The sequence below is a fragment of the Halichoerus grypus genome, chromosome 13, assembly GCF_964656455.1.
Source record: "Halichoerus grypus chromosome 13, mHalGry1.hap1.1, whole genome shotgun sequence".
NCBI classification, from domain to species: Eukaryota; Metazoa; Chordata; class Mammalia; order Carnivora; family Phocidae; genus Halichoerus; species Halichoerus grypus.
The window spans coordinates 26,049,396-26,337,753 of record NC_135724.1 but is presented as its reverse complement, the minus strand read 5'-3'; the positions used below and the strand labels follow the sequence as shown (position 1 = coordinate 26,337,753).

At 47.3% G+C, this 288,358-nt stretch overlaps 1 long non-coding RNA gene across 1 annotated transcript; it reads left to right on the top strand.

The window, feature by feature from the left end:
- Positions 1-50,244: 50,244 nt before the first annotated feature.
- On the top strand, positions 50,245-235,656 carry LOC144379844 (uncharacterized). Its single transcript, XR_013443317.1, has 4 exons — positions 50,245-51,962; positions 104,754-104,888; positions 234,807-234,896; positions 235,124-235,656. It is a non-coding gene; the product is annotated as an uncharacterized LOC144379844 (long non-coding RNA).
- The last annotated feature ends 52,702 nt before the right edge of the window (positions 235,657-288,358 follow it).

Below are 288,358 nucleotides of genomic sequence, written 5' to 3'. Positions count from 1 at the left end.
CAGCCATCCAGATACTTATTTTATTTTATTATTATTATTTTTTAAAGATTTTGACAGAGAGAGAGACAGCGAGAGAGGAAATACAAGCAGGGGGAGTGGGGGAGGAAGAAGCAGGGAGCCCGGTGTGGGGCTCGATCCCAGGACCCTGGGATCATGACCTGAGCCAAAGGCAGATGCTTAATGACTGAGCCACCCGGGCGCCCCTTATTTTATTTATTTTTTTTAAAGATTTTATTTATTTGGCACAGAGAGAGAGAGAGAGAGCACACAAGCAGGCAGAGTGGCAGGCAGAGGGAGAGGGGGAAGCAGACTCCCCACAGAGCAGGGAGCCCAACGTGGGACTTGATCCCAGGACCCTGAGATTGTGACCTGAGCTGAAGGCAGATGCTTAACCGACTGAGCCACCCAGGTGCCCCCATCCAGATACTTTAAACAGAGGAGTGACATGACTGCAATTACAATATAGAAAGACTGGCTTGATAGTCTGTGCAAAACAGATTGTAAGGGTCAAGGCAGGATGCAGGGAGGCTGGTTCGGCCAGAATGACGGTGGCCTGCATGGGGGTGGGGGGCATAGGGGATGAGGAGGCAACAGCAAAACTAACCAGGAGGAAGCTGGAGGGGGACTGGGGAGGTCAGGTGAGGGGTCAAACCCATGGCCAGCTTCAGCTATTGGTAAGTGGTGTTGCCGCTCCATGTGCCAGTCCTGTGTCTGTTGTGGAGCTCAGATCTGCTGGGATCCTGCAGAAGGAAAGATCCAGAAGTCCACTGTCTTTTTCAGTCTTGTTTGGAGAGAGGAGTAACACATGGAACACAGCAGGGAAAAATTAAGCACAAAAATGCAAAACACCAAAGCAATAGGAGAGCAGAGAAGAGAGGAACATATGCTTTATGATGTGAAATTTCAAACACATGCCAAAGTAAAGAGTACAGTGTAATGGATCCCCATATACCGATTGCCCAGCTTCAAGATTTACCCACTCAAGGCCAGTCTTATTTCATCTATACCCCTAATCCCCCACTCCCACCAGCTTTTTGAAGTAAATATAGACATTGTAGTGTTTTGTCTGTAGTTATTTCAGGAAATAGCTCTGAAACAAAAGAACTCTTTAGAAAAAACATAATCACAATACCTTTATCACACCTAAAAGGCTGAATAAAACTTCTCCAGTATCATCAAATATCTAGTCAGTGTTTAAATTTTTTGGTATATATATATATATATATATATATATATATTCACCAAAATATATTGCTCAGGTACCACTTTCTCCATTTATATATATATATATAATATACAAATATATATATATGTATTTTGGTCTGAATAAATGTCCAAATAAAGTCCAAAGGTTGCACTGGATTTATTTAACTTAAAAAAATAGACTTTATTTTTTAGAGGAGTTTTAAGTTCACAGCAAAATTGAGAGGAAGATGTAGAGATCTCACATATGACCCATTCTTGTCCCCACCCCCACCCCCTTGCCCAGCCTCCCCCATTATCAACAACCCCCACTAGCCTGGGACATTTGTTATAATCTGTGAGCCTACACGGACAAATCATAATCACCCAAAGACCACAGCTTACATTAGGGTTCACTCTTGGTGTTGCACATTTTGTGGGTTTGGACAAATGTGTAATGACATGTAACCACCATCATAGTATCGTACAAACTAGTTTCACTCTTCTAAATATCCTCTGTGCTTTGCTTATGCATGATTCTCTTTGCCCAATCCCTGGTAACCAATCCTCTTGTTACTGTTTCTATGGTTTGCACTTTCTAGAATGTCATATAGTTGGATTCATAGTATGTTGCATTTTTAGATTCACTTCTTCCACTTAGTGATCTGCATTTAAGTTCCCTCCATGTCTTTTCATGGATTGGTAGCTCATTTCTTTTTAGCACTGAATAATATTCCATTGTCTGGATGAACCACAGTTTATTCATCCGTTCACCTACTGAGGGACACCTTGGTGGCTTCCAAGTTTGGGCAGTTGTGAATAAAGCTACTACAAACATCCACGTGCAGGTTTTTGTGTGGACATAAATTCTCAACTCCTTTGGGTAAATCCCAAGGAGCATGATTGCTGGGTATCCTTTAACTCTTGATCTATAGATTCCCCTTCTATCTCTTTTTATCCTTGTAATTTATTTGTTGAAGAAACCAGGTTGTTTGTTCTATAGAATTTTTCACAGTTTGGATTTTTCTAGCTGTATCCCTGTGGTCTTGCCCGAGGTGTTTTCTCCATCTGATATATTTCCTATAAATTGGCTGTAAAATCTAGTAGTGTGATCAGATTCAAATTTGATTTTTTTTTTTTTTTGTAAGAATACTTCACAGGGGGTGTTGTGTTTTTCCAGGAGCCTTTTCATTAAGCTGCCCTGAAGATGGAGTGTTGTAAGGTTGGTGAGGCTGATTACTTCGAGTGATGTGGGCAGAGATGTTTCTTTTCTTTTCTACTTTTATTTTATTATGTTATGTTAATCACCATACATTACATCATTAGTATTTGATGTAGTGTTCCATGATTCATTGTTTGCGTATAACACCCAGTGCTCCATGCAGAACGTGCCCTCTTTAATACCCATCACCAGGCTAACCCATCCCCCCCACCCCCCTCCCCTCTAGAACCCTCAGTTTGTTTCTCAGAGTCCATAGTCGGCAGAGATGTTTCTAAGGTCTTCAACTGATGCTGGATAGGTGTCTATTGATTGTACCTCTGCATAAAACCAGCTATCATTTGGGTGCATGTGTATATGCGTGTGTGTGTGTGTGTATGTGTCTTTATGGATTTGCTCTCCAGGATGTGAAAAATATAGGAGTTTAGACTGTAGCTTAACCAGGGAATGCTACGTTTTTTGGCTTCTCAAGGAAAGAGAGCTTACTAAAGAGAAGACATCCCGACGTCAACAGTGAAGACTGCATGATAATAATATCACTCTAATAAGGCGCTATCACAAAGAGCAAGGAACACAGCATTTCCGTTTCTGAGCTGTCTTTACTGTGGCAGGCATGTTCACTTTCTACCCGGGTCCCTCTTTAGGTTTTCCATCTGTATTTGGCAATTAAATTAGTTGTTACATTTAATACATGGGATATTTGTTCTTAAGACCTCTATGATTACTGCTAATTCCCAGAACAGTCTTCTATTAGTGTTTGAAGTTCTAATTACTGCAGTACTGGGAAGTTCTAATATCGTTCCAAATGCATTGCTTCTTCATGGATTGCCAGGTTTTGTGACTGAAGGTATGAATCTCAGTGAGTTAGTATTCATTAAAAGAGGATACACCAGTTTAAAGCCCTTCTCTTTTGTTAGGTGAACAGAGGGGTAGAGAAATGATTCCTTGGAACTCTGGTTAATGCTTCTTGCGCATTCCATGCCAATGGATGGTTTTCAAGGAGTTGTGGAAATTTCTGTGACTGGTAGAGAAAAGCCTTTGTAATACCCACCCCCACTTCCCCCCACTGCCCTGGGATCCTGATGGGCCGCTCCTCTTCCTGTCCAGCCCACAGCTCACGCTCATTGCCCTGTCTTGGCTCCAAGTGGCCTCTGAGTAGGAAGGTCTTCTTTTCTCCCTGGCCATGCTTGCCCACCTTCTTAGGTCTTGCTCAGGTACCACTTTCTCCATGAAGCCTTCCCTGATCTCAACTGCCCAAGGCTCTCTAGTCTAAACCTCAGTTGTTTTTTTTTTTTTTTTAAGATTTTATTTATTTATTTGTCAGAGAAAGAGAGAGAGATCCAACACAAGTAGGGGGAGTGAAAGGCAGAGGGAGAAACAGGCTTCCTGCTGAGCAAGGAGCCTGATGCAAGACTCGATTCCAGGACCCTGGGGATCATGACCTGAGCTGAAGGCAGATGCTTAATTGACTGAGCCACCCAGGTGTCCTGTAAACCTCAGTTTAGCATGTACATTATATCTTGTGTCATTCATTAATTACCTCTTGTGTATTACCATCATGACTTTAACTGGAATGTAAACTCTGGGAGGGTAAAGACAGACCACCTCGTAGATATCCTTAGTACACCCCACAGTCCTATTGCGCTGGAGACACTCAATACTCTGTTGATCGGTTTTTCCCTATTTGTGGAAGATGAGGGGAAGAGAGTGAAATTTCAAAATGAAACTTATGACCCATGTCAATAGCTTTAAATGTAGAATTATAAAATCATCAGCAAGTGGTTCAGACATGCATTAAGGCCTGTCTCAAAGTCTTGTCTTCCCTCTGCTCCCACAAATGCTCACTGGGCACCTTCTAGGTATTAGGTCTAGGTTGGTGTTAGAGATGTAAAGATGATGAAGACACAGAGCTGACAGTCTTGTGAGTAGCTATATTGTGACATGGCTCATGCTATGCTAGATGCAAGTCCCAGGTGATGGGATATCAGGGAAAAGGGTGAGAAAGTCCTTTTGGAAGGTCTTCCTTCATCTCTCTGCCTCTTTATTGAGTTTGGTAGGTAACTTTTCCAAGGATGGGATTTTGTAACATCATTGAGTAATGGATTCTGGCATCATTATTCCTTAACATTGGGGAGAAGCAGTTTCACATATGACTTTAGAGCACAGGCCCTGTAGTTCGATCTGGATTCTAGTCACAGTGCTGCCACTGTCTAGGGTGGCCTTCAGAAAGCCTTCCTAACTTCTCCCAGCCCCAGTTTCCTTCTATGAAGAAGGGGGATAATCATTACTCAACACAGGAGTAAGATGAGGATTCAAGAGGGTGACTCAGGGGTTGTCAGTCATCAATGCTCAGCAAATGTTGGCTGTTATATGGCTAGAAAACATTCCTTCTAACTCGATTCCCTTTCTCCTCCCCCTCCCAACAACTTAAGTTCTTTGCCTCTGCCATCATACATGCTGCTCAGCCTCAGAGAACTATCTCATTGGATTCTAGGGCTTTTATTTCAATAGCAGGAACACCGTTTAGATAGAAGACGGTGAGGGGACAGGAACTTGGAGATTCCTGGTTCGGAGCTTGCTTTCCATCACAACTGCTGCCTTTGCTGGGCTTACTCTTTACCAAGTGCAGAGCCAAGGGGTGAGGATTTCTGTCTGTCCCGCTGGGACATAGGGGGTGAATGAGTTAACATTTACAAAGTGCTTTGAGCTCCTTGGAGAAAAGGCGCCATCTAAGTATTCTCATTACTGCATGAATAATAGATGAGCATAAAGCACTTTGCAAATATGAAGTTCTTTAGCAATGCTAAATAATACTTCCACCAACCTACCTGTGAGTGAGGGGTCAGTTCTTGAAACTCTGATGGTTCTGGTCTTGGCTGTCACTAACGTGAAGCATGAGCATAGGCAAAATCACTTTCCCCAACTGGGCTACAGCAGGAATCAGGGCAATGTCATTTATAGGAGGGAGATGATGACTTCTTCAAAGCAGGGCTAGTTTCTGGGCAGAGATTCTGAGCAGTGGTTGTGCTACTTCCTCCTCCTCCTTGGTGCCTTTGCTCTGGGTGTGGAGGTGGTGGGGGTCCTTGCACCCAGGACTGTGGAGAAAAGGTCTCCTGGATCTGAGGGCTATAGAAATACCTAACAATCCTCTCTCTCTCTTTTTTAAAAAAATTGTGGTCAAGTACACATAACATAAAATTTCCATCTTCACCCTATTAAATACTCAGTTCAATAATGTTAAGTACACTCGCATTGTTGTGCAACCAACCTGCAGAACTCTTTTCATCTTGCAAAACTGGAAGTCTGCCCCCATGAAACAACAGTGACAACCACCATTCTACTTTACAGCTCTGCAAATTTGACTCTTCTTGCTACCTCACATAAGTGGGATCATACTGCATTTGTCTTTTTATGACTGGCTCGTTTCATTAGTATGACCCTCTCAAGGTTTGTCCATGTTATAGCGTGTGTCAGAATTTTCTTCCTTTTTAAGACTGAGTAATATTCCATTATAGGTATGGATCACATTTTGTTTATTCATCCATCAGGGGACATTTGGGTGGCTTCCACCTTTTGGATATTATAAATAATACTGCTAGGAACATGGGTATATGACCATCTCTTTGAGACCCTGCCTTCATTCTTTTGGGATACCCAGAAATAGGATTGCAGGATCATATAATAGTTCTGTTTTCAGCTTTTTAAGGAAATGATCGTATCTTCTTATTCTCCAAAGATGTAGAGCTGGAAAATAAACTTTGATAGCCTTAGATTCTCCACTCTGCATGGTTACCTCCATCAAGGGCCTCTGCCTTCACTTGTATTCACTAAATTTTGACCTTGAAGATAATTCACATTTTTTCAAGAGGATTATGTAATTTTAGACTCTTGGGCTTGGATAGGACCTTAAAGACTTGCTATATAATAAAGAATGTTTTGTTGTGGTCACATCCAGGGTCCAGAAGCCTTATAGCAAGATGTATCCTGGAGTTGGGCAACTCTAGTTAGAAATATCAAGCTAAAACTCATCTCCCTTAACTTTCCCCCAGGCGTCCACAGTGGGACAACACAGACTAGCCTAGGTCCTCTTCCACACCCAGACCCTAAAAAACTTTAAAGTAATTCTCATGTGGCTTTACGTTTTTTCCTCTCCAGCCCACACATTTGTCCATGACCATTTCTTACCAGGCATTTCTCATCACCTTTGGCTTTAGAGTGAAAATTAGGTAGGTGGCACCTTTTCAGAATTCCTGACATTTCAAAGAGAGGCCGAGATTTTTTCACCTATGCTAGCTCTCCTTGAATGACTCACACATAAGGAGGCTCCACCCACTTTAAACCACAGCTCTTGGCTCCTGTAGAGGTTGCCAAATACAACATGTGGGATAATGTCGGGAAGCTGGGAAGAGGATGATGTTTTTTTGAGAACATGCATAGGAAATGGAGATCTTTTCTTCAGGATGGGCCAGGTGAAATATACCAGTCAGGAAATGTTTGGCGGCAAGTAACATCTGGCTAACAGTGGCTAATGTAAAAAAGACATTTAATGACCTCAAATAGCCAGAAGCCTGGAGTCTGGGCAGTTTTAGATTTGGTGCAGTAGCTCAACCATCTGGTGTCACCTAGGAACCAGGTTCTTTCTGTATGTCACTCAACTCCAGATTGTTAGCTTCTAGTTCTTAGGCTTCTTGCCACAAGATCACAAATAGCTGCCTCAGCTGCAGAGAGCAAATCCTCAAGAACTCATGCTTTAAGGGAACAGGAGATGGAAGCCCTCAACCTTATCTGTCTGTCTGTCTCTCTCCTTCTCTAACAGAGAAAAAAATTCTTCCAGGAGATCCCTCTAAGCAAACCTCCCCTTTCATATCTTTTACCAGAACTGAGTCCATGCCCCTACCTGAGGCACTCACTTGCCATTGGAAATGGCACTACTGAGCTCATCTCGGACTAATCACAGTTGATCCTTTGGGAATAAAGGCTATGGGAACAATAGTGTGAGTACCGTAGCCCTAAGGAAGCAGGCAATTGGTGGCGTCTACACAAATATGCTACCCAGAAGAAGAGTCAACAGTGACCATAATTTTTATCTAAAAATGTGTAATTTACAGAGGTGCATTTAATTAAGGGAATTTTAACCTTAATAGTCAAACTTAAGACAGAAAGATCAGACCCTTTGCATATATTTTAATTTTTTTCTTTAGTTCCCTTGGACTGTTTCTCAGCTGCCCTGTAAAGATAATGATACTAATTACATATTTGAGTAAGATTTCATGGTTCATAAATAATTTTCACATACATTATCCATTTGACCCTCACAAAAACTGTGTGGGGGTAGGTAAAGGATTATTAACAATTTTCATTATTTTTTATTGGGTTTAGGTTCAGAGGGCTGAGTTATCATACTTCTCAGCACATGGCACGTGGCATGCTAGTATCTATTGTTTATACCCTGCCCTTCTCTTGTCTTAATAATTAATTAATCAATCCATTCCCTTTTATTACTCTCTCCCACTCACACTTCCCTTCGTCCACACAGGCGATCATTCTAGATGTGTCTGATGTTTACCTTGTTATTTATATGTGTTTGTGTAAAATGTGTATTTTGTTTCGTGTGCATGCAATTTTCGCTTACATAAGTGGTAATATTCTGTAGATCTCACTCTGCTTTGTATTGTTTTCACTCCACACTATGTTTTCAAGAGTGATCCATGTTGCTCTCTGTATATACTCCCTTGCCTCTAAATGCTGTGTAATACTCCATGGTGTGGGTCCACCATGTTTTATTCACCTACATCCCCTAGTGGAAGCTCGATGGCCTCCAGCTCTGGTCACACAAACATCTTCACCACCGCTGATGGGCCTGGGTGAGAATTTCTCTGGGATACAAACTCAAGAGAACTGTTGCTGAGCCATATGATAAACACTTGCTTTGAATAAGTACCATCCAAATGTCTCTCCAGAAAAGTTGCACTAATCTGTACAACCAGGAGTTGTTCACATTTAACTGGAAACTGGGTATGGAGGAGGCGTCACTAGTTCGGGCTTCCATAAGTAGTAAAAGCAAATGGGGGTGTATCATGAACTCAAACCCAGATCTTCTGACTCCAGAGCCTTTTCATTCTCCAGGGCATCAGTCTGACAGTCTCTGGATCATAATATTGAACACTTACAAGATTTCTTGAGGCTCATATTACTTAGAGACTGCATGAACTTTCAGAAATGACATTGTTGGTGCTAATGGCAAGTTGCAGTTGATTTAACCTGGTCTGGATCCTTTTGGCTACTTTATCACAGTTGCTGTCACGTTCTTTTGGGCAGCATTTGAAAAAGGAGAGGAATTGCTGCGTATCTAAACTCCCTGCCTCCCATTGGCCAAGGGCTAACATGGGCTACCTCCAAGCTAATTTGACCTAAAAGTAAATGAGGCACAGGGTGATGTATGGAAGTATTAAGTTACTATATTGTACACCTGAAACTAATATAACACTGTGTGTTAACTAACCAGAATTAAAATGAAAACTTAAAAAAAATAAAAAGTAAATGCGGCAACATAGATCAGATAGCGCTATAACCAGAAGGGGCTCTAGAGATTGTCTAGTTCAATCCTCCCCTTTTCCAGATGGGGAAAGGGATGCTCAGAGGGAGGAAGCCACTTGCCTGAGATCGTATGGTCAGAAGCAGAGACAGGATAGACATACATGTCACCTGAAAACCGATCCATCACTCTTCTACTTTCCTGAATGGCACCGTTCCCCCCACCTGCCCTTGAACTCTCAACAGCCTATAAACAGTGATGTACTGGCAAATGCTTAATGACCACCTCTTGAGGGGGAGAAAACCAAACACACTCTTTTTGTAGCATTTGCCAGTTTCTGTGGTGTAGATACTCTCACCATGGCCATTTCGAGCTGCCGAGGCGATGTCACTGAATGTGGGATGGGGTGAGATGGGCAGTGGGACTGCGGTGGGATGGGCAGTGGGACTCCACGATGAGGCGTTGTCACCATATAGACACAAAACACACCAACAGCTGGGACATAGACAGAGTAAAGTCTAGGCAACTGATCACTAAGTGATGAGTTTTGCTTATTTATTACCTCTGTTTTCAGTATAAGGTATTTGATTGCAAGTTTATATAACTTAATGTCTAATAATGGCTGTGTTAAACAGTAGCTCACGAAATGCCTGAAAACGTAACACTCGGCTCCTGGGAGCCCCCATGCCCCAGCCCCAGCACACCATTGCCTATAAAGCAGTGAAACCAACTTCTCAGTGTGGCAACCTGTCTTCCTAGTTTATAAATTTGTCTCAAGTCTTTCTTTTTTTAAAGGTTTATTTATTTATTTGAGAGAGAGAGAGAGAGAGAGAGAGTGCGAGCATGAGCAGGAGGAGAGGCAGAGGGAGAGGGAGAGAGAATCTCAAGCAGACCCCCTGCTGAGCACGGAGCCTGACTCGGGGCTCCATCCCACGACCCCCACCCCTCCCCCACCAGAGATCATGACCTGAGCCGAAATCAAGAGCTGGATGCTTAACCGACTGAGCCACCCAGGCACCCCTCAAGTCTTTTTTGAATACTCTTTAATGGAAACATGCAATATGAATAGATCGAAAGAAAAAAAGGCAGAGGATAAATGAATCATTCTGGAGATGCCTTTTCTGGGTAGCTGAAGGCTTAGCTCTTTAAGCTCCCAAACTAAAGAAATTTTAACTCTGATTGATGGACTTTTCAAAGAATAGTGTCACACCCTTTCTTCCTTCATTATGCACGTGGCATTATAGCTCATTACTTTCTTATTGACGACGAGGCCCTGTGGAGCTATGGAAAGCTCTTTGCCTTGGAATAAGTGACCTCAGCTGCTATGCTGTTGGGGCTCTTGACTCGCTTTCTGAGGATGTTTATTCTCACTCAGTGTCCAGAGCTGTGATTTCTTCCCACCGTCAGGGGTCTGTCTCTAGCTCTCCCTCTTCTTTCTAATTGACTGGAGAAGAAACAAAGAGTTAGATTTATTAGAATTATATTAAAAATTTCATTCATCTGCTGGGCTGCAGGCCTGATGAGTAAATGGTAAAATTTTAGTGCCCAGATCTTACAGTATTTATTTTGACTACTTTTGGCTTAAATTTTGCTTCTTGTAGAATCTCTGAAGAGGGGATATTTCCAGATGACTATGTTCCAGATCAGTGAGTCTTGCTACAACCTTATTATTTTCTATAAGAATATACTAAAGCTTATATGTATGACAATATTTTTAATATTATATATAATCAGCAAAATGGACATTTAAAAAAATTGGATACAATTCGGTAGTCACCAAATTAGCAAAAATTAGAGTCTGGCAAGAACAAGTGTTTGTAGAATGTAAAAACAAGGATTTCTCATCTACTGCTGAAAAATTTTCCTTGCATGCGTGGTGTTCCATTATAGAAGAAAGGAAAATTCTTCTCTGGGCCAGGCACTCTGTCAGAGAGAAAGCAGAGCAGCCCGGTCTGTATGCGGAGAGACTCCATGATGCTGTTGGGACATGAGGCATTCCATATGGTGAGCTTTGCAAAGAAGAGTTAGAATTGAGATGGTGAAGTGTGGGGCATGTCTCCTTGCTCCCAGGGGCATTCTTGGACTCTTTCAGCTCAGACCCAGGCAATGGGTGGGGAAGCAGATGTAGTGTTTGAGAGCTCCCCCCATCTGTGGCAAGGGAGGTCCCTCCACGCACCTGCCATCCCGGCGGGCAGTGCTGCTTGCTGGGGCTGGGAACCAAAGGGCGCCTGGCACTCCCCTCGTTTCACCAGTTATCCATTCCTTCGCTGAGAAGGAGACACCATCAGGTCATTATCAGAGGAGGTGGTTTTCCGTACTTCTGTCTTCCCTAACTTCAGGAGAGGCATCCTCAGGGGCTGATAGGGGAGCCAGGCTCTGCTGTGCAGAAAAAGGACACTCCGCGCCATTCCCAATATCCTCCTCACAAATCTGCGTCTCATCCCTTTGGAGCCTCATTCTACTTCTTCTCCTTAAGACTTGATTAACTCATTTGAGGACATTCATGTGAAGGACCATGGAACAGAAGAAGGGTCGGGACAGCCAGAACCAGGAGGTGAGCAGGCCCAAAGACCAACCTCCTTTCCTGTCACTTGGGCAACTTCTATAAAGTCTCTGGAGCTGGGGTCACCCCACGTCGGGCAGCAGGGAGCCCAGGAGCAGGGCTTGCTCCCCCACCACCCCCTCATCAGCCTAATTAACAAGTTGGGTTTTTTCCAACTCCTTGCTGTGGCTCTCATGGGGCTGGGCTCCGCTGGGGGTGGGCAGACAGTCTTACTTTAAGCAGCGTATTGATCCTCACATGGCCATGTGCCCCTCTTGGGGGAGTACTCTCATGTTTTAAGTGCATGCAGTTACTCTCTTGACTGGCTTGTAAACAGGTTTTAATGGGGCTATTAGTGTAAAAGGACAGGAAACTTTCAAAAACAGCCTCTTAAATATTCATGAGGATGTTAAATCTGGCGCTTAATCACCAGGGTTTGCACACAGCTAACGGGGAGGGAGGACAGCTGACAGGCTGCCTTCACTCTGAACAATTGACAGGGCATTAATAAACACTCTTACAGGCATGATTAATGGCCAACAGACCAGGCCTTTTTTTTTTTTAAACAAACAGAGCCCCTCTCCTTTGGGGACTCCTGTTCGGGGGGAGGGGGAGAGTGTCCCTCCAAGGGTGGGGGAGTGGGATTCAGGGTAGATGGAAGCTGGAGGGGTGCCCCGTCAGGACAAATTCTATCCCATCAGAAATAGTTCAGTGGACCTCCCCCCACTGCCCCCCCTCCCCCCCACCAATGGCTGTCCATTTCCTAGAGTATGGTTTCTCAGGGGAAACTTTCCAAAAACTTAAGCAGGGATTCATCTCCAAAGAATTCCTACCTGGAGAATTCTTAACTCAACCTTGGCAAGGCCATGAGGGAAGCACCTGGGACCTCATTGTGGGAGCTCCCTGGAGGGTCCTTACCAGCTGCCTCTTTAATACCTGAGCTCAGAGTGGAGTTAAATGCAGACAAAGATGGTCAACGGTGGCTCAGGGGCTCTTGTGAGCTGCCCCACCCTCCTCAAGGCACCTGTCTGCTTGTGCATTTTAATTCCTGGAGTGACATCTTTCTCTTACTTCTCTCTGTAACATTGGATGTAGAATTCCCATTGAAAATGTACAGGAAGAGTGTTTTTTAACTAGTAAATGATCCATAGTGTTTTACTCCTTTACTTCTGGAATGGACCTTGGAGAGTATCTAGGTCCATCCTCACTCCTGCTAGATAAGGAGACTGGGGAGCAGAGAGATGGAAGAGCTTGTCCAAAGCCACATATAGAGGAAATGACAGAGGGTACTGGACCCCAGGTATCCTGACTCCTGGTTTGCCCCCACATTGGCATGATGTGACTTCTCCAGGCAGAGCCAGAGAACACCCAGCTGGTTCCTCCAGAGGTGCTGCAGGTTCAAAGGCCAGATCAGTCTCAAGTAGGGCAAGACCGGTGCTATGAGAACCAAAACCAAGTTAAGCACAGAAAGTTCTAGAAAACATCCCACATCTTCTGTGTGGTGGGAAGCTCCAGCTTCATTATCTGAGACCAACTCAGAAATTCAAAACTGTTTCCTCGCCGTAAGTGCCAGCTAGGATTTTTGGTTGGCAAGTTCTATCTAGAAATAAAATCAAGGTTACCGCCCATGCATAAGGTCAAAAATCCATAAAAATCTAAGGGCTAGAAAAAGCCCACTATGCTTTATAACAATAGAATCAGGGCAAAAACATCAGCATTTCCCATAAAAACCCTTCCCAGTGCCTAGCCCTTGCTGTTCACATTCCACATGCTTCCTTCCTGTGCACAAGCTACTGAAATAGGGGCTGGGATAGGGAGGGTTGTCACAAAGGTGGATAACAAGTGGTCCCATCCCCAAGGTACTCTTCCTCTTGTTAGCAGTTTAACGCTAGGGCCATGTCGAAAGACTGAGTGCAGTACCATGCTGAGCTTTTTGCAAACATCACTTTCATCATCTCATACCCCTGATGAAGAATCCGAAGTGGCACCCTCTGAATTTGATCCAACCAATTTTAGCTTCCCCTCTGAGCCAAACATACCCCTTCCTTTCTGGTCGGTGGACGAAGGAACATGCTACAGGCAATGTGGATATGATTATTAATCTTAGATTTGTTTAGAGACTCAGTGCAACATTTTTTTTTTTTATGGAATGCCAACCAGGAATGAAAAATCAGCCTCTCTTGCTAAACAGTTTGCATTAATGACTTCCATAAGAGCCAATCTATTGATTTTTTTTAAACAAAACTCCACTTGTCTCTTTCATCTGGATATATAGCTGGTAGGTGCTATTGGTAAAGCAACCAGTTTGAGAAATAGTTTCCTTTTCATAATTACAACGAATGTATTTTGACAGTTTTTACCAATAATGGTTACAGTGTTTGGTATAAATGCAAAGCACAGATGAAGCTTTAAACCCCAGTGGGGTTGGGCACTCTTTTCTCAATGGAAGACTCATTGTGGGCAGTATGAAGGACTAGGACAGATTCTATATGCCTTGTTAGGTTGTCAGGCCGACACCACATATCAGACAGCACAACACTGATTTCACAGAACATGACTTTGGATTGACATCATGACTCTTCTACCAAAGTCTCCTATCCTATAATGTTATTTTTGGTTTGTTCGTTTAATCATTCGGATGTTGAAGGACTCGGCATGGCTCACTGAAAATACTTGGATTAGGATGTAGAGAATTTAGGTTCTACTCCCATTAATCCCCCTAAGTTGTTGCGTAGATTAGGCAAACTCACTTTCCTTACCTGCAAAATGAGTAGAGTAAAACCTGTCATATCGATGTGTTGTTTCAGGTGAAGTAATGCATACATTGCTTATTTGCTGTTTCCATTTGATATCTCACGGTCATCTTAAAATGAAACTTTCCTACATTGAACTTAGATTCTCTTCCCCTCAAAACCTACTCCTTTTCCAGCGTTCTCAGATCAGTCAGTGGTATCACAAATGACTCAGGTGCTTATGCCAGAAAATGGAGTCATCTTCTCCCCCCACTGGAGCTGATCAATATCACATTTTGTTCTGTCTTTTAAGTAAGTATCAAATCTACTCACCCCACTGACCATCTGGTCCAAGCCACATTCGTCTCCTGCCTGGGTGGCTGGTGTCCCCTCCTTACTCTCCTGCTGTGCCCACTATTGCCTGTTTGTACTCCCTAGCAGCCAGATCCATCCTCTTAAAATGTAAGCCGCTTGCATCATCTTCCTACCTATAACCCTCCAATGGCTGCCCAAGATCATCAACATGGCCTATCATCCATGACAGTCTTGTCCCCCTCCCTGTCCCTTCAGTCTTATTTTGACCTCATCCCACTTCAAACACACTGTCCTCTTCCACTCCTTTTGTGTTTCTTTCAAGCCTTGGAGGCTTCACAGTATAGTTCCCTCTGCTAGAAAGCTCACAAGCCAATTATTTCCCAGATGGGTCCTACTCACCTGTTAGATTTCAGCATAAATATCAAAAGCCACTCCTGTAGAGGAGACTTCACTGCTCCCACTCCTATTCCCCTGTGGGTTGCATTCCCATTGTTATTATCTTTTGTAGCATTTAACAAAATTGCAACTTTAACATTTATTTGTGTGATTGTTTGGACTATAAGCTCCATGAGGACCACTTTGTTTGTCCCTGTGCCCCCAGTGCCTTGATAAAGTGCTCATCACATGGCACATATGGAAAGTTAAGGATGAATGCACACGTGAATGAATGGTTGAACACCAAACATCAATGTAAAAGCAAGTTATTTTCATTCTTGTGTCTTTGGGATATTGAATTAAGTAGCAAGGTGAGACAGATCTCATGAGTCAGAAATTTTTTGGTGGTAAGTTAACCAAGTCAAGAAACTCATCTTGAACTAGTTTGAATATCAAAGGGGACGTTTATTGGCCTCTATCACATAACTAAACAAAGGGAAATACTGGAGATGGCCTCAGGTACTCAAAAGATGGCAGTTAATTTCTCTGTCTTTTTCCTTCCATCTTTGTCTCTGTCATTCCTGTTTGACTTCACTCTTCAGTGCAGACAGATTTCTCCATAGGATAGGGAACACGGCACAGGGAGTCCTAGATTCACAACTTTTTAGTATTTCCTGCCAGGAAAATTCCAGAAGGGGATTCTGATTGACTCTTCCTTGGATCACAAGCCCATCCCTGGTCACTGGCTGTTGTCCCCACCATGGCCAAGAGGATGGGGCCATCATTAATCCATCCCAGAGCTCCTGGGGTTGGGGTCTGTTACCAGAAGGGCGGGGCTGGCATCTGACATGGGGGGTGGGGAAGGTACTGGGCTTGGCAGTTAAAGACAATAGCCACATACAGTGAGACTCCTGTAGGAATGGAGACCAGTTGATCTGGATTCTAATGTTCATGATTTAAGCCTTGATTTTTCTGGCTCCTGGCACAGCTCGGGTTCATCAGAAAACTCAGAGCAGATGTGGCTCTATCTGTGCATTGAGTGGGCAGCCAGCATCGTGAAATTCCATGAAAGGAGTTATTTTTTGGGTTAGGACAAGAGTCTTCAGTGGCTAATTACAATTTAGGAGCCTATATAGTCAGCCTTAGAATTCATGGTGTCAATAGCCACAAACACTAACCTAGCTATTGTTCTCCCTCCTTTCTAGGGAGTTAGTGGTGGAGACTCTGGCATAAAAACGCAATGTTGATCCTGCCTGGTGGTAGTTGAATTAATAAGTAAGATGTAGAAGATGATATATTCCCACCAATCTTCCATAGCTTAATTAAATGTCACCCCTCTCTGAAGCTTTTGCTATCCTCCCATGAAGACTTATAGTTAAAGTTCTATTTACAGGATTGTTATGAGAATTTAATGAGTTAATACATATGAAGCACTGGGCGCATTGTAAGCACTCAGTAAGTTTTAGCTATGATTACTGCAATAGGACAAAAGGGAAAACACAGGCACGGTGGCTACCAAAAACAGATGTCATAGCCTTTCTGTGTCTTAAGTCTGTATGTATTTTTCCATTTGATACATGTAACTTTTGCTTTAAGAACTTGCCTGGGAACCACACTATGGAAATTTCTGGCCCACGATACCTGTGCTGGGGCTGTGTTATCTCATGCACAGCCATTTTTAAGCTGTGTTCCTACAATAGCTTTACAAAATTTAGATAGTGGTTCTAACATTTTGTGCTTAAGGCTCACTGGTAGAGTTCGTTTAAAATGTGTATTTCTTGGGGTGCTTGGGTGGCTCAGTTGTTAAGCGTCTGCCTTCGGCTCAGGTCATGATCCCGGGGTCCTGGGATTGAGCCCCACATTGGGCTCCCTGCTCCGCGGGAAGCCTGCTTCTCCCTCTCCCACTCCCCCTGCTTGTGTTCCCTCTCTCACTGTCTCTCTCTGTCAAAAAATAAATAAAATCTTAAAATAAATAAATAAATAAATAAATAAATAAATAAATAAAATATTGTTTTCTTGAGTCTCCTCCTGAGAGATTCTGATTTCATAGGTCTGGGGGAGGGGCCCAGGAATGTCACTTTTTAACCACAGCTTCAGTGATTCTCCTGCAGGTGGTTTCATGGACTGTGGTTTGAGAAACAGACCCAGAGGAAGGTGCAGTAGGGATAAGGAAAGATGGGGACAGTAAGCAACACTTACTCTATAGTTGGGGTTTCCCAAAGTCCCAAAGTGCTCCTCACCAGGAAGAGAATTCCATTGTTTCCCTCATGTGCCAGCTGGGGTGAGTGTCACATATGTGTGAGTCATCTACTGTGTCTACTATTCCACTCAGCCTATAGCCATCTAGGCTGGTGACAGGGTCACAGCTCTGTCAAGGCCCAAACTCAGCACTCATTCATTGTTGAGCTGACCCTTTGAAAGAGGGGATGGTAACAGGTGGAGGCCTGGAGTGTCAGAAGGTCCACAGAATGAATGTCTTTATGGGCATCATGGAGGAAGCTCCGCTTAGATCCTTGTCCTCCTGCATGAAGAGATTTCCAGGAAGGTTCAGGAATAGATTTTTGAATGGTCAGATGCAATCCCAAAGACCCTGCCCGTTGGGCAGGAGTTGGTGTGTATTAAGGCAGCCTATCAGAGGAACATGCATTACCAACTCTTATGCTTTTGTATTAAGCATTCTGTCTCATCTTTACAGTCAGATTAATGGAGATTAGTGGTTCCACTTAAGAGTTTAAACATTGTGCTGACCCAAATTGTTGGAGCCATCATAACATGGCACTATATGTTCAAGGGCTGGACCAGCTGGTAGTTGAGTGGGGGAGGGGAAGGTCTACATTTTCGCAAAGTGATTTCATTAATTGTTTTGCATAAGAAAGCTGAGGTGACTCTTTATACATAATGCATATATGGCACTTTCCCTAGTTTCCACACACTTAAATGCCCATCAGCCCAGTCTGGTGATGCTCCTTTGCTAAGAGGACATTTAATAATCAACGGTCACTCACGCTTGCTTCCCCTTGGCTTCTGTGGGTGGAGCCCAGTCCCTGAAGTCTCAAATGGTTTCATTAATGTCTTTTATCCACTCGAAGGATAAAAATAAATCTCTCAAAAGCTCTTAGAAACCCTATACCCTTTATGTAGAAGGAAAAAGGAGGGCGGCTGTTAATTAATAAACTTAAACCATCTCCACAGGAACACACAGCTGTGATCCAGAGAATACATGAACCAAACTCAGCCTTCCTGTCAAGTCAGAGTTATTCTTTATTCATTGGACAGATTAAGTAATTGAAAACTCTATGTCTTAGTTCAGGCTGCTATAATGAAATACCATAGACTTGGTGACTTGAACAACAAATGTTTAGTTTGTGTAGTTCTGGAGGTTGTTAAGTCCAAGACCAAGGTGGTGCCAGGTTCTGTGTCTGGTGAGGACCCAGTTCCTGGTTTTCAGATTTACCATCTTCTGTTTATGTCCTCACATGGCCTTTCCTTGGTGAGGGCAGATGGGGAGATGGGGAGAGACAGATCTCATGTCCCTTTCTCTTTTTATAAAGCCATTAATCTCATCATGAGGGCCCCACACTTATGACCTCACCTAAGCCTTATCACCTCCCAAAGACCCCACCTCCAAAACCGTCACGTTGAGGATCCCTGCTTCCACGTATGAATTGGGGGTGATGGACCATAGCACTCTGTGTTATAAAGTCGAAGAGGAAGTCATGCATGAATTTTACTTTAAAGCAAAGTGTGTCTTTCTTAGCACGTGTACTCAGGGCTGGTGGGATATTCTTTTGCATATCCTCAAAGGGGAAGAACTTGGTTGGAAATAGTCAACACCTACTTGGAGCCAAATCTGGTGAATAAGATGAGTGAAGAGGCTGGAGAAGGGCATGCCTGGCTAAGAGGAGGTAATATGACTAGTTTTGTTGAGGGGCCAGCTGGAGCTGGAGGTTAGCAAGAAAAGAAGCCCCCAAATGCTTGGTTGGCATAATAGCAGCATCTACAAAAGCAAAGATTAGTATGGGGCAGAAGGGATCAGGATTTGGTGGAGGGAGGGGGTGTGTTTGACTCGTAAAGGCTCTGACCATCCACTGTCCCCCAAATCTAGTTGTGAATCACTGGTCTCAACTGTCAAAGGGATGCCCTGGAACCTGAGCACTCATTTAATACTCAGAAATTTTTGTTCTAAGAAATTTTCTCTTAACTTGTAACCATACATATATATACATGACATAGAAGGATTTCTTTTAAGTGGCTTCTACTTCATGTTTTTCTAAGAGTATTTATAAATATCTTCATAGTTTTGTCTTTCAAAAAACTCCTCCAAACTCTACATTTAATGCAAACTATTATTTTAACCACAAGAGTATCAACTAATTCCCCTACAAATGCTGATGATGTCAATAGCACTGGGGAGACAGGTGAGTATTATTATTTTATCATGTTATAGAGCAAGAATCTAAGATACTTAGATTAATGTCAGAGTCAGGATTTTAACTTTTGGCTCTATGATTTATAATTTATGCCGATGACAATAAGATTTCTGTCTTCTGCACCATTTCCTGCCAATCCAGAAAGAGGGAAGGTGGGAATTCCTCCAAGTCAATCAAATCTGTTTGGGCTGAGCCCTCCTGTTGGCCTGGTTCCTTTAGGAGGCCCAGATGGAGTTCAGAGGTCATCCCTTGGAGGTTTGAAAATTTGCATTGGCACGGCTTTGTAAATATTAGGTTAGAGATGCAACTTCATTAAAGCCTGTAGGCCTGGAATTCTATTTTTTTTAAAGATTTATTTATTTATTTGAAAGAGAGAGAGAGAGAACAAACAGGAGGGGCAGAGGGAGAGGGAGAGGGAGAGAGAATTTCTAGCAGACTCTGCACCGAGCTCCCAACGCAGGGCCAACCCCACGAAGCTGAGACTGAAGAGTTGAATGCTCAACTGACTGAGCCAGCCAGGTGTCCCCGGAAGGCCTGGAATTCTTGCACAGAGCCAGGGAACTGGGGAAGTGGAGCAATGTCATTTCCTTACTTCTGTTGGCCATGATTGTTTGAAACATTTTGTTGTGAAATATTAAAGTAGTGCTTGGATTCCCTGTTGTGCTTACTCTTCCTAACTCTGTGTGCTTCTGGTAGGCTGGTCTCATCCTTGTCTCCCTGACCTGATGCCCCACCCAAATGCTAAATCTATTCTCTGAAGTTACTGATTAGTAATTGACCTTAGAGAACATTCCATTGTCTTCTTTACTCTTTAAGTAAGTCAATTAGCTTACCTTCCAGGACTTAAGAGTTTCTGTCATTGGTGATCTTCTAAGGCTTTGCTGTATAAGGTGGTCAGTGGACCAACTAGAACCATCAGTATTAGCACCTCCTGGGGGCTTGGAAGGCAGAATCTTGGGCTCTGCCCCAGATCTACTGAATCAGAAGCTGCATTTTTCTTTTCTTCTCTCTCCCTCTTTTTTAAAGATTTTATTTATTTATTTGACAGGGAGAGACACAGCGAGAGAGGGAACACAAGTAGGGGAGTGGGGGAGGGAGAAGCAGGCTTCCCACTGAGCATGGAGCCCGATGTGGGGCTTGATCCCAGGACCCTGGGACCATGACCTGAGCCGAAGGCAGACGCTTAACAACTGAGCCACCCAGGCGCCCCTTCTTTTCTCTTCTTTTTTCTTTTCTTTTTTTTTGGAGAGAGAGAGAGTGCGGGCAGGGTAGGGGGGTGGTTGGCCAAGGGAGAGGGAGAAAGAGAATCTTAGCCTAGTGCTGACCAGATGCAGGGCTTGATCTCACGACCCTGAGATCATGACCTGAGCCGAAATCAAGAGTCAGACGCTTAACTGACTGAGCCACCCAAGTGCCTGTCAGAGGCTGCATTTTAACAAGACCCCCGGGGGTGACTTTTTAAATTTGAGAAGCAATGCTCTAATGAACCCACAAAACACTTCTGTGCAGGTAGAGGTCAGGTGACCTCTGGTACAGGTGACGCTCTCTGTGGGTCTGTGGTTGGCCTGGAATGAAAGGAAGCCTGGAAGACAGGGAGGGCTTGCATGGGAAGACCTGAAGTTTCCTGCTCCCTTCCTTTCTTCCTGTCTTTCCTCTTAGAGCCAACACCACCTGGATGAACTCTTTGGATATTGTTTAATATTCCCTGGGCCAAGGGGAAGAGAAAGTGACTGTTTTCTTGTAATCTCACATCCTTAGGAGGGGAAGAGATTTGGCCATCCTCTGTCTACTCTCTTGAGCAGAAGTCACTTCTACAGCATCTCAGACATACAATGACCTGCCCTTGCTCAAATACTTCCGATGTTGGGGATTTCACTGCTTCCTGGGCAGCTGACTCCATTTTTATTTTCCAACAAACATTTGTCAAGTTCCTCCTTGGGGTCAGGCTGTGTTAGGGCACAAAGACACACATGTCAGTCTGTTCCTGTCCTCAGGTGGTTAACAGTTTGTAACTTCAACTGCATAAAATGTATCATATTCTCTTGAAGTCTTCCCCAGGCCAATTAAATCTATGATGGTGACAATATGTATATATGTATGTATATAGTATATATATGGTATCCATATGGCATGTGTGTGTATGTAGATATACATGTTTTGGAATTAGTGTGGGGAATAAACCCTAGCTGTGTAATCATGGATCACTGTGAGCCTCAGTTGCTTCATCTGTACTAGGATCATTTTGCTGGTAGCAATAACATAACTCTGGTTAGCTTTAGCAAAAAGATTTATTGACCCATGGAATCCAAGGAGTGATTGAATAGGCACACTGCAGTGAAGCCGCTGGGCTTCAGGAACTCTTGCAAACAAAGAGTAAAAATCTGTGAGGTTCTCTTTGTCTCTTTCTGCTTGCTCTGTTGACTTTAGTCTCTCTCTGCATCTAATTTTATCAGAGTGGGAAATATGACTGCATTTTACAACTCTAAGGGCCTCTAAGGAAGTAATTAAGGTTAAATTAAGTCATAAGGGTGCCCTGATCTGATAGGATGCATGTCCTTGTAAGAAGAGACACCAGAGAGCTCAATTTCTCTATCTCCGGGCATGCACAGGGGAAAGGCCATGTGAGGACACAGCCAGAGGCCAGCCATCTAAAAGCCAGGAAGAGAGACTCCCCAGAAACCCACCACATTGGCATTCTGATTTTGGACCTCCAGCCTCTAGTACCACGAAAATAAATTTCTGTTGCTTAGGTCCCCCAGCCTGTGGCATTTTATGATAGCACTCTGAGCAGACTAACATAGTTTGCATTTCCAGACCAACTAATGATGTGGGACATCTTTTCTTGTGCTTACTAGCCATTGGTATACTTTCCTTGGAGAAATTCCAATTCAGGTCCTTTGCTCATTTTGAAATTGGGTTGAAGTTGAGTTGTAGCTATGGCTTATTGTTCATTTCATAATTTCTTGTCCTTTTATTATAGATGTTCTTTCTTTCTCACCCCCAAATCATTCGATCATTGGCTGTGGCTCCCACATATGGCTTGAATCCGTCCTCACTGCTGTCATCCCTCCCTCCTTTTCTGCTCTCACTGGTTGTCTCTCCACCCCTGAGTCCAGGCTCCATATGACAAATAGAATCTCAAATCTATCATGTCCACGTCCTGCCACCACCATGGTCAAAGCCATTCAGTCCATCTTTAATTCCTTGCAATGAATTTAAATTCCTTTACATGGTTTTAAAGCCCTTCATAATCTGCCTCCTATCTACGCTTACCCCTCCAGCCTCATTTCTTGCTAGTCTCCTTCTAAAAATCTAGAACATCTCCTTTTTCTCTCACTCAGGATGCATCATGGTGCATTTCAAAGTCAGTGTAGAGGTCAGTAGACTTTACACTTAACCATTTCAGCATGCAAATAGTAACATCTCTTGTTTGTTCTGGAAGCATTTAGCGTCTACCATGTGCCAGGCATGGGGCTAGGTGGTGGGGTCATGGAGATGAATGCAACTCAGGCAAGTCTTGAGGGGCTCCATTCAGTTGGGGGGGTTATGAAAAAGCTATTACTAACCAACAAGCCAAGTGCTATGACAGAAATATAAATAAGTGGCTATGAGATTAGAGAGGGTGGAAAATGGTTTCCTGATGGAGGTAAAGCCTGCCCTGAATTTCAGTGGGTAAGGAGGAGTTAGCACTTCCAGGGTGGTTGGGGCATGAACTTCCTGGTGGAGGAAGCAGGAGGAACAAAGGTGAGATGAGTTTCCTCAACTGAAGCATGGAGCTTACAGTTCATAGCGTTGTCTTGAGGACTTCATGAGATAACAAATGGGACATAAAGTTGCGTTGAATGGGACACACACTAAAAAAAACCACTTTATTCATTGTTTATCTGAAACTCAAATTTAACTGGACATCTTGCATTATCTGAATGTGATAACACTTACCACACCACACAATAAATATATGTTAAATTTAACTTAAACTGTTTAACTGGAAAGGGGGAAGAGGAATAAAACCTAAAGGTAGGAGGACCAATAATGTGTAAATAAAGAATTTGGTTCTTGACATTATTGAAGACTTCCCTTTTATTTCCTGCCAAGTGCAAATGCAAACTTTGTGTTTATTTTATTTTTATTTTTCTTTAATTTTTTAATTTTTAAATTTTTAAAAAAGTTTTATTGATTTATTTGACAGAGAGAGCAAGAGAACTCAAGCAGGGAGAGCAGCAGAGGGAGCGGGAGAAGCAGGATCCCTGCTGAGCAGGGAGCCCGACTCGGGGCTCTGTCCCAGGACCCTGGGATCACGACCTGAGCTGAAGGCAGATGTTTAACTGACTGAGCCACCCAGGTGCCCCCAAATTTTGTGTTTAAATAGGTTCTCCTTCTTGGTTACAAATGCTCCTGGAGCAATGCTGATGGGCTTCTGCATAGTGGGCGTCCTTCGAGGTGACCAGTGAGCATGGTTCTGGGGTCAGTGGAACAGAAGGGAAATAGGAGGCACAGTTTTGCTCCAGGGCATTTAATTCAACCATTTGTCCTTTCTCTGTCTTCTTTGTAGTCTGAGGATTTCTGAAGATCTGGTGACCTCTTCCAGAAAAAAATTCGGCACTGAAGTGCCTCAAGAGCACTGTGGCTTGGTTCCCCACCCTGGCTCCCATCTGGGCCTTCTTGGAAGCATGAATCATTTCCTCCCAGTCTTCTGGACACCCCAAGGGCCCAGCTCCCAGGACCGTGCTTCCTGACCCGCTGTAGGAGGGAAGTCAGGGAGCTTGCAGCCCTAGGTGATATGGCTGTGTCTAGATGTGCTTAACAAATTGCTTGTTCACTCAATTACATTTTATTTAATCATCTGTAATCATATAAATTATGCCTGATGGTAGTAAATGTTCGTGTCAGTTCCTAATTACAGATTGATTAATTGGCTGGGGTGATCTGTATTACTACTTATATAAGAATATATGAAGATGATGTTAAATTAGGGCTGGTGATACTGAGCCCAGGAACATGGAACATTTCCAATTGCATCCCACTTTTGGGGGTGGGGGGGTGGGAAAGCCATTCTCCCTACCCTGACTCGTTTCCATTAGACACCTCCAAGAGGGTTTGTTTCCTGTTGATTGGTTGATTTTGGCGATATCTGAGTCAAGAAATATTTATTATTATTTAGTTAGTGTACGTGTGTGAAAATTTTTGCCATGCCATGCTTTCTTTTTTGGCTGTTGGCAGAAACGGATAATGACAAGCTCATTAAGTTCAGTCGGGCTCATTATAGCCTGCTGGGCCCCGAAAGTTCCCAAGGTTGAATTTGGCCTGGAGAGCAGGAATCCAGAGAATAAGGAGGTGGGGGACTCTAGCAGCATCTATAGAACAATTCCCTATTAGGTAATTTTGTCTTTCTGTTTCCTTGCAGGTTAGAATGTCAGATGGCCCAGATATACCTTACAGTTTTTCTCTAGCAACAACAGCCCTTTGTGGTGTCTTCAAGGCAGCTTTCCTGGGATGTGTAATTACTAATTCTCAGCTTTTGATAATGTAATCTAATTAGAATGCAGCCTGCTTCCATCATCCTTGTGCCTCCTTCCACTCATACCTGAAGTTAAAGGTAAAGATGCGGCAACATGGGCTAAGATATGTAAAGAGGAAAGAGAGGGAATCTGATAATCCAGGAGTGGACCCTAGTTTTAAGGAAGGGGCTTGAAACTTCATTCCAGGTTCCTTGCCTCCTGAGAAGTAATGGGCAGAGAAAGAATGGCAGAAAAGCCCATGAGTGTCCTATACTCTGAAGACACAGCATCCCAGGGGGTTGTTAACTGGAGAAGACCATCAGTGGACCTCTCTCCTTGATAAATGAGCTACAGTAGGAGCTCTTCCCATTTACTTTATTAGCTGAAGTTCCCTAGCTGATTTTTTCTTGAGTCCTGTTGGCCAAGATTTGCTCCCAAGTCCACCCTAAACCAATCATTGTCAAAGGGACTGAGATAGAACTGTGATTGGCCTAGACCAATCATGATTGACTTCCTACTGGTATTGAGAGGAGGACCCCTTTCCTGAATATATGGCCTGGTAGAGGGTGGTCTTACCTGAGAGTGACACTTGAACAAAATTGATACTGAGGGTCTATCAGTCACTAAGAAGTAAGAGTATGGTGGGAGTGTGTGTGTATGTGTGTGTGTGTGTGTAAAATTAGGGGCAATTGTTATTTGTTGAGTCAGCACCCAATAGTGTCTGCTCTGGGAAAGACACCGGAAGACACAGAAATGCAGGAACTATGAATATCTCATATCATATCCGTAGGAATGAAGATTTCAGTGACTCAGAAGAACAACACAAAAAATAAGGCATATCCTTCCATATGACTTGGATTTTATTTAGTTTTTCTCATTTTGCTTTTCATAACAATACCTTGCAGTTATAGATGGCTTTCACAGTTTTATTCTGTGCATCACTTGGAGGTGTCAAATAGCTAATCTATTAAAGAAACCAGGAGAATGTGGGGAGGACACTGCTAGTAGCCTACTTAGCATCCATTCTCTCTACCTCTTCTTTCAAACTGAACCCTGATGGGTGTCATCCCCAGCTTCAGAGGAGGATCTTCATGACTCTGAGCCAGATGGGGTCCAGCAGCCTCCTGGCAGGGGTTATGGGGAAGGAACAAGGAAGCCCACAACCTCAATTGCCCCTGGCAGCCATCTTGGGACCATGAGGGGAGCAAGTGTTAAACTGAATAGGACAGAGCTAGGAGAGGGAAAGACACTATGGCCTCAGTGACATCACTAGCCAAACCTGGAGCTACGCCTCTGACATTACTGGGTAGGGTGACAATTTTCCTTATGACTTAAGCCAGTGTGAATCGAAGGTTTTGGTTACTTGCAGCTGAAAGCACCCTCCTGACTGAAACAGGCGTCCATTTTTACTTTGTTTTACAAATGACAAAACTGAACAAGTGAAAGTAAGTGAGCTGCCTTAGGTCCTAACAGTCAAGAGAGTGATGGAAGGATAGAAGCCAGGTCTTCTGACCCTGAGGTGGCTTTTTTCTTTCCACCTAATTCCCTCCTGTAATGAGGGACTACTTCCCAGTGATCAGAAGTATCTTGAACTGATCTGGGGAGGCCAAGGGGAAGAGTGAAATGTTTCCTAGGAGCCCCAGTAGGGTTAGGCTGAGAAATCTAATTCCCCCTGGGTCGGCTGCTGGCTGCTGGCTGCCATCTGGATGAGATAATTATTACCCTGCCCTTTCTTTGTTTAACAGGCTCTGTCGTGGGAACAATGGATTCCAATGAACTGTGCTGGTAAACAATATCTTCTTTGCTTCCTGGGGGAAATTTACAAGACAAAGGATGAGCATACCCCCACCAAGAAAGAGGGGCAGGATGGAGAAGGGGAATAGAATCATGAGCCATGGCAACAGAGCCTCTGAGGAGACCGCCACTAGCTCCTGTCCTGAGAGGCCACAGCACTCCACCCCGGACAGTTCCAACATAGGAACCTGCTGTAGATTCCCTGGTGCAGAGAAGTCGCTTTGTGATGCAAGCCTAGCTATAGCCTGGATAATTCCACAGGGAGCTCTGGAGCTGAGATGGCTCCTTGGCGCTGTCCTACATTGGGCATTTCACAGCCTGGCCTGTAGATTCGTGCCTTCGTTAGTCACTGGATGTGGGAATGCCCCTGCAAGGGCATGAGTTTGAGCAAGGCAGCTCTGCTGGTGAGGCAGTCCTGAAGGGGCTAACAGCTGAGGGCTGACTGCTGACCCCACACCTGGGCAGCTGGGCCACCAGTCCTTGAAGAAAGACCTGGCTGGTGCATTTATTTCTATCACACCTGCCCCCACTAGCCATCCACTGAGACTCTCCCATCCTTGAATTCTTCTCTGGAGACTGTGACTCTTCCATCTATGAGGATGCCACCGGAGAGGGAGCTGTTTGAACAGGGAGACTGTGTTGTAGCATCTCAGAATACGTTCATGCCCGCTGTGAGCCCAGTCAGGAATGGGGACCCTCAGTAACTAACAACCAAACCTGAAAGTTTGGGGGGCCACCTCATAGCATCAGAAGGAGACCCTGTCAATGGGGAAGCAGCTCTGGCCTTTTTAGGATGGATGGTCAGAGTGAGTGCTGACTAGCCCCAGCCTGTGATATCAGTTGCAAAGCCTGACTTTGCCTCTTTTTCCTCATCTGTACAACTCAGGTAATCTCTCCTTTTCTGCTCCTTGTACAAGACTATCGTGGAAGTAAATCTGGTAACACATACAAAAACAAATTAAAAGTCTACAGAATTGTGGATAGTGCCACGATCACGTTTATTATTAGTGGAAGTGGCTGATGGATGGTGTGAAAGCCACGCCCCACACGCCGTGGCCCGATCCTGGAAAAGACATGTGAAATGCAATGCATTTGATTCACGGGGAATGACCCTCTTTGTGCACCAATCCCCTGGAAGAACACTATGCCTTCTTCTGTAGAAGGCAGCTCAACTCTCACGTCTCTGTGGCTCAGGGTGAGTGCTTCTCTGATCTGTTTGCCCTGTGTTTCCTCTTTGCACACTTACTAATGTGGTCTTCCAGAAGCCTCGGATTGTGTGTAACCCTGGTGAGAGCATCTGCTCTTGGATGGCAGGGATGGTCCCCCTTCTCTGTCCTGTCTAGAACCTGCCTAACCCAGGCTGGACACACAGGGCTTTGGATAGCTAAGTTCTTCGACTGCAACCCACAGTTGAGAGGAGGTGGGAGGAGTGCCCGGTGGGTACCCAGGGTGGGCTGACAGATGGGCAGGGGTCAAAGCTGCTCCTCAGCAGGTCAGGGACTTATAGATTAATAGGCTCTCAGCACTGGGAGAGATGATGTGGTCATTTGTCATACTTCCTGACACTTTCCTCCCGTCTCCCACCAATCCAATATTTAGCACATATCTTTGGAGTACCTGAAACATGCCAGGCCTTGTTTTGGGGGTGGCAGGAGATGTACCATTGAACTCAACAGAGTAAAATCCCTGGCCCTGGGGAATTTATACGCTGGATGGGGGTCGGGAGCCCATAATAAACAAACCGGGCATAAAATATATATTGTATCAGACGGTGATGACTATGCAAAAATATCAAGCAGGGAAGGGGAATAGGCCGATGGAGTGGAGGAATGGGTGCTATTTTAAACAAGGTGGTCAGGGAAGGCTCCTCTGGGAAAGTGACATTTGAACAGAAATATGAAACAGATGAAGGAGCGACAAGGGACTCATGGAGGCTGTGTGCTACATCCAAAGTGATGGGTAAAAGGATATTTAGAGAAAAGTCCAGATAGGCACTAGAAGTCCAGAGTAACACCAACTGTGTGGTCTTGGGCAACACTTACTCTTAGTTGTCAGTTTCTTCCTTGTTAAAAAAAAGTGGGTCATTAAATCAGGTAAGCTCTAAAATCCCTTATAAGCTCCAAAACTTATTATTTTTGCATACTCCTTGGTTCAATTACATGACAAATATTAAGCCCCATATAGCACATCAAATAACATCCTGGCGCCTTACTGTTCTGTATCAAACCTTTCCCCCTTGAAGGGTACTCAGTGATTAATTTAAGCATCTTTTTAGAGGCAAACAATTCATTCCTGGGCTGGGGAGTGTGAACAGCATGTGCAAAGGCCCTGAAGTGGGCCCTTGCCTGGCAGTTTTGAGGTATGGCAGGGAGACAAGGGGCTGGAGCAGGGTGGTGGTGGGGAAACAATGGTAGGTAGGAGATGGTCAGAGAGGTGGTGGGGTAGGGGTGGGATGACCCACACCAGAAAGGACCTTGCTGCTCCTCAACAGGTCAGGGACTTACAGATTAATAGGCTCTCAGCACTGGGAGAGACGATGTGGTCATTTGTCATACTTCCTGACAAGCACCCTGGCTTTTGCTCTGAGTGAGGTGAGGAGCCACTGCAGGTTTCTGAGCTGAGGAGTGACACGATCTGGTTTAAGTTTAGAAGGGTCCCTCTGGCTGGTGAGTGAATAGATGGGTAGGAGACAAAGGATGCAAGCAGCAAGATCAGTAAGGAGTCTGTTGCAGTAATCCTGGTAAGAGGGGAGGGTAGCCTGGACCAAGCTGGTAGCAGCGGAGGTGGTGAGAAGTGGCTGGGTTCTGGAAACATCTTGAAGGTGATGGCAAGTTGATGACAGATAAGGAAAGAGGTCCAGAGAGTAATTCAGACTGTGAAGGAGACATCTGCCTGAAGTTGTACAGAACCAGAATCGCCTGAGTGACACTGACCTCTGCGTCTGAACCGTGCTTCCGGCGTGTTTGATGTGCCTGTCGGCTCGTGTGCATGCGCCCGTGTGTCCATCGGGGAGCAGGTGGAGCTGGATGGGGCAGGTAAAGGCAGTATGGGGGAGGAGTGCGTCTCAGCGCACCGCCCCTTCCCACGGCGAGCCTGCTCTGGTCTGCTGGCACCTTCCATGGGCTCCCTGTGCGCCTGGCCCCGCTGATCCCTGGCCCCCGCTGATCTGGCTTTCGTGACGCAGCCCCTCCTGCGGCTGTTCTCACCGTGGAGAGCAAAGATTGAACCCTTAGGGCATCATGCTGACAACTTTTTTTTTTTTTTAAACATGTAATTCTCTCTGTGTCCGATTCCCAGCTGACCAGTTCAGTTCCTGGGCATCTCTTTGTGGCTTGGAGCAGGGATGGGGCTAGAGTGGGTGGCAGATGGGGTGGGCAGGAGGGGACAGCTCACACAAGCAGATGGCAGGACGAATGGCCTCTGAAAGGTCTTTGTGTGTCTGGAGGTAGAAGTGAGCTGGTGACGCTAACACAGAGATCAGGGCATCGGGAGCCTTGGTTTCCTCTGTGGCCTCGCCCCTTGGTTTGCAGACGGGCTCAACCATCCCTTGGGAGAAATACGACTGACACCAGAAAGGAAAAGGAATTCCCACGAGAATATTAAAAAGACCACGCCGGGCAGTCCCCGAGGCCCAGGATTCCTTCTTGTGGTTTTGTGGGTGCCCACCTGGTTCTGTTTTTTGTGGTTTCCCCCGGTTCTGGCAGCTGTGACAGGAGCTTCGGGAAGTGCTTCACTTGGTTTGCTGTTTGGGGCATCTGTATACAAGCAAGTCCTTCCTCGTCGACCGTGAACTTCATCTTGGGGCATTGATTGCACAAAGATGCAGCTGTCCGTTCCCCGTTACCATCCGCCCACCGGAATGGACACGACAGAGGGCCTTTCACTTGTTTGTCCCAAAGCAGTGCTTTCTAACAAGGCTCATTACGGGGGCTTTAAAAAAAATTAATTTTATTGAATATAAAAAACCATCAAAAGCTACACAGTGACAAATCATTCGTCTCCCCGTCAGTACCCTTCTCCCCACTGTGTCACCACTGTTAGTGGTTTGTGCTACCCTCTCAGAAATTCTCACACGAACACATACTAATATAGGTTTTTCTACAGTTTTTGTACAAAATACAGCTTACTGTACACATTGTTCCACATTGCACTTTTTCCACTTAATATACTTTGGATATGTTTTTGTGTTGGTACAGAGATTTCACATTCCTTTTCCAGCTGCATGGTGTAGATGGATGAGGGGCATTCAAGAAATGCAGATTCTCGGATTTCACCCTAGGCTGGTTGAATTTCTTTTCTTTCTTTTAAAGATTTTATTTATTTATTTGACAGAGAGAGAGCAAGAGAGGGAACACAAGCAGGGGTAGTGGGAGAGGGAGAAGCAGGCTTCCCGCGGAGCAGGGAGCCCAATGTGGGGCTCAATCCCAGGACCCCGGGATCATGACCTGAGCCCAAGGCAGCGGCTTAACGACTGAGCCACCCAGGCGCCCCTGGTTGAATTTCTTAGAGACCGGCATTTTCAGAAAACTCTCCAGGTGATTAGAATGTAGGTGTAACGCTTAAGTCATTGTCTCAACTACATAGACAATTTTGGTCAGCTGGGATGGAGTCTTCCCTCTGCCTGTCCCATACAATTATGGAAGGCTGAAAAATAGCCCTCCCCCACCTGGATATAGTCACTTCCTAATCCCTGGGACTTGTGACTATTACCATATATGGCAAAAGATGTGATTGAGTTAAGGATCTTGAGATGGGCAGAGTATCCTGGCTTATCTAGGCGGGTCCTAAATGCGATCCCAGGGATGGTTGTAAGAGGGAGGCAGGGGGAGATCCGGCACAGACAGAAGGGGAGGAGGCATGAGAAGGTGCAGGCAGATACGGGTCAATGTGGCCACCAGCCGCGGAACAGCACCCCCCAGCAGCTGAAGAGACAAGAAAGACTCCTTTAGAGCTTCTGGAGGAAGTGTGGCCCTCCCGACACCTTGATTTTGGTGCTGTGGTACTGATTTCATACTTCTGGCCTCCAGAGCGGTAGGAGAATAAGTATCTGTTTTGGGAACCACTAGGTTTGGGGTAATTTGTTCCAGCAGCCTCAGGAAATGAATGCAACCATCCACACAGCGAGCCTTTTCACCCAGAGTCCCTTGCTCCTTCTCTCTGCCTGTTGGTGTTCTTCCTTTAAAGCTAACCAAACTCCTGCTTCCTCCGTGGAGGATTCAGACAGCCCATCTCTGACCTCCTCTGGGGTCTGTTGTTGGTGCCTACAGATTGCCCCATACTTTCAGTTAACCTCTTGAGTGTGTCTGGGCTCCCCGTGGGGACCGTATGCTGCTTGGGACAGGGACCATTTCTTGTTGTTCTAAAGCCTGGATGGTGGGGTACTACTCACAGAGGGCTTGGGGCCCATTGGTAACCTGATTCTATTTATTCCTCTTCCTCCCCTCCTTCTCCCTCCTCACCCTGTGAGGCAAAGTTGGCTTCTTTTGTTTTTAGAGTTAGAAAGCACTCAAGTTGGAAAGTGTTATGGGTTGGATCATGTCCCCCCAAATTCATACACTGGAGTTCTAAACGCCAGTACCTCCGGATGGGACTGTATTTGGAGATAGGGCCTTTAAAGAGGGGATTAAGGTAAAATGAGGTCCTATATGGGTGGGTCCTAATCCAATCTGACTGGTGTCCTTATAAGAAGAGGAGATGAGGATGGAGACATGCACACACACAGAAGGATGAAGTGGCCGGCCGTCTGCAAGCCGAGGGGTGAGGCCGCAGGGGAAACCAAGGCTCCCGATGCCCTGATCTCTTGTGTTAGCGTCACTAGGCTGCAGCAATACATTCACACTACCTTGCTGTCTTGAACAACAGAAATCCATTCTCTCACGGTTCTGGGGTCTGAACTCAGTTTCTCCTGGCTGAAATCAGGGTGTTGACAGGGCAATGCTCCTCTCAGAGGCTTTAGGGGAGAATCGTATCCTTGCCTCTTCAGCTGCTGGGGGGTGCTGTTCCGCGGCTGGTGGCCACATCAACCCGATGCCTGCCTTCACCTTCTCATGCCTCCTCCCCTTCTGTCTGTGCCGGATCTCCCCCTGCCTCCCTCTTACAACCATCCCTGGGATCGCATTTAGGGCCGGCCTGGATAATCCAGGATACGCTCCCCATCTCAAGATCCTTAACTCAATCGCATCTACAAGAATCTTTTTCCTTATAAAGTGACATTTATGGGGTCTGGGGATTCGGTCCTGATATCTTTGGGAGGCCATTATTCAGCCTGCAGCAGAGGAGTGGACTGGCCGGGTGAAGGAGAGGGAAGTATTCCAGGGAAGGGGTCACCATGTAAAAGCGTAGAGAAAGCAGTGGGAAAGCTGCAAACTCCTCTTTCAAGGTCCAGCCTTTGATGATGTGAAGACAGAGGAAATGTTCCTTCTGAATATTCACTGGGCCTCTCCTTAATGTCTTTGCTGATTCTTCTCTCTCTCTCCTTTTTTTTATTTCATTTTTTTTTTTTAAAGTAATCACTACACTCAACATGGGGCTCGAACTTACAATGCTGAGATCAAGAGTCGCATGCTCCACCAGCTGAGCCAGCCAGGCACCCCTGTCTTTACCCCTGTCTTACGAGGCTATTCCCAATCAGGATGTGGACCCTCCCAGCTAATGGAAGGCCTCCAATCCCTGGCTTTTCAGTCTGTGCTCATGCCAGCATGCTGACCCTGGGGTGCTGGGTTACGGGATGCCCAGAGGCTGGTAAAGCATTGTTTCTGCATGTGTCTGTGAGGGTGTCTTCGGGAGAGATCAGCATTTAATTGGCAGAGTGAGGAAAGGAGATACTCTCACCAGGATGGGTGGGCACCATCCAATCCACTGAGGGCTGGAATGAAACCAAAAGGTGGAAGGAGGGCAGATTTACTCTCTCTGCTTGAGCTGAGCCCTCCATCTTCTTCTGCCCTCAGACATTGGTGCTCCCGGTTCTCAGGCCTTCAGACGTGGACTGACCTACACCACGGGCTTTCCTGGGTCTCCAGCTTGCAGGCAGCAGATCCTGGGACTTCTCGGTCTCCACGATTGTTTGACTATAACAAATCTCCTCTTCTCCCTCTCCATCCGACTGGTTCAGTTTCTCTGGGGAACTCTGACTGACACAGGGGCCTGAAGACACATGTAGGGCAGCTCTGGGCACACTGTAAATCAAGACGTGGCCTGAATAAGCTCATTCAAGGAATAGAGACGGAGAGGAGATGGATTCCTGACACACCTCTTAGGTGGCCAGTATTTGGGGATGGAGTAGAAGAGCAGGTTCCAAGGAAGGGAAGAGCAGGAGAGGCCGGGGAGGTAGGAGGAAGACCAAGAGGGGAGAACACATCTCAAGTGGGGAGTTGTCAACATTCACCTGTCCTCTCTCCCTGGAAGAAGTGTTGTGGATGAATTAATTCCTTCCGAGTTGTAAAGTCTCCTGGGTGGGAGGTTTTGAGAGGGATCAAACCCAGAGCAAGAGTTCTAGAATTTTTTTTAAAGATTTTATTTATTTATTTGACAGAGAGAGACACAGCGAGAGAGGGAACACAAGCAGGGGGAGTGGGAGAGGGAGAAGTAGGCTTCCTGTGGAGCAGGGAACCCGATGCGGGGCTCGATCCCAGGACCCTGGGACCATGACCTGAGCCGAAGGCAGACGCTTAACGACTGAGCCACCCAGGCGCCCTGAGAGTTCCAGTATTAATGCAGCATTGTGGGGCGGGTTTCCTGGCCCTGTCTTTGGGTCCTTGTGATGGCAATTTATACTTTCTGAGGCCCAGCCTGTTGGAGATACAGCCAGGAGACTGAATAAGATTGGCAGGGAGGAACTCAAGATGCCATGTTTATAATCATTTAAAACTTACACTCAGCCTCTGACGTGGCTGCTTAGAGAGTCACACTGTGTTTCGGGAAGTTTGCCTCCCATCATTCCGTGGCACCCGAGCTGCTTCTGCGTGGATACCCGCCATTGTCTCAAGCACCGTCAGGCTGGTCGCAATCCAGACATCTGTTCCTCCTACTAACCCTCCAACACACCCAGTGGGACTTTCTGAAAATCCTGTCAAATGTAGTTACAAATATTTCTACAGAAATTAGAATACAGATTTAATCCGTTTAACCCCTGAGTGAATGGCTGCCCTAAACGGGGAGACGCTGGATTAGTGACTGTAAAGCCCTTTCAACTGGAAGAGTCTGAGATCCGATGACAAATTCTTGGTTAAAATGATTGAATGATGACAGGACAAGTGCTCATAAATGCAGCCACGGTGCAGGGGATCTTACTCAGCAGATTCAGGCAGCACTACATCATCCAAGTGGAGTGAGCATGGCTGCCGGCCAAGGCATGGTAAAGGCGTCCTGTTTGTGAGCTGAGCATCTACGCATCCTTTCCTTAAAATGACTCATGAGGGGCGCCTGGGTGGCTCAGATGGTTAAGCGTCTGCCTGCGGCTCAGGTCATGATCTCAATGTCCTGGGATCGAGTCCCGCATCGGGCTCCTTACTCAGTGGGGAGCCTGCTTCTCCCTCTCCCTCTGCCCCTCTCCCCTGCTTATGCGTGCTCTCTCTCTATCCTTCTGACAAATAAATAAATAAAATCTTAAAAAAAAAAAACCCCAAAACGACTCATGAGATGAAGATCAGTCCTCTGGTGGTGTGGCCCTCGAGACCCGCCTCAGTCTGGCCCCGACCTCCCCCGGCTGTAAGATGCTGTGGCTGCCTCCTCCCACACCTGTCCTCATCCTCCCCACCGGACACTCCAGCTGCTGCCTTTCCTCTTGGTTCGTGCCCTCTGCCTGCCAGTCGGCCCACCCCCGCTGACCTGCTGACCAGCTGCCTCCGCATCCAAGAGGACTTCCTCCCCTGCGTCCAGCTCCCGACACTGCCACTTCCCGGCCTCTTCTCGGACCTCTGCTGCATCCACCCTTCCGTGCCCAGCCCGGCTCGAGATGACACATTTTGCAAACACGCTGCCATCATCGGGCCCATTTCCCTGTGTCCTGTACGGGGTGCGCTTCCTCAGCTGGTGTCTTTGCTTCCCACGTGACCGGTCCTCGCTCTCTTCTTCCAACAGGTCTCTCAAGGGCTTCCTTTTCCAGGAAGAGGGTCCTTCTCACATCAGCCCTGGGTCAGCTTGGCTTTCTCTGCTCTTACTCTCTTACTCTCTATAACTTGCTGTCTAGTGACTAGCGTTTGTATTCCACTGAAGGTTCCTATTGCATGACACTTCCTGTGGAAGCCCTAATCCTAATGTGATTGTATCTGGAGGTAGGGCTTTTAGGATGTAATTAAGGTTAAATGAGGCCATAAGGCTGGGGCCTTAATCTGATAAGATTGGGAACCTTGTATGAGGAAGAGAGAAGGAACTCAGTTTGTCCACGTGCACAGAGGAAAGGCCACGTGAGCACATAATAGGAACGTGGCTGTCTACGAGCTGACCATACCCGCACCCCGATCTCGGGCTTCTGCCTCCAGAAGGGTGAGAAAATACATTTCTGTGGTTTAAGCTTCTCAGTCTATGCTATCTTGTTAAGGAGGCTGAAGCCAACTAAGACAACACCTTTTAGCACGTCTGTGTCTTGTCTGCCTAATAAACTCTGCATCCTAGGCCAGAATTACTGTTTATAAACCTTTTAAGTTGAAGTTTCAATATGCCTAATGAATGATACATGTCTGGTAAGTATGGAGCTTGCTGGATGTTTACAAACTGAGCACACGCCTGTGACCAGCGTCCCCCTGGGTCAAGAAACAGCACGTTGCTAGCATCTCTCCAGCCCCCTTCATGGAGCGTTCCCGCCTTTGCCAGCCCCCAGGGTAGCCACCGTCCTGACTTCCAGATTGTTTGCCTGGCTTTGTGCTTCATGTCCATAGAATCCCACCACATGCACTCTTTTGTGTCTGGCTTTTTTTTGCTCAGCATTTTGTTTGTGAAATTCATCCCTATTCTTGTGCGTAGTTGTAGATTATTCATTCTCATTGCTGTCCAATAGTCCACTGTGGGCATATGCCGCAATTTATTTATTTGTCCACTCTACGGCTGATGGGCATTTGGGGAGTTTCTAGTCTTAGCCATTACAAATAGTGCTGCTATGAATATTCTAGTATGTGTGTTTTGGTAAACGTATGTATGTATTTCTGCAGGGTCTCTGCCTCAGAGTGGAATTGCTCAGTCACAGGACATACGGATGTTTTAGTGGATATTGATGAACAGTTTGCCAAAGCAATTGAGCTTCTTTGCACTCTTAGCAGTCAAGTGTGAGAAGAGCTATTTTTTTATTCTCTTTTATGCCCCCAGCATAGGGAGGAGTAGATACAGGGTATTCAAGAAATGCTCACTGGATGAGTAAAGAAGGATTTTTTCAGGCAATGGTGGACCCAGGGGTATATGGATGAATGAAATAAGTAGGGTTAATCAGGATCTTAGCATCTGGTGTCAGAATGTTCAGAAACCTTCCTGAGCCATTGAAAAATTGCTGTTTGTTTGTTTGAGTCCTGGTTGGGGAGGCTGTGACCTCACTAACTCCTGGGTTTCCAGATTACTTCATTAAGTATTTGCAATGGAAATTCATCTAGAGAACTTCCCTGGCACTGCAATAATAGAGAAGCCTGGCTCTTCCCTCTTGTCAGGTGTTTCCCCAGAATAAACCAGCAAGCTGGAAGGAAGTTAGGGGCAAGGAAGAATCAATCGATCATGCAGCTTTGGAGCCATGTTCAGAGGATGACCGATAAAGTCGAGCTGCAGAGGGTATACTCCATTAGAGGGCTGCCCTGGGAAGGAGAGAAGTGGTAGACAGGAGTGAGTCCCATTGCCTCAAGCAACTCTGACCACCTGCATTCTTTACATAAATGATATACCCCTCAGCAAAGTCCCTGCAACTCAGGAGAGAGAATTAATGGGGCCAGTGGAGGCTGCCAGCCATGTGAGAAGCAGTCAGTTCAATCAAAGAATATTCAAGGTCTTGGAAGGAACCCCGGAGGATTTCCAATTCCACCATTGCTGGCAGAAGGAGACTCCCAGCATCTCAACCTCCTCTTCAGGACACAAACCAGATTTCGTGCTCCTTTTAAAACATGGAGGCCAGGAGAAGGGACCAGATATGCAGATACGGTCTGTCTAAAACAGAGCACAGTGGCATCTTCACCGTCCTTGATATGGAATTTAAATCCATGTTAAGATTTTAATTTGCTTTATTTTTTCAGCAACTCTATTACATTCTTAATTCACATGGAATGTGTGATGAGCTGAAAAAAACCAGTCCACTCCCTTATCTTCTCAATATAAACTGCTGTCTTAGTCTGTTCGGGCTATTGAAATGAATGATCATAAGCTGGATGGCTTACACAAGTATCTCACACCTTTGGAGTCTGGGAAGTCCAAGATCAAGACACCAGCAATGAAGTCTGGCAAGACCCATTCTTGGTTCATAGACGGCTGTCATCTTGCTGTCTCCTTACATGATGGGAGGGGTGAGAGCTCTCTGTGGCCCCTTTCATTAGGCACTAATCCATTCAGGAGGGCTCTGCCCTCATGACCTGATCACTTCCCAAAGATACACCTCCAAATACCATCACATTAAAGATTAGGCTTCCAGCATATGCATTTTGGGGGGACACAAACATCCAGTCCCTAACAGCTGCTATCTTTCCCAGTTGGCCTGTGGTGCACCTGTCATTGTTTTTTAGCTTAATGGCAATACTCTACAATCATCTTTCCTTAATTTCATCTTGAAGATTTTGGCCTGGGGCCTTAGTCTGACCTTCAAGGTAGGTTACCTAGGCTAAGGTCATTCCTGCTTATATTTTAGAACTCAGCTCAAATGTCCCTTCCTCCAGAAGATTTTCCCTGCACCTCCAGATTAGGTCAAGGGTCCTAGCTCCATGCTTTTATGGCACTCTGTATGTCTCCTTTTGTTCCTTATCACAACTCCTGTCTGCAATTTATTGAGCCATGTGTTTGATTTCTGATTCTCATTCTAGACTCTCAGCCCCACAAGGAAGGGCTTGTGCCAAGACTATGTCTTTCATGCACTGCTTCATCCCCAGGGCTTAGCAAAGTGCTTGACTCCTAGTGTGTCCTCATTATAATGAAAGGGAGGGAAGGAAGGAAGAAGGGAAGGAGGGAGGGAGGATGAAGAGAAAGCTGTCCTAAAGGAACCTATGTTATTTATCCAGTTATGTCTTCCTCCTACTCTCTAGGAGAAAGCCTAATGGATTCACCTTGCCAGCTGGATTGTAAGCAGCATGAGGGACCCTCACATCAAGAAGTTAGTGCTTTTCTTTAAAGCTCCTTTGATATGCTAACCAGCGTTTTGTTCTCTGTCTTACCAGAAGCAGCACAGGCTCAGCATAAGAGCATTAGGTACTCCTCCCAATTGTCAAACTCTGCTCTTGCCTATTCCACTAGTGCACCTGGGGCTGGGAAGAAGGGCTGGGAGCCACCTTGACTCTAGCTCTGCTGATGCCAGAGAGGTGCTCCTCAGCACCCAGGGCTCTTCCAAGAGTCTGCAATGACATGTCCTGCATCTCCACAGACCTGCCTTCCCAGCCCAGGGATGGGAAATGGAGAAATGATGTGGGTTGTTATAGGTTGAATTGTGTCCCCTTAGAAAATATGTTGAAATACTCATCCCTGGTACTTATGCATGCAACCTTATTTAGAAATAAAGCCTTTGCAGATGTAATCAGGTTAAGATGAGGTCATAAGGGTGGGCCTTAATCCAAAAGGACTGGTGTCCTTATATAAAGAGGAAAACACTGTAGGGGAGGAAAAAATTTTTTCCTTCTACCCATTTTTGGTTCTTCTCCTATTGTCCAGTAAATTAGACTGACAAAAAATTATCAAGAGAAAAGAAAGCATGAGTTAATTAACATGTGCAGGGTACATACGTGGGGGTACCCAGTGATGAATCACTCAAGAGGGTGCTCAGAACTTGGGCTTATCCTGCATCTTAACCAAAGAACCATAACTTTTTAGAGACATGACAAGACCAAGGAAAAGGGCTTTGAGCTTTAAAAGCAGCAAAGTGTGGGCAGGCAAATATATAAAGGAACTAACAGCAGATAGGGCTAGTTAGTAATGTTTGCTATATAGATTCCTCTGGTGTGTGTCTGGGCTGATAAGGGCCTAGAATTGTTGCTGGTGATTAACTTCTGTCTCTCCCGGTAGAGAGGGGAGAAGGGGCACTTATAGATTTATGTCCTGCTTTTAGGCAAATAAGTGGGAGGGCAGAGAGCTTTTCTTATATCTGCTTTTTAATTGTCTTCAGCTCAAGATAATCCTTATGCTCAAGTGGCATATTTTGGGGTAGCATATTTTGCCACCCTTCAACACCATGTGAACAGAGAGGGAGACACACAGGGAGAAGAAGTTCACACCCAGACAGAGGAAGAGATTGGAGTGATGCAGTTGCAAGCCAAGGAGCACCAAAGATCAGTGGCCTCTATCAGAAGCTGAATTCTTGTACACACCCCTCCCCCATCCTCCCCATTCATATGTTGAAGCCTTAACCCCAGTGCATGGCTGTATTAGGACATGGGGCCTCTAAGGAAGAAATTAAGGTTAAATGAGGTCACAAGGGTGGGGCCCCGGTCCTGTAGGATTAGTGTCCTTATAAGAAGAGACGCTAGAGAGTTTTCACTCTGTATATATCTTTCTTTCTGTCTATCTCTCTCTGCACCTGCTCAAAAGAAAGACCACATGAGGACAGAGCAGCCCTCTACGAGCCAAGAAGAGAGCTGTCCCCCAAAGCTGAACCCTGCCAGAGCCTTGATTTTGGACCCCCCAGCCTCCAGAACCATGAGAAAAACAAATGTCTGTTGTGTAAGTCCCACAGTCTTTGCAATTTTGTTAGGACAGCTGAAGTAGCCTAAGACAGCATTCATTTAAAGAAAGGGTTCTATGGCCCAAAGTAAAAGCTTGAGATGCTCTGTCTAAGCCATCCATTCTGGAAATGCAAGGTGGACTTGGGAAAGACCAGACACGTTGTTAGTTGATAGGACTAGGACTGATTCCCATTCTATAAATGTTGTCTCTAAGAACGTTCATCTTATTATGAATGAAAATGATCTTCCTGTTATTAAAACAAGGGAAGAGAACTTTGTAGAGTAGAAACTGAAGCATAGGTGTTGATCAGGACCATGCTCAGGGGCCTACTGGAGAAGCACATGGAAGGAGTGGTGAGAACTGGCACAGGGAAGGTCGAGGAGGGTGAATGGGATTTTTGTTACCCAGGATGTTTGGGCTGTTTGGGAACTTTGAATGAAGGAGTGCTTAGAAACACAAGCTCAGTGTAATTCAATCCAAGATTCCAAGTCCTAATAAAACAACGGAAAAAGAATGGGCTCTGGGGCTGGGCTGGGAGAAAGTAACAGAGAGTGGGTGTCCCCATAGGCTCAGACTCAGGATTAGAGCCTCCTGGTCAATAAATGGGCACCTCAGTTTTGGAAAGCTCTAGCAAAAACTGGATGTCCAGCAGTTGAGCATGTGTCTAAGATGTTTCTGCTCTGGGTAGGGTGCTGGATCAGTTCTCTCTCTCACTGGGAGACTGAAATTCTGCAAAGGGAACCTGATGTCCTAAACATGGGTCTTTTAGGAGGCAGAGGTGTGGAATGGGAAATAAATAGAAAAGAAATGGAATGAGGAATGGATTTTAAAAATGGGTGATTATAAACTAAAGGAGTCGGAGGTGAAGACATGGATTCCAGGGACAAAAAGGCTGGTTAACCCAGGGAAAAGATACTGGTTTTGGGGTTGAGGACAGGGGTGGGAGAATATGGTAGAATGTGGCTCTCCCTAGAGATTGTCAGAAAGCTCAGTTGGTGCTCAGTTTTGGGGGATTAGAAGCAATTCTGCCTGAGGCACATGGTTGGACCAGATGACCTCTCAAGATTCCTTCTCTTCTAATGATTCTGGGAAGACATTTCTCATTGTCTTGACAGTCCTGAAATGTCTTTTCTTAATGGGGAATTTATCTGCTGGATTCAATGGAACTGTTGCATTTGTATTTTGTACATGCACCTGCCCTGGGGCCATGGTTACATTTTAAATAAATCAAATAAATCAATAAATATGATACGCCTCACTTTAATCATTACATAATGCAAAAAATTATGATAATGCCACATTAAGTTGCAAATTAAGACATGCAAAAGTAAGGAAATGTGGAAATGAATGTTCTGCCAGCAACATTAACTCCCCTGCCTTGTGATGTGTTATAATAAAGTCTATATTTATATCTGCCTACCTAGCAGCCTCCCATTCAGCATGGGCCAGTGTGGGGGATTATTGTCATCATGAACTTTGACTTTTGTGTCTGATGGCTTGTTGTAAATGTGCCATCTTAAATGAGCATTAGCCTGGCTCCTGCCAGGAGGAGAGAAGGGTGTGACAGTGGGGGCAGAGGCTTTGAGCAAGCTCGCCTGGCTTGGGAATCCCAGTTCTGCCTCTGAGCAGCTATGTCAACTCTCCCATTTACTCAGCTCTCTGGACTTCTGTTTCCTTGACTGTAATATGCAATTTAAAAGTACGGATTAAAAAACCTGTCTGCAGCGTCTGGATCTTTGCCTTCCCTACCTTCCATGCCGCTACCGACCAGGGCAATCGCATTTGAATGTGTTTTATGGTGGTTCATTTATAATTTCATTTCGAAAGAAGGACTCTGCTGCTCCAAACGATTGGCCATCACGGCTCTCGTCCTGGAAAGGAAGATCAGGGAGGTGAAGTAACTTGCCTAAGATCACACCGCCATTTATTCTCAAAGAGACCTCCTCCCCAGGCCACACCTTGCGCCCAGGCCAGCAGCTTCCCACGGACCTTGCTTTTGCCCACTAATGAAAGCTGCCGTCTGGCCAGCGCCTGGCTCCCTGCTGGCCACGATGCAGAAGCACAGACTGGCTGTCTGGGTGCAAGACACGGGGTAACAGGAACATCAGGGGTGCTGGAGTTAGGTGGTTGCAAATTCCAGCCCTGCGACCTGCTCCTCTGTGACCTTGAACCATTCTGAACCTCAGTTTCTTCTTCTGTGAAATAGTGGAAGAGAATCTGACCTGGCTCTGAGGATCCAGTGAAACAATGTATAGAAGATGCCTGCCCTGGCTCCCAGCTCCTTGTGGGCAGGAAACAAATGTCCTCCGAATTTTCAAAGAAATTGCTCTGACTTAAAGAAGGACTGTGTTTCCTCAGTTTCCCTTGAGCTGCCTCGAGAATTTCACTATTGAAATTCTGTCAATCGTGATACATTTAAATGGGTTAAGGATTTTTCCTCTCCCCACCAAATAACCTTACCTCTTTTCACTTGCAGAGAACCTACCTTTCCTGGCTCTGCAGTCCCACTGCCTAGCTGAGTAAGTAAAAATACATGACTCTTTACAACCTGCCGACATTCCCCACAGGGCGATTCCCTGTGTTGACTAAGTGTTATTAGCGGTGGGATCATTTCCATATTAGAGGAGAGACTGGGGCAGGAGGGATGTGCTGGGTTCATGGGGAAGGTGGCTGGACTGGGGGACAAGGAGAGGTTCATAAAGGCCAAAATGAATGTTGAAGCCCATGCTTTGGGGCACCACAGGTGGGATCTGCAAAAACGGACCTACGAGCCTCACCAAAATCAACCAGGGTGCAGGAGGAGAGGATGTTGGTGGTGCTGTTTACTGCTTACTTACTTCTTCTAGAAGCCCATCAGTGTCATGACAGCCTCTCACCAGGGCCCGGAGCTTTCACATCCCAGGACTGGCATTATTTGGGCTCAAACTAGTGAAAATGTAATATGTTTTTCCTGTTTGTTTTGCTCAAAAGCTACTGAGTGGGGTTCCTAGTCACACTGGGGCTGCACCCCAAGGAGCCTCGTGTTTTACAGAGTCTATTTTCTGTGAAGGAAGGGGTGGGGACAGGATTGGGGAGGTGATTTTCCTTTTCCTATGAGTATGGGGAAGAATATGAGGTTCACAGCCATACCAAGACATGAAGCTTTTGCGGGCGGAGTCAGACACCAAATGTGACACCAAAGAAATGGGAGATGCTCTACCTGGGAACGTGTGCTGAGCTGAGTCCTGTCTCGGCCCACCTGCTCCATGGCAGGGATTTATCGGGTACCCGTTAAATGCCCCCAAACTGTGTTAGGACGAAACGGTTTTGATACAATGATGCTGCTATTCCTTCTCCAGAGCTGCTAGCATGTCCTCTGAGGCTGTCTCTCCCCTGTTTCTCGGCATCCGGGAGGGCTTTACCTGCAGGGAATCCAGCTGCAGACCGACCGTGCACATCTCGGTGTGAGTGCAAGTTGCCGGGTCCCTCTTTTCACTCACCTGCACCTCCAAACAGATCTTCTTTGGGGGCGACCACAATCCAACTACCTGCTCTGGGTCATTCACTATGCAAGACTTTTTTGGGTCCTTAAATGATAGAATATTTCAAAAGTTCAGAAAAGTACAGAGAGAATAAACTCTTTAAACCTGCTCAAAAATAACATGTTAGCCTTTGCTCGTATTGGTTTCAGATTTTTCTTTTCTTTCTCTTTTTAAAAGCTACCAGAAACCTCATATATACACTTAAAGTCCTCTTAGAACTTTCTCTAATGTTTGACCTCACTTAACTCTTACCACAACCCACTGGCTTTAATACTGTGGCATCGTCCTCCCCTTCTTTGAAATCATAAAGGTTTGTGAAGAAAGTTTAGTATCTATTGCTCGGAAGAGAGAATGTGAGCCTTTAGACTTGGAACCAGCTCACCTCTCAGGTTCATGCCTTTCAACCTTCCCACTATTCTAGTTCTTTTCCTGGGAAGGAAGACAGCCTATATTCTCTAGATTTTAGCGGGACCCCAAAGGAAGCAGCTAGCAGACAAAGAATTTTGTTGCGGTGGTGGGGAGGAGGGGAGCACGAGAGCCTTCCATGCCTGGGAAGTTATGCTGCCCATGCTCTCTGTCCTCTATCAAAGCCCCTTTGGGAAACCAGGCGAGATGGGAACCTCAAAGTCAGGCAGAGCCCAAGCACGTGTGCCTGTTACAGCTTGTCTCTTTCTTTTAGGAAAATGTACAGGAGGAAACTAGAATCATTTAGCAGGCAAAAGTGCAAGAGGCAGGTTGGTTTCTGCAGTGTGGCTCTACAGCTTTTGTGCAGGAATGGCCACCCACACCGCTGTGTCCGCCAAGATGATCCAAAGGGCTTTGGGTTCATGTGAGTGGGTGGTAAGATGCCTTCAGCTGCAAGGAACAGGGAGTTTGACTCACAGGGGCTTACGTACCACCCTTCAGTTATCTCTAGGTCCAGAGGTGGAAGGTTCTGAGTTAGAGGTCCAGGGGCAGGTCATCTAGGGCTGCTTCTGAACTCGGCACTGCTATCAAAGCCATCCTTCCAATGACACCATCTTTAGAATTGTGTCTTTTTGTCCTCTTGCTTGTTGCCTTATGGTCCCAAGCTGGCTGCAGCAGCTCCAGGTATCATAACAATATTCAAAGATAGGGGGCAAGTGGTTGGAGGTAAGGGATTAACAAAAGGGCAGCGTTTTCTTCTCTTACACGGGAAAAAATTTCTTTTCCAGAAACCTCTCAGAAGACTTCATTTTATGTTTCATTGTGGGTCACACAATCACTCCTTCCTGCAAGGAAGGCTGGGAAAGTAAGCTTATACTTTTTTCCCCCAGTGTTAAGGGCTGAATGTTTGTGTCCCCCCTATGCCCCAAATTCATATGTTAAAGTGATGGTATGAGAAAGTGGCACTTATGGTAGGTAATTAAATTTAAATGAGGTCATGAGGGTGGGGCCCTTATGATGGGATTAGTGCCCTCACAAAAGGAGGAAGAGAGACCAGAACTCACTGCCCTTTGAGGACACAGCAAACCATAAAGAAGACTCTCACCAGAACCCAACCATGTTGGCACCCTAATCATGGACTTCCAGCTTCCAGAACTGTGAGAAAATAAATCTCTGTTGGTTAAGCTCCCCCAGTCTATGGTATTTTGTTATAGCAGCTGAACTGACTCATACACCCAGTAAATGTCTTTTTGTTATCACTGGAGTGGGGAGCAAGGAAGGGGAAAGGAGCTAGGAGTTATTTTAGGTCTGAAAGATTTTGTGGAAATCATTATCTGAAGACTTATAAAAGAATGGGATAGTTTAGGTCAATGGTCCCTAAACCTGATTTTCTTCTGACCCCCCTGGGGAACTTGTTAAAAATGTAAATGCCTGGCTACTCCTTATGCAATCAGAATCTCAGGGAGCAGGGCCTGGGATCCTGCATTTATTGTCTTTCCTCCTCCCCTTAGGTGATTCAGAGGCAGCAGGCTCCACACCATTTGGGGCTGGGAGTTGCTGGCTTGGGGCAGTAGAGTGTGGTGAAGAAGTCTGTGGCCGTTGTGCACCAGACCAGTTGCCTGGCTCTGTAGTGCCTCATGACCTGCCTGGAGCACAGAGGTGGCATGTCCTTCCAGCCTTTAGGCCAGAGCCAAGGCTTTACATAAATAGGCTTGATGCTGCCTCCCTAGTTTTATCTCTATGCTCTTGAATTCAATGGCCTTGACTCTTTCCACCTCTGTGTCTTCCTGCCTTGGCTCATGTTATTCATCTGCCTCCCTCCTTCCTTCCTTCCTTCCTTCATTCCTTCTTCCTTTCTTCCTTCCTCAAAAAGTCTTACTGATGGCTAACACTTTTCCTCTAGCTTGACCATCCATTCCCAGCCTTTCTGCTTATCTAAATCCTTTCTGGTTTCTTCTTCTTCACCTTTTAAAAAAAATTTATTTGTTTCAATTTTTATTTTAGATTAAGGATATTTAAACTGTTTATAAAAGTTCTAAAGTTACTTAGATTTTTAAAAACCCTCCTTCAGCCTCCCTACCAAATTTTGTTTTAATTGAGATATAATTGACATACCAGATTATATTAGTTTCAGGTGTACAACATAATGATTCATTATTTGTATATATCGCAAAATGATCACCATGATAAATCTAGTTAACATCTGTCACCACATATAGTTATTCACCCCTCCCCCCACCCACCCCCACCTAGTTCCTTCTTAAAGCTGTTATGGTCATCTCCCCACTACTACCTTTTTCTCTAAGATTATTTTCCACCATTAGCTTTAAACTCACAACAGCACCATCTTTATTCCACACTCAGCAACTCCTGATTGAGCATCTCTGCTGCCCAGAGAATGTTCCAGATGGTGAGAACACAGAAATGGAAGAGACACAGAGCACAGACCCTCAGAGTGGCTCACAGTCCAGTCTGGATTTGGTCTCTTTCTACAAGTGTATTTTAGAAATTGTACAAAGTAATACATTACTGTAAAAAACTCTGTCAGGAAAGTCTAACAAGTGAAAAGTGAAAGCACAACTCTGGAGCTTCAGGGCTGGTGAGCAGGTGGAAGGGCTGGGAGGTGGGTGCACCTGGAGGGGCATGGAAGCTCCGCCTTTACACACACCTTGTCCTCCGCCCCTTACACACACTTTGTCCTGTGCATCTCTTCCACCTGGCTGGTCCTGAGACATAGCCTTATTAAAATATAATAAACTGGTGATCTAAGGGCATGATTGTCTATGTAGAGAACCTCAAAGAATCTATGAAAAGTCTTCTGGAACTAATAAGAACTAGAAAAAGAAGAATATGCCAGACCCAGAGTTAGCAGAAGGAAGTAACAAAGACCGGAACAGAAATAAATGGAACAGAGACTAGAAAAATGCTAGAAAAGATCAACAAAACTAAGAGGTGATTTTTTAAAAGATAAACAGAATTGACAGAGCTTTAGTGAGTCTAAGGGAAAAAAAAAACAACTCAAATAAATAAAACCAGAAATGAAAGAGGAGACATTACAACTAATACCACAGAAATACAGAGGATCCTAAGAGACATGCTGAACAATTCTACACCAACAAGTTGGATGACCTGGAAGAAATGGACAAGTTCCCAGAAACCTACAACCTACCAAGACTGAATCATGAAGTAATAGAAAATCAGAGCAGACCAGTGAGGAGTCATCAAAAACTCAACAAAGTAAAGCCCAGGATCATGACAGCTTTTCTGATGAATTCTATGAAATGCTTAAAGAAGGATTAATACCAATCCTTCTCAAACTCTTCTGAAAAAATTGAAGAGCAGGGAACACTGCCAAACTCATTTACCCTGATACCAAAGTCAGACAAGGACACCATAAGACAAGAAAATTACAGGCCAATATCCCTGATGAATATGGATCTAAGAAAGTAGATCTTAATTGTTCTCACCACACACACACACACACACACACACACACACACACACACACGCTGGAAACTAGGGGAGGTGATGGATGTGTTAATTAACCTGATTGTGGTAGTCATTTCAGAAAGGATACATATATCAAATTGTCACACTGTACACTTTAAATATATACAGTTTTATTTGTCAGTTATACCACTATAAAGCTGGGGGGAAAGTACAACTTGGTTCTTCTTTTTTCTTCTCCTGTTCCCATTCTCCAGAGGTAACTGGGCGCACCAGCGTCTTGTGTGTCTCTTCCAGAAACATTCCAGTTTTGCTTTTTTTTTTTCTGATGGTTTTGTGTGTGAGTTCTGATCTCCCAGGTGGGTGACAAACATCCAGACAAAGGCACTTAGTTTTCTCACGTGTCCTTCCATGTTACCCCTCACAGGCCTGGACACACAGGAGGTAAACTGTATGAATAGACTGGCAGGAAATTCAGCGACAGAGAAAATTCTTTGGGGAACTTGTACAGATCTCTCAGTATTTCTCGTGTGTAGCTTCTTTTTTATTTTTTTATTTTTTTTTATTTTAAAAAAAAAATTTTTTTATTGTTATGTTAATCCCCATACATTACATCATTAGTTTTAGATATAGTGTTCCATGATTCATTGTTTGTGCATAACACCCAGTGCTCCATGCAGAACGTGCCCTCCTCAATACCCATCACCAGGCTAACCCATCCCCCCACCCCCCTCCCCTCTAGAACCCTCAGTTTGTTTTTCAGAGTCCATTGTCTCTCATGGTTCTTCTCTCTCGTGTGTAGCTTCTTGCACCACCTAGGGGGCAAGTCTCTGGAGGGCAGGGCCACTCAAACTGTCCTCGGATTCCTCTTCGAGGCCTATGGTTCTTCTGGGTTCCCCCCTCCCCCCACCACCCGCCTTAGGCCAGAGCTCTTGGGTGGGTCCCAGGAGCTGGAGGCATTCCCTGGCTCGAGCAGGGGCAGCCCTAGCATCAACACCTTCCCCCAACCAGCCGCTTACACCACTCCACTGGGATTTTCCAAGGAGTCTCAGAGATCAAACACCTTTGCTGCCTCATGCAGCTGGTAAGAGATGCAGGGGACCTGTTGATGTGGTGTTTGATGGGCACCCAAGACAGGAGGCTGAGCTGTCGGAATGAGAGAGACGGAGAGGGAGCAGGGGAGAGCAGAAGTATCAGAATGAGTGATGTGCAATGTTCGGGGGTCAGCGCATTACAAAATGATTCTCGTTAATTATTTAGAGCCCGCCATCTATCGTATGGCAGGTGTGGACAGGGGGATGGGATGTCTGTTCTTCTCTCTGAGCCACAGAGAAAGGGAAGGGCAGGTGGCCGTGGGTTGGTCTTTGGATGGTGATTCTGGGGACGGACCCATCATGGGGGTCCCTGACAGGAGGAGACCCAGGCCAAGCAGAGCTCTCTATTTTGGGGAATTCTGGCCTTCAGTGCCAAGGTGGTCCTCGGCTCTGTATAGGTAGAAGACGAAGGAAAATCACCCCGAATCATAAGATTTAAGACAAGATCATGAGCAGGCAGCTGATGCCATCTGAGTAGGCAGAAAAAGCAGTAGGAGGTGTGAGTTAGGGAACAGAGAGAGAAACTCTCTGGGAAAGTATTCCCTCAGCCTCAGGGGAATTTTTAAAAAAAAAATTTTAATTAACATATAATGTATTATTTGTTTCAGGGGTACAGGTCTGTGATTCATCAGTCTTACATAATTCACAGTGCTCACCATAGTACATACCCTCCCCAATGTCCATCACCCAGCCACCCCATCCCTCCCATCCCCCTCCACCCCAGCAACCCTCAGTTTGTTTCCTGAGATTAAGAGTCTCTTATGGTTTGTCTCCCTCTCTGGTTTCATCTTGTTTCATTTCCTCCCTCTGCCTTGTTTCTCAAATTCCACATGTCAGTGAGATCATATGATAATTGTCTTTCTCTGATTGACTTATTTCACTTAGCATAATACCCTCTAGTTCCATCCACGTCATTGCTAATGGCAAGATTTCATTTTTTGATGGTTGCATAATATTCCATTGTGTGTGTGTATATACCACATCTTCTTTATCCATTCATCTGTCGATAGACATCTAGGCTCTTTCCATAGTTTGGCTATTGTGGACACTGCTGCTATAAACATTGGGGTGCAGGTGCCCCTTCAGATCACTACATTAGTATCTTTGGGGTAAATACCCAGTAGTGCAATTGCTGGGTCGTAGGGTAGCTCTATTTTCAACTTTTTGAGGAACCTCCTTACTGGTTTCCAGAGTGCCTGCACCAGCTTGCATTCCCACCAACAGCGTAGGAGGGTTCCCTCAGGGGAATGTTTTGCTTCCGCTCCTGCTCCTCCCCTTCTCTGAACTACCTCCCTCTCTCCCAAGCCAAGTCTAACTGCTGTCTGCCCAGCCAACGCTGGCCACCGTCCTCTGGCCTGTCCCTGTTCACGAGAGTCTGTCTCGTCCACCCAGTTTAAGGGAAAGGGTCTCCCTAACGCGAAGCCAGCTGCCCTGGTTGCTGAAGAAGTGTTTTTCTTTCTCGGCGTGAATGAGATCGTTTTCGGAGAAGGACCAGCGAAGGTGTTGAGGAGAACTAGAACAGAAGCAGCTCTACGCAGGAAAAACAATCCGGAGCAGAGGCGGCGGAGCTGAGTGGTGAGCGGCTTGGGGCCTGGAGTCCGACTCGCTGGGGCCGGGCCTGGCCTGCCGATGGAGAGCGGTGTGCCTGGGCAAATGGACCGATCTCATCCAGCCTCGGTTTTCTCGTCTGTGAAGTGGGGTAAAACGAGGAGCTGCCGTGAGGACTCGGAGAGGGGATGCCTATGGAGTGCCCAGCGCAGAGGCAGCCAGCGGACGTGGGGGCTGACCACGTGCGCCCTACTCGGGTGGCCCCAAATTCGTGTGGTGGCCTCTAAAGGGAAGCAGCAGCAAGCTCCGGCCTCACCCAAAGGCTTCATTCGGGGAAAACCCTGTGTTCTGGTGAAGGCACACTGGGCAGAGAGCCGGCAGAAGACATGCCCGTGAGTGAGCCGGGCGGGGAGGGACTGGCTCCTGGCTGGGCGCTGGGCCCCGGTGGCTTGTGTGTCCCGCAGTCCCTTCCTTGGGCCATTCCAATCGCAGTCTCCCCAGGGGCTGACCGTGTGGAACTTGGAAGGAATCTGAACACCAGGGAAAGCAAACCAAGAGGCACCACCCTGCAAAGGCACATGGGTGAGTGGACACGCCACCGGGTCCAGGAATCTGGAGGCCCCCTGTGGCCCTGGCTCTGGAGCCACTCAGCCGCGTGGCCCTGCACCCACGACATTTCCTTCCTGGGCCTTGGTTTCTTCGTCTTTAGCATGACAGAGGCGGACGGCTCAGCACTTTCCAACATCGGCCGGCGACTCCTGGCAGATGCCACAAACTGATGTGACAGAGCCGCAGAGCTCCCAAGGCCGGGCGGCAGCTGGAGAGGGGGGCCCCGCTTCTGGGAGCACCAAGGGGAGCGGTCTGCGTTCACAGTTGCTCTGTGGTTTCATTTTGCCTCCCTCTTGAAAGGGCACCCCCTCCTTGGACCCTTCACAAACTGCGCTGAAGAGTGACACCCCCTTGGCGCTCACCCTCCCATGGATGCATGAGCCTCGGCCGTGTGGAGTGTGGACGTTTAATCCTGCCCGGGAATGTTCGCCGTGTTTCCAGAGCCTCTACGCACCCATTCCAACCACACCTCCGTGCTCCGTGCTGGAGGAGAAGTCCCTTGAGGGTTAGCCTACGGGGTGGCCCGTGGGGTGGAAGCCACAAGTCGCTGAGTCCCCACGGGAGCATGTAATGCACATGCAGCCCCCTTCCCAGGCTGAAGGTCACAGATCTGCGGGAGCGAATCCCTTGCCCAGTGGCCTCTCCCCTTCTGGCTTTGTCAGCAGGTTCCCTCTGCTAGGGTTGAGCCCTTGTGTTGAGAGGACCGGGCTTTTCTGGACATTGCGTCGTCAGCTACGACAGCAGGGTCAGGTGGGTACATAATGGGTACTTCACAAAGGCTCGTGGGAGAAGGAACGAAGGAGTGGTCCTTGCAGCTCAACGAACTCACACACTCAGTGGGGAGATGAGGCAATAAGACCATCGGATATTCACGGAGCACTTACTAAAGGTCAGGAATTTTCCCGAGTGGGTTTGATGTGTTAAATCATTTAACCCTAACAATAATTCTACGAGGCAAATACTGTTACTGTCTCCACTTTACTGATGAAGAATTAGAGGCACAGAGTAGTTCAGATACTTGCCCAAAGCTGCACAGCTAGTAGGTGGTCCATCTGGAGATTGTGCCTGGAGCAGTCTGGCTCAAGCGTTCAGGTGCTTAATCGGCAAGCTATCTGGATATGAGGGTGGGCTTCACATTCCCACATGCATCTGAAAATGGGGACAGGTGAGTGAACACGGAGAGGGACCTGGGGGCTTAAGTGTAATTCTGGGGCCAAGGAGTTGCCAGAACACATCTCTCCACTGAGATGTCACTTGCTCCGGGGCAGAGAGACCAATTTGGCTCATAGTCCTCCATCTGCTTGAGCACTTCGGCGGCTGCTTGGCTGGCATTTTTAGGGACGGCAGTGGAGGTGTTCGTGGTTTCGATTCTGAGTGCCTCCCCCACTAAGAGCTCTGATTTTCCTTACTGGAGGTTTGGCATCTGCGGGGGGCGCTCCGCACATGCTGTCATCAAGCCAGATACCATCCTTCCCCCTCTGTGTGCCTCATCCTGGGGTAGGCTCTGAGGGTATGATAAGGGACGCCTCAGATGTGGGTTTGGCACAAAATAATATTCTGATTTACTTGGAGAGAGATGAATGAGTTGTTCGAGAGCATGAAATCAGGTGCCACCAGGTGATAGGGTTCCTGTAAGTGTGAGAAGGAATTCAGAGAGGAGAGATGAAGGCAAAATAAAGCCAGTGGGAGTTAGGAGATGTGTGGTCCAGTCACAGAGGCTGTACCCCCTTGCTGTGTGACCTTGGGTCACTTCCTTCCCCTCTTGGGGCTCAGTTCACTGAGCAGTAAAATAAGGAGATAGTCTAAGCTCTACTGTTAACTTCAACTTTAAATTTTAATAATTGTGGGGCGCCTGGGTGACTCAGTTGGTTAAGCATCTGACCCTTGATTTTGGCTCAGGTCATGGTCTCAGGGTCATGTGTGGGGCTCCATGCTCTGCAGGGAGTCTGCTTGGGATTCTCTCTCTCCCTCTCCCTCTGTCCCTCCTTCCACTCGTGCTCTCTTTCTCTCTCTCAAATAAATAAATCTTTAAAAAAATAAATTAAAATTTAATAATTGTAAGACTTCCTGGGATGAAGGGGAACTTGAGATTTGCCCACGTATGAGGAGGCTTTGAACGGGGGCTAGAAGACCTGGTAGGGACTTTCTCTAAGTCCTGTTCAGCAACTCCCAGGGCTGCCCTTGGGCCCCGTCTCCTCATCAGGATTGCCCCCTCCTCTCCTTTCCATGCTAGTCCCCGGATTGGCCCAGGGCTTTCCCCTGCCTTCTTTCCCTCTTTCAAGCCTAGATTGTTCCAGTATTTGTAATTGGTTCTCTGCTTCCCTCAGACACCACCGAGTCGAGCTCAGCCAATTTCCCTCCCTCTTGATGCATCTTTCTTTCCTCTGCTGTTGGACCTTCCTCCCCCACCATCCCTGCTCTCCCTTTCCCAGAACCTTGACTCCAGCTCATCCATTTTCCTGGTGTGCGGCTGGTCCTGGCACTCCCCTTCCAGTGCATTCGGGGGACAGGTGCTGTCAGGATGCACACATGGAGAGAACGAGATGCTCCTCCCTCCCTGGGTACAGGGAGGATAATGATCTGAGTGCTTCCCTCCCAGGGCATGATGAGAATCAGTGAGTTAATGCCCATAAAGTATTATAATTACTCCATGGAGTCATCTGATGGAGCGATGAGGAGCTGGGCATCTGGCTCTAATTTACTTTGAGCTGGAGAATTCAGGCAGAAGCAGTGGCCTCAATTGTTTTTCTTTTGGTCCCAACCACTCACCCCAATGCAGAGCAGCATTTCTTAGCAGAGACAGACACTGTGGAGCGAGAGATAAATACACCAAATTCTCGATTCATGAGACCTGTGTCTAGAACATTCATTCCAGATATGCTCGTTGCCCCCCCCCCCCCGCCAACCTCTGATGAATTAGGAAACAGGTTCTGAGCCCTTTGATGACATAACCTGGACCACGCAGCTGGTTGGTAGCGGGTCTGGGAGGAGAAACTTCATTTCCTTGTTCCCAACAGGTTTTCCTATTTCCCACTCATGTCCTTCCTTTTCTTTCCTTCCATGTGTATTTGTGAGGGTACGTTGTATGCAATTTTGTCCTGGACAGCACCCCAGGTCTCCTCTTTGGGTGTCCCACCAGCAGGGGAAGGAGGACCGACTGCCAACCCAGAACTCAGTGGCACAGAGGCAGGTGTTCCATTAACAGAGTCGCTGTCCTTGCTTCGACTGCGCCCACCAGCCGTCTCTCCATCCACCTCCTTCCAGCTTCCACCCCTGTCAGGTACAGCTCTTCTACATCTTTGCCCACGTGGCTCCTCCTTCCACAAATCTCTTCCTCCCACACATCCACTGAGACATAACCTCCTCCTTCAAAAACCTCAAAGCATACCCCACCCTCCCCGCAAGCTCACCAAAGAAGCATTTCATCCTGAATCCCACTGACATGGGACCACATAGTTCTGTTCACTGTCTCTATCCCCCAGGCTCTCTGGGCTCACTGATGTCCAGATTTGCATTGCAGACAGATACATCACTTTACATGGTGGGCTTGATGGGGAAGACCATGCCCTTTGCTTCACTTGCTTAGCACTCTAAGGCAGGCACGAAACCCCTTCACCCCATACTGGTGTTGCCCCACGGGAGCCCCAGACTCTGTTGTGTCTACCAGACCTGCAATCCCTTCTGCCAATGTTACAATGGGCATCCTTTATAACAGAGCCATGTCAGGACCCTGCTCAGTGTCTGCCTCACCCCGAATCCAGCCCCTCATCCCAACCATGAACTTGAGTGTTGGAAGTACTGACTACCCTGACCCTGCAGATGTCTCTCCCCTCAGACCTCCTTGAGCACTCCAGCTTTGTCCCTTTCCAACACGTTAGCCTCATTTCTGTCTTTGGAGTATAACACCTTGGAAGTAGGGGCCATGATTATAAGAGAATCTCAATAAACCTCAATAAATATTTGTTGATGAATTGACTTGCTGACATTAGTAGCCATGAATCTAATTTCTGGATTTTGGTATTGGGTCTATTGCCGTGTTAGGCACAGGTTTTATCTGGCCCAGACTAGGGTGGAAAGGTCATGGACTCTGGTTCTGGAATGGGGGTGAACCAAAGAATTACAAAAAAAAAAAAAAAGTGTTTGGCAACACTCTAGACTTGAGTTAATGCCTGTAATTCTGGCCCTGCTGCAACTGTTATGAGGAATGGTCATTTGTTAATGTTCACGAGCCTCGTACTTTCTGGGGATTCTCAGGCTGCTAAAATATTGAACTTGTAAGCCTAAGCACCTTCTGTCTCACTGGCAGGCATAATGACTGGGGGAGAAAACAGCTTCAGTTCAAGGGAATACATGTTCATCACTGATCGCAGACATAAAACATGACCCTGAAGAAGAAATTTATGAAGTGTTGTCCCCACTTTGCAGAGTTTGCCCCAAATTCCCTCTCTCATCTCTCTGGCTTCTGCTTCCTCACCCACTTCGGCATCCTCCTCTGTCTGACCATGGGAAACCCTTCTGCTGGCTTCTCAGGGGTCGCAATGCTCAGGGACAGGAAGAAGCTGCAGATTTATCCAGAAACATTATATGCACACGCAGATTCACAAATAGTGGAAATTAGGTAGGTTCTCAAAGACATCGGCCTGGGGCCAAAAAGGTCTTGAGTGGAAAGGGCCCTTCTGTGAGGTGGTCTGACGTCAGGCTCACCACTGGATAAACTCCGCCTGGAATGGACATCCTCCTGCATCCCTGACAGAGACCGCTGGTGGGCAGGCCCCTTCCCGGGAGGGCCACTGCTTTCAACTACCTGACGCTGAGCTGCCCTTCCTCTGGGGTCCCCCACCAGGCCCTCAACTGGCCAGGGATGGCTTGTGCCTGGTGTCTTCCTGCCAGTGCTGGTGGGAGGCTGTGGTCTGTCCCTGAGCCACATCCAGCTTCCTGTCTCTTTTTCTTTTGTTAAAGCCAAATGAAACAATGTAATTAGCTTGTTACAATTAAAGTGACTCGACTGGATAAATTGTAATCACCCAGAATCAAGTCAGGCATCCCTGCAGGTCCCGGACATCGCAGCTGAGCTGCCTCATTTGCATAATTAAAATATACAAATGATAATGGATTTTGTACTCAATTTCCAGCGGCTGTGAATTTGAGAAACTCTGAAATTAGAATAACAGAGATGAAGCCCGCCTTAAGGTAATGGGGATGACAAGTTTTGACAGTAGGGGTGTTTATAACACTAGTTTCTCGCTATAAAATAAATAAGTACAAAAAAGATTAGAGAGTGATATTAGTTAATAGCTCCACGGGCAGTGGGAAGTGCAGATAGACTATGATTACCTCTGTGAATTTACGCTGCCTTTTTTTTTTTTTCTGACAAGCTCTCGCCTAACCTTAGGGGATACCATCCCCCTGATTATGAGAAATTGAGAATGAATTAAATGCATAAAAAGGGTTGTCACAGATCGACTCACCAAAGGAAAAGAAGAGAAATGAAATTAGTCTTGCTGCTCTTGCTTCCAGCTAGGGGTGGAAGGAAGGCAAAATGTGCCGAAGGAAGCAGAGAGAGGGCAAGAGGGTGAGGAGGGGCTGGGAGAGTCGGGGAAGGAGGGGGAGCAGAGGGCAGAAATCAGGGGTGCAGGCAGACCAACATTGGGGGAGCCAGAGGATAAAGTTACTATGGAGTGAGATTTGAGAGTCTTGGAAAGATTCCTCTACTCGAAATGCACTCTGCAGGGGGCACCCAAAATTCCGGCGGACCACTCCATTAATATAAACACTGTTCTCCGCCAACATACTGAGCATGAACGTACGAATAACGTTATTCCTTTTCTTCCTGTAAAATGCCAAGAGGACAGGGGTCGTGCCCATCCTAGTCATCTGTATTCCCAGGACCTAGCACATAGTAGACGTTAAGCATTTATTGAATGAATACATGAATGAATAGGAGATAAGGTGGACAATGTAAGAGTATCAGGAAGTAATGAGAAGGACCTTGAAGGTTCAAGTCACTGATTGTCCCATTTGGCTTGAAGCCAGCTGAGCCCTGGGTATTGGGGTCCCCATCTGGAATGGCTGCAACTTGTCAGAATCCATCCCTCTGCGGCCGGCCTGCCTTCATCTTGCAGTCAGTTATGGCCACAGAAGCTGGGCCATGTCCCTGTGTCGGGAGCAGATGAGGAGAGGACAATAAGCTGGTGAGGGCCAAGCATACTCCTGTCTGGGAAAGAAATCCAGAACTAAGGCTCTGGGCCTCTCCCACTGATGGGCTCTGCACAGGGACTGTCCAGTGTGGCAAGGAGGGAAACTGTTGGTCCCCACAAAGCTGTTGGCTGGTATATACTTTCCCATCTCACTGAAAAATGTGTGTAGAGTGGGGCAATCAGAAAATCCAGCAAACAGCCAAGCCACTGTATGGGCAAGGAGATGTGCCAGAGGTGCTAGGGCCTGGTGGTTGGAGTCTAGGCATGAAGGAGGATGGGTGTGCAGGGAGCCAGCCCCTCTGATGGGGGGTTTGGGGGACATTGTTCTTGGGAGCCCGTGAACTGAATGCTGCCCTCTGATCTAGGTAAAGAGAGGAAGGGCCACCATCAGTTTCCCAAAGGGTGTTCCTCATATTGGCCTCCCAGTGGGAGAGTGGGTAGAAATCCACTTCTTTCCTTGAGGGTCCTGGCCCTGGAGTGGTATGGTGGGACCTGCCTAATCTCACGTTCTGAGGAATGATGGGACAAGATGCCATAGCAAAGGCAAGGCTCCTTGGAGGAAGTACACCAGTGTGCACAGATCTGGAAATCTATGGACTCCAAGATAGGGCTGATGACTGCAAATGTCAGGTTAGAGATGAGGAAAGCCAGCCATGTCTTTGTTGGCTAGAAAAGGCTGGGGTAGAGACCTTTGGGTGTCCCTGAGACCTGCACTGGGCATCACTGTCCCATAGGAATCAGAAGTGCCACCATGAGCCATCCATGGGTTCATCCAGTCTTAGCATCTGTCCCTGACAGAGGACATTTGACAGATACTGCTTTAAGGGTTCAGCAACTTTGGACTTGCCTCCAATACTCCAAAACTTCCTCTTAATTAGCCATTAGGAATTTTTCATAAGTTTATCCAAATCATTCTCGAGACCACTTGAATTATGGCTTGCTGCTTCATCTCAGAATTCCTGCCTTTCATAGGTGGTTTTATTAATCTGGAATGTATTTCTTATTTCTTTTAAGGCTGACAGGCAGGGGTGCTCAAATTCTGCCATCTGGGACGTAGCACCACATCTGTTTTCACACTCTCCTGTCAGCCGTGATCTCAGCCCCATCATCTGAGAAGTATTCTCCATCTTCCTCCTCATCCCTGGGCCACTGGATGGCCTCCCTGTTCTGCCCAGCAGTGCACAAGTTAATTCACAGAGGCCAGGGAAGCTGGCTTCATAGTTTGGGGTGTGGTAAAGCCCTGAAATTTGCCTTTGGAGTGGGAAGATCTTTACTCAGATTTGGAGGGACTGCCACGCCCTGCTGGGCAGGTCAGAGCTAAGGAAAACTAGGCAAAGGGAGACATAGATCTTCAACGTGTTGATATTCACCATCCTGTAGGAGGTTTGGCATTGCTCCTTGGCTTGGAGGGCCTAGTTATTTCTCCCAGGCATACAGTGCCAGGAAGAGAAGGGCCAATTAATGATCTGCTGGATGAACAATTCCCATGGGTGGACCACAGAGAGAAGTGGGAACAGCATGTACTCTCCTTCTCCCACTTATTTTTTTTTTTGGAAGGCAATACTATGTCAACATTATAGTAAAAAAAAAAAAGTAAGTTCCTTGAAGGCTTCAACTATGTATTGGTTTTATTATTATGTCTCCAGCATCTAATCTAATCTAATCTTGGAGTGGACAAATGTCACGAGGGTTGCTCATGGGTTCCCCTGGGCACATGGATTTGAAGAGAGGATGCTCCATTCTTGAGCTGCCCCTGCCGTTGGGTGTCTCCTTTCTAGAGGCAATGCACATCTGTCTTGTACCCGGAACCTCCGGGCAGCCAATTTGAGCCCTTGTCTATTAGAGAATTAATTTTTAATGGGTTTTATAGCATGGCGGATAAATCAGTTAGGGAGAGACAAGGAGCTGGCAATGCCTAATGAGTATCGATTGGGCCATTTATAAGAGAAACCTTGCCAAAAGGGGGACAGCCACCCAGCAGAGTCAGATCAGTGATGCTGAGTTGATGGAGGGGCACCAGTGGTTTCTCTCTGTCATCATTAGCTGGAAAATTTCTCTAACTTGTTGGCCGCTGATGCCAGAAATTTCACCACTTTGTGGGTAAGAGTCATGCTTTTTGTTAATATTTGTATGCCTTTGAGATAGGATAAGGAACCTATTACCAATACATAATCTCTTCATATAAAATAATTGTGTAGATATTTCCCAAGGGACGTGAGAGAGAAGGGGAGAATGGAGACAAGGGGATCCTAACTGTTCTTCTCAGATTGGCTGGGTTTGGGAACCCAGAGGACAGCTTCTGAGAGGTACAAGCCCTCTTGGGGGGTGCTCAGTGTTACAGAGGGCAGGCAAAGCCTTAGGAATGATATGGCGCATTTTGCAACGTCACTTTTACCTAAAGATTTGATGAAAAAATGTTTTTCATTAGAACACATTTTCACAGAGAGAATGAACAATTGGCATGCAGAAAGAAATATCTTCTTGCTGTGTCCCACCCGCTGTTTCTGCTATAAGCAAGACTTCCTTTGGTGATGAAGGAAGAACTGGCCTCAGGGCAAAAGCTCTGGGTTCAGGTCTTGATTCCAAGGGCCTGACTAATAGAGGCACAACATTAATGGACACATCCTTCATTATTCTAATAAAGAGTATACAATTTAGTGCTAGATTTTGCAGTATAAACTCTAATGCAAGGGGGTTCAGTGATCTCCAAGGACCCTTCCGAGCTCTAACATGCCATGACTACTAAGAGGATTCATTATATTTAATATGACATGGTGTTAAGACTTCTCGTGTGTGCCCTGTTTCTAAATGAGTATGCCCCTCTCCCACTGGAAAGTCAGGTGTTTTTTTTCAGTGATGGTGTCTTAATGCAAAGCATGTTAGGAAGTTCTCTTCGAGGATTACCTTCAGGGCTTGTGAACCATGAACAAACATTCACTTCATTAAAAACATTTGTACCCCATAAGCACAATGTGTGCTGGGAGGGTGGGCAATGGGAGGGCAGGAGGTTCAGGGAAGGCCAGCTAGGAGCAGCCCTGGCCACCGCTGTGGAGTTGTAGGGGTTTTTACTTTAAGGGTCTCTCTGGCACCCTGCCTTTTATCAAGTGAAATTTGCTTCCCCTAGTTAAGTTCAGGGCTCCCTTGATATTGCTCAATGAATGATATTTCTTGCCACCCAAAGTTCAGTTGTGTGGTTCTCTTCGACCAGTCCTAGGGAAACCTTTCAGCCCCCTGCCACCAGAGGGCCACCAGGCCGGAGAGGGATGGAGCAGTGATTCTCACTGGGGGTGGGGACACAGACATCTGAATTCCGGGGGAGGGGGGGCATTCTGCCCTCTCCCCCGCCGAGCCTTTCTCTGTTTCCAGAGAGGGTTTAGCTCATGTTGTGAGAGCCAGAGGCGTGACTTGAGCAGGGGAATCGAAGACGGCGCTTTTCCAGAGGGGAGTCAGCCCCAGTAGCCTGCAAGATCTCCTCTTGTGTTTCAAATCATATTGCCGGCATGGAGCTTGTGTGAGCAAATTCACTTTCCTCCAATTTGTAGACTCTTAGAATGGTATCTGGAGTTGGAAGCAACTTTCAGAGAGTATCTAGGCCACCCTTATGTCCTTATGAATGAAGAAACCAGTCCAGAGGGGTTGAGTCTTGCCAAGATATTAAAGCTAGTTAGTGATAGAACCAAGCACCTAAATCTCAACATCCTCACCAGACTGTAAGCTCCCTGAGGGCAGGTACCACATATTCTCCTTTATCCTTATACCATGTGGCACAGTTGTAGGCAATGTAAGTAAATGCTCAGGAAAATTCTAATGACCTATAGTCACGGTTCTTGAACTTGGGCAGGCACCAAAATCACCTTGTAAAAACACAGGTTGCTGGGCCCCAACCCCAGAGTTTCTGGTTCAGTAAGTTTGGGGTGGGGCCCAGAGAATTCCCATTTCTAACAAGTTCCTGAGTGATGCTGATGCTGCTGATCCAGGGACCACACTTTGAGAACTGCCGCTGTGTATGTTTTATGGACTTCCCCATTTCTATATAATTTAAAACACTGCATTCCCAGGAAGCCTGCTTTATTAGACAGTAAGTGGCTACGTGAGAAATCCCAGACTTAAAAGATACTAGTTTAAAAGTATTTAAAGTGAATAATTACCTTCAGGGTGGTCTAGGTAGAAAGATTAAATAAATTAAGTTGAGTCAATAGGAGTTTAAGCATCATTTGTTAAAGCAGTACTATTAGTTTTTCTTTTCCTGGTGGAAATTCTCTTCTTGTCACATAATCCTAATTAATTATTGTATAAAGACCTGAAAACTTAAATGCACAAGGGAGTAATAATCTTATGTTTCATTAACCAGCAGCTTCGAAAGCCAGAACCAAGTGCGTAGAAAGAGCACGAACAACGTGTACTGAGCAGAGCTCCTTCCAAGCCGGCCTGAGGTCTACCCCCGTGCTTCCATTTGTCACCGAATGTATTAACGTGAACGCACATTTACACTCTTAAATCTATCGTCTCTGTTCAATATAATCTTATCAGAGTAAGCCAATCAATAGGAATTTCAGGCGTATTTATCATTGATTTTGCAATATGCTTTGTAATTACTGAATCAATATAAAATTCTCAACTCATTAGGAGATTAGCTTTTTTAATCATTTATATTAATGTGTTTAACCAAAGGCATTGGAGTTCCTTTTTTTTTTTTTTTTAAATCACTTGTTTAATTACTTACATTAAAAATGAACAAATGCTGTGGACTAAAAGCTCACTTTGATTTTCAATGGGCACTTGCCTTGTGCCTTGCCTTTGACAGGATCTCAACAAATTGGGTTGCACTGTGGAGCCCAAACCATGATCTAGAACAAAATGGGAATGCCCATCTGAATAACTTGATGAGAAATGGGAAAAAGAACCCAACCAAAAACTCGACCTTTGGGTTTGTTAAATATTGGCCCCGATGTACTAGTTTAATTTGGTGTCTTTGACTTTTGTCCCTTACTAGTTGTTTTTTTTTTTTTTTTTTTAAGATTTTATTTATTTATTTGACAGAGAGAGACACAGCGAGAGAGGGAATACAAGCAGGGGGAATGGGAGAGGGAGAAGCAGGCTTCCCGTGGAGCAGGGAGCCCGATGCGGGGCTCGATCCCACCTGAGCCGAAGGCAGACGCTTAACGACTGAGCCACCCAGGCGCCCCCCTTACTAGTTGTTTATGTGGGATACCTTCTCCCAGCCACGGAGCTTGCAGGGTGTGGTCAACTAAGAGAAACTGACCATTCCGGGCATGGAATACTCACAAGGTGGAGTCAATCATCAGCGGTGATAATAGCAATAACTCACCACAACCCTGACAGTGGTTTGGGCAGGTGTTTGTCCATTTTGCAAAGGAAGAAATTGAGTCCTGGGGGATGACACGACAAATCCCAGGTTAACTCACATGTGTATGGCAGAGATGGATCTAAGTAAGACATAGATGTCCCTGTGTGGGGGCTAAAAACTGGGCAGTAAAGTTTTAGGGGTTTCTTAGGGGTTGTAGCTGTCACTCATTGAGCACGTACCTGCTGGAGACTTTGTTTTAGACATTCACAGTGACCTTAGAACTTGAAGGGGCCTCCTCAACCTCCCCCCAGAGCCACGCAGACCCAGGCTGCTCTGACTCCAGCTGATGGCGGTCACCTGAAGTGTTCAGGGCTTGCTGCTCAGCTCTAGGGAGTTTTGAAGGTGTTTTGTCTGCCACCAGGATGGCATCACTCTGGTTACCATCCCTGGGAACCATGGTAACAACAATGATCCAGTCCTTAGGTACTGAGCCTGAGTTCACACAGTGCCTATAAATATACTATCCCATTCGGTTCTCACAACGACCCTATGAAATGGGCTAATGCCGTGGTCCGTTTTGCAGGGAAAGGCTAAGGAAGCTCACAGAAGTTAATGGATTACCAGCAGTGAGTAAATGATTGGGCATATGTCCCCACCCCCCACACTGCCCCCAACAGGGTGCGGTCTTGGGCTCTGGTATCCACTCAGCTCTTTACTTCCTTAGGTCTCAATTCCCATCTCAGGGAGGCTGGGTTGGATCTCCTGCTCTCCTCTCCTTCCGGCGCCTTTTACTTCCAATGCCTAGCAATGTTAATTGGATTCTGTATCGATCACGGTGGGGCTGCCGCATTGCGTACCAGGTGCCATGGAGCAGACCTGTTCTCTGACTTCGGGAACTTTGTGTTGAGAACAGCACTCATCCGAGAACCCGGTCTAGCATCCAGCTTCCTTCCAGTCCTTTGAGAATGACGAGTCTCTGGTTGTTGCTTTTGCAAACACAGCGTTTGTGTGGTTATAGTTTCAGCTTTTAAACTTCCCCGTGCTCTGCGAGCACCCCGCCTGCACCCATCGCCCCAGCTCTCTCAAGCCCATCAGCAGCTTCCGTGTCCTCACACCATCCTTCATGCCTCTGGAAAGTTAGCAAGGCCAACCTGGGGGGTTCCTAGAATATGGATGATTCCATGGGACTGTCCTCCACTGCTGAAAAAAAACAGTAAAAATGCTTGTGCTGGGTGAGTGTTCAGTCCCTTGCCTGTCAGGAGATGGTCTTCTTTTGAGGGAGCATTGGCCTGTGGCTTCAGCCTGCAGAGCTGCCACGGCCAGGGGCCCCAGAGGTGCTGCCTGGTGACCCCTTCCCTCCTCCAGAAGCCTGGCATGGAGATGACACGTAACGATACCTGTGCACCTCGGCAGTTCCTAAAGTTCTTCCACATGTGCAGTCACAGCCCGTCCTCTCAGTAACCCTGCAGGATGGCTGGGCAAGTCCCAGCACTGCCATCTTATAAGTGAGGGGATGGAGGCTTCCTGGTCCCACGTCTGAGTCAGGCGTCCTTCCTTCGTGCCCCCCTAGTGCCCGCCGACCTCTTCTAGAGCACTTAGCAACATGCCACTGTATTACCCCTTGCTGTGGCTCATCCCCCACGAGGATGACAGCTTCCTGAGAGCAGGGACTTTGTGTCACCAGGTCACCGTTGCTTCTCCAGTGGTTTGTGTGGTGCCTGGAATGTAGTAGGCACTCAACAAATACTTGCAGAATGAAGGCTGAGTGGAAGGACAGACAAATGGATGGGTGGATGGGTGGATGGATGAATAAGTGAAGGGCGAGTAGGTCCCCTCAGCCTGGCTTCCCATCCAGAGGCTGCCCAGCAGTGCTGTGGCTGCCGGAGGTCGGTGCGGGCTCGGGCTCGTGCTGCTCTCATGATGCCAACGTTTGTCCTGGGACCCAGAGGCCTCTCCTCCCGGTGCCCTCCCTCCTCACTCCAGTGGGCTTGCCCATTGCCCCGCATGACCCAAGTCCTTTTTAAGGATATCATTCCCAGGCTTTGAAATGCCACCAAAACACACTGTGTCAGCTTCCATTCCGACGCATGCCTCCTCAGGCTGAGCAAAGAACAGAGCTGCCAGTCGTTCTCCCAGAGGTGTGGATGACAAGGTTCGAATGTTACCCCTGTGCCCTGTGGAATTTCAGTCCCCTCCATGGGAGCAGGGTCTGATGGAGGCTGCCCATCGGCTTACTGCGGGGACCTGCTGCTCCCCTGGATAGAAGGGCACTTTGGCTGCCATCCCAGGGACTCCTGGTAATAAATCAGAGCTCTCTGTCACCAGCTGCGTGGCATACTGCTCTTGTACCGATGATGCAGCTGCCAAGTTGTCAGTGCGCTGGGCTGGGGGTGGCAGGGGCGCTGGTGTAATTAACCCCTGCAGTGCCCCTCACCCTGGAGCTCACCCAGAAACTTGGCTCCAAGATGGGGCATGGCAGGGGCATGGAAGGCCATTGGCCTGGCTGTCCTCACAGGGAGGATGGATGAATCAGGGAAGGGCAGCTGACAGCCTGGAGAAGGAGCAGCTGTCCCCCGGGATGGGGGTGAGAGGCGCTGGGCCACAGCCTATGGGAACTCCGTAAATGTCCTCACTCCAGATGGGCAGCCTTGGGATTTAAGCAGTAATATATATATTTGGAACTTTGAACTTTTTCGTCCATTCTCCTCAGCTCAATTGGCTTCATAGCACCTTTTAAAATTATCATTGGCGCCTGGGTGGCTCAGTTGGTTGGGCGACTGCCTTCGACTCAGGTCGTGATCCTGGAGTCCCGGGATCGAGTCCCGCATCGGGCTCCCTGCTCAGCGGGGAGTCTGCTTCTCCCTCTGACCCTCCCCCCTCTCATGTGCTCTCTCTCTCTCTCTCAAATAAATAAATAAAATCTTTAAAAAAAAAAAAATAAAAAAAAAAATAAAATTATCATTGGGAAGATAATGTAATAAGGAAAAATGCCTTAAGTGACCTTTGAAGCTACCATCACAAAGAACTTCAGGCTTACACAGGACTACAGAGCTCCAGTCCACATGCTTATTTATTATCAATTTTTTTGTAGTTGGTAATTAAGATGCTCTCATCATTGTTGCACTCTCTTGTCATGCTTTTCCTCAAGAAGCAGAACCTGGTGCAGGGCTGTGCAGCTGCCTGTCTACCCGCAGAACCTAGTTCAGAGCTGGGCCTCCTAACTTGGGCCTGGGCTGCTCGAAGGCAAAGCCAGTGTTGGGGGTTTAGGGAGAGAGGGATGGACAAGAAGACTTCTTAGGGATCGCAGGGTCACCAGCCATATCTGATTCTGTGATTTACATGCGACTGCTCAGAGTCTGGCTGGCATCTTCACTGGGCAGTGAGGCCCCCCCACGTGTGGTGGGTGAGAGACCACTGTTTCCACTTTCTAGACTTGGTATTAGCAGGAACCTGGACAGACTCTAGCCCAACCTTTCCATTGTACAGATGAGGACATTGAGGCTGTGGGACAGGAAATGGCCTCCCTTTCTTCTTCTAAGGAAGAGATTGGCTTATGAATTGCATGGATTGCAGGGGTCAATTCAAGACCACAGAGAAAAATCTATGATTCACATTAAGGAGTCAGGTGTGACATTTAGGTTAAATCACAGCAAATGAACATACATTTTTGACTTATAGAGATAGCAATTTCATATAGTTCAACCTGTTATTTGGGGAGGCAAGACATATGTGAAGAGACCTCCCAGAAGATAAGAAACAAAAACATTTAAAAAATAATTCAAAAGAATTATTGAAGAGCTGCCATAAGACATTTATCATTTAGAAAATTTTTACTTAATTTGAGGGAAGTAGCAGAGTCATATTCAGATTTGTATTCCAATGTATAAAAAGCATTTATCATAGTACTGGACTCATAATAGGTGCTCAATGAATGTTACTGAACGCATGAATAGTTATATTGTTTATTTCAGGTTAGTTGCTGACTCGGGATTCCACTTGGCTCTCTGTAACAGAATGTGACCATGGTGGCTTAAACAAATAAGGATTTTAGTTTTCCCACATGAAAAATAGATCAGGAATAAATTATCCAGAGCTAATGTAGCTATTCAAACACGTCATCAGTGACCACACTGCCTGTGCTCTGTTATCCTCAGCATGTGGTCTACATCCTCATAGCCCCAAGATGGCTGCTTCCCTCAAGAGATCAGGTGCAAGTTCCAGGCAGGGACTTTTGCAAATGGCAAAAGGCACTGTGTGCTGGTAAAACATTTCTCCTTTTATTAGAAAAATAATAAGTTTTCTGGGTGCCTTCCCATTAGACTTCTGCTTGCAATTCATTGACCAGAAGTGAGTCACATGGTCACCCTTAGCTGCAAGGGAGTCTGAAGAGTAGCATTGAACCAAACTGGGTTCTGTTGGTCAGAAAGCGGGGAGATGTATATTAGTAGATATTGTACAACATCTCTCTCAGCTGTTTTAAAGTGAACAATAATTATTTAGATATAAACAAGTAGAGGTTCTAGTTTGGAAATCTCTGAGAACAGGTTGATGTTCACTCATGCATTCATTTATTTATCATCCTGCAAATATTCATAAAATGTCCATTATGTGGCGGGTGCGGCTATGAGCTGGAAATGCAAAGGGGAACAAAGTAGACTCGACATCTGTCCTCAAGGGGCTCAAACACAAGGATGCAGGACAGTAAGACCCACTGGGCAGCGAGGGAAGACAGATCCAGGTAGGTGGTGGGAACAACAGTGCAAAAGCCAGGAGGAAGCAGAGTCTGCGGAACCCGAAGGAAGGCCTGTGGTGCAGGAGCAGAGTAACTGAGGGGTCAGGCTTTCCGTGAGCTGGCTGGATCAGGAGGTAGGCAAAACCAGGTCCAGGTCACATTCTGTAGACATCAGTTGGGGGTGGGGCTCCAGGGTGGCAATCTGGACCGATGTGGAACATTTAAATCTTTCCTAAAATGGGAGCACCTTAAATGTGATGCACTCAGTTCCCAAATACCCTTCCTTTGCCCATTTCAAGCTGGAAGGGACTTGTAAGATCTGGACCAGAGGTCTTATTTTACAGAGAAGTAAGCTAAGGCCCAGAAGGCCCAAATAACTTATTTATGACTGTTTTCCTAGTCAGTACCCATATTTGGACCAAACCTGTAGTCTCTCAACACTTGGCCTTTTCTTCTTCAGACATGTTGTATGTTTACAAGCACTTAATTTCCCCTGTCTGATAGCAGCCCAGTGGTGTGGGCCCAGTGGGGCGATCTGTCCTGAAGTTACACACAGGGAGGCTGAGGCCAGAAGGATGACGGGCTAGAGCAGCCTCACCTCCTGCTCTATGCTGGCCCAGCCCACTCTGCCCCTCGCCTCTTGCATGGGAGCAAGCCAGCCTTCTCACTGACCTGTGGTCGGGTGAGATGAGACCTGGGCTACTGTCCCCAGCTGTTCCTTTCATGGGTGTGACAAGTGGGACAATGTGGCTGAGTTCCCGACTGAGTCTCGAGCCCTAGGAAGACAAGGACGGGCTGCTATGCTCTGAGTGTCCTGATTGCTTCTGACATTCTTTATCGTTTGTGATGATCTGGCCGTGCTCGGCCACCCCATGTCCGGGGCTCCGAGGTGGGGAGAGGCCATTAAGCTGACAAGGTGCAGAGCTGTGAGCAGTGATGGACCAGCTGCCCGATGACCTCAATGCAAGCATACATTCTATCGATTGACCTTTTGGAAACAGAAATGGGTGTCCTGCTTGTTGCCCAGTTAGTGAGGCTGGGCTGTGGTCAGAGTGGTCCTAATCAAGACGGATTCTGTTCAGAGTTCACCTCCCCTGCTCCAGCATGGAGCCAATGAGGATGCCTGAGTGGTTTGTTTCCACAAGGTGGCTGTGTGGCGGGGTGCCCCGTGGCCTGTGGGAGACTTGGGGGAGACAGGGTCAAGCCTGGGGAACTCCTTCTCCCCTTCCTTTCCCGCTCTCCTCCTTCTGACATGCTCCTTCTTCTCCCCTCCTCCCAGGAGATCATGGGCTCCAGGATCAGATGGCCTGGCCAGTGCTACTTCCTTCCTGTTTTCCCCAACCAAAAGTCTTGCTCTCGCCTCTGCCAGGGACATGCCACAATGGCCCCTGCCAAGCCACTGACTCTGGTAATGACTTTCTCAGAGCCACTGGCCACTTTTGATAAGGCAGTAATGTCTTAGTAGTTCTAGAAATTGGACTCTGTGGGAATTTTAAAGTCTTACCGCTTTTTGTGAGGTGAAAACCTAAAAAAGTTCACCTAAATGAGATCTAAATCAGACTCTGTGAGGGACTTCCTGAACCCCCGTCTTAGGACCCCATTTGTTTTTGAGCTGACAGTAGTAGGACTATAAAGTAGTACTATTTTAATGGAGGAAAAACCTGGAGGATACCCAAAGATATGAATCTCCAATGAAGGTATTTAGGACACTTGGATATAGGGTAGCCAGAGAGATTTGGGGTCTTTGCCGGCCCCTGAAATGATGTGATGTGAATGCACATGGATGGGAATACCTCTCAAGAGGTTCCAGCCATGTCATGGCTTCTGGACAGACGACAAGAAGACCCCAATCCTACTTCTATTCCCACTCTCCTGACTCAGGCGAGCCCTGTTCTGCCACTGGGGAAGTTTCCGGTTAGAAACTTCAAGAAACGTTAATTGCAAAGTGAAGAAATAATGATGTCCCAGCCTTCTATTGGGTAGTTGGGCCAGGATGATGTTTCCTGCCCTTACAGGTCTGGGGGTATTGACGATATCTCCTTGTTTGAAATAACAAGTGGCATGACAGCCTGTGAGAACGACATAATCAAGCCCACTGCTGAAGGAGCAGTGTGAGAATGATCCTGATAGCTTACATCTATTGACTACTTTAGGTAGGCATTGGGCTGAGCACTTTCAGAGAATTCTCTTACTGAATCTTCACACACAGCCCCCCCCCCCCTCCAAGTAGCCGCTACTCATCACTTCCATTTTGCCAAAGAGAAAACTGAGGTACAAAGAGGTGAAGTAACCAGCCCTAGTTCACCCAGCCAGGATGGGGTAGAGAGGGTTCAAGCATTCTTCCTGGGGAGCCTGGGTGGCTCAGATGGTTGGGCATCTGCCTTCGGCTCAGGTCATGATCTCTGGGTCCTGGGATCGAGCCCCACGTCCAGCTCCTGGCTCAGCGGGGAGTCTGCTTCTCCCTCTGCCTCTCCCCCTGCTCATGTTCTCTCTCTCTGTGTGTGTCTTTCTGTCTCAAATGAATAAAATATTAAAAAAAAAAAACCCTTTTTTCCTTCTGACTCTGCTATAGAGCCGAACATGAGACGGCAAGCCAGGGTTCTGGTCCAGGCTCCTCCACCCACTTTGTGACTTTGGGTGGGTCCCTTGATTTCTCAAATCCTCAGATCCCTCAGCATACCATGCTGGGGTTAAGGGTAAGCTCTACTAATATGAAGGAGACAAGGGTGGAGTCCTCCCCAGCTGCCCTGGGAAGAATGACTCTTGGTCCCACAGTTATTTCAAGCCCCATTTCTTTTTGACCTGCTATGTGGGGTCTCTGCTGGGCTCCTGAGGTCCAACAGGCATTGGGGGACCCTTGAAAGCTTGGATTATTGGTCCAGCTCTGTAAATACGTATTTAGGGAGCTTGAATAACACATATTATTGACCAGATAGGCCTGTGGAGCTATTTGTGTGTAAATCCATATTTAGTACACTATTGATCCACATCAGGCAGCCAAAACCATATTAATTTGAATGTGAAGATTAAAACCATTTTGCAAAAGTTGTTGCAGAGTCTAAAGGAGTTGATGTTCAATTTCCAACAGCGTACTGCGCTTCGCTTTCCTTTTGACTTCCCCTTTCAGCGGACGTAGCCTGTTTCTTTTCCAACTGGCTTCTCCCTCCCTCTCTTCCAGAGTGGCCATTTGTCGTTTTGGCTGCGCCAAGCCCCTTGGATGCTCTCTCAGAGCTGGAAGCGCTTCCCCAGCGGTGGGGAGTGCAGCTGACTGATGGCTCTCAGCTATGTCCCTCTCCAGAACTTGTTCTCAGCTGGAGGGCCTTGTCCACCTCATCTAAGGTCACATCCGGTCCAGAGAGCCAATGACTGGCAGCTCACTGTGGGCTGTAAGGGGCTTCCCCAGCCTCAGAGATCTCTGTGTGGTGGGCTAGGTTTTTGTGACAAGGGCTTTGCTGCTCAGCTCCTCTATCTGCCGGCTCAGGACCCTCCCTTCCCTCTCCCGCGGGTATGGACTCTGCCCATGGATCTCTGCCTCTGAGTCGGTTTTCTGGGGAACCTGACCAGAGACACTACTCAAACCTGAAACCATCCTTACCTGTCTCTTCTTCATCTTCTGCTTTAAAAAAAACAACTTCATGGAGGCAGAGCCTGCATACTATACAATCTATCCATTCGAAGTGGACAATGTAATGTTTTTTAGTATATTCGCAGCTTGTGCCCCCATTGACACAATGAGGTTTAGAACATTTTCATCAGTCTGAAAAGAACAATCTGTACCCTTCAGTCATCACCTCTGATCCCCTCCATCTCACTCAGTCCTGGACAACCATTAATCTACTCTCTATATTTAGGAACTTGCCCATTGTGGATATTTTATGTAACTGGACTCATACATAATGTGGTCTTTTGCGAATGGCTTCTTTCACTTCACATCATGTTTCTAAGGTTCATCCATGTGGGAGTGTGAATCAGTACTTTGTTTCTTTTCCCGGCCCAACTGGTTGTATGGATACACGTTTTATCTATTCACTGTCCAGTTGATGGACATTGGGTTGTTTCTACTTTCGGGCTATTGTGGATAATGCATTTCTGCTATGTTTTACTTCCTGAACTTTCCTTGAGTCCTACAGCTCCCCTTTCTCGCCATCTGACACTCACAAAAACCTCTTTGTTGGCTGCTATTCCTTCAGTCTTATTTCTCTCCATTCATCTCCCAAATCTGGGCATGTTGTTTTATTGCCTAAAACCCTCAAGATCAAGTCCAAATTCCTTAACGTGTAATGATAATATTGAGCCACAAAACAACGCTCCCCCAGGTCACCAGGGATTTCCAGTCACCCCCACATCTCAACTTTTCTGGGTCCTCTTCCCCCTTGACTGCTCATTGACCTTCAACATCATCGAGGGCTTTCTGGAAATACTCCCTAGTCTTGTTTTCCTCTGACTTCCCTGGCTGTTTCTTCCCAGCCTCCTTTGTAGACTCATCCTTCTCAAGCCTTCTCAGAGGCTTGACCTTGGGCTCTTTCTTCTTCTCACTCCTTACCTTTGTTTCATTAGTACCCAGAGTTCTAGATTTATCTCTCCAGTCCTGACCTCTCCTCTGAGTCAGAACCACTGAGGCAACAGTCTACTCAAGAGCATACTCCAACGTCTCAAAGAGACATCTGTCCCCACTGTGCTCCAATGTGGGTCTGCCAGCCAGAGATGCCTGCCCAGAGGATCACACCCCAAACCTGAGGGACAGCAGAGCTGCCCTTGACAGTCATCTTCTACCTTCCTGCTCATTAAAATGGGATTCCTGGGATTTACCCTCAGGGATTCTAATTTTAGGGTCTGAGTAGGGGATCAGGAATCTGTATTTTAATCAGTTCTCCAGGTGGTTCTGATGCAGGTTTGTGGCCCATAGTTTGAGCAGTGTCTTGTTAGGGGAAGTCAATCCCTGGACCCCTGAAGGAAAGTAAGAATTGAGGCAGATGTGAGGGAAGGGAACACACAAGCACTGTGACAGTTTGAGAAGTCATGTGGCCCCAGGCCTCACAGAATGCATTTGATTAAAGCTTGGTCAATCTCTGTTACCTTCCCCTTCCTGCTGGATAGGAGTCATTGGCATGACACCCGTGACAAGTGAGCTTTTAGCCTCTACTGAATTTGTCGCCATGCAGCGTTGGGCAGTAAGACCACTTCCAGACACCCCCAGGTGGGGCAGATGAGCCCACCTGGGGAGGGTCTGCCTTGGCCAGGGATGTTCCAGGGGTTTGGGGGAGGCGGGACTAGTCTCCTGGCAGCCTTTTAAGTATTTGAGAGTAGTTATCATGCCCCTATTGCCAGTTAATTTCTTCATCTGTTCTTTCATGGTTTTCAGATCTGTTACCATCCTGGTCACTCTGCTCTGGGGAGTGGGTCAATGTCTCTCTTGAAATGTACAGTTTATACTTACTGGATCTCAGGTTTATAATTTTAATTACATTGGCAGCTTTATTATCTTTGTGTCAATGAAATAATTAAATCCCAAAGCTGTTGTCCCCTCTTTCCATGAAATGATTATTTAACCAATTTTCTTATCCTTTACTTGCATAGTAAATTAATATTTTTGTTATATCTGTTCATTTTCATTTTGTTACTTTTGGCTCCAGCTATTTTTGGAATCCCAATGATATCATTTGATGTACTCATACCTCCTGATTAACAAGAAAGTCCAAAAGCACAGGGTCAAGGAAAGAATCCTGAGACCTAACACTATATGCGTAGAGATCCACCCTCCAGCTGATGCCTACCAGTTAAACACCCTTCCCAGGGCAGCCGATCCCTGAGCCAAGGGACCAACAAGCATAGGGCCACCCAGGCCACACTTGTCCAGGTTCACAAGTGCATGTCCTTAGAGACAGGTAAGGTGCCCTGCTCTCTCATAGGAACAAATGAGCCTAACTGCTCAGGCCTGTTATTGTCGAGTCCATGACAAATTCTTATAATCCAGTTTTTTCTCCTCAATGTCTGTAACTTAAAAATTTTTTAACTTGAGGGCGCCTGGGTGGCTCAGTCAGTTAAGCGTCTGCCTTTGGCTCAGGTCATGATCTTGGGGTCCTGGAATCAAGCCCCACATCGGGCTCCCTGCTCAGCGGGGGAGTCTGCTTCTCCCTCTCCCTCTGCCCCTGCTTGTGTGCTCTTTCTTGCTCACTCTCTCTCTCAAATAAATAAATAAAATCTTTAAAAAAAATTTTATCTTGATAATAGTTTTAGATTGAACAGAAATTACAAAGATAGTACAGAGAGTTCCCATGTACCCCACCCCAGGATTCTCCTATTATTAACACCTCTCATTAAGATGGCACATTTGTCACAACTAAGGAACTGACATTGGTATATTACTGCTAACCAAGTATCACAGTTTCTCTGGATCTCATGAATTTTCCCCTAATGTTTTCCTTCTTTTCTTCCTTCTTCCCTCCCTTCTTCTCTCTCTCTCTCTCGGTTTCTTTCTTTCTTTTTCTTTCTTTCTTTCTATTGCAGAAACCCACCAAGGACATCACATTATATGTAGTCATCAGTTTTCCAAAAGCTCCTCTGTGTTGTGACAGTTTCTCAGAGTTTCCTTTATTCTGGTGACCTTGACAGGGTTAAGGAGTACTGGTCAGGGATTTTTGTAGAATGACCCTCAGCTTGACCTTGCCTGATGTTTGTCTCCTGGTTTCACTGGGGTTATGGATTTTGAGGAGGAAGGTCACAGAGGTAGAGAGCTGTTCTCATTCCTTCATACATACCAGGGATACATGCTGTTAACACGACTTAATCACTGATGAGCTTGATCTTGATCCTCTGGCAGAGGTAGTGTTTGCTAGGTCTTTCCATGCACAAGTCTCTTTTACACTGCTCTCACACTTAGCTGAGGGGAAGCCTAAAGGTTTCCTGCCTTGTATTTTCCAGAATCCGTTCTTTCCCTGTGCCTGAGAAGTGGAGCATTTGCCTATGCTGTTTTCTGACTCCTTTGTCACTTGCCATGATTCCTTAAAGACTTGATTGTTTTCCAATTACATTTGCAAAACCTTTTAGAATTCAGAGATGCAATAAATCCAGGGCAGGATATATCCACACATTTATTTATCTATTCAATTTATATTTAGTATCACTTTTATTCTAAGGTCTCTGCTAGGTTCTGGAAGGGGATAAAACAATTGATAAGCCATGACCCTTCTCTTAGTAGGTCAGCCATGTCCCAAATCACTGTGGTTCAGCATATCCGTGTGTACCAGGGCAGTGGGGGGTGAAGGCCAGCTGATGAGCTCAGCCTGAGTGTGGGGCTTGGGGGCTGAGAATGATGTCATAGAGTTGGTAGCACACAGGGTGGTTTGCCCATAACTTTTGTCCTTTGAAGGACATTCAAATTACTTTCTGGCTGGCTTTGCATGAAATCCTCGTGGCTAACTGGTAAATATCTTGGACCAGCCTTAGGCTAAGGGACATTGGGTAACAGCCACACCATCACCCTTTGCATCAAGTTGGCCCTGGGGAATGCCTCCCCATAACAAGAGAAAATTAACAAGGCAGGGAGCTCCCAGCCAGCCCGAGGGCAATTCAGGTTCTCCAGTAGTGAGCATTACATACGGCCCACAGGCTATAAACCACCCTAACAGGCATAATGACTTCCGCACCTCCACCTGAAGGGGCTCATTGCAGTAAGGTAACAGCTCCTGCAGATGCCTCTAGCTTTAACTATGGGAACACTTGCTTTATAGCACCACCTGAATGATCTACATCCTGCTCTCATCAATGGCAATTTCAGGAGTGATTTGGCTTCTGTCTTTAGTGCATGTGTGTACACAGAGCCCTGAAACCTTTGGCATTGGGAACATGTGAAGAGGGATGCGTCCCAGCTGCAGAGCTGGGGATGGTAAGAGATGGACCTTGAACTAGAAGTTGTTAAGAGATTAACTCTCAGGAGTTCACACTAATCAGAGCGATAAAACTAACCCCTATCTGCTTTCATTCATTCATTCATTCATTCATTCATTCACAAATCCTTACTGAGCCCTCCTGTTTACCAAGCACAGTACTGCTTACCGGAGATGCAAAGAGAAAGGAGACAGAGGCCTTTAAGATCTCTCATAGATGAGAGAGAGAGCAGATTCAGTGGTGTGCTGGAGTCAGCTGGTGCTGGATAGTGGGAGACCGCTGCTCAATTATCAGGAATATTGCGTATTTACCCTACCCAAATCAGCAAATACTATAAATCAGAGGGCTTCTTCTTCTTCTTTTTTTAAGTCTTTGGAGAGCCAGTTTACCCTCATACAATGGTGAGATAGACATAATTGACTCAGTGTCTCCATAAACAGAAAGTAAACAATCCTTTGAAGACTTTGTGCTTACTGGGCTCGACACCTCAACCATCTGTTTTAAGCCCTGGCTCTGCCACTGAGCCACGTGACCATGAAAAGTTATTCAGCCTCTCTGAGGCAGGGCAGCTGGGCTATCCTTGCGTAACAGTTGAAGTCATTAAGGAACAAGCCAGTTAAATGACTTGCCTAAGACGAGGACCAAGGTCTCCTAAATCCCAGCCCCCTGGTGCTTCTTTCAATATATCCCTAATTATTGGGAAAGTGACTCAAAGCATGTGTCCTCCAGATGGTGAGGAAATAGCAAACTTGTTCTTGATTGAAACACTCCTGCTCAGTATGCAAGGCTTAGTTCTGTGTCTTTTCCTCCAGGAAGCCTTCCTTGACTACTCCTCTCCTCAATGTAATTATTAGCCTCTTCATCTTCAGGACTCTGAACCTGCCTTCTTCACACTGCAAATATAGATCTGGCTTCTTTGCAGCGTATTTCATCTGTTTACATGTCTGTCTTTCCCATTAATCCTTGAGGGCAGGAACAGTAAAAATTGAAATAATTATATCATTGCTTTATTTCTACCCCACCATGTTTTAAAAAGGATTTAAGAAAAAGAAATACAGTACAAAAAAATCAGTAAATGAGAATCCAGTTTCTGGATAAGGTTAATACTCCAAATTAGGTTAATACCCAAAAAGGTGCATACACTGGAGCCATGCTTAGGCTCTGAGATACCTGGGAGGCCATGCAAAGAAGGAAATGTGATGGGTTACAGGATTGACCATGTCCTTCAAGTGAAAACAAGTCAGTCGCATTGGAGAACAAGGTTTCCTGGCACTAGGACTAGAAAGAAACTTTTCCTGTGGATTCTCTTAAAGAGGAAGCATGTAACGTGATGGATAATCATCTTAGCTACATCTATTTCATAAAACCATGGGGACGAATTGTGGAATGGCCCCAAATGGTAACTGATGGCCAATACCACAGTTCATTCTCGTGAGAATGTTTCCATAATGACATCAAAACATTGGTCTGTGTGCCTAGGTATCTGATGATTCTGTTCCATCCAGGTGAACATCATGGAATATTTGATAGAGGGTTCTTAAACTGGCCTTTAAGAGGCCCATGAAACCCTAACACTATATGCACAATTTTCAATGCGTGTTTATGCACATTTTTCTAGGGTGAGAGCCCATGAGTTTTCCCCATAGGTTCCGAACCACTAAATTATAGCAAGAGCTAGATTACATCTCTGTGGATTATTCTTTACCCATCACACTTTGATCTGGATTGTTTGGCCAGGAGTTCGGGGCTACCCCATGAGCTGAATATATGGAATCGGGTATTTGCTGCTGCAGGTGAGGTGGTTAATTGAATCAGACAGGCGTTTATGTGTTCCAGTGAAAGGCGAGCTGCCCAAGGAGCACGCACGCTTGAACCGAAGACCAGAGCTGGTACGTGGCCAAGCATTTGTAGAACAAATACCTAGAAAGAGCAACACCCAATCAAAAGTAACAGGTGCCACACAAATTCATGAAGTCTTCCGTATTTTTCAATACAAATGAACAAAAACCCCCCAAACAGAAACAGATTCATAGAGACAGAGAACAGTCTGGTAGTTGCCAGAGGGCAAGGGGGATGGTTGGGGAGATGGTCAAATTAGGGGAAGGGGATTAAAAGGTAAAAACTTCAAGTTATAAACAAAAAAAAAAGGCAAAGGATACAATGTAAAGCATAAGGAATATAGTTAATAATATGTAACGACTTTGTATGGTGACAGATGGTAGCTAGATTTACAGTGGTGATCACTTTGCAGTGTATATAAATGTTGAATCACTCTGTTGTACACCTGAAGCTAATATAATATTGTATGTCAACTATACTTTCATGAAAAAAGAAGGGGTGCCTGGGTGGCTCAGTCGGTTAAGCGGCTGCCTTCGGCTCAGGTCATGATCCCAGGGTCCTGGGATCGAGCCCCGCATCGGGCTCCCTGCTCTGCGGGGAGCCTGCTTCTCCCTCTCCCTCTGCCTGCCTCTCTGCCTACTTGTTCTCTCTCTCTATCTCTCTGTCAAATAAATAAATAAAATCTTTAAAAAAAGAAAAAGAAAACAAAATAAAACAAAGCACCAGGGGCCAGTACAATCAAGCAGCCATCCTGGCTGTTGGCCGCTGTGGACTCAGCACCGGACACAGAGCAGGAACCAGCAGGGGAGGGGAGGGAGATAGAGGCTCTGAAGGGCAATGTCTTCCTGAGCCATGTTGCCTTTAATCAGGTTGATTAATAAGAGTCAGTAAATAAACTCTAATCAAAAGACGCCCTAAGCCCTGAAGAACTCTCCTGCTCTCTATTTATTTGTTTTTGGATTAATTTTTTCTTCGTGGAGATGAAAAAGGAGCCATTATCCAAATGAGGCCGGGTAAGGTGATTAGATGTTATTTACAGAAGGGGGCAAGGGGCAGATGAAATCATCCAGTGGACCCTGAGCGCGCTTAGCAAGACATTATTTTGTTATCAGTGTCACTGTTTTTATGGTTGCAAAGGGATGCCTCCGGTGTGGTGAGGAGGGATGCCCTGTTTCAGTAATCGCCCATTACAGGAACTTGAAAAGTCGGTCATTTCCAAAATAGCAACACTCAGGGGGCCTGTGTCTAATGCAAACCACAGATTTGTCAATCAGTCAATCAGCAGATATGTATTGATCGCCTACTACGTGCAAAGACAGATCAGGGGAGGAGCAGGTGGGAAGTGTGGTCCAGACTCCACAAAGCTTTCCTGTGGATGCAGTGTGATGAGCAGAGCTCCCCTACCTTTAATGTGCCCTGAATTGTCTGGAGCCTTTGGTAAAATGCAGATTCTGATTCAGGAAGTCTGTGGTGGAGCCTGAGACTCTTCGTTGCTAACAAGCTGGAGCAAGAACCACAACCTGAGTAGCCAAGCAGAGACCTGCCCTGAAAGCGGATTTGGGGGGTGTGGGTTTCAAAAGGCTGTCACTAACCTGCTGCACGACTTTGGCCAAATCACTTTGCCCTTTTAAAAATTGCCCCGCACAACTCCTCCAAGGGCACGGCTGGCACGGCCTGCGGTGAATGAGGCAGCACCCAACCTGCCCACACGTATGCAGAGCCCCCGAGCCGGTTGGCTTACAGACAGTGGTTCTCAGCTCTGCCACATTATGATCATCTGGCGGGTTTTAAAAAATACTAATTTGTGAGCCTCCTGCTCCATGATCTGATATAGTTCCCGGACGGGACTGGGCATTGGCATATTCTTTAGAGCTCCCTAGGACGCCTGGGTGGCGCAGTCGGTTAAGCGTCTGCCTTCAGCTCAGGTCGTGATCCCAGGGTCCTGGGATTGAGTCCCACGTCAGGCTCCCTGCTCAGCTGGAAGTCTGCTTCTCCCTCTGCCCCTCCCCCTGCTCGTGCGCTTGCTCGTGCACGCCCTCTCTCTCAAAAATAAGTAAATAAAAAAAAAAATCTTTAAAATAAAAAAAATTAAAACTCCCTAGGAGATCCGGAGATGACTCTCCAAGTCCCTCCCAGCTCAAGGTTCTGGGGCTCTGGGACTCTTGGGCTGCACCCGTAGAACCCCTAGATTGACTAATTACCTGTAGAAGACCAGAGAAGAGGCAGATGATGCAGAAGGAGGAGTCAAGGGGTTTTCCTGGAGGGAGTTAGTAGGTTTAACGGAGCGACCAGGAGGGAGAAGCCACTGTCAGTGGAGTGGTGGGCACAGAGAGCAGAGAGGAAGCCCAGGCTGCTGGTCCTGGGACACGTTTCTACCTGGGCCGGTGCCCAGCGTATCATCATGCAGAAGGGTGAGGGCTTGGAAGGAAAAACAGAGAGCCCTCCAGCAGAGGCCTGATTTGGATTGGGGGCTGGAGAAGAGGCCGCAAAGCTGAGCGACGAGGAGGAGTGAGGAGGGGTCCCCACCATCCCGCTCAGTCCTATCCTGCGAACACGAGGTGAGGGGCGCGGAGGGAGGGGTGGGCTCGGACCCAGCCGGGCCTGCTCTGTGTCCCTCCTGAGGGCTCTGAGGGCAGGCCTGCCGAGAACTGGCGGCCTGAGCTCGCTCCTCACTGGTCTTGGAACCCAGGGTCTCAGGACACACGTTGGGGCGTGAGCGTGGAGCGGGGCTATTTGCCTACGAAGCTCCTGTCAATCTCAGAGGCCTTCCTGCTTCTCCTTTGCTGGCGGCCTGGCTCATCACGCCCAGCTGTCTGTTTTGTCCCCATCGTCCTCCTGGGGGCTGGGCCTCAGCCTGGTGACACAGAGGCCCCCGAGGCCCGGGGTTGGGGGGGCAGCCTGGGGGCTGGGGACCGGGCACCCCCCCCGGCTCAGGCTCCGCTGCACCCCCAGCCCCAGCACGATGGCTCGGAGCACAGGTGGCCCCCAAATCGGGCCGCCGTGTGATTGATAGCGCCGCCGGGGCGGGAGACAAAGCAGCCCTCTCTGGTTTTCGTATTAATGCCGGGTTATCTCCCACGGTATTGATTTTTTGTTTGGCTTTGGAAATTTCTCCTCTCTGTTTCTGAGCCGTTTCTATAAAAATGAAAGAGGAGGTGAGGGATGATGGCGCCCGGGCTGACGAGCTCTGCTGACTTGCAGTATTAGCTGCTGTTTCCCATTAGGTCTTTCCGAGCCTGTCACCGGCCTCTCCTGGGCAGAAATATATTTAAAACGTGGTATGAAAGGGCCCCGTGTGTCAATAGTAAGGGCCTGCCACCAAGTTTAGTCACTGGATTTAATCTTCCCATTCTTAGCGCTCGGGGCCCCCTCGATGGGGCCCACATGGGTTTGGGCCCCCACCTCCCTCTCTCGGTTCTGGTCTTTCCTCTTCGAAGAGCCGCGCTCGGCATGACTGCGAGGGGTGAGGCGGGTCTGGGGCGCTCAGCCTCCCTGCCTCCACCCTGCTGTCCCCTCAGACCTGTTCCGGTCCTACCTCTCCTCTCCTCACCCCTTCCTGCTCTCTGGCCACCAGCAGCCCTGGAAGTAAACGGCAGAGCAGCTTACAGGGGGATCCTCGCCCATGGGATTGTGCCTTCAGTCGGACCGAAATGAAGCCTTAAGGATGTTGAACTCTAAACAGTGGGATTTCATGCGTCCCGCTGAGGGAGGGAAGGTGGGAAGGCAGCATTCTGGACATGCCCTTGACCACTTCTGATCTCACTGGCAGAGCTTTGTTAGGACTGGGGGCCTGGGGGCCAAGGCCAGTGGCCGGGCTGCATCTAACATCCTGGGGCCGCTCATCCGCCGGTCAGTCAACAAGACTTGAATTGAATTAAGGGCCCATCTGCTTACAGTGTTGTGCTGGGCCCACAGTCCTATTTTGTCAGACTCTTTCTCTATTCATTCTTCATTCCACAAATATATGCAGACACAGTGGTCAGAGGCAGGGCTAAGTGCTGAGGGTAGAAAGAGAATCTGTTCCTGGCCTTGTAGAGCTGCCCAGCCCAGTGACCTGGGAGCCATACTGGCCCTTCTCCCTTTCCAGCTCTAGCACATCCAGTCACTTGTCCTGTCTCCCTGCCACTGGCCTTGACCCTCTCATCCAGAGCCTCAGAATACGACCTATACATGTGGGAAACCCACAGTTCATGTCAGTCTACTAGCTTCGGCACCGTGCCCCTAAATATGATGTAACATACAGGTAGGATCTCTCTCTTGCTCTGAAGTCTCCGGTGACTCCCCATTTTCTACAGAATAAACTCAGAATGGCTTTGAATGGCACCCAGGCCTTTACATGATTTGGTCCCTGTCAATCTGTCCAACCTCATCTTCTATATTCCTCTCGCCCCACCCCTGAATTATTGAGGATTCTTCAGAAAACCAAAGCAATAGGGTGTGTGTGTGTGTGTGTGTGTGTGTGTGTGTGTGTTTGTATGGAATTGCCTCATACAATTACGGAAGCCGGTGAGTCCAAAATCTGCAATGTGGGTTGGTAGCCTGCAGCTGAGGGTGCAGCCAGTCTGAAGGCAGGCAGGCAGAGACCCAGGAGAGCCAATGGTACAGATGAAGTCTGAAGGCAGTCATTGGAGAACTCCTTCTTGCTTGGGGAGGTCAGTGTTTTTGTTCTGCTCAGCCCTTCAACTGATTGGATGAGGCCCACCACAATAAGGGCAATCAGTTTTACCCAAAGTTTACTAATTTGAATATTAATCACATTCCCAGACACCCTCCCAGTTGACACATGAAATTAGCCATAACACCTCCTTTGCCTTTTATGCTCTGGCAATAATGCACCTCTGTTTAGTTTCTAAACACGGCACCCAGTCCTGCCTCTGGGCCTTTGCACTGCTTTTCCCTCTGCCAGGTTTACTCTCCCCTACTCTCATCCACTCAGCAGACACCTAACCAATCCAGTCCCAGCTGGGAAGTTCTCTCTCTCTTTTGATGGCCACTTCCTTGACCCTCACGGACAGCTTGGGTGCTTTCTTGTGACTGTTCCCACTCCATTCTGTAGCGAGCTTTGTGACATCATTTATCATACCATAAATGTTGGTTGGCATATCTGCCTCCACACTGGGGAGGCAGGGCTTATCTTTTCATTTTTGTCTAACTCAGGCCCCGTGGCTGGTGTTGAGGGAAGATTTCTTGGATATTAGAGCCTTAATCAATCTTAGTCTCATTAGCACCTCATTTTGTTCACTTATAAAGCGGGAAACTGGACTAGCAGGATGGTGACCACTAACTGCTTACCCTGATATCCCTTCTCCCCTTATCTCATAATAATAGATCTTTTAGCTGATCTCGTGGCCACTGAGGAGTAAAACTACATTTCCCAGCAGCCCTTGCAGCTAGGTGTGACCATGTGATTAAATCATGGCCCATGGGATGTAAGTGAAACCCCTCCAGCACCTTCTGGGAACCTTTCTTCTCTGTTACTTCCTTCATCCAGCTGCCTGGAATCAAAAGCCGCCATCTTGAACTGTGAAGATGGGGAGCAGAGGCCTGGAAGTGGTCTGCAAACAGATGACTATGGATGCCTCACATCAGCTCCGTGCTGCTTCATCTGACTTTTGTGTCAGAGACAAGAACACCACTATCCTGTTTAAGCCATTATTTTTGGAGTCTTTGTGACATGCAGTTGAACCTAATCCAAGGGATACATCTTAAGAAGTGCTTTTCAAACTCCTCGAGGGAATTCAGCAGGCACCGTGAGTTGGGGGAGTCCAAGGGTGCTGGGCTTAGCCCTCCTTACTCCTGTCTGTCCCAGTCCGATGGCATTTGTTTTACTTTTGCATATTTTACACATTGACTTAGAATTTGAGGATGGAAGGATTAGACACTCTCCTAAGTCCCATCCAATTCTGACATACTGAGACTTTGTCTTTATAGACAACTGGATAAAAAGGGCACAGTTCCATAAAGAGGAGTAGGATTTCTCCATGATGTATCCATAGACAAACATGGACACGGGGCGCCTGGGTGGCTCAGTCGGTTAAGCATCTGCCTTCGGCTCAGGTCATGATCCCAGGGTCCTGGGATCGAGCCCCACATTGGGCTCCTTGCTTGGTGGGGAGTCTGCTTCTCCTCCCTCTGTCCCTCCATCCCCTGCTCGTGCTCTCTCTCTCTTTTTCTCACTCTGCTCGCCCTCAAGTAAATAAATAAACAAAATCTTAAAAGACCACTATAACAACCATGGACACAATGGCTTTTCCTGATGGTGGAATTCAGGCACTGTGGTGGGCACTGGGGAACATCTCTGTCTCCTTTGTCTAGGTCTGGGGTCTGCCTGAGCAGTGTCCTCCCAGCTCCCCCCCACCCTATACTACGCATCCCAGAGCTGGGCAGGGCTTTTAGGGGTTGTTAACTGCATCTGCTGAATGAACATTGGGATGAATGAGCACGTGCCGACCACTCCACGCTGACATTTGCCCTAAATGGTCTCATTGGCTGTCTTGAGAGAGCTGTGGGTTTGTTTCTTGGCCTCGTTTCCAGTCTTACCCCAGGAGTGTTTGTGGAGGGCTGGAGGTTCAGCCCAGCACCGAGCGCCTTGCAGAGAACACTGGACACACAGCCTAGGTGGCCATGCTTGTGGGGTGCATGCGTGTACGGCACATGGCTTGTCGTGGTCTCCCCCTCCCAGGCTGGGTCACTTGGCCCAGGAATTCACCCATGTGGCTCAGAGAGGAGCTTATTGTGGAAGGTAATAAATTTCGAGTACGGGGCGGTTGGGAAACTACAGCCGTGGGCAGCTGAAGTGGGTGGGGACGGGGACGGGGGCAGGGGGCGTGGGTAGAGCAGAGCTGAATGGTCTCTTCTGGGTTTGCAGGGGAGCTGCCCTAATCCCTTGATGACCAAGGCTTTCATCAGGTGGAATTACTAGTCTTGTTTTACAGATGGGAACACAGAGGCACAGAGAGGTTAAGTAGCTTGCCTGTTGTCACCCAGCCTGAAAGTGACTCCCTAGCTCTAGTCTTTAACCCTTATTACTTGCTGATCCTGTGGGTGTAAAAGTGCTTTGCAAACCGTAGGGCGCGATCCATGGAGAAGCCTTTGCTGTCGTTTCTACTCATTTTCCAGAGAGAGGCAGTGGCGGTTGGCACCTCTCCCTGAGAGCTGATACCTTCATCTTCCTGGGTCCCATCTGCGCAGTCTGGATGCAGTGGGTGTGAGCAACTGTGCATGTACGTGTGTGTGAGAGAGGGAGAGCAGGTACGCACAAGTGTGTGTGCGCGCACACGCCTGCACGAGGCTGCCCTGCCCCTGCTGCCTCCAGCCGTAGCTCAGCTGCCAATTCTGATGAAGGAAAACCCGCACTTTGCCCCCACCTCGCAGCCCATCGCTTTTCCAGCTGGGCGCCTGTCACCGGCACTCAGGGAGCAGGGAGCGTTTGTCATCCGGGTCTGAAGGACGGCTTGGCCAGCTGAGGGGCTCTGGCAGGAGTGGGGACTGTGCCCTGGAGGTGGGGCAGCGCAGGCTCTGTCCAGTCGCCCCAGTGCGTGGGGGAGGGGGAGGGTGGCCCCGGGAGATGGGGCCTGGGTGCTGCTCCCGCCCCGGGGCTGTGTCCTGTCAGGTCAGTATGAGGGAGGCGGGCTGATTCGCTGGGGCTAGGGAGTCAGATGGCATTTGCGCCGACCTGGGGTCAGCCTCCATTAGTCACTCTCTCTGACACCGTTTGTGTGGCAGCGTCTCCCCTTCTCAGTGGAGAGGGTGGGAAGGGGTGAGGCGTGGAGAAGGGCAGCCCCCAGAGCCGGCCGGATCTGAGGGCTTGGTGCAGGGGAGACCGGGACCAGGGAGCAGGGCTGGCCTTAGGCAGATCACCGTAGAGACAGCACCTGAGGCCAGGAGGCCAGAGACCCGGTGTCCCAGCAGCTGGGACACTTCACCCCTCTGTGCCTCAGTTTCCTCATCTGAAAGAGGAGAATATTAATAGTCCTTGCTTGATAGGTGTGGTGAGGGTGGAATGACTTGGCCTTTGCAGAGATTCAATGAGTAGCTGCTGTCGCCATTTTTACTCTGGTTGAGGCCCTGCCCTTAGCCTGCCCTGGGACCTTGGGCAAGGGCAGCTCATCTCTCGAGGTCTCGAGGTCCTAATCACTAGGCTGCATAGTCAACCTGACCCCCCTGGGCCATCGCTATAAAAGCGGACCATGATTCCTTCCCATAAGGCCAGTCACAGAGACGGTCCTACAGAAAGAGGGGACGCCGTGGTCATCGCTGACCCGTGTGAGGAGGGGGCTTGCTTTCGAGACACTCATCCTTTTCCACGATTGCCCCAATCCAGCCCCCTCTGGAGCCTATCCTCTCAGGATTTTGCTTACAGCCAGTTGTGAAACTGGGGACCAAGCTGAAGAGACGATGCCCCCAGGGTTAGCCTTGCTTTGCACGTGGCATTTTCAATGGAAATCTGGACGATGGGACAAATTGTCGAGGCCTGACGGAACGGCATGTGAATGGTGACGTCTCAGGCGTTGTGGCAGTCAGAGCTGGGGGTGGCTGTGCTTTTCCAGGGCAAGGGCCTGCCCTGTGCCTTCCCTTATCATCCCTTGTAGGCAGCCACGCCGGAGAAGTGGTCCCGCCCAGATGCATGCGGCCGCTTTTAAAAGAACAAAATGTAAATCCTGGATACGGGATGCTAATATGCCAGGTGGTTTGGTTTGCCCTAAGCCCTCTTCTGGGTTCAACTCAGCACCAGCTGCCCGAGTGTGTGCATGTGTGTGCATGTGACCTACCCTGGAGCTTGAGAGGCCCTTGGAGAACCTCATGTCACACCAGTCATTTTACGGAGAGGAAACTAGGCCTGGGAAGGTCAGACTTTCCTGAAGCCCCACAGTTAGAGGCAGGGCTGGCCAGAACCAAGGTCTCCTTACTCCTGTGAGTCTCATACTCTTTCCAGGATACCAAATCCCTCATTTCATAAATGAGAAAATGGCAGCCCAGAGAGGGGCAGTGACTCCCCTAAAGCCACACAGCTAGGGCATTATCCCTCCCCACCCGTGATTACCCAAAGACCCCTGTTTTTCCTAAGTGGTGACAATGACCATCGACTGGCAGTGAGGGATCCTGGGTAAAGAGCCCACATTAGCCAGGGAACCCGATCCTGTGTTCCATCTGCTTCTGAGGGCTGTGTTCATTTATTTCCTTCTTGAGCCAAGCAGACTGCCCCAACAGAATCCCGGCAGAGCCCCCACAGTGCAGACTTTGCTTTGGCCCTTTGCCTTCCTCCCTGATGAGACCTCCCAGCTTCCCCAGACTGCCCACCCTACAGCGCACACTCAGCCTCCAGCCTCCAACTCACCTCGGCCATAAGCTGGGCCAGTGCCTGTCCCTGGCAATGGCCATAGGCTCTGGACTGGACACATTCATATGGATTATTATAGTTAATTCTCCAGTGGCCCTGCCAGGAAATGCCATTGTTACTCTTAATTTGCACGTGTAAAAATCAAGGCATAAGAAGTTTAAAGTAACCTGCCTAATGTCATGCTGTGCATGGGTGCTAGCAGGTGGTAGGACAAAGATTCTCGCTGGGAGCAGATTGGGCGCCCAGCCCAAGGTGGTGCTCCAGCCCCCTCATCGGCCACCTTGTCTGGAGGCCTTGTAGAGACTCCTGTGGCGCTCTTCTCCCCTCTTCTGCCCTCCTGGAGCACTGATGCCAAAATTCACTTGGATTTGATTAGACACTTGCTAGTGGTGCTCTACCAGTTTCTCACATGGACCTAGAACAACTGTTGGCCCATATTGGTCCTTAAGCCAGTCCTGATCATGGGCCTCAAGAATCAGAAGGGACTTTAAGCCGATCTACTCTAAAAACCCTTCATTTTTTTTAATATGTAATTTTTGTTATATTTTTCTTCAAAAGAGCTAATGCACATTAGGGAAAACTTAGAAAACCTAGGCAAGCAAAAACAAAAACAACTTCCCGTTATAAAATAAATAAGTCACAGGATGGAAAGTACAGCATAGGGAGTATAGTCAATAATATTGTAATGACGTTGGTGACAGATGGTAACTACACTTATCACGATGAGCATTTCAAAATGTATATAGTTGTTGAATCACTCTGTCGAACACCTAAAACTATGTAATATGTCAACTATATGCTTCAGTTAAAAAAAAACCAACTACTCATAATCTTTCCTCCCTCAGAGATAATGATGGTGAGTATTTTGGTCTATTTTTTTTTCCACCTTTAAGATAATGAAATATTTCATGTAAAGAAAGCACAGGGAATGATATAGCGGACCCTCACATGTCCACTACTGAGGTGTGCCAAATTCTTTTTTTTTTTTTAAGATTTTATTTATTTGAGAGAGAGGAGAGAAAGAGAGAGAGAGTTGGGAGAGGAGCAGAGGGAGAGAGACAAGCAGACGCTGTGCTGAGCATGGAGGCTGATGTGGGGCTCATGACCTGAGCCGAAATCAGGAGTCGGACGGTCACCTAAATGAGCCACCCAGGCGCCGCAACAGAAGTTTTATTTACTATTTTTTTTTTTAGCCAATTAGATGTTACCGTATAGTTGAGGCCTCCTTTGTTCCAAAGTCCCTCCCCACTGCATTCCTTTCTCTCCTTCCCAGAGGTAACTCCTATCCTGCCCGGGTTACATCCTTTGCTGCATTATTCATCCGTAACAAAGGATTATTGCTTTGTGTTAAACTTTGCATCAATGCTATCATCCAGCATATATAATTCTGTAACTTTCTGCTTTTCCTCAGCATTGTATTTTTGAGATTCAGCTATGTTGTTACGTGCAGCTCTAGGGAGTTAGTTTTAGCTGCCGTATAGGAGTCCACTGTATGATTATACTACTATGCTATCCTACAGTAATACTATGCCGAAGTACTATAGAGTAGACTACTCTATGTTGCTGTATTATGTCACTTTACTATGTTTATCCAATCTACTGATCGTGGTCACTGAAGTTGTTTCTAATGTCTGATTGTAACAAATAATGCTGCAAGGAATATACTTGCCTGTGTCTCCTTGTAGGTAGTGAGCGAGGAATTGCTGAGTCGTAAGTATGAATAGCTTCATTTTTACTAATTATTGCCAAATTATCCTCCGCGATAGTTGTACCAATTTATATTCCTCTCTGCAGCATGTGAGCTCCCGTGGTGACATATCTTTGAAAAGACTAGGTATTCTCAGGCTTTTCAATTTTTTTCAATCTGATGGGTATGAACTGGTAACTCACTGCCACTTTTAATTGACATTTTTCTGATTTCTAGTTAGATTGAACATCTCCTAAGGTTATCAGTCATTCTCCTCTTTTGTGATTTGCGTTTCATATCCTTGGACCCTCTTTCTTCTACGTTGTCTTTTTCTAATAGATTTGTACGGGTTCTTTAGCTATTCTGACTACTCCCATATTTTTCACCGTGACAGTTGTAGATGACTTCTTCCATGTTGTAGCTTCATTTTTCACTTTGATTAGGGTGTGTGTTTGTTTTAAGGGCGTCCCATTTGTCAGAGATTCCCTTGTGGTTTTTGCTTTTCACATTTTGTTGAGAGAATTCTTCCTAAACTGATGCTATGCAGATACACTTCTGCAGTTTTGGGGGGGAAAGTTTTTGAATTTTGATGTTTTACATTAGATCATTAATCCACATGGAATTCGTTTTTTCTATATGACACGAGGCAGAATTTTACTTTATTTTCTTCCATATGAGTAGCAATTGTCCCAGTATCATTTCAACAATTTGATGTTACACATGACAAAATGGAAGTCCAAAGATGTGAGGTGACTTGTCCAAGGTCACACAATGACTCAGTGGTGGGATTGGGACAAGGAATAAGTTTTCTGAAGTCCCCACCTGGCGTGCCAGCACAACCATCCTACTGTGCGACATCAATCTGCCACGGACTTGCTTTCTACTGTTCTCATATAGAAATGTACAAATCTGAGGGTATGTTTCTTGAAAGAGGGATTCTCTCCTTTCCTCCTATCACCTTTATGTGTTTAACACAGACTATCTGGTAGGCGCTTAGGAAGACCATGTTGAAATAAAGATATCACTGGATCCCACACATTGATTCCAGCCCACTGTGTCCCAGGCCACTGTGCCAGATGCTGGAGATTAAAAGAGGAGTAAGATATGTATTCTGTTCTCAAAGAAGTTAAACGGTAGTGGGAGAGACTGAAAAGTCAACTCACCTTATGACTGTGCTATTTAAACATTATACAGTGGGAGACAGGAGGCAGATAAAATCTGGCCAAAAAATCAGGAAGGCTTCCTGGAGGAGGAGACACTCGAGCTGAATCTTTAAGGATGAGGAGGAGTGATCCATTTGGCAAAGGTGGAGAAGGGTGTGATATTTGAAAGTGGCATCATGGGCAGAGGTCTACAGTATCTGGCCATGATTCACTGTGACTCAAGCATAAAAAAATTAGGTGGCTGGGGGCGCCTGGGTGGCTCAGTCTTTGGGCGTCTGCCTTTGGCTCAGGTCATGATCCCAGGGTCCTGGGATCGAGCCCCGCATCGGGCTCCCTGCTCGGCGGGAAGCCTGCTTCTCCCTCTCCCACTCCCCCTGCTTGTGTTCTCTCTCTGGCTGTCTCTCCCTGTCAAATAAATAAATAAAATCTTTAAAAAAAAAAAAAAATTAGGTGGCTGGATCACATTTGTTCATTTTTAAGAGGTCAAGGCCTCTGCTTTCCCAGGTGATTCTAGACTAACTCAGGTTTGATCACGGCCTCACACAGCACCCCCAAGACTGCCTGCCTGGGTCATGGACTTTTGGGACTCTACGTTGTTGTTTTCCCTTGTGTAAAGTGGGCTTCAACTTTCTGTTGAGGAGTGTGGTTTTCACCTTGTTTCATGATTGTAAATTGACATTCCCATTCCCGTCATTTCAGTTGCCGATGCGATTATTATAGGCCTTTCTCACACAGCCAGAATAACATATGAGACACCAGCCTGGAGTGACAGTGCGCCTGACAAAACCAGAAATAGCCCGGCTCATATTATTTGCAAAAGAATTATCCCCTGGGGGTGATTTTTAATTTGGAGGTTTGCTGCAAAATGGAAACCTGACCAAAGCTACTTTGCAACCCAAATGCTTGTCTTACCAATCAATTATCAAAATGAGACTTGCTGGGTCCTGTAGCAAGGCTTTTCTGGGCTTTCTCCTTTAATGGGTCAAGTCCAAGCTGCCTCTATTATTGGGAAAAGCTGGGGGCGACTGAGCAGTTTAATTTGCTGATGAGGGGGAAGGGAAGGTAGAGAAAATGGTTCTCACATCCCAATAAAGAACAGCACAAAAGGTGGGTGGAGCAGGGCCTAAATTAGAGCCAGCTATGTCAGCTGGGTGGCAAGAAGGTGGTGTGTGTGGATGCTGGTGGTTTGTTTGTAAGGGATTAATAATTCAGCCCTAGGAATCAGGTTAGGGCTGACGCACGGCACACTTGCATAAAAGTTAATTGGTATTTATTGGGTACTGGTAAGTGGCATTTATGCTATTTTGGTAATTTTGGGGGACTTGAGGGAAAGGGAAAAGAGAGAAGCAGAATTGAATGTAGAGATCCAGGGAGGTCTTTTGTCAGCATCGGGATGTCGTGAAATCGTTCTCCTGGCCCCAGCAGGGAGGGGCTGGGGGGCTCAGAGCCTTGATGGGCTTGAAAAATGAATTTCTGTGTCGCCTCCATTGTAAGCCTTACACATGCTATTTAAACTTGACATGTCATAAATCCAATAGCAGAAAACAAGATGGCACTGGCTTGCTGTCCACTTTTATTTGTGTGGAGGCAGGAAATGATGCTCCATGAGAAAGTGACAAGCCCTGCCAGCCATTCAGTCTAGGGGACTTGAGGGCTGGGCCCGGGGACCGTAGAAGCAGGGATGCAGGATTGGGAGCTACTGCCTGATTTGGGGCTTCAAGTATCCTCTGTCCAAATGACACCCGCAAGATGTGGACTTCGGGTCAGTGCATCTCTCTAGCTCCCACAAATAACCCTTACTGCAGGGGATTAGTGGGTGTGTTTCTGAGCTACAAGAAAAATTATTCCTGGTTTCCACGTATGTAAAATCAACTGTCTCCCTTACTAGGCCGGACTTCCTTGGGGCCAGCATCATGCCTTGTTCATGCCTTTATACTCAGCAGGAGACCTTGGTGTTCTTCTAGGTCAGGTTCGTTAGACAGACACATTTGATTGAGGGGGTAGGTCTATGTCTGCACATTCCATGGGGCAGATGTCCTCAGTCTGTACCAGATCAAGCCGCCATTTAAACTCAGTAATGACTTGATTATTGGAGAAGGCCTACAAGATTTTCCTGTATCCACACATCTCATTTGCGACCTCCTTGACATCTTGAACCTCTACCATTAGTCCAACACCTCGTGCATATCAAAAGTCTCCATTTCATTCGTGCCTTTGTATTTTACAGTAACTCATAAAGGCATCTTGTTTTGGGTTCTGAGGACTGTCGATCTGCTCTGGGTTTTGTATTCGGCCTAATGTTTTGTTGTTAGCATCAGTGACGTTCTTCTAAGGAAGAGTCCAGCTCTGAAGAAAAGTTCCTAAGGTTTTCTCTTTCCTTTTTCCTCCCCTCTCCTGTGCAATCAGGGTGTACCAAAAAGTCACTTCTCAGAGAACACTTCTCACATTTCAAAGGTCCACTCTGCTGGTCTTGAAAGTGTCAGTTACACTCTTGCTCTTGAAAGCATGCTTCCTTCAGGACTGAATTTTAGCATTTTTGGGAACAACTCTTTCTTAAAGCCAGCTTTCCTTGAAATGTGAAGACAAAGAGCAGGAAGAACCTCAAAAAGATGCTCAGTGCGTTCTCTTGCTTCATTGTAGGACTTTATTAAATCATCGGAAGGCCTCAAGTTTCCCTGAGAAGATTTTCCAGTCTTCTGGCTTCAGACCCCTGTTGGTCTGAGTGTTAATTTGATTTTCTAATTACTTATTTTCCAGCTGAAAATTCAGCCCAAAGGCTTTCTCCGTACATCTGAATAGTTTGCTTCTCTTCCTTCCCTGGTGTGTTTGACCAAGGCCCTGGAGAACGTGGTGACTGTGATAGACACTTGGATATGGGGGAAATAGGAGGTAGACATGCTTTAAGAGGGCCACAGGAAGAAATTCTTGAGTGAGTGTCCCCAGTCCCTGTTTCATCCTCCCTACAGTACTCCAGAAGCCCTCCTTGCCTTGCTCCTTTCCATCAGAACAGAGATGTCAAAAGCTGGCAGAGCTCTGGGCACTTAAACGGGCATCTGAGCCTGGCGGGATAGAGTGGAGTAAATGGAACGCAGGTCCCAACCAAAGCTTCCTGAAATTAAACGTGTTCCTCCTCTCTTCCTCTCATGCTCTGATTCAAAGAGCCGGGTAGACTGGGTTTGAATCCCAGATCTGACACTTAATAACTATGCAGTCTTTTGGCAGATTACACAAGCTGTCATGCTCAGTTTCCTCATCTGTGAAATGGGAATGGCAACATCTAATGTATGGAGCGTGGCCAGATTATGTATAAAGTGATATAGTTGGCAGCCAAGAGCACCGTCATCCCATGAGTGCCATCCCACATGAGTGCCAATCCTTGTTCTGTTTCACACTAGCTTTGAGACTGTGGAAGAATCACTTACCCTCTGTATGTCACAGTTTCCTCTTCTGAAAAACAGGCTGAAAAGAGTGCTTACCTCATCTGATTATCAGTGGGTAGGTTGGTGGTGAAGGGTGTGGCCTCGGAAATGAGACCACTTGGATGTGATTTTCAGCTCTGTCCTTTCCCACCTGTGTGACCTTGGACGATTCATTCAACCTCTCTGTGCCTCAGTTCTCACATCTTTAAAATGGGAACCATGTTAAGTACCAATCTGTAGTACCACTCATGGTAGAGCCAATCTCTCTTGCGAGGGTTAACGGAATTAATATACACAGAGCACTCAGAGCCTGGCCTGGTATGGTACAAGTGCTATGTGATAGAAATTATGGCTGAGAAAATTCAGTGAAATGGTACAGAAGAAGTCACTAGAAAGGTGTCTGATACAGGCTAATCATTCAATAACCATTTGCTAAGGCACCTGGCACACAGGGCAGGTCTTCAACAAAATATTACTTCTCTTTATCCGTCCCAGGTGTGTGGAGTGGGGAGCCCCTCTCCTCTTAGCCTAATTACGCAGGCTGGGTAGGCAGGTGGAGACACCCTGAAGCTCAGGCTAGGGGGGCCTGGGCGATGGGGCTGTTATGTGGGTTTAGAGGCCATTCACTCCAACAGCGCTCTTTTGGTTAAAATGCAACCAAGAAACAAAGCAGAAGTACTGCCCTAAGCATTCTTATTTTTGGTCAATATGCTGCAGGGAAGCAAAGGAAACAGAGGGCTAAATTAAAGCAGGATTTATAAATACTTTAATAATGATGAGTAAATGATTCATCAAAGTTGCTTGCAAAGTAAATTATTCCAAGATGCACAGAGAGCCGTCAGAACGATTGTAAACTAGTTAATAGATGATATTACAACTTGCGAGGAAGCACCTCAGAGCAGAGCAGCTCAAGCAATTATTTATGCCTCTGCACATCCTGGCATAATTTAAGAAAAAGGGAAATTTACTTATCAGCTCTTAATAAAGTATTCATGCTATCTTAATGTGAAATGTTACCAAAATTATTTACTGACTTATTGATTCCGTTAGGTTTTATGTTACTCTTGGTATTTTTTTCTTATTTAAACCAGGTGGCAAAGTTAACTAAGGCAGCATGGCCTCTTATTTAAACAGTTCCCTTCTCTGGAAACTTCTCAGGATCTCAGGAAACCTCACGGGGGGCTGGGGTGGGGGTGGAGGTATCCGAGGAGGTCTGGGAGTGTACAACATGAGGGGCCAGATGGTGGACCTGGATGTCCTTCAGAGACTGCCTAGTGGATCCTTGGAAGGTCAGCGTTGGAAGGAGCTTCATACGTCTTCTGGTCCAACCCCTACACAGGAAACCGAAGGCCTGAGAGGACTCACTGAAGTGCTCAGAGCTCAAGAGTGGCAGACTCTAGGATCACGACATCATGCTGGAGTCCTATCTGGTGTCCCTAGCGCCACAAGGCACCCTGCAGTGGGCCAACAGAGGTCTCCCCATAGAGTGGATAAGTGGTATTAAGTGCTGACTATGTGCATGGCACTGAGCTAAACATTGAACCACCTGGGCATTAGGCTCAGATGCATGAAACAGAAAACCCAAATAAGGGCAACAGAAATGAAATAGTTGTTAGAAATAGGAAGTTTGGGTGCAGGTGGTTGGTTGTGTGAATTAGAGCCAGGGTCTCTCCTTGACCTTTCCCTCATGCCTGCAACATGGTTGCAGTTCTAGCCATCACACATGTTCTCAGCAGGAGGAAGGACAAAGGTAGAACAAAGGAAGCAAGGAACACCTGGGGGGCACCTGGGGGGCTCCATCAGTTAAGCATCTGCCTTCGGCTCAGGTCATGATCCTGGAGTCCAGGGATCGAGCCCCACATCGGGCTCCCTGCTCAGTGAGGAGTCTGCTTCTCCCTCTCCTTCTGCTCCTCCCCCTGCTCATGCTCTTTTTCTCTCTTGCTCACTCTCTCTCTCAAATAAATAAATAAAATCTTAAAAAAAAAAAAAAGAAGAAGAAAGGAAGCAAGACCTCTATCAGGCAAGCAAACATGTTCCAGAATTCCCCACGGGGTCTCCACTCATATGTCATTGGGTAGAACTGTATTCTCCAGCCATCCTTGGCTACAGAGAAGCTGGGAAATGTAGTTTATTTGGCTAGGCTTAATGAGCCCCCAACAAAATGGGGATTCTGTTAGAAAGGAAGAAGAAACTAGATAGTAGATAGATACTGACAGTCTGCCATACCTGAATTATTTTACTTATTGCTCATGATCCCATGGGACAGATACTATTATTATTCCCATTTTATAGATGGAATAACTGAGGCCCAGGGAGATTAAGTAATGTGCCCCAGGAACAGAGTTGAGACTTAAACCTGGGACTGCATGACATCAAAGGCCTTGCTCTTGACCGCTATGCCATCCTACCTCTCTGTAGGATATTCTTTCCTGCTCTGAATCTAACACCAGCTTCCTAGAGCCTCAATCTCTCCATGAAGGGGTAGGTGGGAGACATCCAAAGCAGCAGGAAGAACTGAGGTAAAGGCAGCCTTGCTTGGCCCCTGGCACAGTGGTTTGCACATCGAGGGGCTTCATAGAACATTTGCCATGAGAGGGTAAGGAGGGGAGCAGGGTGGAACTTCACTAGGAGATGAATGTTACAGATGCCTCACAGCCAGTGTCAGCCTTGAGTGGAAGGGAAGGTGGTTTCCAGGACCTTCGGCCTCTTGCACCTGTCCTGGTCCATTCCCCGCTCAGTGGACCCCCACTCTCCTTTCAGCTGGTCACAGCCCTGTGTACCATTTCTGCTTTATGAAACCTTGATTCAAGAAAACATCCTCTACCCATTGGCTTGCTTCCTAGCATGACTTTATAGAGAATCATGGAGGAATGACTGAGGTCATAGAATTGACTCCCACTCCTTCATTTTATAGAGAAGGAAACTGAGACCAGAAAGAAGCATGTCCCCCAATTTTATACAGAAATCAGTGACAGGTTGGCAAGGGGGGGCCAGGACTTCTGACTCCTGGTCTGGTTGTGTGTGTGTGTGTGTGTGTGTGTGTGTGTGTGTGTGTGTTTGTATGCAAGTATGTACCTGGTGTGTATATGCACATGGGCGTCTGTGCACTTGTATTTGCTGTTTGCATTTCTCTCCTCTAAGGAATACACTTCGGGAAATACATGGGGGGAAACTGGTGGCATAAGAAATAGTCCTGAAATCTTAGCATATATGGGTGGATGCCTTCTTTACCTAATCACAGGTTGGGGTGAACTTGTCCCTTGACAATAAGAAAAGGCAGACCAACGGCTTAAGACAAGATGAAGAAGAGATCTGGAGCCAAGTGGAGCCAGAGCAGCCCGTTGGGGAAATCTATTGACAGGAGATGTAGGAATCCAGGCACAGATCTGCCTGCTCTAGCATAAGAATTTAGTTCTTGAGGCAGGGACAAGTACCCAGAGCTGCTTAACTTCACCTTGGCTGCAATGGCATCAGGATGGGCTCAGATCTACAGGTGCAGGGAAAAATATGGCTGCTCCCTCAGGGCCTGGCCTTGCTGCTGATGGGATGCAGGCTGCCTTGGTTAAGGGTGGGCCCAGGTTCTGCTCTGAGGACTTTCCTTGGGATTTTATAAATCAGCCAGCAAGACAGCCACTTTCATGCTGAGATGTCATATTCAAGGCCTAACCCAAGATCAATTGCTGGCTGACTTTGATTCTCAGTCATGGAGCCTGGGTCAGTCTGTCTCAATCTGGGACATTGGCAAAGCTTGGGTTTTGATGCTTTCTACTCAGCCCTTCTTTTTTTTTGGTGTGGGGGGGCTTCACTCCTGCTCCCTAGGTCAACTTTCTTCCAGATTCACCAAGGACTGTTTTACCCTGGGGTACTCCCAACAAAAGAGGTCTGTTAACCCCTGAGAGAATATCCTGCAATTTGGCTATGCTGCCATAAGGGGGCGATAGTTCCATTGACCAGATGGTATGAATGGTAATGTTAGAGGTGAAAACCAACAGTCACAGAAAGTTTCTTTTGGCACTGTATTTTTTTTTTTTTTAAATCTTGAATTTGTCACCAATATTTTAACATTAGGAGACCCCACATAAATCCTGATTTGGGGCTTCCTTTGAAATATCAGGACATTTGGCAACATTCTCCGTCCGGCCTACAGCGAGCTGGGACTGGGTAGGGGTTGCTGGCTGCGGGCACGGCATGCAGCCCCCAGCACTGCTGGCCTCATCTGGCTGGCAGTCTCTTGTTTATATCACCTGTCTGCTTCCCCAAACCCCTGGTTTAAGCTTCAGGCCTGCTCTAGAGTTGGAGATAAACACTACTTAAAAAAAAATTAAAATAGCATCTCTTAAAAAAATTAAAACAACTGAATTGATGTGACAGTAAACAAACTCAATATTTCAATACGATGCCTTAGGATCAACTTCCAGATTTTAGACAAAGCATAAGATACCTTTCTTACTAAACTTCTCCTAAATTGGAGCCAATTTTAGTTTCCAGAACATTCCACACTTTCTCTTACGTCTAGGATGACCAACCATCCTGGATTGCCTAACTGAGGGGTTTCCTGCAATGTGGAACTTTCAGTGCCCAAACTAGAAAAATCCTGGGCAGGTCAGGACAAATCTTTCACCCTACTTACTTCTGGGCCTCTCTCTGCCTGGAACTCCTCTCCTTTGCTTGGATCATTACCTTCTCACCCTTCGGGTCATAGCTAAGCAGGTCAGTCCTAACTACCCTTCTTCCTCAGGCCACATCACTAGCCATTTTCCTAGCCCTGTACACCCCACCTAGGCTAGCATACCTGCTCACTTGCTGGTCTCCCGACTGGACTCTGGGGTCCTTGGGCACTGGCTCATGGCTCTTCTATTCAAGGATATATTCCCAGCACATGACACAGTGCCTGGCACACAGTGAGTGTTGAGTGCTGAATCTGGACTAGTTCCTTAATGTCATGCATGGGACAAGGACAGGGTCTGACTGCTTCGTATTCTTCACAGGCTTGGCACATATGTGCCCAATAAGAAATTGGTTGGATTGAGTTGCATTGGACTGACCAAGGATTCGGATAGATGGATAGCTCTTCTGGTAAAAGAAAAAGATAAAGGAAAATAGTGATGTCCCACAACTGTCACTTTCAGATTATTTTGACTATGATTCACAGAGAGAAATGCCTTTTACATTGGGACCCAGTACACTTCACCCTCCCTAGCCTCCATATACATGTGAAACCAAGGTATTATATTATGGGTGGTCTTCCTCATTACACAGCAGATACACTCTGCTATAGTTCTATTCTATTCTATTCTATTCTATTCTATTCTATTCTATTCTATTCCATCCCATTCCATTCCATTCCATTCCATTCCGCTGTTTCATTCTCTTTCATTTAAAAACATTCTGGTAATAACCTATTAAACTGATCTCATCATCACTAATGAGTCACACCTTGTAGTTTGAAGAACTGCCCAGAGCATGACTACTTGTCCACATTCTTAGCAGACATTGGACATCCAATTTCAGGTCTTTCCCAGGCACAAAGATGAAGTGGGATTAACCCGATCCTTACCATCCATTAAGTCTTGCCTCCACAATGCCTCCTTCATAGTCCAGTTCATCTTCATCTGTATGACAACCGATGGTAATTACTATCTGCACCATCTTCTGAGATACTCTGATACATTATATTGTTTGTTGCCTGTATTGTTCTCTTTTCTCTTTGCTTCCTGAAAGTTCCTCATCTTCCTAAGTAGATCTAAGCCCCTTGTGGACAGGTATCATGCCCTATCTTTTTTTTATGTGCCTCTTTTAACAAGCATGCTAAAATAAAAAAAAAACAAACTTGTGCTGAATTAGAAGTGTTTCATACCAAAATGGTCTTTCTAGTGAGGGGCTGGCAACTCTGTGTTAAAATCTTATCTCCTCCCCATAATTCCTGGTTGCCTATGGTCAGTAAAGGCCCTGCTCATCCATTTATCCATCCTGCTGAGAATGAGAATTATCCCAAGTTGCATCAGACTCTAATTTCAGTAAAAGAGTTGAGACTAAGACAAACAACGGGCCTCCACATTCAGGGATTTGTCTGAGTACTTGACTGTGGAGGATATTGCTGTAGGTCTTTAAGATTAATGGAGGGGGTGCTGATTTTCAGGACCTAATTTGGTGTGAATAGCCTCTTCAGACCCTGTTCTAAGCCAAGATTTGGTGGCTTCTTGTGAGGGCACAGAGAGGAATGGGAGTGGCCAGTGGAAGGGCAGGGGACTCACCCCAGGGACAGCTCTGACCACTGTTCACTCTTGCATGGCCACAGTGAATGACTGGGATGGATTTAATCTTTCCCATTGCCACGTTTCCAATCACACACCAGACTTCCTGGTCTGAGTGCCTTGAATTGGTTATGGGTTGCTGAGCTATTGATCGCTTCAGCCCCCTGGGCAGCCGGGATCCCCAGATAGCATACCTCTGGCCTCAAGGACTGCCCACCAGCTCCATTTACCCCAGCGTGCTTCACAAATCACCTCATGTTCTGTCTGCCTTGACTTGAAAAAGCTGAGGAGGCTCTGTCTTGTACTACACTCATATGACCCCAAACATAACGTAGCTCTACCTGGAGTCCAGAGACCAGGGCCCCAGTCCTGGCTCAGTATCTCAGACCATCATATTTCTCATCCATATTATGTGAATGGCCTCCAAAAATCCATGCAAATTCCTGATGCTGGTGGTAAGGATATATATTTAGTGTTTCTGCTTCAAATGTAATATGAACTTCTATACTGAGTTGTACCTCTCTCAGCCACTATTCAACAAGCACTTTTGGGAGGGCTTTCTTGGGGATAGGTGTGATAGTCCCCAGGATGCAATGGTTAGCAAAACTCTAGTCTTGGTGCTTGCCTTCATGGAGCCCACCATCTAGCTCTTTCTAGCCTTATATCAGGAAATGAAAGACCTGCATTCACCCCCCACTGCCTCTCCACTTGTGAACTTGCCCCTGAAATGGGGGAAATAATGCAACCTTTCTGTGTGAAGGGCCAGAACCTCCTGACCTTGAGTTCAGTACTAAGAGTGCATGTGTCATGACGCTGCCTTTCTCCATCATCCCCACCCCCACCACACACACAGGCAGGTTAAGAGACAACAGTGTGAATCGTCGGAGGAAACCTCACCAAGGAGGCTGACTGTGTGTGAGTGAATCACCACGTCACTGGCGCTTGCTGTCTTGGTGACATCTGGTTGTGTTCTTGACACTTCTGCCATCACCTCAACTCTCCGCTTCCTGGTCGTCTGCTCTGTGTCACCGTCCAAGTACCTCCTTTCCCAATAGGGCCAAGGGCATCCCTCCGATAAGAAAGGAAGCATTTGTTTTCATCATCCGCTGTTCCAGCAAAGAAGCAGTTGTAAGCCTCTCTCTGGGGAGAACCGGGCTGCAAAATCTTTTGTTGAACGAAGCACCTTTCACGTGAAGAAACGGTGGCAAGATAAAATGACACGTTGCTAATGATGTATTTTATGGACTACCATCTGTCTCCGGAAAGGTCAGAGAAAAATGGCAGCTTGGTTGCAGGTGATTGGGTGGCGGTGGTGGTTGGGGGGACAAATGGTTCTCATCGGAACATGACAAGGAGCCTCGGTGACATCATATAAATGCCCTAATTGGGAAGTGGTCAATCGAGCGGACTTGACTTCTGAATTTGATGTGTCAATAAACAAGCTCAAGGTGAGATGCTGGATCAATACCGCAGGACAAGAACCATCCGGCAAATTTACTGCAAAGTAATTGGGTGCAAAATGACTCAACTCAACCTTCACACTGCTGAAAAGCAAACAAACGGTTGGCCTACCGGCAAGCGTTTATACGTGTCAGCAGCCGCTTGAGCGCTCGCTGCCTGCTAATGGGTCTGGGGAAAGGGAGCCCCCGAAAGGGAGCGAAAACCACATACGCTTTGTGCAGATGCTGATTCCAGCGTAAGCATGCTCACAGTTGGGGAGTATGAACTAGATGCTTCTACCAGGACTATATTGTCTTTCATCTCATATGATAATAGTTATAATTATTATTATAGACCCATTTTTTACTCCAAGTTGCAAAATATATGAGACACAGAGGAAATCTATATCTGTATCTATAGATCCGTATCTATAGCTACACGCCTATACCTGTCTCTATATTCGAAATATCTGTATCATCTACTGTTGGCGGTAGCTTGTTCTTTCCATCTCTGGATATAAGGAAAAGGGAATAAAGATTCTCAGTTGTGTTAACTTCAGGGTGTCCTGGCCTGGAGGTGGGTGGAGGGAGTAAGGAGGGTGCATCCAGTCCTGACCCAGTGGTGGGAAAGGTGTTCTGTCCTAGAAGCTTCCTGTTGCACCATCCGGGCGTGAAGACCTCTGAGCAGGTTGGGTGGGAGTGTCCTGGAACTGGCTCATACCAGCTCACAAGAGCTGACTGTTAAATATTCAGGAATTTTACAAGCCGGTTGTTTAACCACTGGTGGTCTGGAGTCGGCCATATTCACACCACCATCAGCAATGCTCTATGTCAGGTCCCAGGGGTCATTTTCTAGCACAGCCCTGGGAGGAGGGTAGGTCCTGGATGTCTGGGATCCAGCCAAGGAAGGGTGAGTCCAGGGCTGGGCTGTACGCTCTGAGGCTGGCCTCACTGCTGGGTAATCACATTTTGGTCTGGGAGGTCTTGGGTGAGACAGGGGGGCAGCTGAAGACAGAGGAGAGCTGACAACTAAGGAAGAGATACCATCCACATTTTAATCACCTTTTCTTCGAGTGGCCCAGTTGGGGAGGACTGATGGGGATGGTAAAAGGAGCAGGTTGGGTGAGGGCCTTTTTTCTGGATCATAGCTGGTACCTTTTTGCTCTACCTTCACATCGTGGAAGGGGTGAGGGATGGCTCTGGAACATCTTTCATCAGGACACTAATCCCATTCAGAAGGGCTCCACTCTCATGACCTGATCATCTCCCAAAGGCCTGACTTCCTAATACCATTCATCTTGGGGTAAATTTTGGTTGGGGGGAGCACAAACATTCAGATCATGGGAGTTTCCCAAACCCCTGGAGTGCCCTGTCTATAGCTCTAGCCCCTCTTCTACCTGAGGCTTCTTCATTTCCCATCTTCTCACAACCCAACAGCCAAAGGGTTTACCCCGGCACACTCAGGGGGGCCTCAGGGGCCCTGCTCCTGTGTTAGGCCAGCTTCGGTCAAGATGGGTCAGAGTCCTACCTTGTCGACAGCACTCGGCGGTTGTATTTGAGGAGTCAGGGGACATCATCTATACCACTGAGCTCTACTGGGTGCACTTCCCTGGGGGTAGAAAGTACAAGGTGCTGATTTACCACTACCAAACCACTGGGAGGGATGGGGGCCACTACTGGAGGTGAGCAGAGTCTCCAGGGTGTGAGAAGACAGGAGACCTGAGCTCCCTGGAGAGGGGCTGGTGGGTCAGTGCCCACAGCTGACAGGATAGGTTCCAGCCAGATCACTGATGTTGTGTGGCCTGAGACAAGACACTGAACACTCTCTGGGCCTCGGTTGCCCCATCTGTGAAATGGATAGAACAAGCCAATTTATAGAAGATGCTTAAAACAATATCTGGCTCTTATGTGGTGAGCTTTTGAGACAGCTCTGGTACCTCTCCCATTCCACGCGAGCCTCACAGCAACTGTGTGAGAGTCTTTCATTGCCAATACCCTCATTTTTAGGATAAAGAGGCCAAGGCTGTGAGGTGTGTTCACCTGCCTATGGTCTCATGGCCCATCAGAGCTGGAACCATCTGGAACCCAGCTGCTCCCTCTTTGTCCAGAATGTTCTCCACCATTCTGCTTGCTTGCAGGTGCCAGGGAGGTATGAGGGGAGGATGCAGGCTTGGGAGAAAGTAGGCCCATCCAGAGAAGGAGGGCAGGGGGACTAGAGGAGGTGGTCTAAGGCAGAGGCACAGTGAAAGGGCAGCAGGAGAATTCGAGGCTGCCTTACAGGGAGGGGGATGTGGTCTGCTGCGGGTAGAGACGGGAGGGTAGCAAGATAGGCAAAACTAACTTCATTTTGCCAAATGTAACCTGATCTGTGAATGCTCTATCAATATGGGGGCAGAACTTTAATTCTGCCCACTTAAGGTAGTCTCTCCTGGTTTTAAATGTAGTCACTTTGGGGTAAAAACTAGTAGGTTCATGATTCTTCCCTTTCTCCTTTCCCTTCCCTTTTCCCTGAATGGGAAAGTGGTGGCAGTGTGTGTGTGTGTGTGTGTGTGTGTGTGTGTGTGTGGTTTGTCCTGACACTGGGAAAGGGGCAGGTCTGAACAGGTCCTCTGGTCTCGTCCTTGGCTGAACTGTGGTCTGTCTCATGGAATCTTGGGATCTCAGACAGCACCTGCTACAAGGACCATGGACCCCTGTGTCCTGTGGTCACAAGGCCCAGGCAGGCTGAGCTGTGTCTCCCTCATCACTTTGGGTCCCCTGGCCTTCCCTCAGCCTTCCACACTGGTCTGGTGGAGCTTAGCACACATGTGCATATAAACCCCTCCCCCAACACTCACTGCTGTGGGTGCCCTGAGGCCCCGCAGCCCAGATACCCCTCCAGCCTTTGTTACCTGCACATGTAGGTACCAGGTGCAGTGACACAGGCTCGACGGCTCCTGCCCCACACTGCAGGATGCCAGGGAGCTCAGCCTTCCGTGGTCTCTACCATCCAGCCTGCTCCCCCCACATTCAGTACCTGTTCGGGTGCTGGGCTCCTTCTCAGGGACTTCGAGCCATTGTCAGGCTCCCCACTTCCTCCCTCTGCCTGCTGCTCAGCTTTCTCCCTGTGGCTGAGAACTGCCATGAGCTGTGTTCTTAACCCTAACCCCCTACTGAGTTCCTTGTGTGACCTTTGGGTATCAAGTCCTCCAGCCCCTTGGAGAGTTCAGACCTCAAGTCAGGCTTTTGGCCTAAAAAGGCTTCTGTCTTGATTAAGCTTCTAATTCCTTAAAATAAAATACTTTCAAGACTAGTATTCCTTCAGTGAGTTAAAAAACAATTCATTCTGCAGCTCCATTGACTTCTTTGCTCTAAGCTGGTCCTGTCCCCCTGATTTTCCAGACTGGAGATACCCAGGGGCAAGAGAGACAAATGGGGAAAAGTAAAAGCCACTTATTTTCTCGAAACATTATCCCTCAGCTCACGCCAATTGCTTAGTACAGGGCCTGGCACTTATTTGGTAAGGACTCAGTAATTGTTAGCTGTTACTATTATACTGTTATTATTAATTATTATTTTATATTGTTGTGCTTATAGTATGTCAGAGTAAGAGAGAAGCTAAGAGACGATTATAATCATGCAGTATGGACACACGCAGGGAGCCAGGGAGCTGGCTGAGAGTTTTGCAGGCTTGGGGAAGGCTTCTGGAAAGAAGTGTGCATGGACAATGAAGCTTCTCTGGCCAGCCTCCCCCTGCCCCCCGCCACATGCTTCACGTCAGCCTCGCTCAACTCTTCAATCCCAGAGTCACTGGGATCTCTGCTGTTCCTTGTCCTCTCCGTGTTGGAAGCACTCTTTTCCCTACTGCTGTCCCCTCCCCTGGCTTTAGCCTCCATATTGACTGCAGACTCAGGAGAGACCCTGCTCCAGGAACCCCCAGCTCAGCAGGTTTGAGTCCCGATCCACAGAACGCTTAAGGCAGTAAGTGCTGGTCATTTTGAACCACTAAGTTGTGGGTTAATTTATTACACAGCGGTAGATAACTGATACATTTCCACATTCTCCCTTGACTAGGAGGCCCATTACTATTTTAGCACAAGTTTTTGGACCCAAGAGATAATTCCAGAAATGAGAGGCAGGGGTTTGCGGTGACAAATAGCCAAAGGAAGGAGCCAGGAAATGCGGAGTCCTGGTGTGGTTCTGTCATCCTTGTGCTGGGCGCCTTGGGCCCAGATTCTTTCCCTCTCTGGACCCCAGTCTCTTTATTTTTGGGTGAGAGGTTGACCTAGACAATCTCTAAGGTGATTTCCAGCTTTACCATTTGGTGAAGGTTTGTGAAAATGCTTTCTGACAGACCCTGAGTTTGTAGATCAGCAGGAACTAAATTTCATGACTGGGCATGCTTAGGACATGTCTCCTGTATGTCTCTTCCTCAGGCTACCTGCAAGGCCCACGGGGACCGGCCTGGTCTGCACATTTGGCCCTGATTGTGGCAAGAGAACCAGTCAGAAGAGGCACTGGGCCCTTCCGGGTGATTTCTGGTCTCAGAGACCTCAGACCCTGCCTACCAGGTAGGAATATTCCGCATGCTCCCTGGCTCCGTCCTGGTCCCAGGCCTCGGGTATCCTGGGATCATTAATCACACTCGTTATTTTCTTCTCTGAGTTACGAGGATTACCCACTTGTCAGGGTTATGCCGTGACAATTCCCTTCACCAGCCCCCCTTGGCCTGAAGCCTGCGGCCAGCCAAGCTCTCTCCCACGTCAGGTGGTACCATGGCCACGTTGTTCTCCCATCCCCAACTTTGAGGTCAGGATTTTGGCAAGCAGGGGAGGGGCTGACAGAGGTGGAAGGCAGTGCAAGGTTGAAGGGTCCTGCGTGAACAACCACCGGGCCCCTCCACTCCTGCTAGAGGAGACTCTTACCAGTGTAACAGGGGTAGGGTGGCCGAATGAAGCAGAAACCCCATGACTGCGTCTTAAATGAAGAGAGTTTTGTTTTGTTTCCCCCAAATAAGAAATAGAGCAGTGGCTAGAATCAGTCAGTGGCTCTCGGCCAGAGCACCAACCCTCTAAGTTAGGAAGAAAAAGATGTCCTCAGCAGGTGTCTGATTATGTCTCGTGGTCCAGACAGGGTCTCATGACTGCTAGCTGCTCGGGAGGCTGAGAAGGGCAAGCACTTGGAGGTTGGTTGCAAGTGAGGGAAACCTAGTTTAGACTAGGACAGGCCAAAGGGAGATTAATTGTCTCCTGTCCCCAAATGTCAGGGCGGCCAGGGAGTGGCTGGGCCTCCAGGATTGCTAGGGCTGGAACTCCAGAAGTCTGGGCCTCCACTTGCCCTCTCTGCAGGTTGGCTTTTGTCTCTCGGACGGCCTTCTTCCTCTAATCGACTGAAACACGGCCACCACTGTTTCTGCAATCACATGTCGCAGGTTGGCCTCCAGAGAGAGGTCGTTTGTCCCCGGTTCCGAATGGAAGGTGTCGGCGAGGTCTCTGGCTTGCTGGGTCCCCTGCCGGCCCCTGGACCGTTTGACCCGTGCAGGGGGGGTCAGAGGGGCTTGCGGTCAGAGGGCGCAGCTGGAGCTGGGGTGCAGTAGCAGCTCTCATGACAAGTGGGGGAGCCGAGGCTGTCCCCACACTAGGGCCACAAGAGAGCCCAGACGGCCTGGCGTCCAAGCCCCAGAGGAGTGAGGTCGCTTGGCCTCTGTCCCACAGCAATGTGGGGCAAGGCAGGAGGCTAAAAGCCCGGCTTCCTGACTGCTGGTTGACTGTGCTTCAGGCTTTCTCAACCTCGGCCCCAGTGCGGGGAGGCGCTGGGTCCCCCTCCACTGGCCGCCGCCGCGCACTGTGGGAGGTTTGGTCCGGGTGCGGCTGTCGGCTGACCACGTGTGTTTTCTGCCTGAAATGAGCTGCTCATCTTTCTGGGCTTCAGTTTCTTCAACTGGTGATGGCAGTAGCTGTCTGCCTACTTCAAGAAGTGCTCGCAACAATCTACACGGAAGGTTTGAAAATATTAGCTATGAGAATCCTTTGCAAAGCCCGAAGTATGATAGCAACGAACGACATTGTTTGACAGCAACCCTTGACTCCACGTCCAGGCAAAGGGCAGGGGATGAGCGTGTGTGTGAGGGGACGAGAGTGGGTGAGTCTGAGCGTGGGGGTGGGAGAGTGTGTGTGTCTGAGCCTGAGTGCGTATAACCACTTCTCCCGGAGGAATAGTGGGAAGCTCTGTGTTCATGCGGTGAAGATTTCTGGGTGGGGTGGGCTCAGTTCCAGCCTCCTCTCACTAATCCGCAGTGGAACAATTCGTGGTCTCAGACCCAACCTTCCAAAAAGATGCAGAGCCTCAAGGGCGCTGGAATAAAGGAAGGCCATTGGCAGCTTCTCCTCCATCAGGACCCCTGGCATCTTGGCCTCCACTGGCCTCTGACTTCCTCAACCTCCAAATGAGGTCATTTGTCAAAAAACTCAACCAACCAACCAGCTGTCAACCAACAGGGGCGTTGTGCTTTAGAGCATGATGTACAACAATGGTCTCACTAGGGGCAGTTATGTCCCTCTCCCCGAGACATAGAGGACATCCCCATCTCCCCCCTCGCTCAAACGGCAGGGCCAGGTCAGCCCTAGGACCTCCCTCACCTGGGTTGTGGGTGGATACAGACCCTGTGATGGCCACGCCCAGGGCCCTTTCTGGGGAGGGGCGTCAGTTCACATAGAGACTGCCGCCTGTGTCGGGGACCAGGCCAGGTCCCCAGGAGGAGGCCCATCAGGAACTGATCTCCCAAACCCTCCACAGCATAGAGCTGGCTCTGCGTGACATTCTGGAGGCATCGGCAAAGGACTGGGGGCCAGAGACCGCTTCCTGGAGGATATGGTGTTTGACCAGGGCCTTGGAAGGCTGAGTGATGATAGCGAGCAGACCAGCAAGGGACACCAGCCTCTGGGTGCCCTACCATGACACGGCTGCACGGTCCTCCCTGGGGGCCCTCCAGGGACCCTCCCTGTGACTGCTCTACCCTGACGGAGCTGTGAGAAAAACCAGGATTCTAAGAACATCTGCTGAGAATCGAGGGAAAACACAGAGCATCGGAAGACACAAGCTGTTCTCATCCCTGTTCTAGAGGAGGGAGACGAGTGGCCTTTGTTGCATGTCACATACTTACCCCACTTTCTGTTGAAGGGAATTTTATAAGAGCTAGGAGAGTGCCCAGCCCAGAGGAGGGGCTCACAGGAAAAAAAGCCATGGCTTCTACTATAATTAATATACAAAACACAATAGACAATTTTAAAACTCTGTAATCACGAGTTAAGTAGAATATATTAAGTTGACTATAGGGGAATTCATGTGCTTTACTGGGATTAAGTCAGTGTTACAGTGTTGTTTATCCTGGAAGGCTTCCTGGAGGAGGCAAGGAGGAAGGTATTCATTCCAGTGGGAAGAGCCCCAGTGTAAGGCAGGGTAAATTCTATCTGCCGGACAGCCCTCCTCGTGTGGCTCACAAAGCTTGCCGCGAGCATTTCTCAAGAACCTGCGTTGCTAGCAGCACCCTTCTGGGCTCTGCAGGAGGTGGCTGTGGGCTGATTTGCCCTGGGAGCTTTCCCTGCGGCCATTACCTGTGACTACATTTCTTCAGGAAAAGGCAACCTCCCTGGCAATTTCATTTCTGCTCCAGTTTGTGTTTTCACACAAGATTGAGTTTCCATCCACCTTCAAGTGTCCTTCCCCTTTCCCATTTCACGCTCCTGTCCCTAAATAATGTTTGCATTTCCTATTAATAGGACTGTCTTGATTGTGGCCGGTCCAGGTGACCTACTTTCCCCAGTTTTTTATTCCAGAAATGGCGCTGCCTGATTCTCTCAGCACCGTCTACTATTCAGCCATTCATTCCACATGCGGTGATGGAGCTCCTGCTGTTCAGAGATTGAAAAAAAAGTGTAGAATATAATCCCGGGCACCAGTGGCTGAGAGTCTAGTCGGGAAGTCAAGACAGGCAATGTAGCACTTCTTGAGTGCGGGAGTGGTGCTGCCCATGTGCGCATGCCCTCTGCTCAGACAAGGGTGAGAGCCCAGGGCTGGGCCAACTCTGGAACGCCTCAGGAGGAGGTAGGAGCTTGGTGAGTTGTAGTATTTTTCCAGGGAGCAGTTCCTACAGGAGTGAGCTTTCTTGCTTCCAGTTCATAATTTCTTAATTCTCCAAAGGATTCTCCAAGGCAAGGGCCCAAGAAAGAGTTCATTAGCTGGCGTGCCAGCCACTTATGCTTCCAGCCTTGTTGCCCAAGGCAGGTGGATCTCCAATCTCTCCCTGTGCATCTGCCCTTTTGATTTGGGTCGCACGTGCCCTCCTGGCTGTCCTCCCACACCAGACTCATTCTCACCTCCATGCCTTTGTTTATACAATCCCTCTACGTGGAATATCTTTCCTCTTTTCTCCATCACTATAGTAGATTTTTTAAAACAATTCACTTCCTTTCCACCCACCCCTGCCTCCTACACGCGCACACACACACACACACGCACACGCACACACGCACTGCCCTGCCCTGTTGAAGTTGGGCGTGGCTGTGTTAAACCCCTCTTTGATGATGGGTTTGGCCATGTCACTTGCTTTGGCCAATGGGATGTTAGCAGATATGACATCAACATGCCCTCTTGTGCTTCTGCTGAGAAGAACACACCCCACCTTGCCTGCTCCTTCCTGCAAGGACCATAAAATCACATGCACACTTGGACCTGACCTGCAGCTTGGAGCTAAGCCCAGCAAAGCTGAGACTGGATCAATACCCTGGAGTAACATGGGTGAGAGTGAATGATTATTGCTTTGAGCCACTGACTTTTGGGATGGTGTGTTATGCAGCATTAACATGGTAGTAGGTGACTCATATAACCATCAGTGAGGGAGTTCCTGTTTTCCCAGAACTTTAAGACCCCAAACTGCTTCTTTCAGGAAGTATTCCCAGATTGACCATGCCTACAACTCTGCTCATCTATTCCATGGCACCCTGGCTCCCTTTGACTCCCTTTCTGTTACCCTCTGAGGGTATTCTCTTGCTATTTCCTGTATGTGCTTCCTGCCTTTGTAACTGTGCTGTGAGCTCGAAGAGGCTGGATTGAGGCTAATATGTCTGTGTCACTTTAGGAGCCATGTACTAGAAGGCTCCCAGGGCTACCCAATGCTTAAAGAAAAGTACGTGGTAGTTCTGACATCCTCGGGGTTTTTCACCAGGGACTGGCCTAGATGCCAATGTCATTAAACCATTTGGTATCTAGCCCATGTTTCTAGAATGTCCAGGGACATTTCGGTGCAAGCTGGATCCCACAGGTGTGGCATCTGGGGCCAGTCAGGAGTGCACCTGCACATTTGGCCTGCTGACTTCCCTGGCCACCTGAGTTTCAGCGAAACTATTTCCTCTGCTGGACTCACTCCCAGGAAATGCCATGTACCTGAGTTAGGGCTCTAAGCCCATCTTTATGGGCGTGGGGATAATAACCATTTCCTGGACGATAAAGCTGTGGGTATTCTCTGAGGAGGCTGGTGTCCAAAAAACATTCATCCATTTCATTGACGCAATTTTGAAGTTAGAGACAACTTCCTCTCTTAGCACATCCCTGCGTGGCCCCACTGCTCCCTTTGCCCACTCCTGCCAGCACACCTTCCTTGCTTGCCAGAGGTCTCCTCGGCCTGCCTGGCCCAACCCTAGGCCTCTTTCTCTGAGAAGCCTTCTTATCCTCAGGCAGAATTCATTTTTCCTTCTCCTAGGCCTTGATTTATTCTTCTTTTTGGACATGCAAAATTATATTTTACATATATGCATAAACATCCTTGACCTCCTCTAGACTGTGAGCTCCTCCAGGGGAGGATCCCCTCAGGCCCTACTGTATTTCCCTGGTAGAAGGAGGTGCTCAGTGACTGTTTATTGGGCTGAGTTGAATTGCCATATCCCTCACTCTCCAGGCCTCCTGTCCCCATGCTGCCCTGGTCCTCCAAATCCTGTGTGGTCTGGTTCTCCTTGGCTTTTTCTCCAACTGGCCCTTTGCTTCTGAGTTTTTCTTTTTCATCCAAACTGCTTGTCACATGCCCTACTGTCTCCAAGCCTTACTAAATGACTGCCAAGCCTTACTAAATGAAAGCATAGCTTCAGGTTTACGGTTATTACTTAATATGTCTCCTTAATGCTTTAACACAAAGGTAAAAGTTTCCAGTCCCAAATAACACTGATGGAGGAGAGATCAGGGGGGAAGGGGAGAGCTTGAAGGATATCACAAAGGGGCCTCGGCCACACTCCATGCTCAATTTCATACCAGTTAGCCTTTAAAGACAAAGTAAATCCTTTGTACCAAAATGGCCTCAGGTGCCCTCATCAGAGCTTTGGAAACACATCCCCCAACATATTGGTGGGTGCCCAGCCTAGCCAACACTCCTGTTCAGCATCCAACATCCTCCAAGGCCCTCCACCCATGGCCAGGGAACAGGGGAGGAGGGAGAAGGAACCAGAAGGAAATCAACCACTCCTCCCTCCTTCCCACTTTCTTTCACAAATATTCACATGCTCCCTGTTAGGTGCAAAGCCCCATGGTATAGAATGCTGAATGTAGTGGAGAGACCCTTAGACAAGGCTATTGCCTCCATTAAGAATTTGGCTTAGCTGCACACAATGGAAAACCCAAGAGACTGTGAGGTAAATGAGGGGGAGTTTATGAGAGAAATCCAAAAGTGGCATTGTCAGGCTGGTATGATGGCTCTGTCTCCCAGTCATCAAGGAGCCAATACCTTTCTGATTTCTGGCCCACCATCTTTAGCTCATGACTTATATCCTCAAGGTGGCTTCATTCCAAGATGGCCACTAGAAGTCCAGCTATCAGATGTTCATTCCAGGCAGCAAGATGAGGAAGGGACAAGGGCCAAGGAGTGCACCTTCCACTTGACACATGGGCCAGGTTGATATGAGTAAAGGGAAAAGGCCCTTAGGGGGATTCCTGGGGGCAAAGATAGGAGTAGGCACTTGATGGTGACATCTTGAGTAAGAAGGTAAAACCAACAGAGGGACTCCATAAGAGGCTTTGAAGATTTGAGGACAGCAGAAACTCAATCCTTGTGTTGCACAAACACCTATATACACCCAACTTATGAAACTTTGTAAATGGTGGAAGAGGCTAAAAATATAGTTTCCCAGAGGGTTGAGATGAATCCTGGAGGAGAGAATTCTTGAGAGTCATGAAGGGATGCTGGTTGTCAAGGAGATAACCATTCCTTCCTTTGGTGCCCAGATCAGAGGCAGCCTCCAGGCTGAGGCTGGCTTTCTTCTGTCCTCGGGGGCTGACTGTTGTGACAGGGATGTGAGGGAAGGCTGCAGAGAAGCCAGCTATTTTCGGATAAAGGTAGATCTCTGGGGCTGACTTGGAATGGTGGAACACAAGGACTAGAAGGGAGCCTAGTCCATTAGGGAATTCTTTCTTTTCTAGATGATGAAACGAGACCAGAGGTCAAACATATTGTCTCAGCTCACCCAACTGAGAGAGTGGTGGAACAAGGACTAGAACTCGGGTCTTCAGGTTTCCCAGAATTGTGTGAAAACCCTTCTAAAAATGGTGGAGGGGTGAATTGGCCCCACGGGACATAAGGGAGTGGTTAGAAGGAAGGCATGAGGTCAGCCTATGTCAGATACCCAGTCTCTGGTCAGCATCATCCCCAGGGCATGGCTGTTTGTGCACCTTCTGGTGTCTTCCAATGCAGTTGAGGTTTGCCCCAGGCACTAGAGAAGGAGGACACCCCCTTGCTGGACATTTTAATATCTCTTTCTTCTGCCTTTCTCTTGGCTCTCCCTCCTGAGCACCATCCCCCCTCCTTCTGCCTCCATCATACTGAATCACCAGGGTGTGAAATATAATAAAGCATTGTACCGTTCAATCTGTCGGCTATTCCTTAAAGGTGTACTCCAGGTAAATATCCCCTTGGCCTGTGAAAAATGAGCTTACCTGCAACAAATGACTTTGATGAACCTCAGGAGCCGGCCCTCTATCATTCTTTTCCAATTGGCTTCCCCAGCCAAGCATGGTTTCCCTGCACAAATTTGTCTTGCTGAAGGAAGAGTTTCTCTAATTCACTTCCCTCCCAATGCCCCAGCTTGCCTGCCTAGGCATCCCTTTATCCAGCCACCACTCTCAGAGATGTCTTTCTTCTGGAAGCCAGGGAGCTCTATGCAGTCATCAAATGCTTCACTAAGTTGATCAAAATCAGAATCCAAATTAATCAGACCTTCCACGAGCACTGACCGGATGGGGCAGACTGAGAGCAGACTCCATCTGGATTTGTGAAATTGGTGTAGCCTGTGCTTCAGCACTTTCTAGACCTGTCGTCCGTGCCTCAGCATCCTCACCTGTGAAGTGGGGACAGGTAATACCTGATCTTCCTCCAATTCAGGGTTGTCTGAATATCGAACAGATTTTTCCATGTGAAAATGCTTTGAAAAGCATATATCACTACACACATACAAGGCTTACCTTGATTATTGTGGACCTAAACTCCTTAAGGGATGAAAGGAAAGTTTGTTCATCTATTCAGCAAAGATTTACTGAGCGCCTACTATGTGCTAGGCATTGTGTGAGGCACTGGGGGTAGTTTAGGGAATAAAAGGGACACAATTCCTGCTTCCATGGCGTTTAACTGTGTTTCCTTTCAATCTAGTTGGGAACCAACTATGGGACAAAAGGGTGTATCTATATATGGGTAAACTAAATCACGTACCTTAAAATATGTTTCCATTACCTGAGTACCCACTATGCTATAGTTTATTTAATTTCAGAACAACTGTACAAGCTAAGTATCTTTACAGCAGAGGGGCTGGAGGCTTGAAGAAGGAAAGAATTGGCCTGAGGTCAGGAGGCAGAGCCAGGATGGAGGCTGGGGCGGTCGGACTCCCCTGCACTCCTCCTCACACGCCTCTCAGCCATGAGGCTGCACACATCGAACTTGCTCTGGGAGTTCCAGGGGCTCATAGTGCTCCTGTGGCCATGTGGTCGCAAGAAAAACCTCAAAGAAGTGGCCTCCCAGTTGGCTTCACAGGAAAGGAGGAATCAGCATGGTGGGCAAGGAAGACATTGCTGATAGTGGGGGAGTCGGGAGTGTGGAAGTCATGCAGGTCTCAGGGAGACTGGTCATGAAGGCCACGTGGGACAGTGAGGTCGGATGGAGCCAGATTATGGAGAGGCTCAGAGTGAAGGCTTAGGGCCCATTCCTGACCAGACAGGGAAGGTGGAAGGCATCTTGTTAAAATAAGAAGTGGACCTTCTCCCTGCCTGAAAGTTTCATTTCAGAGCTTTCTACACAGAAAGCATAGCCTGTCACTATCTGAGTGATGCTGGGTAATTAACGTCCTCCCTCTGGGCCTCAGTTTCCCCAGATGTCAGAGGAAGAGGTTGGAAGAGGGTGGTGCTCAGGCTCCTCGTAGCTGTGAGATGCCTTGATTCTGTGATTCCATAATGAACTCAAAAGCACGTAAATATGCAGATCACAGCCATGTACCTGCGAGGGCTTTTCCCCTTCTCCGCTGTTGTAATTTTAGATAAGTGCCAAATGCCTCTTTATTCTCAAATATAAAAACATCGAGAAGATTAAGCCACAGCCTGTCTCATAATAATCTGGGCATCCAATTCCAGCTTTCTGATGAAGCCACCACTGTTATAAGAAAATTGGAAAGTTTAATATTTGCAAAAACAAATAATCCTCTCCCACCACCTTGAACGAAGCTGAATGTTTTTGGTGACTTAGTATCTCTCTTCTCAGGTTCTTGATCCATGGAGCTTTATTTTGGGACATCAGCAATTTCTGGAAACACGTTGTGTTACAGTCCTCATTCGGGTCTAGTCTCTCCTTTGAAGGTCAGAATCAGGAGACAGATCTGTGACATCTATAAAAGGCTGAGTCCCCAAGGTCAAACCTCAAAAAGGACTCCTATAGCTCAGATTAGTTACAAAATGAATTGGAGGCACCTTGATGGGCCACATGTGCAAAATGATGATTGGTGGTGGTGATGCTGATGATCAAGCATATTTAGAGCCTGCTCTGTGCCAGGCAGGGTCCTAAGGACTTCACTTGCATTAATTTGTTAATTCTCCTGACAGCTCTCTAAGGTGAGTGCGATTATCAACCTCATTTTGCAGAGGAGGAGACAAACTGAGGAACAGAGAGGTCAAAAAATTTGCCTGAGGCCACACAGCTAGTCAGAGATGCTGTTGGAATCTGAATCTGGCAGTGTGGTTCCAGAACACTGTTCCCCCCATGATGTTCCACTCTCTTGAGCGAGGATTCTGGCTACTGGTCTCCGGAACCATTTCCCACCTCTTGTCCTCATTCACCTTCTATGGCTTTTCCTTCATTCTTCAAGCAGAACTACATCACACAATAAGCAGAGTGACTTTCTCATCTGGCTTCAGAATGATAGACCCCCCCCAATTCCACTACTGTGGGGCACCCACTTGTGCCAGGTGCTAGGGATGGGAGATGAAGCCAGGCTTCTCCCCAGAGATTTCATGTTCCATCAAGGGAGTCAAGAGGCAAGAGCTGGGGGCACACTAGGCCCAGGTAGGAGTGACATCCTTTGTGGAGGCAGTACGGGATGGGGGACTCCTCTCATCTACTCTTTCCTTCTTGCTACAAGGATTCCTCTAGCTTGTCAGACTAAGTGCATGCTCTCTTGTTCCCAACTGCCAACCCCACTGCCTTCTTCCGTCTTGACCCCCAGGCCCCTCTTCTTGGTGGCCTTCTCTACTTCTCCTTTCCTTCTGTGGTCAGTGGCCATTGCTGACCTGCCCTGACATTCCAGTGCTCAGTACCAGGGTGGCTATGGCTGGACCCTCATCCTGGCGTCACCAGATGGATAAAACTAAACTAGGAAATCTGAGCTGATGTGGGTGTGTTAGTCTGGATTCTCCAGAGAAAGAAGCAACAGGATGTACAAATATTATAGAAGGAGATTTATTATCAGAAATTGTTTCATGTGATTATCGAGGCTGACAAATCCCAAGATGTGCAGTGGGCAAGCTGGGGACCCCAAAGAGCTCTTGATGTAGTTCCAGTCTGAGCCCGAAGGCCTGAGGACCAGGGGAGTCAAAGGTGTTTTCAGTTCTAGTCTGAAAGCTGGCAGGCTTGGGACTCAAGAAGTGCTGAAGGTTCAACCTGAGTTCAAAGGCCTGAAGAAAACCAGTGTTCTAGCTCAGGCAATAAGCCAGGAAGAGTTCCCTCTTTCTCAGCCTTTTTGTTCTATGCAGGTCTTCAAATGATCGGATGAGGTCCACCCATGTTGGGGAGAGCAATCTGCTTTACTCAGTCCACTGATTCAAATGCTGATCTTACCCGGAAACACCCTTGCGGATGCATCCAGAATAACGTTTGACCAAATGTCTGACCACCTGATGGCTCGGTCCAGTTGATATAAAGTTAATCATTACAGTGGGCACCTGATGTGTGGAGGTGGAGCCTCCAAGTGTCCTAGGCCACTTCTGTTGGAGTGGAGGATCCCGTGACCGTGGAAGAGGCAGGAGAGCAGAGTGGTGAAGGCATGGGCTCTGGAGTTGGGACTGCCTGACTTTGTACCCAGCCTCTGCACTTGTTTTAAGTGTGATCAGGGACTAGTAACCTCTCTGTGTCTTAGTATCCTCATCCCCAAAATGGGGTTGATAATTTAACTACCTTTAAGACTATTACCTATTACCTATAATTACCTGTAAGACTATTGTAAATATTAAATGAGCTCATACATACAAAGCATCGAGAACAATGCCCCATAAATATGAACTACTATTACCCTGGGCTTCTAGACTGGGGTCCCACAGGGTATCTGGCTGATCTGATGGGGCACCGTCAGTCCCTGGGTGGTCCACCCTTCGGGGGGTTGCATGAGCAATAGGCATTACTCACTACCACCCATGTGGCTTTCCTGGTGCAGGGGCAAGGAAATTGGGCAAGGGATTCAGGAGGCCCATTTCAACCCAAACTCTGTTCTCTCCCCTGTCCAGCTGGAAAACTTCAGGACTCTCTCATGTTCTCAAAGAACTTTTGTCACTGGGAACAGAAATAGGGAATGGAGCCTGCTGCATGCTGGGGAGGGGACACTGGTCTCCCAGGAAGGAGGGGAGGTGGGACTTCTGGAATGAAATGTTGGCAAGCTGTGACTGCCACAGATCTTAAGCTGCATCTTCCAGTCTGGCAGTGATGTGGCTGATTTCCTCTCCGGTGGGCTCAGCGCTTCTGAATCATCTGTCTGGGAAAAGGAATATTATTTATTGACCTGTAAACTCTCATCAGGAGTCACTTCCTAAGTAAGGCAGAGGACTGGGGCCAAATCCTCTCAAAGGAGTCGCCCAAAGGAGCTTATATATCCTTGATGATGCTGCCCCCATCTCACAGATAAAGAAACTGAGACCAAGACGGGGGTGGGAGGAAGAAGCGGAAACTAATAATTGGCCACAGGACTCCCCACAGCCCTCCAGGATTGACGTTATCACCTGGTTTTACCAGTGAAGAGCTAATGAGAGGGCGAGTATACCACAGTTGGGCTAATAGGGTCACTGGGAAAAGGGACTGAGTGGGAGGAGGAGGAACCTGCTTCAGAACCTTGGGGGATGAGCTTCCGTCTAAGGAGCAAACAGACAAGGAGTTGCTAGTAGAGGAAGGGGAACAGAAGGGTGTGGAGAGGGGGGACACGAACTCAAAGGCTGGGCACCGATAGGAAGCCAAGGAGACCAAAGTTTGGAGAAGCGAGGAGTTTGGATCATAATGGGGGTTGAGGAGCGTGAAGGCTGAGGGAAGTCCTGGGGGTTTGGGGGTGCGAGTGGCAGTGCCAGTGACAGCACTTTTCTTATTGGGGAGGGGGGCACCCGGATGGCAAGGTACTGCGATCTGATAGAAGCAGAGAAATTCTGGGCAGTGAGAGATTTTCCCTGGTCAGGAAGGAGTGATTCAGGGTATCAGAATGAGGGAGAAGGGTGCTGGGAAAGGCATTTCCCCAAACAGGAGCCCCCACTGAGCATGCTTGAGGACCATAGCAATAATGAGGGCAGCAGCTACCATTATACGGGACATCTCTATTCTAAGCAGTTTAAATGGGAGCATCTCGTTTCATTCCCAAACAGTACGAAGCAGGTGCTATTATTATTCCAATTTTCAGGCATGCAAATTGAGGCACCAAGAAGAAAAGTGCCCCGCCTAGCTAGTAAGTGGTAGGGGAGGGATTCCAATCCATGCAGTCTGACCCTGCAGAAGGAGGACGAGCCACTAGGGAGGGGAGATCACAGACCCTGGAGCTGGGGATGATTGATCTAGTAATGGTCTGGAAGAGATGGGAAGGCATGGGATCAATAGTCCAGGTGGAGGGGTGCACCTTGGCAAAGTAAGAAAATACGTCTTCTTTTGAGACAGGACGGGGGCTGAAAGGATGGATGATAATGATGCCGAGAGTCTCTGAGGCAGAGGGAAGAAGTCAAGGCAGTTCACACTAGATGACCTTGATCTTCCCCGGGAAGTAGGTAGCAACCTACACAGCAAAGCTGGTCTTCTTTCTCACCCACTTCCTTTTTCCCTTCCCTGCCCACCCCCCTCTTGCTTTCACAAAGGCATCCCGGGTTGTATTCTCACACCTAAGTTGGGCATTTATGTGTAAATGAGGGATCAGGCTGTCGTGAATAGCGAGGGAAAGGGAAATAAGTTAAAACAGATTGCCCAAGGAGGGATTCTGGGAGTTCACGAAGAAAGTGGAAGTGTGAAGGAATTGAAGAGGTGAGTACTGTTCTGATTTTATTTAGAGGACCACTAAGGGGGAATGCAAATTTTGGTGGGGGCATTCCAGTTTAGCTGCAGTGCTCCCAAGAAGGAGGGAAACATAGAAATTTGGAGTCTGTGAGTTTGGGGTCTGGAGTTAAGGATGACTCTTGCGGTGGATGGATTGGAAAGCAGAGATTTTTCTTTAACTTAGCTTTTAAAAAATTAAATTAATGCATGCTAATAATAGAAACTTAGAAAGTACAAAAATGTATGGAAAGGCCAGAAGAATCTCTCCATCTCAGAAAATCATTGTTATGATTTCGGGTTTTTTCCTTCAATTGTTTTCTGTATGCATTGAACAAATTTTGAAAACCCACCATATTGTGGTTTTACTGTAGAATTGTATTGCAGGCATTTTCCCATGTCATTAAAACCTCCATTAAACGTACTTTTAAGTTTTTAAACATAGAGAATGGGCAATTAAAATTATTGGTAGTTAATTTAGTTGTATGGTTCGTAAGTGTAAATATGCTTTTTACTTGCTGGAGAGCAATCCTTCATATGAATGCTCTGCAGTGATTTGGCTGTTCCCTGGTGCTGGGCTGGTAGGTTGTTTCTGGTCATTTGCTCCAGTGTTAATACTCCGAGGGACATCTCTGTGCACAAACCTTTGTTTGCAGTTCGACTATTTCTTTAGGATAGGGTCTTAGAAGCAAAATAACGGAGATGAAGGGTATGAATATTTTAACGATTGTTTCTAGAAGGTTTGCTTATCTGTTTACACCTCATCCACAGGGGCAGGCAGAGAATATAAATCTTGGGAGTGTCCAAACTCTGGAAGGTTGGGATCAGGAAGGACAGCACGAGCATACTGATTTGGGCTCTGAACTTGGAGGCTGTCTGTTTGTTGCTCTGCTCTGTGGCCGTCTGTTTGTTGCTCTGCTCTGTGTGTGAGTGGCCCTCAATCAGTTGTTCTTGGCTTAAGGCTAGAGACCCATGGTGAGTCTTGCCCCAGAGAGACACAAGGCCAGGGGCGCTGGGGCTGTGTCTGAAAGTGCCAGATGCAGGGGGGATGGAGAAAGCAATACTTGCCCCTAAAAATATAATGTATCATCTGATCTGCAGTCCTCTTTCTTCCATAGTCATAATCTTTTTGAAAGTCTAGTGAATGTGACAAGTCTCTTCCTGGACACACACACACACACACGCACACACGCACACACGCACGTGCACACGGACACTGGTGCTTTCTTCAATTTCAAGGGCTTCACTGATCCACGAGGTCTCAGGCTTGATGAACACGAGGTTAACCTCTGCTTTCAAGACCATTAGCAGTTCTGGCCTTCTTTCCAGATAGTTTATCACTTTGGGGACCCCTCTCTGTGCTAAAATTTTCAAGCCACATTGAGGATAACCATAATGGTCAGAGTTTGCCCTTTTCAGACAAACCCCCTGTATCAATAGCTCCTTAATGTATATTAAGGAGGAAAAATTCTTTCTAATTCTCAGTATTAGGGGTTAGGCAAGGTGTCTAGACCACTTGACAAATTGGGGGAGAGTGCATAGAAGAGAAAATACACACATATCCACACATATATTTTCCCAGATACACACATACTCTTACACACCTACACACATTCTCATGCATATTACTCTCTCCTACCTACACACATACTCTCTCTCCTACACACCCACAGACACACATATGTATTTCCACATACAGATGCACTCTGGCACACATACACACACTCACACATCACTCTGTATGCACATATTCTTAGACACACTCACATACACGTGTATTTCTCAGATACACACAGAATTTCACACACACACATCACTCTGTCATAAGTACACACACATACATACACGCTTTCACACATACACACCCATACCCTCACATATTTCTTCCCAGACACGAACACACTTTCCTCCTCACGCCCCACCTAGTCCTCCATGGCCTCTGGCTCAGCCCTGGGACTTCTCTTCCCTCCTTCACTTGGTCTTGGCCTAGATTCCCCACCCCCCCACCTCTTTTCCTCCCACCCAATGGTAAATATACCCTCCTGAGTTCGAGTGAATATAAAAGAAGCACAGGAGGAAAGTGGTAGATAAATTTAACAAGCATTAAAGTTAATATATAATTTAAATATGTATAAAATTATTCCACGCATCGATTAGAAAATGGGCTGTTGACCGTTTCAAGGCAACAATCGATTTCGGAGTTCACAGGTCAGGTCAAGTTTCTTTCTAATGATCTGCAAAAGAAGCCGCATTAGGGAGATAATGAACTCCACGGGCTTACAGATGTGATCTATGGCCGGGTGGCCGTGGGGCCGCCCAGTGGCGGCCGGGGCCGGCTGCAGACCCAGTTCTCCTGTGGGCCAGGGTAAAAGCTTGGCTGGGCTACAGCCCGTGATGTAATCAAGGCATCTCTGGGATGACTTGCCTTGTTTTTAGAGGCCGTGCAGTTGCCGAAGCTCTTGGTCATCAATGGGAACAGTGGTGGAACGCCGTGTATGTGGTTTGTGTGGAGAGCTTCCCCTTTTCTGGGAAGTGGAGATGGGCCTGGCCAGCACTGTTCATCACCCAGCCTGGCTGGGGCCAGGGGGTTTGGGGGAGGGTGCAGATGGTGGGGATGTGACCTCACTGCTGGTCTGTTCCGGGGCTCAGGCCACAGCTTGTCAACAAATGGGGATCCCCCACATCACTGGGTGATTCTACAGCTGGGGCTAAAGGACATTTTCCAGGGTCCCTTTTTAAAACTGAGAGGTACTAAGGTTTGGGGAGAGGGGTATGGAGGCAATGGGATGGGACAAATGGCCCCGAGACAACGTGAATTCCAATCCCCCTTTGACACCAGGAGGGCACGGGGACCAGCCTGGCTCCTGACTTAACTCAAACAGGAACTCAGCTCTGCCGTCTCATAGTTGCTGCCTCATGACCAAATGGCCAGTGGACTCTGAAGGCAAGAGACACTGGATCCCAGAGCTCCCATCTTCATCTTGAGAGGAATTTGCTCTTAAAAGGCCTTGAGATCTTTTGATGTAATGTGATGCTCTTAAAGATGTCTGCCCAACTCACTACACCCGAGTTGGTCCAGCCTCCCTATTATCTGAAGGACAATGAAGGTGTGCCTACCCTCCAAAATAGCTCTCAGGAGGGCTTGTTCTTGATGCCCTGACATTCCACCATCATTTTATTAAGCATCATATTCTTTTTCTTTTAAGATGTAAATCTGCCCTGCAGGTCACTGGCTTACTGGTCCAGAGTAGGTGATAAGTGGTCCTGAGAGGGAGGGACAGACAAAGAAGTGGAGAAGCCACAGGCTGTCTGTCTTTTATGCCGAGGTGTGGACAGGGCTGCTGTGTGACCTTGAGGGTCTGCTGAGGGTTTGCACTGGCCATGGGCCTCTGGGGACGCTTTCCTGGGAACTAGTGAAGGAAGGGGAAGGGAGGTGTGAGAGAGGAGGAGAGGAAAAGAAGGGTCATGTAGGAGAAGAGTCACCCCCAAATTGTCTTGGCCACTTTCTCCATGCATTTGCACTTGCTGTTCCTTGGTCCTTCCTGCTGCTCCATTCCGGCTCTGTCGGTCTATCACACTTCTTCCTTCCGATCTCCTCTCTGCTGGAGAAGTGTTCCTGAGCATCCCTCTCTTCAGCGGTGAATGGTCTCTTCTCTTCACCCCCACGGAGCCATGTGCCTGGATGTACATGATCAGTGGACACAGTGGGAAGTTTTTTCCACTCTGTGCTTGACCGAGAGCTCTCTGAAAGCAAGAGCCTGTCTTTTTCACCTTGGCATCCCTGGCATGCTCAGTAAATGGCATCCCCCAAGGTTGATGCTCCCCAAATGATTACTGAACTGAACACAGGCAGACAGCCTGCTGCTGGAGTTCCTTCCATTCCGTGGATGTCTAGCCAAGCCTGGAGTGAGCAGATCATACTTAAGGAGGCCAGAATTGAGGGCCATTCCTAAGCGGGAGGGAGGGAAGAAGCTGGGGGTATTTCTGGGGGGCCGGGCCTGGGCTAAATGACAGGATTTGCTCCCCATCCCTCTACAAGCATTAAAAAAAAATGGAACGAGGCTATAAACACCAAGGCAAGTTTTGTGGGGAAAAGAGCACAGAAGGGCAGCCAATGGTGTGTGAGACAGGAGGGGCCATCTCTCCTGTTCTGTCCTGATGTTGGCAGCAAGGGTGGCAGGGTTAAGTTGTCTTAGTGTCTAGGAGACCCCAGATTTCTCCCCTGCTCCACTTGGCAAACCTCTTTCCTGCACCCTCCACCCTTTTCTTTCTTGAGTCTCTGCCCTGCTTTGGGCCCCAGAGAACTTGGAATTTCAGGCTCCTACACTGAGGGGCAGCTGTAACCCTGGAATGCACGCCTAGTTCAATCCTCACAGGACAGAACCAAGCAGCGTCTGGAGGGGTGTGGAGCGAGGGCACAGGAAAGCTTGCAATGATCCTGGAAACCAGCACCCCATGATGGCCATCTGGAAAGAGTTGCTAATAAATGTGTGATATCGGGACACCATGGGGGTATTTATGGTAGAAGTTCTGCTGAGAATGGCACCTTTGCTCCAGTCTCCCTCCCAAGCTCACCATCCCCCTGTTGAGTGTGCCCCATGTGCTTGGCTGTCGGGGGAGAGGGGCCATGTGCTAAATGATGCCCATGCATGTGCCTGAGCAACGTTGGGGAAGGGAATTCAGATCATTTTTGGTCGTCGTCATAGGACGTGTAAAGAACAACCACACAAACAGGTTTGTAACAACCTTCTTCTTCCCCCATTAATCTCGTGAAGTGGAGGAAAGGAGAGAGCTGGGTTCGCGCAGCAATGTGTGTACATTACTGAATTAACCAGGCATATAATTAGCGCTCAGGTGCTCAGCAGAGGAAGAACTGCTCACGATTAGTCAAATTTAGCTTTAATGCCCTGAAGTTAGGGAAGCTGTCGCGCTGCCCGGCGCAGGGAGCTGCCTCATCACCCACAATCCCCAGGATCTGCTCTCTACCCAACCCCACCCCCACGCTCGTGGAATCTGATGTCTGGGGCATTTGCAGATGTTTATGGAAATTTATGTATCTCTTCTGAGTGCTGTAAATCATGTTCTGACAAGGGAAGTCTGTGATCCTGGTGCTTGGATATCAAGGAGCCTGTGGGAGCGGGTTTGGGGAACAGTTGACCTTCCCTTCTATTTCAGAATCTTACATGAACTAGAGAGAGAATAATGCTGTTATTAATTAAATGTCAGCGGGCCCTTGGTTATGAAGCCATCTTTGTAGTCTGTGTGGGCAATTTGTCCACCAGCTAAGACCATGTTACAACAAAGTGTTTTGTTGCAAAAAGAGATGCATGAGGTCTGAGATCACAAAGGTAGCTTGGAGATCGTCAGGACTCACTCCTTCATTTTGTAGGTGGAGAAACTGAGGCCTAGGGTGGGAATCTGTTTGTTTAAGATCATGAAGGGAATGGTAAGTAGGACTTCTGGCTTTTAACACCACATGGCCTTCACTAGACTCCTTGAGTAGGATCTGATCCCATGCTGTTCTCAGTTCTGGTCTAGAAGCCCCAATGTCCTGGAAGATTTCATTATGTCAGCAAGCCTGGTGAGGGGTTAATACACCTGTGTGTGTATGGCGGGGGGCAGGATCGTCCTATGGAGGTGGGGTGTGGTGGGAGAGGAGATATTGCTTTCTCCTCTAAATGGAGGTATCTTGCTGTGCCTTTAGGAGCTTACAGGGAAGAATGTGAGTGAGTAAAAGTAATGCATGATAATTCATGCTTCAGGTAGAGAGACCTTCTTATGCTCAAGTATGGGTGGCTGAATAGTTTAAGATCGAGTGGGGTGACTATTCCATGCTGTTCAGATGATGTCTCCTAGAAAGAAAATAGAAGGCAGGTGGTGGAAGCAAAGACAGATAAACTAGTCAGTTTTTGGCTGACTTCATTGCTCTTGGACCAAAGGTACCACGTAATTGCAGAAAACCAGTTTGGGTTTTGTAAGCTGGCTACCCCATCATTTAAGTATGATGTTCTGGCCTCAGTCTTCCTTTCCAGCCTAATTTCCTACAACTTCCTGGTAAATATCTTCCCCAACAGGCAAACCAATTAATCGTCCCAGAGCATTGCTTGACTTTTTGGAATATTCCTCTCTAGCCCAGCCTTGTCCGGTTCAATTCTCATCTCTGCTATGAAGCCTTCTCTGACTAGTGCTTTCATGGAAAGAACTGTAGGAACCTGGATTATAAGACTTCACTTTCCCAAGACATCAAATGCAGTCCACATGGTTGCCTCTATGGGCAAGCACTGCTAGCCAGAGAATGGCCTTGTGGGAAGGAAGGGGTGGGAGCAGAGAGGGATGAGAAGGATGGGGCTTAGGCTTGGTCCATGGCTCTAGGCCAGCACACAACTTTGCCAGCTTCAGACATTTGAACTTGAATTAGAAATGTAGAAGTGTTGCCTCAAAATGATGGTGGTTGGTGACAACAGGCTTATTCCTAGAGCATAGATATTCTTAATCAGCTTTGTATTAATTTGCATGTGCTTATATGTTCACCTCTAAGGGGTTTAATACTCTTTTATGTATGTTGGCTTATTTCCCTATTGGAATTATTCAGAATTGGAGTCCTCTAAGCTTTATGGGTCTGGCCCAGCATGCTGGTGCTCAGATTTTTCTGTGCATTGACATGGATTCTGCATGTCTTTACTATTGCCACCTCATCTCCTCTCATCTTTCTTACCCTGAGCTTATAGGGCTGGAGGCAAGAGGTGATCAGGCAATATCAGTGATGTAAGATTAACTGACCCTACGTAAAATGATGCAGTGCACACTCCCATGCAGCCCACTGTGTCTGCATCCCTTTAGAAGTGTCCAGATTTAGAGTAGCTGGCATTATCTCCTGAGTTCCTGGTGTTTGAACCATATCAGAAAATTTCAGTGAGCTCTAAGATACTCAGCATCCGTCCACTCTCTTCCCCCATTATAACTGGCTGTGTCTACTCCATTTTGCTTTTATGCAAAACCATGACAACAGAGTTTCACGCCACCTTAGGATAGGACACATCTCTGAGCCTCTTGTCTCTGAGTGGCATGTGCCAAAAGTTTATTGTTTGGGTACTCATTGATAGCCCTGGTCTCCCATTCTTGAATCTGCTCCTTTTGTTAAAACTTGCTCTTTAATTAAAAACATCCTCTTGACACCGCAAATGCTGCTCATTCCATATCCAGCAGCAGCAACGCTGGAGGAGGAACGGGATGGTTAAGGGAAAGCTGAGGCCATATCTTAATTCCTGTGCATTAGCCCTGTCCTGCATTTGCCCTTTCCAATCTTGGCTTCTCCCCTAGTGAAACAAGCCGGATTAGCACATGATAAGAGAAGCTGGGGTCGTAATTACACCCTCTGCAACGGGGCAGCAGAACCACGAAATAAATCCCTGGACAATTATTAAAATGGCTCAATGCATTACACAAATTAGAGCAGGCTGGGACTTTTGGGGAGAAGGGAGGGGAGTGAAGACCCTGTATTTAAGTGTTCTTGTAAGCCATCTAAGATATTAATGTTGCAAAGCTCCTTATGAATATTTAAGAACATAAAATGGAGCTCCCTGTAGTCCCACATCACCACAGAAGCCTGTAATACAGTTGAGCCCACTTAAGAAGCCAGAGCCTGAGTCCACGGCAGATTGAAGGCAGATGAAGCAGGGCTGGTGCATTTGCAGGGGAAATGCTCGTCACAGGCCAGTTTAATGATGTGGCATTATGTCCTCACAGAAGAGGATTTAGTTAAAGACTCCAACTTTTGTGGGTGGGACTCCCTAGGGATTATTAACCCATTTCTCACTCCCCAGTGATTTCAGAAGATTGATGTCATCCCTGACTGAGTTTTAATGCAGAACCAATGAAGTCTTTATTTACCCACTTCATTCAAACCTAGGTGCAGAGAACCCTCTTGGAAGTAGAGTCATGGGCCCTCTTAGCTCGCCAAAATCTGCATTTGTGTCTCTTTGAAGCTGTTTCCTAGTGGGAGACAATGGACTCTAGTTTCTTCTCAGAAACGAATGGAGCCCCCTGAATAAAAGGGAAGGGCTCCTCTGCCCAAAGTAGAGTCACTCTCAGAAACCAAGTTTGATGGCATCTTTCCCAGGATTGGACCTGGTGCGAACCTGTGTGGGGAATGGAGGGGCAGGAGAAACGGAATCAGAGGGACTCAGGGGAGAAGTGTTGGGGAAGGACTCAGAGGTCTTGGTTCTGGCTTCAGCTCAGCCCATGGTCTTACTTTCTGTCCCACTTTCCGCACCCATCAAATGGAAATAATATTCTTAGGCAAGTCTGCCCATAGATGGAATAATAGACGTGGATACACTTGGGAAGAAGGATACGTGATATTTTATAGGTATGTGACTGGTATTATTACTTCATCTATTTTTTCTTCTTTTCACCAGTGGTTCTGCTTTGTCCCACTTCTGCCTCCAGATAAAGAGAAAGAAGGAAATGATGCTCTTCCTGCCCACTGATCATCCTTCCAGACACCTGGCCACCTCTTTTTAGGATTGGGGTAACTCTGAGGCTTGAGGCCCTGCCACCTCTATAGTGTCCTGCACCTGGGGTGTCCCATGAGAAAGCAGACAGGTGTTTGCATGAAGGGATCTGAGGGCACTGAAGAGGCTCCTTTATTGAACAGTAATGTTGGGGGGGGAGCTGAGAAAAAGAGACCCCATGCTTTCTAGAGCTTCAGGCCCCAGACAGAAGGAAGGGAACACAGCATAAAGGGGAGACACACAGATAGCCTATACTGGTACAGACCATGGTAGATCTGGCCATGGAATGTTCTGGACTTTCAGGTCGTTTCCGCAGCCCAGGTGGAGAGCAATGCTTGTCCAGGCAGGTGCCAGCATTTCACACCCAAATGGTATCAACAACACACAGGAGGCCATGAATTAACAGTTTTGAAGTGGAGTATGGTGCCCAGAGGCTTGCATTTTTTTTTTTTTTTTTGCTCCTACAGGTGTCCTGAGAACCCCCTAGAGCTTCTTGGATAACACTTTGAGAACCAATATTGGTGACTATACAGGACAAGTGTCATTCATTTTGGTGACCAGTATCTCAAATGGCTTTCCATTCTGGAGGAACATAATTTTAGATCAGGCTGATTTTATGGATATGGATGTACTTATCAAAGACATTTGATTCAACATGTTAGCTCAAGCATCTGGGACTTGTAATTGTTTTCTTAGATGACTTACTGAAACCTGTACTCAATAATGGCACATAAAGAATGAAAATAAGATGCCAGAAAGATGTGATATAATGTAAAGACTTAAAAAAATTAAGTAGATAAGGTTGACATGTATTTATCATATGCAGCTTGCTCACTGTATTTCCTAAGAGGGACTAAAAGATACTTCCTTTACCAGATCACTGAGAATGACCATGATTACCAACATCTTTGAAGAGAGCCGTAACGGTTCTTATCTTTATTCTGAGAGTGCTATAACTGAAATGAGATCCTTGATTTCCTTGGGATTACTAGAATCCCCAGGGGAAGAGACTAAGGAGTGACACTTTAAAAACCTCCAGAGGCAAGGTGGTGCATGTATTATTTAATGTTTTTAATTGCAACAGAATCCGTGTGGGCTGACTTAAGCAGAAAGGGATTTTATTTTATTTTTTATTTTTTTTTTTTTAAAGATTTTATTTATTTATTCATGAGAGACAGAGAGAGAGAGAGAGAGAGAGAGGCAGAGGGAGAAGCAGGCTCCCAAGGAGCAGGGAGCCTGATGCGGGGCTCGATCCCAGGACCCTGAGATCATGACCTGAGCCGAAGGCAGACGCTTAACCATCTGAGCCACCCAGGCGCCCCAGAAAGGGATTTTATAAAAGGATATTATGTACCCCCCAGGTTGCGCTGGGCAAGGATGTGGCTAAAGAGCAGAGCCTGGGGTTCTGAGGCGGCTTTATCGACACCACTGCCCTTTGGCACTGGTATAATCTCGGGCTGTTTTCGCCTTGTACTTACCAGATGTCAGCTCCACTGCATTTGACCTTCTCTTCATTGTGCTCACTTCCAAATCCAATTTTCACACACACCTGTCTGCTTTGTCAGAATCTAAGTCACATACTTGCCACCTAAGTGCAAGGAAATTTAGTACTGTAAGAACTTTTAGTAGAGCACAGTGTTGTACCACAACACACTTTGTTTCCGTTGGCAAGGAAAATGTGCAGGGTGGCTCTTGGGTACACAGCTAACAGTGTCTAACTAAGCACAAGTTTCTGTAACAGGCAGCAGGCTGGTATGCTAATCAGACCAGCCTGCACCCATGGCTACCTTTGGGATGGTTAAAAGACCATGAAGTCTTTTGCACTGAAATGGATGGATAATTTCTAAGAAACTTCTTGGTCCATGTAATCAGAACAAACAAATAACAAACACTGGACCTAAGGGACAAAAGCCTCTTTTGAGTCACCAGGTATAGAGAACCACTGCTTTTCACCCAATTCCTAAACTTGAGCCATAGACCCAGGGCCCAGACACCTCTGGGGAAGGACCCTACCATTATACCACAAGTATATACTGTAAATTCCACTCCTGGCTATCTTCAGAGAGACCCAGAGCCTTTTACCAAGGTAATGGTGGTTTGGTGGAAAAGGAGACATCTATAATTTTTAGATTTTTCATGGGCTCTGAGCTAATTGCTGGGGATACTGGGAGATCTTATGGGAGTTAGGTGATAAATGAAATTTTGACATCATAGTTGGCCTAGTGAATCCCCAAGTCCATTCCATGTTATTTTCTCAGTTCCTGACTCTAAGGTTGGAATAGATATATTCGATACCAGGCAGAATTATTATATTGATTCCATTAAGGGTTTCTTAGGAAGTGCCAAACGCAAGACTTAAACCCATAATAATACCCTATCCTTGGGTGAAATCATTATAACCATTAAAGACTCAAAAGGTGGAGGTGTGGTAATTCCTGTCAAAACCCCATTTAAATCCCATATTTTTCCAGTGTAGAAAATGGCTATATCTTGGAGAATGGCAGTAGATTATTATAAACATGATGAAGTGGCCTCTAATTACAGCCATTCCAGATATGGCTGCCTCACTGGAGAGAATACCAAGCCCGTGATACTCTACAGCTATTTAGATGGCAGGTGCTTTTTAAAAATTCAGTTCCAATAAGAAGACACACTTTGCTTTCACCTGGCAAGGATTGCAGTACCCTTTATTGCTTCAGCTTTCCATCTCCATGTCACAGTTTAGTCCACAGAGATATTTAATCATCTCTTCATCCTACAAGTCATCAGCTTGATTCAGTATATTGACAACATCATGTACTGTAGATACCTGAGTAAGATACATGAATGCCAGGGGGTTGAATTCCATGCAAATAGAGGAACCTAACAATCAGTAAACAATTTTTTATTTCTCTTTAATATCTTTTGCAATATAAATGTTTTTTTAAATAAAATTTTATATAATTTAAATCAGTTCTTTGTTGCCATTTTGTATTTTCATTTATCATAATTTTTTATATGCATTCATATATGTGGACATTGCCAGTTTTCACTTTGATCTAAAATGTAATGCCATAATATGCCTAGGTTTACTGTCCCATTAGAGCTTAGTTGTTACTGTCTTTCTCTGGATTCTAAGTACTATTGCTATAAATATCTTCATATAAATTTGCCTTTTTTTTTTTTTTTGGTTTGGGTTATTTCCTCAGGGTATACTCCCTAAAATGGAATACTATGTCAAAGGGCATGTACAGTTTTATAGCTTATGTTACATCTTGCCCTATTGCTCTCTAGACAGACTGAACCAATTTGCAATGCTACCAACAGTCGATAGGCATGCTCCTTCCCCAACTGGATTTTATATGTTTTATTTATTTCGATTAATTTAATATCATGCAGTGATACCTTAAAGTTGTGTTACTATGCCTTTTTAAGATGTTAGAAGTCTGTGCATCACACAACGTGCCATCATTTTTGTCATTCTACAGTTTGTTCATATTATTCTGGTTTCCCTGGCAAGTTTGGAAGCCTGTCAGTGGTAGAGACTGTCCATCATCCATGTGTCTCTCCATTCATTCATCATTTATTGAGTCTTTATTATGTTCCAGTCTAGGCACTGTGCCAGGTTCGAGGGATACTGGGGAATAAGATGTAGCCCTTACCCTCATGGGGCTCTCCTGTAGTTGAAGAGAAGAACAAGATCAGTGGTTATAATTAAATGTGACTTAAAATGTGCACATAGTGCTAATGGGGTTCAGAGGAGGAAACAAAGGGTTTACCTAAGTTGTCCTTCGAGGAACCATGGAATCCTTTTATGAGGAACCATGCTGTATTCAGATATCCAACCCACAGGGAGGGTGAATCCAGCTTCAGAAGGAAAGTAAAAGTTAGCCAGGAGAAAAAGGAGTGAAAGATGTATTATACTCTTCAAGAAGAGAGAGCAGCATATGTAAAAAAGGACATGGGGAAGTAAGAGTATTATGTGACCTTCAAGAAGGGAATAAGCAGGGGCATGTTGGGAGAAAGGCTTTAAAGTTAGGTGAATCTGAGAAGATATTTTGGCTTCAAATAATAGAAAACTCTGATTTAACTGATTGAGACAGTGAGATAAAGTTGTATTTAATCAAGAGGAGTTCTGAGGTAGGGCTGCTCCTGGGCTGGTTAATTCTACAGCTTGACAGTGCCATTAAGAACCCAGGTTCTGGGGACACCTGGGTGGCTCAGTCGTTAAGTGTCTGCCTTTGGCTCAGGTCACAATCCCAGGGTCCTGGGATTGAGCCCTGCATCGTGCTCCCTGCTCAGCAGGAAACTTGCTTCTCCCTCTCCCACTCCTCCTGCTTGTGTTCCCTCTCTCGCTGTCTCTCTCTCTGACAAATAAATAAATAAAATCTTAAAAAAGAAAAAACCCAGGTTCTTTTCATTTTTCTGCCTTGCCATTCTCGTGGGCTTCCTTCATGGTTACCAGATAGCAGTGTTCCTGTTCAAGGCATCTTTTACAGATGGAACAATATGGGGTAGAAGAAAAGGAACTGTCTCTTCCCATGTCTCTTCTTAAAAACAAAGAAAACTTTCCTAGAAACTCCATGGAGGACTTCCTCCTCCTTTGCACACACCTTCTCCCCTACACTTGTTTTTCCGTAGAATCCTTTGTTCCAAGAACTCCGTATCAATACTGACTTATCACTGACCTCAGTGTATACATACATAGCCAGGAGACTCAGATGGCCAGTACCAGCATTAGTCATGAGACCACCTTGAAGACATGAGGAATGTGGCTGGCAGCATGTACCAGGATCCTAGCGAAACTGCCCAGATCCTGTATTTTCCTATAAAACCCCTCATCCTTTTATGCTGGGCAGGTCTGTAGTTTTGAAGGCATGAGCCTGCTGCAGCCTCCTTTGCCTGGCAAAGTAATAAAACTAAAGTTCCTCTTTAAAAAAACCCCAAAAAACAAAAAACACAAGCTCCAGCAAGGACAATATCATTATGATGACTGGCTTAGATTTTTTTAAGGACTTACTTATGAATTGAGAATAGCATTTTCCTTGAGAGTTGAAATGGATCAGAATAAGAGTTTAGTTAGCAAAGAAGAATGGAGAAAGAAATTTTGGATAGACAACCAGTTGTATTTGCTATATTAGGGAACTGGTATTTGTATCCCCCATCGGTCTGGTTGATCTACTGATTGTCACTTCTGAATTATTTCCTAGGGAGACCTTCTCATTAATCAGTTTTGAGCCATCAAGAGTCCCAGTAGTGATTGGAGAGTCATAGCAGTGCCCTCTTCTCCTGCCCCCTGGTCCCTAGTAAAACAGTAGATGAAAAGAGATGAGAAGTCATCAAATAAATATTCATTGCATGCCTACTGTGTGCCAAACAGAGTGCTAGGTGTCATGGATCAGAGCAGAATAAGATGCAGCACTTCACCCCTGCCCCCAAGGAGCTCATGTTGGGATTTGGGGTAAGATAGATGAAGGGCCTGTCATTAATCAGTTAGAGCTGTCATTTACTGAGTACTTGCTATGTTCTACCTAAGAAATTTGCCCAGTTTTCTCATTTAATCTTTATGCCCACCCTTATTTATATCCCCCACTTGAAAAGTGAGCCTCAGGATTAGGTGCCTTTTCAAGTCCCCATGGCTAGCCAGGGTGAGAGCCAGAACTCACACTGAAGTCTGCTGACTCAGAGCCCATGCTCTTAACTGCTCTGCTGTCATTTTCCTGTCCTTAACCCCAACACCGAAGTACCCTGAATTCCCAGAAGAATGCTATGCTCCTGTTGTCAGGGGTACACTGAAGAAGTGCAATGTGAGCTGAAACGTGGAGGGTGAGAGGAGGAACCAGGTGAACAAGGTTGTGAAAGCCATGGGGAAGAATGTGCGCAAAGGCATGGAGGCATGGGATTGGTGGGAGGTGGGGTACATTAGGAGTTGGGACTAAGAGGTAGGATGGATCAGATGGAGACAGGCTTGTATCCTATGGTAAAAGATTTGGATTAGTCTTGCTGATGTCTTCTGAAGTTTTTGAAGCCATGCTGGATTCTAGAAAGACCAACTTGGTAGCATTGTGGAAGTTGAGTTTGAAGGGGGACGAGCTCCAAGGAGACCAGTTAGGAAGCTATTGTGTGAACCAGATGAGAGATAATTATAGAGAACAGTGGAGTAACTGAAAGGATATTTTAGAGGTAGCATCAAGAGAATTTGGTGATTGATGAGATTTTGGGGTGAAAGAAAAAGATTTGAGGATGACTGCTATATACCTGTTTTGGGCAACTAGATTGATAGTGATACTGTATATTCAGGAATCCCTGTATTATAGGTGACAAAAACTCGACTCATATTAACTGAAGCAGGGAGAAATGTAAAGATGCTTGTTGCCGGGGAGAAATTGATAAAGCTCCTAGAATTGAGGGCAAGAGATGTGGGAACCGAGGGCTCCATACCTCTGGAACACGGTGTCTTGTCTTTGCCTCTCTCTGCTCAGCATTTCCACTTACCATCAAAGATGACCACTAATAGCTCCAAATATTCATCCCCCATCTTTGCAACCCCAGTGGAAAGACATCTCCTCTCACCCACAGGCCTGCTTGAGTCACAGGTTCACCCTAGACCCATCTCTGTATCCAGGGAAATGGGGTACTGTGGTGGCCAGGCCAGTACCAACTGCTCAGTCCTATGGCCAGAAGAAGGGAGATGGTACAGAATGTACTGGGCAGCCCAAGATGATTCCCATCACGGTTCACTTGAGATGCTATTGACCAAAAGAAAAGGCAGTAGGGGAACAGCATTAAATGGCTTTCAATCCAGTTCTGATTTGGATGTGTGGGATTCACAGCATCACACTACCAGGCGACTCCAAATACCGTAATAATTTATAGAAATCAACATGCTGGTGAGACAAGGAGCCTGACAGACAGCAGATGGCTCCCACACAGAAAGGCTAATCAATCCCGACAAACAACACCCATCATAAAAGAGTGGAACATACCCAGCCGGCGCACACATCTGAATGGCTCAGAGACAAAGGCTCCTGCTTGGCCTAGCCAGGGGAGGGAAATAGCCTCTATAAGGCAACATTGTGGGAAAGCCTGGCCCTCTCTGGCTGACCTTACCTCACACTGGCTCTTCACTTTCCCACCTCTGTGCCCTTACTCACTCCTTTCCCCCTGCCTGGGATGCCCTGACTCCTCTTGTTTCTGTCCCTTGAGAACCAACCCAGGCCTCAAGGTCATTGCAAATCCTCTCTTTACCTAAAGACTTGTATTGTTGTTAATGCTTCATGGATGTGTTTGTGACTAATTTTTCTTGCTAGAGTAACTAGATTGCAAGCTTCCTGAGGGCAGGTGACATGCTTTACGTATCTCTGCACACCCAGGGCATCTGGCACAGGACTGTGAAGTACATTTTTAGTGACGATTGATTAATTCACTTCCAATGTTGAGGGAGGGGAAGTCACATTTCTTAAGAGATAGAAAAAATATTTGCAACATACAGTGAAAGATTAATCATACTAGTATATTAAAATAGGCCTTTACAAACCAATAATATGGTACAAGAAATCCAATAGAGAAGCAAGGAAAGAAAATTAACAGGAAATTTACAGAACAGCCCTTACTTATGAAAAAAGTCAACTTTACTGGCTATCAAAGAGATAAACAATGTGATTCTAAATTTTGCTTATCAAATTGGGGAAGACTTAAAAATGGATTCTCCAATGTTAGTAGGAGCATAGTGAAACAGATACACAGTGGGACTGCACGTGGCTACAGCTTTTCTGGAGATGACATTGGCAATTTTTTTTTTTAAAGATTTTATTTATTTATTTATTAGAGAGCGAGAGAGAGAGAGAAACAGCATGAGAGGGGAGAGGGTCAGAGGGAGAAGCAGGCTCCCTGCTGAGCTGGAAGCCCGATGTGGGACTCGATCCCAAGACTCCAGGATCATGACCTGAGCCGAAGGCAGTCGCTTAACCAACTGAGCCACCCAGGTGCCCCTGAAGTTGGCAATTTTTATTAAATCTTAAAAATGTCCATACTTTACAAATGTGTGATTCTGCTTCTAGAGTTTTATTCTAAGAATGTAACCAGTATGATGGTGAATGACCTGGCTGATTCTCACTTATTTGGTGTCGAGAGTCAGTCCCCAAAAGAGAAGTGGAATTTATACAGTTCTTCCCACTTGCCTGACTTGATAAAACCTAAAAGAAACCCCGAAAAAAAAAAAAACCCAGACGGACTTCTTTTTTAAAAAGTCTTAACAATTGGATGGATGCCTTCTGGAATATGGTGACCAGCTTCCTTTCCATTGGCATTGGATATTCTACTTTCCCTGGAAGACCTACACCCAGGATCTTTTGCTTTGATCTAAGCTTCTCCTGTGAACATTCCCATGCAGTTGTGTAGCTTCCATAATTTTCTGCTTACTTCTCTAGTCCTGGGGGTCTTTGGGAGATCTGATATACTGTTTTAGAGGATGACCTAGTTGGTGGGGTATAGACAGGAAGGAGGAACCTTATTTTATTATTGATCAGGTTGCTTTAAGCCCTATCAACACATCGATCCATCTATCTATCCAAATACCTATCCATCCATCCATCCACCCATCCATCCAAATAACCCTCTCTCTCTCCCTGCTTCCATATTTATTGAGCACATGCTATCTGCCAGGAACTGTGCTGGGTGTTGGGTGCTAGGTTTGCACAAGTAATAGGCACAGTCCCTACCACCAAGTTACTCGCAGCTCAGGAGCACGATGGACTAGGAAAGAGACAGTTGATTGTTTCTCCAACACACACAAAGTGCTCTGGAGCATGGAGGTGGGGTGTCTAACCCAGACGGTGAATCCCAGAGGGAGAGGCTGAGTATAGGTTTCCAAAGTTTCTATGAGTTAATCCTGTTATAGAGAAAGGAGAAAGGGACATTTCAGAGAGAGAGAGAGATCAGCATGTTTAAGGTCTAGAACTGAGAGGAAACGGGGAGCACTGGAGGAACTATGGGGAATTTGGCATGACTGTGGGGTTTGGTGGTTCAAGGAAGGGATAGATCTGGAAAGGCAAGAATGTGTGACAACATGAAGATCTTGTTGGAAATGCCTCGGAGTTTAAGCCTTATCTGGGAGCAAGGGGAGCATTGGAAGGTTAAGTTAAGGGAAGTTTTAAGTATTTTTGAAAAATCAGACTGGTAGCAGGGGAATGGATGGATTGAAGGGGTGAGAGGTCAGTCAGGACATGATTGAGAGTCAAGAGATGTTACAGAAGCCCAGTTGACAGGACTTAGGGGCAAGAGTGCATGGGGTGAGGGGAGGTACTGAGGACGTTGCAGGGATGAGGGGTGAGGAGACATCAGCAAAAACTCACGGGATTCTGGCGTGAGTTGGCTAGTCTAGATTTAAATGTCACAAAGGGAGAGAAAATGATTTCTGCCCTTGCCCCATCTTTCATGGAAGTCTACTGAGCAGCTACCCCCTCCCCCTTCTTTTCTTCTTCTAGTCTGAGTCTTAGAGCTCTTGGACCATGGCTGCCATGGACAGCCCAGACAGTCCTGTGGCCAGGGGTCAGCATTCTCACAACTTCCTGGACCACACATGGCCTTCCTGACAGCTAGTTCCATTGTCTGGTCTCAGGGATGGGCGACTGGAGAGTCCTGTCCTGGATGAGAAGATTCCTGAATGCAGTTTATGCTTCATTTCACAAAATTCTGTTGAGGAAGAGTCTCCTCTGTACACAGCATAGAGCACTATGCAAAACCAATGTCTTAGATATTGATTGCACTTTTTATCCTACTTTCAAGGCCCAACTTAGATGATACCAGTCCTACAAAGTCTTTCTTACCTCTCACCTCCACCCTGGGTTCTCATGGTTAGACCTCTGTTACATTCCATTTGAAATATCAGTATTTGTTCATGCATCTATCCCTTTGGATAGGCTGGGAATTCCCTGGGGCCACGGGCCACATATATTCCCCAGCATATGCCTGCCCATTCCCCATCTTTGCTCTTCCTCATCCCCTAGCATTTTTGGACAGTGCTTGATATAGTTAGTACTCGTCGTTGGGACTTCCAACTTCTCTGGTAGGGTAGTGCTATTGTTCTTTCTCAGCCATGAACAGTTGTTAACATTGTTGGGAGTCAGACACAAAAATTCCCCCAGGTTTTTAAAAGCTTATAGCTGGGACCTGAAGCTCTTAACACTCTGCTAGCTACCCGATTTCTTCAGCTTGGTCTGGTCTGCTTGAGGGAAGGCATTTTGGTCTGGAAATGTGATGCTTTGAGGACGCCATAGGAATCAAAACACCCGGCATGCCGCTTGGGAATGGGACTTGTGCCTTTAAGACCTGTCTTGGGAAATCAGCCTGAGCAACATAATTGCAATGAAATTACCCCAGATCACACCCACACATTCATTATGAGATTCCTTATTGACACCTTGACAATTTGTTTCAGAAGACGTTATTGCATATTCCTCCCTCTGGAATAGATGCAGATGCATATAGACGTATGAGCCCACACATAATGTATATGCGTATCGGTGCGTTTTTATTATATAATTATACGAGGCTATCAATCAGTTTTCATTTGGAACTCTTTGCATTTATAGTTCAGGAAGTTATTTAAAATCAAGAGGTGGAGAAGAGAGCCTAGAAGAACTGCAGAGGGAGAGTTGGATTGGGTAAGGAGCAAGCATGTCTTTGTTATTTGGGAGCTGCAGCCCCCGCCCTTCGCCCCACCTCTCCCTCCTTCACTAGACAACGTCTTGCGACCAGTAGGGCTTCAGTTCCAGGCAGCACCCACGGTAGGAGGTATCAGCTGAACAACTCCAAAGGGGAACCTCCTCAGGGTAACAAGATGCCATCTTTGGGCCCCGTAGACCTTTCTGTTGGGTCTGGGGAAGACTTATGGTCAAAATTAAATGGCAAAGGGACACTTAGCTGACAATCAGACTCATATACCACCCAAAGTCCGTGAAGATCAAGCAAAATACCTTAGAGCAGCGTTTCCCAACCTTTTAAAGTCATGACACACACGAAAACAAGAATATTAACTATAGGGAATTTGGGGTTCTATTTTGGGGCTGAGGAAAAAATGTCATTCCATTTTCTGTATATTCTACAATATCAAAAATAAAATATATAAGGAAAGATAATATATGTTGAATTAGGATAAACCATTTTCCCAGTTTTAATGAGAAACTTGAGCTTGCTTCCTTCCATGAATGTAACTGTTTCATATCAGGGCTTATGGTTGAAATGACTATGCACCATGCCTGATCAAGGCTGTTTTGCTGATGATCTCTACAAATTCTTGATAGTCACTCTTGATAAGAAACTTTGTTTGCACAAGTGAGTGATAAAAAATTTAAAGCCATTTTTATAACCATTAAAGATTCATAACAATTGAAATTATATGTAAAGTATTTAACAGCCTTCCTTTTCTTTCATTGACAAATGTAGTGTTGAAAGTTTTTGTGATGATGCAGATGGGTTTCAAGTTCAATTGAACTCATTCACGTCAAGGAGTCAGAAGAATGATGGCATTCTGGCTCATAGAATGTGGATGTGGTGTTGCAACATCGCTCTGCGGCTGGCTTGGATGACGCTGCAACCAGACAAAAGTATATGACATCTCTGAGTTCAATCTAGGGGCATTGCCACTATGCTTGCCATTTAAACCCACCCAGCCTCTCGCCCCTTTTCTCCTCTGGTTGCTGCCTTTTGGGCTGCACCCGATGCCCCTTGGTGCCCAACTTGCTCCTGGAGCTCATCAGATTCTGTATCTCTATGATGGTGGCCAGTGGTGGCAAGTCTCTCCTAGGTCATTCTCGCTGCAGCTCTGAAGAGCAGGAGGGGGGCGGATGTCACTTGGCCTGCTCACCATCCATGGGAACCATAGCATATGCTGTCAAACCCTTCCTGCCTTGAGGGGTCTTCTGAGGAGGTTGCTTATGGCCACCAGAGACCATCCCCATGCACTGTGTCTGCCCCGAGCCCTGCTCTGCTTGTTGCCTTCTTAAATGTCCTGTGCATCTCATCCCCAGGCCTTTGCTCACACTTTGTTTCTTTCCGGAGTGTTTTCTCATCTTCTGTCCTCATCATTAAACCTTACCTGGTCTGCAAAGCCCAGATCAAGCCCTTCTCCTCCACCAAGCCCTATCTGACTAATGTGTCCCACAGAGACCCACCTTCCTTGAACTTCTAGAATCTGTGCTCAGGCCTGATCTGTGTCCTGAACTTATAGTAATTTGCGCTGCTTTTTAAAATCAAAATATGCTCTTGTCTCGGCTGAAGAGTGAGCACGCATGTGCAGTTAGTGTCTCAGGGTCCCTGATCACAGGACTCTGGAATACATCATCCCTTGTTCAGCCCGGCATGGTGCCTTGTACATAGTAGGTGCTCATTCATACTATCTGAGTGATTGATACAAAGCCACTTGCACATGGTAAAAATGATTCATAATGATGGTGGGTAACAAATTCCATCAAAAGTAATGATTTTCAGCTCCAACATTTTGTGCAACATTCTGGGAATACCAACAACTTGTATTACGACTGACAGGATGTGCCAATGTTCTTTTCCTCTCGTTGAATAGTCAAACAAGTGCTCGATTACATTTAATAGTAAAGGCTCATTAGCATTTTTTAAATACGCTTTACCAGCCAGTCCAGCATTTTCATTTAGTCCAAGGGGCATTTCAGCTGCAAGGGAGGGCTGCGGAAAGGCAGGCTAGTTTTGCATGGAGGGAGCCTTCTTGGCCCTCACTCTCCCAGCAGACTCTGCCAGGCGGGCAGTGGGCCACGGTGTGGGGCCAGGGAGGTGAGGGTTAACAGCCAAGTTAGGGACCTGCTAGGTAGCTGCTCTTGGAGTTCAGAACCCTACTTTGCCCGGCTGCCTGTTTTGTTTTTTTCTTAATTTAAGTTTGTGATTGACTTATTATGTGCACTGGCACTTTTAAGAGATTCGAATAAAACACAGTGAGAGTTCAGAACAAATGTAAATGGCCTCAAAGAAAAGGGAGGGGAAAACCGGCGATAATCTTTTTTAATGGCTGTGAAATGTGGGAAGGATAGATCATGAGCTCTCTGCATGGGGCCCTCGTCTGATCTCAATCCAGTATTGTAATTTAGACATGACTTTTTATTTAATTTCTGACTGAGAAAGGGAAATTAGAAAACAGCATCATCTCAGCTGCTTCGTTATAATGAACAATATTTCACAGTGCCAACCCTGGAGTTACCTTCAGAACTTCTTTTATGAGGCGGATGTTGACTCCGGTTCTAGGAGAGCTTGAATTTTCCCACACACTGGTTGCTGGAGGAGCAAAAATGGAAGTACGGGTTTTAATTAGAAGCTGGTTTAAGACTCAGGCAGCCCACAGGTTTGCAGGTAGGGGAAGGGAAGGCAAGGTACTAAAACGAGGCGCTGGGAGACACTATAACCTGAATTAGGCTGCTCAGGACTTCCTTACATGTAAGTAACAGTCCCCTTTCAATCTCCCAACTGTGTTTATTTATTTAATTTTTAAACCGGGGGAGGGGATTTATCCAATCTGTAATTAACCCTTGCATCTGGCCCAAGCAGTTCTGCCTTCTGCCCCTTCCACTCCCCGCTCCTGGCCACTAAATACATAATGGTCTGATAAATATTTAAGCAGTGATGAGGGAGATAATGCAAGTGATCCATTAGAGCCGGCCCCCCAGGCTGGCATGGGGGGGGGTGTGCCGGGGGGAAACAGCGGTGCTACAATGGGCTGAGTAAGTGCTAAGATCCTGGGCTGAGCGGCAGGCTTGCTGACCGCAGAAGGCCCTGAGCACCGAGCCTGGCCGTGGGGCCGCAGGACATCTGAGGTCCCGGGAGCCTTTTCTCCCACTTTGTCCTCCTGAGCACTGGCCCCTGCCCCGTGGGTCAGCCTCAGTGCTGAGTGGAATGGGGCCCCGCCCATATTCTGGAAGGGGGGATGGCATGGGGTCTCCCCTGTCCACGTTGCCGCTGCTGGGGCCTCCAGGACAGCCCCAGTTTGCACACAACACTTCCAGATTGTTCTATCTGTCTGGCATCATCACTAATCATGCCCTCTTTCACTTCCAAGTGTCCCAATTTGGACGATAAATTATGCAGTCACCCCACCTATGACCTTCTACTAACACCCTTCAGAATGATGGAGGGAGGCCAGAAATCGTGGAGGCAATGCTCCTCATATAACAAGCACCCAACACAGCCATCTGTGTGAGCCAAAAACCCAATGCGCAGCTGCAGAAGTCCTTCACCCAGGCACCTGCGTGCGCCCCCCCCACCCCAACTCCCCATATTGCCTCCTGGCTTCTCCTAACTCCTTTTGCCCCTCACCTGTATCTCCCTCTCAGCTCACTGCAATCTCTCCCTTGATCCTAATGTTGGCAGACAGACCTCATTCCTTCAGGGTCTAGGGTGGGTCTGATCTGTTGTGGCATCCACCATAGCTCCCAGCTCAGCGTTGACCATGGCTGTGGAATGAATGAATCCATCTCGGTTGTTTGTGATCGCATTAGGTAAACTTTGACTTCAGCAAGTATTTTCTTTTTTGGTCCCCCTTTATTCGGGGTAGCATTCATATACCCAAATACACAATCCACATAAAACTCTCCTTTATAAAAAAAACAAAACAAAACAACAAAAAAACCTCTCCTTTATACACACAAATACACCTCAAAATAATCACATGAAAACCCAATACGTCGAGTGTACTCCTTCCATGCCTTCTCTCTCCCTCAGAAAATAGATCAAGTTCCCCATTTTTAATGAATCCATCTCTACTAGGCGTCTCTTGTTTCCCCTCTTTGGAATAAGGAGTAGAGTGTCAAAAGTTCAAGACGGCCCCTATTATCCACTCAGTTAATTCTTCCTCTTCCCTTCCTCCCTTCCATTCATCCTGCCACTCATTTCTTCACTTACTAACTCATCAATAATCCTTTCTCGAATACTATGTGCTGGGCTAGACTGATTGCTGGGTGACCTGGGACAAGCCCTTCTGAGACCTGTTTCCTCATGACCAGAGAGAGTAGAATGTCACATGGCTGGCTTCAGACATTCCACTCAGGGCACTCCTCATAGACAGGGCTGACATAAATCCACAAGTCTGCCTCCTCCCAGCTCCCAGGGGGCAAATCTGGAGGTGAGGAGAGAAGGGGACCCCAGGGACATCACACCCTGCAGCCTACTTGCACATTGACTTTCCCTCCAGCCCTGGCCACTGGGTCAGCCTGTGCCTAATGCCCCTGAGCTCTGCTCCCCTGGGGAGCTGCCTTGGCCAGAGCCCAGCTGCCCCGGCAATCCAGGGTTATGAGCCTATGTGGTCTTGATGCCAGCTCCCTCCCTATGGCAGTGCCCTTGGTGAGGGGGTTATTTCAGTGCTGGGTGCCTACAGGCCTCTCTTCTCAGAAGTGAACCCACCTGGACACGCAGATCTTCATGCCTTGCCAGTCATTCAGAAGTTTACCCATCTGCTTGTCCTGTCCTCACTGCTAGCCGAAATACCATTATTCACACCCACATACATACACACAGATACATATATATGCATGCCCAACATACATGCATAAATACATGCATATGGCTTGCAAAAATAGTTCAGCAAATCAACAGATTTGCACACCTATAAATTTATGTGCACACACAATTTGTATACATACATGCACATACACATACAACATACACATGAGCGTGCACACCCTAACATCATAGAAAACATGAGATAGACACCAGTCTTCCAATATCTGCAGGGCTCTCATGTGTGAAGCACTTTGTGACATGCCATGTGAGTAGGAGGTGTGAAAGTATATGCTTGTGTGCGGACATGCACACTCTGAACTTAACAGATACATGCCACCTTTCCACTCGGTCTTTAATATCTCTCCCCTTATGTTGCTATGGGCTTTGCAGGTGACTGCTTGTAGCAATGTCTTTTTTTTTTATTTTTTTATTTTTTTAATTTTTTTTTAAAGATTTTATTTATTTGCGAGAGAGAGAATGAGAGACAGAGAGCATGAGAGGGAGGAGGGTCAGAGGGAGAAGCAGACTCCCTGCCGAGCAGGGAGCCCGATGTGGGACTCGATCCCGGGACTCCAGGATCATGACCTGAGCCGAAGGCAGTCGCTTAACCAACTGAGCCACCCAGGCGCCCCAATGTCTTTTTTTTTTAAAGACTATTTTTTAAAAAGCAGTTTTAGGTTTGCAGCAAAACTGACTGGGATGTACAGAGATTTCCCATATACTCCCTTCCCCCACCCATGCATAGTCTCCGCCATTATCAACACCCCTCACCAGAGTGGGACATTTGTTGTAATGAATGAATCCACAGTGACACATCGTTATCACCGAAGTCCATAGTTCACATTAGGGCTCACTCTTGGTGGTGTACATTCTATGGGTTTGGACAAATGTATAATGACATGTATCCACCATTAGAGTATCATACAGACTAGTTTCATTGCCCTAAACATTTTCTGTGCTCCGTCTATTGCCCCCTCCCTGCCAACCCTTGGCAGCCACTGATCTGTTGACTGTCATCATAATTTTGCCTTTTCCAATGTGTCATGTAGTTGGAATCATACAATATGTAGCCTTTTCAAATTGGCTTCTTTCACTTAGTAGTATGCATTTAAGGATCCTCATGTCTTTTTATGGCTTGAAAGCTCATTTCTTTTTAGTATCAAATAATATTTCATTTGTCTGAGGTACCACAGTTTGTTTATCCATTCAACTACTGAAGGATGTTTGGTTGCTTCCAAGTTTTGATGATTAGGAATAAGTTGCTATAAATGTCCATGTGAAGGTTTTTGTGTGGATGTTAAGTTTTCAGTTCTTTTAGGTCAATACCAAGGAGTATTATTGCAGGATTATATGGTAAGAGTATGTTTTGTTTTGCAAGAAACCACCAAAGTGTCTTCCAAAGCATTCTATCATTTTGGGTTCCCACCAGCTATGAATGAGAGTTCCTGTTGCTCCACATCCTTGTCAGCATTTGGCATTGTCAGTGTTCTGGAGTTTGACCATTCTAATCAGTATGTGCTGGTATCTTATTGTTGTTTTAAGCTGCATTTCTCCGATGACATATGATGTGGAGCATCTTTTCATATGCTTTTTTGACATCTGTGTATCTTCTATGGTGAGGTGTTTGTTAAGGTCTCTGGCTCATTAAAAAAAATCAGTTCCTTTTTTATTGTTGGATTTTAAGAGCTGTTTGTACATTTTGGATAACTGTCCTTTATCAGATTTGCCTTTTGCAAGTATTTTCTCCCACTCTGGCTGGTCTTCTCATTCTCATTCTTAACACTGTCTTTCACGGAGCAGAAGTTTTTAATTTTAATGCTATCCAGCTCATCAATTGTTTCTTTCATGGATTGTGTCTTTAGTGTTGTATCTAAAAAGTCATCGTTGGGGCATCTGGGTGGCTCAGTCGGTTAAGCATCCGACTTCGGCTCAGGGCATGATCTCAGCGTCCTGGGATCAGCCCCATGTTGGGCTCCCCACTCAATGGGGAGTCTGCTTCTCCCTCTCCCTCTGTCCCTCCCCCCAATCATGCTCCCTCTCTCTCTCAAATATATAAATAAAAATCTTTAAAAAAAAAGTCACTGCCACACCCAAGGTCCTTTAGGATTTTTCCTATGTTATCTTTTAGGAGCTTTATACCTTTTTAGTTTTGTGTTTTACATTTAGGTCCATGATCCGTTTTGAGTTAATTTTTGTGAAAGGTGTAAGGTCTGTGTCTAGATTCATTTTCCTTGCATATAGATGTCCAGGTGTTCCACTACCATTTGTTGAAAAGGGTCTTTGCTGGGCGCCTGGGTGGCTCAGTTGGTTAAGCAACTGCCTTCGGCTCAGGTCATGATCCTGGAGTCCCAGGATCGAGTCCCGCATCGGGCTCCCTGCTCGGCAGGGAGTCTGCTTCTCCCTCTGACCCTCCTCCCTCTCATGCTGTCTCTCATTCTCTCTCAAATAAATAAATAAAATCTTTAAAAAAAAAAAAAAAAAAAAAAGAAAAGGGTCTTTGCTCCATTGTATTATTTTTTCTCCTTTGTCAATAGGAAAAATTATTATTGCTTTTTGTTATTATTATTATTATTATTGGTAGCCTGGCTAGAGGCATGTTGATTTTATTGATCTTTTCAAAAGCCAATTTTTGGTTGATTTTCTCTATTGATTTCCTATTTTAAATTTCATTGATTTCTGCTCTAATTCTTATTATTTGTTTTCTTCTGCTTACTTTGGATCTAATTTGCTCTTCTTTTTCTAGTTTCCTAAGGTGGAAACTTAGATTATTGATCTTAGAGACTTCTTCTTTTCTTTTTTTTTTTTAAAGATTTTATTTATTTATTTGACAGAGAGAGACACAGCGACAGAGGGGAACACAAGCAGGGGGAGTGGGAGAGAGAGAAGCAGGCTTCCCGCCGAGCAGGGAGCCCGATGCGGGGCTTGATCCCAGGACTCTGGGATCACGACCTGAGCCGAAGGCAGACGCTTAACGACTGAGCCACCCAGGCACCCCGAGACTTCTTCTTTTCTAATATGTATATTCAATGCTATACATTTCCCTCTAAGCACTACTTTGGCTACATCCCACAAATTTTGATAAGCTATATTTTCATTTTTTTTATTTAGTTCAAAATATTTTCTAATTTCTCTTGATATTTCTTCTTTGGTCCATGTGTTATTTAGAAGTGTGTTGTTTCAGGATTTTTCACTTATCTTTCTTTTGTTGATTTCTAATATAATTCCATTGTAAGTCTGATATCACACATTATCTGACTTCTATTCTTTTAAATTTGTTAAGGTGTGCTTTATGACCTGTAATGTGGTCTAGTTTGGTGAAAGTTCATGTGAGCCCTGAAGAATATGTATTCTGTTTTTGTTGGATAAAGTAGTCTATAAATGTCAATTATACCTAGCTGATTGATGGTGTTGTTGAATTCAACTATATCCTTACTGATTTTCTTCCTTTTGGATCTATTTCTGATAGAGGGGTGTTGAAGTCTTCAACTACGGTAGTGTATTCACCTGTTTTCTTTCAGTTTTTGCCCTATGTAGCTTGACACTGTTTTGGGGCACATTCATGTTCAAGTTTGTTACATCTTCTTGGAGAATTGGCCATTTTATGCCTTATGTATCCCTGATAACTACCTTTGCTTTGAAGTTTGCTCTGTCTGAAAGTAAGATAGCTACTCCTTTTAAAAAATTTATTTTTATTTTTATTTTTTAAAGATTTTATGTATTTATTTGACAGAGAGAGAGACAGCGAGAGAGGGAACACAAGCAGGGGGAATGGGAGAGGGAGAAGCAGGCTTCCCACCGAGCAGGGAGCCCGATGCAGGGCTCGAACCCAGGACCCTGGGATCATGACCTGAGCCGAAGGCAGACACTTAACGACTGAACCACCCAGGTGCCCCTACTCCTTTCTTTTGATTAGTGCTAGCATGGTGTATTTTTTCCATCCATTTACTTTTACTCTATATGTGTCTTTATATTTAAAATGGATTTCTTGTGAGAAACATATAGTTGGGTTATATTTTTTGATCCACTCTGACAAAGTCTGTCTTCTAATTGGTGCATTTAGACCACTGATTATTCAAAGTGATTTTGATGGAGTTGGATTAATACCTATCATATTTGTTACTGTTTTCTATTTGTTGCTCTTTGTTCTTATTTTTGTCTTCCATTCTTTCTATGCCTTTTGTGGTTTTAGTTGAGCATTTTATGTGATTCTATTTTCTTTCTTTCCTTAGCATATCAGTTATACTTCATTTTTTACTTCTTTTTTAGTGGTTGCCCTAGAGTTTTCAATATACGTTTACAGCGAACACAAGGCCACTTTCAAATAACACTATAGCACTTCATGGGTCATGTGAGTACCTTATAATGGCAGAATAATCCTAATCCTTCCTTCCCATCCCTTGTATCATTGCTGTCATTCATTTCACTTATAGATAAGCACACATAAATACACACACATAAGATATATACATAAGCATATGTAATTGAATACATTATCGCTATTATTATTTTGAACAAACTGTTACCTGTTAACTAAGAATAAGAAAATAATTTTTTATTCTACCTTTACTTATTTTTTCTCCAATGCTCTTCCTCCCTTATGTAAATCCAAGTTCCTGAACTATAATATTTTCCTTCTCTCTAAAGAGTTTTTAACATTTCTCGCAAGATAGATCTTCTGGAAACAAATTCCCTAAATTTTTATTTGTCTGAGCAAGTCTTTATTTCTTTTTTACTTTTGAAGGATAATTTTGTAAGGTACAGAATTCTGGGTTGGCGGTTTGTTTCTCTCAACACTTTAAACATTCCACCCCACTCTCTTCTTGTTTGTAGGGTTTCTGGGGAGAAGGTGGGTATAATTCTTACCTTTGTTCCTTTGTAGGTAAGGTGTTCTTTCCCTCTGCCTTCCTTCAGGACTTTTGGTTTACCTTTCATTTTCTGTAGTTTGAAAATAATATGTCTAGGTGTAATTTTTGTTTTTGTTTTTGTTTTTGACATTTCTCCTGTTTGGTGTTCCTTGAGATTCCTGGATTTATGGTTTGGTGTCTGACATTAAATTGGGAAAATTCTCAGTCATTATTATTTCAAGTACTTCTTCTTTTCCTTTCTCTCTTTCTCCCCTTCCTGGTGTTCTCATTTTGTGTATGTTACATGTTTTGTAGGTGTCCCGCAGTCCTCGGGTATTCTCTCTGGCTCCATCAGTCTTTGTTCTCTTTGCTTATCAGTTTTGGAGATGTCTGTTGCTATATCCTCAACCTCAAGAGATTCCCTCCTCAGTCATATCCAGTCTACTAATAAGTACATCGAAGGCATTCTTCATTTCTGCTATAATGTTTTTTATCTCTAGCATTTCTTTTTGGTTCTTTCTTTGGATTTCCACCTCTCTGCTTATATCCCCCGTCTGTTCTTGCATGCTGTCTACTTTATCCATTAGAGTCCTTAGCATATTAATCATAGTTGTTTTAAATTCTTGGTCTGATAATTTCAACATCCTTGTCATGTCTGGCTCTGACAGTTTCTCTGTCTCTTCAAATTTTTTTTTTTTCTGCCTTTTGGTATACCTTGCAATTTTTCTTGATAGCCAGACATGATGTACCAGGTAAAAGGAACTGTTGTAAATAGGCCTTTAGTAATAGTGTGGTGAGGTTGGGGGTGGGGGTAGGGGAGAAAAAGCATTCTATAGTCCTATGATTAGGTCCCAGTCTTTTAGTGACCCTATGCCTGTGGACTGTTAACTTCACAAAAATTTCTCAGGTTCTTTCCCCCCACCTTCCCACCCCTTGTAGGTGGAAAGGGATGGCTAGAGCTGCCTGGAGTCAGGTATTTCCATTTTCCCCCATGGTAGGCTAGAGTTGGCTGGAGCTGGGTATTTCCCTTCCCCCAGGCCAGTCAGGCTTTGATAATATCCCAGCAGGTTAGGTTCTGGTTAAGTAGTTCCCCCTGATAGCTGGCCTTGTTAAGAAGAAGAGAGTGCTCTGGCTTATTTCAAAATGGTTCTTCCCCCCCAACCCGCCCCCTGCTGGAAGCACCAGGGGATATTTACTGTGAGAACCCGGCCAAGCTCCTGGAGGTCAGTCTCACAGAACTGTGGGGACCCCTGTATGAGCGGATCTACCTGGGGTTTTTAGCTCTCAGATTTGCCCACGTTGAACCTCCAGCAATTCATCAATTCCAGTTCAGGTTTCCCTACTCCAGCGCTGGTTCTCAGGGTGGTTTCCATTTGTGACTCCATGTCTTTTCCTCTCTGTCTCTCCACTCTCAGGGGCAGTGGTTTGTCCTGTGTCCTCCCTGTTCTTAGAGATCCAAGAAGAATTGCTGATTTGCCAATCTGTTTAGGTTTTTACTTGTTAGGATGGAGTGGTGACTTCTAAGCTCCTTATATGCAGAACCAGAAACTAGAACTCTAGCACTTTAATTTTGTTCTGTATATTCAGGGATGAGGCCCACTGAATTCTGCATAGGCTTTTCTGCCAAAATAAAACCACAGTTTGAGTCCAGGGACCTGTTGTCAAAGACAGCAGCATTGCAGAACTGTGTGCTAGTGGTACCTGCCGTGGTCCTTGGCATGACCCAAGGGTGGGGCTTTGCTGACAGGGAGGATGCGTGTGAAGAGGCAGTTCCTGTCCCTGGGAAGAAAGTACATCCATAAGAACGGCACCAGGATAGTGTGTCATTGGGTCTGGAGTCAGACTGATTCACATTCCAAGCAGGCATGTTTGGCATGTTCTTAGAACCTCTCTAAGCCCAGTTTCTTCTTCTGTGAAATGAGGTCAAGGATGGACCATTCTCACAGAGTTGTTGTGAGGCTTGAAAGAGGATAAATTAAATGTTAGCAGAGGGCCCTTTTCATAGTAAGTGCCCAGGATCTGGTGGCTCTTATTACTAGATGAAGTATACATACAAAAGTACTCTGTCTGCTCAGAAGGTGGAAGGGAGCAAGCTAACTCCCTGCAAGGCTGGGAAGAGCCAGCAGATTCTAGAATTGCTTGAACTTAATCTTTGCCCCTTTCCCTTTGCCTCCCTCGCCTGTGTTATGCACGGGCCATTGGTTTCTGAAGGGACCACCCCTTTGGCCTAGTTAAAAGGTCCTTGCTGTGGCACTACCTCATAAGTCTTAGGGATCCTTCCTTGGGCCAGGAGGCCTCAGTGGAGAGGGATGTCATGGCTGGAGACCATTTAACTTCTAGAACTTTCTCTAGGTCTTCTCCACACAGGTGTGGCGGCTGTATACAGTAGGGCAGGTGTCCAGGCCTTTTCCCCATTATTTGTTTTCCTGGAGACTATAACTTGTCTCAGCTTCTGCCTCCCTGTGAGATGGTGGTATAAGTCACCAAGGGTAGATTTACATAGCTTCGGATGAGTGATAGGGTGTTGGTAAAATCCGGGGGAAACATCTAAGACCTTGACTAGAAACACCATACCTGTTACAAAACATGCTGACCAGCCAACCAACCAACCAAAGAGCAAAATGGAAATGTAGTAACATAGCTAGATCTGACATAACCAGGTACCTCCAGGTGGGTCACCGAGGGTGGGATCTGGGGCCATCCTGGGGAGGGGATGTTTGGGTTTCTAAGCCAATCACACCATGGGAACTTCTCAGCATTCCCTGGCATTGCCACTTAGGGCAAAATGAACATTGGTGACAGCCTTGGAGGACACACAAGGCACAAGGGACCACACTGAAAGAATTGGAGGGGGAGGGAGAGGAGCAATCTCCTCCCCCACCCATGACTTATTTTGGTGAGGGGAAGTGACAGGGCAGAGAACTAGAGCATGTGCTCATGGGCTGCCAGTGGGTGTTGCCGTGTCCCCAAAATACATTATGTTGAAACTCTAATGTTCAGCATGATGGTATTTGGAGGTGGGCCTTTGGGAGGTAGTTAGGGTTAGATGAGGTCGTGAGGGTAGAGGCCCCATGATGAGATTAGTACCCTTATAATGAGATAAAGGGACCAGAGCATTTTCTCTTCGACATGTGAGGGCACAGAAAGAAGGCAGCCACCTGCAAAACAGAGTGGGTTCTCCCCAGAGCCCGACCATGCCGGCACCCTGACCTTGAACTTCCAGCCTTCAGAACTATGAGAAATAAATTTCTGTTGTTTAAGTACCCCCAGTCTATGATATCCTGTTACAGCAGCCCGAATTGACCTGTCAACCATGCTTAGCACTAGCTGCCACTTCCTCCTCTGACTTCCAGCTCCTCTGCCAGGAGCCTTGCTTTTTCAGCAACTAAGGGTCCCACAGTGTTTGCCGAAAGCATCGTCATCATCTGGGGAGGCACTCCTAAAGCTCCCAAGAGCACCTGTGACAGAATCTGGTGCGGAGTCCGGTCCCAGCAGTCTTTCCTCTGCAGGGTGGCCAGGGCTGGAACTGCCCAGGGTCATACGGAATAGAAGGAGCCTTCACTTCCTGGCCAGGATTTGCATCCAGAATACACGGTGATATATATTCTAATAGGTTGAGCCCTTGACTCTGTGCAGATTCCTATCCTTCCCTATTGGTATGTGGGGGGTCCATGTGAGGCTACACCTCCCCCCCCTGCCCCCCTAAATTAGAGTTCTTTCTTCCACACAGTTTCACTTGTGAGATCCCCTAAAGTCTGCAATTGCTTGTTAAACAAGGTGACTGTTGAGTTGGGTTCAGTCTGGAAACCTAGTTTGGACTCGGGAATTAGGATAATTAGGTGTAGCCCTATAACCTCCAGCTCCTCTCCTCCCGGGCCCGCCCTGCTCTGTCCTCTTGGTGCCTGAGGCTTAGCATGTTGGAGCAAAGCTAGTCTCACCCTTACTCCCCACCCCAACCAAAGTCTCCATCTGGATTTCCCAGCTATTTTAAGCTGGCTAGGTTCTTGGTATCTCTGACAAGAAGGAAGACAGCTGGGGAAGGTGTATCTCAGGGCCCTTTCCACCTCCCTTTGTACCTCTTAGGTGCTCTGTTCCTCTTCTTGACCTTCTGCTGCTCAGACCAGCTGGAGTCAGCACCCACCTGGCCACTTCCAGACTGATCATCACCAGACGCTGCCCTGTGCTCTGAGCCGTCCCTGTAGCAACACTGATTCACATGAGTAAAGTTTCACTTCCACAGAGACCTTCTGGCTGGACAGTTCCCTGAAAGAATCCGACATCTAAGTCCTGTTAGGCTGTCAGATTTTATGAGGCCGTAATATGCTATTTCTCCCTGAGGTTAATTGCATGTTAATCGGGCACAATTTACCAAAATGGTAGACTTCCCAAGGAACAGAATTGTGGGTATCAAGAAGTACATCAGGAGTCCCTAGAATCTCCGCTGACTTCTGCCCTTGACAAGCTCTAGTTAGGGTTCCCTTCATGGTGCTTCATGGTGTCAGAGAAAGATCCACCTGCAGCTGAAGGGGATCCATTGCTTGTAACCGAAATTGAAGGGTGCGAGAGCAGATGTGAGCCCAAGGCCACTTCGTGAGGTCAGGAATTGGAGAAAGTTTTCTTATATGTCTGCATGTCGCACCTGGATCAATAAACAGGTTTTTTTAATTGTTATTCATTTTACAACTCAATAAAGCTTAATTATGAGGAAGCAGAAAGCAGGCAGAAGCCATGCTCACATAATATTGTATTCCTCGCAGCAATTCCTGCGGGGCCCTCACACTCGTACTGCAATGTAGAACAAACCAAATTACGGGGACTATTCAAAATTCATTTAAAAACATCATTGAGGAGCATCATAATAAAAACACAATGAAAAAGACAAGCTTGGGTTGTTAATTTGTAGTGCCGTCATGTTCATGGGGGTCTGCATGCATGTGTACGTGTGGGGGTGCGTGCACAATGGCTTAATTAGCTTGGCTGGGAGCAGCCGGGGACTCAGGGCTAGATGGTCAGAGGCCATGGATTAGACAGGCACAAGGGGGACATGCAGAGTGTTGGGGACTGCTGGAAGTTACTTGCTGCCCTGTCTCCTGTTTTGGACAAAAGTCAGCGAGGTGATGTTGGGACTTGGAGCCCAGAGCAGTGGATGGGGTGTCCGGGATGTTGACAAGGGGCTGGGGGGACATCCCAGGGGCTGGGCTGGTGGGGAGGGTGTTCGGGGAATGCTGACTCTGCCTCTCACTCACCTGGTCTAGCAGGGGAGCCTGCTCACCCCACATGCAGACAAAGAACCCCACGCTCTGATTAGCTCTAGGCCCACTAAGGAGCATCTAGGGAGGTGCTGGTGGCTCAGAAGCATTTAATTGTGTATCAACCGCCAACTTACCAGGGGAGCCCTGTGCCTGTCACTCAGAACTTCTGCTTGGCCTGTGAAGGGCTTGGGCCCTTTGTTGGGAGCCTATCCAGCCTGGGTTCTAGATCGAGAGCCTCTGACCCCCGGGCCATAGCACCTGGTGTTTACCTGGACTCACCCGGACAGCCTCTGTGGCGCTCTTTGTTTCGGCTTCTAGGGTCACCACCTCAGCTTTCTTCTCCCCAACCTCCAGCTCCCTTCCTCTGGGGCCCACCCTGCCCTACCCTGCCTTGACCTCTTGGTGCCCAAGCCTTAGCATGTTGGAGCAAAGCTAGTCTCACCCCTACACCCCGCCCCAACCCCATTTTGCCACTTTTCCCATTGTGACCTTGAGCCGAATTGCTTTGGGCCTCAGTTTACTCATCTGGAAAACAGGTGTCATTAAGTATGCCTTCCCTCCCTCCAGGAGTGTTTTCCGAATTAATTAATTCTCTTAATTAATTAATTAAGTGAAGCACTTTGAGATACTTAGACAAAAGGTGCATGAGAAGTGCAAATTATTATTTATTCTTAATGAACCCTTCTTTGGAGATAATTTACTCCCGATTCTGAAGGGAAGCGCAGTGGACCCTGGGGGAGGGGAAAATGACAAGGTTGGTTTTTTTGTTGGTTTGGGGGAAGTACAAGGGGAGGGAGATTATTATCTGTAGTGATTCTCTCCATAGGCTAATAGGGAATTAAGCAGGCATTCTTCCCACGGCTCTGTCGGCTCTGTCGAGCTGCCTCGGCCAGGGTTCTCGGCCAGGATTGTTAACCCGTGGAAGGGCAAAGGCGGACAGCTCCGAAGACAGAAGGTTTTTAGATCGAATCATGATCTGGTTTTAAGACTGGGAAGTCAGAAGTATGAGAGAGAGAGGGAGGGAGAGAGAGGAGAGAAGGAACAGGAAAGAAGGGAAGAAGATCGAGGGAGGGAGAGGGGAGGTTTGAGTGTATCATTACCTGTTGTAAGTGCTCAAGGGCAGAGGAGACAGGTGGAGAGGCTGTGTGGTGGGGTGGCCGGCTGCTCCAGGGGTTTCTTGGCCAGAGTCTTGCCCCCTCTGTGCCCTCTAGGATTCCTTCCAGCACTGACAGTATCTGGACTTCCAGCAGGCTGTCCTCTCTTCCTTCTTTTTTTTTTTTTTTTCTTAGGCTCAGACATTGGCAAAAGTGTGAAGTTTGCAAATTTCATGGACTGGACTCTTGCCTCCCCATTGTGCACCAACCCTCCCCCCTGCCCCCCATCTGAGACCACCTTGTTCCCAACCAGGCACATGGCCCCCAGGTTCTTTCCCGACTGCCTTCGATCCCCCCTCTCTGAAGTGAGGGTTGGGGCTGTGCAGGGCAGTGGGAGAGGACTTATCCATGGAGGGCTGATGATCCAGGGCCAGAAGTGGGGAAGGTGAAGGAGGGAGGAATAGAAGGAGCTTTAATTACTTCCTCTCCATGCTTTTGTATAGTTTGACATTTTTTCCAGCGAAGATGCATGATTTTTATTATCACCGGCTCCTGTCTCCAGCAGACGAACAAACAGCCTAAAGAGGACATTTAAGGCATTGGCCAGAGGAGGGTGGTCATTCTTCTCCTTGACAGTCCTGACGCTCCCAACATCATCACCTGCCCGCTGTGGGAGGTGCTCTGGGCCTCACCTGCGAGGAGTGGAGGTTGGTCAACAGGGCCAAAGAGAGGGGATGTGAGTGGGGGAGGCAAATAGGTGAGAGCAAGCTTGTGCCTCCTGAAGCCCGGTAGACAGTGGATTTTTGCATGACATTGAAAGCTTTCCCGTCAGACAAAGAGGGCTGGGGCATGCTGTGAACTCTCCGAGGTCATGGAGGGTGTGCTCTGTTAGAAGTGAGCTCATGTGCTCTGCGCTGGTGTCTCATCCAAGCGGAGGATGAGAGCTGAGAGGTGGGGCGCACCGGGGCCATTGGGGGTGGTCTCTGGAGGCATAGAGCTCACATTTGAATCACTGCTTTGCCCCTTGCTTGCTGGTAACCTTGGGCAGGTTCTCAGTTTTGTCGTCTGTAAAATGAGTTAACAATAGCATCTGCCACGCAGGGATGTTGTGAGCATAAGTGAGTTAAATGGTATGGCGCTTGACCGTTGGCTGGCATCCACCGCCATGACTGCTGTTACCACAGCTTGGTGTCCGGGCATGCAGCGGGGCCCCTGCTGGCCTCAGCTGGGTAGGCAACACGAGCTTAGGCACACAGGTGAATGCTTGGGGTGAGAGGAAAGGCCTGCCCCAGGCTACCAGCACGGGGCACTGAGGAGGAACCTGCTGGGGATGGAGCCCTTCCAAGGGTCCAGGTCTGTGGAAGGAGTGATTCCCCACAATGCCTCGCTTTCAGGCTGTGCCCCACCAGGCCCTGGAGACCCCAGACTGATTGCTGGGGGGGCCCATAGTTGCAGGGAAATAGAAAATGAGTGCAAACTACAAGAGCTGGGAACCAACCTCTCTGTAAGACATAGTCCCGCTGCTTCAGGGCTGGTGAAAGTGAGCTCAGGGCAAGGAAGGGGTCTCAGGAAATGCACAGAGGCCTGGGCCTGGGGCAGATGGACCAGCCTCCAGTGGTGGCTTGAGAAGCTTGTGGGACTCCTTGGCAAACATTTGAGCTGACAGCACTTCCCAGAGTAGAGGGCAGGATCAATGCCAGCAAAATGGTGAGTTTGTTATTATAAAAGGGAAAACAAAAACCGTAAAATGCTCTTTAGGATGCTTCCTGCCATCTAAGAAGAGTGAGCCCTGTTTCAGGAAAGGCCTGGGTCCGCTCCAGTGTTTCTCAAACTCTTGGTGTTGAAGGATCAGGCTATCTTTTTCTTTAATTTTCAATGTGTCTTGGATGGATACTTTTGTAAAATACAGTAAAAATGAATTACTAGAAAAACGAAATAACAGGCAGATGTACAACATACAAGTCCCATTTTTTTGTTACTAAAGTCAACAGACATAAAATTACTCTGTCAAATTGGTGCTAAGATTCTAAATGCTTGCTCTCAATTTCTGGACTTCACTCTTTGCGGACTGGTATCAGAAGTTTGGGCTTGGCTTGGGTCCAGGACTACACTCAGTCTCACCCGGACACTGACCTCATGGAGAATCTTGGCACTTGGGGGCAGCAGGTGCAGGGAGGTATGCTTCTGGATCCAGCAAGTGTGAAAATGGTGAATCAGCTACCTCAGCCTACTGTAACAAAGTACCGCATTCCAAGTGGCTTGTAACAACAGAAATTTATTCTCTCACAGTTCTGAAGGCTAGAAGTTCAATGTCGAGATGTCTGCAGGGCTGTGCTCCCTCTAAAGGCTCTAGAGAAGGATGCTTCCTTGCCTCTTCCAGCTGCTGGTTGCTCCTGGCAATCCCTGGCATCCCTTGGCTTGTAGATGCATCATTCCCATCACTGCCCCAGTCTCCATGTGGCCTCTCCCCGTGTCTCCAAATCTTTCTCTCCTGTAAGGACACCAGTCATTGGATTTAGGGCCCACCCAGCTCCAGCAGGACCCCACCTTAACTTGATTACATCCATAAAGACACTATCTCCAAATCAGGTTACATTCTGAGCTCCTGGATAGGCATGAATTTAAAGAGGTGGAGATACTATTCACTATTCAACCCCGCGCAGAGAGCATACAGAGACCCAGACACTGGAGGCCGACGGGACCAGGAGGGCGTGGCAAAAATTCAGGGGTCACCATTGGACTTTGGACCTGGGAAAGTCTGGGTCAATTATTTCTGGATCTCTACAGGGCAAGGGAGTCCCGGGAGACACCTGGATACTTACTCTAATTATAACCATATTTGTACTCCTGGGCCGTGGCGGCCGAAGGAAGTTCTGCTTCGAGGGGCAGGAAGGGAATTCCAACAGTACTTGGGACTTTCTCTCCCACAAGTTCTGAGGATGTAGAGGAGGGTGAACAGCCAGAGCCTGAAGCAAAACCAACCAATCTCCATACCCTGAGTGTCTGGGAGATCCTTGGACAGAGCTCTGCAGGGAAAGGCAAGGCCTTGCACACACCAGAGTGAGTGCCTCTTGCACACTTCCGGGTGCGTGAGAGGCTGCGTGGTCCAGCGGTCAGAGCACAGGCGCTGGCATTGAGCTGCTGGGCTGGAAGTCTGGCTCTACCGTGAGAAGCTTTGTAACCTTGGGCAAGTTACTGTTTTTCCAGTGCCTCAGTTTTCTCATCTGTAGAATGGGGCTAATAGTAGCTCCCATTTCTATGGTTGTTGTGAATGATAGATGTGATAGTCTATGTAAAGAGCTTGGCACGGTGCCTGGCATGTGGTAGCCACTCAAATGCTATCTATTATCAATATAATGATTTTTTTTTTAAGGAAGTCCTTTTTTTTAAGATTTTATTTATTTATTTGACAGAGAGAGAGACAACGAGAGAGGGAACACAAGCAGGGGGAGTGGGAGAGGGAGAAGCAGGCTACCCGCTGAGCGGGGAGCCCGATGTGGGGCTTGACCCCAGGAACTGAGCCAAAGGCAGAAGCTTAACGGCTGAGCCACCCAGGCACCCCAATATAATGATTTTTAAAGATTTTATTTATTGACTGATCTGAGAGAGAGAGGGTGAGTAGGGGGAGGGGCAGAGGGAGAGGGAGAGAGAGAGGCTCAAGCAAACTGTGCGCAGAGTGCGGAGGCCGACTCAGGGCTCTATCTCACAACCCAGAGATCATGACCTGAGCTGAAATCAAGAGTCAGACACTTAACTCACTGAGCCACCCAGGCGCCCCTATAATGATTTTAAATGGACCAGGGAAGTGACTGCTATCCTGAACTTTGCCTAGTAGGAAAAATAGACTTTGTATTTATAAACACCTTCTATGTGCGAAGTATTGTTTTGGATGAGCTGTATGTTTATATAATATCAATAGACATTTTTGAGAGGTTAACTTCTTTTTTTTTTTTTTAAATTGAGAGGTTAACTTCTAATTAACTTATTAAATCAATGTATCAGGGTTTTATTGACCACCTACTATGTGCAAGAGGCAGTGAGGACTCCAAATACATTTAGGGAAAGGCCACTGCACTTTGGACAAAAAAGTAAGTCAAGGTTGGTTCTTAATGGGGTGTCAGCCTTCAAGGAAGGATTTTATGCAATTTTGTCTTAAGACAGGATATTTGATTAATTGACCTCTTAGGACCTTCTGGTTCTTGGTTCTGCAGGATGATGTGATAGAAGATGGTGAATTATTTTCACCAATGTGAAGCTTCATTATTAGTGCTTGTCTTTGTTTATTTTACTAAGACAGTATTACTAATTTGAACTCTTAAGCAGTTTCTCTGTTCTGTTCAGGAAAAGTCTTTTCAGTTCATTTTGGAAAATATCTTGTTTTATTTCATTCCCATGGTGATTCATAACAAAATAAAAAAAATGAGTTATAAGCAAACTGGATTACTAATATGTAACCCGTAGCATTGCTTAATTTGGCTTGCTATTAAAGTTTTAATAGAAAATATCATTTGATTGCAATTTAGAAATAAAATTTGATTTCCATATTATAACTAATATGAATAATAAGCCCAAAAATGTCTAATATACTTTGGCATTTCTATTAACACAATGAATATGTTTCGGATGTTTCCAGCATACTAATTCCAAGTTTCATTGTCTCCTTGTACCTTTCTTGAGCACTCACTGACCTCACCCAGGCAGGCTTTACTAGCAATTAGTTTTCAGCTGAATTAGCCCTTTGGAGTGCCACGATAATGAAAGTGTTATGCTTCTTTAAATGAAGTTGGCTGCTGGTGCCAACCCGAATTGCTCTCATAAGAGTTCCCCCTTTCTCACTGTCTAGTCTGGGGTTATGGGTAACTCTGCCATCTCAGCTCCAGGCTGGGACCTGGAGCTCATTTACTCATAATACTTGCCATTTCCAGATCTCCGGCCTTGTTCTGTCTCACCAAAAGGAAAGAGGCTGTGTGCTTTCCTTCCCTCATAAACAAACAACCGCTATTCATTCATTCATTCATTCATTCATTCATTCAATATGAATCAATAGCCTACTCTATACTAGCACTGTGTTAGATGCTGGAGTTACTATGGCGATTAAAAACTTTTACAGTCCAGGGCGCCTGAGTGGCTCAGTTGGTTAAGCGACTGCCTTCAGCTCAGGTCATGATCCTGGAGTCCCAGGATCGAGTCCCGCATCAGGCTCCCTGCTCAGCGGGGAGTCTGCTTCTCCCTCTGAGATCCTCCTCCCTCTCATGCTCTGTATCTCTCATTCTTTCTATCTCAAATAAATAAATAAAATCTTTAAAAAAAAAAAAAAAACTTTTACAGTCCTTACTATTGTTACAGAATTGAATAATCATGATCAAGAATGCATAAATATGTGCTATGGAAAAGAGAAATATGAATCCAAGCAAGCAATAAGAAAGGAAGCTGTTGTAGTTGGATTTCAAGGAAGGTTTCCTGAAAGAAACTGAAATCTGAAAAATAAGGAGGAGTTATAAAGGAAAACATGAGTTGGAGAGTATATCAGGCATGTGCAAGGGCCCTGTGTGTGCAAGAAGTTCAGAGTGAATGAGTTTTTTAAAAAGAATTTATTTATTCATTTAGAGAGAGAGAGAGAGAGGGAGAGAGAATCTCAAGCAGACTCCCCACTGAGCCTGGAGCTGGACCCAGGGCTCCATCTCATGACCCTGAGATCATGACCTGAGCTGAAATCAAGAGTCGGACACCCAACCGACTGAGCCACCCAGGTGCCCCCAGAGTGAATGGGGTTTGGGGAGAATGGGGAGGAGGGATGTGTCCCTTGAGGAGGCTGGGGGGAGCAGGACTATGCAGAGCCTTGAGGGCAATGGGAGGATGCTGCTCTCTATCCTAAGAACAAGGGGAAGGTCCAGGAGGGTGTGAAGCTACATGGCCAGATGTGCATTTTGTGGCTTGAGATGATCCAGAAATGATCCTACTCTGAAATCTTGTCGGCCAATAGCCCATTTTCTGACCATGATCTCTGTCCAGCACTCTCTTAGTCCCTTGGAATCTTCTACATCTTCACCCCCCTAGTCTGAGAACATGTTCAGGTCATTCTCATCTAAGGACCAACCAAATGAACCCATGCCCTCCCTCAAGCACTCCCTCTCCGGGGCCATCCTGCCTCACTCTTGCCCTGACAGCCAGGCATTTTCAAGTGTTTGCTACCCTGCTCTTCATCCCCGCCTCCTGCATTCCTTTCTTATTGCCATCTGGCTCATAGCCCATCTGATTCTGCCCGCAGGATGTACTGCAAGTGTATCAAGCCCCGCTTGTCCACACAGAACTCTTACATCTCCTGAAACCTGCCTGACAATTGCCAATCTCAGTGACGTACGCCACTACCCAGCCAGGAACCCACACCAGGACCATATTTACCCATCTCTACCTTCCTGCCCAGCTCCCATTGCAAAGCATTTGGAAAGATCTGCAGCTTCTGTGTCTCTGCTGTCATTACCTTAGTTCAGCCTCTTGCAAATGCTTACCTGGATCATGAAAATAGTTGTCAAACTGATTTCCTTGTCTCCTGACTATCCTTGGAAATGGTGCATATTTCCCCAGCTGCCGAAGTAATCTTTTAAAAAATTACACTTGATTTCTCTACGCTTCTTCTTAAAAGCCTTCAGTTGCTGACTGAACAGAGCTTTCAACCTGAGGTTCAAATTTCTGAGCTTCATGCATACAAGTCCTTTATAATCTGCCCCTTGCCTAACTACTTAATCTCCTCTCTTTTCTTTCCCATTCCCCTTTCTGCAGCCAAATTGTAACTTTTCAAGTTTCTTGAACACATCACGCTCTTTCAGGCCTCTGTATCTTTGCACTAACTGTTATTAATTGATTAGTTATACTGATTAATTGGTGCTGCCTGGTATCCCATCTATCCATCCATCCATCCACCCACCCACCCATCCATCCATCCATCCATTGCATTGGCTAGCTAATACCTATCAGCCATCCAAACTTGGTTGACACGCAACCTCTTCTGAGAAGCCTTCCCTTGACCTCTTCCTCTGGTTCCCGGTGCTCTCTATTTATATTTTTTCAAAGTATTTATTACTCTGACTTAGAAGAGTTTATTTATCTACACCCTCAAGTGCCTTGAGATCAGGGACTGTCTTATATGACTTCGTCTTCTCAATGCTTAGCGCGATATCTAGCATGTGGTAGATGCCCCATAATATTTCAAACGTGAATTAAGACCCTGTTCCCATCCACCCCACCTCAAAAAGAAGCCCCACTGACCACAAGGGGGAGTGGGCTGCAGAGGGTGTGTGGATGGCTCTCTGTGTAGAGCTCGTGGCTCTGCAGCTTCTGTAGACAGCAGTTATAATGGCAGCTTTGTCTTAGTTTCTAATTTTGACTGAGCCCCCTCAGGTCTCCTTAGGTGGGTATTTCCACCATCTCCCCCTGCCTTTGGCCTATTTCATCCCCTCGTGGTCCCAGCCAGGCCGCCCCCTCAGTCCCCACGTACTCCCTACATTCCCCCAACGCCTGGGAACTTGTCTTCCCAGAGCCCCGCTCTCCTACTTTAGTTTTTAATCTTTCTTCATAAATTAATCTCTCCTGCTACCTAATCATGCCTGGTGCCCTTCCCTGAACTCTCGCCACGTTGCCTCCCTCTGCCGGGTAATGAGATGCCCACGCCGGCTGCAGCCTCCTGAGCCTCATCTCAGCGCCGGAGACCATTTCCTCTTGGCTTTGTGTCCTGGGCCCTGCACACGCACACCCAAGTCATCTTGCCTTTTTTATTTATCTCTCTGCCACTTCCCACTGCAAACTCAGGTAATTTGTACTTGGCTCTGGGCCTGCGCCTCTCTCGGTGGGCCCTCACTTTTGAGGTCCCCCCCACTTACTGAATCCATCTCTGTCTTCATGATTATTTTTTCCTTCTGTGTTAATGCTTATGCCTTTCCGAGGCGAATCTCATCTGGGGGCACCTTATCCAAACAGCTCGCTTCTCCGGGTCACAGATAATTTTACTCGCCCCTTCCCAGGCGGGGCCATCTGTCAGTTTCATAAGACACTTTCTCTAAGTGCTAAGAAAAAGTGGGTCTCTCCTGACCACACTCACTTTTCCTAGAAAATGTCATCATACTTTTTTTTTTTTTTTTTGGCCTCAACTATCAGAGAACCTAAAGCTAAGTTTTGTGTATGGTGGCAGTAACCGTCTTTTCACTGGGGCTCTGGGAGATTATCTTTTCCCCTTATTAGGTGGCACTCGTGAATTATTACTATAAAGGGATATATAGATGGATTTTATGCTGTAAGTTTACTTCAGACATTTTGGACAGTTCATATACCTTCTTTTCTTTCCTGTCTTTTTATTGCTAGCTTCTGCCCCCCCCAGCCTTGTGAGCATTACTGGGAACTGGTGTAAATGAGGTTTTGAGGCTGGAAACTGGTGTAAATGAGGTTTTGAAGCTCGATGGACAGAACCCCTCTTAGCCCTGTGTGGTCACCCTCAGCAGGCAGTCATTGAGATGTGGGTGTGCCAAGGGCTGGGCTAGGTGATGCACACAGGTGGGCAGAGGGAGTGAGGTGACAGGGTGCTGGGGGTGGGGAGGGGGATAAGATTCTGACTTTGGAAGACAGCTTACGGGCACCAGGCTCGATTCTGTTCCTTCTGGTTGTATAACCTCACACCAGTTAACCTTTCTAAGTGTCGGACTTCTCACCCTAAAGCGGAATAAGAAAACCTTCAGGATTATGAGAAACAAACGAGAAAGTACATCCTAGTGCCTGGCATCAGGAGGTGTGTGTATGTGGGCGGGGGGGCACTTGATTCAACTTTCTATCCTTGATATCTTGAAGGGTCAGTCCCCTGTCCATAGATGTGTTCCTCACCACTCCAATGTTATGTGGCCTGAAGTCTCTCCAGTAGAGTTTCATCAACTGACTCATTTTACAAAGACAGATATCCCCCATGGTGTTTATACCTTAGTCTGGCTGATACTCTCCAGGAGAACAAGCTGTCATCGGGGCAATGACATAGTTTGATGTAGGGGAGCTGGAGGTGCCTTTGGAGCGAGTGTTTGGGGGTCACTGCTGGGGAGCAGGGTGAAGGTGAGGGAGGCTCTACTTACTAGAAGGTTGGGGGCGTACCCTCCAACCTTGCAGTGTGCACCTGACTCGCCTGGGGCTTGTTACAGGCAGAAGCTGCTATAGGCCGGCTGGGCGGGGGCCCGGGACTCTGCATTTCTGGATAGCCCCTAGCCTCGGCCATGCTGCTGCTCCCAGGACCACACTCTGGGTGGGGAGGATTTGTCAGGATACTACTCAGGCCTCAGTTGAAATACAGGCCCTTCGCCATGTGTGGGGGCCCCTGCAGTCAGCACCAGGAACCCCCCCCTTCACTGGGCCCATTTGAATTATTATTATTTATGTTTTAACTCAGAACCTCACCCAAGTCACTCTTCCCAAGCACGTTTCTAAGATCGAGAGCAATTATATTCACTGCTTTCCTTTTATCTCCTCATCTGGTATTTCTATAGATTAGAAAAAAAGCAATTAAGTTTGTCTGGTGTGATTTGTACTACATCAGGGCCTGCTGTTTACTGCTCGTGAGTCTAACCTTCTCCAACATTTACAAAGAGCTTCTCTTAATGCTGCACCCTTGGCTGGCCTAGGAGCTGACTTTCATTTTAAGTTTCCCGAAAGGGTGAGATGTAGGCCTCAAATGTACTCAACCAAAGGCATCATTACTTGTCAACATGCACCTCCAAAATGCTCACAAAATGGCCAGGATCCAGGGACCCCAGGCCTAACTTCTCCATTGACCAGACGTGTGATGCCAAGATGCACATCTAAAGTCCTCAGAGCCTCCTTCCTCTGTCCGTGAGAATAGAAGCAGCGGGACGTGCCAGTACGCCTCACTGTGAAAGGCCCCCTGGAAAACACGGGGCATGTCGGGCACTCGAAGGAAGCTTCTGGAGAAGACAAGTATTTCTGTGCCATGACACTGCCAGCTATCTACCCGATAGTCATCTGTCTCTTCTTCCTTTCTGAAAATGCCCAGTTTTGTTCAGGGTGGTGCTCACCTAAAACCAAATGCTTTCCCATACTCCCTTGCAGCTGTAGGTGACCACGTGACATATTTTGGCCAGTTCGATGTCAGCTTCTTTGAGGGCAGGGTGGGATAAATTCTGGGAAACATGTCTTCCTGATACAGGGGCACTCCCTTGTTCTTTAGATCTGAAACAGAGATGCAATGCATAGGAGAGCAGCCATTTTGTGACACGAGACAAGCATGAGGATGACATTTTTTTAAAAAGAAGGTAGAGTGGAGGGAAGGGAAAAGAGTGGCTCCTGATGGCATCACTGGGCTTCCACGCAGTCCTGTCTACCTTTGCCTGGACTGCTTGTCTCGGGACAGTGTAATGATGAGACAGACAAAGCCTTGGTCACTCCTCTCTGGTGCCTCCCCACTCAAGGTGCTGCCTGTGAACCAGGGAACCTGCTAGAAGCGAGGACTTTCAAGGCTCACCCAGACCCACCATATAGGTAAAGCTGCATTTTAACAGCCATCCCCGGGTGAGTTAGACTCACATTAAAGTTTGAGAAGCTCTCTCTAGTCAAGGTTTCTGATGCTCAAAGCTAAACAACATATTTCTAACTCCTATATTTTCTTTCTTTCTTTCTTTTTTTTTTAAAGATTTTATTTATTTATTTGACAGACAGAGACACAGCGAGAGAGGGAACACAAGTAGAGGGGGTGGGAGAGGGAGAAGCAGGCTTCCCGCCGAGCAGGGAGCCCGATGCGGGGCTCGATCCTAGGACCCTGGTATCATGACCTGAGCTGAAGGCAGACGCTTAACGACTGAGCCACCCAGGCGCTCCTAACTCTTATATTTTCATGAGAATGAGATATATGCTGAGTTTTGGATTCCTGTGTTATGTGTGTGTTGTTATCAAAATTTTTTTTACTTATTTTTAAAGTATTTTTCTTGTTTCTCAATGTTGACCTCTAAAACAGTGTTTTTCAAGATGATTTGATACACGTATACATAGTGAAATAATTCTACAGTCCGGCTAATTAACATATCAGCTTCTCACATAGTTACATTTTTTTGGGTGTGATTGGATCTTTTTTTAAATAAAAGACACATCTGGGCTCTGTTAAGAAGCTTCTTTCAACCTTGGAGGAAATTTTAAAAATCTTCCTCTCTTGTGGAAATGATCAGTCTACTATGGGACCAGTGCAGAGAAGATCTTAAATAAATACTGGTGATGAATAATACTTATTTGATTATATGTTGTATCTCCTTTATCAGGTTAAAAGCTTAAGGTGGCCAAGCACTGTGTCTTATCTCTCCTTACACCATCAAGTGCTCAGTAAAGTCTCCATCTAGCAGTGAGTACCTGACACGTAAATTTATATGAATTACTTCACCATATATTCTACTTACTGGGGCAACCAAAGAGAGGGTTCTGTTAAACCCTCCAGAACACCCTCAAAATCCTGTTACATTTTCTGAGTATTCAGGAAGAGAGGGTCTATTCTAGATAATTGATATATTCACTTCTATTTAGCTATTCTGTAGAATGACTTTCCTCTCGTCTTTGTCTTCCAGGACACAGCTAACGGTAGTTCAATGGCCAAAGTTAGCTTTGGTTTGGCTTTTCTTCCTTCCCCTAACCTCTCTATGGCTCCTGATTTGATATTTCTGTTTCAATGACTTTTATTTCATCCCCTCAACAGCAAGGTACAAATTATACATAAAACCAAAACATGGGGAGTCTGCTTATCTCAGGGAGTGGACACATTCTGCCTAATAGTTATACCTGGGCTTGCATATCTTCCTTTGTAAAGGAGGGTTTGGGGGATTTGTCACTCGCAGCTTGCACTGTGGAAATATTCATGACACCATGGCTGGATAAGAAAGGTGAAAACAGAGAGAGAGAGAACAAAAGTCTTAAAAATGTCTGAAAATTGAAATTTTTGCTGTGATGGGTATTCAGCAGGGCACTTGTTGTGATGAGCACTGGGTATTGTGTGGAAGTGATGAATCACTGAATTCTACTCCAGAGACCAATATTACCCTATATGTTAACTAACTAGAATTTAAATAAAAACTTGAAACAAACAAAAGATAGCAGTGTTTTCAAACCTAAAAAAAAAGAAAAGAAAAAAAGAAAAAGAAAAATGTCCACAACCCGCTCCATTCCCTTTTGCCCATCTGCTCCTCACAAGTTACGCAACTTAGCTGGTCACGCTGCTGTGGTTGCATGCGCTACATCAATGTCTGAGAAGCACTGTCCCCTCCTGCATCACCTGGAATGACCTCCCTTCTCTCTAGAAGTTCAGCTTGCTCTGCAAAATCCAGCTCATCTGTGTCCTCCTGACCACGGCACCTCATAGGGAACGCTGGCCTCCCTTGGGCCCACAGCACTTGACTTTGCAGTGTCTTTGTGGTCCTTGTCTTGCTTCCTCTGAGGAGTCCTCTCTTCCCAGGGCAGGAAATGGGAACATTCTTTTATTTCCCTCCCAGCGCCTAGCTGGGGACTAGTATATATATGTATCTGATTAGATGCTACTTAACACATAACCAAAGTCCCAGACATGGTCACATTATGTATCATGCTTGTAGGCTCTATATTCTTACCTACAAGAATGCAAACAGGTCATTCTGTAACCTAAGATATTCACAAATACAAGCTATAGGGTTAGTGCTAGAAGAAACCGTAGAGCCATCTGAGTCCGATCCCCATCCCCTGTGGAAGAAGCCCAGAGACAAGAGGAGCCCGTGGAAGGTCCCACAGCTGCTTGGTGGCACAGCAGAGACTGGCGCTCAAGTCCAGCATGAACATGACCTTCAGTTCCATCTGTTCACCCCGGCCAACACTTCCTCCCTTCTTCAAAGTTCTAGCATGAATACCGCAGGCTGAGATTTGGATGAAAGCAAATCAGTGCAGACTTCTTGACAGTGCTGGATGATCAACTAGAAAAGTGAGTTTTACAAAGTCAGATACTATTTTAATTGCATTAAGATGTCTAACCAATTAAAAAACTTTAGAGGAAACATCTTTTGTAAAGCGGAGAATCATTTTACGACATCAGTATCCACGTCTTTTGCTCATTGGGATTTAGCCATGGTTTGTTTCATAAAAGGAGGATTTGCCCGTTATACATCTTGGTTATACTCAAAAGTGAACAGTTATGAATTTATTTATAAATTCTGTGATAGGCATGAATTATTTATACAGTCATAACATGAGATGTGCAAACTGTAACTCTCTGTGTTTCTTTATAACAGAACTCACCTGAGTTCTCAACACTTCATTTCTTCCAAAGGTGGAAAACAAACCAATTCAAGATAACTGGCACTTCTCATTTAAACATGGTCAGTTCAGGATTTGACTTCTGTTTTGCTCTCTTTTTCCTGGGGTAATCTATGTTTCTGGGAGCCGTGAGGAGGTGCATCTTGCTGACTCTGTCGTGGATTCTGGGGTATTGTCTTCTGCCCCTACTGCACCCGTGGCATGTGACCTTGGTCTCCCCTGTGGCTTTCATTTGCCAGGTCAATGCTGTTGGCTTTCTCTTTGTCCCAGCGGCAAAGCCTATTTGCCTTTTTCCAGCTGCCCTCTGGGCCACATCTATATCTCTCTAGGGGAGCATGGGAATGCTGGTGGCTTTCTCCAGAGCACACCAGGATGAACAGGCAACCAAGCCTGATCTGATCACATAGACACTCACTTTCAGCCGTTGCTGGTCTTCCGCTCAGGCACCATGCTGGAAAGGGACGCCTAGCCTCCTAGGCTCCACTCTGGGGGGCAAACAACATTCTCTTCAGCTCTATCTGAGATCTAGAATCAGGGTTTTCATCATTCTGCTCCCTGCCTTTTACTCCTCAGCTCTACAAGGCAGTGCTGTTGGGCTCTATGTCAGACACCTGTTCATTGAAACTCCAGTCCCATCTCCTTCGATTCTTCTGTCAGGTGCTGACTGGTCTTCCCCACCTCTGAACCTTGGCTGGGGGCGGTTGGTTAAGGTAATGGTTGTTATTCAGCTTGGATTCCTCTCTATTCTCTTTAACATCTGTGCCCTGAGACCTCCAAACCCCTTTTAGGTGCCACAAAATGTTATCTCACAAAACTCTTTGCTCTCACACCTCCATTTCTGCTAAGGACATTCAAAAGCATGTCCTGAGAGTCCAAGCTGGACAGTGGCACCATGTTCCTGGCTGTCTCCCTGGAGGGCAGGGCACCTGCCGCCTAAGTGGTCAAGAAAGGCAAGATGAAAAAAGCCCTGGGAGAAGAAACCTCAGTTATTATCCCAAATGGTTATTCAGATTCAGTAATGATGGTGGGGAACATTATCAAGAGCAGAGCTTCCCACCAGATAGCCAGGCACAAATGTTTTATAAGTGGGCAAGGAGATAGTGATGCTTTTAGCTCTGGAGGCTCCTGGCATCCTCAGAGCTCCTACAGCTATCAGCATTGGCTGCCAGGACCCTGGCGGGGGGGGGGGGTCCTCTGAACACAATCTGAAGGGAACAGACTCCAAAGAACCACTGTGTAGTCCTCACCTGTGGCCAGCACACCTGTGTGCAGTGACCACTGACCCTCCTGGTATGCTGAGCGCAGCCAAGAGCTGTTCTGCTTCTTGCATGCCTACTTTTGCAAACAGTTGTCCACCGTGTGCAAGGGCCATGGGGAGCTGCTGGAGGACTTGTGTTCGGGCACCCAAGGAGCATGGCACATAACCTGAGGTATGTGGGGAACATAGTATAGAGTTCTGGGAGGGGACAGGACAAGTGAGTCCCAGAGCCTCTGCTTTACGTTTATGAGATTTTCTTTCCCTTTTGGGAAGGCCCAAGCTGACTGTTGGGTGACACTCAAATATTGCATATGCAACCCTCAAATCAGATTTCATCATTATATTGAAACATTTGCTATGCAAAAGTTCAGTTCAATTAGAAATCCAAATGTAATATCACAAGACGTTCCAACAGTATAATTGTCAGTGAAAGAAAAGGAAAGGCTGTTACGTTCTTAAAATATAATTTCAACTGTTGTAAATTTTTTAACTGTCTGTAAAAAAAATGATTTAAAAATTTTATTGCCTACTTGTGTGAGCAAAGTTTCTTGTGGGTGGCAGTTGTTGAGAATTTGAAGATACCATCATTAAGAGGTATTGATCAGGAATTGTGTGTAGCCATTTTGAACATAAAATTTGATATGAGAATATTATGTTCACAGAGGCAAGCTCAGGTTTCTCATTACAAATATGAAAATATACTATTTGAAATTTTTATACATATTCAATATTTGATATCTTTCCCAATACTTATTTTTCTTATTGTAATTATATAATATAAACAAAAGGTAATAAAAAATTTCCACCAGGCCCCATAGGAAGACTCCCAAATCCCTTCCAATTCATTCTGGCACGCAGCACAAATACTACTATTTTGTATATGTGCCACGATGTCCAAAAGTTTGGGAAGGTCCCTTCTGCTGCAAAGAATGTGAATTCTGGATGCAAACCAAGTCAGGATTTTAGTGCCAGCTCTGCCACGTCCTGGCCGTGTGACCTCATGCAAGCTACTTAAGGGACCTGAAGCTCAATTTCTCTTATGCACAAAGGGGAAACAGCCTCTACTTCCAGGATGGATGAGACCCAAAGAGCCACACTGGTATCGCAAACTCATCTCTGCACCTCTGTGACCTTGAGCAAGATTTTTTGCCTTTCTGAATCCCATTTTCCCAGAGTCAGGGCTTCAGACGCTGCCCTGGCGAGCCACTGTGATGGCACGTGATCCCACTGCCTGTTCACGGGGTGCCTTGGCGGCTGGACCTCAGGAGGGGCGGGGCTGGGTCACAGAGTCCCCATAAAACTACCGCTCCAGGAAGAAGGAGAACCAGGCACCCAGCACTCAGCTGCCACTCGCTGATTTAGTATTCAGAATTCGGAATTTATGGAGCCGCCTTTCTCTGTCACATCATCCATCAGAGACAGACACTCAAGAGATGGAAGGGGAAAAAATTAAAAACCTGTTTATTGCTTAACTTGCTCTAGGCATGTTTTAACTTATTGTTCAGCTCTGTTCATTTCAGTGCTGCAATTTGGATGGCTTTCTTGGTTGCCGTGGATAACATGTATATATATGGATGGATGGATGGACTCGCATAGGTATCTTTATCTCCGGCAAAATGAAAAAGCACCAGAAATTGCATTGTCAGTGCTGTTCTTAAGGCTCGGGTAGGCTGGGGCCTGCCGGCCACACACCTGGGCTCAGCTCTAGCCTCCCAGCATGCTGGTATGGACCCGGCCTCCCGTGGCTGGCAGAGGGTGCTGCCCTGCGTGTGTTTATCGCGTGTATTGCATTTGCCCCCGTCGAGGGCAAGGGAAGTTTGTGGGCAGGATGGGTATAGAACTCACAGTGGCAGCACGCAGCAAAGGCAGGCGACAGGATGCATAGGGACAGAGAGAGAAAGGGATCAGGCCATCTTTGCAGAACAGGGACAATTCGGTCACATCCAGTCTTTTAAAGAACAAAACAGAGTCACCTGCGTGTTTTAGCAAACACTGAAATATGTCTGGTGGCAGAGAATATATTGCAGGTGATGCTCCACGGGGAGCTGGGAATCCTGGTAAGAACCATTTTTGCCACTGCGGGAGTTGTGTGGGGAGGTTAGGGTCAGGTTATTTGGGTTTGCTCCACCCTCCATCACTTCTAGCTATTGGACCTCCAGTGAGGTACTTAAACCTTCTATGCTTCAATTTCCTCATTTTTCTAATCTGTGAAATGGGGTGATAATGTCCCTATAATTGTGAGGACTGATGAAGTGCCTGGCCCATGGAGAGTGCCCGATGTATGTTAGCTGTCATTAAACATTGGCAGCCTTGACCTCCCAGGGCCCTTACACCAGTGACTCAAGGTGTTGGATGTGTCATTTGCAGAAGCGTATTAAGTGTTATCATGTGATGGGGGCAGTTTGCACCGGTGGGCCTCTCCCTGACGGCAGTCAGCAGGGGGCCCCTGCTCTCAGGGGGGCTGTCGTTGGGTCTTCCCTGCACACTTGCAAATGCTGCTCCGTGACCTGGCTTGGGGGCGTTTGCTGGCCTGCTTCGTGAAAGTTCTGACCTGTGGCTTCAGCAGATTATATCTTGCTTTCCATTTACTTTTTAATCAGTATCAGTTATAGTAAAGGTTTTTGTTTTGTTTTTGACATCTCCACTCGTCTACTCACTTTGCATGCAGAAAGGGCTGGAGAAAATGTAGTATTTTACCAACATTCATTTGTAGAGAGGACTTGGGGAGAGGGTGGGACTTGCTAGTCTGAGAAAGGAGTCAGACCCGGTCCCCCTCTCCTGGGGGGACAGGGTGACACAGGCAGGGGCCTCGTCTGGAGTGGGCTAAGGGGTTTGCTAGAAGAGGTGGGGTTCGAGCTGAACTTCAGTGGTGGTTTGCAATCGGGGTAGATGGAGAGGAGATGATGGGGATGTGCTGTGTGTGTGTGTCTCTGTGTGTGCACATGTTTGTGTGTGTGTGTGTGTGTGTGTGTGTGAGACCCAGCATGGTGGTGAGTGCTGTGGAAATGCTGGGAATACCTAAAAATTTCTGGCTGCTCATCTGAAATCCTTTTTGGCAGTAGGCAGAGCACGTGAGCCCCACCCAGGAGGACCGCGTGACACCCACAGATCCATAGCTCACAAAAGACCTTTCCAAAAAAAAAAGGATGCTGGCAGAGGCAGCCATGCCGTCCACAGTGTGCGGGAGGACTGGCGAGGTTGGTGAGGGGCCGGAACGCACCCCCCACGAGGAACAGCAAGAACGGGGAGAAGACTATGCTTCTGTCTCCTGTGAGCAGGGCGCGACGAGTCACTAGGCTGCAGAGGGCCGGCGTGCCAGGTCCATCTGAGGCAGACGTGGCTTCTGTGGAAGCTGCTGTTTTCCATTCGCAGCTGTGGGCTGTAGAAAGCCGGAGGGCAATCCTGTGGGGCTCAAGCCTGTGGCCCCAATCTGTCCGTGCTTTGGCCACAAGAGAGAACACAGTGTCTTAGAAAGAGCTGGGCTTTGGACTTAGACAGCTTCAAACCCTGTCTTTGCTGCTTTGTGGCTTCATGACTTCTGATAAGTCATTGGGTTCTCTGAAACTCTTGTTTTCTCATCTCAAAATTGACGGAAGAATATCTACCTTGCAGGGTTATGTTCAGAATTATAGACAATGCATTTAAAATGCCGAGTTCATTCTAGGGTGTTAGTACATGGTAAGAACAGCTAACATCGAGCGAATCCATCCTTGTTGCGTGTCCTCTTCTAAGAGCTCTCTACGATTTGACGCCCTTCTCACAGCAACCTGTTAAGGAAGACGCGATTGTTATCCCTGTTTTCAGGTGGGGAACTTGAGGCGCAGAGAGGTTAACTAACTTGCGCAAGACCCACGACATGTCAGTGGCGCAGCGAGAGATGGAAACAGGTAGCTCAGATCTGGTGGCTTCCCCGAGGCACTGTGTTCCCTCTGCCATGATGGTTACTCGAGTGCTGAAGTCTGGTGAGGGGAGATGGTCCACATGGCTGCCACTCACACTCTTGGTAATGAGCATCTTACTAGATCAGCTAACATATATGTAGTGGGCAAGGCAGACCCTGGGAGTTGCTCACCCAATAGCCATTTCACTTCTTCCTTGCTCATCAGACCCTAATTCCCCTGGGGGCAACAATGTGGGAGTTGTGAATGGTCTACACCAGCCTCTCCCAGCCTCCTCTGCAGCCAGGGTGGCTGTGTCATCCAGTCTGGTCAAGGTGGGAGTTTGATGGGTGCACCTGGGAAGAGTCTTCCTCTCTGAAAAACAAGAAATGGGGTTCTCTGTTACCCAAACATCTTCATTAATAGGGTTAGTCTTCAAATGTAACCTGCAAAAGAGGGGTGCCTGGGTGGATCAGTCGGTTACGCAACCAACTCTTGGTTTCGGCTCAGGTCATGATCTCAGGGTCCTGAGATCGAGCCCCAAGTGGGGCTGCCGGGGGTGGAGATTGCTTAAGACTCTCTCTCTACCTCTCCCTCCGCCCCTCCCCCCTCGCTTGCTCACTCTCTCTCTCTCTCTCTCTCTCAAATTTATCCTGCAAAAGAAGTTGTGGGGATTTTTTTCTCTGCTCATTCTTCAGTTCTTGAGACTGAAGCCAGAGAGACGGCTTTGCCCCTAGTCTCCCCTTACGTAGGCAGATACAGTAATTAGTAATTTAGGCAGACAGGCCAAAGGCTTTAAATATGAAGTGAGTGTGTTCCAGTCCCATATGGAACACATTCATTTCCTTTCCCCAAGGGGTCGAGGACAAGTTCTCTAGTGGGGTAGGGAGTGGGGAAAATGGCTGTCACACCACCAACAGAGAAGATACAAGTGTGTGTCAAACCCTGGCCCTCGGCCCCGTTTCTTCCCCTGCGGCAATATGAAGGGTTAAGTCCTTTCCCATTGAAACAGAAACCATAAAATCTCTCCCTTGACTTGATGGCCCTCCTCTGCCTTTCACCGGATCTTTCTTTCTGCCCCATTCACACTCAAGTCACCTTCTTTCCACCCCTTCACCTCCCAAAGCCTGGATCAGACTCCCTCTTGCTTTCAAAACCTCTGAAATGGACCGAAAGCCAAAGACCAGCCTCCAGTTTGCTAAGCTCAGTGGCTGCACCATAATTGGGCACACCTGTCTACCTGACCAGGCTCACTCTCACCTCCACATGCCACCTGCCCAGCCTTCGGACTCCAGCCGCCCAGGGCACCTTGCAGCCCCTAAATGGCTCAGCTCATGACGGTCTCTGCCCGCCATGACGGTGTCCTCATCTGGGTCATCCCGTCCTTTGCTTCCCTAACTCTTACTCATCCTCCACACCTCAGCTTAGACACCCCTTCTCTGTGACATGGCGTCTGAACCTCAGGTGCTTGTATGGCACCCATATTCCTTACCACTTTAAGGGGCAGCTGTCTTTCTGTCCTTTTATTTACTTTCTCCCTCATTCAGCTTGACTGATTGGAGACCATGACTATTCTTAATCACCACAGTCTGGGTCTCCAGTACCTAGCCTGACACCGAGTAAGTGCGTAACAAATGTTAGATGAATGAGAAGAATAAGCCTTGCTTTCAAGGAGCTTGGAATGAACTTGAGAGGTAAACATGAAAAAAAAAAAAAGAAGAAGAAGACAAGTCAGGGGAAAGTGAATGGTCCAGGGTTTTGGGCAAGAGAAGCCTGTGAGGAGGTTTCTGCCGTTGCCGGGCAAGAGATAAGGAACACCAGAGAGTGGGAATGCAGAGAAAGACAGTGGGGGAGACTCCAGCAACTCAAGCACTCAATAATCCTTTATTGAGCACCTACTGTGTGTGTCGGGCTCTGAGGACAGAGCAGTGAACAAAACAGTCTCAAATCTCAGCCCTTCGGAGCTTACATTTCCAGTTGGGGGGAAAACGAGATGGATAAATAAAATGTGTAATATATCAGGCGGTGCTAAGTGTTGTGGAGAAGATGAGGCAGGTAAGGGGACAGCCCACCGCACAGATCTGAAGAGTCCCGCTCGGTGAAATTTGAAGCGAATCCTTTCAAGTCTCCCCCCTGCCCCAGCTTTTCCAGGAGCCTTTCCTGACCTCTTTTGCCTGCAGGGATGTCTCTCTCATTTGAAGAGACTCCAGGGCCCCGAAGGCGCTCCCCTTCTGCTTGGCACACTCTCCTTTGCGTCATTCCCAAGCCCTTCGTGTGCGGCAGCCTTCCATACTCGGTCAGAAGCTCCCTGCGAACAGGGGCCACGTCCTAAACTTCTGTTCTCTGCCATCCTGAGCAGCATACTCAGCTCCTATTAGATATTCAATAAATACTTGTTAATTTGATTGATGGCATGATTCATAAATAAAATTGCAAGTGAAACCTCCAGTTAAGGTCTCTTAAGGAGTTTTCAAGGCACTGATTACTAAACACTCTACAAAGGGGAAAACATCTTTAGAAGAGAAATTAGGGTACTAGCTATTCTGGCTATGATGATAACAATCAGAAGTGTGAGCATACCATATTCCCTCCGAGGACACTGGGATCCAGAGAGGAAAACAATTTGCCCAGGATCCCACAGTTAGGCTTCCCTCTGACTCAATTTTCTTATCTGTACAATGGGCTGATCTACCACCTAAATCCCTTATTTGAAAAGCTGCTGTGTGGATGAAATAAGGTGTGGAGGAATCCAGCCTGGTGTGACTGTTCATTTCCCGTTGATCATTCCTCCCTTTCTTGCCAGCAGAGGCAGAAGGCTCCCTTCTGATGGCACATTCTCTGATGCTCATCCACCCCCTTTCTGATGGGAAAATGAAGCCTCGCTTGCCTGCGCGGCTAGGAAGTACCTGCGGGTTGGAAGGAAGCAGGCAGGTTCATGCCCCGTGAGCCAGCTCTGCCTGCCTGGCAGCTTGCCAGTTTTTAATTTAATCTCATGCCACCCTCCTTAGCATCTGGTTATTATTAGACCATAACCACAATAATACGTATTCCAGTTGTATCTTCTATTTGTGGAGCGCTTTGCAATCGTTTTTATTAGTTAGTTGCTGCTCGGTTGTCCTGGAAACCAATATACACACAAACAGGAAGAAAAATGGGGAGGGGGCTAGGGTAAAGTGTCTACCAGGCAGCTCAATTTGTCTTTGACCAGCAGGACGCCAGTGTTCCCTCGGGGGCACTTGGGGAAGTTAGACCAAGGTAACCCTTCAGCAAAAAGAAAAAACTGGTGCCCAACCTGGACACCTCTATTTGGTGGGAACCCCTAAATGTAGCTGTGGGTGACCTGGCTACTGCTGTCCAGCCAGTTAGCAGCAGAGCTAGCCCTGTGGTTTGGGGCGCAGAGAGAGGCTGCTCTTTGTCTTGCATCTGGGGCGACATCTGAAGAAATCGCCTTGTACATAAGCAAATGTACGACTCTCTCTCTGGGAGATCAGTCAATTACAGCAAATTGAGCTATTTCATTTCGGCTTGCAAATGGCTTTCAGTTACACAAGTAGACACATTAATCTAATAACTAATGATCATATATTTCACTAATCATACAGCCCTGCATGTGGTATAATATCTAATTATATTTAATATTAAGACATCTTCACATGTGCATTTTTACCAACTGTCTAGCTCAGGGAGCCATGCAAGAGCAGAGTGGCAAAAGGGGAGGCAGTGGGTCCCAGGTGGAGGAGAGCCAGCCGGCAGAGGGACGGTGGGGTCCAGGAGGCCAAGGGCTGCCCCCTGGAGGAGGGGTCTTCTTGGGAGGGTGTGAGGGAGATTTTTGTCAATTCAGGTTCCAAGGCTAACTCATGGGAAGCTTTTGTGATCACAACACCCTCAGTGGGAAGACCAGTTGGAAAAAACACCCCTTGCTTGGAGCTCATGTGGTCTGTTGCCAGGGTGCCCAGTTAGGTCTGAGCCAGCAGGGCATGCGCTGATTTCGGCCCCCAATTGTGCTCCCTCAGCCAGGCCCCAGGAGTGCCCGCCACCGTCCACATGGCCCCGGGCGGCTGTCCTGGAAGAGCTTGGAGCCAGGGCAGGGAAACTGAAAACAGCCCCCTGCAGGCCAATCCAGGCACCTCATGCCTTATCTCTTCTGAAAGCCAACACTGCAAATAGCAAGGGATGCTGAATGGGGGTGGGGGCTGGGCTTTACTGCAGAGCAGAAGGTGGGGGGGCTGGGGGGGAGGGCGTAGGGGAGGAGGTGAGCCTAGGGAAAGAAAGCCTGTCAGTCCTTCTGGGTTTAGTGAGTGTGCCAAAGCTTTGGGTCTTTTGTATCAGCTTCCAGCTGTCATCTTCTCTACCTCTGGCTGCATCCCTGGGACACCAGTTATTATGGGCTACATGTTTGTGTCTCCCCAAATTCATAAGTTGAGGCTCTCATCTTCAATGTGAGAATATTTGGAGGTATTTGGAAGGGTCCTTGGGAGGTAATTGAGTTTAGATGAAATCGCGAGGGTGGGGTCTCCATGGTGTGATTAGTGCCCTTAGAAGAAGAGGAAGAGAGAGAGAGACCCCTCTGTACGTGCCTGCACCGAGGAAAGGCCCCGTGAACACGTGAGAAAGTAGTCATCTCTAAGCCAGGGAGAGGGGCTCACCGAATCTGCCAGCACCTTGAGCTTGGACTTCCTCGCCTCCAGAATTGAGAGAAATAAGTATCTGTTGTTCGAGCACCCCAGTCTATGGCATTTTGTTGTGGCAAAAGATTAAGTCACTGGTCATCTGCCTGGTGATTGCAGTGGCTCTGGGGCCACTGTCCCAAGGACAGCTCTAGTCACCTGTGCCACCATTTGGCCAGGAACTGACTGGGATGGCTGAGGGCAGTTCTCTCTATGCTCGGGGGTGTGAGGAGGGTCAATTAAGTATGAGCCCGAGTCCCATCTTGGGCCCGGACTGGCTCCATCAAATTTAAAAAAGAACAAAAAGTGAGTCTGTAACCCCAGTTTACGGTCTTTAAAGAACCATGTGGACCCAGAAACTCACTTCTTTGCACCACCAGGTAGGCAGTGATTGCCCATCGCTGGGGCCCAGCTCCCATCTCTTCCCCTCTTCCCAGTGCTCAGGGGCTCACACCCTCCCTCACCTCCTCTGCAGGGACCTGGGGCGGGGAGTCGGGGGCGGGGGGGGGGGTAGGAGATTTTTCCAGGTACAGTGTTGTGCTTCCAAGCTCCGTTTCCTTGAGCACTTTTATTGTTTGCTGCAATCCCCAGTTGCGAGCTAGACAGGAATTGGTAAGAGGAGGGAATCTAGGAACAGAGTGGGAAGTGGGAAGATGAGGACCAGAGACATAAGGAGCCGAATGTTCCAGTCTGCTGCGATGGATGGGGCCGAGGTCCATGGAGAGAAGGAAGACCAGCCTTTGAAGTTGCCAACCCACAACATGGTGGTTGCCCTCCACCACAGGAACAGGGTTCGATGGGATGCTAGCTCTGTTTGCAAACCTTCAGCCAGGACTCGGGCATCGGAGTCTGACTTGCTCACACCCATGCTTTTCTGTGTGACCCTGGACACATCACCTCATGCCTTTGAACCTCAGTTCAAGTCTCAAGTATAAAACGAGAGGGGTAGCACGGCATAGGTGAAAAGCAAATGACTAGTGAAGAGCCAGTCTGGGAGTCAGGAGTCCTAGTTCTAATCTTACTCCTGGCTCTGAGGCCCGGGGCAAATCACTTTCCCACCCTGAGCATTAGCTGTCTAGAAAATTGTGGAGTTGGACAGGGTCGGTGGTATTCAAACTGTGCTCATTGCCATTCCAAGGGGCCCACCGCAAGTGGGAGGTGAGGGAGAGACCAAGGCCCAGTTGACGGGATCCTGGCCACTCAGCAACCCTGCCTGTCTCTGTTTTGTGCAGTGGGGTGCCACACGAGATGTGTTTGGCCCAAGAGCTCTGTTGCTTGGACAGGTCTGGACATCTCTCTATCAGGGGCCCCCTTGGCGCTGACCTGCTTGAGCCTCTGGTTTTTGGGAAAGTCTCAACTGAGAAACTGCCATAATCTGTCCCCCAAGGGAAGTGAGCCCAAGGAGGGTAGAAGGAGGCTAGAAGAAGCTGAGTTGATAGAGGCGGGGAGAAGGCTGTACTTCGGCAGGCAGGGCCAGCCCACAGAGGCCACGCCGAGAAGTTGAACTCCTCGGCTCTGAAGTCTGAAGTGTTTGAAGCAGAGAGGCGTAGCCTGACTTGGAATAAAGAAAGAGATTCAGGCTGAGGTCATGGTCACGTGACCCAGAACACTCCTGAAACAGCTTCACCAAAAAGTGCCTGGAATAAACCTTTTCCCAGCCTCCACTTCATCTTCCCCTCTGTGCCCCTCCTTTGGGAGGGGACGAGGTGGAGCAAGTTTCCAAGGAAGTCAGAATTGACAGGTAAACAATGAGGTCTGGGTCCCCCCTGCAGGCTCTCTGTTCTCTGCTGACACCCCTCCCCACTTTCCCCTGAGCTTCCTGCAATGAGGACAAGGAGACCACCCCTTGGGGGCTTCCCTCCTGCGCCAATCAATTCTCCTCAATTACCAACAAATCTAAATGTGATTTATCTGTGCAAGAATCATTCCAATATCAGGCGAGAATCTATCAATAAAACCCCCTAAGGCAATCTTGCTCAGAGTTGTCAATAGAAGCTCTAAAGCACAAAGGCAGAGCAGCTAGCAATCAGAGTATTTTTGCTTCCCTCCCCCCTTTTTGGGGAGCACTTAATTAAGTCGACCAGAAGCTGTCAAAGATAATTTTCAAAGCGCATGACCTCAGCAGCTGACATTTGATAATATTACATTCCACGCTGATTGAAATTGATTTTCCCCTCTTTTTGGGGGGGATGGGGAGAAGGTGGGAGCGCGAGGTGGCAGAAGAGGGGAGGCTTGGATCCCTTTGACTCTGCCTGGGACCAGTAGCCTAAGGGTTTACGCAGAGCGGACTCTCGGGCTTCCCTGCCTGCAGTGGGACCAGGGCTGGGCAGCCGTTTTCCAGCGGACCCATCATCCGGAGCTGGTAGAGAGAGCTCCACCCGGGAGGAGAGATTCTGTTGCACAAGAATCACAAGCTAATACACGTATAGTTCCCAGCGAAATTGATGGTGTCCAATGGCTTATCTGTTGGAGAGACAGTGGCACCGAGGAGGGAAGGCCTGATGGGAGGTATAGATTGGCTGATCTCATTGAGTCTATACTTCACATTAGCCTTTTAGTCTATAATGAGTGCACAGGGTGGCTCACAATTTTTGGCTTGCTGTTTTCATTGGCCTGACAGCTCAGCTCTCTCTTCTAGCTCTGAGCTCCGGAGATCTTTAATAGATAGCTTCTATAACATTGAGTGGACGGAAGTGATGGAGGAAGGTGTTCCAGGAGCTGAGTACAGGGTGAGGCACTTACAGAGATGGAAATAATTCTGGGGCTCCTCCTCCTCAGGGTCCAGAGCTCGAGGGGCTAAACACCGAAGAGCTGTAGTAGTAACAAGAGGAGAAGAGAAGTTTAGACTCACTGTGGTGGGAAATTGGATCCACAAAATTGTGATCGGAGTCATACATCTTGTTTTAAAGAGGAAAAAGTGAGCCAGACTGTAGTCAACAGTACTGTTTTATATAGTGGAAGTGTTGCTAAGAGAGTAGATCTTAAAAGTTCTTAAAAGTTATCACAAGGATAACACAGAATTTGAAACTCTAAGAGGTGGTGGATGTTAGCTAACTTATTGTGGCAATCATTTGTCAATATATGCTTCTATCAAATCATTACGTTGCACACCTTAAACTTACACAATATCATATGTCAATTACATCTCGGAAAACTGGACAAAAAAAACCCCTAAACCGTTGAAAGTGTTGTGCCTGGTGTTCAAAGGCAGTGTGGACTGGTGGGACAACCAGCTGTGAGGCTGTGAGCAAGGCGTGTCACCTTTCTCCGCCTGCATTCCCTCATCTGCATAAGGGGCTGTAGAGGTGGTTTGTGGATGAAAGCAGCTATATGTCAAAATACACAATCTGATGATAACTTCCTTTCTTCCCTCCTCCCCAGGGGATTGGCCATATAACTTTTAATATGAGCCCTGTCCTTCCCCTGGCCATTGCTTCCCTAGGAGTAAGGATGAAGGTAGATACAATTTTATGGTGAAGGAAGAAAGTAGTACCTCAAACCATCTAAAGGAGCAGATACAATAATTTAGTTAACTTTCAGCTGCATGATGTGATTTAAGCTTTTTGAAATTGCATGTTTTCTTTTTTTTACTTTTTTATTTTATTTATTTATTTATTTATTTTTAAATTTTTAAAATTTTATTATGTTATGTTAGTCACCATACAATACATCATTAGTTTTTGATGTAGTGATCCACGATCCATTGTTTTTGTATAACACCCAGTGCTCCATGCAGTACGTGCCCTCCTTAATACCCATCACTGGGCTAACCCATCCCCCCTCCCCCCTCCCCTCTAAAACCCTGTTTGTTTCTCAGAGTCCATAGTCTCTCATGGTTCATCTTTTCCTCCGATTTCCGCCCCCTTCATTTTTCTCTTCCTTCTCCTAATGTCCTCCATGTTATTCCTTATGTTCCACAAATAAGTGAAACCATATGATAATTGACTTTCTCTGCTTGACTTATTTCACTTAGCATAATCTCCTCCAGTCCCATCCATGTTGATGTAAAAGTTGGGTATTCATCCTTTCTGATGGCTGAGTAATATTCCATTGTATATATGGACCACATCTTCTTTATCCATTCATCTGTTGAAGGGCATCTCAGCTCTTTCCACAGTTTGGCTATTGAGGACATTGCTGCTATGTATGTTTTCTAAATGTACATTTTTTCTGAATAATTCCCACTCTGTTGATAAGCATCTGATCTCTAAATTATGCAAGAAGCAAAGTCCATGAATGTTATTTGCAGATAGGGACTATTTTCATCAGGATGGGCTTAGTGATGCTGCAGTAAGGAACAGTCCTCCAAACACATATTTCCTACTCAGCGATATATCCATCAGTGGTCCACAAGGGACTGACTCTGTGCTTTACTATCATGTAGGACCCCAGATTTAAGAAGTCTCTGTCTCAACATATGCATGATTGTTGAGGCAGGGAAAAGAGAGCCAGTGAATCACATGCTTGCTTTTCAGTCTACTATCCAGAAGTGACACGTGTTACTTCCTTTCACATTTCGTTGGCCAAAGGACTAAGCTGACGTCCAGGTGGCAAGGAAGTGTTATCCCAACAAGGACCAAACATTGGATAAAAGATCAATGGCAACCACAGGAAACCAGGTACATAGTGGTTACACTTGGAAGCATAATTTCAACCTTGTAGAGATTCTGAAATCTTGGTCAGAGCCTGTGAGGAAGTGTAAACTGTCATTCACTTTTTTGACTTTTTAAAAAAAGATTTATTTATTTATTTATTTATTTGAGAGAGAGAGAGAGCATGTGCACACGAGCAGGTGGGAGGGGCAGAGGGAGAGGGACAAGCAGACTCCCCGCTGAGCAGGGAGTGCAACATGGGGCTCGATCCCAGGACCCTGGGATCATAACCTGAGCCGAAGGCAGATTCTTAACCAACTGAGCCACCCAGGAGCCCCTGACTTCTAACAGATCCAGCTCTTACTATGTGCAGCAGAAGATTTTGATGCCACGTGTCAGCTCCAGTTGGCTCACCTCCAATTTCAGCTACAACTGTGAAGGGGCAGTTCCAGATGAGTTCAGACACACACTGGCCTAGGTCCATTTCAAGTGTATGCTCATTTCCACCCCAGGGCCTTCTCCAGAAGGAACTTGCTTAACCAATGAACAAGTGCATCCCAGAAGACAAGGGCATTATTGCCTAGGAGTGGCCCACCTCCAATAGGGGATGGGAGCCAGTGTACAAACATTCCAACCTCCCATCCTTCAGACAACTTCAAATGGCATTCTCTCTAATTTTCAGAGGTCTGATGGACAAGAGTGCCCACTGCCTACAGCTGCAACCTTGACAATGAGTCCTTAAGTTGACTTTTTCTCCTTCTTCACCCCATTCTTCCTGATCCTTCACTCCTTTATGAGGTCACTTCCCAAATAATTGACCTGCACCCAAGTCCTTGTCTGAGGCTCTGCTTCTGGGAGAACCCTACCTAGGACATCAAGTCTTCAGAGAGGAGGGTGTTGTATATATCTGCTCAAAAATTTTAGGGGATGAAGGAGCATTGTAGGAAAATGGAAGAGAAAGGAGAATTAACTTAGGTCTATATTGAAATAAGTTAGCATATTCTGATGCTGACATCAATGGAAAGATTGCAAAGGGGAAATGAGGATGTTCAACTGAGATTAAGCTTGCAAGGAAAGCTCACAATTACATGCAAGCAGTCTGGGAGTTTGATGAAACTAGTGTCCCAGTTCACTTCAACGGTGTAAGGAAAATTAGGGATCAACCTACCCCTTCCCATGCCCTGAAGCCTATGGAAGAGAAAGGTGTTTGCCCAGGCACTTAACTGCCTTGGCCCTTATAGGTGATCATTTCTGGGCTTCAAGGAGACTCTGGAATGTGCAAAGGTGGACTGGGGCAGAGTTTGGACGATAAAGGATAGCAGAACTACTCTGTATAAGGAAATTGGAGAAATTGGGTTTTTACTCCATAGACAGAAGGGCAAGAGACTTTGACCAGGTAAGAGGGAAAGAGCATAGGCTAGCACAGAGCCCAAGTTGTAGAGATGGCTTAGGTCCTCTTATATTTATTATTATCTTCTTAACGAACTAGGATGTCTAATATGATTTCTGAGTGGCTTGTTCTGGTAGAAATCTTTCCACTTCTTCAAACACTCGGTAAAGTCCACTGCATACCTAAATGCCTTGTGTGCATGGTGTGTCTGGAAATTAATGGAAATTTTAGTTTGAGTCCTGAGCTAGGTAAACACTGGGTGCAATGGAGATAGTAAGTGAGGGAAGCAAGACATTCTATACAAATACAACTATTTCTGGGGTTTAGGGGCCCAAGGATGGGGTTTGAAGAAATCTTGAGGAAGGTTTTGGACTTACCCAAATCTATGAAAGAATGGCTTGGGTCAATCTTACCTAAATGCTAAAGTGTATGGGGACCCAACTGATTTCTCAGGTACTGAACACACGAGGACAGAAATTATTAACCTAATTTGATAGACAAGGAAATGGGGCTCAGTGCAGTCATGTGAATTCTGCACTTAATCATCTCTCCTTAAAGAATATTTTGTTGTGTACCTATTGGGTGGGAGGCTAAGACTGTAGGGGACATGCCAGAAACATTTATGCCTTGATGACTGCCCTCAAGGAATTTCTTTTTTTTTTTTAAGATTTTATTTATTTTATTTATTTGACAGAGAGAGACACAATGAGAGAGGGAACACAAGCAGGAGGAGTGGGAGAGGGAGAAGGAGGCTTCCTGCCGAGCAGGGAGCCCGATGCAGGGCTCAATCCCAGGACCCTGGGACCAGGACCTGAGCCAAAGGCAGACGCTTAATGACTGAGCCACCCAGGGCCCCCCCCCCAAGGAATTTCTAACGAGCTAGAGCAAAGCCAAAAGTGGGTTCTGTCATTTGGAGAATTCTTGGCTCTCACAGTCTGCTGCTTCTACCTTCCCTGTGCTCTCCAAGAATCAGGCATGAGGATCAGCCACCTCCAGACCCCAAAATGGGTCCTCTGCTACACTGGATGAGAGAGGCTGGTGGCTTTTAATCACTGCACCAATTCAACTACTTGCTGATGTGGCCATCGCTAGATTAATGTGATCCATCAGCCTGCATTGGATAAAGAGATTCTAGAAGCTGAGACTGTTGGGGACCGGCTCCAGCAGCTTCTGGAATGCTGATGAGTTCCGTGCCACTGTGTTAACTATTTTAACAGCAGCTTCCTTCTTTAGTCGACCTATCAATCAGAAACGGTATTTTGGGTTTCTACTCCGTGGATAGGACTCTCTGTTGTCTGCCCCAATGAAGAGATGAGTCTGTGTTGACAGCCATGAACCAAATAGGGCATCAGAATGGAATAATGAAGAGGAGAGAAATGCATTCTGCCAGCAGGGCTGCTCTTTAAACCTCTCTTTCACTCACATTTCAAATAGCAAACTTTGACCGACACTGCTTCTCCACATGCAGTGTCTTCCTATCTTCTTGTTTCCTATCAAAATCTTGCTCATTCTTCAAGTCCCAGGCCATGTCCCCTCCCTCAGGAAGGCTTCCCTGGTGCTCTGGCCCTTATTATTTGCTGTGTGTGTAGGTTACTGAACTGTTATTTCTGTCTGTGGCAATGTTCTTAGAACATTGACCCTGGGAGTTGTTAATAGATGTTAATGTAAAAAATTACTCCATTCTCAGATACATTTGGGAAACACCAGGCTTAACAGTTAAATGTGTTTCTTTAAAGCAGGATGACTCAGAGCCTTTAATAGGCTCACGTAGTTATAACGAGGATGACCATATAATTTATGATCCAACTGAGGACACTTAGAGAGTAAAAGGGGGTGCCATTATTAATGACGCAAGACAATTGGTGCAAACTGGAATTGTCCTGAGCAAACTGGAATATATGGTCAACGTAATTAAAATCTCTCCGAGTGGTGTTTCCAGAACTTCTCAGAACAAGGAGTCCTTTGGTTAAGGAGCAGATCTCAGGGTTAGTATTGTGTGGATCACACTTTAGGAAATGGCTGGTGTGCTGTGGGACCCAACCACATCTGAGCTCCCTAAAAGCAGGGTCCGTGTCATGTTCATATTTGTTCCCCCTTGACACCTAATGCAATGAGCAGAGGCTCAATAAAATACTGACTGAAAATTGAAGTAGGAAGAAAATTGCTTTTATTTTCCTTGGGCATCTCAAGTAAGAGGTTATTCTAATGGGTTTTGATACAGGTTTGGGTTTTTTTGTTGGTGGTGTTTTATTTGTTTTTGTTGTTGTTGTTATTGTTTTTGAGTCTGGGATTCTCCAGAGAAACAGAACCAATAGGGTGTGTGTGTTCGTGTGTGTATGGATAGATCGATGACAGAAAGATACTGCTTTATTTTGAGGAGTTGGCTCATGCTATTGTAGAGGCTTGGTAAGTCCAAAATCTGCAGGGCAGGCCAGGAAGCAGGAGGCCCAGAGAAGAGTTGCAGTCCAAGCCCAAAGGCCGTCTACTGGCAAAATTTCTACTTGCTTGGGGGATCTTAGTTTTTTGTTCTATTTAGGCCTTCAGCTGATTGGATGAGGCCTACCCATATTAAGGAGAATAATCTACTTTACTCCAAGTCCACCGATTTAAATGTTAATCTCATCCAAAAAACATTATCACAGAAACACTGAGAATAATATTTTACCAAATATTTGGGCACTAGAGTCTGGCCAAATTGACACATAAGATTAACTACCATAATATATATGGGAAACTCACTTACCTCTAGCTCGGGATGTGTTTAAAGCAGGGGACCCAACCTGAGCCTTCAGAGAGCCATACGTGTCTGAACATGCGTGGTGGGCTATGGTGGGGTCAGCAGGACTTAAATTGAGTAAGGGTCTTTGTCCAGAGAGGAGTCATGGGAAAGACGGGGATGGGTACAAAGCAGCTGTCTCTCCCACTGACTCATGTTTGAGCTTTGTGGTGAGAGGAAAAGAGTGGAGCTATCGCCATGAGGTTCTTGATGAAGAGCCTGGGCCCTCATGGGGCTGCTGGGTTTCTCAGTAACAAACTGAGACTCAGAAGCGGGGGTAGCAGCCCTCTCCTACTTCAGCCTGGAGCGGAGAGTGACCCTGACAGGGCCAGGTCTGGGGGGCTGCAGCAATGAGCCTGAATCTCATATAATCTTAATAAAACCCTGTAAGGTTCTATTGTAAAGGAGGGTAGACTCAGCTGCCAGAGGACCTTTCTTTTCTTTTTTTGCCCTGTTCTCCCTCCTTTTCTTCTGGCCTGAACCTTGGACGTGATGCCCACAGGTGGAGCAGCCAACTTGCAATCTCAAGACCCAAAGTCACATGCTAAGGACGGTGGGCCAGGAAGGGAGAAGGAGCCTGTCCCTTGAGTACCACACCTGTGCTGCCTACCCCAGGACTCTGATCTACAAGAAAAATAACATTTTACTTCATTAGGCATTTATTCATACTGTCTAATCTGTAATACACCACCTTAAGACTTTGGGGGCTTAAAACAACCACAGCAGTCATTTTGTTCATGAACCTGCAGTCTGGGCACATAGGCTAGCCCATCTCCACTCTACCTGGGGTCAGTTGGGGCAGTCGGAAGGGTACAGGGTTGGAGTTACCTGAAGGTTCGCTTACTCACATGTCTGGTGATTGATGATGACAGATGACTGACGCCTAAGTTGGCTTCAGCTAGAATATTTACATGTGGCTTCTCTTTGTGGCTTTTGAGTTCCTCCCAACATGCTGGGTGGGCTCCAAGGTCAAGCATCCCAAGAAAGGCAGACCCAGCTTATCTTTTATGACCTAGCCTTGGCTGCCACAGAGGTGCTCCCACTGCATTCCGTTTGTTCATTGAGGCAGCCACAGAGGCCAGTCCAGTTGCAAGGAGAGGGGAAGCAGACTCCATCTCTTTATAAGATAGAAGCATGAAGGGCTGGACATGTGGCTGTGGTCACTTTTGTAAAATAGAATCTGCCACAGAGCTCTTGTCAGGTTCCTAGCAACCCTAACTGCTGGAGAAGGATCACTGCCATGTGGCCACTTCTCCCTTCCCTCCCAGCCTCTGGGCTGTTTCATGAGGTCTTCCAATGTTATTACATTGCGATCCCACCACTAGGGGATGACCGATCTTGAGCTGCAAGATGCTTTCCAAATCGCATTCAGCCAATGAGCATCTTAACCTTCTGTCTGATCACCTACAATGTTTTGTGACAGATAAAAAAGAAGTTGTGACTCTTCAAAGTGTTCACAGTCTTGTTAGAGTATCCATATTTCCACACATGGCATAATTAGCCAACAATGATGCAATGGTAAGACTATTTCTGGAAAGGGTAATGCAGACCAAGTGCTGTAAATGATGAACTGATGTGACAGTCGGTGTGGCCTGAGGCTAGCCAGGGACAGCTCTGTGGAGCATATGGGATGGGGGAAGGAGTGGGAGGCTTTCTAGGCAAGAGATTCAACATGAACCCAGCATAGCAGTGGGAGCCCAGCATGAGCTTTGTGTGTTCATGGACATGGAGGAAACAGGGCTGTTTGGACAATGGAATCTTACAGCAGAATAGGGAGATGGGGTGGAGGTGGAGTGGGGGTGGGAGGAGGGCAGGAGTACAGAGAAGAATTTCTTGTGACACCAGACAACCAAAGACCTTCTCTCTGGGTCCTTCCTAAAGGGATAAGGAGGCTGGCTTGTCATCTTGAAGCACAAGGAATGAACGAACAATAGTTTCCTTTCTCCTCATGACAAGAAAAACCACACCTTACAGATTTATTCAAGTCACGTTTATAGGACACACCGTACGTTCGAGGTACTGGGGATATCCAAATCAATGTTAAACAGCCCTGCTCACAGGACCTTCCAGTGCACTGGGGGCACACAACAGAAACTGGGCTATTAGCATGACGTGATGGTGTGGGAAGTGAAATGGTGAGGCAGGTATCAGGTGGCGATGGAAGAACATGAGAAGAGCACTCACTGCAGCCTGGGATGTGGTGTAGGGGCCAGGGAAGGTGTCCTGGAAAAGGGGGTTGCTAAGTTAGTGCCTTGAGAGGGTGGGCTTTGCCCATGCCTCTAGCTCTTTGCTGGATAATGAACTGGCCGAGGAGGAGGCTGGGTGGCGGAATAGAAAGACTCCTGCTGGTCTACGAGTTGGGAGGCCCAGGCTTTAGTTGAATTTTTGTCTCTGTCAACTGTGTGACCCCAGGAAAATTGCTTTCCCTCTCTGGGCTTCAAATGTCCTCGGCTATAAAATGATGAGGGTGGCCAATGACCTCTAAGGTCTCTTCCGACTCAAAAATTCTATGACTGTCAGAAGTCGCTTCCTCTGAAAGGGATTTATGTGGAGGTGCTTAAGGAATGCATATGTTTAGTTAATTTAGCTCAGCTTCATATGTACAAATTACGGCTACCCCAAGAGAGACAGCGTTCTATTAAAAGCCTGGCATTCGTTTTGATCCCGCTTAGAAATACTGCGGGAAACATCAGCAATGCACACGAAACCTCCCCTCACTTATACCCCAGACAGATGACAAAGTGATAAGCAGAGCTAATTCCCTGGGGCCATATTTCTTCCCAAAGCATAGATATGGGTGAATTATTGCCATTCTTAATTGCCTAATGATTTTTTTCCCCTTTCATGTAATCTTTTCGGGGGGTTGTATTTTTACCATCTTGCAAATTCATATTGGCAGAGTGATATACATTGTCGAATAAAATACAGTGGCCAATCCATCAAAAATCAGGCTGCAGTTGCCTTGAGTTTTTTGGAGAGAGACTGTAAAAGGGGAGGAGGAGAGGGGGAGAGGGCAGGTGCTTCAGTGGGGTAGGCGGTCACTTTCCTGCTGGTGGATCAGCAGTTCTCAGGGCTGACCCTGACATGGGCTGAGCGGTCCAATTTACTCGGGGCTCTTTTCCTTCTGGGTTCAAGTTTTGGCTCTTCGGGGTGTTTGCCTTATTAGCCACAGCTGTCTGGGGAACTCAGAAGGCAATTAGACCAGGGAGTGAGCCGTTTAGGGGATTGGTAATGGAATGTGGATTCTTTTCTCCCTAACTTAATTGTTTGCATCTGACCAGAAATCATTACCAGCTGATGGCTGCTTGGTGGCATCTGTGAACTAAAGTGGTGACCCAGTGGAGTTCTTAGCACTTGATGGGAGAGGGTTCTTGGTAGAGAGCTAATAAAGAGAGGGGTTCTTTCACTCCTTTGATGGTGAGGAGGATTTTCCCTGGACTCGTGTATCCTGTGAGAGGTGATTTTCCTACTGTGTTGCCTCCTGTCCACTTTCGGGGACGTGAGGACCAACCACAATGGCTGGAAGATTTGGCGATACCCTGCCCACAAGTCCTTGATGGGCTCTAAATGGTTCTAGCCTTCAAGGCACATTAGGGTTAGATGGGGATCTTTGTAACCTCCCTTTGCTCAAGGCTCCACCCCAGAACAATTAAATCCGAATCTCTTGGGATGGGACCTGGGCATCAGTATTTGCAAAGCTGGGGGTTTCCAATGTCCAGCTAAGGTGAGAGCCATCCCAAAAGGAAGGTTTCATCATCTCTCACTTGGAAATAATTATCCTGAATTGCTTGATCAAGGCAGGTGTAGGTGAAGGGAATAAAGGAGAAAAGTCAGGAGTGTGGGGACCCCTGAAAAAACATCCTCAACAAGTATTTATTTATTTATTTATTTTTTTAAAGATTTTATTTATTTATTTGAGAGAGAGAATGAGATAGAGAGAGAGCCTGAGAGGGGGGAGGGTCAGAGGGAGAAGCAGACTTCCTGCTGAGCAGGGAGCCCGATGCGGGACTCGATCCCGGGACTCCAGGATCATGACCTGAGCCGAAGGCAGTCGCTTAACCAACTGAGCCACCCAGGCGCCCCTCAACAAGTATTTATTGAGACCTACTATGTGCCAGGCACTGGACTAGGGCTGCCGGGGCCACAGCTGAAATGAGATAGTCTTTGAGCTCACAGTTCCCTTGGGGGATACAACAGTTGATCCCAGTGACGAGCATGCAGGGTGCCAAGGGAGCACAAAGAAGTTTCCAGTTACAGGAGAAGAAAACCCAAAATCTAAATGATGAGGAAGGAAAGAGTGAGTGAGAGGGAATTCGGATTGATCTAGGCCAGTGCTGTCCAATGAAGTGGAATGTTTTATAAAAAATAATATAAAATAAAATTTAAATTACATATGTAATTTCAAATGTTCTAGTAGCACCATTAAAAAAAAGAGCAAGCAAAATTAATTTTAATAGTATATTTTATTTAACCCCAGTATGTCCAAAATATTATCATCTCAACATGTAATCAATATAAAAATTACTAATGAGTTCTTTTACATGTTTTTGTACTAAATCTTCAAATTCTGATGTGTATGTGTTTTATACTTGTAGTGCATCTCAATTTGGACTAGCCACATTTCAAATGTTCAGTAGCTAGAGGGTACCGATTTTTAGCATTGAGCAGTCAGTGCCGCTTTAGGGAGAGTGAACAGCGCGTTGGCTGGTGGTGTGTTGAGGAGGGTGGGAGGTCCGGTGTGGTGAGCGCAGAGTGAAGGGCATGGCAGGCGTGGTCTGGATGGCTGAATAATTTGCAGGTCAAGTGCAAAGTGCAAAATGAAAATGCAGAGCTCCTTATTCAAAAACCCAAGAAATTTAAGATGGAGATAGCAGAACATTAGGTTGCGGGCGGGACCCAGGCAACTGCATACGTTGGGCACTCGGAAGCTGGTCCTGGGTGAGGCAGGCACGGAGATCACCAACTGATCCCCTCTGCCTCCTCCCTTGCACACGGAGATCCCATCTTGATCCAGTATTCCTCTTGCCAAGTGCTTTAGGGAGGACCATCCCTCCCCAGCCCCAGGGAGGAAATGTGGATTGCCTTAAAGTCCATCCAGGTCATTTCATTCCCTTTGCTTGTGCCTGGTCTAGAAGGTCCATGTGATAAAACAGAGGCTTCTTGGAAAGATCGCCCTCCCTAATGTAGCAACTGTGAAAAGGATCTGTCCTGCCAGATGTTGCCCGTGGTTACAACAGGACCTGACCTGCCACAGGCTTCACATGACACAAAGGGAATATTCAGGAAACTTCAGAGAGACCTGGCTTTTCTAAGCCACTGAACAGACCAACTCTGGAGTATCCTTGCCGCTGGACTTCTTATTAGGTGATTTAGTAAATGTCATAGTGGAAGCCACTTCTGGATGGGCAGCCCAGAACCTCCTCACAGACACAGTGCGGCGTGAGGACATAAGAAGGCAAGCTATGGGGACGCCTGGGTGGCTCAGTCAGTTAAGCATCCGACTCTTGATTTTGGCTCAGGTCATGATCTCAGGGTCCTGGGATGGAGCCCCATGTCGCTCAGCGGGGAGCCTGCTGGAGGATTCTTTCCCTCTTCCTCTCCCTCTGCCCCTCTCCTGCTTGCATGCTCTCTCTCTCTCTCAAATAAACTTAAAAAAAAAAAGACAAGCTATGAAGCACTTTTTCCTTTTCTTTTCTTCTTTTTTTTTTAAGCCATGAAGCACCTTGAAAGGTCACCCATCCCCAGCTTCTTGTCTGGTAACCAGCTGACAGCCTTATTCCCTCACTGTCCTCAGGCAGGTATGGGGTCAGGCCCCATGTTCAAGATGGAGGGGGAACGTGTATGGGAGATTGAAATTGCTTCTCATGGCAGCGGGTGCTGGCTGTGGTTGACGAGGAGGGCCAACCACAAGTAGCTGCTACTCTTTGTCAGCTTCGGATGTTCAGCTCTTGAAAGATTTGGGGCCAGTGTCCTGCCTCAGAGAAACATCTATTGGGTACCACCAACCCAGAAGAAATACATAATACATGGGAGGCATAAAATACGTGTTCATGTTTCCTCTTGTTTCTTTTGGGGTTGTTGCATTGTAGGATCGAATGAAATAGCCAAGGTGTGTAGAGGTCTGAACTAAGAAGCCAATGACTGATTTTGCTGGTCAGAGTGGGAGGCTTACAATGGGTAAGAATCCTTATTTAATTCAACACAACTGAACAAGTACTTATTGAACATGATTGGGCACTTATTAAACACTACATATAGTTGAAAAATTGACCACGCTGTGCTCTAGGGAGGGCAGAGCTTCAGAGCAAGGTCCTAGCAGAAGGCTTCAATGTGCCCATCATAAAAGAAGAAATCTGCTTGGCCAATAAACAAATGTAGAGGTGCCCAAATGTGTTAGGAATCCGGGCAATGAAAACTAACATCCTCATGAGCTAGCACGGCACACTCATTGGCTCAGCTAAAATTAAGTCTGAAGAAAGAAGGGTGGGCAAGGATAAGGAGCAGTGAAAACTCCTGGTGGGAACGTAAAACATTACAAATGATTTGCAAAACGTTTGGCACTATCCAGTAAAGTTAAAGGTAATTCCTGCTACTCGGTAGTTCCGTTCTCGGGAAAATGCACCTCAGGAATCCTATCCAATAGTGCTCGAATATCAGCCAAATCCTGGAAACAACCCGAGTGTCCATCAACACTGGAACGGATACATAGTTTATGATCTAGCAGAACCATGGACTATTAGACAGCAGTGGGAATGAACAGACTACCGCTTGGATAAGTCCGATTCCCTATTTGGGTCTGGCCGCTTCATAGTCACACTCTAAAGCCAATAACCTCTTCAAGCCTCAATTTCCTCATCTGGGGAGCAGCAGTGCTCATACCCGCTTTACAGTGTTGGTGTGAGTTCGTTAGACGAGTGTGTCACACTCCCTCACTGACCGTGAGCCTCACCGTGGAGCTCACTGCGGTCTGCACGTTGCCTGGCAACTTCCTCCCTCGGACTCAGGGAAGACTGGGAATAAGCCTCCTCCAGTGAGGCTGGAGGGTCCTTAGTGTGGACTCTCTAAAGATGCTCTGAGCAGACCAGGTGATTGTGCACACTGCAAACAGAAAGGGATTGAGCCAGAGGGAAAGGGAACTCAGTAGGAAACCAGGAGAGACAAGGAGAAAAATGGAAGCAGAAGAAGCTCCTTTTTCAGAGAGGAAGTCCAAACAGGGCCATGCTGATGCTAGTCCAGCTGAATCCGGGCCTCCTGGGTGTAAGGGGTCCCCACCCTGGGGAGAATGTGTGAGGATGTGACCTAGACAGTGCAGAGCAGACCTCAAAGAGCAATCAGGTGCATGAGGGGGCGTCCCAGGATCTCCTCCTATGAACAGAAGAGGAGGGAGATGGAGTTGAGTTTTTGGGAAATGGGAGTAGAGGTTGGCAGAGAAAATCAGACCCACTTGTGCAGCTGGGAAGCAGGGCAGGGGTGGGTGGAGGGAGACTTCAGGCCCCCCACAGGCCGGGGAGGCAGGGTGCTTATTCCAACAGCCGCTGCTCTCGGTCCTCCAACCACACCAGCAGTCCCTGCTGGGCCCCAAAGCGGCTGGTCCTCAGGAAAAGTGGACTGCAGAACCCGGTTGTCATGGCTTCTTAAAACCCAAACTGCTACTCCGTGGATAGTGGAAAGTCCAAAACAGCCCCCAAATTCCGGTGAATTCTGGGGGGCTTACCTTTTGAAAATCACCTTCAGTTTAAAGCTTTGCTTCTGTGGATTTAATTCAGTTTGTAGATCATCTTACTGTTTGATATCTGTTGCCCCTATCTCACACCACAATGAAGAACACAGCACTTTTCCTGAATTCGCAGAGAACAAACCAACAACCTGCGTGAACTGTTTGCGTGAATATCTGTAGCCAACTTCAGTGAAGCTTAAGCAGCCCTACTAACTGCTGGAGGCTTCCTCCTTCTGCAAAGTTCTTGACCAGGTCGGCAATGTGGGCCCCTCCCAGCATCCCTTCCCGGTTCTTCCCTATGCTTCTTATGCCATCGTCCCACCCTTCTCGGAAGTAAAAGGAAAATTCTTCTCATTTCCTCACAGTGTTGGCCAAATACGTTCCAGGCTTGCTTTGCCACAGGGCTGGCTAGGGTACTGCTGTCCCGGTATGCCCAGGACCGAGGTGTCCCCAGGATGCTGGACTTCAGTTTAAAAACCAGGACAATCTTGGGTAAACCAGGACACGCCGGTCACCATTTAGAAGGACCAAGACTGACGTGAACGCTGATTTCCTCCCTGGGCTCTGGATTCTTTTGTTTTGTTTTGTTACAAATAAAGGGTGAAGCTTGATGAGGGACGAGGAGCTCTAGCCGGACACGGAGGAGAGGGAAGTGGAGATGCGTATATGGGTGGAGTCCTAGAGGCCACACACCGTGTCTCCAACCAGACAATGAGGGGAGACTGAAGCTTTCACACGTCTCAGTTTCTTTCCAAGTTCACACTTTAAAACTCCAGGTTCCTTAGAGTTTTTTTATTTTCAATCACCTAAAACTCTGGTTTACATTTCAGGAAACTATCCTGACGGTGCAGAAAAACAGACCATGATTTCTCTTTTCTGAATCAATTAGTGATTCTTAGGGAAACCACGAAAAAAAACAACAACAAAACACCGTGCCGTGCTCTGGGGGACACAGAAGAGGTGAACTCTGTTCCCCTAAAGAGTTTATAATCTGGTTAAGGAGACATACTGAACACATGAGAGTAAAGAAAAAAATAAAACAACGGAACAGTGATTTTATCTGCAATAGTGTGGTGCTAGGTGGAAGTTCAGAGAAGATGCAGGTTAATACGGGCTGGGGATTCTTCATTAAGGGGCTGCCGCAGAGGGAAGGTGAGCTGGGTAAATAGAGAAGAAAAGGAAGACATTTCAGGCTGACGGGGTGAGGAACTTCACGAGGAAAATAGCACTGAGCGGGGTCTGTATGGTACCTGCTCTTATTTGTCTTGACTGGTTTGTAAGCGCCGAGGATGCAGGCAGCGGGCATCCCAGCGCCCTGGCAAGAACATCACACCGAGAGCTCAAACTGCTGCTTGCGAGGCTTGGCTTCTCTCCTCCCGAGCTCTATGGCTCGGGGGACCCCGCTACCTTTGCCGGGCCTCTGTTTTCTCACAGAAAGTGGAGACTGACAACCCCCGACTTCGTGGTGACTTGTGACGCTCCAACAAAACCCCGGGTGTGAAAACATTCCCAACTCTTAAGAAATGATATCAATGGAAGATTATGATAAATCTATACACTCCCACATCTTGCACAAGGCGAACATTCCATTAGTTTCTACCAAACAGATGAATGAATACAAGTTATCTTTTTCTTTTTTTTTTTTTCCAGAAGTTTCTGGCACCTGGCAGAGTCAGAGACACTGGAAGAACAAGTACAAAGATCTCCCCCAAACCTCACTTAATTTTTAATCCTTGGGATGGAAAACTGGCAGAAAAACCCAAACCCAAACAGCCAAACGGGCCCCTCCCCCAGCCCCCCCCCCCTTAATTGCCAATCCTCCGCCGTGGGGTGGTGCTTTCAGAGCCTCCTAAACTCCCTCAAACCATTTGCTTGTAAACTCCTCCACTCATCAGCCCCTTGTCAGCCGCCACCAGGAGGAACACGAAGGCCTTAATTGATCAGGCAGGGCAGTAGCCTTGAGAACTTGAATCAGGTATTGACGTCTGAGGAGCCCGTTTCAGTCCGGCCTCCAGAGCCAGGAGCCGCCGAACATCAAAACTATTAACCTCTGGCCCGAGCAGTTGGCGAGGCAGCCTGGCAGCAGTAATTAGGAAGTCAATCGGAATCGCCTGTCTCACTTACACTGGCATGTCAATCAATAGCCGCGGTGACAGGTTCATTAGGCCCGGGCCATGCAAGCCCAGCCTGAAACAACCTCATAAAGTACGCCGGCGACTCGGGGCAGAGAGAAATCCGCTCGAAGGACTGGAGTGGATGACAATATGTATTGATTAGGGCTCCAGCGATTTATGAAGTGCCACCTGTTGGCCAACCTTTCTGACTCAGTGCTAAATTTTCCCAAGTAGTTGCAAGATGAGACCAAATATTACCCTCTAAAAAAATGAGAGAAATCCAGCTGTTGTCTGACAGGGCATTTTTTTACGTTAGTTACTCCTCGCAAATAATCTATCGGGGTAAAACTTCAATAGTTAGTTAAGGCTGAAACGGTACCTTTGTCTCTGTGGCCATCAGACTTTGAAAGAAGACATCCATCTGGAGAAGAAAAAATATGATTTGACGTGTGATTAGGTTAAGACTCTACCTTCGGAGAGACAGGGTGATTTAGGCATTCATTTCTTCCTGGCGTTTTTAATGGCTCGTCTGGGCTGTTCCAGGGGGGACGGCTGACACCTGGTTTTCAGAGCTAATTTAAGAGCTCAATAGAAGGAGGGGGGTATGCGCAAAGAGATCCCTTCTGGCTCCTTCCCCATCCTCCCGGATGACACGGCTTGACCACATTGGCCAGAGACCTGGCCTGCCTCTGAGCCTGCTGAATAACGGGGCAGTTATTCTGAGCCTCATTCGGGGCCACGGCCTTGAAAACAGCACAAGGCAAGGTGACATGTTCACTGCTTAGCCAGACTTACAAGTCACCTCACTATTAGCCCCAGGAAACAATCAGAGGCATGTGGAATGTCCAGTGTTTCCTGCCACGCACCTCTGTCTACAGTGATCAATGCACGTACACCTGCACCTATGAATTCATTACCAAGTGGAGGCTTGGGGAGGCTTTCTACGTGAGAAGACTCCAAAATCTTATGACACGCCCCATAGTGAGTCCCGTGTGGACTGTTCCCAGAAGTATGACCACGCCACAATGTGTGCACACACCAAAACGGTGGTCGGAGTCAGCTCAGAAAGGCTGGGTTCAGTCCACGCGTCGGCATGAATTAGACCCCTCCCTCTCTAAGTTTAGTTTTTGCATCTATAAAATAGGATCCAAAATGCCACTGCTTCTATCCAACATGGTTAGTGTGGAATAATGATGAAATAATGAAATGGAAAATTTTTTTGTTTTCTTGCTAAAATACTGTAGAGGTAGGTTTATAGAAAAGACATCAACTGTGTTCATCCCAAGTAGAAGGGGAGGTTTCAAACGGTTATATGTGAGTTGAGATTTTTCTCCCCTAACATCTCACCGGCAAGGCCAGATCAATCAACCTGTAAACATTTATGGGGCTTTGTAAGATACTGTGGTTGATCTTCACCTCCCCCTCCTCTGCTTTCAGTTACAGGAACTCACTAACGATGGGGGAAGGGCAAATACCGGTTTTTCCCAGCTAAGTTCCAAGTCACCTCTCTTTATGCAAAATCCATTCCTTAAGCAGGAGTTTCTTTTGTCCTGTAGGTTCCGGGAATCTGGCTTATTGGTCCCCAAACTCCAGCCCTGCACCACTGTGAGCTTCACTTAATTTCCTCTCTGGGGTTACTTTTAAGAACTGGTTACCATTTCCTCAGGCACCCTCCTTATTTCCTCCTGAACGACACAGAGATGGGAATGTAATTCCTTGGCACTGTGAAAATAGAACAAAACAGCAAAAATAAAAATAAAAATAAACCAAAAACCAGCACAGTTCACTGAAGGCGTCTTAGCTGAGGTTGTCATTTATCTTGGGTTGCTTGGTGGGGCCAGACCAGGCTTTTTTTTTATCATCTCCTCCCTGGCTGTTCTTTCCTTGGACCTGTAAAGTCTCCGGTTCTTGCTTCACAGATCCTTACTCCCAGTTCTGAGTGGAAGGATGCCCAGACTGAGGCCAGTGACGGGATTGGGATAGAATAGCTGCTAGGGCTGGGGGTTCTCAACTCCTCCAGCCCCACTGTCTAATTTAGTATTTGGACGTAAGCTCCCGGGCCAGCCCCCTGATAAGGGAGGGCATCTAGTCTCCCAGGACTCTTCTCTTGTACCCAGAACTTTGAGCCCTTAAAAGATCCCCCCCCAACCTTGGACCATTTAGTTGTATGTGCATTTCTTTTAAAATTTGATTGTTTTTAAAGTATATTAGCAGGCTTGTTATCAAACTTGGTTCTATTGTAGGTGAAGCTTGGCTTGTTAGACTTGTGGTCCTAAGTTGATTTCTGGACCTGGTTTCACTAGGAACCATGGGGCCTTGATGAGGGGCCACCTTCCCCAGGCCTGTCTACAGGACTGAGGCTCCGCACCATCCCTAGCAGAGTGCCATCGCTTCTTGTTTCAAAATCTCTCCCAAGTTCCTGTTTCTGGGATGAGAGCCTTCTTGTTTAGAGCCCATCAGCCAAGCCGATAATGGACAGATTTGAGACGAAGGTCTCTGTGTTTAGGGTATACCAGCCCCGTAGCAACAAAGGTTCACCCCTCTGCTCTATTACTTAGGAGTGTGACCCCCTCCCATCCCCCCCCAAAGGAGAGCAGGCCTTAACAACCTGAAAACACACAGAGCAATAAAAGATCTTTCAGCAGGGGAAAAGCAGCCCCAATGTGCTCTCTAACTTTTAACTTTTCGAAGCACTTCCATACCCTTGACTTCATACCCTCCTTACGATGGCCTTACGAAGTGTGTCTGGTACAGAGCCTTGCGAAGTCAAAGTGGACAGTGGGGGTTGATGCTCCTACTGACCAGGAAGAGTAACAGAAGAGTGTGTGTGTGTGTGTGTGTGTGTGTACTCGGAAGAGGCCTGCTGATCGCCACCTCCCAACTCTGTCACCACATCTAACAGGGCTCAGTTTTGACCTCTGCAAAATGCAAAAATGTCTTCATTCTTAAATGTCCTAAAGCCTCCAATATGTGAAACCATGAAAAATGTAGAAATGTCACATTGGGCTTTACCACGAATTTACTTTGCTGTGTGTATATCGTGATAGCAACATTTTAAGCAGACGATCTTGTTATTATCTGACTCATCCCTATATCCCAGGGCCTAGCCCAAAGCCCGACACAAAGGCAAACCTGTTCTTATGAACTGGTCTCTATTTAGAAGGGAAGGGGGCAGGAGAGATTTTGATTTTTTTTTTTTTTTTAAGGTCATGCAATATAGAATTTCTCCATCCCCCTCTGCTGCTTACAATAACTTTATTTGTCCTGTGGCCCAGGTTTCATCTAGAATCTAAGATTGGCCATGCCTGGAGGAAGGCACCCTCTCCTCCTCTAGAGCCACAGCCCAAGGCCCTCCAGGCCATGTCTTGTTGCTGCTCATTGCAACAGAGAGATGGGCAATCTGCAAGGTGCTAGCGGGTGTGTGTGTGTGTGCGTGTGTGCGTGTGTGTGTGTGTGTGTGCATGTGCACGTGTGCATTTGGAAGGGAAGTGACCCTCTGAGCCTGGAACCTCTGCGGGCAGCACTCTGCCTCAGGCACCAAGCTCCCCTCCTATCTGCACTGTGAGCATCCCCATTCCATCGACAGGCCTACAGAGAAGCCCTGGCAGGGGCAACCCTGGGAGCCTGTGAGATGCTGGTTTTTCCTTCTCCCAGGCACAAACACGCTGGGCAAGCCTTTGGAGCATGCTGGTCCACGGCAGGGCCTGCAGGAGAGATCCTCACACTCCAAGACAGAGCAACCAGCCAATAACGACTTCCCTTGCACCTGGGCCTGTTGCAAGCATTTTTATCATTTTGCCATGCTTCATTGACCGATGGATTTTTTCCAGCTTTGCACTTTTTTTTATTACTATTATTTCTATCTTCATCATTACCTCCGCGCCTCTGATGGCATTTAGATATGAACCGCCTATGAACCTTCGAGCCCGATTGTGCCATGACAAAAATACTGTCGTTTACATTCTGTGCCAAAGTATTATATAAAAACACATCAACGAAAAGGAAATTCAGGAAGCTGAGAGTAAAGATATATAGTCAGCAAAGTATATAACTTCTGGCGTATTACTGCCTAATCCTAACATAATTATTCTCATCCTTTTATTTGATTAACTTCTAATGGTTCCTCTTGGTGTTAAAGGTCCCACTCTGATCATTTGATTTTAGTGTCTGCTATAATTACCGATAATGTTCTTTGCAAGACAATTTAATGATAACCGCATAATGGCCTATATGAAGAAAGCTGCAGGGTTTCAAAGCTTTTGAGTAATATAAAATACATTAGACTAACACAAGCCATCAACATGACAGGGAATGTTTGATTTACACTCAGGACTAGGTTATAGCATTGTGGAATTTTTTTTCTTTTTCTTTTTCTTTTTTTTCTTTTTGCAGCCGTTTACAATAAATGACAGAACAGTTGGACAATCTGCAACTTGCTGATTGCAAAAACAAACAAACAAAAATGTATCGCAAAGTTTGGAGTGGTGCAGAGGCAGCTGGGGGAGCTCCCGGGGAGCCGTGTGCTTGGAGCACAGCTGGGACAAGAGCCGTTGCCTGGTTCCCTAGGGGTGGCCACCAAATTAGCCTTTTCCCAGGGAAGATCGGCCAAAAAGGAATCTCTTTGCTCTCCTGCACCAGGTCCGAATGATCGAGATTCTCTCTGACTAGGTAATTGTTAGCTGCCAGCCCCCGTTTGGGTAGCCAAAGCCTCAATCAGTGAACTATTTTTTTTTTTTGGATCAAAATAAAAATTGTTCTATTTTTAGTTACTCCAGCTCTCCTTTTTCCAAACAGGCAAATGAACAAGCAAATGAAAAAAAAAAATAATGACCTCAAACAAAAGAACCACTTTTTTCTAAGCCCGAATGGCCATCGGAGTTGACATCATCTTCTTCCTGGTCTGCCCCCTCCGCGGGGTGCGGGGTGCGGTATTTGGGAGCTTGGCATATGTGCCTTGTTCTTTTGAAACAAAGTAATCACTCACCACTCTGGCCAAATGCAGCATAATTGATGGTGTGAGTGGATGGAGAAAATTTCCTGTCAGGAAAAAAAGGTTAACCGTGGACATATTACACCAGGGTCTCTGATTCCAGGATAATGGCATTTGGACAAAAGTAGGGCCCCGTCCTTTTTATAGCACTTTATGCCCCATTAGTATGACTGCAAGTCCCCGGACCTGCCTGTTCGGGCACTTAATCAAAAGCAATGGGTTGAAAATCATGTTCCAGCTCTCCTCATATTTGATTCATTCCTCCCAGATAGGAAGAAGTAAAAAACACATTACTAGCATCAAAACAGCACATGCATTATGTGCTAAGCAGTTGAGAAGGCTATCATTGGGTTTTATCCCTTTGGGTACTTGGATGGACAAGTACTTTCCTATTCATCCATTCAGTGGACTGAGGCAGCCATATTTCATTTTTTTTTCTTCCCCTGACAGACAATCTGTTAGTTTTCCACAGATTTCTCTTTTAAAGACACATTCATGTCACTTATTTTAATTGTAGGCTTCAGGCAGCAAGGCCCAGAATGTGTGTTCACCTACACACACACACACACACACACACACACAATTGGAAACCCACTACTTGGATGTAGCTCCTCTGAGAGCCAAATCTAATAATAGGAGAAGAACATTTCTTAGGGGAAGAATTAATTTATACACTTAATTACTCGGGATCCACTTCAAGCTCTCTGCCTTAACGCTCTTTCTTTTGGAGAGATTTTTAACTAAATGCCTAGTGTTTTGACAGACCCGGAGGAGAGCCTGCCTCATGTTGATGGAGGGGCCTGGCCTTGTCCTACCCCCAGCACCATGGCCCACTCGCCCACCCTCCCGGAAGAGATGTGGGCATCAGCTATGGACCTGAGCCCCTGCTCCTGCTAATATTGATCGGGGTCTGAAGGAGAAGGTCTTGGGCCCAGTGAGGCACTTTTCCCTCCGCTCCTATGCTCTCTGGGGCTTCCAAGTGGATTTTCTGCTAGATGGCTCAGCCCTAGCATAACCATGAAAAATGAAACGATTTCTTCTGTCTGTTCAAAACAGGGTAACAGCCAGGCCCCTCTTCATTTAGAAGGCTTCCTTCTGAGGAATGGCCTTTGTCCTTTTAGAGAACTCATTCCATTTACTAATACCTTGACAAAAAGTAGAAGAAGTATGTAATCGATTATGAAATTGCATGGTATTGGGAGAAGGGTTACCTCTGCTGGCCTAATGAGGGAAGAGAGTTATTATCTGCTTCTGACATCATCAGAAACATGGATTGGGCAAAGGCGTGCCATGGAGCCAGACAGCCCAGGGAGGCTGCCCATGGGTTGGTCTAACCGACTTGGAATCCTGGACACCAGGGTTCCCAAAGTGAGTTCTGGCTAGGTGCAGAGGGTGCATGTCACTATTCCCTGAGAAGAAGCTGATGCAGGCCTGCAATTATCCAAATTGGGGAGGTGTAGGAGGGGGGTTCTGGAAATGTGGGCAAACAGAGCGGAGACTCGGGGAGAGAAGCAGCATGTGACCCATTTTCTGAATGGGGACGTGTTTAACCTCCTAGTGTGTATAACCACAGCATGAGCCTGCCAAGGGACCCGCACATCCCTCCAGTGTCAATGTTTGGGGTTTTGCCATTGTTTATTGATGAGCCCTGTTAAAATATACACCTGATATATCTGGAATGGGCAAAACAACACATAAAAATAACATGTCATCACATTAAGATGAATTTAGGTTCAATCCTTTAGTGACTTCATAGAATATTTTACTTATGTTAAGATACGTCAGAAAATACCTCTATTTTAGGGTCTTAGATCCCATTAAATATCAATATAACTCTATACTACAGAGGTGATTATTTTTAAACCTTGAGAAAATCTAGAAGAAAATTAAATTGACCATTTATCAAGCCTCAGGAGAGAGGGACGAAAATGATTTTTCTAAGCTTAGAAGCAATATAGAAACCCCCAGAGGAAAAGAGTGACAGATTTGACTATATAAAAGAACAAAATATTTCTGTATGTTGAAAAAAAGAAGCAAACAAGAGATTAAGAAAATATAACTTTGACAAAGGGTTAATGTCTTTATTATTTAAAATGATCATATTAATTGAAGAAAACACCAAGTCCCAAGAATAAGCTAAGAACATAAGCACAATTCATAAAATAGAAAACAAGTAAGCAAGAATATGGAAAAGTGTTCAGTTGCACTAGAAGCCAAATACATGTACATTTTTAAAAAAGAATCATTCATAAATAAATCTTTTTTTTTTTAATGAAAATACCCAGTTTGACAACAGTGCCCTGAAACTCTTACATTCCTGAGGGTCTTATAAAGAGATAAAACCCTTTCAGACAGCAATCCAAAGTTATAAAGATATTTATGCCCTTTGACCCAGGAATCCCACTTCTGGGTCTCTAACCTGGGAAAGTACTCAAATGATGGAAAAAGTAATGTGCAAAGGTCTTCACTGCAGTGTGGCTTATCACAACAAAAACCAAAAAGAACCCAACATCAACAAGAGGTGCTTTTGTCACATCCATCCAATGGAATATTAGTTGGTCTTAAAATGGTAGTCATGTGGACAAAGGCTCTCTTTACTGTCAGGTGAAAAAGTAGTATACTTTGGATATAAATGATGATTTCCAGTATGTAGAAAACATGCACGTATAAAAAAAGGGAAACATCAAAACCTACTATACACCTACTAACATGGATAAGATTAAACAACAACAACAAAAAAAGACGTGACCACAGCAAATATGAGCAAGTTTGTGAGGCAACTGGAACTCTTATATGTTGTTGGTGGGATGGTGGGCCTATGAGGCTCTGCCTCTCTTCGGATTTTTTAATGGAGCTCTGCTTTTCACCTGACCTGACCTCAGCTCTCAAATCAGGTGACAAATGGTAAAGGAACCTAATGTATTTAGCTTCCAAAATGAAAGACTTAAAAGTGGAATTTATTCCAGAATGCAAGATTGGTTCAACATATGGCAATCTATCGATGGGATATTTTTACCATATTAATAGAGTAAAGGACAAAAACCATGCAATCATTTCAACAGACATACAGAAAAAGCATTTGACAAAATCTAACATCCTTTCATGATACAAAATACTCAACAAACTAGGAGTAGAAGAGGGAACACCTTCAACCTGATAAAGGGCATCTGCCAAAAGCCCCACAGCTAATATCACTCTCAGCGGTGAAAGACTGGAAGCTTTCTCCCGAAGATCGGGAACAAGAAGAAAATGCCTGCACTTGCCATTTCTGTTCAACATTGTACTGGAGGTCCTAGCCAGAGCAATTAGGCAAGAAAAAGAAATGCAAGTGATCAGATTGGAAAGGAGGAATGAAAACTATTTCTATTTGCAGATGAGAAGATCTTGTATATAGACAATCTTAATCTACAGAAAAATCAGGACAAATGAGTGATGAAAATGTTCTGGAAGGAGATACTGGCACGATTTTGTGAATATGATAAAAAAGTCAATGAATCCTAGGGTGACTTTTGTGATATATGAATTATTATCTCAATAAAAACAGAAAGAGCCCCCCCGCACCCCGAGATATTTGGGAAAGGAACTGAAGGGGGTCAGCAGGCAAAGTGTATGTAAATACTAGACAGCCTCTGGGACTAAAAGATCAGCATCAGCTCCAGAGTTTTCCAGCTATCAGACGTTGTGGGAGTAACAGGGAGGTTGTGAAGTGTGCTTTGTCCGGGCCTATCCTAGTTTGGCAGGTTTAAGACCACCTTTGGCTCACCTCCTAATCTCCGTAGCCTGTAGCAAACTGCCCGTCTGCATTTGTACCACTCATAGGCACATATCACTGACTCTGCCTCTCTTACACAGATTTGGATACACATTCTTCTCTCCTTGATTATAAAGTCTGTAAGTGAGAGGACTGTTCCCCGAAGTGTCATACAGTGACATAAACTTGGTTGATATGTCTATTAAGTGATGAAAATCATAAAGCACGTGCAATTTATCTTGGGTGCATCCTCCCCCCCAGAACCAATCTTCAGGGTCTGCACGATCTGCCCCTTGTCGTATCTCTGGGGATCTGAGGGTCCTGCTGTGAGGTGACACTGCAGGGGGCGCTTAGTGGAAGCCACTGTGCTCTCCCTCGTGGCTCAGGGCCCTTCTTAATGCCTTTTTCCTTGAGGTGACTCCACCCCACAACGTATCAAACATTACAAATGTACTTATTTGAACATAAATACAAGAAATCTCATTTATTCTTAACTATCTGAGTTGAGTTGTGGTTGAATAGTTGACAAAACAATATACTTTGCAAACATTTGATTAAAGTTTAATTAAGTTTGGGGCGCCTGGGTGGCTCAGTCGGTTGAGCATCTGCCTTCGGCTCAGGTCATGATCCCAGGGTCCTGGGATCGAGCCCCGCATCGGGCTCCCTGCTAAGGGGGGAGCCTGCTTCTCCCTCTCCCTCTCCCCCTGCTTGTGTTCCCTCTCTCGTCTCTTTCTCTGTCAAAAAATAAATAAAAAAAAAATAAAGTTTAATTGATTTTGATTTTGCAGTTTTCTTATTTTAGAGCCCATTTTTTTTTTCCAGTTTGCAAAAATAATTTTATAGGCTCTTCTTGCAAAGCACTCAGGTCCAAAGCATTGTGCTGCCCAAGGCAGCATGCTAGATGAGACGTTTTGTAGACTTTCTCAGGGAACAGATGGGGAAGCATTTTTAGGGAGCAGGGAATCCCCTAACCCTTAAAAATCTCTCCTCTAAGGCGGCTTGCTCACTGCACTCATGTTTTGACTGGGCCTGTCTCTTTAAATGGGAGGTAGCCCCGTGGCCTGGCACCTCAGAGACCCCCCAGTGCCATTCACAGGGCCACATGCTGCCCACAGCAGTGGAGGAGTGGGGCGCAAGGCATTGACAAAGATTAGGAGAGACCGATGAACACAGACGTGGATTCATTCTCCACCACTGGACTAATCAGTTGGTTTTCACAAGCACTTTATTCCCCCGTCATATCAGCCACAAATACCCGCTTTAACGCTTGGGATCAGCCCTGCACCAGCCAAATTGATTATATTATTTGGTTTGCTTTAGGAGGAGAAATGGAAAAGACCTTTGCCCTCCCCTCTATAAAAAGCTGAAGCAACAACAAGTAAAACAAGGAAAATAACCACCATTGTAGGTTCTGACAGAGTAGAAGAGCCTGCCGGCTGGTTCCCATAACACTTTCCAGAAATTAAATGACTGCATCAACCTGAGTCTTGGTCTCCAAACCACTGGCCCCCGACGTCAAGAGGCCTGGAGGGAAGGCAAAGGCCTTGCTGGTCCTCTGGGAGCCTGAGGAGCAGGAAGTGAATCCTTGTACAAGGCGGTAGCTTCAGCTGGAAAGGGAAGGATGCCTGGAAAAGGACAGGCCCCCAAGGGGGTAACATTAGAACATAAATATCCTGGGGAAACCACCCTGGAGTGCAATGGGAGGACTCCCTTGGGCAGCACCGTGGCACCAAGGAGGAGCTGGGCCATGTGGAGATAGGCTCGTGTTACCTGGGCTTGGGGGCCATGGTGGGGCATTCCTTCCTTAGGAACTCGAGGAAGGGTGCCCATCTGTGTTAAAACCACCCATCCAGAAGGGATCAGGGCAAACAACTGGTCTGATCTCCTCTATTTATATAAAGGGGAAATTGAGGCTCAGGGGAGCAAGTAACTGGCTTTAAGCCACATAGTAAAGTATCCACAAAGGCTGGACTTGAACTTGGATCTCTCCAGTCCTGCCCAGGGCTCTTAGCATGTTGTCATTCATGGTTTAAGGCTTGAGGGACTGCACAGGTCATGTGTGAGCCTGCTTGTCTCTTTTCCTCTGGAGTTATTGTCTCTGGTCCTGGACTGCCGGTCATTGATGGGAGCCCCCTGGGGGGGCCCCAGGAAAAGAGGCACAAGCATGCGGACTAAACACCAAAGTGTTTACACTAGGGGTCTGTTGGCTCAGGCTCTGGTAGGGAAACCACCAAAGGCCCTTGAGAAGGGGCAGATGTAGCAGGGGCAGGAAAGCAGGCCTGCGGCACCGACTCAGAATTCGGAGCAGGCTGTCCTGGTGACTCATCTGAGGTCCGCATGAGCCTGCCCTACCCGCTATGGGGTCCATTCCCTGAGCTGCAGACCAGTCCGTATCCACCAACAGTGACTTTGCATCTCTGGGCCTTCATCTCCCAGTTCAGAAATGGGTGTATCAGATCAGACAACTCTCACAGCTCTGTAGTTACGTGGGTCTCTGACTCCAGAGTTTGTCGTTGCTTCTTATCTTAAAATAGAGGACCCCGAACTCTCTCTTGTCTCCAGGTCTTTCCAGCGACTCCCTGCCTTCCTGTCCTTCCTAGGAGCACTTTCTGTAGGAGCTGTTCATACCTGCATCCACCTCCTTGCCTCGAATTCTCTTCTCGGCCCCAGCTGGACTGCTGTCCCCACCACACCCAAGGGACTCTTCTTGCCAGAGTCACCAACTGCTTTCATGTTGCTGACCCAAAGTCAGTTCTCTGTTCTGACCTTCCCTGACTTCTCCATGGCAAGAGATATGGTTAATCGCTTCTTGAAACACATCCTTCCCTTGGCGGCTCGAGGGCGCATTCCACACTGGCTGCAGGTCTTCTTGCTGTCTCACTGGACAGCCGACTTATGCACTTGCTCTAAGGGTGGGGCTGCTTCAGGACTCCGGTCTTGGTTCTCCTCCCTTCTTTATCTACACTTCGCCTCTAAGTGTCCCATCCAGTCCCTTGGCTTCCCAAACCCACTGTATGGCAATGGCCAGTGAAGCATTGCTCCAGCCGGGGAACTCACACTGGCCTCTCCATCTAACTGTTCACTCCCTCCTTCCAGATGAATCGCTAAGAGTCATCTCCAGCTTCACACGGCCAGAGAAGAACCCTCAATGTCCTCCCTTTAGCTGCTCTACTGGTCCTCCTCATCTCAATAAACAATATACTGTCCACTCCGTGGTTCACCCAGAGACCTAAAGGTTGTCCTTGGTTCCTTTCTTTCCCCCACTTCCCATCCAAACCATCAGCAAGGCCACTTGGCTTTAAGATGACTCAAAGGTCATCTAGGATGGGTCTACTTCTCTCAGCTTCTGCCTCTACCACCCCAGTCAGCTCAGCTGTTACCTCTTGCCTGGGCTGTGGCCCTACCCTCTGTCTGGGCTTCCTGCTTCCTCCAATCCATTCTCCCCACAACTACAAATCAGAGAAAAATCACTTCTCTGCTTAACCACACCCCGATATGGCACCCCTAAGCTCTTAGAGGAAAAGCCCCACTCCCTAGCCTGGTTTTCACTGGGCTACCTGCTCTGGCCCTTGTCTCTGTCTTTGACCTTATCTTTTACTTGAGCCATTTTCAACCATTTGGGCTTTGTGCTGGCCATTCTCTTGCTTGCAATGTTCCTGCCCTGGACCCTCACACTGGGCCTTTGCTTTCACGTCACATTCTCTGAGATGCCTTCTCTGGCCGTCAAAGTGAAATCACCTTTGCCTCAACCTAAGTCTTGGCATATTACTTGCCATCATCTCACATTTGTTGGACTTGTTTTCTGTTCATGTACTGCCTGTATCCTCATTACTAGAATATAAGCTCCCAGGAGGCAGGGACTTTGTCTATTTAATTCATTGCCATATCCCTAGTGTCTAGATAAGCGTCTGACACTTAGACGGTAGGTGCTCAGTGCATTTGTTGAATGAATGAATCAATCAATAAATGATGATCTCTGGGAGTAGAGTTTGGAAATCTCTTTTTAAAAAATGTGCAGCAACTGGGGATGTACTTGTCCTATACTAGTCACTTAATGTATTTCCTGGGTGGACTGAAGCAAGAATTTTCATTTTTAAAGACTTTGGAGGACAATGCTTACTCTAAAGGAATATATCTCTCATAGTGGAATTACAAGACCTGTGACTAATATTTAAAAGATAGAAGTCAGTAGGGCCCTTTGCCCATGTAGTCAAGTGGCATAGAAGACTGTTGTCTTTGCTTCCCCATGCTGCGGCCCTGTCCTTAGTTCAACAGCTGGGAGATAAAGTGCCTTCTGTCTTTCTTGAAAGGAATCAATAATAAGAATGAGTACTTGGCTCTCTCCAAAAGGTCAGCTTGACACCTGATTTCTCAGGCTGCTCTCTTGATCCCTCCTCCCCATTAATGGGGCAGCCTTTTCCTGCCTGGCAGCCAACTTTCGAAGAACAAATTTGTAATCTGATTCTGAGAAATATTATGGGGATTAAGATGGTATCTCCGAGTTCATTTGGTCTGGCCCCCTGAAGGATGGAAGGTAGGTCCAAAGCAAAGGTCAGTGTCTCCCCAGGATGGGCCTCTGTGTGAGCACGTGTGAGCGTGGGTACAAGAAAAGGGATGTAGGTAGAGGTGTGTGTGAGCAGTATGATGCTCCACAAATGGGAGGGACTCTCTCTGCACACAAATGGCCGTGTAGAAAGCCGCCATGCCTAGCAGTAAGCATGCAAAGGCATGAATAAATGTGGGCACACGTGTTCATGTGCACGGTACACACATGAGTGCATTTGCACGTGTGCGAAACAGCGAGTCTGTAACCTAGCTATCATGTAATTCTAAAAAGTCACTTAAATTTCCTCATCTATAAACTGGGACTGCTAACTAAGTCCTTTGCATTTCACATGCTTGTTGCTGGGCCACCATGAGAGCACGGAGGGAACATCCTTTGTAACTGGAAAGCTCTCCACGTCTTATTTATGTTGCACAGAAGTGTGGCGCACACATGTGCCTATAGCTGCAGGTAGGCTTCTGCACATTGGCAAGGGAAGGGAGGAGAATATGGGGGGATTCCTATCAGACAGGCCCCATTTTTACTGACTACGGACCATGAACCTCCCTAGGAATGGGGCTTTGGGAGGAATCATTTCTAGCTTGCAGGAGACAGGCCCAACTCCCCAGCCATCCTCAAGACTCCCTATACCCAGATGCCGCCAGGCAACCTTCCAACATCGTCACCCCAACACCTCCTGCCCAGAGCCCTGGTCTTTCCGTAGGGATGCCTTGCTTTAAGAAAACCTGATATACAAAACAGAAGTCCCAAGCACAAGTGAAACAATTAACCTGGGGGATGAAGGTTACAAGCTGGCAGGCTGGGATCCTATGGTTTGGAAAACATCTGGGCCCCCTGGCCCGGTGCCCCACCCCCTTTCTATACCTCCCACCTCTGGCAAAGCCACGGGGAGGAGGCGGATTATCCTTTTTTTTTTTTTTTTTTTAATGAATAGGACGGGCTGTGGGCGCCTGGCAGGCCCCATCTGTCCACTGCCCTGACTCAATTTGATTCCCATTCACCCGCCTTTGTTTGCCTTCCTTTTTTGATCAGCAATCTCGTGGGGGGTGGGAGTGCAAAGGCTTAATGTTCTGGACGGCTTTGAGAAGCCGTGACCCTCTCCTGGCTGCCCACCCCCACTGCAGCCCGGGCCCGGTTCCTGGAGGTGAGTGTCCTCAGGGCCGCGGCTCCCCGCAGAGCAGGGCGCAGTCTGGCCGGGCCTCCTGGGTGCAGCAGAGGGGAGCCGCGCAGAGACGCGTCGAGGAAGAAGCTGGGGTGGGACATTGTGATGTTACGGGGGCAAGGATGGCGGCTGCCCCGTGGGCCGCAGGAAAATGCACCTTCCCGGGTCAGGTGCCTCTCTCTGGGTGGGATGGGGAGGGGAGGGAAGGCAGGGGAGATTAGCTGGGGGTCCCAGAGCCTCCTGAGTGGGTGGGGACTACAAATCTGGAGGAGTCACCACTATAAGCCATTTCACCACTTTTTAAATAGAGAAGGTAAAAGAGCAGCCCATTAAAAAAAAATTAAAAATTTTGAATTTCAAATTTCACCCATAATCTCACAGCCATAGTGCTAAAACCACTTTGGAGTTCGCCGAAGCCTTTGGTGACCAGGGGATTATTTTGTAAATTGTCATCTTGACTGAAAAGGGACCCAGGGAACTTAAGGACTGAAGGGGCATGAGGAAAAACTACCAGCCCATTTTGCAGATGGCAGGAGCAAAGAAAGAGCCCAGGCCTCTGGACACCTAGGCCCGTGCTGGCCCTTGCAGCTGGGGTCACGGTTATGCTAGAATGAGAGGATTAACCTACCACTGTCCAAGGACCCTAGTTATCTGTGAAGATTTAGAGGCACAGGTCTGGCTCAGCAGGAAATAGCTCCTAGCCTCCTGAGGTGGGGGTTGGGGAGATAGATGTAAAATCAGATAACAGCAGTAAAGAGTAACCCAGAGGCCTCTACTGGGTGGGCCTGACCAGTTAGAGGTTGGGAGGTGCGGATTTAGATTTTCTTGGTGTGGTAAACTGTGCAGGCAGCATTGTGGGCAGGGTCTACTTCTGCCCAGCAGGGGGCGCTAGAACGTGCCTCTGCACCTGGTGTACAGCTCTGCATGGGTCCCAGTGGCGTGGGCTACAGCCAATACCTGGCAAGCTTGCCTTGAGGGAGTTGCCACCCTCCAAGAAATGTAAAGCGTAGCCCCAAAACTATAGGATGAAGTAGAAAGTTTGGGGGGCCACAACAGAGGTACAGGGAATGGGCCATGGAAAGGGTGGAGGTAACTCCCAGCGGATGGCGACTCGGCAGGTTTGAGGAGAAGGCCTCTGAGCTGGTTTGGGTGGAGGAGAAGGGGCCCTCGGGGAAGGGAGAGTGGTGTGTCACGTTTGCGGAGAAGCCGAGACAGGGCAGAGCCGGGGCTAGTCAAGCATGTAATGCAGACCGGTGTCTGGGGAAAGGTCTGTGAGGCAGGTACCAAAGGGATGGGGTGCGGTGACATGGGGCGGGCCAGAGCACTGGTTGGCACTGTGGCGCTCACCTGGGGGCTAAGGAGCGCCAAGGTAAGGCAGATGAGAATGGGCTGAAAGAAGGTTGGGGATCCCTTTGGTTACCCAGCTTTACCAGGAGCCTGAAAGGAAAAATGCCTTTGCACACTAACACTGCATTTTTCACATGCTTATGGATATTCGTGATTGATAAGCCAATGTATATAAAAGCATTGTCACATTCTTAGTGGGTTTGATCATTCTGAATTTTCTCAGTGAATGGATGTGACTCTAAACTGGAGTTGTTGAAATGCTTTTACATTGAAAGGTGTCCTTCCACGGGACAAGGTCCTGAGAGTGTCCTCTGAACCCTGCCTGCTCAGAGGAGGCATGGCAAGGTCCCCTCCTGGGCCCTGTCTTCTGGATGTTTACACCTCCGGGAGACAGGATTCATAGACCCCAATAACAGAAAATGTCATGAGACGAATATGACCAGGTGCCAAAACCAGTATAATATATACATAACCTGGGGCCCGAATGCGCGCTCCTGTAGACGGTGCTACAGAAATTCGGGGGAGAAATCTCTGTGCGTAGGGTAGCAGGATGGGGTTTATGGGCAATATAGGATTTGATTAATCCTTAAAGGGTGTGTGGTAATTGGATAGGTAGACGAGTGAACAGCATATGTGCTTCTAGTTAATTATTTATTCGTGTTCATCTGCTTATTTATTTTTTATTTTCAGAAATTTAAAAAAAATTACAGAGAAGTACAGAGACTAATATCGTAGAGACAGGTGTGTCCACCATCCGGAACTGATGGCTATTAATATTGTGTCCCATTTGCTTCATTTTGTTAAGTAAAAAAAAAAACAAAAAAAAAACAATAGTTGGAGTAGAATTGACGTCCCTTTTGTCTCTCCCCACTTCATCTCCTGCCAACTCCCTTCCTGTCTGTGGCCCACAACCCAGCCACTGCCATCACGAATTTGGTGTGTATCTTTCCAGTTTATTTTAAATACTTTCCCAAACACCTATGTATCTGTGAACAAATAATAGTAGTGTTTCGCAGTTATTTTTAAATGAATATAAAAGGTATATAGAAAGCATTGTGCTCCAAGTTTGCTTTTGTTTGTTTACTGAGTTGTGTGTTGGTCAAACAGTGTTCTTCTTACCTGCATCGCGGCATTTTGTCACAATACTGTCACGGTGAACATGCTCTTACACTACTCTTTACACATATGTATGAGAATATAAGCAGAAGTACTGGGTTCTAGGGAATGCGTAGTTTTATGGTTATATTAATTTACATTATTAATTGCAGTTAGTTTTAATTAGACAATTTTGCAAAAAATCTGGTGAGTATGAAATAGATTATATTTGTGCTTCTATATCACTTGTGTTAATAGAACATATTACATCAAAACATCCTACTCTTAGTCAGAGGCGCAGACGCATGGTGGTTTTGCTGAGGTGGCTCTAGGAGAAAAAATACAGACACATTTTCATTTACTAATGTTTATAAGAAGAATAATTTTTAATCGTTGTCGACTTTGGAGAAGGACAGTAAATAAAAGGATGATTTTTTTAATAGGAACCCTGCCCTGCTGAGCTATGTTTAGAAACTGTCGATTGGACTTGGGTTATTGTAAATGTATGCATACTTTATGACTTTGGTCCTTGGTAGTAGATAGATAGATAGATAGATAGATAATTGATAGGTAGATAGGTAGATAGATATTAGATAGATAAATAGATAGATAGTTGATAGATAGGTAGATAGATATTAGATCGATAGATAGATAAAGAATATTATATATAGTTCTTATGGGCACATTACATGCAGAGAATAGTTATGAGGCCAGCTTTAAGCTCCCCTGAGTTTGGTGATTTGTGGGTACTATTCTCTGATCTGCCTACCGTCACATTAAAATTCCAATATTGAAATCCTTCATATGCATTAGAACTTCCATAATCACAGAAGGGGTAAGATATTAAACTGTTACCTTCTTTCTGCCAAGTATACATTTGCTTGTCATTTCCCTATGAAGAAATAGCTTCCATAAAATGGAACATAAGTAATTTTCTGAGTGGGGACAGTGGGCAAAGGAGGAAAGGCAAGAGGTAGTCCTACAACTGGGTGGCCGGGAGCTGGGCAGGCATGGATGTTTCTGGAGGTCCAGAGGTCAGAAAACCCATGTGGAGGATGGGGTATACTTGGTGGCTGGGAGCAGAAGGGCAGGTAGAGGTGGTCAGTACTTAGAGGCAAAGGAGATGCTGAGCACCATCTCCTGCCCTCCCACTGCCCCCGCCACACCCCCCCACACACACATGCACACGCACACACACACGTATACACACGCACGCACGCGCACACACACGCACACACGCACACACACACCACTCCAAACCTAAAGGGTGTTTCCCTAAAGGGACAAGTGTAGACCATTGCTGCATGGTCTACTGCTTATTGGAAGTGAAGGAGAAAACTACCCAGGCATGGTTTCAATCTGCACTCTCCACAGCTCTCTGCGCGGCACAGGTCATTTTAAAACAACTAAAACAGCTGGGTGGACACCCGGATAGCAGTAGAGGGTACGTAAGCCGTGAGATGGCTCGGGTTTGCCAGCCCGCCGTCCGGTCAGGGACGTCCTGCCTGAACTCATCCTCCCTGGCATCAGCAGCACGTTCCTTCCTTCCTCCCAGAGTATTTCCACATCCATTATCTCAGCTGATCCTCACAATACCCCGGTGAGGTGAGTTGGAAAGATATCAAGGCCCCATTTGGCAGAGGTTAAGTGGCTTTGCTGAGGTCATGGATTTTAGCAGCGCGGCCGGCTGGAGCCCAGGCCTCTGGACCAGGACATCTGGGATGCCACACACACACACACACACACACACACACACCTGCGTACACACACAATTTGGATCTTGTAACATTCTTCACAAGAGGGCAAGGCCTGTGTCTTGCAACTCTCTGAATCCTTAAAAAATTTTTTGGGGGGTTACTTTCGGAGCTGAACCATTTCTTCCATTCCAAGGTAGCCAGGGCTCTTGTGAACCTTCAAACCTCTTCTATCCAGAGTGATGGACATTTTAGAATAAAAAAATTGTACAAGGCCAAGCCTCCTAATCGCCACCCATCAGCCCACTGCAGATCTCCCAAATTGTCTTGAACGCTGTGCGTGTGCCAATATAAATATGAAACTTACTGCTGCCAGTTCTCCAGCCGGTCCCTCTGCTGGATGAGCGGCGGGGGAGAGTCACAAGCCCACACAACACAGCCTCATGGGAGTGTTGCTATCCCGGCAACTCAAACAGTCATCAACAAGTTGCTGACCACTCTCTTGGCCTCCCCACCACCTTGCCTTCTTCAGCACCAGCCTCCCGAGTTCTTTCCTATGTTTCCCATGCCATCCTGCTTCCTTAGCCCTCCTGCCCTCCACACTTCTGCTGCGTACTGGAAGGTGCCAATGTGTATTTTTGGTAGCAGAAATGAACATGAGCGTAGAAAGCGGTAGGCATCCAGGCAGCGAAACAGAACCAGGGGCTGAAACAAGTGGCGGGAGAAACAGACCAACCTCCAGAACCATCAGGAGAGGGTGCGCAGTATTCTGGATTGAATGATGTTGGCTCTGAACACCCAGAGAAGGCAAGGTCAGGGGGACTTCAAGGAGGAGGTGGCCTAGAGACAGCCCTGAGGATGGGGGATTCCTATAGAAGAAGGGGGAGGGGGGTACATAGCCTGCCTCTCCCCATTTTTCCTCTCTGCTTCCAACCCTGGACCCTCAAGGCTAGCGGTGGGTCTGAGCCTGGGGGCCAGAGACAGACCCTCTGGCCCCCTCCTTGCTGGCATCACCTAGATGACTGGCCTCCGCACTCACCCTGCAGAGATGAGAAATTTCCTAGCCAGCATTCTGTTTCCCTTCAGAAGCCAGAAAGAGAAGGGAGATGGGGCGGGGGAGAGGGGGTTGGGCAGGAGGTGGCAGCAAAGGGGCTTCCTGCAAAGCCGGGGCTGACTGGCGCCCGGGAGGATAAATGACTCCGATCGCCGGCTGTCGGTGTTACACAACTTGTGTGTGTTGGCTTGAGACCTCAGTGATCCCCCTCTGATTGAAATCACTTTCCCCTGACCTCCTCCGTAAGCCGGGAGCTTGCCGCTCTCTGCCAACAAAGGGGCGCCGAGGTCGGAGGAAATCCTGGCCGGGCAGCGGAGCCGGGGCGCCGCACCGTCTTCCCGGGCCGCCCGCACCCTGGCCTGCGGGGCACCTGCTCCGGGGAAGGCTGTGTCCGCCCGGGTCGCGAGCTAGCAGGGAGGCTGGAAGCGGTGCCGGGACTGCCCCCTAGAGGGCACTGGGGGCATTTGGCGGGGGCTGTTGATTGGCATTACGATTGGGGGCGCTCTGCGTTTGGTGGGGAAGAGGCTAGGATGACGGACGTCGTGCCGTGTGCGGGGACAAGCCCACATTTTCTTCGCAGGACCCGCCAGTCTGTAGAGATTAACAATCCCTTTATGATGATCTGAGCCTAGACTCTGTTTCACACATAAATCAAAGTATTTTTTCACCGTTATAATATACTCCGGTGTTCCCAAGAAAGCAACTACCTCGTAAATCAAGGGAAAGGGAACTCTTTTTCCAGTTCATCTCGTTGAGAGTTGTTTACCATTTAGGCACCTTGCAATACTTGAACAATGGCAATATAACACATCTGTATCCAAATCTCTATTTTTTTCTATTTGTGTCTGTGTGTATATATATATATATGTAATGGATTATATATATGCATATATATATACATATGTATGTACACACACACCAAATACACTTTTATACCATTGTTTCAAAATGTCAAATATAAAGACGTTCCAATAACATTCAGTTGAATGCCATCTAGTTTTAAATACAAATCTATTATAAGCAGGTAAAGACTCACTGTCTCCTGGTGCAAATGTGCCTGAATTTACATACAGAAACGCACATTATTTGATTAGAAATTACTTTCACTTTACTTCTCTTTATAATTATACTAAAACAATTGTGTTGACCTTTGGAAAGGGATTTCGGGCCCTTTAGAGTTGAGAACCATTGTTGTTAGCTCTCTGAATCTTAGTTCCCTCTTCTTCCTCAGAAGAAAAATGGGGACAATAAGATGTTAAAAACAGCACAAATGTCATACAAAATCATATGCATGGAGCGCTGAGCCCAGAATACTGCTGCCAAGGGAAACATGGCTGATTAAGGTCCCTAAGATGTCCGGATTCCAAATGTGGAGGGGGTGGGGGAGTGGGGATGGGGGTGGGAGGTGGGGGGTGGGGGTGCAGAGTACAATTGTGAGCCAGGATTGGAAGACCAAATGCAGGTGGTAGTTTCCCAAGTGAGTTATATGCAATGCATGGAGATTTGTTTCTCTTTTAAATTATTAAACAGCTAAGAAAAAGAAAGGAAAAATCTTCCTTAAGCACTTATTGACCATCTACTATGTGCCAGCACTCTGTTATAGGATCTTTTTAAATTCTTACCTCAACCCAGTGAGGCAGGTATCATTTAACCACATAGAAGAAAAACTGGAGGCACACTTAGGAAGCAAAATTTGAACCAAATCCATTTGATGTCAAAGTCATTATGACATACTGCCCCTAAAAACTTGCCAGTGGGCTTGTTTTTATTTTTGCAGATTGGTGGTTTAATTAAGGTCTTCTGTCTTAGTCAGCAAATTCGGTCTACGATACTTGGCTAAGCCTAATGCCTAGATGTTAAAAGCAACACCAAATAGAAATTCAAACGTAGAACTGAACCAATATGAAGACATCGGTATACTTTTGAAAGAAATAAAACAATATCTGTACAAATGGAAAACATACTACTTTATTGGATGGAAGACTTAATATTATAAAAATTTCAGTTCTCCCCCAAATCATTGTATAAATGTAATGAAATATCAATTGGAATTCAAATGGAATTTTTATTGTGTCAAATTATCTAAAAATTGATATGAAAAAGTAAATGTCTGAGAAAGGCCAAGAAAAAATTTTAAGAATAGTTGAGGAAAGATAACTTGACTTAGCAGATATGAAAACATATGCGGAATGGGGTTGACGTAGAAACAAGATAGGAAATCCAGAAATAGATCCCTGTGATAAAAGGTAATATCTTTAATAAATGATGCTGATAATCTGCTTAGAAGAAAAATAGATTTTGGTTCCCTGCCTCACATCATATTAAAAAAAAATCTAACTGGATTAAGGCCTTAAATGTAAAACGAACAAACAAAAAACCAAACCATAAATGTATTACAAGAAAATCCAGGGAATATATATACATATGTATATAAATTATATTCTATATTATGATATATGAATTATATATATAATTTACATTTATTTATATATATAAAATTTATGTTTATCTCTATATATTTGTATACAAATCTCCCCAGGGCTGTGGTTGAGGAAAAGAATAGTGTGGAATAGAAAAGAATTATAGTAAGTCAGGAAATTCAGAAGCTATAAAGGAAAAGATAAGACATATTCAACTATGTAAAAATTGTATAACACTAGTTTGGCAAATAGATTGGGGACCACATTTTCAATGCAGATGATTGATAAAATGTTAGTATCTCAACTGTACGAAAAATTTCTGACAAATGAATAAGAAAAAAATGAAGAACAATAAACTGGAAAATGGGCAGAGGATATGAAGAGACAGTTCAAAGAAGATCAAGTTCAAATATCAATAAACTCATGAAAAGATATTTAACTTCTCTAGCAGTCAGTTAAATACAATGAAAGTAACAGTGAGATATCATTTCAACTACAAGACTAATAAAGTGGTAACTCCTACCACTAATGGAAATATTAGGGGAAAGGTGTCCTCTTATATACATTTTGAGGAAATGAAAATCATGTTTTTAGAATGCAATTGGGTGATGATTTAAAAAATGTAAGATATATATACCCTTCAACCTGGCAACCCACTCTGGGAATCTGTCCTTTAAAAACAAAATTTTGGTAAGAAAAGATACTTGTTCAAGGTCAAAGATGTTCACATCAGTATTGTTTGCCACTACACAAACTGGAAAACAAAATTAATTCCCATCAATAAGGAAATAGTTGACTAAATTGGGGAACATTTATATCATGGAATATTGCAAAGCTCTTAAAAAATATTTTATTGAAAATCATTTCTTATTGACTTTGAGGAATTATCATCATATATTTTGGATGAGGAAAGCACATGCAGAGAATGGTATATAATATGACCCACTTTTGTAATTATGACCCCCCCAGAATTCATACATATATTCATGTATGTAAATGGCCATATGAGCATAAAGAATATTAATGGCAAGATTCAAAACAGGTCACTATCAATGAACATGGGAGATGACCAGGGGGTAGAGATGTGGTGTTGTGTACAGGGAATCGAAGAGATTAAAAAAGATATAGAAGAGTGTTGACCTTGATAAAATCAACATGTGTGATATGACCTAATTTGTGTAAAATTGTGTGTATAAAACCATACATGGAGAAAGAAGTCTGGAAGAACATTCATTAAATATTAATAATATATTCATGGATTGGATATCATAGAGATGCCAGTTCTCCCAAAATTAACACGTAGATTCAACACAACCCCAGTAAAAATCTCAGCAGGTATGGGGGTGTGTCTGTATGTGTCTATGCACGTATATGCATGTATGTGTTGTGTATAAATTGACAAGCTAACTCTAAAATTTATATAAAATGCAAAAGGCAAAGAACAGTCAAGATACTCTTGACAAAATAACCGAGATGTGGGGTGGGGTGGGGGGAGGGAAGAGGGGGGTGTCTTGCACTATCAAATATCTTGACTTAAGACTTACGAGGATACAGAAACTAAGACAATATAGTATCTGTGCAAAAAAAAAAAGATGACTAGCTCAATAGAGTTGAATAGAGTGCCCAGAAACAGGCCCACACATATATGGAAACTTATTTATGACAAAGGTAAACTGCAGAGCAGTGGGAAAAGAGTCTTTTCAATACATGATATTAAGTCTATCAGATATCAAAATGAAGAAAAATTAAAACTTGACTCCTACTTCACACCATATAAAAAGTGAATTCCAAGTGAATTGTGACTGTCAATGTGAAAGGTAAATCAATAAAGCTTCTGGAAGATAATGTAAGGGAATGTCTTTCTCAACTTTGGAGTAGGGAAAGATTTCTTAAATCTGATACAAATCCCACTAATCTTAAAGGAAAAGATTGCTACACTGGACTACATTAAAATGAAGAACTTCACTTTACCAAAAGAAATCATTAAGAGTACAAGCAAGCCACAAAGTGGGAAAAGAGATTTGCAACATATAAAAAATAAGAACTCAAAACCAGAATGTACAAAGAATTCTGACAAATCAGTAAGAAAATATCAACAACCCAAGAGAAAACTGGCAATAGACTTGAATGGGTATTTTACAAAAGAGGATAAAGCAATGGCCAAGAAACATATGAAAAGGTGTTCAATCTTATCAGTTATCAAAAACTTCATAATGAGATATATATACCCCTCGAATGGCTAAAATGAAAAGTGTTCATAGGGCTGTGGAGCAGAGGGAGTGTTCGAACACTGTTGGGGAGTATATAAATGGGGGCGATCACTTTGTGAAACTGTCTGATAGAGTTGAATGTACATACACATGATGATGGAGCAGTTGGATCTCTAGACGTTCACGTGACAGAAACGTGGGCCCACGTGCAGCACAAGTCATGTACAAGAATGTTTGTAGCAGCAATTGCTAACAGTCCAAAACCAAAAGCACAAAAATGCCCATCGACAGTAGAATGAACAAATAAATCATAATATATTGTTTTAATGTAATAATTACTGGAGTGAAAACAAACGAACCACAGCTATGTACTGAAACACAGATGAATTTCCAAGCATAATGTTGAACTGATAGCTTTCCTCAAAAAAAAAGCTAAACACAAAGAAACATACTCAATTATCTCATTTATATCAAGGTCAGCAAGCACTAATTGATGGTGTTGGCGGGGGACGGGGGGCAGTAATGATCACTGAGGAGCAGGGCAGGGAAAGTAACTGCGAGGCGACATGAGGACGCCTGGGGAGCTGGTCACGTTCTCTTTCTTGTCCGTGGTGGTGGATACGTGGGAATTCATTTTGTAAAAATTCGTTAAGCTGTGAATTTGTGGTTTGTGCACCTTTCTGTATTTGCATTATACTTCAATAAACAAATAAAAAAGAATTTTAATGGTGACTACCTCAGGATGATGGGATTTCATATAATTTTTACTTTCTCAAAATTTTTCTATCCTTTGAATTATTTACAATACACATGTATTCTTTATATAATCAAGAAAACCCTAAAGCTGTTTTAATTGTGTTTAAATTGTGTTTTAATTTAATGCAACTATGTTCACTTAACCAGTGCAACTAAAGCTAGGTGCCCTTCTACAAAGTTGGTTTTAAGAAAAGATCATGAATCTGCGTGTGCACATTTTTCTTCCCTGCTTGATTATTGAATCCATGTTGGTCTTGAGAGATCATACTCTCTATCCCTGCCATGGGTAGACTCTAGAGCACCCAGGTTCTGCCGCATGAGCACAGGGCCAGGTGTTAGGGAAAGAGCCTGAGCAGAGAACCAAGAGAACTTGGCTCAAGTGCCAGCCCTTCTAGAAACTTCCATCAGTGTGAGCTCAGGCTAGTTACTTCATCTTTGGAGCAACAACACTCTGATCTGGTAATTTCTAAGGGCTCTTCCTGTGACTCTATAGCTCAGTGATATGGAGCAGGTTCGGGAGTGTTGGAGCCAAGTGCACTGGGCAACACCAACATCTATTCAACATGTATGATGTGACAGCTTTCAGACTAGGCACTAGGGCTACACTGGCAAATTAGATAAACAAGATTTCCACCTGCAAGGAGTTGGCATTTTAGAGTAGGAAACAGCCAACAAACAGATAAAGGAATACCAGGTTGAAAACTTGTCCTTCTGTGCTAAATGCTTGCTGAGAGGGCAAGACGAGGACCAAAAATTGCCCATTGGATTTGGCAGCAGAGAAGTAAAATGGGGGACCTAGACAAGAGCAGTTACAGGGGAATGTGAGGACAGAAGCTAGTGAGCGCATGTTGGAAAGAATGAAAGGTGAGGAAGCGGAGATGATCCCAACAGACAATTCAGGAGTTTTGCTAGAAAGAGAGGCAGAGAGATCAGGTGGCAGCTGGAGAGGGTGCGAGGTTAAGGGAGTAGATTTTTTTTTTTTTAGGGACAAGACTAGAGCACATTAGCGTGTCAATGTGTTCATGGAAATGAGCCTGGAGAGAGGAGAGATGGATAATGTGTTTGCAAGAGCAAAGCCCTAAGCAAGAGATAGAGGGCTGAAGCCAGACACTAGAGGGGAGTCAGCGCTGATGGGGGAATGCAGCTCTTCCATGAGGACGGGATGGAAGAGAGAGATGATACAGGTGCAGGTTGGGCCGAAGATTTGGTGGAGGAAAGATGAGGGAGTTCTTGTCAACCACTTCTCCTTTCTCATTGAAGAATGAGGTGACTTTGCCAACTGAGAAGTCATATCAGATATTTAAGGAGCGAGGAGAGTCATCTGTAAGAGCAGGTACTTGCACTCAAAGAGAAAGTCCTGGGTGGTGCTGAGTTGAGATTTGTAATCATAAAATCTTAGTAAATACTCTAATGAACTTAGAACCACCAATTTCTCCTTAGAGATACAAATTTGTAAGACCCACACCCTTCTGGTACCCTACAACTATGTGAATAGCCCCCGGGTCCTCTCTGGAAAATGCTTTGAGACCCATGATTGTAGTCTGTCTGGTGTAAATAGGCTTTATCGCTAAGAAAGCGCTTGAGTGGCTGTCAGGTCTAATCCAATCGGGCAAAATATCAGAGAAAGTTCAGATGAGTTAGGTGGAGTCTATCATCCTCTCATCTCTCGTCCATCCATCCATCCATCCATCCATCCATCCATCCATCCATCTATCCATCCATTCCATTCAATGGACCTCTTCTCTGTGCCATGCATTGAGGGCTAGAGTAACATCATTCTCATTATTTGAGATGAGTTATTTGGCAATTCCATGAGTAAATTTGTTCAACAAGTGTTTATTGAGCACTAACTATTTTAAGCTGAGCCTTTTGCTGAACATTATGGAGAACGCAAAAAGAATTCTCGCTACTCTCCAGCAGCTTATGATCTAGAGAGGGAGACCATTCAGGGTCACATTGTAATAATTCAATGTAGGTAACAAGTGTTAGGTGACAGTGTGGAGGTACGGGCTCCGAGGAGGGAGCTCAGAGAAGGAAACTCTGCGTATCCAGGGTGTCTCGGGCAGGGAGGTAGGGCTTGAGCTAGGCCTGAGCAGCTCAACTCTTATCTTCGGAGAGGAAAAAAAAAGACCCCAAACTTGAAGAAATAGCGTAGTATTAGAATGCAGTCATAAACATAAAACATTAACATGTAATTCCCTTATGCTTTTGAAAAATTACTTCATAAACGCAAAGTAAAATATTTTTCCCTTTTTATTACCTGACAATTACATATTAAGAATTTCTTTTTATGTTTAAAAACATATGCAAGCCGGGGAAGGCAGACGCCAAAATGTAATTGCTTTCCTTCTATAAGAATCAGATGTCATTTTCTTCCAACTCAACTCTGAAAAGAGATAGGGAAAAGCAAATTGTTGTATACATTAAATTTGGAAACATCTGATAGCTTTCCTCAATTAAACTATTTAAATGGAAAAAGATTGCTGTACAGCTCTATCATATCCCACTGAATAAAACCTCAGCTGAGGCAAATTGGCAGTGGCAGGTACCAAATGCATTGGCAATAATGAGATTGGACAGCCCAGTGGAGGTCATTGGTAATTGTTATTATATGCAATATTGCACTGTCAGAAAAAGAAAAAAACAACTCGGTAGCGGGCAGAGCCAATGCTGGGGATCTTATGGGAGTATCTGTGACCACCTCGCCAGGGAGGCTTGAGGGGTGGAGGGGTGTCAGGATGGCTGAGCCCCTGGCGTGGTGAGCCTACCCTTCAGGGATGGCTCTCTTCTGGCCTGCCGTGTGTTCTCAGCATGTGGGGGCAAACTGCCATACATCTTCTCAGCCAGCTGAGAGCAAGATCTCAGGGGATGGCACTGGGGCACGGAGTTGGCAGGGGGGTGGGGGGGTGGGGAAGAGAGGGGAGAAGAGCAACCCAGACAAGAGAGGTGGGACCAATAAAGACAAGGTTTGTGTATTTGTTGTGGTTTGGCTCAGGGCTGGCTCTGATGGGAAGCACTGAAAGCTCATTTTTTCTCTCTCTCTAAATTTCTAGGTGTGGAGAAGGTAGAAAGAAGCATATTCTCTTGCTCTGTGGGATTTCAGGCTTCCAGCTCAAAGTTCCACACTTGTGGAGGCAGGGGCGAGGGGAGGAGGGTTGGGTTGTCTGGGACATAAGTAAGCCTGACAGCTGCATTACAGCATCTACTAAGGCCCAGGAACGGAGTCCAGGTCTGGGCAGTGTCCGGGTGAAGACCAGTCCCGTGCAGGTGACACACATAGGCCCTCTGGGCTGATGCAGGCAGCGATGGGTAGAAGGAAGGTACTCGGCTACCATTCAACCCCTCCCAAGACAGGCTCACGTCTCCCACGCTATGGCGACAAGTGCATCTGGGCCCACTGCAGCATCTCACGCTCTAGATTTAATCAGGAGGTCACTCTGAAACGGCACATGACCATTTTCATGGACCAAGAGCCTCAAAAGGACTATGCTGCCGCCCGAGGGTTCCTTCTATATTGCTCAAGGTTTCTAGCATTTTCAAGAGCTGCGGCATCATGTTAAGAAAGGAGGGAGGGAGGACAGCGAGCAGCCAGGGCCTCTGACATTATGGAGTCCAATGATGGTAGTCAGAGCAAATTCATCAGAATCAGGCCTCCTGCTCTCAAAGACATCTTGGAGAGTATTCCTTGTGCTGAGTAGGCTTCTTGAATTTGTCCAAAGGCAGCAACAGGTAAGACCCCAAATAACCATACTGGGGGAAAAACGCTGGAGAGAAGTTCAGGCACCAGCATGGTAACCTGATCCAACCTGGAGGAACACAGCTTTCTGAGCTGCAGGATACTTGGATGTCCCCTGGTTTGGCATCCTACTCCAGGTGGAGACGCCTCTGAGACAGGGCTTCCCAGACCCAGCTGCGCTAGGAAATTTCTTGGAGACCTCTGTGCAAAATACAGGGACTTCCCATGCTCCCTGTCTTGCCTATTAAGTCAGAATATCTAAGGATGAAGGTCCAGAGAGCTGTATTTTAAGCAAGTTTGCTGAAGCATTCTGGAGCAGGTGCTCCACCGACGGGACCTGGGTATGGGAAGCGCTGCCTATTCCTCACTGTTTTTGCCGGAAGAATTCTCAAAGCAGGAGCTCATTCCTTACAGGCAGCGCGTTCTATTGTAAGTCATGCTTAATTGCCCAGAAAGTCTCTATATGCCCTAACACCTGATTCTGAGTCGGTTCTTCCCAGAGTTTAGCTCTTACCTACCTGATTAGGAAGGAAGTGTGTGATTAGTAACCCAATTGCGTAATTCTTCATATGATGACTCGGGAAAAATTCATTTCTCCTGGGCTGACGGCTCAGTGTAAGAATCCGGGCGTACTCTGAGGCAGGCACCGCATTTGTGCACATTCGTTTGGATGAAAAGATTGCATTCATTCATTCTCGTTGAGTCCCTCTTCCCTACACTGAGCACTGGTGATACGCAGGAATCAGACCATAGATTCCACCTTCATGGAACTGGCGGCCCAGGAGAGAAGCCACACAGCTGTAACTCTTGTCCGCCTTCCCAAGTGGTCAGAGGCCCAGGCAGGAAGGACCAGAGGGAATAGAGTTGATCAGGTAGGGCTTCCTGGAGGAGGTGGCATTTGAGCTGGACTTGATGGCTGATGATACACTGGAAGTAAAGACGTGGTATTATGCGCGGAGGGAGCAAGGTAAAGCGGGGTGTCCATCGGAGGAGCAAGGAGTACAGCGGGCACAGGGTGGCTTCGATGCTCAGGGCTAGCCTTCCTGCTGAGGAAATAGGCCTCCCCGTCCCTCCTTCACTGAGCACTAGATCCTAGAGCTGGGGAAACACACCCAGTGCAGCCTTACCCCAACAGGTGCCACCGTCTCTGCTTGCAATTCAGTTTAAGGTTGTTCAGGTCTAAAGAAATTGTTTTAGAAATGGGCCTGCCTGCGGCACCCGGGTGGCTCAGTCGTTAAGCGTCTGCCTTCGGCTCAGCTCATGATCCCAGGGTCCTGGGATCGAGCCCCGCATTGGGCTCCCTGCTCAGCAGGGAGTCTGCTTCTCCCTCTCCCTCTGTCTCTCTCCCCTGCTCATGCTCTCACTTACGTGCGTGCACTCTTTCTCAAATGAATAAAAAAAAAAATCTTAAAAAAAAAAAGAAATGGGCCTGGCTGGTTCTCCCCAATATTCATCAAATGTGGAGCCATCAGACCCCTCGTCTGTGCCAGACCCACACACGGGGGGCAGTACAAGAGCTTGTGCAGGGATCTCCTCGCCTTGGGGCATACAGCCCCGCAGCCGGTGGCCAGGTATTTGCTCGGCATCCATCGGATTGCCAGCAGGGAACAGGCCCTGGTTCATGCACCCCGCCTCACCTCGCGTTGGCAGAAGCGCTCTCCCTCCCGACCCTGTCCTGCCCTTCCTGTCTCCATCATTCACTCACACTTGAACTCGTGCCCAGGGTCACCCAGGCTGCTACCTGACTCTGTGGCTGCAAGTCACTCTTGTCCCTTCCAGTTTGGCGGCGTGTTCCTCCAGCAGCTCTGGCCAAGACGGGTGACCCAGACCTGGTCCATCCAAGGCCTCCTCCAGCACGGACTTGGGCTCTAGAGGGAGTGACCCGAAATTGCAGGGCAGTCACAGGTCGTTCTTGGCAGTGGGCAGTGAGAGCAGTACTGACCACAGGGGCCTGACGAAGACTCTCTTTTCACCAAATGTGAGTCAGGCTTCTCTGGGTTCTCCTTCCGACTACTCCCTGACCTTGTGCTCTGTCCTTGGCTGGCTTAGCAAAACAAAAAATCCGCCACCCTCAGTGTCTGATCTCCCTCCATGTCTGACCAAGTTCTTCAGCCCCAGTGGGGACCCCAATATCTTATACTCCACCGGCCTTCCACAAGAGTCCTGTTGAGCTGGTCTAGCAAGACTCTACTCTAGCCTTGAGGTTTCCTCTTCATAACTTTCTACCCGCTGATCCTGTTCCTTGCCTATTAATCTCCACTGGTCCTTGTTATATTCAGAACTGAGCCTGATTTCTCTCCCCTGCTGCCGCACCCCACCACGGCGGGTCCGACACATCACGACGGTTCTCACTTTAACAAGTGTGAGGAGAAATCTTTTCTCTGACAGTCCTAAGCAGGCTGTTCTACTGGTCTGATCTTGGCTGTGCTGTGCTTCCCTTTCTTCCCTACCCATTTTCCCATGCTTGAGACAGGTGAGCTACCTGTTCGATGTCCAGAAAATTCTCTTTCTCCTTCAGTCAATCGGACTTGTTCCAGGAGAGAGCGTACATGGAGGAGAGACTGCCCCTGGTGAGTTTGGGGGGCAGTGCATAGGTGGACCTGCCTGGCTGTGACCGTGTCCTGTGCCTACACGGGGTGACAGAGATGGTGAACACGAGATTCGGACCTTGGGCTAAGGAGTCTAAACACTCCTTTCGGCAACCAGCTTTTCATTCCCCACTTAACTGCAAACCCCACCCGGCCCCTTGCCTTAGCTGGCCGCAGTAATAAGGGAAGCAAACCTTTCTACAGAGCTCTCTCTGTGCCAGGCCCCGCTCAAAGCCCTCGATGTGTACTAATGAATTTAATCCTCACTACAGCCCTTTCAAAAAGGTTCTATTATTATGTCCATTTTGCAGATACGGAAACTGAGGCGGAGTGAGGCCCATTCTGGTACGTGTGTGGGGCGTTAGCACTTTGCTACTTGTGTCCCTGCATTACGGTGCACTAGGGTACGTGCTCAGGGGATAACAGTATGGCGTACATATACGCGGTTTCTGTTCATGCCCCCTGTGCCTTCTTCAGAGAAAGTTCCAGAAGGGGGGAAACACCACCTTTTCATCTTTGCACCCTCAAAACACCACGCGCAGTGCTTGGTGTATGTAATAGAAGACATTCAGCACATTTTCATGGAGTGGATGAACTAAAGGTTTCTAAGCAGGGGAATGATGTGATGAGCAGGATTTTGGAGAGTCTGCCCACTGGCAAGGTGGATTGAAGAAGAGAGGCTGGAAATGGAGCCCATGTGGTTCTGAGCTGTGTCCGATGGCCATGGCCAGCACAGTGATCTATCCAGAGAACCCACGGCCATCTGGGGCTCACTTCCGACTTCCAGGTTGTACCTCTAATTCTTGGCCCCAAGTTTTCCTATCTTTTCCTGTTCCCCAGCTTCACGCAACCATATTTCCTGCCTAAAAGAGTCCTTCTGTGGTATTCATGGACCAGCTAGAGACACTCAGCTCTCCATCAACTGTGAGTCTCTGTGAACTTTTTGTTTTCAATGCCAACATTTGGTTCATTTAATTAAGGACTCTAAACATAATGAACACCTCTCAACTATCAAAGGGTATTAAAAACAACTCACAAACACAATTAACCTTGGTCCCAAAGATAAAAAAAAAGCAGTCACAATATGGCATTTCGCTGTTTATAGTCATCAGTTAACAAAGTAAGCAATTAATGCAAAAGTTGAAGGAGCAACACAAACCCAGAGCCAGGGCTGACTCCCTTGCCTGGCCTCTGCAGGTGGCCATGCAGGGCTCTAGACCAGTGACTGTCCAGGGTGAGGGCTGCCCTGGAATGTCTAGGGGTGTGTGATTTGAAAGTAAAGACATGATAGTGTAATATAATTTTATTTGAGGGATACTCTTAAAACCCAAATTTTTTTTTTAATGTAAACTACGAAAATTAAAGCTTGAGAAAAATCTTTCTGGTTGGTGGGAAATGGCCGAAGATAGAGAATCTCAAGGTAGAGAAGATGTCCTTCTCCTCCCAGGACCTGATGATAATCTCTGGAGGAAGCGGAGATGGGCCTTGCCCATGGGGGTTACCATGGGAGCCTTTATAGAAGAAATAATATTTCACTAGAACATTTTTCTTTCCCTCCTTCCTTCCTTCCTTCCTTGCTTGCTTCCTTCCTTCCCACTTACACATTTATACCCCAACCTCATTCCAAAAAGGACATGAGATGGATAAATCCTTTTGGATAAATTCTAAGAGGCACTAAGATGCATCAATACTTGATTAACAAATTACCTTTCATTGTGTGCCCGCCGTTGGGCTGACTTCTATGAGTACAGTAGTCACGGGACAAAATATCTGTCCTTTGGGGGCAGGGGGATTAGCCCAGACAGGATAGAAGTAGAAAGAGAGGTCCTGTACAACGGACTATAGCCCAGTGTGTGCTAAGTGATATGGAATTTATCAGTCTGGAGACTTTGGTTGCAAGTAACAGAAAATGGGAACGTATAATGGGACTCACTATGGGAATTTATAAGCTCCTGTAGCAGGATGTGCAGACACAGTATGGACCTGCCCCTGTGCGCTCCTGTGTGCTCCGCTCCCATCTGCCCGGGATGCTATCGGCAGCCTGGCAGCAGGCTGGCTACAGCAGCTCGGGGCATCATTTCCTGACAACGTCCAAGGAAGACTTGGGGACATCTCTGCCTGCAGGTGCCTCTGTTTATTAGGGAGGGAATTTATTAGGGAGGGAACCATCTTCAGAAGTCCCTAAGCGTGGTTCGTGGCCTGATGAGGGGATCCTACACTCATGCCCACACCAGCTTCTAACCAAAGGGAATGTAATTACTAGAACTAGCTTAGACCAGTCAAGGTTTGCCCTGAGTCACATGGGGGAGAATAAGCCACCTGCCCAGAGAAGGCAGAGGGTACGAAAGGAACCCGGGAGGGTAAGCAGAACAACTTCTCCCTGCCCCACAGAACAGGAGCACAGAATTCTCCTGGCAGGCACACCAGAGGGAGGTTATCTGATTTGACCTTGTGAATGACAGTGTGTTCTGACCTTATTGTTTTTAATGAGCCTTCCAAAGTTTTAGCTACTATTATTGCTAATGGCTGGGAAGGGAATAGAGCTGCATCATGATTCTAATGGGGGAACAAATGGTGGGTTTCACTGTGTGTGTTTCCCACACAAATGGTAGCTGACAGTTGCCTCTGATTAAAAGGGAGGGGGCTGGCGCCGAATGTCCACAGCCCCCAACTCTCTGAAAAGTAGTCCACCTGTCATCTTTGGCTCAGTTACCAAATGTCATTCACAAACCTTCCTTTTACCTACAAAGTTGGGTCCACGCTCTACAGATCTATCTACTCATAGTAATTGGTGATGCTCATTAGTCTGAGGGATTGAAGCTAGGCCACCTACATCAAATACTCACTATAAGGGAAGAAAGACCTGTTCACCAAGAGTAAGGCAAGACCATTGCAAATTTTCACCCAACCCGAGAAAGTCTTCTGTTCTCCTTCTTCCCTACCCTTTCAGATCCTCTCCCTCCTGCGGGTACCACAACAGTCCCTAATGCCTACTTGCGAAGTTGGATCTGTGTAAGCTTATCAATATTTGAGGTCCTTATGCAACCAGCATACCCAGATGACAGGACGGGATATGAAGCACACATCTTAAGGACACTGACAACAAGATGCAATGTGGAAACTTTTCCACGGATCTTTATTTTCTTAATTTTTAATTAGGAAAATTTTCAAACACACAAAACATTCAAAGAATAGTACAATGAATACCTCTCTGTTCTGCATCCTGACTCAATGACTGTTAACAAGTTGCTGTATTTACTCTCCCTTCCTCCCTCCCTCCCTCTCTCTCTCTCTCAGATCATTTGAAAGCAAGTCCCAGACATGTTGACACATTATCTCTAAATACCTTAGCCTCTATCTCCTAAGAACGAGGACACGCCCCTGCTTAATTATGATGCCATCAACATGTCTAAGAAAATTAACAAGAATTCCCTCTGTCATCTAAATCAGGCCTTCTCCAAGTTTCTTTGTTTGGGGAACTATAATCCAATTAAAGTTCTGTTAGTATTGTTTTTCAGACACATGGAAGCGTGTGTGTGTGCGTGTGTGTGTGTGTGTAATTAAGCTCATGAAGTGTGGTGTGGGTGTAGGTGGTGTGTGTAAACACAAACGCACGAACATATATGTATATGTGTGCATGTGTGAGCATGTGTGGTGGGTATTCACATTTGTGGTGGGTACGTCGTGGGTGTGTGTCGAAGCAGGGGGATGCCAGGGATCATCTTTGAGCAAAACGAATCAAGATGTGCGAGAAAGAACGTACTTTATTTTTCTTTCCTCAAATGCATTTGAAGAAATAGGAGTTAAGCTCCAGAAACTATTGAGTGGAGCCAATCTTGGTAAGGAGGCTGAAGATACTAATGGTTTTGTTCCCCTTGATAGATTGATTCAGGTGTCCCTCTCTCCCTTCATCTTGGAAGAGCTCTCTCTGAAAGGGAACAGGCACAAAAGTCCTTTCTCTTCTCAAAAGGGTCAGCATTATCGTCTGTTTGCCTTGCCAGGCCTGCAGCTGGCGCACAAAGAAAGGTGTAATTACAATGTGACGTGTGCCGATGGCAGGGGCCTGGAAATTCTCAACCGCTCACTCTGCTCAGAATACATTTCAATTTGGTGCTGTGAATTTTACATTGAAATGAGTTTTTTCTTTAAAACCCTAGAGAAAACAGCCCCTGCACAGGAGCATTAACAAATTGCTTTGCAAATCTAGGCTACAGTGAACATTCAATTTGAGGAGGTCAAATCAAGCTTGGGCCCGAAAGCCCAAAGCCTGGGCCCAGCCAGCCCGTGTTGGCTCTGGGGTGGATGTGGCCATGGATTTGGTCTTGCTTTCACTGGTGCCACCCCTCCTAGGCAGATCTCTGGGCTGACCCCCTCGGGGCCTTTCCAGAGGCCCACATGTCTCTGCCCCAGGTTGGGAGGTCTAGGGCCGGTGAGCTGCTGAGCCTGGGAGCTCTCCCTCGGGGGAGAAGGACCCACAGCAGCAAAGACTAGGCAAGTGCAGACTGGCAAGGACTGTGAAACCTTTGCTTCTACCCCTTCACCTTACAGAGCAGGATGCAGAGACCAGGGGGAGGGCTCAAGAGCTTCCGTAAGGTCCCCCTACTGGTCATTGTCATCATCAGAACAGTAACATTTATTGAGTGTCAATGATCTGCCAAGCACCATGCTGAGGGCTTTAGATTTGCCTGGCCATCCGCGATGATAAGACAATTTTTAAATAAACAGTTCCACATTTCTATAGATAAGGAAACGGAAGCACAGAGAGGTGAAGTTGCCTGAAGTCATGTAGCTGGGATTTGCACTTAGACGTGTCCATCTGAGATTCTTCCTTGGATGACCAGCAGTCTATGCTGTTGGACTTCACTGTCTGCCCACCTGGCCCGGTGCCTGCCTTTGAGTTGTCCTGGCCCCAGCCTCCCCCAACCTTGCCTTTCCTCTCCCACAGAGCCAGCTTCCTCCTAACCCGCAACCTGCAGATGCTCCTGCCTTTGCATCCGGGCTCCAGGCAGAGGGAAGCCTCCAGAGCAGTCCTCTAGTAGGGGAAGGGCTGGTGCTTAACCTTGGTTAAGATGAGTTCTGGCCCCTGACCTGACATCTTTTAGACCTGTCCTCTTTTCTTTGAGCTGAGACCAAAGGAGATGCATGTTGTCCTGCTTGTCTTGTGTTTACCTTGTTTCTCAGTATTCAGCGGCTCTGTGACCTCACCCTCCATGCCACCACTCACCCCCTGCTCATGCTCCAAGGGAAGGCTGGGGGCACCCAGAAGCTGAGTCTGTGGGCTCCGTGACTGTCTTGTACTTTACCCAACGCTCACACATAGGAGGTAAGCCTGAGCCCAAGCAGGTCCCAAGGGCTGCATGCGACGAGCCCAGGGTTCCCGCCAGCCTTGCATCTGCCTTAGAATCACTTCTCCAGTGGCCAAACATGACCACGTGAGGGGTCCCTTGGGATGTCCTGGCCGGAGGGGCCCCGGCACTGGGGTGAGAGGGAGCATCATCAGGCTTCTTCTGCTGCCCCGAACACAGCTTCTCCCGAGCCATGGAGATCAATCGGCCCCAAATAAGCATCCAGAGCTGCCGTAAACCCAGTCCCCAGGGCCCTTGCCATGAGGCCTGGGGCAGCTTGGGGACCTGGATTAAAACGATACGTTTTCAATTTGGCCTTAAACGAATTCACCAAATCGGCATCTTTGATGTCAAGTGGAAGTGAATTCCACAAATCTCAATTTATTTTATGGGGAAGAGTTATTGATTTTTTTTTTATCGTCTGCTTCTTCTTCTTCTCCCCTCCCAGCTGCCAACCCTCTTCCACCTGGATTGAATTGTTTGATTTAAGAGCGGCAGTTCAGAAAGAGAAAGAGACGCCTCTCCCCTTCAGCCCACACCTCCCCGACCCTGCCGTGTCCAGGAACAACCCTTCAGCAGCAGGGCCCCCGCGGCAGGTGCAGCGGGGCAGGGGCGGGGGGCCAGGACTTCCCTAGCTGGGCTGGAGCGGCCACACATGTCCTGGCTGGCCCCATGCCACATCTTCTCTGCCTGCGCCCACATTCGGCCCCTAGGTGCCTGTTTAAAGGCCCTTATATGTCACGTGTTCCCATGTCCTTTTCCTGTGTTGTGTCATTCACCGCCTTGAGGCCCTGCGATGGCTGCCCCTCGTCCCTGTAGCAGGCCCGCCACCCAGAGCCTCGCATGAAAGGCCCCGTTAATCAGAACCCAGCCTGTCTGCCTGGCCATTTCTCCAGCTAGCCTTCCCTTCCCTTCTGGAACATCTTTTACTTATGAAGGTATCTACTTCCGGTGCCCAGAGACGGTGAGGAGGCGTGTGCCATGCTCCCACAAGCCTGTTCTTGGCCCGGCCTCTGCTTACGCCCTCCACCCTGGGCTGTGACGTGCGGCCGTCCCACCCACCCCCGCCTGCGTGGACTCCGATGACCCTGTTGCACCGACTCCAAACTGAGCACATCTCAAAGGGAGCTATTGATTCTCCCCATCCTGCTCCTCCCAGGGGCTTGCTGTCTTGGGAGATGGCTCCACCACTCATTCATGTCTCTGGTGAGAAGTCCAGTAGCCATCCTGAGCTGACTTCTTTCCCTCATACCCGCGTCCAGTCCATCAGTAAATCCTAGTGGTTCTACCTCATAGTACACAGAATAATGGCACCCAAAGATGTCCACGCTCTAATCCCCGGAATCTGCGAATACGTTACCCCACAGGGCAAAAGGGACTTTACTAGTATGATTAAGGTCGAGGACCCTGGGATGAGGAGATGATCCTGGATGATCTGGGTGGACTGAATGCAATCATGTTGAGTCCTTAAAAGGGAGGACCTTTCCAGGCTGTGGTCAGAGGGAGAAGTGATGCTATGGACAGGATCCGTTGTCAGTTGTCAGTTCTGTAATGTAGGGAACTACGTGCAAGGTCTGGACAGTGGGCCCTGGAAGCCCGAAAGGCAAAGAAATGGATTCTCGTAAGGACCTCTGGGAAGGAACACAGCCCTGCCCAACATCTTGATTTTAGCCCCGGGAGAACTATTGGATTTCTAACCTACAGAACTCTACGGTGCTACTTTTTTAAAAAAAGATTTTATTTATTTATTTACAGAGAGAGAGAGAGACAGAGCAGGGGGAAGGCAGAGGGGGAGGGAGAGAGAGAACCTCAAGCAGACTCTGCGTTGAGCACAGAGCCTGACACAGGGCTCGATCTCACGACCCTGAGATCATGACTTGAGCCGAATTCAAGAGTCAGACACTTAACCGACTGAGCCACCCACATCGTAGGCATCCCTATGATGATAAATATATGTTGTTTATAACCACCAAGGTTGTGGTCACTAGTTAGGGCAGCGATACAAAACTAACACAGACCCACATAAACACACCCTGAGACCAGCCTCTCTTCCCCTCTTCACTGGCCTCCTTTCTCCACTCGTGGCACCAGCTTCCCCCCGCCTGCAGCCGATTGTCCACCAGGAGCCAGAGTGGTCTTATTATTGCTTCACTGTTTATTCTGAAATAATGTCAAACATTTAGAGAAGTTGCAGGAAGAAGACAAGAAGTCTCATGCCCTCATCACTCACATTCACCAAGTGTTAGCACTGCACCTTGTTTGCCTAGCCATTCCTCTCTCAGATTAGCCATGTCCCCGATTTCCATTGCACGTGGGATGAAGTCCACACATCCTGCTCAAGCACGGCCCAGGTTGGGGCCCAGCCACCTCTCCCACAGTCCTCTGCTTCTACTTGTCCCCTTGGTCACCATGCTTATGGCCTTTCCCCAGCCCTCCCAGGGCCCCCACTCCATTTCATCTTCATGGCACACCCTCCCCTCCTACGCGTCATCCAGGCCTCAGCGCTCAGGCCATCACCTTCCCATGATCTGCGTACTAATGTCACCCTCACCCCAGCTAGCCATACCCTGTTCTTTTATCCTTACAGCATTTATTGGGGCTTGTGACCGTCCTATTTATCCATTCCCTGCCTGTTTATTCATTTCTTCATTCACGTGTAGCTCCTTGGGTAGGACTCTGTATGTCCACCTCTTATCCTTAGATTCTAGAACAGTGCCTGGCGCATAGTAGGTGCTCCACAAGTATTTATTGATTGGTTAAGTTTCCGTGACACGTCCTTGAGCCCTTTCTAAGAAGCTAACTGCTTTATGGATGTGCATCTTCTCTTAAGGGCAAGGAGTATGGTTTCTTGGCCTTTTCAATCTTTGCCTCCAAGGCTGGGCAAGTGGTAGGTCCTCAGGACTGTTGGGGAATTTTCTTTGCAAGTGTGAGCTTCTCCATATGGAGGGCCTGGGTGCCTTCCCTGCTACACCATCACTGACACGTAGCTTCGAGGGTCCCCATGATGGAGGCCCATGGTCGTCATACCTCCTCCCTCCCACCCTGCGCTTTTCTTTGCAATTTTTCTAAGTGCTGTTAACTTTCTACTACTGTCTGTTCTCCGCAGCCCTGTTGTGGGATGATAAGAATAGTCCCATTTGACGGACGATGGAACTGAAGCGAAGGCAGGTTCTGTGGCTTGCCCAAGGTCGCACAGGTAATTAATGGCCGGACGGATCCCCTGCTCCCTAGCCCGTGTCTTTTCCTGCAGACCACAGAGCAGCTGGTCCTCTTCCCTCCCCTCGGGGCCTGAGGAGCCCAAACCTGATAGTACAAGCACAAAGCTTTTTAGCGGAGGTGGGAGGGCAGGAAGCACTGTGGTCAGGTGAGCTCTGGCTGTGTGTGTCTAACAGCTTTTCATCTCCTCTCCTCCCATTCACACAGTCATTCATTCATCAGCCAGACCTTCATTCAAGACTCATTCACTGAGTGCCTCCCCCGTGTGGGGCTTCCTGCTTGGCATTGAGGATGCTGGGGAAGGAAGCTGGAGCCCGAAGGGAGCTCACCGGAGCCCGTTCTCCCCTGCGGGAGCCTCCGCCACCATCCCCGAAGGAATGAGGCTGGACTGGAGACGGCATGTTTGGCAGGTGAGGGATCGGTTCCCTTGAGATAACTGGATAAACGCAGCACAAAGTCAGGCGCTGCCGCAAATAATCAATGGGTCCTTGCAAACGCTCAAATTGGAGAGCTACCCAGTGCTACCTGTTCCATCTGCCCTTCCAACCAGGGGCCTATGAGCCAGGCTGAGCTCGTCACAGAACCACAGTGACTAGTCCAAGGGGAGCGCTGGTGACCCGACCTGGACAGTCAGGGACCTTTCTCAGCGTTTAAAAACTGCATGTGAGACAGAGAAATTCTTTCTGGGGGGGTGAGGGAGGGTGAGCCCATAACCACATCTCTGCCACCGTGTATAGGCTCAGGAATGAGGGCAACGGGCAGAGCCAAGAAATGGAAGGAGAGAGTCACAATGGTGACTAAGTCCCTGGATCAAGGATCCCTGAGGATTTCTGTCATCATTAACCCCGCAGTCCTTAACTCATGCTCTTGTGGAGCTCCGTTGAGTGGTCAGCGATGACCAGCCAGCTCGCTTTGTCCGCCTGGCCGTGAAGACCGCCTCATAGGTCCTCAAGCAGGGAAGGCCCCTCTTTCCGCAGGGGGGCAAGGGCCAGGCCTGAAGTCAGGGGCTGCTTTGGGAGAAGCTGTCTTCAGTTCTGCTTAACCCAAAACAAGGTTCTGAGCAGGGTGAGTATCCTGCAATGTGTATGTGCTTTCTGCTGTATTACGTGAGCCAGAGACTGCAGCTCAGCGAGGCGTAAATACGTAACGCTTTACTTCTCTGCCCATTGCTTACACCCTGCTATGCTTCATCTCCCACCTCCATTCCTCACTGACAACTTAGATTCTATAAACTTCTGATCACTTGCAATGATGAAAACTCTGTCCAGTTTAAAGGGTAACTTCAAGCTCAGTTTGGATTGCATCCCTGCCTCTCCCCAGGGCAGGGTGACAGGATACCCGACTCCCTGAGTGTTATCTGGAGCACTGACGGTGCGGGGGAGGCTGTCTAGGCTCTAGTAGACAACCCAGGCCCCTTCCCTCTTCAGGGACCAGCTCCGGGCGGGGGGGGGGGGGGTTTGGAGGGAACGGGGAGGAGTGGTCACCAGGACAGGGACAAGTGTCCTTTTACCCAACAGGTACTGGGGTGTCTGCTTCTCTGTGTAGCCCTGACAGGCTGGCCACAGAAGAGTAACAGGCATGTGAATGCCAATGTCCCACGGTCCCTCTTGCGAGCTCCTGCGGGGCAGGTCCCCGACCTGGGGGTTTGAGCCCAGCTCTGGGCTTCATGCCTTCTCGATCTTCCAGCTCTTCACTCCAGGGAGCAGGGGATCCACCCGACAGCCTCCTCACAGCTGGAGAGTCCCCATGTGCTCACATGAAATGAAATGACTCTCTCTCTCTCTCCCCCCTCCCCGCCTTTACTCTGTCTGGGTGAATCAATCAGCGTTCCCACCAAAGTGGTGCCCAAACGTTTCCCTGGCCTTGTCTCTGGGACCATGGGGTCCTTCAGCTTACAGATCTATTTGAATATTCAAGAAGGAGAGGGCATTCTACCCTGGAGGGGCTTGGAGTTTTAGTGGGAGGAACGAAAAGCACAGACACAGCCATCAGACACCCAGCAAGATGCCTCCACATCAAGGGCTTTATCGCGTGTGGGCAGAGACAGACAGGCAGACAGACAGACAGAGCTCAAAGCAGATTCAGAGGTAGGCTGTCGAGCCAGACCATCTAGGTTTACCACTTGTTCGCTGTGCAACTTGGGCAGCTTACCTCGCCTCTCTGGGCCTCGGCCTCCTCCAGCAGCGCATACCGTAAGGACGGTAACCGCACTGCCCTTGGGTGGTTTTTATGAGGGTTAAATCTGAGGATAGGGCCCGGCCCGAAGCAAGTACTGGGTAAAAAGATGATGGTGATGCGCCGTGAAGGCCGTATGGCTGGGGCTGATTCTCTGCAGGGGGAGCCGGGCGAGACTGTGGGCGGTGTGCTGCCACCAGGCGGGAGGGGACGGAGCCCTGCATGCTTGTGGAAGACGTGCCACCCCCTTCCCAGGGAAGTAGAAGTGCTGCGAGCCTCTTTCCCTGCGACAGGGCCTGCCTGCCTCAGTGGCCCAATGAGGAGAGGTGCCAGGGCCGTAGAAGCAGCAGAGTGGTGCGAGGACAGTGTTGATAGCAGCCGGGGTGGGGGGGGGGACTGGGGTGTCACAGCCCCGGCTCGCTCCCAGATCTGGAGTGTGGAGGGGCCTCCCACCAGGGCGCAGGGGGGTGGCTGTGGCGGACAGGCTGCGGGGGTCCTGGAGAGAGGCCGGGGGCCTCCCGCCCCGGCAGAGCTCTGTGCCCCCGAGCCTGGGCCTCTGCAGCGCCGTGTGGTCCCAGCCGGACAGCCCCTCCCTGGGAGAGGCGTTCCACAGGACTGTTCTCCACGTTAGGGGCGCTTTTTAGATGATCACCTGACTCTCAGAAACAGACCCCTTGCCCCGCCTGAGGTTCCACGGGGAAGGTGAGGCAGAGCCGGGCCTGGAAGCCAAACCTTCAAAACAAAGTGCCCCCCGAGCTTGCTTCACCCCCAGGAGGAGAAGGGTGGAGGATCCCAAGGAAAACAGGGGCCGCGCCCTGCAGGCCTTGCGATGCCCACCTCTCGGAGCAGTGGCTCCGGATGGCCCGGCGTGTTTGCGGAGGGCGGCCCCAGGCTCCCCCGCAGCTCTGCTGGAAGGCAGCCCGCAAGGCTTCCCACAGCATCTGCCAAGAATACACCCGACATAATAATTTCTTTGACCTCCACCACATGAGTTTCTGAAAAGAACAAAACAGCATCATTCCCTGGCATTTACAGTTTAAACCTTTCCTATTCAAGTTTCTAACAAAAAAAGCCACCAACCCATTCTGGCCGTGATTAAAATTCATAGGCTTGCTGCAGAGAACAGATGCAGAAGCAATTTTAGGCCAGTCATATCCCAGGTCTGCAAAATTAATTTGACAGGTTTGCATTAAAGCACTGATCAATATCCACTTTAGAGCCGCTGAGGCTAACTGAGAAAAAATAAGTGACCGGAGTGTTACCAGACGAGAAAAAATGAATCTTTGAGACTTTTTTCCCTCTAAGCTTGCACCTACATCAGAAGTCCTGACCTCAATCCATTGATCGGCTGCAGTTAACATGACAAAAGGCCCAGCAGATAGACCGTCGTGGCCTACCAGGGAACAATCACCCGGATACACTAAACGTTTGACGGAGTGGCTAGACTGTGGAATTAGTCTTGGCCTTCCAGGGCGGCCCCCAGCCCAGCCTCCCTGAGGCCTGTCCCTCCCTCACCCGACAGCCATTTGCAGAGACCAACTTCTCCCAAACTTCTTGCCATGCGTGGCGATGTGGCCCCCGGGGAAGCTGGGGGCTGCCTGGAGGCCATCGGGACCAAACCCCTCTTGAAGACAGCACTTGACAATAGAGGCATCGAGCCTAAGTCAGCTGGGCCCTCCAGAGGGTGTGATTCAAGGCAGGGGCAAGTCTGAAAAACTGGAAGGCCCAGATGGATGGTCACTGCCTGCGCTTGGAAGAAGAGGGGCTCGGCGCATTTTGCTTTGATTTGATCATCTTGAGGTGTGTTAAGGAATGAGCTGCCAATTCAGGGCATCCTCTGTTCCTAGGTCTGGTTGCCTACTTGCTTCTCTCTCATCCCGTGGCCAAATCACATTTCACCAATAATTCAACGAATCTAAAATGAGCAACCACTAAGGACGGGCCTGTGTCGGGCTCCGCAGACACAGGAAAGAGCCTCTCCCTGAGGCCCAGAGCAGCCCTCGCCTTCTCCCGGAGGCTGCCCTGGGGGACGCTCAGTGCCCTCCTCTGTGGACACTCAGCTCACTCAGTTAGCACCTGGCCAAGTAGACCAGTGACTTCTCGTAAGAAATACAACATGAGCTACAAATACAACTACAGACACAATTTAACATTTTCTAGTAGCCGCGTTTGAAGACGTGAAAAAGGAGTAAACTGAATTTTAATAGCACATTTAACCCAGCATATCTAAAATGCTATCATGTCACCATGGAATGAATATGGAAAATTATTAATGAGAGAGTTTGCATACTTTCTGTTTTGGTTCAAAATCTTACAGTGCATTTCACTTGGATTGGCCACCTTCAGGGGCCCGATGGCCATAGCACCTGGGGGCTGCTGCGTCCAGGGAGGCAGAGAGACTCCCAGGCCCATCTGGGGCTCTTTCCTGAACATCCACCCAGGCAGGGACCCTATCCTCCCCTTCCTCGCTCCCATCCTCACAGCTTCCAACCCTTGGCATGAAGGCTGTTTGGCCTTCATTCACACCACCAGTTCTTGAACACCCTGCTGATAAAGCAGTTGTAATGGCCAAACTGTGACATCGGCACCCATCGGAGGTCATAGCCACCCTGTTCAGACACACACGGGCCAGCGACTCCGTTGGGCATGGTGTGTCCTGCTCCTCTGTTTAACCGCGCCACCAGGACGGTGTCTGGCCCATAGACGGTTTGGCACTCTGTATGTATGTATGTATTAAAGATTTATTTATTTATTTTAGAGAGGGCGTGCCAGCAAATGGGGGGAGGGGCAGACAGAGAGGAAGAGAGTGGATCCTAAGCAGACTCCACACCAGGAAGAGACCTCGAATCTCAGGACCCCGAGATCATGACCTGAGCCGAAATCAAGAGTCGGCCACCCAACCAACTGAGCCGCCCAGGTGCTCCTGGTCTGGCATTATATTTAACAAACATTTACAAACCACTTATTACATACCAGGTACCATCCTAAGCATTTGGCAAGTATTAACTCAATTAACCCTCCCATCAGTGGTTTACAGTGCTGGCTGTGATGAGTTCCCTTTTACAAACAGGGAAACCGAGGAGGGTAGGTGACTTGCCCAAGGTCTCGCAGCTAGTAGGCGGCAGAGCAGGATTCAACCCCAGCAGTCGGGTTCAGCCTCCTCACTTTTCAACACCACTCCACTCCGCCTCTTGTTAAGGTTCCTTGATACTCAGGACACTTGGAGGCTCAGGATTGCCCTTCTTGGGCAACCCCAGCAGAGTTCTCTTGGGTTCCCTTCTGACCCCCGGGATGGCACCCAGCCTTCGGCTTCTCACAGGTAGGCACTTGTGCGGGGGCCCAAGTCAGGAAGCCAGCATCCTGCCTGCTGTGGCCTTGCCCTTGGAATGAACGGTCCGCAGACAGCTGGCCTGGGGTAGTGGCCCCAGAGGCACGAAGCTGCAAGGCCGGGATAAGGGCTCTCCTGCAGCTGTTCTATTCAGAAGGGCTGTGTGTGCGGCAGCAACTCAAGGCTCTTGGTCTTTATCTGGGTCCCAATCACATCTCTGCCACCATCTGGCTTTCTGACCTTGTATTGTTCACTTAACCTCTCCGTGTGGAGTTTTACCAACTCTAAACCCCCAAAGAGTACCTGTTCCACCTTCCACTGGGGGCATTTAGGATCAAATGATGTCACGTCTTTGGAAGAGCTTTAAAAATTATAAAGTAGTATGCAAATGTGAATCTTACTGGTGTTTGTACAATTATTGACAGTGGAAACACAAGGGCTGTGGGTCGTGATCCCAGGGTCATGGTGTCTATGTCTGGGCAAATAACCCCTCTCTGATCCTCCTCCCCTTCCCGAGGGAGCAGAGCTCCTGTCTTTAGAGCTTTTGATTTCAGGCCACTTTGCAGAAATCCTAGATGGTGGAATTGCTTCATCTGGTTGGTCTGACAAATAAGGAGTGGGTCATCAGTCACCTGGCTGGATGCAGTATAAATAAGCATTGAGACACAGAGAGGGGGTTCTCTTTATAGGCCTTCCCAAAGTTGCCTACCATTAGGTAACAGGGACTCCACTCCCGTTTTGGATTTTAATCTGGACGCCAGTAAGCACTGATATGAACTGTTTCACTTTTGCCACAAATCTTCTGGAGGATTGCTCTTGAAGATCTGTTTGGCTGCATGGGAACCGAATACTCTGCCAGGAGCTCTGGGACCCAGGCTCATGACTTCCCTTTCCCTAGCTCAGTTTCCCCACGTGTAAAATTAAGGCACCAGGACCTGGCAATCTCTGCGGTGTCTCTACAAGAGCCCAGAGAAAGGACTACCAGTGTCATCAGATTGAAAGAACTTGGAAAACAAAGATGCCAGTAGTGAGGGTGTCAGGTCATCATCTTCCCAGGGGTGAATGTCAGTTACCTCACGAGAGGTTTAACGTTTAGCTCTCTTACCGGACCTGATCAAGCAGGCGCTTCTAGCACCATGTAATAGATGAGAGAGTAAGCAATCAGACCAAGGACATTCAGTAGCAGGTGGTGGGGCGCGCATTGAAACCAAGTGTGTCTGGCTGCAAAGCCCAGATCCTTTTCTTCGAACCCGCAGTCCCCAGATGCCAAATTCAGCACACACACAGACACCTGCATTCTCACAATAAAGACTACACGATTTCAGCCCCATCTTTCCTATTCTACCGTAATGCTTCTGACCCTCTTCAGGACAAAATGTCTCATGCTTGGTGGCATTTCCCTGAATGTGCATCTCTTGCAGGCAGAGACTGGCATGCCCCCGAATCCATGCCACCATCGCCACGCCCTCCCCCTCATGCACAGACAATCGTAGTTTCCTGGCAGGGGGATATTCTCAAATTCTTGGTTGGTTTCAATTGGATTTTTCAGTTGAGTTTTCATGAACCATCTTGGCTCTTTATGTCCACTGTGATCAATGACTTCTGTTTATGTGATTTATTAGCACGTGGTGCAGAGCAGTGGGGAATCCCGGGCCATGGAAAAAGCCCAACTCATGAGCCTCTGGGGAATGAACCTCGGTCTTCAACTGTTCACAGATGTCACCTATAGGCCAAGGCACAAAGAATATCAGCCCAGAGCTGGTTTCTGCTTTTCCCTGGCGCTGTCTCTCCATTGCCAGAACCCCAGAGCATGGTGGGCACGTGTCCAGCCCCCTAATTGGGACTCCCCAGAAGAGCACCAAATGGGTGCCCTCATTTTTCAATGGATGCACGTGGCTGCCGGTGGGAATGTACGTTGTGTGATCATTGTTTAAAATACTGATGGAGCCACCAGCTCAATTATTGGTTGTATTTTTCTAAGTGTAGTCACATGTCCCGCAGCCGTTCAGCAGAGATGTGAATCTCATGGGGCTTAAAGAGAATCAGAACGTGGGGGGTTCAGTAACAGGGTCAGACCAGGGAGATGTTACCTATTAACCTTCCACTTTGGCAACCAAACAGTCATACCCAGCACACAAGGTGGGCCCTAGAACTTGTCACTATTAATATTGTCACTGAGGCAAGGTGGCTGGGGTTCATCCAGGCTATTCCAATGACAATATCATGATTGCTCACACCATCGAAGCAGCCAAATAAGATGAGGAGAGCAAGGATCTGTTACAATGAGGACGTGGGGAGGAGAGGAGAGACAGGCTAGAGTCAGAGTACATGCAGAGGAAAGCATCTGGACAAAGTGGAGTGAGGATAGCAGCCCTGGAAAAGAGCTTCTTGCATTTAAGCCATGCATTCATTCAGGCACACATCATTCATTCATTCAGCAAGTATTTATTTGGCTCTCTTAGGATATTCTACTGCAATTCTAGGGATTGAACAAGGATATGAGATCAATCTTGTAGCTCCATCTGCAAGTCTAATTGGGTAAGAACGTGGAGTGTTATAACATCAGGGTAAAAGTGGGATCCACAGCACGTAGAGAGGGTTCAGAGGACAGAAGAATTGCTTCAGCAAGAACAAACCACGGAGGACTTCATGGAGGAGGAATCTTGTGACGAGGTGTGTGTGTGAAAGAGCAACCAAAAGTGTCTGCAAATAGTATTATATTATACCTTCTCTGCCTACAAAAATGGCCATACCTCCTTCTCCAACTGGAACTGATCCTACCTTTTTTGTCAGAAGTACTGACCTTAATTCCCTTGGAACACACACACACACACACACCCGCCACACACACACAGAGTCAGGGGACCCCCCCCCCCGGGTGGACACGGGCTCTGCATGTGAGGATGGGCCCCCCAGAGTGTGTGGCGTCCAGACTCACGTGTGGTGGTTTGTAGTCCAAGGGCTCTGAAGCCATGACCGCTCTGTTTCCGGCCAAGGCCAGGTTCCAACAGTGGCCAGCTGTGTCCTGAGCCACGCCGTCGGCCATCAGAGAGGATGGGACAGCAGGTAACCAGTCAGCTGTGTTCCCTTTTTCAGACGAGCAAACAAAGGCACAGAGAGGCTAACAAGTTTGCCTGAGATGCTGTGATTCCAACCAGTCTTGCTTTGTTTTCAACTCCTAAGTCCACCAAAAGATTGGTGGAGGCCGAAATTAGATTTCCAAGCTCTGCTCCCTGAAATGCCTAGTCTGCCTCCTGTTTGAGCGCCGAGGGTCCTCCAGGGGGGTCTGTGCCAGCCCCCATCCTCACCTGCTGTCAGGAAAAGCCCCAGTCAGGGCTGGAGGCGCGGGGGAGGGGGGCGTGGCGCTTTCTCTGCCCCGCAGGGTGGCCATGGCCACCACCCATCCCACAAGGCGGGGACCACTTGCGGCTCTTGTCGTGGGTTGTGCCTATGTGACACGTGCGTGATCATGGATAACCTCTGTCTCCTCCGCTAGACTGAAAGTTCCCTGATGGTTGCCACTCTTTCCCTGGCACGAATTAATGAAGATTTGTGTCTCCTGGTCAAAGACTTTTAGGCATCCTCAGGAAAGGCCGGGAAGGTGAGGGACCTTTCCAGAGGCTTTGTCTCTGTTGTGTATGCGGGACACCCCTGCCAGAGAGTGGGGGTGATTGAGGGCCAGTCGTCCCCACGGTGGGGTAGACAGACCCTAGTGTGGCCCTGTTGATCAGGACATACCCGGATGGACAGAAGTTCCTCACTGGCTTCCATGTCTGCTCCACTAGGCCTCACCGAATGTTCCCTATTCCGTTTTCCCCTTGGTGGGCTGGGGTGGGGGAGGGTGGCTAGAGGTGAGGACGGTCGGGGTTGGGGGGGGTGAAGGGTGAGTGTCCCTGCCAAAATAAGGAGTCAATCGGGCTGCTCTGGCTGAACTCACTGGTAAGATAATCTTTGAAAAGAAGGTTCTGGCTCTTGGAATTAGGAGTGTTACAACTGGAAGGGACCTCAGCCCTCTGCCTTGCTTTGAGTAAGAGACTATCATCCCATTTTATGATGAACCAGCTGAAGTAAGGAGGCCAAACCATCCCGACTTCAGGGAGCTGAGGAAAATGAGTACTTCAAGGACCGTGTCTGGGCTAGAGGCAAGACCACCGGCCAGAGTCATCCGGAGTGAGCCCTTTTATTCATTAAATTGCCTGCATTTGTGTCCCAATAGGATTCGGAGGCATATTCACTGTAAAATATGAGGGGCTCCAATGCATTATTCTCACTCTTTCTGTAAATAAAAAATAAATGCCAAATAACCATGTCAGGACCGGTTGTTTGATGGCGTCTCTCCTGGCGCTTAATTTTATTTCACGGCGTAAAATAAGGGGGGGCTGAGGGTCGAGGGGAAAGGAGCGGACTTCTGTCAAAGTACAGTCTCATTGGTTAACACCTGAGGGGAAAATGACTGAAAAGAACTTAATTCAAAAAATCCTTTAGGCTCATAGGAGCTTCTTTCAACCAGTAAGAGTCAGACAGCTATGGAACGAGAGACATCAATAAATAATCAGCTGGCTTAGACTTTTAAATGGGAATCCCAGCATCACTACCCAAAGGTAAATTGCATCTTTTCTACCAGCCTCCAGCCTCCGAACAGGGCTGCATCCTTGCGTGGACTGGGGAACTTGGCTTGTAGATGTAGCCTGGCCCTTCTTTCTTATAAGATGTATAGATCCTATTCCTATCTACCATGTATGTTTGTGGATATATATTTTATAAATATATTTTTATCATATGTTAAATATAAATATGTATTTATATAAATATATAAAAAATATATTTCTCACATGTCTCATTCTCCTATGTATCCTATTTCATACACACACACACACACACACACACACACAGATTTGAAAAAGAAAAGTGTCAATCCTCAGAAATCCAAGGAACATCTTTGTTTTCAGTTTCGCTGTGGTTTTGGCGTAAGGCACAAGTCCCCCGTTGGAATATCACTCCCTGTGAACACCTGGGATGGGATGGGCTGGGCTGGGCTCTCAGGCAGGGTGGACAGGTGCTCAGGTCCTGTCCCCTGAGCCCAGAGAAGTGCCTCCTTGGGCTCTGAAGAGTCCCAGTCCTCTCCCAGGAGTGATGTCATATTTCAAATCTGATGAGGATGTTTTTTTAACCATGCCCGGAGTAATCCAGCCTGGCGCACTTAATCTCTCAGCCCAGGGTGTGGATTCCTCTGCAGGAGGAGGGAGCAGTCCCCTTCTGGGGCAGGTGTGAACCCCGTGCAGCGCGGCCATTGTGGGTGTCGTGGGCCAGGGCCACCCCAGGGCATCCATCACATGACCATGTGTTTCATGTTTTATGAGGCCACCTCGGAACCAAGAGTCAGTGTGCAGGTTTATGGAGCTGACCTCTCTACGCCACAAACAGTGTTTCTTATTGCTTGTAATGTCCTCCTAGACTGTGTACACCCTTGTCCTTTTGAAAGCAAACTGGCCTGTGGGACTTCCTCTGTGTACAGGGCAGAGGAGCCGATAAGAAAGGGCTGCTTTTCTGCCTGCAGAGAGCACAGTACTTACTGTCTGGCGCTGGGGAAATTGGCAGGTGAACATCCCCTTTCCTTGGTCCTCGGTGGGGGTGCGAGGCTGGCCCCTCCCTGTGAGCGAGGGTCCCCATCCCAGAGAAGAAAGGAGAGGTCAGATGGGGATGGCGTGAGGTTTTCCTGGGGCCATCATGCTTGCTGCAGTGAGAGAGCCCATTGTTCTCAGCCCCTGCCAGGAAAGGGGGACCAAGCGCAGCCCAGGGCTTTGCCTGCCTGTTGCGCTGGCTAGTCGCAGTTGGGATGAGCATGCGGTAAGTGTAAAATATATGTTGGATTTCCAAGCCCAATGCCAACAGCAACAAGAACAAAGGAATGTCAAATATTAAAGTTTTTAAATGTTGATTATATGTTGATATAGCAATAAATTGGATATATCAGGTTAAATAAAATATAATATTAAAATAAATTTCACCTGTTTTGTTTTACTTTTCAAAATGCGGCTACTAGAAAATTTAAAATTACATGTGTGGCTTGTACTATATTTTTATTGGACAGCATAGTATCCTAGGAGTCCTTTTATTATTCACGGGGCGGGGGGGGGGGGGGGTGTTTCAAATTTCTACATTCAAAGCTGAACTTCACTGTTTCTACATTGTCATTCCCAAATAATTTTGATAATGAAATATTGAGCATATACACTAAACACATTCAAGGCATAGCGCAAGTTAGAGAACAGTGGACAGTGGTGTGCCCAGCATCCAGGTTGAGCAATAGAAATACCTCCACATTCCCCTCTCTGACCACACCTCCCTCCGTCCCTGATCAGAGCCAGTTGCCTGATGAGGCCCCTGCCCCTATTACATATACACTGCCCTTATTAAATCATAATTTCTATGTTAAGAAGTTATTAAAAATTCGGAAAGTACCAATCATCATCATCTAACAAACCCGTGCACAACCACCCGCATGGATTACTAATCTGTTGTTCTACAGGTTTCTCATTCAATGAGATAAGGGAGCCCCAGAGATGAAGCTGGAGCGATCTTTCCATGGCAGGCCACCCCCTTCAGCTCCCGGCTGCCCAGGTAGTATTCCTGCAGTGAGGTTATTAGCGTATGCTCGAATGACAACGGCAAGGTCAGACATTCAGTGGGCACCAGGCCTAAGTGGGTATAGAGGAGATTCTTGCAGGGCATACATATCCAGGGCAGAAATCAGCAGAATCTGTCTGTTTAGTGGTAACAAATGTATATATTGAAGGAATACAACATGATGTTTTGATATACATACACAACACAGTCGAGCTAATTAACACATCCATCCCTTCACAGTTTCTATCTATCTATCTATCTATCTATCTATCTATCTATCTATCCATCATCTATCTATCTATGGTGAGAGGACCTGAGATCTACTCTCCTAGCAGATTCCTAGTATATGATGCTGTTGACTGTGGTCACCATGCTGTGCATTAACTCTCTAGAACCTATTCATCCTACATAACTGCAACTTTGTACCCTTTGGCCAACATCTCCCATTTCCCTACCCCCTAATCCCAGGAACTACCTTTCTACCCTCTGCTTCTATGTATTTGACTTTTTTAGATTCTACACATAAGTGAGATCATACAGTGTTTTTCTTCCCGCATCTGGCTTATTTCACTTAGCACAATGTCCTCTAGGACATCCACGTTGTCACAAATGGCAGGATCTCTTTTTTTAAAGGCTGGATGCTATTCCTTGTAGATAAATCCAGTCATTTCTCTATCTGTTCATCTGTTGACAGACACTTGAGCGGCTTCCATGTCTTGACTTAATTGAAAAATGTTGCGGTGAACATGCGATTGCAGTTATTTCTTTGAGGTACAGAAGAAATCAGCAGATTTTAAAAGTTGCTGGGATCTAACATGATATAGTTATTTCATAGAGTCTTTGATTCTTACCCATGGAGAGGCCATTAGAAACCAGTTACAGTGGAGGCCAGAGAGGCTGAGGGGCTGATCCAAGGTCACCAGTTGGGCAATGTCAGAGCCCGAACTGGCCCCCGGGTCTCCCATGAAGCATTGGCTTCAAGAGGGGCTTAGCTGTCCCTATGCGGATCATCTGAACCATGACCCTCTCCACACTAGAATATCCAGGATAGGTGAATGGGATTGTGGATTGCGTTTTCTAGAAGCTGAAGATAAAAGAGAAAATCCTTTTAGGTTGTGTCTGTGGGAGCGGGGGACACATCTCATGGGGAATTGTCTTTCCGAAATGCTGCAGGAGCTGCCTTTCCTGATTCTGATTAGTGGCTTTCAACCAAGTTAAGTCTGTGGAGAAAACAAGAGCCATGCCTCTTTAAAAATGGCAAAATATCTGGGTCTCCTTCCCCTGGCAGAAAGCACCTTCTACTCAGCATCACACACCTTTCTTAGCTGACAATGGGTTTTTCTGGCCATTCCTGTGACCGGAGTGCTCACTGCCCTAGCTGTAGCTGGAGGTAAAGGAAACGAGGGGCCTGGATGAAATCTGAGCCAAGCTTTGTTTTGTCTTTTTTTCCCCTCTTTTTTCTAGGTATTTGATAACGTTATTTTCTTGTAATTTGTGTCTAACCTACATTAGAATCATACCAAAAAAAAAAAAAAAATCTATCTACCAGGAATTTTTTGAGTTCCAGTTAATAGTGTTTTGTTGCTATGATGATCCTCACGTGGCTAGAGCCAGCCATGAGAGGACACCTTCCCCAGGGACATTGGAGAATACAAGGAAACTGTCACCCTCTTTCCCGGGAGTAGGTGATCGAAAGACCTGATCCACGGGTGGCTTTCAACTACCCAAGGACTCAAGACGAGAGGCTCAGGCTGGCTAACAGTAAGAAGGACAGCAACGGATTCCCTGTCCCTCCAAAGTTCTATGGTCTTAGGCAGGCAAAGACCAAACGTCTCATGTGTGCAAGCTGTTTCTTCAACACGACCATAAGCTCCTGGGGACAAGGGCTGGGTCTCTTGGTAGAGTTCACCATATCCACCTCAACATTCTGCACCCAGGAGGTGCTTAAAAAACATTTGTGAAATAAATAATAACAGCAATACAATGAAGACCTAGTGCCCTTGCTATGAAAAACGCTGTCCCCAGGCAGAGCAGCTGGGTCTGGACGGAAGGATGCACGTAATGCCAAAAGCACCGAAGTAAATGTCCAGGATTGTTTGCCCCGGGGCAGCCAGCGGGGTGGGTTGGGGAGGGGGGAGACCAGGGAGAGGGAAAATCGCAGCGCACGTGTGTTCTGCAGAAACCTCTGAACAATCAAAACCACAAATGCCTCTTCTTATAAACACACAGTGCAAGGCAGATGTTTACCCTGCACAATCCAGAGAGAAAAAGCCAGGAAAAGCCAGAGAGATTCACGCTTCGCAAACAAGGGATTTCCTGGGGGAAGAAGTGGCAGGTAATGGGTTCTGCACATTTCTCCTCCTGATAACTACATCACAGACCAAGTCCGAAGAGACTTTTCCTTCCTATTGAAACCTTATTTAAATACTGCCACCTATTTCAGGCACAATCGCCTGAATTGTATTGGCTGGCTTAGGCTATTCTCTCAAACCTTTATGAAGCACGCGGGGGAAGAAATAGGCAGCCCGGGTCTCCGTGGGAGGGGGGACACATCTCACGGGGAATTGTCTTCCCGAAATGTTGCAGGAGCTGCCTTTCCTGATTCTGATTAGTGGCCTTCAACCAAGTTAAGTCTGTGGAGAAAACAAGAGCCATGCCTCTTTAAAAATGGCAAAAATCTTGAGCATTTGTCCAGTGTGGATGCTTTCTAGATCTTTCCTTGTTGAATTATTTCCAAAACAGCCTTCTCAACGGCCTGATTCTCTTGGTAATGAAGTTGCTCTGTGGGGTCCTTCTTCATTATCATTTTCTCTCCTTAGATTCTTTTCAGGCCAATTGAAGGGCTCAGGACCCCGCCACAGGTTCCTGTGGGACTCAGGTAAATTAGTTACCCATTCTGGGCCTTGGTTCACCCCATCTCTGAAGAGAGAGTTCGGCGACGTGATTCCTGATGCCCAGGCCAGCTCTGAGTGTGGAGCGTGCTCTTTCTCTACGAGAGGGCATGGGTTTCTGTCTGGTTCTTCGTTCTTTGTCACTGTTTTTTTGTTGCTTGGTTTTTCAGGAGGCAGGTCAGGATTTACTGTGGGGCCTTAAAACCAAGCCAAGTCTCCTGGCCCCTTTCCCTCAGCCAACAGAGCTAGGCATTCCTGAGGCAAGTATGACCGCAGGAAACCGGCGACCCCTCTCTAGTTCCTGCCTCAGGGCAGGGCTGCTGACCAGAGCCGGAACCTTCTACTCAGGTGGCAGGGTCCCTTCCACCAGCTCGCACGTGCTCACTCCCACGTATTCGACTGGCATTTACTGAGCAGCTGTTACGTGCCAAGCCGTGGGAATACAACAGAGGGCAACCTCGGGCCTGGCCCTGAGCCTCACTGAGCTTATTACAGTCCAGGGGGTGGGGGGAGGGCAGAACAAGACCCCGAATCGAAGTGTCACCCCAATACAAGGTTACACAACGTGATAAGAAGGTGGGGGTCCAGGGAGGTGACTTGAACATTTTATGAAAAGCTGGGAGTGTTCACCTTCCACCACCTCTCTCCGAAGGGGAGGTGGTGGGCGTGGCTACGGCCTCCAGGAGAGGCCGAGCCTCAGCCTTTCTGTGGACTCTGGCTAACTTGTCGTCCTCACTCCGTGCGGGCCTTTTCGCTCTCGCCCCAGACCTGAAAGAGTCAGAGACCCCACCGTTAAAGTGGTAAAAGCCTGGAGGAAACAGCAGTAGTCTTGATATTTCTGACGCTTTCCGTGGGGCCTGCGGCCAAGTGTGGTGTGTGGTCAGGGTGGGAGGCCTGGGGACAGTGAGAAGCAGCTCCTGCCCCCCTCCCCCACCGTGTTTGGGCTCCTGCTGCGGTGGGGGGTGGGGGTGGGGGGAGGGGGAGGAGGAGCAAGAAATGGCCCCAGGGCACAGCCCAATTTATTCACTGTCTGGGCTTGCTCCCAGCCAGTCTTTTGCTCAAGCTTGGTAAATCCTCCGGTTCTGTACTCATTTTTATTAGCAATTGCCTTTTTTTTTTCCTTTGAAAATGTGGTTCAACGAAAATGAAATTTCAGATGTGTGTGTCTCAGCATTGATTTTTCTATTTGTAATAACACACCCTGGCATATCTCCTTTGATATCAAGAGGATAAAATGTCCCTAACACCGTGCTCTCCATTCTGGGGTAATGGATAAAGCCTGTTTATGAGATGTCATTTATTCCACAATAGACAGTAAATAAAAGCCATTTCAAGCTTGGGTTAAATCAAAGCTTGTTCAGGATTTCAGCAGATTTGCAAATCACCTCGGGGACCTTCATCCGTTGTACTTGCTGTTTTGCTCCTTGCAATTGACTCTCCCCGCTCCCTGCCAAGCCTCCCCCTCTCGCCGGCCTCCCCGAGCCCCGGACTGATTTGGAAAGACACCCGGCCTGGCTAAGGACCTAGCATGACATTAAAAGTTCCTTCCCTTCACTTGGGGAATAAAAGCTTTGAAAAGCAGCAAGAAATTGAGGTTACACCAACAAAAGCCAGAGCCGCAAAGGGAAGGGAAAAAAAAAAGTTCGCAGGAAAATGAGATGCAAACCTGAAATGGGGAAAGGCTATGAAAGGCAGCAGCGGCCCCTTTTCGTGTCTCGTGCAGACTGTATTCCTTTCATCCCCCAGGAACCCTGTGTGCTGGGGGGAGGGGCGGTAGGCAAGGGGGTGCACCACCTCAGGCCCCCCTGCCCTAACCCAGGCCTGCATCCTGCAACCCGCCCTCCCTCTTGAACCCCCACCCCAGCCCAGCCCCTATGTATCTCAGTCTTTGGCAGCCTTCGAGATCCAGCTGAGGTCCCAATGCCTCCAGGAAGCCTTCTGGCCTGTTCTTCCTCCTTACCTCTCACAGCATGTTATTTCGTGCTTTTTAAAAAAAATTTTATTTACTTATTTTAGAGAGAGAGACAGAGTGCGCATAGAGGGGAGGAGCAGAGGGAGAAGGAGAAAGAAATTCAAGCCGACTCTGAGCTGAGCACAGAGACCTATGCGGGGCTCGATCCCACGACCCTGAGATCATGACCTGAGCCAAAACCAAGAGTCGGACGCTTAACTGACTGCGCCACCCAGGGGCCCCCACATTATTTTGGGTTAACAAATTTCATCTTACTTACACCTGCTTGTTTAGGAATGTGAGTACTGTATTGGGTCCACAACTGAAATGTATATTCATTTGAGGTTTATGACAGGTTTTTAGGGCTGGAAGAATCTGTCCTGGGCCTCTCGTCTTATTTTCTGTTCACTGCAGAAATCCCTCTATGGCATCCCCAAGGACAGTCAGTCCTGGGCAGGACCTTCACACCTTTTGACAGAGACTCTAGGTCTGGGGACATTTTCTTCTATGAAGCCAAAGTCTTTATCCTGTAGCCCCCCCTTCCTTTAATGCTAACCCCGCTTTTCAGAAGGATAGTGCACAGTCTGGTCTTGCTTGGGGGCGGCAGCATTTCCACAAGGGACCAAGGGCGAGTCTATTCTGCCTTTACCATGTTCTAGATGGAGGGCTTAGCTGGTTTAAGTTTTTGACTGAACATAAGACTAATTACCCAACATTTGTTGGCTAGTTTAGATTTAACAACCACACCAAAATGATGTGTTCAAATATTTCTGTCTTAAGATACTTGGCTCATCATCCCCATTAAATATTTACTGAGCAACAAACAGCTTTGTAGAAAATTCTATTCTAGGTCTGTGATGGTTGTATTGTTGTTGAAGATCTTTGGTACCCCTCCCTGACTTACTTGGGAGGATTCTGTATCCCTGCCCCGTGGACCATTTGCCCGGCTCTGGCCAATGAAGTGTGGGTAGAAGTAGCCAGGTGCAGATGGGCAGCTGATGTTCCCTGGACATTTAACGTGAGTGAGCAAGGGATCTTTGTCATTAGAAAGACACTCAAATCATTGTAATTTGACTAAGATGAAACAAGTTCCTCTAGGAAATTTTAAGAAATTGTGGGCATGTTCTGTGCCCACAGGAGGCTTATAGTCTAATTGAGATTAATATTGTCTCTCTCCTATGCTAAATTAGTGATAAAAATAGCAAAACTGCAGGGGCTCCAAGGAAGGAGCGAGGAGTATGACTGGGGGAATTTGGAGAGCTTTAGGGAAGAATGGGGTTTTATTCCCACCTGGTTAGTGGGCCTGGGGATTAACTCACACAGGACAAGGCTCAGAAACGCCATCCACCTGCTATAGGACAGGCCTGCTGTGAACTGAGTTCCCACATGGAGGAATTAGGAACTTGGGGCATTCCTCTCCTCAGGGTGATGAATGAGAGCACGTTCGGTCCACCTGGCATCACGCTCAGCCCTGGATGACTTCCACACAGGTGACCTGCTAATGGAGACATTGATGACGTCAATGGGGGTTTGTTTTGTTTTGTTTTTTTTTGAGAGAGAGGGAGAGAATGAGCAGGGGGGAGGGCAGAGGGAGAGAGAGAGAGAATCTTAAATAGGCTCCACGCTCAGTGCAGAGCCCAACACCGGGCTCGATCTCACGACCCTGAGATCATGATCTGAGCCGAAATCAAGAGTCAGACGCTTAACTGACTGCGCCACCCAGGCGCTCCAATGGTGACTATTTGAGGATGGATGTGCCCTTTTTAGCATCTCTTAAATCCAACCGGGAGTAATTGTCATGGCTCAGTATAAAATCAGTGAGGATGGGGTGCTGGCCCCCCAGAGGTAGCCAGAAAGTTCCTCAGGAACTCACACCTCTGCTGCCCCTTCGTTTCCCTCCCTGCCCCCCAACCTCCCTAGACTAGCTCGGTTAACCTGGCATTACCGATCTCCTTCAACCCTCTCAATAGCATCAAAAGGCAGGTGCTGTTTTTTAGCTCCATTTTACAGGTATAGACACTGAGTCTTAGAAAGGTTAACTATCTCACACGGGGTCATGCCATCAGGAAGTGGCCAACCCAGGGCTGGAGCAGCGTCCTGCGTGAACCACACGCTTTGCTTTCACCATCTTCTGCTGTGTGGAGCGCTGAAGGCTTTGTGCGATGGCCCCCCACCCCTGGGTCCCACACAACGAGCCAGGGAGGGGGTCTGCCTGGGGAGCCAGCACAGGGGCTTGCAACTTGGCCGTGAGGCTGACCCGCAGAGGAGCTGCAGAATGGGGCAGTACTTAAGGCTTTCCATAGGAATTATAAAGGGAAAATGGGGCAAGGGTAAAGAAAGGAAGGGGAGGGTTGGGCCAGGCAGAAGAGGCAGCCCCTAGATGCCCCGGACCCTTGAATACTAGCTCTGTGCCGCTCATTTCTCGAAAGTGGTGCCTCGGTGTGCACTGTTAGACAGTGTCAGCGGTTTCATTAGAACCCAGGTTTTGATTTATAACCCTCCCTGCAAAACTGTGCTCCTGGCTGAATGTTGGCATGGAGGTCTCTCGCCCACGGAGCCATTTCTATGGAAGACTTACACAAAGCACGGTCCAGGAGGGAGGGCCCTCTCTTGAGTTGGCCTTCCAGGCTGAAAAAAACAAAAACAAAATAAGGGGGTAGGGGACTTGTTTAGAATCTTAAAGACTCAGCCTAGATTTCAGAAGGAGTGGAAGGAGTGCTCCAATGGTCCGTTTCTTCATCACCGACACGCACAGATTTTTGTGAAAGTAAGAAAACTATTCACAGACAGGGTGCTTTGGAGTAGCTCCATCTTTGCAAACACCATCACGAATAGCAATTAATAATAGTGATGGAGATAAGGATCATGATGCTAATATTCCCTTGTGTGATGATGCTTTATTCTCCTCACAGAGCTTCCACATACATGGTCTCCCTGAACGGGCAGCCCTGTGATCGTCAGGAAGAAATTATTATCCCCATTTTGTGAATGACAAAACTGAGACCCCAAAGCCTGAATGCTCTGCTAGGAGGCGCCGCGCTGAGCTCAGCGCCCCACTCCCAGGCCAGCATGCCATCTGAGCCAGGACTTTGAGAAATAAAAAAAGCAAAGTCGGTCGGCATGCCAGCCATTCATTTTGATTTTTTTCTCTTTTGTTTTAGAAGAACACGCATCATCAAAAAAAGAGAGCGAGAGAGAGAGAGAATACGCATCATTGGAAACAGGTCCCATTTGGAGCCACATGAGGCTTGAGAAAAATAAATGTGAAAATAAAAATGCTATTTAATATAGGCATCATTATTACTATTATTATTGCAAAGAGCCTATTTGGAACTACCTAAGACCCTAAAAACTGATTAATATTTTTAGAGCATCAGAAGGTAGGTTTTTTTTTTCCAAATATAAATTCCTCTCTCCCAAATGGTTGAATAATCATAATCATAATCATTATCATCATCATCATCATCCCTTCATTAATTTCTTGCTTTGTACATAATTTCCCATGAATTAGTGCCTTTGGTGCTCAAATATCCCCATTTAACAGATGGAGAGACGGAGGTGCAAGAACATCTGGCAAAGTAAAAGGTCTGAGACCCACACCCATATGCTCGGCGTGCGTACCAGTGCACCACGCTGCAATCCCGTGGCAAGTGCTTTGCTGGGTGGGTGCTTTGAGGCCCCAGATGGCACCGGATCAGAAAGGAGAAAGTGGTTCACCATCGGGGATAAAGTGAATACAGTAAAGCCAGTCGCTGTCAGGAAAGATGTTTCAGTGACAGGTCCCTCCCCTCTCGCCGGCACACTCACGGTGCTTGGGGTCCGAGGCCCTCCTGCTGCAGCCCTGTCCCATAAAGGCCTGCCCCAGGGGCTGGCAGCCGAGCCGGCCAGAGCCCCATCCCTCCCACTGAGCAAGACTTGGGCTGTCACTGTGCTGTTATTTATGAGTCCCCCTTTGCCCAATGAGTGGCCTCGGAGGGGCCCAGCCTGGGTCTGCTGTCTGGCCACACTTGTCACACGTCATTAGATGTTTGGTTGCTGCTGACCCCTCTGCCATCTGGCTGAGTGGCCTCGGGGTGAGGGGAGGAGGGAAACAGCTCCTTACACAGCCCCCGAGTCTTTGTGGTGTTCGGGAAATGGAAGGGTTTCCTAGTTGAGCTCAGCCACTGAGGGGAAGGCAGAGAGTTGGAAAAGGATCTCTTGGAGAGAGGGGGGCTTTGCTTAGGGTTTCCCAACGTGTCACCATTGCCATTTGCATGTAGGATGTTTAGCAGCAGCCCTGGCCTCTTCCTTCTAGATGCCTCCTTCCCACATTGGGACAACCAAAAATGACTCCAGACATGGCTGAATTGTCCCCTGGGGGCAGAGGCCACCACCTCCCCCTCTTTGTGACATATGCTGGGCAGTGGTGGGTAGTGTAAGCTGTGAGTACGGCAGACCTGCAAGGCCCCAGACGAGCAGCAGGGACAGAGGACAAGGGGTTTCATGAACAACGCTTTGCTAAATCCTCAAGACCCTCCCTCGTGTAGCTGGAATTCCTGACCCCACTTTGCAGAGGAGGAAACTGTCGTGCAAGGGGCGCGGGGGGGGGGGGGGGGACGCGATTTGCTTGAGGCCACTCAGCTGGGAGGTGACAGAGCTGGGGTTGAAATCCGTTTGATGCCCGGTCCTGTCTGAGGTCTTACGGGGGCTCTGTGGCCTGTTTCCTGTGTACAGGCTTGGCAAACCCAGCAGGTTGGCCTCTGAAGATTTTAGAATCGCACACTTGGCCTGGGGCGAGGGATATTCATAGAATATCCATAGAATATTCATAGAACAGTCCTCCCACTGTTCCCACTATCCCACACAGGCCTCCTTACCCCTGTAGCCCACATTCCCCAGGGCTCCCCCTGCCCCACCGAGGGCGACCCCTTCACCCCACAACAGTATCTGATCCAGGACCCAAGGTGGTGGGAAGGGCTTGGTACCCCTCCTAGGGGATACTGACATTAGGCAAGGATCCCTAGAGGGAGACCCAAAGCACTGCCATTGGGTGTGACATTCCAGTCACTTTACCAGGTTGGCATAGACGTCTCAGGCAGGGTACTTTAGAGCCCCTTAAATCACAGGAGATAAACTTGGGGATTCATTGACAGTGAGAAGTGAAATATTTATATTAAAAAAATAGGAATTTGGTTAAGTGGGTGCTATTGCCATTTAAATGGTATGTTAAGTCTTCAATTATGAGTCACCCTGAGCTCTCTAAGTACTTGGTGAATTTCCGAACATCTTTTGCATTTGTAAAGATAAAACAAACCTGTCCTCAGAGTGCTTGTCCCGAGAAGTGTTTAACAGGTTTTGGAGTAAGCATTAGGTTATATATAAGCCAGTAAAACTGTCCAGATTTACCTATAAATTGCACAACCCTGAACTCTTCTCGACCCCTTCCCTGGATCGCATGTCCTGCTTGCTGCCTCGTGGGCAGGGAGTCCCCTGTGCGGCTTGCGCTAGGTGCAACTTGCGGCTAAGAACCTGGTTTGTGGACTTGCCCAGATTCTTCACCTTCTTGCCTTTGGCGTAGACAACTAATCTGAGTTTCAGGCAACTCTTGCTTCTCTGATTTTGATGAACAAATCACCCCCTTTGTCAATTAATTTGTAGTCATTTCTCACCTCTACTTACCTCTCTTCGGGATGTGCAAGCTTCATCGAATGACCCCCGTGCTGCAGAGCCGCATGGGCGGGAACGGTCCCTACGATGTACAGGGAGAACCAAAGAGGGACAAACATTTGCACTGGAGGGATGCAAAGAAATGCTGGAAGTGGCAGCCTTTGAGATTTCCCCAAGCCAGAATAGTCAAGAAAAGCTTTTAAAAAAAATTCAGATTTGAAGCAAAAATTATTCACGTCTAGGTTCAGAAGTAAGCCTGAATGCACTTTCCAAAGCCACATAGAAAGGACTATTGAGTAATTCCCAGGATTGTTTGGGCTGAGGAAGCAGGGCAGGATGCAACGGGGTAGGTAAGGGGTGGAGGCGTGCTAACATGAGTAGAGGGGAGAGAAGGCATGGGGGAGAAGGTAGCCAGAGGTATTAATGGGGAGTAGGACAAGGCAGGTTTCAGGGGTGGTCTTTGGCTTTTAGAATTGAGCCGTGAACAGCAGGTGAGGCCAAAGGCACAGCTTCAGCAAACCAGAGAGTTCTCTCAGCCCCTCCACCTCTTGTGCCTCTGCTTGCCATCGGACCTCAAGCTGCTGTAGCCACCTGACGTAAAAACATGATGTGATTAAGCAGAGTTTTGTGATTAGCACGTTGTAATACTTTAGGAACATGGATACTGACCACACCATCTTCTTGTAGTGTGTTTTTATACAGCTCAACACACCTCCATGGACTCGTTTATTTGGCCCGCAGCACTGGGCAACGGGAAGAGATGTATGACTGTGTACGGATGCAGAAGGAAGTGGGGTTGGCGGGGGGTGGGGTGGGGGTGGGAAACAGGTCCAGAGAGGTGATGCCACCTGTCCAAAACCACAAGGAGGGTCATCTGTGTGTGTCTTGGACCTTGTTCTGTTAGCAGAGTGCTGGGCTTAGGAGGATAGCCCCAGGCTCTGCGGGGACAGAATCCAGGAAGTTTCAGGCCCTGGCAACTGCTGTCATCTGCAGCCTTCAGCCCAGCTCCCCTGCAAAACAGAAACCTGTGGGCACCCCCAGCCGCTGGCCCTGGGGTGAGGCAGAGGGCAGGAACAAGGGGGTGGTCACTCAGGGCTGGAGCCCCATCAGCTAGAGCAGGCCACATAAAAGGGAGCCGGGGCTGCCAATTTCCATTTTCATTGGAGTGGTTGGTGCTTAGTAATCCAGAAGCTTTATTTAAGGGCTGACCTCCGACCGGACCTGTCACTCCAGTGGCAGGCGCCTGATAGCCACTGGAAATCAATAGCCGGCATGAAGGTCACTTCCTAGAAAAACTGGGGCTATCAACGTGTCAGTTCCAATGAAAGATTATAACCAACCAGCAGAGAAGTATATCTGTGGCTGAGAGCTCATCTGACCCAGGCTTGCGGGCTGTACGTGTGCATGTAGGAGTATCCAGGTGTGAGGAGGCATGCATGCATAAATGTGTGCGTTTATGAAACAAAGCATGTGTGCGCATGACAGAATGCGTGTCTATGTGCCTTTATGTATCTCTATCAATGGGCATGTGGGTGCATGTGAGCGTGCATTTGTGTGTGCGTGTGTTTAAGTGCGCATAACAATGTGCTGTAAGGGAGTTGTACAGATGTACTCTTGTGTGTGCATTTTCATACGTGTATGTAGCTGTATGTACATGGCATATGGATATGTCAAGCATGTGTGTGCATGGATGCACATGCATAATGCATGGGTATGTGTGTCAACACCCACATGTTTGGTACATGGGAGTCAAGGTGCATTTGATTGCATGCGTGCACCCTACCATCCCCTGGAAGGCCAGAAATAATCTGTCCCCTGTCTACCCCTCCGGTCTCACCTTCAGCCCCCCTCTCCCCTCCCCTCACCCACACTGGACTCCCACGGCCTCTTTTCCCTTCCACAAGGGTGCCAACGACCTTCCTCCTCAGGGCCCTGGCATGTGCTGTTCCCCCTGAGGACTGTCCTCATTTCACTCTTCCCATACCTGGCTCTTTCCCACCATTTGGTTCTCAGTTGAAATGCCAGCTCCTTAGAGATACACCCCTGGCTAGCCCACATGTGTTTTCTCCATGGCAGTTATAATAACATTCGAGAATTTCAGCTCCGTATTTAATCATTTGCTGTCCGCCTCTTTCCCAGCCCCTCTCCAGCTCTGAGTGGCTGAGCCCTTGCTGAGGGCACTAGGCTGTCCAGCAACTGACACTCACCCGGGGCTCATCCCTCGGCCCCTCTTCAGAGAAGGAGAACCCTATCTGCTGAGGAATTCCACATGAGTCCTGTGACCTTTACCTTCTGGCCTCAGTTTCCCCAGCTGTAAAATGGCAATACGTGCTCCATCATCTCTGCAGGTTGAGATGAAACAAATATGGTAAAAACCTCTTGAGAAGCACAAGCTGCCAGAAACACGTGTCATATTTTTGTTCAATTAAGGACTCTTACTACTCGGAAAGAGATCTACAGGTAGGGATAGCAAAGAAAGCCAAGGAACTCCGAACCAAATTCCATAATGCTTTTTTGCAAGTCATTAATCCATTGTAGACACACTCCTGAACCCAGAGACCACCCCAGGCCTTCATGAGCTAGGATCTCTATTTCCTGTCTGGATACCGGTTTTCTGGAAAGTGTCCCAGTCTCTTTCATGAATGAGTCCATTTGGGGAGGGTGAAGAATACATGCAAATGTATTTTCCCTTAAAGAAAAAAAAAGAGCCATATAGAGAATGAGTCAATGCTTCCCCAAGAGGATGGTTTGTTCCATATGGTTGCCATGGGAACCTGGCATGGGTACCAGGCAGCTTGAGCTCTGTGATGGTTCCATAGCCCTTGACTGTGATTTGGGAGCTGGATTCTTGTCTCCGCCCCACCTCTGCTGAGCTGTACGATGATGTGCAATCATCACCACCACACTCCTTGGGCCTCAGTGTCCTCATATGTAACATGAAAGAATCTAGAACATAAGGGACCACTGCTCCCTCCCCGCTTTGCCTATATGTAAAATTCTAAGTCCTATCTCTTCTCTGGACCTCAGCTTTTCCATCTGTTAAGTGGGATTGCCCACTGTAAATGGTTGAAGGGAAGGGGTAGGAAAGGACAGCCCCGGTTAGATGTCAGTTCTAATCTTCTGGATCCCACCACGGGATCTCCTTGTTCTTAAGACAGAACTTTATGACATTAATTCTACTAAATGCAAATTTTACTCTTTTGTTCATTCAGTCAACAAACCCGCAGTTGGCAATTGCAGCATCACAGTGCCAGGCACGATGAAAGGAGCTGAGAGTTTGGAGGTGACAAAAATACAGTCTCTGCTTTCAAAAAGCTTGCGATCTCCTGCAGGAGACAGATGGGGAGAGAGCTGATCTCAGAGCCCGGAGGGACTGGCTCTAACCGAGGTGAGTACTGCGTGAGTAAAAGCATCTTTGAGTCTCTCCTTCAGAGTCATCCCTAGGCATAATATGAAGAGGTCACCTGCCCTCCTGCCCCCCAGTGCCATCCAGACTGTGTCTGAAATTCTTCTCAAGGGCCTTTCACTTGAGATGAGCCTGAGACCATGCTACTACATGGAATTACAGAATCAATGCTAGAGGAGCACCCAGATCTCATTTGAGGGGACATGGGGTCCAGAGTAGGAGAAAAACCTGCCCAAAGCCACACAGTCCAGAGCTCCTGACCAGTGAGCCAACCCTGCTGCCTCTGGTCTACACTGGATTTTGAGGCTGGGTTCCAAACCAATTCCCCACTCCCAGGTCTACCAGATGGGGAGCCAATACTCTGGATTCTCGCTATGACCTGAGATGAGAGGCAGAATCCACTTGCAGGCATAAAGAGGTTAGTGGAGCTGTGCTTTGTTCCAGTCATATTTGCCCCATATCCCCTGGGTTCAGGCCTCTGTGTCCTCTGGGGACCCAACATGGCCTGCCCCTCACATGACTGCCCCCAAATTATTCCTCTCATCACTCACCTCCCGTGACCCCAAATCCCCTTCTGTAGGTGCCTGGGTACTGGGCAGTTGTTAGGGAGGACGTCCTTCTTCCTAATGCATAATAAGATGTGAATGAGTGCCAAGCAGCCCCCCAATTGTACTTGTATTGTTAAAGAGCATACCCAGAGGAACAAAACATGCAGAATTCCTTCCATTTGCTCGACACATACAGTTTAGGAAGTTTTGCTCAAATCTGGGCTTCGTCACTTAGGAGCTTTGACCTTATTAAAGTTGTTTAAACTTTCTAAGCCTCAGTTACCTCACTGGGAAAATAAGAATCATGATTAGACCCCGAAATATCAGATGAGAATTAAGTGGGCCTGCAGCCTAGTCTCTGCTGATTATAGGTGCTTAAAAATAACGTTAGTTCCTTGGAAAGATACACGTTGCCACAATGGAGATCTCAGAACTTGCTTAAGAGCACTGTTTCCTGGGAGGCAGGTGGGAGCCAGGAGCTCAGTAGCTTCTGGTAGAGCAGGAAGTCCCTCGTTGCGGGAGGTTGGTCACAAGGCCTGGCCCCCGAAAACCACTGTTCTGGGGTCTCTGGGAACCAGCGGTGTCCCCTCACTGTGGCCAGGCTGGAGAGATCAAGGTGGCCCGAGGGAGCGTCTAGTGCGGTGGTGGGGGAGAGGTGTGGAGGTCTGGATGTGCCAGGCCGACTTGGGCAGTGTCTTGGCATCACCTGTCCCGGGGGCTGTGAGGGCCAGGCTTTATGGGGAATGAGCCGGACCATCCCTCATCTGCTCCTGCAGGCAGGTTCTCATCACTGTGCTCTTGCACTGAGAGGCCAGTGAGGGCCTAGGACCCTCTGCCAGGCTCCAAACCTGGGGGGCAGGGGAGGAGGGGAACAGCTGACCTCCTTGCGGGGTAACCATCTCCTTGTGGGCCAGGGAAGGGGTCCTGACATCACCTTGCATTAGCCATGAGGATCGCTTTGCTCTGTCATGTCTTTAGAGGGTTGGCCACTGAAAGCAGTGTTGCTGGGAAAGACTCCTTTCGTGAACTCAAAGTTTATCTTTGCTTTTATGCACTGGTTTGCTAAAAAGGGGACCCGTTGCTTCTCTTATAGAAAGCTGGGCCGAAGACTCACAGCCGAACAAAGAAATTTTCTTCCTTGTGGAAAGAACACACGTCCCTTGCAAAGGACACGGGAAACAGGGAAAAGGACAAATGTTAGCACCGTGTGTCGCGGCACCGTCCCCAGACCCCGCTAGCACGCTCTGTATTTTCTCCCACCGCCCCTCTCGTCTTCATGTTTGCAGATGTAGCCTTTTTTCCTCATGCATAAACATTTTCCATGTTATTATAATCTGTTCATACATTTCCTTCGTCTATTCTTTTTTTCCCAACATTTTACTATGAAAAATTTCAAACTTACAACAATGATGAAAATATTTTACAGGCAATGCCGTATGTCACCTTCTAGACTTGGCTGCTATCACCTCTTCTCTCCGTGGGCATTTATCAAGGTCCCAGCATATGTTAGTCCCTTCTTAAGCCTAGGGACTCAGTAGTGGATAAAACAGAGGACCTGCCTTCAGTGCTCAGAGCATCTAGTTGGGGGGGCAGCCAGCCAGCCGCACATACTCTTTGTTAGGGTGAAACCATACATGGCGTGGTGGGGGGTCTGGGAGAAGGGCCGTCTCCGGCTGACAGGTGTTCATGGTGATGCCTGGACACCTTTTTGCTGGCAGGTAAGTTTTCGCTCTTCCCTGTTAAAATGATACTGTGAAGAGTATCTTCATGATACCTGATCTTGATTCTTCATTATTTCTCTAAGTTAGAGTCCCAGAATTGTGTCAAAGGGAATGAACTCTCCAAAAAAACCACAATCCATACTTTTTGCCAAGATGTTTTCCAGAAAGGATTGGGCCTAGCATTGTGTTTTGTCTGCAAGGTGATTGTAGGAGGCCCAAGTCCCCACTTTCAGCTTCCTGCAACCAGGAGCTCTGTGCTGGAGCCAAGCCACCTGGGCTGGAATCTGAGTTCACCTGCCTACTAGCTGAGTGAGCCTGCAGAAGTGACAGGAGTTCTGCGCTTCAGTTTCCCCATCTGTAAAATGGGGATGAAACAGCATCCCTCATAGGGTTGACTTGAGAATGAGATGAGGTGATGTAGAGCTTAGAACAAGGCCAGGACCAAGCAGGACCTTCTAAGGGCTGGCCATTTTCTCCTACAGGAGGAAAGTTTAGGAGGACAGGGGTGTGTGTTTGTCAATCCATCCCTCTTTCATAGAGCTGGCTTAGATGACAAACAGCTCAAGGACAGGACACACCTGCCCCCCTGACCTGGGAGAGCTGTTGCCTGTGAAACAGACACTGAGTTTTGTTTGTCGAAAGTGAAGAGTCCACGTCACTTCCCCAGCTGTGTGCAGAGCTGTCTCTGGGAGGCACGGGACACACACACTATTGGACGGTGACCGCAGGAGGTGGCTTGGGCAGCAGCCTGAGCCCCGTGCTGACCTCAGTCCTTCCCCCACTCCCTGCCCCCACCCCAGCAGTGGCTGGAAGTGAGAGAAGGAAGGGGGGCGGTCAGGGAGGGCGGGTTTACTGAACGTTTCCTCTGAGCCAGCCCCTTACACATATGTTTTCTGTTATGCAATTCTCTCGCAAGGGCACCTGGCTGGCCCAGGCAGAAGAGCATGTGACTCTTGATCTCGGGGTTGTGAGTTCAAGTCCCACGTTGGGTGTAGAAATTACTTAGAAATAAAATCTTAAAAAAAAAAAAAAAGAATTCTCTCCCAGATCCTGAGGATGCTAGTAACAGGTGAGGAAAGTAAGGCTCAGGGTCAACCTGTTAGCGAGGTCAGTAAGCGCTCCCCGAGGCAGAGAGCGGAGAGGAAAGAGCACTTGTCCTGCCCTCTGGGGAGCTACACCCACCGCAGGACCCCCAGAAACCCAAGGGAGCCGGGGGGGGTGGGGAACTGCTGGAGGAGAACTCGCAGCAAAGGCAGAGCAGAAGCCCTGGAGGAGCTGACGGAGCCGACAGGCGAGGATGTGGCAGCTCTGCGTCCCTGGACGCCGAAGGCATACAGGCAAGTGCCAGGGCGAGAGCCGCGAGAGGCTGCCCTTGGGGGACCTCAGCATGGAAAACCCCGCACCCGCTGGAGCTGCACGCAGGCTGACTGTGGAGACAACACCTCGGCCAAGCCAGATTAGCTGGCAAGGAAAGTCCTGGCATGCTGAGCCCCTGCCAGGCAAGGGGAGGCCTCAGCTCCTCCTCCAAACCAATGCACACAAATGCAGCCCTCAAGGGCTTGACGAACCTTCCTGGACCGAGCCTAGATGAAGATACACATTTCACATTGTGATCTCACACACACACACACACATTTCCTGAAACCACACTGCACTTTACTACGCACGAAGCATCCCAGCATTTTCTACCCTGTTTGCTTCCATTGCTCTGCCCTCCTGGGCAAGCCCGCTGGACTGATTTCACAGCCTGTAGTTTGACGGAGAGAACAGGTGTGGCCAGGGGAGAATCGAGTGCTCTGTGATGCATTGCGGGTTGTGTGAGCTACGCGGAGCTCGGAGAAGAGAGACCTGAGAGGGTTGGAGCAACCCCGGAAGGTTTCCTGCCGAGGAAGCGACTAGAGCTAGACCTGGAAGCATGGCTGGTTCTGTTCAGGTTAACAAAGAACAGATCTGCTACTGTGCCAGGCTGAACACTAGGTCCTGGGGTGCCAGCAAGAAGGGGACGGAGGCGGACATGCAAACCCAGGGCACATGAGGGAAGTGTGGGTGCAGGAACGTTGTGGCATCTTGGGGGCTGGTGGCGATGCCCATCATGCGGAAGGCAGGCAGTAAGGCTCCTTTCAACCAACAGTCAACCACCATTCCATTTGCTGGCCCAGGCACCTGTTATCTTGGCCAAAGGATACACCACGGATACACGGCCGAATCAGGCTGAAGGTTACATCTCTGGCTCCAAGTTTCTGCTCTTTTTAGACGTGCGATCCAGACTGCCTGGATTGGAATCCTGCCTCCCCCATATCAAGTTATTTTACTTCCTGGGGCCTCTGTTTCCTCATTTGTAAAATAGGGATACTAACAGTAGCCATCATATAAACTTGTGAGGTTTCGTGAGTAACGTTTATATACGACTTATAATAGCACCTGGCACATAGACAGTGCCATTTAAGTGTGAGCTATTGTTATTGGACATGTATTTATTGGGGGCCAAATTCAGATAGACCAGGGGTGACTTGCGGTGAGTAATGAAGAGGAAAAGTACAGGATGCTATGAGATAGAATAACAAGGGGCCCTAATGTAATCTCAGAGATCAGGGAAGGCTTCCTGGTGGAAGCTACATTTAAGCTGCCATCTAAAGGATGGGTAGGAGTGTGTCAGAGCCAAAAAGAAGATGTAAGCTTTGTGGGCTGAGGGACTAGCATGGTAAGGAGCCTGTTTCAGGAGATCAGCAGCATTCAGAGAACCGTTGATCTTCGTTCTGCTAGAGCAGTCAAAATGCCGGATCTTGTCTTCCCATACTCACATGTCTATACCTGGCCAGTGTTCGTTCACACAGTATTTGTTGAATCCATCACTTTCTAGACATAGGCAGAGATTCCCTGTAGCTCACATACATCAGTGGGATGCCCAGCAACGGAGAATAAACCCAGGGGTGGATCCAGCAGGCGCTCAGAATGAAACACAGGGGTGGATCCAGCAGGTGATCAGAATGGTTGGGTATGAAGGGACACCACGGGCACCATGTTTATCCATTTCGGTTACCTGGGTGGGGTGACCATGCCACCTGCTTTGCCCCCGACAGTCCCAGTTTACTCCGGTGGCCCCAGCATGATTATTCAGCATGCCTCCTTTCACTTCGGGAAGTATCCCAGTTTGGATGATAAATGATATGTTCATCTTAATTCTGGGACACATAGAAATATCCTGGTAGCATGACAGATGTCCCCAAAAATGCCACCTTGTAGAGTGATATTCTATTGGAAGAGTTCCCAGTTCCTGGGGGGTTTCAGCCTCTCAGTCACTGTCATAAAGCTCTCTCTCTTTCCAGAGTTATTCCCGTCCCTTTTAAGGACAACTCACACTTAGCTCCACCTTGGGACACTTCAGCCTAGCTACAAGCAGTGTTCTCCAGCGCCCCTTGGGCAGTCGGGAGGAGTGGGAAGAGGACAGAAGGGTGCCACGCTGACCCGAGTGACTGTGAGCCCTGGTTCTGCCACACCTGGCTCAGTGACCTTAGACATGTCACTTGGAATGCCCGGAGCTTCTCTTTGTCGAAGGGGGATAATATACACCTCACCCGTCCCCCTAGTTATGGGGTCTGCTCCATGCCAAGGTGAGGAGGAAGGACTGTATGTCCTGGAGTGGGTCCCCTGGTGATGGTTTGGAGATACTGATAATGAAATAGCACACTAATAAGGCTAATAATATCAATGTTTTAAAACACCAGGACGGCCCCTGCAAGGATGTTCGTGGAGGGGAGCCTGCGCCTTCCTGCCACCCGGCCCAGTGAATGCCTCAGCCAGGAATAAGCCAAACCATCAGCAAAGAAGGAGGAAGATAAACCCCTTGTGGGGATGGACAGGGGGCTGTGTGGGCAGAGGCCATAGAGCGTTACTCCAGCCGCTGCAGAAGGCATCAAGGATTCACAATCCTGGTTGCCTCTGATCGTTTTTTTTTTCTTTTTTGGAAGCTGGAGATCCCCGTGCCAAGCCCTCAAAGCGGCCCGACTTTCCATGCAATAAAGCAGCAGTGAGAAAGGCTCAGAGTAATTAAGTGGCTGACGCACAGAAGAAGCCGTTACAAAGAATTGACTAAATTGCCCATTCATTAGCAGCTCGGCATGGAAGGAGAATTACAAATAGGCGGCGGAGCCCGCAGTAATTCAATCTAACCTTGTACTTACAGAAAACAATGAGATAATGAACAGAAAAATTACCAGGCACATATTGTATTTTGTTAAAGGGGCGGGAGGGGGGCGGGGGGAGGTTGGGGGGCGGGGGAGCGCAGGGACGGACTGGCACATGCAATGCTAATGGCCTCGCTCAAGCTGAGCAAACGTTTCTCCAACACAATCATAGTTCTCAGTCTAAGGGCCTCTGGGGAGCTGAGATGAGGCAAGATCGCGCACAAAAAAATGTAATTTATAAGGCGTCTGTGGACTGGAATTTATCATCGGATCCGCTCGCCGCTGCTCAATTGATATGTAGTTGATTTCAAACAACACCCCCCGGGCGCCCAGAGGGAACATTTTTTAGATTTTACGCTTGGATATATCTGTTTAACTCGCCATTTACCAAAACAACGGCTGATGACAGCACAAACCAGTCACTCTGGAGAAAACATGCACACGCTCTCATACACACGCACACGCACACACACAAGCATCAGCAGCAGACGTAATAACGGCAGACAAACCTGCTCAGCCCGGAGAACACTGCTGTGAATCTGGAAAGGGAGAAGGGAGGAAGAAAAATAGAAATCCAAGAGACCTAGTCTTTTTCTGCGGCTTTGCAGGACTTAGTGCTTGTAGTTGGTGTTTATAGCTCACGCACCGGTTTTCACAGCTGACACCCACCCCACCAGCCCCCTGCTTTTTGGTTGAGCGGCTTAGAAAGGCTCAATGCCATGCCTGCTCGCCTCTTGCACGTCTCAGGCACTGCCCGTCCCTGTCAGGGACCAGGTCTGGCCTCCCCTGGGATCCACAAGACCCTGGACCTCAGTGGGTTGGAAAGAGTGGGGTCTCCACAGTGGGGTGTGGGGAGGGGATAAATGGGCTGCAGACTGAAGCATTGATGGACTTTCCTGGGGCCACCAGGGCCTCCAGATGTGGGGGTGTTGGCAAGGAGCAGTTTTAGAAGAAGGTGGATGAGTTACCCATCACTCCAAGGGATGAGAGTTTGGAGGTCGGGTCAACAAGTCACTCCGTTCTGAGGACAACAACCTAGTGCCCAGGTTGGACACAGAAGGAAAAGCATCAAAAATGTTTCTGGTGTTAAAAAAAATAATAATTCGGTGGATGCTTGCCAAAACTAGTAAGATACATTTTATTCAAGACTACTGCAATAGGGGAGAGACTAAATTCAACTCTGAATACAACAGGCACCAGTGGAGATTGATAGCCAGGGGACAGGGTGAGGAAGAAGAGGGAAAATTACTAAGGAGGAACTTGGTTAGGTGTCAGGGGTGCGGCAAGACCAGCCTGATTGAATATCAAGGGTGGAGCATTCTAGATAAACCGGCACAGTGAGTGTCTGCTAAAACTGGGCTCTCTGGACCAAGGACAGGGCTAGTGGCACAGAGGGCTCCAAGGAACCCTACTGAAGTTTTGATCAATGCACTGTCACTGGGTCCAGGGAAGCCATGTGGATAAAAAGTTAGCCACAGCCTGAGGACTTTGTCTTCCCATAGGGAGCCTGCGCCTTAGACAAAGCACCTGACCCAGTGCTTAGTGAGAGAGGAGGAACAGCTCAGAACAAATTCCACCTGCTGATGAGCTCTGCGACTGCCGAAGTGGGAACGCATGCCTGGACCACACGCCGTCCATCAAAACAAACAGATGCCTCACAGAAGCAGCCATCAGAAGATGCTCGCAGTGCTGAACTCTGAGGGCAGCCTTGTCGCTGGTCACCAGCCCGAGCTCCAGGTGCGGGGCCAGCACCCGGGGCCTGACCAGCCAGTAGGGGGCAGTCTAGCCCAATGGGAAGGACACTGAAATGGCCCTCCAGAAAAACCATGATTTTATTCCCATTTGGCCACTGGGGATTCACTGTGATGCCCTCAGTACCTCATCCCTTCCAGTCTCTGGGCCCCATTCTGTGCATTTATAAGAGATCCCTAATACTGCCCGACCTCATGTCCATTTCACGGGGAGGCGGGGAAGTAATCGGGCTAGGAAAAGGCCACATACGTACTAAGTGTGACAAAGAATTAGACCAATAGTTCCAGACCAGTAGTTCTCCAAGTGTAGTCTGGGAGCAGAAGCAGAAGCAGCACCTGGGAACTTAGAAATGCAAATTCTTAGGACCCACCCCAGCCCTAATGAATCAGAAACTCGGAGGATGGACACCAACCATCTGTTTTAACAAGCCGTCTAGATTCTGAGGCAAGCTCAAATCTGAGAACCACGGGCCTAGTGGTTAGACTGTGTAACTTGCTCAGAGTACGGAGGGCAGCTGAGAAAAATAATTAGGGGAACTGATAAATCTTCTGCAGCCAACTGGATTATAACTCGTACTATTAATCAAATATTAATGTTTGCTTTTGAATAGTGTTGTGTACTACTCAAAGCACTTCCGAATACCCAATTTCATTTGATACTTTAGCTTCTTCTCCTGGGTAGGCAGCGGGCAGCGCACATAATATTGTCCCAAGAAGCAAAATGATTCAACAAAAGTTACTCCGTAACAGTTGGGGATGTGCTAATAAGGCAGATAATGAGGCAGAGAAGCTCAGGACTTTGCAATACCCCATACTGCCTTTTAATCACAACATTATAGATCTTTAAATCTAGATGAAGCCTCACATTTGATACATCTTCATGTAGAAAATTTTCTCATTTTTCTTCTTTCTTAAGCACACTCCCATTTTTGACTGTATTTCGGATCACTATCAAGTTATCTGTGTGATTCCTTGACCCACGTAGGACTCTGGAGAGCTGGGGAAGGTATGTGGACTTTGTCCTTAACCTCAAAGGAACCATGAACCCAGCCATCTAGCAAATACCGAAGGTTCCATTGTTGTCTCCATTTTAAAGATGAGCAAGCCAAGGATCAGGCGATGAAGAAACTTGTTTAAGGTAACATGGCTAGTTAGGGCTGACACTGGAAGTCAGGAATCCTAACTCTTGGGTGAAACCACCTACTGGGGAGTGGAAAGCAGGCTGGAAACATACCTTCGATGTTGATTGTTAAATACTAGTCGCCAAGTGTCCAGAGGACTGTAGGTATTGACTCAATCTCCATCTTTTTATCTCTCTCAGGTACTAGGCCCCACGTATGCTTGTGATGAACTACAAGAGTCATGGAATCTTAGAGATCATGTAGCCAATGGGCAGTCCGACTTGGAAAATCTTTCTGGACCATCCTGGTGGGTCCTTCCACCTCTTCTTGAATGTCTGATGTGATGGGGATCTCACTGTGGCACGAGACATCTGGGAGATGCTGTTCCAAGTCATGATGTGGCTCTTAGCAAAAGCTTTGGGGGTCCTATGCCAATTATTCCCACCCCTCACCTCTGCTCCACTGTGTTTCCTTCTTCCAGAAGCCCTTTTGAGTTTGCAGAATCTCCGGGAAGCGTCAGCTTAAGTCATCATAGGCTGAGTATCAGCCACACTCCATGAGGGAACCCAGCCAATTCCATGCGTGGAGCCATTTGGTTAGCAAGAGCCCTGTGTAGAGAGAACGCTCATCATGGTCAGGGTCAGTGGAACCTTCCCGTACCTTCACATTGAATATCCTAAGTCGGTAACTCTCTACATACCTCACAGGAACTCCTGTTCACCATCCCGAAAGCTGTCAATGAGGAAAATGGTTTCAGAAGCCTTAGGGAGTCAGTGATGAGATGCCAGGGAAGCACTTGAAATCTTCCCAGAAGACACAGGTGCCCATCCTGTCTTGATCTTTCAATCAACTTTATAACCTCCATTGGCCAGCCCTCGAAATGGGAGTACACACAGACGATATCCCAATTCATCCTGGGCAAGGGGCCAGCAACTAGTAGGCTTGTCAGTGAGCGAGTGTTCCTAGGATCACCTTGCCTAGAAAAAGCCCAAATCAGCCCAGCTCTGATTCAAAAAAGCAGAATTAATTGGATTATATTTTTAATGAAGCTCTCATCCCATGCTAGGATTAATGAGTTACCCTTGACAGGGAACCAAAGACACGTTTTTATTGAGGGGCGATAAATGATCTACTCTGACCTCCTCATTAGGCAGCTTCCTTGCACTTCTTCCGTTTCCTCCCGCAGGTTCACGTAAGTTGCAGGGCCCAGGAGATGAGGACGCAGGGAGCTTACGAGCCCACCCACGCTGTGTGATCTGAGCCCTGAGGACCAGGTGGTGTCACAGAAGCACAGTGCCAGGACAACTGTATACACTGGCCAGCATCATTTTCCAGGGGGAAGATGCCCGGACTGTACATGGGGGCGGGTCCTATTCATAGGGCAATGCTTCATGTATTCAGGCTTTCCAAAAGATGGAGCAACCCCATAAATGAGTTTGTTAGAGGACGGATATTTCAGCTCTGATATATTTTTTAAATAATCATTGATAAATATCTTTCCAAAATTTATTATATGTTTCCTCATCATGCAATTAGCACTTGCCAAGCATAATTTAACCTTTTCTTCCTGCAATGATCACCAATGTGATTGTGCATTAACATTCTGGGTCAGAAAAAATGCTACTGAGGGATGTGAGGCTGTTTGTCCCGCACCGAATGGCCCCAGACTACTGATAGTTTGGTATTTTGGGGTCCGAGCTTAATAATCCAATATCTTGCTGTCAGAGTTTCACCTGATATTTTTTTGCTATGATAAGGAGATGTAGTGACATGAAAAGAAGGGTAGAGAAGGAGTCCCTAGGCTAGAAAGACTGTGAGTGAGCTCAAAGAACATCTTTACTTGCTCACCTGTTTCTAGTGCTTGCGTGCGACAGAGTAGATGATCCATAATCAGTTGATGCATCAATGAATATGATGACTTAGTTTCCAGTTCTGGTTTCACTGCTTCCTAGCTGCAGCACCATGGGCAAACCCTCAGTCTCAGTTTCTAAATCTGAAAAATGGGAATAATGATAACACCTTATTTTCCGGACTCTCACAAAGATGAAACTAATTAAATAAAAGCATTGATTTGAAAGTGTGTGTGGACCGTAAGGTGCTGTTTCTGGCTTGTAACAAGAGTGCAATTAGCATGACATACCACAGACTTTCGGGGCGTGGTCTGCCCTCTGGAGGCGCCTGGTATCAATGACCTTGGTCTGGCTAGGCAAGGGTAACGAGCAAGTCAGCTTCATCGTGGATGCAGTGCGTGTTGCGTCAGCTAGCTGTCTTCCAATTGGCTCACCTGGGCAGGTGACATGTGTGCCCAAGACCCACACACTCCCTCCCTGAGGCCTGACCTCACCTCATCACTCTCCTTGTCTCCAAGACGCCCCATGTGTCCCATCCCTCTGATCTCCCCAGATGTCCCTTCCCTGGAGATCTGGACTGGGAGTGCTTAAACTAGAAGACTTTAGACCTTCTTCCTAATCAGAATTGACATGGATTTTGATCAGGGACAGAGCATTTGCTAGTAGGCTCTCAGTATCCTCAGTCCCCATAAAGAATATTCAAGAGTAAGAAATGTGCATTTCAAACAGGGAAAATGAAATGCTTAACCACCTAAAATGAGTAGCTGACAGTGGGATTTTCAGGAAGCATCAGCGGATACAGAATATTCGGGCCATGAGTGGGGCCAGACTCAGGAAGCAGGAGTCTTGCCCCTCACTTCTCAAATACCTCAGTGAAAGAGGTTACTTATCTGTCCAGACCTTGTCACAAAGGTCTAAGAACCCTGAGTGGCACCACACGGAATCACATCCCAAATGCCTGTCCAGGTCACCTGAATGCCAGGCCAAGCTCAGATATCCTGACTCTTTTCTAGCTCATGGGGAGTTCCCTGCTCACCCCTAGAAATCAATGCAGGAGTCTAATGCCAGTAGTCTGGGCACTTTACAAGTATCTACTTCAAAGTCCTTGTTAAAGTTGTCCCCAGGGGTCTTTTTATAAAGAAGATTCAGATATTAGCTCACCTACTATCAGCACCAGCACCATCCAAACCACCACAACTACCATCATTACTCACCACCACCACCAACACCAGGAGCATCGCTTCCAACACCACAACACAATCATCACCACCAACACAACCACCACCACCAACACCTCCAACAACACAGCCATCATCATCACCAACACAACTACCACTATCAACATCGCTACCAACCCAACCATTACCACCACCAACACAATCAACACTACCACTAAATACACTTGTCACCACCCCAACGGCACAATCACCACCAGCCCCAGGACTGGATTTAAATAAGAGTCCAGTCAGTTACTAGCTCTGTGGCCCTTGGAAATTTTGGAAACTCTCTGAGGCTCAGTGTCCTGATAATAACAACTTCAAGAGTTGTGAGGTCTAGAACTGAGATACGCCAGCTTCAAGAAAAGTGGTCGGTCTGGCTCGTGGCCCTGCCTCGTCCTGTCATAGCGTCCTGCCTTTTTTGTTTCCTCTCTTGGTCTGTTTCCTCCAGCCCTGGAGACACACGGTTAGGGAAATGGTGGATTTGCTGGAGGAGATGCATCTATTCTTCTTGCACTCTTGTTGTAACAGATACGCACAATAGGACAGCCAAATCTATCCTGCCAAATTCCTGGAGCCCGGGGCATTTTGAATAGAGAGGTACCAGAAGTTAGGTCCCGTCCAGCTTCCTCTGACTCTTGCACCATCTTGGGAGCTTGCGAAGCAACACTGACCTGGAAGCGGGCAGGCCCAGTCAAGCACCATCGCTGGGTGTCATCCTGCCTGCCTTCTGCCTCCCTCCCTCCTCCTTCCCTCTCGTGCTGCCTTCTATTCCTTCTTCCCACCCACTCCCTGTCATTAGCTCACAAACCCCTGCTGTGTCCACGGGCCTGAGCCCGGGGGTGCCCTCCCCGTCCACATGCTCCCTCTTGCTCTGAGGCATGCACGATGGCACCTCTGTCCCTCTGCCCACCCTCTGTCCTCTGGGAGGACGCAGCTCTTGGCAGATGATCAGTTGTGACCTGCCAGAGGCGCCACTCCGCATGCATGCCAAACACCATCTCCTCTCCCTCCCGGCATGCCAGGCTCCTCTGACAAGGAAGGGTAAAGACCCTCCAGGGTTCTCAAGAACATCAATATGTTTTGTATTTAATGTGCTGGCTCTGTTACAGCAAATTAAAGCGAGGGGGCCTGGTAGAAGGGAACACAGCCCGCCGTTGCTCTGTCCCTTGTCGAGCAGGAGGCTCTGGAAATGGCACTCCAGTGTGGGGAAGGAGTGCACATTACACCCCCCTGCAGGAACAGAGCAGACATTAGACAAAGCCCCGAGTCTTAATGGGACGCATCCGGCAAACATCTGAGCTTGGGCCTTCAATCACAAACGCTGCAGGATTTAAAAATGAATAAACTTCACATTGTGTTTCTCTTATTTATCCTTTATGCAAATTGTCCCTGGGAGGACCCATTACGCACACTGCATGGGGACAGCAGAGGCCGGCTCCAGGCTTGGAGGACCACTTGCAAGCAATTCCTGGAACGCGAGGCCCGTCCTGGTGCTTTACAGGGGGAGAGAAAGTGATCATAAAAGGGAAATAAACAGATTCACAGTGCTTGGCTCACGCAGAAAGCAGAGGCACGCGCACGCACACACACAATCGCACAACGCGCACACACACGAGCCACATATGGACCACGTTCGAACAGCCACTGCTGACACGAACAAGGGCCTCTGTGCGGAGGGTGCATGTCACTCTCCGGCTCTGTTCTCCCGCCGCCGATGGGAGCAAGAGGAGCTATACCGTGAGGCCCAGTGAGGAGATGGGCAGTAAGGGGCATGCGTGCGGTGTGGTGGAAAGCCCTGGATCCCCGCGTGCCTGTGAGCCCCGGCCTGTGCCAGTGTCACCCGCAGCCCCTGCTGGGGCTCCGCTGGGGCTCCCGGGGAGCTTCTTGGCTGAGGTAGAGCCAGGGACTAGTGAGTGGGGTCAGGGAGCGGAGGCTGTGAGCTCGGACTGAGGGAGCCAAGAGGAATCAGCCTGAAAAGCAGAGGGCCCAGAGTAGGGACAGTGCGGGGCTCTCAGAAGGAGGGCAGAACCATGGAAAATGGAGAAATGAAGAGGGCCACTCCTCGTCCTAACGGAGCCGTCCCCTGCTTAGTCCAGGCTCCATGTTCAGGCTCCTGCAAGCACAAAGAGCTCGTGGCCCACTGCCAGCTCCTCACTCGGGACAGACGGAGGCCCGTGCCTGCCCCCAGAGTCAGCCCTGTGGCCTTCGGGCCTCGATGTCGCAGCACGCCCTTTGTGGTGTGTGCAGCGGATGCCTGTCGCCTGGGCAATCGTCAGGTAAACACCGGCTCTGAAGTGGGCGGAGCCAGCAGAGGGACCTGGTTTCGGAAACAGTTGGCTGGTCCAGCATAACGAGCGCCCGCGAATGCTCTCGGCAGACAGTTCTAAAAACGGAAAGCCACAACTCAAACCGAAATTGGTCCCCTGGTGCCCTGGGCCCTCACCCTGAGCAGCCGGGCCTTCCAGCGCCTGGGAGCACGGGGCTGGCAGGAGGCTCCTTCCTCCTCCGTGCTCTGCCGGCTCCTGCAGCCCGGGGGTCGCTCTCTGCTCCTCACAGAGCAACACGTGCATTGGCACAAAGGCCCCTGCTCCTCCCTGTCTCCACGCTCGCTCTCGTCCCCAAGCTGTGGCCACCCCCAGCACTTTGGGGTCGGAGGAGCCTCTGTTTCTCCTGCTCCCTCATCCTTCCCACCCACGCTGCTGCCCAGCTCACCGAGGCTTGCCCCCCAAAGGTCCCGGGGCTCACACTTCATCTCTACCATCCTCACCCCCTTTGCCACTGCCAGCCTCCGTCGTCCCCCGGGTCTGCAGGGGCCTGGCTCTGGGGCCCCGTTCAGCCCAACTCCAGCAGGCCTTCCTCAGCGAGGCCCTGCTTTGTCCGTCCATCCGTCCTTCCTCTGCGCCCCGCCTGGCTCGCCGGGCTTATCAAGTCCAGCCAGGACCTTGGCCTGATTCCCGGGGGTCTTCAGGGTGCCTCCTCACAATTTACCCAGGCCTGAAACCAAGCACCTACTTCATAAATTAAATTCCTCTCCTTCCTCACTAGATGTTTATTGAGAACCTACTATGTGCCAAGCCCTGTGCTTGACTGAAGAGACTCCTAGACGAGGAAGCGCAGTCTGTCCTCGAGGGGAGCACTGTCCTCGGAGCACAGACTGGAAAATCAACTATTGAGTCATAAGGTGATCTTTTAAATTCTCGAGATGGTTGGGGGCGGAGCTGAAACAGAAAAAGAGGTTGGTATAGGGAAAGAAGGCTCCAGGCACATACACCTTGAGGAGAATGTCTCTTAAGTTATTAAGGCGTACTTTTCGGCAAAGGCACGGTATCATTTCCTGTGGCAGGGCGAGTACACACAGAGACTAAAGTGAGCACAGATGGGAAGAAAAGGGGGCAGAAATTTAAATTCTTTTGACTCACTTGCCTCGTGACAGACGCCATGCTAAGAACTTTACATTTATAATCTCATGAAATTGGCACAGAATTCCAGGAAGTTGATGCTTCGAAGGACTTTGAATAATATGAAATGATGGTTCCAGGATAGGGCAGACAGGGCAGCATCTTCATTACCATCACGATCTCGATCCTGAGCTCTGGCACCAGACTGCCTGGATTCGGTCCTCTTCTGCCCTTTGTTGGCTGTGTGACCACTGGAAAGTAGACAAACCTCTCTGTTCTTCCATTCCCTCATCTGTTAAATGGGGATAGCAATTGCATCTATCTCTTATGGTTGTTGTGAGGCTCACATGAGTTGTTACAAGCCCCGTGCACAGAACAGAGTCTGGCACAGAGCTGGTGCTAGCTATGATTACTGTTCTAAGTGCTGTAATCCTCACAGTACGCCTGTGAGGTAAATCTATTATATATTCATTTCACAGATGGGAAAACTGAGGGACAGAGAGGTTCATTAGTCTTTCCAAGGTCACACAGCTGATAAATGGAGGAACTACTATTTGAACGTGGGCACTAAGTTCTCCTGTAAGCAGGGGACATCTGTGGAGGTCCCAAAGGTGCTGCCCAGCCCACGGGCACCACAGGCTAAGAAGACCCCTGGTTTAATCTTTGTCTTTCTTTAAAAAAAAAGAAAGAAAGAAGAAAGGATGCATTTATTGTAAGAATTTTGAAAGCACTCCTGAAAGAGATTTGGAAACAATTGATTTCCGTCTGTCTCACTTTTCAGGGATGAAGAAACAGGAAGTGGCAGGAGTGACAAGAAGTGACCCACTTTGGGTGGCAGACTTAGTGAATGACCCTATCCAGGCCTGGTCTTTCCCCTGGGCCGCCGGCACCCTATTGGCTTCAAGAGCCCTCAGGCAGATTAAAAATCTCCCCACGTGTCCAGGACGGCCACAAACATTAGGGCCACGATGGGGAGGGTAGCTGGTGCTGCTAGTTGGGAACCAGGCCTCTCCCAGGGGAGCCAAGAAGAAGGCCAACGGGCCTGGGCTTGGAGGGAGCCTGCAGAGGCTACCAGGGAGGCTGGGCCTCCACCAGTGCATCTATGCAAATTCAGGGGAGCAATTTGCATAGGGAAAATGTAATTACCCAAATTGGAACAGGGCCAGGACCTCAAGGCCTGGACTGGGGAAGTGCTGGAAGAATCTTCAGAATATAAAAGCCGCCTGATTTTTCTCTACCCGCCCCCGACCCTCCCTGGGCCAGGTCAGAGCAGCCTCTGAAAATGAGAACATTCCTACCGAGACCCCTGCCCCCAGCCAAGTGGTCAGGCCTCCCCCTTCCTGTAGCTTTGGGGGCTGGGAGGGCTGGAGCCAGGGAGGCACTCCTGCGAAGTCAGGCGAGCTTGCCCTTCTGTGTCCTCACACTCCTGCCTGGGTTATTTTGACAGTGACAATAGCTCTCAAGTTAACAGGTTTGTTCTGTTTTTAAGTTGCTAATACACTGATGAGGGCCTGCTGCCCTCAGTGGGAAGAGTTTCACATCAACTGACCTGTGACCAAAAGAATCCGAGTAGAGGCTGTGCATCAACTCTAGTCCTACAAGGTAAGCAGCACCCCACACCCCCCCCACCACCCAGTGAGAAAGACTAGGAGAGGAATCTCCAACCACCTTGGACACGTCCTTTCACCCTGACATTCCCATTCAGTTGAGTTGAATGTAACAACCCCCATGCTTCAGACCAGCTCTAGAACTCTACTCTTCCATGACCTTGTAAGTACTCCCCAGGACTCATGGATAGACGATCCACGTAACGTCCACGTATGATGGGATGAAGACCATCTCAGCCATACCTCCTCCAGCAGAAGGTGGACTAGACAGTCAAGAAGCCCGTGACACCCCAGTCGTTCAGTGGTAACTGAAAGGCATCAATCCACCTCTCTGTCTGTCTGTCTGCTCAGTCATCTCCTCATCCCACCCCTCAAGTGAGGAAGTCTGTGAGCACACACTCGGCTTACTGGGTACTGGGTGAGGAGGTAGAGGGGCTGCGGTACGAAGGTAATTAAGACTGCCCTCTCCTCGGGTGCTCACCTTGAGTGGGACCAGGGTGGTTTCCTGCCGCTGCCATTAGCATGCCGTTCTTGCAGGTGCTGTCCTGGGGTAACCCGGCTCTTAGTTATTCCTTTGCTGCTAAGGGAATGTTTTGTCTAAGGGCTCCTGTTTGATTTCCAAAGAGGGCATGGGCTCTTACAGGAAACAGCGGGGGGATTGTACTACCCATGGGGAGAAGTGCCTTTGCTCAGGGCAAAATCAGCTGCTTGGTGAATGCTCTGCCTTCCCTTCATGTCAGTATGACTTGAGGGAGCCATTAAGCTTTAACAATGCAGAAAATATATGCACCTTAAAAGAGCCTAGTTTTCAACCCAACCTGCCCTCCCCAGTCCCACCTATCACTAGTTTGACTTTCCTTCAAGGCCAAGTTAGAAAGCTTCTTATGCCAAGAAGCCTCCCCTGATCCTTCCCAGCTGAGAGTGGTCTCTCAACCACCCACAGACGTTTGCTTATCAAACACCTAGGCTAGAATTTGATTTGGATCACAACCAGATTGGATGACAATGTGAGCTCCCAGAATGCTATCATGGCTGCAGCATTTGTATTCCCATTTTATATTCTCCTGCCCCATTCCTAGAAGACATAGGAGCGGCTCCTTAAATGCTTGATGAATGAATGAAAGAATGCACTCGGCTGCAGGATTCGACACTTTCTCTCCCAGCCCCCACCCTAACTGAAATCCACGGTGTTCAAGATCTCTAGCGATGGCAGCCCCCACGAAGCCCAGCTCCAGTCGGCCTGACCCTTCAGAAGCCTCTCCCGAGACCCTGATCACATGTGGCTGGGACTTCCATTTGACCCCTACGTCTGTCTTACTGACCTCTAATGTCATTTACTTCCTGCTGGGCCACATACTTTTCATCTGTTTACAATCTACCTCTCTGGCTGCAGAATGAAGTCACTAAAAGCCAGGACTTTATCCCACTGTCCCCTTCAGAGACTGAGTGTGCTGAGTACAGATGGGTGCTCAACAGATATTTGTCAATGGCCCCACCGTCTGTCCCATGGCTCATGATTTGGCCTAAACATCTAAGCAACAGATAGGCAGAGACTAACGTTTTAGAGACTAACGTTTTAGAACTGAGACATTTCTCCAGTTGCCCAAAGAAAAAGGGGTCCGGGACCAGGAAGGCTTTGGGGAGAACATAAGAGGATCTGGCAGCAAAACTGTTTGGCTCTACAGAGGACCCCCAAGTCCCCCCATCAGCCTGTCGGGGGCAAGACCCAGTGCGGCCCCTTCCCTAAGCCACTACCTCGCTTGCCTGATCTTCTCATCTGTCACCCTTCCTTTTCATATCAAGTGCCAGGTCCTTTGGTTTCCTGGGGAAACAAAAATAAATCAGAGACAATCCCGAGGCTAATAAACAAGTTTCTAGTTAGTGGGAGAGATAGATATGGAATCAGATAAATTACAGAACAGCCTGGTGTGGCAAAGAGATATGCAAAAAATGACACAAGGGGGGAGCTTTGGGAGACAGAGGGCCACTCCCTCTGCCTGTGGGAGTTTAAGAAATCTTCCAGAAGAGGTGCCATTTAACTGGGCAAAGCAATTAAGGGAAGAGCCTTCCAGGCAGAGAGGATGGCCGGTGTGTTAGTTTTCTATTACTGTTGTAACAAATCATGACACATTAGCAGTTTACGACAACAGTAAACTTACTATCTTAGAGCTCTGGAGATCGGCAGCCTGACGTGGGTCTCATTGGGCCAAAAACAATATGCTGGTGGGGCTGTGTTCCTTTCTGGAGGCTCCACGAGTGGCCCTCTAGGAGCTGCTGGAACCTCTTGGCTCATGGTCCCTTTCTCCACCTTCAAGGCCAGCCATGGCCGATTGAGTCCTGCTCACATCGTACAGCTCTGATCCTCTTCTGTGTCCCTCTTCCAATTTTGAGGACACTTGTGATGACACTGGGCCCACTGGGATAATCCAAAGTAATCCCCCTGTTGGATGGTCAACTGATTAGCAGCCTTGATGGCTCTTTGCCAGGGAAGGCAACAAAGTCGCAGATTCCAGGGCCAGGAGCATGAGCATCATGGGGAGCCAGCATTCTGCCTGCCACAGCAAAGCCAAGGGCACAGGGATGCATGAGGACCTGTTTTGTCTGGGGACAGAGAAGGGTTCCAAGGTCGGTGTGGAGTCGTTGATGGGGAGAACCAGATTTATAAAGGTCCTCACATATCAAGCACAGTAATGATTCATTCTTTTAGCCACTGTGGCTTTGAAGCAGGGAGTGAGTTGTCCCATTCCTTGTTTTCTCAACAATCACTCTGGCAGTGGGATGGCAAAGGAACTCCAGGGAAGGGAGGCAGGGGGGCTGCTCAGGAAGCTCCTGGTGCAGTCCACATAGGAGGAGACAAAGTCTGAGCTAAGGTGGTAGCTCGTGGATGAATAGAAGGGGATGGGCTTGAAGCCACTTGGGAGGAATACTAGCCAAGAGGCCAGCCGTAATTGAAGATTGCAAGACGTCGACCACCAGGGAGAGGGAGGAGTCAGAGCTGACTGAGGTTTCCAGCTTAGGGGCCTAGGTGGATGATGGTGCAGTTAACTGCAATCGAGACTATAAAACAGGACACCCTGCACGTACATGGGTGATAGTGTAGAGTTTTAGGGGCCACTGGGGCACCCAGGTAAAGAGATTCCCACAGGCGGGTCATGAGCTTAGGGGATGGGGAAACTCCTGCTCACTTTACAAGGACATTGTGAAGACTGATTAAAAAAGTCATTCCTGCCAATGCAAGAAGAGCAGTAAACATATTGTCACTCACAGTTCATCATAGGCAGGGGCACAGATGGTCTCCCCCTCTGAGGATACCATCGTGTGCTCATCAACAAACGTTTTACTGGCCCCTTCTTTGTGAGCACACTGGCCTAGGTTCTACAGGGAACCAAAGGGATCCCTGAGGAGATCCTGCCCTTGAGAGGTGCCAGGTATCATTGGGAAGCCAGGACACGTAAGTCAAGAGAAATGTAACAACGTAAGTGCCCCAAGACTGGGTAGTCAGGCTTGAGCCCCAAACCTACGTGTGGTGCAAGTGTCTCCTCCCTCTTACCCCTCGCATCCAGGGCTCATCATCAAGCCCCTGGGATTTTATCTTCTAAACACTTCCTGAGTCTGCTTTCCCTCCTGCGTTAAACTCAAGCCTTTGTTATTTCTCATTTGAATTATTATTAAAAGCCTTTGAGCTGAGCCCCTTACCTCTAGTCTTGCTCCCCTCCCATCTGCTCTTTAAATGACAGCCCCAAAATGAGTTTTCTGACTTTAATCTGATCTTAACACTACTCAATTTGAAATGATTCCATAAAACATAGGGAGAAAATTTTAAATGTAAGAGTGGGGAAGTCTTCTCTAAACATGACATAAAACAGGCAATCCATAAAAGAGAAGAATGATAGATTTGAATACATAAAATTAAAATTTTCTGCTTGGTAAAAAATTGCCATAAACAAAGTTAAAAGACAAACAGCAAATTAAGAAAAAAAATTTGCAATATAAATGACAAAGCGCGGATAGCCTAACTATATAAATGGTGCCTACAAATCAATAAGAGAAAAACCTAACAATCCAATGTGAAAATTGGCAAGGGAACATGAACAGAAAATGAAATATAGATGGCTTTTAAACATATGAAAAGAAGCTCAAATTCACCATAAGAAAAATGCCAATTTCCCTAAAATCAGATACCATCAGGTTGGCCTGTCAGAAAGTTTGAGAATATACTACATTGATAAGTTTGAGGAAATAGCCACTCTCAAATGCTGTTGGTGGAAATGTGCTACCAAGTTTGAAAGCTGTAAGTATCTGCTGATTTTTAAAATGCATATATTCTTCGGGGACGCCTGGGTGGCTCAGTCAGTTAAGCATCTGCCTTCAGCTCAGGTCATGATCCCAGGTTCCTGGAATCGAGCCCTGCGTTGGGCTCCTTGTTCATCAGGGAGCCTGCTTCTCCCTCTCCCTGCTGCTTCCCCTGCTTGTGCTTGCTCTCTCTCTCTCTCTCTCTGGCAAATAAATAAGTAAAATATTTTTTAAAAAATTATGAGCTTGGGTATAGTTATGTATGTACACAAACACAAATTTATATATTAGGATATCCACCAAGAATATCCAAACTGTCTTCAACAGGAGACTGCTTCAATAAATCACGGTATACACATAATAGAGAATGCTACCCAGCTATTAGAATGAATGAAGAGGGAGAAAGAAAATGAAGCAGTGCTACATACTTCCTTTGGAACCACCTCTAAGATACAGTAACAGCAATAAAAGAAATACATGGCATCTACCTCATGTCAAGCACTATTCTAGAAGCTTTATATATTTATATATAGTTTTATATTTATAGGGTTTTTCAGTGTTTTGGTTTTTTGTTTTAGAGAGGGAGAGAGAGGGAGAGAATCTCAAGCAGACTCGTCACAGGGCTTGATTTCACAACTCTGAGATCATGACCTGAGCCTAAATCAAGAGTCAGACTTTAATCGACTGAGCCACCCAGGTGCCCCTATAAGTATTTATGTATATTTAACTCATTTAGTCCTTACAACAACCCTGTAACATAGGTATTTTTACTATTATTCCCATTTTATAGATGAGGAAACTGAGGAACAAAATAATTTGTCCATTATGAAGATATATTTGTATTTCTGTGATTTTTTTTGTCTGTGTGCTTCAATGTGGATATTTACATCTAATCTATTTCCCATTTCAATAATTTTTTTCCTCAGCATGTGTATTTCACTGAGTTCTTAATTTCAGTTTTGGAGTTTCTATTTAGTTCTTTGGTTTTCTACTAAAATTATCACTGTTTTCCTTAAATTCTTTGAACATATTATTCATAGTGATTTTTTTATTTTTTATCTTTTTTAGTAATCTCTATCCCCAACGTGGGGCTTGAACTCATGACCCCGAGATCAAGTGCTCTTCCGACTGAGCTGGCTGGGCACCCCTAATAGTGATTTTAAAGTCCAAGTCCGATAACTGTACCCCTTGGGCCTAGTGTCGATCTTGGTTTCTCAGTCATGTCTTCTTGTCTTACACAGCCAGTTATGTTAATGGGTGTCAGACTTGTATATGAATAATTACAGAGATAACTGCAGTCTTCTAGATGATCTTATCTTCTTCCAGAGAGGATTTACTTTTGCAGGGCAGTTGGGCAGGGCAGAGAAGCTCCAGCAATCCCCAGTCAACTCGATTCCAATCGGGAAGTTGGATGACTCAAAGTTGGCCTTCAATCTCTGTGAGAACTAACCTATTTGGGATTCACCCATTCTCCAAAGGTTTAGTGAGCTGGGGTCCCACCCCAAAGCCTGGGTATGTAGCAGACTCCACCTCCCTGATGGGCTTCTGAGCTTCCATGTTGACTTCATAGTCCTCTGAGTCTATTGAAAGTTCTGCTCAGCTTATTGACCTCTTAGTCACTACTTTTGAAAGCACCAACACCCTTGAGGGAAAAAGTGTCTTTACTTGTTGGCCTTATCTCTCTGGTCATTCCCCTCCTTCTAAATTTTGGCCTTGGAATTCCTCAAGACCTCAGAAACACTCCAATACTTTCCAAGAGATTTTCTGTCTTTGCTTTTGTTATTATTATTATTATTTTAATATCTTGTTTGATCTTTCTAGTTGTCTCAAAGACAGGGTTGGTTGAAAACAACTCAGTGCCCATACAGCAGACTTTTAAGGGGGAAAAAAGAAAAAAAAAAAAGCACAGAGAAAATCTAGTCAGAAAAGATTCCCACACCAGACAATTTTATAGAGGAAAGGTAATATAGGGAAGTCATTTGGAATGTGTTGAATGAGCTGAAGGGCAAACAGGGGACAAGGAAGTGATGTGGCGATCAGGAACATCAGAGCTTGAGGAAGAGAGGAAGAGAGAAGGAAGTTATCAGAGCTCAGGAGCCAGGGCCGCCTGTCCGGAGCCAAGGACAATGGCTTGCCCAGAAGCTGGGACCACAGAGCCACAGAGCACCAGTCGTGCTGCTCAAGGTCAGGAGGGAGAGGGGAGTCAGAGTCCCTGATTACCCCTGCTCCCTGCCCCCTGTTGCATTCTAGTGCCTCCTGCTGACCACACTTCACAACACGCAGTGGCCAAAGCAGCCTGGGGACAGCAGAGGAAGGCGGGGGGCGGGGGGTGGTGGTAATTCTAGACCAAGCAGGCAAATGACTGGGCACCAGGCACACGGGGAAAGACGCCTAAGAGATTAGAAGCAATGCTTGCTTCTGGGGTGGGAGGAGGATGGCGGACTGGTGGACGGGGAACGAGGGTTGAGATTTACCATGTGCACGAAGTACATATTAACCAAAACACGTACCATGAAAAGTCAGATTACACCCTTCGTTGGCTCTCATCCTCCAGAGCCGCATTTCTCAAATTTCAGGGTGATTAAAATTACCCATTATACTGGAGAGAATGCAAACTCTACAATCAGCGGGTCTGGGGTATATCTCAGGAATCTGCATTTTAACAACTGTCTCACATCATTCTGGTGGTTGGTCCAAGGGAAACACTTTTGAGCCACGGCCACCAGTGGGGCAGAATTCAAGCTCCTTCGGAATGACCACAAGTTTTTCTGCAGCGTCCATGACCCATTCCTCTCTGAACCCTTCCCTGTCACCAAGGCCTTGCTCCTCTCCTGCCTCTGATCCTTGTGTACGATGTCATCCAAATTCTCACTGCACTTGGTTCTAATAATTTGTCTGTGTGTCTGCTTTCCTCCTTAGGACCTGAGGACAGAGGACTCTGCTTATTGATATTAAATCCCAGAATGCCTAGCCTTGTATTTGGCACAAAGGAGGTGCCCAATAAATATTGGTTAAATTGACTGACTGGTGGTTTTCAGGGAAGAGAGGAATCAGAGTCGGCCGAAGTGCCCAGAAAGGGTTTCCCAGAGGAGAAGTTGCCTTAGAGTGGAAGAGAAATGCAATCCAGGCTGGGGAAAGGGAATTCACCGAGGTACCAAAGGCAGGCAGGCTCATTTCTATTAGTGAGCAACCCTGGCGATGAATATAAAGTGCTTTGGTGGTTTTTTTTTTTTTTTTTTAAGGCAAATTCCTTAAAACCATACTCGGTAGGTCACGTATCCCCCCTATCTGGGGCCATAACTTCCCCAGATGTTAATGAGTACTTCCAGCATTGATCGAGGGGAGAGAGACCCCTACGGGTTTATAAAACATGCAGATGACTGGTTTTTAACGAATGCAAAACGTCAAACAAAAGCAGCATCACAGGCTGGTTACTCATGCATAGTAAAGTTCCCAGGGAAAAGGGAGCAAATAAATAGGGAAAAATACCTTGGCTGGAACCATTCCTAATAGGCAATGGACAATTGGGAACAGCAGGGGTATGCAGGGACACGGGAGCAAATAGCAAATACATTTGGAAGATATCAGCGAGAGTGGGATCAAGGCGGCACCAGATGGCCTTCTGGCTTTTGTTTCTATGAGGGTATGGGGCCTGTGTTCAGCCCTCCCCGACATAAAGGTACAAGGAGGAGCTTTTGTTTGTTTGTTTGGTGGGTGGGTAGGGGGTGGGGACATGATGGAGGAGGTAAGAGCTGGACATATGTACAGCAAGAGGAAAGCAGTTCTAGAAATAGGGGTGTTTAAATGGGACTTTTATGTGTCCCATTTTGAGCCCGAAGCCACTGACTTGACCTTTCCCCTCCTTCTTAGGGACAGGACTTAGCTGGACCCAGACACTGCGTTCTCACACAAACTAGGTCAGCTTTTCACAGTACTTCCAAATGTGGTCACATGTATACAAAGTCACTATATTCATGTATGTATATACGTGTTTTAAAGGGAATAATTTGGGGGCACCTGGGGGGCTCAGGCGGTTAAGCGTCACTCTTGATTTCAGCTCAGGTCATGATCTCAGGTCCAAGATCGAGCTCTGCCTTGGGTTCTGGGCTAAGAGCTCAGGGGGGAGTCTGCTTGGGATTCTCTCTCTCCCTCTGCCCCTCCCTCCACTCACGCTCTCCAAATAAATAAATAAATAAATAAATAAATAAATAAATAAATAAGATAAAGGGAATAATTTGTTCTGTATAAACGTTTTTGTAGCCTTTTAGCATGTCTTCATGTTTTCGTATGCCCAGAGCTGCAAACCCTGCAGGTACCCTGGGCCCCCTTCAACCCTTGTCCACTAGACCAGCTTTCTGCTTGGGTGTGCAGCTAGTGAGCTCTTGGGTCGGGAGGGCCCTCGACACCCTTTATCCCCCTACCATCCTGATACAACTGCTTAATGAGGCTTGGAACCCCTTTGTTGGGAAGTACTCTGTCTTTCCATATGGGGAGTGAGCCTTAAGTTGCAAACTCTCCAGGGAGGGGAGCCCCCCGGCCTCACCTGTGCTTGGAGGTGTCGGTGGGGGTCTCCACATCCTTCTGAGGAGCAGGTTTTCTTCGGGCAGCCCTCCTCACGTGGCTCAGCAGAATGCCTCTGTGTCCGCAGCAGGGAGGGGTGAAAGTGTTCAGCCGTCCGCAGGCTTCCACAGAGAGGCTAGCAGAGGTGGAAAAAGTCTATCAAGTCTCATGCTCTATCTTAAAATTTCCCGCAAAGGTTGCACTCTACCTCAGCGTGTATCCACATTTGTTTCAGTGTGAAACCGTGTTTGTAGTGGCCACCTGATGCTTCCTTCACATCCTCTTTCCGGGACGGACACACGCACCGTCAGGAATGGCAGCAGCCGGTGGCTCGCGGCCGCGTTGCCCTCTGGGCACTGACCTAGGCCACACAGGGAATCGCCATGCCCAGCGTTCCGCCCCATCTCAGGGGCTGGCCCGTGGCTGACGGATGGCTAACTGGAAATACAAAAGCCCGGCCCCTGGCCTCGACTTGAGACAGCTCTGCAGGGCCACCTCTGTGGGATCGGCGGAGACCTGGCTTCACTGCCACATTATAGGCCCGCCCTTCCTTCTGCCGGATCCTGACTTCCTTCCTTACAGGAGGACTTTCTGAGAGCACTCTCCCAAAAAACTCTTTTTCAGAGTTTGTTCTCAGGGAACCAGGACAATATTGGAAACACTTAAATTACTTTAGCGCCCTCTCCCCCCACTTTTATATTGCCACTGTCCCCATCAGGATCCTGGCAGTAAATAGAGGAGATATTCAGCTGGGATTTTGAGCACAATTTAATGAAGAGCCTATTTACATATAGCCAGAGTGAAAGCAGTCACCAAGGAATGTTGAGGCGACAAGAGACTAGCGGTATCCAGAAAGCAGGACCGCCTTCAGGGCTCCAGGGACAAGGGGTAAAAATGGTTTAACCGGAGCCCAGGGAGGTGGGGGCTGCTGTGAATGGGGGCACTGCCCATGGGGCCATAGTTGTGGATGTCTGAAGCCACCACCAGACTATGACCCTGGGGAACATAAGGAGCAGGGGACGAAATACTCCACCCTCTCCCCCCACCCTTGATCTCGCACTGATGTCTCCCATCATGCAAATCCAACTGGAAACAGGGCACTGCTCTTGGTGAAGGACAGCCCACCAGGACAGAAGAAGAGAAAATGGATGGGGGCTTTGGGGAC